Below are 211,360 nucleotides of genomic sequence, written 5' to 3' on the forward strand. Positions count from 1 at the left end.
CTATCACTCGTTCGTGAACATTCGCTTAGTAAGAAAACGTGAATGTTTGAAGGTATTGATAACAAAAAAAAACCATTTTGGGCGGGATGAAGTTTGCCGGGTCAGCTAGTTTCATATAAAAATTAAACTTAAATAAATTAATTAAAGATTTCACTTATTCATTCCCAACTTAGACGTTCATCTTCAAAGAAATGCAAGAATTATGAGGAGATTAATATAGCTTTGATATAAATATTTCGTCGAAATGAATCACGTCCGCTGATGCAAGATTTAAACACTGATAATCCAGTATTTGTCACGTTCTTTAAAATAGAACCGCCGAGACTCTCCCGTCATATGCTGGTTTCAAAAGCATCGACATTGATAACATCACCTTTCGTGGGAGATAATTTTTTATCTTGCCGATAAAACGATAAATTCGATAAATCATACGCCGGATTCGAGACAAGTTCCATCACACGAAGAAAGTTGCAACGAAATCACGTCGATGCCACCATTTTACCAATCACATTTTGGGAACGCTGTCTAGAGAAAACGAGCGAGTTCACCATCGCCGTCGTCGTCGTCGTCGTCATCATGTGGCTCAAGATGGATGCTTTAAATATTTCATCACTGCAGCACTTTGCTGCGAGTTGCCACAGGATCTGTGGCTTGCAGGATTTTAGAACGGTAAATTGTTTGATGCGAACGCGCCGGTTCAAAGTTCGATTGAAGCCAGCTGTTTTCGCGTGAGCTATGAGATTGGTACAAATTTCGATTTGGGTGAAAGAGAGTTTAGCACTATTGATACCCGTAGTTCCATTGGGAACAAGGAAAAAGGCTATTCGTCAGCTAGCATGCAGTTTTCTGCTCCAATGGAGCAAGCAGCTGCATTCCATTCCCGCAGATGCAAAGCATTCGCATAATGCTGCGATACGGATTGAGAGCAGCACCGTTTGTGCGGAATCTAATTTCGAACAAAGGAAAGTTTCGATTATTTGTATCGAAGATGTATGACTCCATGGGAAGAGCAAAAACTCTATTCTCAACGACGGAAACGCGGTTCGCCTGGTTAACACTTTCTATTCTGGCGGTTGTCAATAGTTGCCGAAGAACTGCATCGTTCTGTTCAGCGATTGTGTGGTATCTTTCGACAACCAGAATTCGGTTAGATGACAGTACTGTAAAGGACGTATTGTAATCTTCTACGGCACTCTTGTACGATTTCCGCCCAAATGGTAGAATACAGTGTGATTCAAGTTTGTGATTCTCAACAATGGAACACTCCCCTGAACACCAGGAAATGTATTTTCCCGCTCCATTCGTAATCGGTGTTTGACTTCGTTAACGATTCTCAACTACTGCAGCTCTAATTGCATCCAAATGATAACGAATATATCTTTCGATGGCACATTCTATCGGCACAATGAAATTATTGCGGGCGCGTGATTCTTAAACCCAATAATGGTGCCCACTTAAAACCCCTGTTACGGGTAATCTTTCACACTTAAAATTCGAGCAATGCAATAATTTTTTTTTTATTTCAAGCTACAATGTTACGATATGTACAAAAATATGAACGCAACAATATATAAGCTTCACTGGAAGACGCTGATGTATCCCTCGGGCTTCCGACTCAATTAATCCCTGGCATCAGTGGAGTTCGGAGCGCACCGACGAAGCAGTTGTTGATAGTCCGTGGAAGCTTTCAGCATGGTAGCAAACTTGGAGTCCGATTTCTTCCTCAGCACCCGGGGGCACCCGTCTTCAACGATTCTGCCCTGCTCCAGGACGATTACTCGGTCGTAATCGAACAGCGCGTGTAATCGATGCTAAACGAATTTTAATGAAGCAACACATGTTCCACCGAGGGATGTTTCGATGTTGGCATTGAACAATGGAAAAAGAAGAACATAGATAACGAGAATAAGTCAAACGTTGGTTTACAATGATAAAAGAAAATTGGGGATTACAGCATTGACAATAATTCGGAAATATCTAACATAGAAACAATGGCAATAAATCTCCTTACCGCTATCGTGAGCACCGTTCTGCCCTTGAAGGCTCTTCCGGCTGCATTAAGTACGAGTTTCTCCGTCTCACTGTCAAGTGAAGACGTAGCTTCATCCAAAACAAGGCACATCGATCCTCGCAAGTATGCCCGCGCCAAAAAGAACAGCTGACGTTGGCCGGCGCTAAAAATATTCCTATCTTCGCTAACTTGCGTATCTATTTTGCCCAAACAACAAGAAAGGGAGAAAAAAAATGCAATTAGCGAATTGAAAATCTGTTTCCGTTCGCGCGCGCTTCGAATACTCACCCAGCCCCGCTGGCAGTGCAACAACAATATCCTTCAATTGCGCCATCTCCAGACAGTTCCACAGCTCCAGATCACTAAAATGTCCTCGCGGGTCGAGATTCTCGCGCAAGCTGCCCCCAAACAGCATAACTTCCTGGGGGATGATAGAGAGTCGGCATCGCAGCTCGTCGGTATGAACGGAACCGATGTCCACGTCATCGATCAATATCCGCCCTCCGGTCAGCTCCAGCGCTCCGAACAGCGCCAACGCTAGCGACGATTTACCGCTTCCAGTTCGACCACATATACCAATCTGTGCCACAGGAGGAAGAAAGAAATGCAGAGTTAGAGGAGACGAGCAGCACAAAGTCGGGGAAAGGGGATAAAAATGTCTCCACAGCTTAAAAGTTCCTTTACGCTCTTTAGGTCAACCCCTCATAGCCGCTGGCAATTGTCTTTCAAGCCAAGCAGCTCTGTTGAAAGCTGGTGCCTTTTTAATTTCCTTCGCTATGAATGTCGGTTTCAACTTGTCAATTACTCTTCATGGAGCTTAGAACGATTAGTGGTGACCAGTGTGGCCCGGTTTTCTTTCTCATCTGTTGTCTAAGATTTCACAATTATAAGTCTTTAATTTTTGCCGTTCACACACAATACAATTCAGTGGTAAACCAAAGAATATGCACAGATATATTTTAGGCGCATATATCCTCAAATTTGAATGGAACACTAGTAAACGACGTTAATTGTCGTGAATTTGACCTTATTCGAATTTTCGGAATATGACCATCTCGGTTGACACTGAGGAAATTCAAACGAAAAGTAATTTTTTTCATTTTTATTGATGGACGTCGGATATTATTAATAATATGACGAATACTGTCTTCCAAAGAAATCGGCTACTTTTTTCTAATCTCGATGAAACAGAGACTGTATGATCTTAGAGGTCAATTTCATGGGTCCATCACGCGAACCTTTCTATTTGTCGAAAGTTTCTTTCGACAAATCAATTATGGCAACCGTACTTGTGTCTCGTTGCAACGTCTTGTTGGAACCACAAGTCCTCTAATTGATGGCACCAAATGTTGGTACAAAAAGTACGTATTTACTTGTACGTTTTGCCCGGCATATTTTGCAGAATAACGGATCAATAGTTCCAATGCCCCATACTTAGTTTTTCTGATGAACGATTATATTGGCCGTAAAATGGACAAAGAGCGTGATGAGCAGCGTTGCCAATGTTCCAGATTAAGCTGGATTCTTCCAGTTCTCTACGCTCGATCCAGTAAAACAGTTAAATCTTGAAATTTTCCAGTTTTTTATATGTGTGCTTAAGTTTTATCCATTTTATGTAAATAAATTAACAATGTATTATTCAGCCATTCCATGACAAACCCATGTAGTGGTTCTCTGATTTTCGTGAAAAGTGGTAGATTAGTTCTTCATCGCAAAATATTCGACCCGTAGAGGAACTGGTACAAATTCGGTATCCCATTTGGTTTTTTTGGACTTAGCTCTTGGCCAATGCTCGGAATTTCTTCATATTACGTCAGCTTATGAAGGGATCTATTGCGGACATTTCCCCGCAAACCGATTTCAAAAATCTTGATTTGGCTCGGAGCTTTGAGCATAGAAGTGAAACTACTCAAATTCGAGTACCCGAGATGCCTGGGTATAAATTTGGCACTCCATTTTCTTTGACGTAGGACGTCTAACCTTTCAATATAGGGGCCCATTTCAATATTTCGGTGTGAAGAAGTGTTCAGTTTTTGAACGCTAATACCTCCTCAATTAATGAATGGATTTTGGTTCCAAATACACACACTGATAGGAAATATCCTCAGTAATTGTTTATATGCTACACATTACAGGTTTTTAGCTCATATAAAGTTCAAATTGATGCAAAATTGGAAGAGAGAATTCCCTACTTTCCCATACATTTTGTCTGCGCTCCCGCAGCAAACAGCTATTCATTACAAGCAATCACGAGTACGGGTGAACCGTATGGACAAGGCGAAGGAGGTAGACAAAAAAGAGATTATAAATAAATATAGGCGGTCGCTACAACGTTAACCATATGGCTATATAAAGTGAGCGATGATGAGGCTTGGCCACCATCATTCTCGTCCAAACCGTATATCATTCTTTGTGTGGACACCGACTGGACAACATCGTTGCTGGACGAGCTGGACGGCGAGGGATCGAGTGCCTTTCTCAAGGCAAGAGGGTGGACGTGGTAGCGCTGGAGTAGAGTAGAGTAGAGTTTTCAAAGGGCCTTTCTCAAGACTAGAGACGAATGAACTGAAAAAGTTTAAAGTCTCTATAATACAATACCTTCCTTCCTTCCTTGGCCACATTCTATCATCGGACGCCAAGCAGGAAAGACGCTATCTTGTAATTGATTTTCAGCATAAGAGATTGCTGCATTTGCCGGGGATGTATGCGGTGCGATACCGCAAGAGTGAGAGACTGGAGTTTCAATGGGATGTGGAGCAAGAGAGCAATCGAAGTGTGTTAAAAGCGGTGGAAGCGTCGCGCCGGGTGAATGAGTGGCTATTCGCGCTCGATTTGATAGATCGCTGGAGTTTTTAAACAGTTTTATTTAGCTGTGACATATTTGTATGTTTGTATGTAACAGGTTTGTCTATGGCGCTATACCACATTAATTGAAATTTGACCCCTTTCCTGTTGACCGAATGATCTGAAATTTGGAACACACCTTTATCTCTGCAGTCATTATAAAACTGATTTTTTAGAAATTTAGATTTTTTCGTATTTGAATCTAATCGTTTGAGTGTTTGCTGAGTGCTGAGGTTTTATTTTATCCTTTGATTTTTTTTCTGTAATTTTGTACATGAAAAGTTGATCATTCTGGGATCTGTGCTCCATGATATTCGAATAATGGACACCCCTTGGTGTAGTCCTACGTCTACACCCATCCATTACCCATCCGTCTTTTATTTTTGGTTTATTTGAACCCCTGTGGTTTGACGTAGGATCTATAGTGAAAAACGTACTTTTTCGATTATTTCACGCCATCCTCAAAAGATCCGAGATAAAAATTTGAAAAAAATACTGAATGTGCATCTTACCACGGTGTATCAAGAAAAATTATCAAAAAAATATTTCATCAAAATTATAGTACTAAAAAAATATTGAAATCTTGAAAAAAAATTTTTGGGATTTAGAGATTCAGTACTACTCTAATTCATATTTTAATGTGTTTCTACGGCTTTTCTAGATATGTGTGATTTTTTTAAGATTTTTTTCAGTGTTGCGCGGTATCAAAAAATATTTTTTTTTATATTTCCAAAGAGTGGTTAGGTAAGGGAGTAAAAAGTGCCCCCAAACAAAATCACTAGCTGTATGGCAAATATTGTAAAGGATATTAAATAAGAAATTTTGGCGGTTTATTTGAACCCCTATGTGGTTTGACGTAGGATCTATAGTGGAAAACGTACTTTTTAGTTTATTTCACGCCATCCTTAATAGATCCGAGAAAAAAATTTGAAAAAATACTGAATGTGCATCTTACCACGGTGTATCAAGAAAAATTATCAAAAAAATATTTCATCAGAAATTTCAGTACTAAAAAAAATATTTAAATTTCGAATTTTTTTTTGGGATTTAGAGATTCAGTACTACTCTAATTCATATTTAAATGTGCTCTTACGGATTTTCTAGATTGATAAATATCTTCAAGCTGTTTTTTTTTTTCAAATATCTAATAATAAAAATAAAATAATAAAAAAAATAATACACAGTACACAAAAATGTTAAAGATTTTCTGGCATTTAGAAATTTTGAAAAAAAATTTAACTTTGAGACCACAAATCCGATTTGTTTTTTTAAATTTTAATCTTTCAATTGAAAACCACGAATACAATAAAATAATCATTCACAAAAAAAAATAATAATGCAAACGATGAAGAAAATTATTTTTGTGTCACAATGCTCTTCAGTTCAGGAAAAATTAAACCACATGTAGAAAAAAGACACATACGAACGCATTTAAATAAAAATTTTAGCAGGAGTGGGTCCCAAAGTTATATTTTTTTTTCAAAATTTCGAAATGCCAGAAAATCTATAACATGTTTTTGTACTGTGTATTTTTTTTATCATTGTTTTTATTATTAGATATTTGAAAAAAAAAACAGTTTGAAGATATTTATCAATCTAGAAAAGCCGTAAGAGCACATTTAAATATGAATTAGAGTAGTACTGAATCTCTAAATCCCAAAAATGTTTTTTTCAGAATTTAAAATTTTTTTTGTAGTACTCAAATTTTTGATGAAATTTTTTTTGATAATTTTTCTTGATACACCGTGGTAAGATGTACATTCAGTATTTTTTTCAAATTTTTATCTCGGATCTATTGTGGATGGCATGAAATAATCGAAGAAGTACGTTTTTCACTATAGATCCTACGTCAAACCACATAAGGGTTCAAATAAACCACCGAAATTTCTTATTTAATATCCTTTACAATATTTGCCATACAGCTAGTGATTTGGTTTGGGGGCACTTTTTACTCCCTTACCCGGCCAGGCCCTTTCATCTCGATTTATTTCTAACTAAAAGAATAAAACGAATCAAAAGTCTTTACAAAAGTCGCAAGCGTAGTTGCTGCATAGGCATGCAATACTTAGCATAGTGTATCAACACTGTGTTTACATTGGTGTGCCAAATTACCCGCATACCGAATTTTCACTTTGGAATAAAATCTATGAAATTTGTGATTAAAATCTCGATACACTTACTCGAATTCGTTGAAGAACATCAATTTCTTGATCCAAACCAGCTTTAATATTTAAAATCGGCTCACTATTCGATTTTTAATGATTTTTCAAAAGACGCACATCAAAAATTTTCGAGATTTCGAAAACAACAAAACTTGATTTTTTTTTTAATTCGTTTTTGGCATCTGACGTTTGTTACTACATTACTAGAACACTTTTTTTATTCACCACCAGAGTGAGCTCATTACCGCCGGAGATTCGGCGGTACCAAATTACCCACGGGGTATCGAATTTGTACCAGTTCCTCTATTTTTAAAATTTTTTTCATTAGGGTGCCCATAAGTGTACCGATTATGGAGGACATATGTCACCCACTTGCAGAAATTGGCGAATAAATACTCTATTTTAGTTCAAAAGTATACAAAAGTATACTTTTTCTAACAGTTTGAACTCTGTTTTTGAAGATTCTCGCTAAATTGTTTGGAGTTTCATAATAAGTGTACCTTAGGGTGGCAATGGATGTATGGGAAAAAATTCATCACCGAATTTCGAAAACCGACCACGTAAATTTTGTTTATTGGCCCAAAAAAATGCTCTGTGCAAAGTTTCAGCTCGATCGGACATAATTTAGGGGTGCTCCAAAGTGCTCAAAGTTTTAATTTATTGATCCTCGAAAAAAATTTGGCAAATCGAATTTTTTTTTCGATGCCAAATGACATAAAAATGCATGAAACGTCGAGATCTGGTGTCATCTAAAAAAAAATGTTTGGCCGAAGACCGACCTTTTGGGATATAGTCTGAGCGGCCAAAAAATCAAAACTTTGAGCGCTTTGAGGCACCCCTAAATCATGTCCGATTGAGCTGAAACTTTGCACAGATCATCTTTTTGGTCCAATAAACAAAATTTACATGGTCGGTTTTTGAAATTTGATGGTGAAATGTTTCCCATACATCCATTGCCACCCTACTATACATCTATTATTCTAGTTTAATTTATATCTATTCTCTTATCCTCCTTTCCCTTTAATTTCTATCCTATACTATTATATCTACTTGACGAAAACCAAAACAAAACATCACACACATTTACGACACTCATTGCCGTTCTCGATCGAACGCTCTGTCGATGTATAGGAGGAGTGTGTAATACGCACCCCCTAAGCGAGAATGGATTTATCTTGACCGTGCTCTTAAAATTTAAGGTAATCACTACGTCAGTACGTAGATTAGTTAACCCTCAGTCATCTGTAATCGTTCTGTATTTTAGATACTGAACAACAAAAGTGCTACGAATTTAATTTTGTAAGGCGCCCAAATTCTAAATTTCCAATCATACGGTGTTAAATGGCCCAGCAGAATTATAATATGCCCATGAGTTGTTTCTCTCAGAGACTCTAACGCTCAGAGAAACAGCTTGTATGAATGAGAGATTTCATCAATCTATTCCCTTCATGCCCACCAGCGAAGAGAAGAAACCGTTCCTTCGGTGAGCGTGTTCTCCCAGTATTGCATTAATTCTCCAGTCCGCGCTCTTGTTTTCCTGCATTCTCTGAGCACATAATATAGATGCCAGATGTGAAGACATGTTTTCGTTTTGAAGACATTTAATTTTGTGAAAACAAAATTAAATGTCATTTCAAAGTATGTGGAAAAAATTGTTTGTGTGATTTACCGAACATGACTTAGAAATCGTGATGGTGATCGTGATGGTTTGCTCATTTTTGTTCATTATGATTACATTTGAACACATTTATTCGTGCCATGCGGAGATATTTAGAAGAAATCATCTGGCATCCCTCACATACAAGCTATTTCTCTCGTGAGAATGTTTACGGCCGAAAGCGAGCAAATTGTCCCGATCGAGGATATGCCATGCTGCCCGATGGTAAACTGATGCGGAAAATATCAAATTGAGAATGAAATGAATCCTTTCTTACCATTTTCTTCATCTGAGACATTCACTGGGAACTCGACTCAATAAATATGATTCACAGTTATCGCCTCTGAATCGGTTTCTAGCTACAAGAACCTTATAGAAATGATGTATAAAATTACATCGAAAATTGCTTCCAAAACAAATTTTTTTTAAATTTTTTTAAAGCATGTTACAAATGTAAAACTTGCATGGTAGGATTCTATCATTGACTAGCACGATTGCCTATATTCATTGCATTTCTATTCTTGCTGGTTTACGAGAAAATCAGGCGGGTCAAATTACCCGGCATTCTCTGTTTGGTGTGTTTGGTTTTATCAATCCAGGGACGTAGTGGTGGGTGGATGATAACTCTCCAACACCTCATGTTCCCTCAGGACAATGTCAAACCTCATGTCTCTTTAAAAATAATTTTTTTTTTATGTTTGGTCGGAAGGTGCTATCCCACCCGCTATGCTAACCAAACATTACACCTTCAGAAAACCGCTTGTTCAGATCTCTACAAAATGTTCGCCGAGAAACCAAACAAATTCTGGGAAAATGGAGCTCTCAAGTTGCGTGAAAACTGGCAAATGGTTGTGGAACAAAACTGTGCATATATTATTTTTTATTTATTTATGTATTTCGTCTTCGAATTTTTTCGTACAGACTATATCTTAACCTATATTCTTAAGTCTAAGTTTTAAAACAGCTTTATTTATATTGAAATCGAACACTGCACTAACATTATTAAAATCTCTCAAACATGCATAAAAAGGATTGTAGTATCCATATGTCGTTCTACTCGTAGGGAGCGAAAGAAAAAGCTGGCTACGTAGTCGACGTTGAGGTACAGTTATGTTGACATTTTGAAGAAGAGACGGGCAGTCTATGTTAGCTGTCAGCAGGTCAAACACGAACAGTCGTCGCAGTTTAGTTCGTCTGGATGCAAGTGTTTCGAGGTCTATTAGTTCAGAACGATCGGTATACTCCGGAAGTCTGGAACCGTCCCTCCACGGTAGCTGGCGTAGACCGTAGCGCAGGAAACATTTTTGGACTCTTCCAATTTTCATACACTGTACTGCATGGTACGGAGCCCACATCGGGACAGCATATTCCAGTATGCTTCGCACAAGCGAACAGTACAAGGCCTTTAGAGCATACACTCGGTACTTGATACCGATCTTAAAATTGCGGTCATTCTCCATCGAGCATTGTAACGTTTTGGGCGTCTGGATCAGACGCTGAAATATGCCCATGCACGCAGTACACCCCTGCACGGTCGCACACACCACATCTGTCACGGCGACAACATTGGACGGTGACAGAAGAAACAAGGAGGAAGAAAAAAAAGTTTTTTCGGGGTGGTTCGATATTATCTGTCGTCCGAGACGGACGTGAATTAGCGCTGGTGCGCGTATCGGGAAGTCTCTCGTGGTTTTTCTTAGTTCAGCTGCCATCCGAACGGATCCGTTTCGGACGGGGTACGCTGCGTCTGCCGTAGAAGGAAAAAGCGTGAATCTGCTGGTGGAGGAAATCTTGGCTGCCGGGACGGACTCGTTTAATCTTGTGCTGGAGTGCGGAGCAAAATTTGGCCGGCCAGGAGTTGCAGCGGCTGCAGAGGATCCTCAGCGCAGCGTGTTAGTTTTCCCGCAGGAAGTAATCCGGGACGGGGCTACGAAGGAGCATACTGGAACCTTGGAGGTGACCCCGCCGGGACGTTCGACCGTGGTCGGATGATGACAACCGCGTGACGGTGGCACAGGAGGAAAGATTCGGTGAGTGTGGGGGTGACCCTTTTTCTTTCTTAATTGTATGCATGAGGTATGCGTGAAAAGCGCAGATTATTATAACCAAGATTTCCACAGCATCTTATTTTTACAATTCTTTGAACAAAATCGTATAGGATGAATGATCTTGGATTGTTCGATTTGGGGTGTTTTTACACATTTACATTTTTCTTCACGAAAATCACATATAATCGATACGAGTTTGGGTTGGTTGAAAAGCCCCAAGTCTCTAGTTGCTGATACTACCATGAGTTGTTGAAATTATTCCAATTTTTATGTTTTTAAACGATTTTCCTCAAAGAGGAATTATGATCATGGTTTGACCATCTCTGATCATGGTTTGTCCAAAAAATTATCATGGTTTGTCCGGTTTTAGAAATCACCATTTTTGAATGAAAACATTCGAATTCACAAGTAGATATTGCATTTATCATTGTTTAAGTTTACTGTCATCATATTGATCCAATCATAATTTAGGCTTTCTTCAGAATATTTCCTTTTCTTGGGCATTTTAAAAGTGTTACCCTTAACACACTCAACACAGAGAAACTTTATTTCTGCTATGCGCGAAGGACACAATAAACAAACTGCACCGCGCCAAGCGGTTGCCATAGAAATCATGTGGACAAAATAACATCATTGAATTGGACAACTCATGATCAGAATTGAGTTCATCAAAATGCGTTAATTTAATGGTTTAGCTAGGTAAATTTGATACAGAAGGTGTGCAAGCATGATGTTTACAATATTTGTAAGTGTTATAATCCAGAAAAGGTCAGAATATGTGCCAAATAATCATCTGGTGACCGATTAAAAATTAGCTCGAATGAGGGGCGCATTGACACAAATTGAAGGTGCATTTTATAATCCTTTAAAACATGTTATTCCGTAAAAATATACTATAAAACTACTGTAAATCATGGAAAAGACAATTTTATTTATATGTTTTGAAACATTCGAATACCTTATTCGACAAAGGAGCGCTGCATTAGAGCATTCCAAAAAGTGGGCAAACCATGATCATATTTTCGACTGGACAAACCAAAAACATTTACCTTACATGTTTAAATTACATTGTTTTTAATAATTCCTTTGAAAATGACCAATGGGCAAGCAGATGAAATAAGGAATGGTATTTCTGATAATTTGATACAATATCAGATTTATGGTATGACAACAATGTGGGATTAGCTCTGTCGAAGCTATCCGTTCAGTGAGGCCGGAAAAGCACTCGCCGTAATTCCTTGAGAGAATACGAGAAATTTTGAGTGCTTTATAAAGACGCTGTTATGTCATTACCTTTGTCTGGGTCCCTTCACATTGCTCAATTCCGGGTAATGAGAGGGCTGACTCATTGGCAAAGGTAGGTGCAATTGAAGGCGATATTTATCAGCGTCTAATCGCCTTCAATGAATTTTATTCTTTAGTCCGCAAAAATACCATCGCTAACTGGCAACGCAAGTGGAATGAAGATGAATTGGGCCGGTGGTTTCACTCGATTATCCCTAAGGTTAGCCTCAATCCGTGGTTCAAAAGTCTGGACTTGTGTCGGGACTTTATTCGCACCTTCTCCCGACTCATGTCCAATCACTGTTCGTTAGATGCACTACTCTTCCGTTTCAATCTTGCCAGCAGCAATCTCTGCGTTTGTGGCCAAGGTTATCACGACATCGAGCACGTTGTTTGGTCGTGCGAGGTGTATCTGGTCGCCAGATCGAATATAGAAAACTCCCTTCGGGTCCGAGGAAGACAACCCAATGTGCCGGTTAGAGATGTATTGGCTCGGTTAGACCTTGATTACATGTCCCATATATATATTTTCCTTAAAGCTATAGATCTTCGTGTGTGATTGTCCCTACATCCTTATACCCTCCTTTCCTTCCTTTGCGAGTAATTCGTCCCCTTGCTATAAATAGTAGAATAAGTTGAAATGTAAATAAACTATAGATATACGAATAGATTTAAGAATTGAGTGTTCATCAACATTGTTACAATTTCCTTATATCCCATCCTTCTCCTAAAAATATGTCACCCTTCTAAACTCGAGTACACCGCGAGTAATCGGTTTTCCACCTTACTAACCATAGATGTAAGAAAATTGTTTATATATATATATATATATATATATATATATATATATATATATATATATATATAGTTTTAAAATTATATTTAAGAATTCGGCTCCTTTAAACTTAAGTAACTGAGCCTGTAAAAATAAACGAATTAATAAAAAAAACAATGTGGGAACCCATTTATTGACACTAGCACCGTTTCGTGTCTGGCATCAGTTCCACAATGCTTAAATGTGTCATCATGCAGTCACCCTTGCTGGGGATTGTCCTGCAATTTCTCTTCTCGAAACAGAGAAAGAAGCATATTATAGGAAAGTTACTATGGGATAAACACGAGCGGATCCATCCTTCCCACCACGATTTGCTTCCACGGTTCCCAACACCCCATTAGTTGTCTCTTCTTTCCACGCCATGTTTGTAGTAGTAATGTTAATAATTAATTTAGAGCAACTAGCTCTACGGGAAATTAGCATGACGCCCTCCCAGCGTATCCCGTCGCAACTTACCCTCTGTCCAGTTGGTATATTCAAATTCAAATTTGTGATTACATTCTCCTCTTGGCCCTCGTACCGGAGCGAGACGTTCTCGAACACGATGTCCCCTTTCTGGGGCCAGGATATTGGAACAACTTTGTCTGTTGGGAAAGGGAAATTGTGAAAATATTAAGAAGAATGCGTTTTAAATGGTTCGTTTTGTAGTTACACTATGAATCCATCATTCTAATTAACATCATCATTTGGTGATTAGTAGCCATCGAAAAAAACTCAACTTTAAAAGCTGAAACGGTTGAAACTCACACTTTATTTTGCTCCTCTCTCTGATCCGCTGTTGGCTGCTGTCGATGTAGAGTTGAATTCTTTCCACGGCCCCGACATACATTTCCATTTCCGCCGTCAGCTTCACAACCCAGTTGAGATAGATGGGAACCAGCAGCGCGTAGTTAATGGCGAGACCAATCAATGAAGAACTGATTGTACCCGGATTCAGCCTGGCGGTAATCAGTGCGCTCAGAATGGCCACAAAAACTATGACCGCCCCGAGATAGTCCAGGGCGATGCCCAACCACCGATTGCTACAGTTCAGAATTACCTGCGCAACATTGTTCGCTTCCATCCGCCGGAAGAGCAATTCAGTGAAGCGAGACTCCTGCTGGTAAGCACGGATCGTAGTAACGCCATCAATTGTTTCCGAGAAGTGAGCGATAATGGGTGTGTAAGTGATACTTTCGATGCGTTGAAGTTCCCTAGGAAATAAATGCTACATATTATTCCTCCACTCACAAAGGGGCCAACTCCATCGATCCCTACCGATTCCACAGATGTGTTTGCGTTCAAAAAGCAATCTCACCTCCAAACAAACATCAAACAAATGCTGGATATCGAGCGGTACATGTGCACCCAGAAATTGATGCTATCTATGTCATAATGGAAACTTACTGTGTACTCTCAAATACGGAGCCACTTTGCAAAAAGTGAAGTGCAATCAGAAATGTTCATGCATAAATAATGGTGAATTCAAGGGAGGGAACATCCCCGCATACAAACACACACTTTCCTGCTCCACGCCGTCCGACACTGCAGCAGTGCTAGTTTACAATTCAGAACCCAAGAGTTATGTGTTGTGTTTTTCATCCAAAAAAATCTCGACCACTCAAGTTCGATTCATCTTTATTCAGATGGAGGTCCAGATTGTCGAGAACTCGCTCTGGATGATACGGCATGCTTTCATCGGTCACAGATGTGTGCGACTCCGGTACAAATTGATTTATGTAACGTTATTGGATTCTATTACGTCTAGTCATATAATTAGTTTGTCCGAATCGTACGAAGGAGATACGTAAATAAATATTTCAGATCAGACAGTGGATGTATTATTTATGCGTTACTCGTCACCTGCCTCAAATGTGGTGGCGAAACATATATGAGAGGTTTACTATCCCAGGACACCAAATTTAACTTTTTCATCTTGTCCATGAGTTTATTATAACTAGTGTTTCTGATGTAACATAATAAATAGGCTGACCAAATAGTTCAGGAATATAAACGGGACACGTAAGCCATGAAAACTTTTATATCATAACATAGGGTTTGCAACTCAATTCTTTCCGTTTTTTGCATGAAAAACTCAAATTAATGTGTTTAATAAAATGAGTTGAAACATTACTCAAAGTATTGGCCATCGTTATGTCCTTCTTTTTCCCATCGGATTTCGTCGAGAAGCGTTCATCTTTTGAGCTTGAGCTTGGGTAGCTGAAAGATTCCGAATGCTTATAACTCGAACATTTCTTACTGGATCGAAAAGGTGGTTGCATCAATTGATAGGGAATGTTTCTACGCTTCTATCGTAATTAATAAAATGTTATTTTTCATTATATAAACAATTGAATAACTGTAAAATCTTAAGCGTTATCTAAACACCCTAACTGCCTCATTTTGATTGGCCCGATCTACGATTTCCCTAACACAGCCATCAAAACCAAGCAGCCTTGGGGAAATCGGCATTGCAAATACATGAAAGTATGGGGACTTTTGTTCTCACCGAAATGTGTTCCCTAACACAGACTTCAAAACCAAGCAGCGTTAGAGAGATCGGCATTGCAAATGCATGAAAGTCGGGGGCTTTTTTGTTCCGACTGAAATGTGTTTGCCTAACACAGACTTCAAAACCACAATGTCTGGGGAAATCGGCTCTGCAAATAAATGCAAACTGCGAGTACTTTTGTACTCGCTTGCCTTTGTGCAAACTAGAATATGTTTCCCTCACACGGTCTTCCGGGAGTACAAAAGAGTACAAAAGCGGGTACGAACACCACACTTTGGCTCGGTTATTCAAGATTGCATTGCAGGATATGCCTTCATATATTCTGCTCACTGAATTCCTATGCATACAATTTGATGATTAGGCAAGATGTTGATAACCAATTGCTGCGATGACGCCTAAACAATATGCGTTCGACGTATATGTCAAAATTGAAACTGAATGCCTGAAGTTCATCAAATCAAGCATATTCGCGGTTCGAGAAGTAGGTACGCTTGAGAGATGCAAACTTCAGAAGGAAACGTAAAATGAAATAATCGTTTGATAATTCTTCGGTTCACATATTTTGTCCTAGGCATCATACCAAACGTAAAAGGACTGTCATTAAATTTACTTGTAACGAAGAACATAATCTATCACAATGCATGAATTGAATATGTAATTATATAATCTTTTTACTCATAAAGCAAATATATTGAATTCAATTGAATTAGAGAATTGTTCATTCATTGTTCATTCAATCAAAAATTTAATCAATACATACAAATGATTGATACGATAAGGTAGTCCCACGTCAACCCTGCGGTTATATCATAGATATAACCCACCCATTTTTTAACTCGAAAATAGTAAGTCATACAAAAAATGTGATCGGCGGAAGAGTTATAAGAAAATAATTGAACTTTCAGAAAAAAATACAGAAAAAATATTTTTGGAAATCCTACACTGAAAAAAAAACGATTTCAAAAACTAAAAGTCGATTTTCTCAAAATGGTCATCTCTGATTTTGATGAAATGGTAGATAAATGGTAGCTAAATATGTGCCCTGCAACTCCTCCATACATCGCAACTTATTCATATTTAAGGCAAAAAAGTTTTTCTAACAAAATCTTTTTCGAGACTTTTTCTCGAAAATTTTCTATTTTTTTGGGTGTAAAGTTATAGATAAAAATCGATAACAGGTAAAAATGGATTTATGGTGACCCTTAGATGCTAAAGTTTTCAGTTTTCAGCTTATTTTTGTAGTCAAATACAATATGTTTCAATTCAGAGAGCAACGACAGCTCTCAAACAATGGCTATCTGCCAAAAATCTCTTGATCTGTCGGTTTTGAATAGTTGTTGTAGATTCAGGTATCAATTAAGAGTCACTGTAGATATGATAATAATAAATGGATTGTAATAGAGGATGAATAAAATGGCTCTGCAGTTGTTTGAAAATTACCAATCGTGACCGGCAGCAACTGTAAAGTGGCGGAAAAGAAATAGCATTTTTTTGTTTCTGCGTAATCATCAGAATTCCACAAAGAAAAGCAATTATTTAGACATTCTTTAGCAACATGATGTCAAGCCGTGATCTCCAGGATTTGCAAGGATTGTAAATGCAGTGCTGGTATTAACCCCTTCCCGTATTATGTAATACGTCACAAATCAAGTGATTTCACTACTCTGCTGAGCGTCCTAGCGCCCTATGCAAGTACACCACGAGTGAGACTCGATGTTGTACGGGAAAGGGTTAACAACCCCAAGTGTAACCGTAATAAACTACGTCGGTTAACATCAACAGTAATAGAGAAAATACGTTTGCTGAAATATACCCATCCGTTGGATGATACAATGCGAATTTGGAAATCTTGTTGGGTAGTGATTTGGCACAATAGGTATTTTCCAAAGAAAAAACATCGTGTAGATGAGGATAAAACAAACCAAAATATTGAAGATTAATAAGCTCCATCAAATGGTCTGTGAATTTACACGGTTACTTGTCGAATATTGAGGATGTTGCTTTGTTTGCTACTTTGAAACAGTTTTAAAAAACTTTGCCTACTGTATTCCTCCTGAATCAAATAGACTTTTAAGAATAGTGGAAAATATTTCTTCAATTTTCTAGGTTATTTTTTTCGAAAAAAGAAATTACATGAAATTTCAAAAAAATCCCAGTTAAAAACCATAAGCACTACATAATTTTGGTGAAACAATAAAAATTAGGAAATTGCTCAAGCTTTCATTGAAAAATAGCAAATTTATTTGAAAAATCATTCAACAAAATAATTTTGAAAATTCAAATTTATTTTTCTAAAAAACATTAATATTTAAATATTCCAAACAGCTTCCAACAAGCCTCCCATACATTGGCAGAAGGGCACTGTAATTTTCATGAGAATTTAAAAAAAAACCTTTTTAAAAAAATTATTTTTAAAGAAATTTTTTTTTTGATTTTGGAACATAGGACAACTATGCGTAGAACGGCAGTTTGGCCCTTTACAAAAAGTAGTTTAACTATTTTTTGGAGATTTCAAGTATGCAAAGTTGCTCAAATAACCAATGTCTTTAAACCTACATCGTTTCACTGTAATCTGAAATGGTCCGGATTCGTCCATTGAAAATGTGTATGTTATATCGAGGGTACGTTAAATCGAAGTTTCCATGCCCAAGCAATTTTACATAATGTTCACCGACGGAGTCGCAAAAACACTTCAATTATTCTGCATATTCTGCACACAATAGCCAGGCAAACACTTTCCCTGCGAACATTCTGAACAAAGTTGAAATCCAAATTACAATCAGTTCATCCGAATGAAAAATGTTGATAGTAATGATAAAGAAATAAATATATATTGTTTATACTCAAAATACGGTATAGATTGATAAAAAGACGGGACATCCGAAAATGATCGAAAAACGATCAATCGTCGAAAAAAATTTTTTTTCGTGATAACAGTATATCTCAACGAGCAATGCGATTTTAAGACATTTGGCATTAAAAAAAATTTGAAACCCTCAATTTCCGGTGACTTTTCGGATTTCAAAAAAACTCAATTTTTAACGTCTGCGACACTAATAAATGAAGTTCGAATGAGCTAATGTTTTGCATAAGGCATATTATCGTGCAAATCAACATTTCGCAGCAAGTTCCGAGTGAAAAATCAAGATAACTATTTTTATTGAGCTTGAGCTTGGGTAGACTGTACAATTCGTAGTTGCTCTCCGTGATTGACCTGTATCAACCAAATTGCACAAAGAACACACAGAATGACGCTTGGGACTAGCAAATATTTCTCGTTGTGCAATTTTCGGTGATTCGAGCTTTAAATGGTCAATAACGACGCCGGCCACGTCCTTACAGTCACCAGGGGAAGGGGAGGAATGTTAGTATGATATTCGCCGCCCGTAGGCCAGAAGAGTCACCTCTATAGCGTGGTTCCCTAGCGTTTATCATGGAAGGGATAGTTGTTAGTGGGAAAGGTTAAGAAAAACCAGGATTCACTGCGGTAAGTCATGTGATTATATAAATGTGAGCTATTGACTACTCGACGAAACAAAAACCCTAAAGTCTGATGTGTTACAACACGCGGCAGAGATTATCTTTAGGCATCCTGAGAAGGAAAACCTGTAAAATTGATACACTTTATATAATATATTATATTAATCCTTTGCGGTCGGAATTAATTTCCGTTGGAAGGGATTCTCTTATATTTCCACGCTAATAATATTTTGCTCATACCGAGTACCGTTACCTATTATCCATAGAAACTTCTTATACATTCGTGAAAAAGTTCACTAGGCATTAAAGTTCGTTTAGAAAAAATGTAAACTTTCACATTTAGTATTTAGTATGATTCCTTGCTATGGCGGCTGAGAGCAGACAGACGACCGCAAAGGGTTAATATTCTAGTATTTATCGTATGTACTTTTCATCGAAGACAATCGAGTTGGCGGAGATTTTATAGTGGGAAACCTGAGAAGGTAACCGATAGAACTTCTTTTTTTTGCTTGCCAAATAATTTTTTTTGTTTGCTAAATAAATATATAAATCCATTGACCATTTACCATACAATAATTAAACAGAAGAAAAAAAACTAATCGCCAGCCGATATTTTGCCGCAAAACATCAGCGTCTGGCCCACTGTGAACTTATATCGTTCGCGTACATCACCTGATACGATAGCAAAAAGTCAGCCGAATGAAATGTATAGATATATGAAAAAGAATTGAAAAAAGTGAGGAAACTTAGCTGGATTGTTTTTGATGTCTTGCATGATTTTTGTAGACATCGGGGATCCATTCCTCGGTGATAATAGCACTACACCATATCAGACGCAATCACTTTCGTGTAAGCTGCTTATAATTCACTCTTCTCGACAAATCACTAAACAACTTCTCCCAATTTACACTCGCAAAGCACATGAGAGCGGAAGCGCCCATTTTGTTCCACTTTATACAAGAGCGCGGAGCCACGACGAATGCGACTGTACTCGATGACTGCTCAATCGAAACTCTCAAGATAACTATTTTTATTGACCCCCAAAACCATATGTTTCGTCTCGTAGTCCGAAATGTCCCAGAGTGTCGATTTTTGAGAATTTTTTTTCGAGATGACACCACATCTCGACGTTTCATGCAATTTCAAGACATTTGGCATCATTTTTTTTCGAAAACCCCGATTTCCTTTACTCGCCCCTTGGGTGAGTTTTTCGATTTTCAAAAAACTCAAACTTTGACCGCTTTGCGCCACTCTCCCTTAAGTCCGATTGAGCTGATATTTGGCATAGGGTGTTTTTTTTTCGAGGTGGTGAACATTTTGTAATTTTTGGGTCGATTTTTTCCCATACATTCATTGGCACCCTACTGTATATATATACATAAAGGGTGTTCGGATCAAAAAGTGCTCAAACTAAATTGCGTGTAAATCGATAATTTGTTTATTAAAAAATCAAATAATCTTTCTTTTTGAAGTTCAATATGTATAAAAGACGGAAAAAATACTCAGTTAAGATTCCGGTCGACCTAGTACAATTTGGCGAGCCTTTCGTTTGACGCCTGCCATCAGATTTTGTACAGTCACCTTATCCACTGTCTTCGCCGCAGAACGCCAGTTAGCTTTGAACAGCTACTCGCTGCTAACAGTTTTTTGGGTCTTCTTAAGGTTCTGCTTAACTATCGTCCAATATTTTTCGATTGGGCGAAGTTCTAGTGTGTTGGGAGGGTTCTTATCCTTGGGCACAACCTGCATCTTGTTAGCGGCATACCACTCCATGGCCTTTTTTCCATAATGGCAGGATGCCAAATCCGGCCAAAACAGCACAGACAAGTCATGTTTCTTCAGGAAAGGCAGCAAACGTTTTTGAAGACACTCTTTCACGTAAATTTCCTGGTTGACGGTTCCGGTTGCAACGAAAATGTCGCTTTTCAAGCCACAGGTACAGATAGCTTGCCAAACGAGATATTTCTTGGCAAACTTTGATAGTTTAATATGCTTGAAAATGTCTGCCACCTTTTCCCTTCCGGTTGTTGTATAATACTCTTGTCCAGGAAGCTGTCTGAAGTCTCTTTTGACGTAGGTTTTGTCGTCCATTACCACACAATCAAACATTGTCAACAATGTCGTATACAGCTTCCGAGATCTTGTTTTTGCCGTAAGGTTTTGCTTATCGTTGCGATTTGGAGTCACTACCTTCTTATAAGTCGATAGTCCGGATCGGTTTTTAGCTTCATGCACGATTGTAGACGATATTCCCAACTTATTTGCGACATCTCGAACGGAGAGGTTGGGGTTGCGCTTGAAAGCGCTAGCCACTCTTCTGTTCGTCACGGCGGCTCCCGGCTTTCGATTTCCCCCAGATCCAGGCTTTCTATTTGTCGACAAACGTTCCCCGAACACTTTTATTACTTTTATTACTTTGGTTGATTTGGCCACATTCAACGATTTTGCTATTTCTGCGTGCGTGTAGTTTGGATTTTCACGACGCATGTACCAAATGGGTGCACCCGTGGCCGAGTGGTTAGCGTCTCACATCATCATGCCGGGTGTTCGGGTTCGATTCCCGTTCTGGCCGGGGGATTTTTCGTCAGAGAAATTTCCTTCGACTTGCACTGTGGTCACGCGTATTCTAGAGCTTGCCCCTCGGAATACATTCAAGGCGTGTTATTTGGCTCAAGAAATCTCAACTAAGTATTAATAAAATGACGCTAGTTAATGCATACGTTGAGACGGCAAAAGTTCCACAGGGAACGTTAACGCCATTCAAGAAGAAGATGTACAAAATTTTGATTCGTCGCTCCTCTTGCTTTGACGCCATTTTGATAACTTAAGAGATAACTAACAAATAGAGGCAGCATTCTACACACACACACCTACAAAATGAGGGGTGATCAGGTTTTTTATATGAATGATTAGAAAAAATACGGCGAATTTAAGTTGACCACTTTTTGATCCGAACGCCCTTTATATACTTTATATGAAAAAAATAATTACTCATTTACTGATCGAATCAATATGTAATATTCACACACACTCTATAATCATTCTTCGAAACTATCGAGTACACAAACAAAATTTAATTTTGTCAGAATATCAGATTGGCATTAAATGTTGACATCTATCTTTTGATGGACCGAACTGAAAACGTAATGAGTGGAGCGCTAATAATTCAATAAGCTTCCAATCAAAGATTTCAATCAACCATTTCATAACCCCAGTTTTCCCATAATAAAACAAAAACAACCAAATGATACAGTTTCACATAACACAAGAACGCTAATATATCAGCTGTTTCCAGGTAATGTTCACCCAATTCGCTCACTTCAGAGATTCGCACCCTAATGGCATACATCCCCCATTCATTACGCATAAATCTTACGTCTCTCACCTCGAGGAGCACCTGTAAAACTTCTGCACGATGTAGTAAACGCCACAAATAGGTATTGTTAACAGGATAAAATACGGCGTTACAACACTATTTATGAGCACTGCACAAAGACATAGCAGGATGAATTGCAGCAGCTTCTGACTTGTTGCAGCGATTTTCTGTGGAAGGAAACCGAAACGGAACCAAGATTACGTCTGAGGCCTATCCGATGGCAGCAAGGATAGGCGCCCATCCTCCGCTGCCCCCGAAGATTTATAGCCAAACGATAATGTATGCTTCCTTCGTCGGCTCACACTTACCTTGTCCACCACCGCGATGTCTATGCTAAGCCTATTCATGATCCGACCGAGGGGGATCGTTTGGAAGAAATGAAGCGTATTTTTCAACACCGCCACCATCAGCAACCGATGGAGCCGTCTTCGAGCGTTGCTGCCGGCCAGCTGGCCGGTCGGGAAAGAAATTGCTGCCATCAGGATGCACACGCCAGATAGCAGTGCGTACACTCGGAAGTTGTATGTGATCTGTATGAAATCACAAAGTATACAAAACAAATTTAAAGCATCGCCCATTGCAGCGAAATTATTCAAATATATCGCTAGAAAAACTACCGCAAATGAACGTACAAAAAAGCGGTCCACTTTCAAATCAATGATAAGCTGGAAACGACTAAATTTACATGTAATGTGCATAATTTCTGTATAAAACGTGTGAGCTGCAGTGACTCTGGTAGGTCAATTGTCTTACGTCAGCTGAATCAACCCCATCGATGTTCTGCTGCGTTCGTTCGGTCCAATTTTGCAGCCAAAAGTCGGTGTACACTCGAAGTCCTTGCTGGGCGAGGGCACTGGTGAAGAATATGGTAACCGTGTTCGGGCCACACGACTTCAAATACAGCCAGTATATCCGAGCTGGAATCTTGCCATATTTGCGCTCTTCGTCATATATTAGTCGGTTGGAGACGTCTCCGCCGCTAAAGTCTAGAATGGAACCATAAACGGAAGCAGAACATACGTGTCAATATGCATGAACTCAACCTGATGTTAGAATCGAATGAGGTGTTAATTTTTACTCAAAAAATCTTCAATAATCGAGGGAACCTTCCGACTAATTTCATTACTCTACACCACAACGAGACTCGTATAAAAATCAAATATCGAAAGGATACGAAATTCGATTTGTCTTCTTAGCCTTTGGCGAACATGTAATCCTTGCGAAAATTCTCCCCATCATCAGGACAAACTGTGAAATGGGAAACGATACAGAAAGAAACTGTTTTTTTCACCAACGTCTCCCCAAAATCCCTGTTGAGTGGAAATACCTGACCACTTATCCGCTACACTCTATAATTCGATTTCCCGTTCCTCTTCACAGCTATGGAGAATGAAAAAGCTCCTTATAACTTACGCCAAGAATCGATTGGATTGTTTCAGGGTGTTTCACGCTAGACACGGTATGACTATCTACGATGTTTGCCGGAAAAATGGGCCGTTCTTTTTTACATAAGCTAACGACAACTGCATTTGATCTTTTTTCTTTACCATGATTCAGGATGATTAGAAAATACACCAATTTTCCACTATTTTTGTTTCCATTCTCCTTACTCGTAAATCTCGCTTCACTCACCGTTCCTTACAAACTATTCAATCGACACTTGACGGAAGCAAAGCCCTTTTTTCCTGCAATTCGGAAAGGTTTTTTCTCCAACAATGTTTTATGGCTTGATTTTGCGGCTATCTTTGCTCCGCCGAGAATGGCATCAGATGTGCTGACCGTGCTTTGGAACATTGTCCACTCTTGACATGTTGTGGAGAGAAGGACGGAAGATATACGAGGCCGCTTGTTGACACTGCTCTCATACCGGTCCGGAAAACTTCCCATTGAATGAAATGTATAAGATCATTTAGCAATGGGACATTCTTTTTTGGCGATTGCATCGTCTGCAATTGTCAGAATTGGATCCAAATACTCATTGTCAATTTCGTTCATAAGTTAGAGTCAGAGATTTCAGAATTTTCCCAAAAGCATCGACGGCCCGCCAAAAACAATCTCAGCGTTATGAAAACGAAACTTAAATCGTTCAGTGTCACAAAAAACATTAAAATATGATTTTTCCACAAAAATCCATACCTTCGTACGATTCCTCTTCAGTCTCCTCGCTGTAACGCGATACATTCGATAGTAGCCTACGCGCTGAATGCTGCTTCTTGATATGACTCTCCGTATGTCTGAGCTGCTCTTCGTCAGCGACGCTTCTAGAAGAAATTGCACCTTGTTAGCTAACAAATCTCTCCCACTCCAAACGACTAGAATGCCCACTTCGTGAAACTATCCTCGCCAGCTTTGGCGCGCCTCTGGCCGTGTAGGGCCATCCTCAAATCCGTTGGATTCGAATAACTCCGCAGCCGACGCTTTCGGGAGCTCATCCTGCGAAGAAACTGTCGGAAGCCGATTTTGTTGAATTCCCTGCATGTGTCGGAGAAACGATATCTGAAAACAAACAGGAACAAGGAGCCGGACACTCCCAGAGGGAGCGGGAGGAGGAGAGAAGATTATTTTCTGTTACAAATTGATCATAAAAAATAATCTTCCCGCACCTTCTGTTGTTCTCCCCCTCGTAGGTAGCCAGTGGCAACCGATTTTCGGCTGTTTGGCTATTGAGCTCGGTGGAGGATGATGAGGTGTGCCGGCCGGTTACGGGTAGTAAACGTCCATCGGATTCGTTGGCGTTCTTCGAAACACGTTTCGCTTGGAGAGACTGCGTTCGGTAGGCACTGTTATTAGCGAAGGAAAAACTTCCGAATCAGTTAATTTTATTATTTTTTTATGTTGCAAAAACGATATCATATCGAACAGAAACTTTTTGGATTTTCTCAAATCAACATATGTGGAAAAAACTTCAAATCGAAAATGAACCCATGAAACAAACTGTTTTCCTTAGGTTTTTTATATTTTTCATTGGAAAAATTGACCAGAAACGATCAACTACACAACGCGCTCTCCTGACTCTTTGCGGTATTTGCATCGACGTTTCCTGAACACCAGTTTTTCATATACACTGCGTTTCACAACTATAGAACCACTCAGTTCTTCTGTGTTTTCAAAGATATGTAAGAAGTCGGACGAATTGAAGTATATAGTGTAGGATATAACAACTATCTTCATTTAAATTACTGGTCATTTGAACTTTATTGTTGTGTTCAGGCGCGAAACATTCAAAACACTAAAATGCCAGTGTTTCATAACTATAGAACCAGATGGAGAAACTTTCATTCCTCCACAAAATTAACGTCAATTTAACATGAATTACAATAAGTTTCTAATTCGTAGGTCATCTTTAGTTCTTCATCAATTCACATAACCCATCCGGGGAGGTTTTGACCAAGCTGCGCCATGTTGTAGTGTGTATCTCGTTCTACGCAGAGAATATTGCTCGTTTAAGCTCTTCAAAGCACTCATACTGCTTGTAATCTGCATCTACTATTCGTACGATCACTCCTCATAAGTTCTTGATAGGGTTTTGATCTGCTAAACAAGCTGACCAGTTCAGAATCTGAAGCCCCTATTCAATAAACTATGCCTTGACTTCCCGGATTTTATAAATTGATGCCAAATTACCCAATTATTACATTGTTTGTTATGTAAAAACAGTAGTAAATGATTCTGAAGAACGTCTTTGCACTTCTGACTGTTCATTCGTATTTATAGTAAGCTACCTAAACCAGGCTTTTTTGAGAAAATTCTCCCCAAACCATAAAAATCTCATCTCAAAAGCTGCGGCTCCAAAAACTAATGTGGAACCTTAACCCATGGGTTTCACTATATCAGGAGAACTTCTCTGATAAAAATAAATACAACTTGAATAGAATTTCTTCATACTGGAAGGACTTACGGAACGTGTCATGTAGTTTTTCAACTCGTAACCATGCAGGCGACAGTTTTATGGTTTGAGGAATATACGGCCTGGTTCAGATAGCTTTCCATCAACACCAATGTAAAGTCCGAAGTGCAATGAAGTACTTCAAAATCGTTTACTTCTGTTTATGTAACAAAAACTCCGTGATAATTGGGTAATTTGACATCAATTCGAAACATCCGGGAAGTCAAGGCATGGTTTATTGAATAGGGGCTACAGATTTTGGACTGGTCAGCTTGTTCACCAGATCAGAACTCTATCAAGAACTTATGAGGAGTGATCGCATTAATAGTAGATGCAGATTACGAGCAGTATGAGTGATTTGAAGAGCTTAAACGAGCAGTATCATCTGCGTAGAACGAAATAAACACTCGAAATAAATTACTCAGATTCAGAAGTACTTCATTGCACTTCTGACTGTGCATTCGTGTTGATGAAAAGCTATAATATTTTACTCAAAACATCGAACTGCCGCCTGCAATGTTACGAATTTAAAAATTACATGACACGTTCTGTAATGGCTTCCAGTATGAAGAAATTCTATTCGCGTTGAATTTCTTTTTATCAGAGATGTTCTCCTGAAATAGTGAAACCCATGGGACTAGCTTCCACATTAGATTTGGACCCGCAGCTTTGGAGAAGGGATTTTTATGGCTTGAGGAAAAATTTCTCAAATAGGCCATGTTTAGATAGCTTACCATCATCCCGACTTAACAGTAAGAAATGTAACGAAGTACTTAAGAATCATTTACTTCGTTTTTTATCAAAAACACCGTGATAATTGGGTTATTTGGCATCAATTCATAAAATCCCGAAACTCATGGCATGGTTTAATGAATAGGGGCTTCAGATTCTGGACTGATCAGTTTGTTTACCAGCTCAAAATCCTTTCAAGAACTAATGAGAAGTGCTCGTACGAATAGTAGATGTAGCTTACAATCAGTATGAGTGATTTGAAGGGCTTAAACGAGCAGTATCCTCTGCGTAGAACAAGATACACACTACAACATGGCGCAGCTTGGTCGAAACCAAAGTTGTGACCTGCGAATTAGAAACTCATGTAAAGGAGTGAGAGTTTTTCCATCTGGTTCTATAGATATGAAACACTGGAATTTTAGATTTTTTAGTTTTCGCGCCTGAACACAACAATAAAGTTCAAATGACCAGTTTTATAAGTGAAGATAGAAGATCATTTTTTGGTGGAAACAAATTGAAGTGTGTATAACCAGGTACATACCATGACGCATGGTGAACTACCATGCGTCTTCATCGTTTCCATGCAAGTGATGTGAAACACTGGATCCTTTTTTACGCGATTTAATCGAGATTACGCGATTTTTTTCCATGATTTTCTTGAAATTAATTGATTTGGTACTGCCTACTGTCGCTTCGTTGGGAAGAGTAAGAGAAGAAAAGAAATTCTGCGAGAGCATGTGCGAGTGTGGTTGTGACGCGCGCCGTTATTTTATGCGATTATCTCGAAATTACGCGATTTTTTACACGGCTTTTGCGCGCACACGTCAGTCTCGTAAAAAAAAATTATTAATGTATATTGCTGTGCACTGACGTTCTTGTTTTTAAAAATTTGTGTCTCAGGAAAGGTTTTGAGTATATTGCTAAATTCTTAATATTGTATGTAATATTCCATTTAAAAATATTGAAACAAGAAGTCGTTGCAGATTTTCAATTTTTGGGTAAATGGCAGAAATCAGCCTAACGGTTAAGAGATTAGGATTTTCAAATAACTATTTTGAAAGATCACGATTTTTGTCTTGGAAATCAAACTGTCGAAAAAGATTAAGTAGTCAGAAATCTGGGCATCGTGCTGTGCATAACTAAGTGGGGGAGTGTTCTGTCCGAAAATCGTGTATTCAGCATACTGTGCTTATTAAATACGGCAAACAGCCTCAGTGATAGCAAAAATCCCAAAAAAAAAAGTAAAAGCAAATGAGATAAATTCAGTTCAACGTGAAAGATCAAAAACCGTACGATGTAGATTAAAAATTTGTAATTATGATATCGTTTCTGTGGAATATTTTGCCGTTGCATTTGTGAAAACAGTTTAGACACCACAAACATGCCATTTATTGGTTATTGCTACGAGCTATGCAACATTCCGTCGGAAATTTTAGGACATTTGAAATAATCGAAATCGCGAGTTTCCTGGGAATCTCGAGGGAATTAGTAGAAGACTAAATATATTATTTTATAGAACTTTCTCTTTCTTTAATAAAAATAAGTGGTATTCACTTCGCTTGAGCGTTGTCTGTATTATAGTACATAGAATACATTGTAGTGAGTAAATAGTATTTTATTTTGAACATGTGTTTTTTATGAGGCATGACGCCTTCGGTCCGACAAGTAATTAGTATTTTACAAACAATAGAAATAGATGAAATAGATGTTATTTTGTAAAATTGGTTGAATTCAAAACTCGTAGTATAATTCAATATAGAAGTAATTAGCCTTATGGGCACCTTACACGACCAACCGGATTGACAATAAGTGTCTTCAATATCGTGACAGCTAGGCTTTCAACATCTGATCTAACCTCAATCAATATTTTTCCACCTTACACGGTCAATATCGCCCTCAACCCGAGACAACGAAAATATCCGCGATGGCTAGTGGCGACATTCGAGTTTGGGATCCAAACTATTCTCTATCAGATTAGAAGGCTAAAAGGCAATTTTCAATTGGTAAAATTTGAATGAAAATATCTACTTGATATTATTTAATTAGTTGAAGCGCGTAGTCCTAACCTTAACTTAACCTATTTCCCCTGAATTTTCAGATATTCCTACTAAAATGTATTATTATAATATAACGTCAATTTCAGACATAATTTTTGTATGGGATTTTCTCACCACTTGCAGAAAAAAAGTGATTTGCATTCACATAGAATACTAATTTGATTCGTAAAAGTTAATTTTCATTCATAATTTACACTTTAGAATTCGGTTTTTCTTCTCAAAAATACATCATAATACTCGTTTCACAAATACAGACTCTTCCTTTCAGTTTCAGAGATGCCAGATTATTTTAGTTGGCGAAAATATATGCAAGTTATTTTATCTGCAAGCAAATGTTTTTATTCCATAAATGAGACTATGACAGTAGAACCCCGATTATCCGCGAGCGGGTGATCCGCCCTGCGGATTATTCGTGACTGCGAGTTCCATAGTAAATCAATAGGCCTTTCCGGAATTTGTTAGTGAGTGGTAGGCCCATGCTCTTTTGTTGTGGTCATGGCTTTTACATTATTTAGCCACTGGTGTACACGACCTTATAGATGGGTAGTTGATTGATTTCTGTATTGATAGAACATAGTTTTTATGTTGAAACATCTCTTTTCGTGTTTGCATTTTTTGTCCTTTAATGGGTCATCCGCGATTTTCGTTAATCGCGGTGAGTTTGCCCGACTATTCCGCGGATAATCGGGATTCTACTGTAGCTTGAATAAACACATGATGTTTTTTCATCTGTGATTTTCCCAGATCTTCTCATTCTCCAAATTTTATAGCGGAGTGTGAAGAAACACACAACCTGCTCACTAGCGCAAAGAATGACCGAGTTCAACGTTAGAAAATTCCTAAAACGTTGTTAAGTTTCATCCACTCTCTCACCATCACATTGTCAGTTTACTTTGAAGTTTTGATTTGTATCGTGAAAAGTACCGTATTTTGCTATTCAAAGTATCGGTTTTCCAAACCAAAAGCTTCCATTTATGATTCCTACAATTTCAGTAGTTTATAAATTTTAATTGCAATCGCAAAAAAGACTAACAGAAATTAAATGTGCGCTTGCATATCTGGCAACTCAGTCTGGAAGTCCGTGAGGTAAAACGTCAACATCATGCATCTATATGAAATGTCACGATATTGATGCTCGAAAATCAGAAAACCCGGATTTCTGCGTCGTCGGCCATGTTCAGCCGTCATTATGCTCTCAAATGTCATCATATTGTCAATAAAGTTGACCGTGTAAGGTCCGCTTTATCAGTAACAGAAAACAAAGAGAAACTTCGGGTGAGTTTAGACAATTGTGTAAGACAGTACGTTTGGATGATGAACACGATGGAAGACCAAAAGGATGGTAACATCAAGATTGATAGCAATAATTCATGATATTGTGCTGAATGATCGGAATATAAAATTAGGTGAGATTGTGTCTTCACAAACATCTCAACAAAACGTGCGATAAATAATGTTACATGATGTTTTACACATCAAAAAAATTCAAGCAGGATAGGTGAAAAAATAAAATGCGAAAACTTTACAGCTCTTGCAGCATTAAATCAGATGAATTGGCCAAAATGAATATTACGTTCAAGAATTTTGTCGAATTTCATACGGCTGCTATCAAGAATTGGACTCAAAATAAATACAGTTCATTCATATCTCAAATTAGTCCAAATTTGCTTACCCTACATTTCCATGAGCGCCAGATGGCGGTGGCTCGTCGGCCAGCTTTCTTCCAGAAGGGACAACTCCATCGCTATGGCCCCGAACCGCCCTGCTGTCGTTGCGATACCTTTTCGAGTAGTGCCGTCGCAATTGGACGTTCTCGCCGTGGCAGTCATCGATGGGAAGTGGAAAATCGTGTGTGTGGAAACGTGATCCAAATAAGCTAGGATTGCCCTTTAGTGCCGATGAAGCACCATACAAGAGGGCGCTGCGAGGCTGCTGGATTGAGAGTGGGTGATGATGGTGGTAGCCGTTGCCAAACGGTAGAGGAATAAACCGAAAAATATAAAAACGATTAAAATCCATGCTGGTTGGGTTCATGTTCGAGTGAAGAGAAACAATTTCCAAAAGCAATAGGGAAGTTCGCCATCTGAGTGGTTATGCTTGTGGTTGAGGAGTTAAGAAACAACAATTCGCCAAACAGTATCATCATGTTTTTTTTACAATTTGCGGTTGGAGTTCGGCATATTCATCAGAAATCAATTCATTGCAAACAACCCCGATCGATTACAAAGCAACAGAAGAAAATCAGTTCAATTCTTTCTCTGTGTGTTCGTTCTAAAAATTTTTTACTACGTCTTGCAGCATGTCGAACAAAGGTGGTGGTACTTGTTATTCCACAGGGGAACTGAGATCATTTGTTCCAATAAATTTGATACAGAGCACTCTGGCTGGTGCTTCTACGGCAGTCCTCAGAGCGCAAATTCTGTTGAAATTCGGGCTGCCCTTCGCAAAGCTGCTCTAACACTTGGCTCCCCCACTCACGTTAAGAGACTGCACGTGGCCTGCAGAAACGGTTCCGTCGATGGGGGTAATCTGAGCAATCTGATGTGTGCTCAGCTCTAACGACCATAATTCTACCAGGACCAAGGGAGATACCCAGGGTGAGATTGTCGTTATACAATTATTATTATTGTTATTATGCGTTATGACGTTAAGGAAGAAAGTGGTGGTGCCCCAATTTTCCGAGGGTGAAACCAGAGTAATCTTTTGGCACACTCAACGTAAACTATCAAATGGCTCTGCTGCCGGATGTCATAACACACTCTTTCTGCAATTGACATGCATATGCCGAAATTGGAGCAGGTCGTTTCGTTATTCGACATAAAAGAGATTACGATTCAGAGCAGAAGTAGCTTCATCGGAATTAGACAAACGACTGTCAGCACCCCATTTCAGTTTGTGGATGTGAGAACAAGGTAGATTATAATAAGCTTGTTAGTAGTCAAAACTTTTTACTTAGCTATTTGAACTCTCCATAAAAACGAAATATATAAAATTTTTATTACCAGTTTTTACAGTGTTTATTTTTGTACAGAAAATTCAGTTTGTTGAATGGAAAAAAACGCTTTATTTTATTCATACGCTTGCTATTGATTCGCTAGGCAAAACATAAACTGACCAGATTTTAAAACAAGGTAATTATCAAGCTTTTTTCCTATATTTGCATAATAAGTGAAGCACTGTGTTTCCCGTTTTTTGCGTTTTATTATACAAGAAGATAGTTTATGATGGTTCGAGATCCATCCCTCCTCTCTAAGGAGAGGGGGGGGGGGAACTTCCATACAAATGAAACACAAATTTCTGCATTACTCAGGAATTAATGAAGCACATGAAACCAAATTTGGCATGTGGAGATTTTAGGGTGCAATAAATGATTATATGGTGGTTAGACACTCCACACCCCTCTCTAAGGGGGGGCTGCCATACAAATGAAACACATATTCCTGCATTACTCGAGAGTTAATCAAGCAAATGAAACGAAATTTGGCATATGGAGGTTTTAGGGAGCAAGAAACGTTTCTATGGTGTTTAGATACTCCTCCCCCCTCTCTAAAGGGGGTCTGCCATACAAATGAAACACAAGTTTCTGCATTACTCGAGAATTAATCAAGCATATGAGGTTTTAGGGTGCAATAAATGATTATATGGTGGTTAGATATTCTACCCTCTTCACTTAGAGGGGGGGGGGGTCTGCCATACAAATGAAACACAAATTTCTGCATTACTCGAGAATTAATCAAGCAAATAAAACCAAATTGAGCATATGGAGGTTTTTGAATATGAGAAATGTTTCTATGATGGTATGCACCCCTCCCTCCTCTGAAATGGAGAGGGAGTCCCGTAAAAATAATACACATATTTCAACCAAACATGACAATTGATTTTTATTAATGTGAATAAACGCACACCTATATCTTCTTCTATCTATATAAATAAAAATGGATCACCGAATGTGTTGATAAGAGCTAAACTCCAGAAAGGCATTGTCCGATTTAGGGCTGTCTTTATTTTATCATATTTTCTGTATCAAACATTTATTCCATGTAACGGAGAAACATGTTATTTGCAAGTGGTTGAAAAATATTGAACGAGAATTGTGTCTGAAAATAATCTGATATTATAATGACGAGTTTTCACCAAATCACTATATTTGTTTCGCCACTATCATTATTCTACCATTTCTATATACGAAAGCTAGAGGTAGGTTATATTTGTAATACAACCGTAAGGTAAATGTTGACCTACCATTGGCTTAGAATTCACTTGTTTAAAATTGCATTAGAATAAATTCTCAATGATTGGATGAATGGATATATTCGGAATCTGAACCGACCCTTCTTTTTTTTATCCAAAATATATATTTTTATTGAGGCTCATATGGCGTCAACCTGACGGGGCCGGGAGTTCAATATTTCGACAATGTTTGCCTTATAACTATGTTAGTAATATGTAACCGATTACTCGCGGTTGGCTCGAGGTTAGTATTACAAGTGTTTTCGTAATTGTGATGTTGCTGTCTCCAATGATCTGTACCTGTGCCCGACACGGGATACTTCCTTTTGGGATGCAGCTGACCATTAATCAGCAACGCCCCCTAGTCTGTACCCCATATCTAGCGTGGTGCGTCTTCTCGACTCGAGGAATCCATTATAGAATGGTCACTAGCCGGCGCAATCATCAGCTCGTATAGAGTTGTCATGAGCGGTACAACCTTTGGCTCTTGTTGAATCATCAGTGGACTGCACAACCTTTGGCCCTTGTATCTGTAAAGAGTGTGTGTATGTATTGCCGCGACTAAGTAAAAGTTTATAGATCGGATAGGAGGGATATGAAACAGGGACACAACGAAGGAAACATCTTACCCTTCTGTTGTCTGACTTCCTCTCAGGTTCGACGGGAAATGTGATGAGAGAAAATATTGCAATTTAAGCTCCGTCGGGTATAAATAACCCATCCGCGATTGCAAATCACAGTTTCATCCCAGATTGCTGAGAGGTTTTACAAAGGTTTTTCATACTACATAAGAAGAATGGAAGAATGAAAAAAAAAACAGCGGAGCAATTACGTTCGATGGGAACACCGGATCGATTTTCATGCCGTTTGACTGAGAGTGATTTTGTATTTTTGCATGACACGCATACATTGGCGTTTTTATGCGATGGGTTGAGAAATGTGAAATAATGGAGCTGGTAGTATTCGCGAGGGCAACAATAAATTTTCTATTAATTTGATCATCTGCAAATGTTTCCACAAAACAATCCATCAACCATTTTCAACTTTCTATTTAAGAGTTATTTAAAATATGTCGATACATTCCAAAGTAATATCCGAAATAATAATTTCATAACTTTTTGCAAAAAAAGATCATTTGTGGATTCAGAAGTGTGTACGAACTTTTTTGTGACTTTTTTCGCTCCTTCATTTAATTTTCGTGAATCCGAGCATTGAAGAAGGTATTTTACAGTGGTGAGTGCTGTGTGAAGAACACAGGTGAAAAACTGAGGATAAAAGTTTGTTTGTAGCAATCGCCGCCGTCGCCGTCATCACACTACCTATTCGGCTCGAATTTTCTGTTGCTGTTCTCCGAAAGATGCTGCATAGTATAAATTGAGGATTATTTTTTAGGGAATTGGAAATGTAATTTTACTAAGAGATGTTGAAAAACTACTGAGCATTCAATAAGTGCAGTATTTAAGTTTATGTTTAAACAGCGAGCAATCGACAGTACATTTTAATTTTGAAAGTCAGTTTGTCAATTTGCTCAAACTGTTTTTTCATTGCTTTGTGAATCGTTCGCGTCCCACGAAGCAAACATTCATTCATTACCTTTATCAAGACCCTTATCAGTACTACCAAATATTTGTATCAAAGAATTCATCCTTGAATTTCTTTAATGTTTGTTCTCGTTGGCAATTATTTTGTAGTAACACGTTAACAATGCGGTTGTATCTTAGACACCACTCTTTATTTTTTTCAATGTAGGACTACGTTCTTCAGAAAGGTATAAGTTGTAAAATGAAAATCATCGAAAAACTGAATATGTATGAAATAATGAAAGATTTCAAACGCTTACAATTCGACCATTTATTGCTAGATAAAAAAAAAATGTTTGCATCAGTCGAATAGTATTCTGTTCACGTATTTATTAAATAAAAAAAACAATAAAGAAAATTATATTGTTTTTGAAACAAACTGTTGAATAATTGTAAAGCCTCGAGCATTGTCCAAACGCCCTAAATCCAACATTTCGATTGGTCCAATTGACGCTTCCCCAATGTTGCCGTCTAAAAGAAGCAAGCACAATATACCGTGGAGCAAGTGCGGAAGCCGTTCCTCGCGATTTCAAATTTTTAGTCGAAACATTCCATCATCACTCAATTTAAATACTCATCATTAAACTTTGAAGGCAAGCCAGCAAAAGATTTACCTCGTTTACTGAAATAATCATCAATGTGTAGCGCTATTAGAATGCACTACATTGATCAGGTTCAGTTTATTTTGGGACGCACATTTGCCTTGCCCATCTTAATCGAAAAGAATCACATTTAGTAAATGGTAAGATGTAATAGATCTTATGTAAGCCTTGAGACATACAATCATGTAAATGGAGAATCGCTTTGAAAAAGGAGTATTTATTTGAAATAAATTTCTTAATAATAATTTCCAAAACATCTCTAAAACTGTTATACTTAAGAAGAACAGAGCATTTCGATCCTAAGTGGCATATAGAATATTGTAGTGTTGTTTATGATCGCAAAATCGTACAAAAAACCAATTTGGGAAGAAACTTAAAAAAAGATTTTTTCCAGAAAGCCTTTTTTTGTGATTTTTTGCTTGATTATGGACCACTTTTCGTTATTAGCATAAGTGTAACAAAAAAAACAAATGTGTTTCAATATACTTTTTTTTCAAATTGATTTTCTACAACTTTTCTTCGAAATCATTCCGCTAGAACTAACAGTTTTGAAATTACGATTTTCGTAAAATTTTTTGAATAATTTATTCTCAATCATAGTGGTCAATTACCCATAGAGAAAAGACAAGTTGAAAATAAAATTAAACAGAGAGTTGTTCTTTGAAAGAAATTTTCTTAGAAAGATTGAGCCACCGGTAGACCAATCATGAAATCCGTTTTGTTCTCAACCGAAACGTGCTTCGATCGTATAGTTCCCGGAAAAACTTCACTTGAACACCAAATTTCGACGGTCTAACATGTGGCTCTGTACATTCCTAGAACTTCATGATTAATGTAACTTGGGGAGGCTTTTCGTAGTAGAATTCGTAGTCTATAATCGGTGGTGGAATTGTTTATCAAACAATACCAATCAATATACATCTCCCTCCCAACTGTAATTCCTACAAACATCGGCAAACTCCACTACCACTGTGGGATTAGGCCAAGGACCACGTGGCTCGGGGGTGAACACATCCAAAGAAAACTGATCGGCGACAGCCGTAGGAGCACCCGGAATTCCAAATCGAAACGATGTAAGTTTGTTTTAAGTTTTCACCTCGCAAGCAACAACATAGCAAAGTTTCCTCTCCAATTCATTCTGCTCAGTTTTCACTGAGCTCGGCAGTTCATTATCACTCGGTCGATATCACCAGAGATTCCAAACTTCGCACAAGTCCATCCACCTTTTCGGTTTTTGGCCCTGCTAAGGGCTTTCCCATAGTTACGGGCTTCCATAGCACTTTCTTTTTGGTAAACAAAACGGTGGTGTGGAACACGAAGACGAAGCCCACATAAATTTATCTGTTGATAATTTCACCGAGCGGAAGAAATTTTCTTGGGGAGAACTTTTTCATCTTTTCCACTTTATGCTCTAGTAAAAGTTGTTATTTTAATTGTTCATGGAAGAATTCATTCTTCGGCTGAACCGTTGGCTCCATCGGCTTGGGCCTGGTCTTTTGCACTAATTTTGCGGCTGAGTGAGCTTATGGGAATACATTGTATGGCTACAGATAATGGGTGCTGGGTACAGTATTTCGGAACGCAGACAAATTTCGGGAAGGAAAGTTCGCGGAAAGAGCAAGAATAGCTGCGATCTCGATACAACCCCGAATTAGAAGTACTTGAGAGAAACTTGTTTGGGGTTGAAAATGTTACCCTTCATTTACCTAAGCTGATTCAGAGTTAAGTAAAAAGACTAGGAAACAAACATGAAAACCACAAAGCGGTTTTCATACAGCTTACTTTAATATAATTGATTAATAAGTTGGTAATGCAATCGTCGTTATCTTACCATGTAGTAATCCTCCGCCACATTCATTCGCTGCAAACTTATTCTCGAAACATTCCTAAACAACTTCCATCGCTCACGGGCGGTTTTTCCAGGACTACAGTCGTTGTAATTGCAATGTTATCAGGATGGAACGAAATCAACATGCAAGAGAAAGAAAAAAAAACTAAATATTATCGACTATCCCATAGTACACCGACCATGAAGCTTAATTTCTGGAAACAACAATGTTTTCGCCCAGTTAATGATCTGATTCTAGGAAACTGTGTAGCTCCCTTACAATGGGTAGCGACTAATTACTTAAACTAATTACCTTAATTGTGTCTCATTCGATTGCTGCTCTCTGGTGATAATTGTCTTCCATTGGCGCACCTTTTCCGGGTGATTGTTTTCAATTGCCGATAGCGTACCTGTTGCACAAACGGCGAAACCCTCCATTACAATTATCTGCGGAACAAACCAAGGATGATATTAGCCTCGCAATGTAACATTGTAGCATTAGTAAGACTATGCGATGTATAGCACTGATATAGAAATTCATCTAAATGTTAGAAATTAAATAATAACATGCTTATGTTGTCATGCTATCTGTATCAGAAAATCTTCCTACATCACAAGTCTAATTGGGACACGATGCTTAAATCTATTGCAATAAAACAAACTCAACAATGTTTTGTCTCCATTTCAGTCGATTAAGTCGATAACAGTGATTTAGGATTACCATGTAGTAATCGAAACAACCGTTTCGATAACAATTTACGCATTCAATGCGCTTCCTCAGTGCCACCATCACCATCTACAGATCACCCCCGCAAACAGTCCACCGGACAACTTACATTATCAGCTCTGAACACGAGCTGCAGATCCTGGGTAACCATGATGATTGTCCTCTTCTGTCGCGTCAGCATCCGTCGAATGCCGTTGTCGAAAACAAACTTCCCGACCTCGTTATCCAGCGACGAAAGTGGATCATCCTGCGGAAAGAGAGAGAAAGAGCGGAACAGATAAAAACCCTCCGCAAGATTTATGGCACTCATCTAATCGTTCGATCTGCTCCAGATTTTGCCGCTTCCCGCCCAAATCGGAAAGTACTCCCGTCAGGACAACGCCCAGCACTTTTCCGCCACACATTGCTTACCATAATCACAACGTTGGCCGCTGAGTAGAGCGCCCGGGCAATCACGATCCGCTGGCGTTGACCTCCGGACAGCTTAATTCCCCGTTCGCCAATCTCGCTCATATCGCCGTCCGGCATCAGCTCGATATCGGGCTTGAGTGCACAGGCTTTCAGCACCCGTTCGTAGCGTTTAGGCCGGTACGGCTCACCGAACAGGATGTTGTCTCGCACATTGGCATTCAGCAGCCAGGGCCGCTGAGGGACATAGGCAATTGTTGAATATCTGCAAATAATGATGCCTTTACATTGTGCTAGGACATGGATGAACACAAGTGCACCAGGGGCATTTCCGTTTTTCTTTATGTTTTGCTTGTTTGTTATAGGGGGTAACGATAAATTAAACAGGCGTTCCGGGGGCCACTCGTGAACCTCGACAGAATTATGGGTTGGTAGAACATTTGGATCGGGCCTATAAATAAATAGTTGTCGTAGTTCAGAACGTTCGACGGCACAGATCTAGTTTCCATTATCAACATAGCATCGTTTGTAATTCGGCACAAAATATATGAGTTGCTTTTTGTACAAATACAGTATATCGGAATAGATGATTGCTTTTGTCACTGGGAATAAGTAAATGATTTCACTTTTATATATATATATAAGTTACACGCAGATACACATGGCACCAAAGTACACATTTAGTGCTGAGTTAGGCAAGCGCAATCGATCGTCCGATCGACTTGTCGCCAGGTGTAGGTTTTTGTAGAATAAGCATTTTATTGTAAATTCATTTCGAGCAACAAATAAAGTCAGTTCTGATTTAGACTCCCTTGACAGCAGGTGTGATTCCCTTTTTTAAAAAGAAACTCCACCAGCTGAAATTGTAACTGGCGCCCTCACACGGGACCTTTATATTTGGTAAAAGTATAAGTTCGAGCTGAACGAAGCCACGCTGAGCATCCTGAGGAAGGAACCTTTCATTCCGGACCAAGAGCCGTCCACTGTCAACCAGAGGATTTGAGGGTGAAGGCGCGAAGCAGTGCACCTACCCGGAGCAAGGCGCGTGAAGGCGCGAAGCAGTGCACCTACCCGGAGCAACAAAATAGCACCAAGGACCAAGGCGTTGTCCCGCGACGTTCAATGAGACGTTTCCTGATATTATTGTGAGTACAATAAAAAGAACAGAAAGAAATTAATTTTAAGAAGTGTGAAATCCCAATCATTTAAAAACTAAACTTTAAACGCGACTCGCTTTACTAATTACGAGCGTCTAGACCGGAGCACCTGGGTGCACCCGTAATCGAAACGCTGAATATCACAAAAGTGCTCAACTAACACTAATTAAACAATCTTTAAAAATAGACGAATTGATTAATTCATTAAATTCCCTCCATTTAACAACCACAATGGCAAACCCGATCCCGGATCCCGAACCAATTCCCTCAACCTCAAATTTTTCTCCACGGTTCGTGGTCGATACCTCCTTGTCATTCCACGAGAGAGGCAAAATTCCTGCTGTCGTGTCCGATCTGCCAGATTTTGTGGGAAACCCCAGAAATCTATCCCAGTTCATTCTTGATGTGGAAGAAATCTTGGAACTTTTCCAAGACAAACAAGATTCCTTCCAATATTATCTCATTTTAAAAACTATTCGACGAAAAATTAAAGGTGAAGCTAGTGATATTTTGATCACGAACAACACCCCAAATGATTGGAGGAGTATAAAGGAAGTTCTTCGCCTTTATTACTCTGATAAACGTGATCTGATGACATTAGATCACCAACTAAAATCTACTTCCAGATCTCGAGGTGAATCAATCGAATCTTACTACAGCAAGATCACCGAAATTGTAACGCTGATCAGTTCAGCAATTGTCATGGACGAAGCATGGAAAGGCCACGAGTCAACTCTAATAAAACTGTACAATATGATCGCCCTAGACACGTTTATAAGAGGTCTAGGGGAACCTCTTTCGATGTTCTGCAAAAATTTTAAACCAGAAAGCCTCGCAAGAGCATATCACTATTGTATAGACTATCAAAATTTAGACGCAAGAAATGTTCCTTTCAAAGGACATAATTACGCACCGGCTCCTGCTCCCAGATCTAATATTCCGCAACCGCTTCCACCACCACGGCCTTCAAAGCCATTCCAAATAATAAACCAAAGAAACTTTCAACAACCTATGAACCAAAGGAATTTCCAACATCCCACTAATCAAGGAAACTTTCAACAAAAGCCAAATCTTCCTCCCAAGTTAAACTTTCCCAATAAATACAACACCCAACAGCAGAAAGTAGAACCGATGGACGTTGATCAGTCCATACGCTCTAGAATGGTTGATTACGGTAATCGGCAAAAATTGTCTAGGCCCTCATCGGCCTCGATGCAATATCAGTTACCGGAACCAAAACGAGTAGCGCATCAATTAGAAGAATTACCAACAGAAGAAGAATATCTTCTTCAAACTGAAGATGTGAAAACTGATTATGATCAAGAAGAAGTTTCCAACGAATCAGAAGATGAAAACACTATCAATTTTTTAGAAAGAGACATGAAATGGATGAGCAAATGGTGCGATTAAGAACACAAGTTTCTCCGCTACCTTACATAAAAGTGCCCACGACAAGAGGTGAAATTAAACTTCTCGTCGATAGTGGCACTAACATAAATTTAATCTCTAGAAAATGGGCTTACAATTCTGGAAAAATCGTACATAAAATTCCAAATGAACCAGTAAAGGGTGTAACAGGTAAAGATTACGTTTCCGAAGTAGTTAAATTAGACATTTTTCAACCTATCGTAGACAACAAATTTGAATTTCTAGTCTTCGATTTTCATCCCTTCTTCGATGGTTTAATCGGAACCGAAATAATCTTCAATGAGAGTTTTAACCTCATGACAAATAAAAAAAATTTATATGTTTCAGGAGAAAAACAAAATTTGAAAATTCCTCTATACTTTTATTCCCCAACTCCTTCACAAAGAAGATTAAACAATGTCAACAATTTGAGTACAGTTGTTAGAACATCACATCTAACACCGACTGAAAAACAATCATTGTTTTCCATCATTAATTCATGTCCAGAGGTATTTCACTGCCCTGATAATTCTCTAACATGTACTACGAATGTCGAATGCACTATAAGAACACAAGATGATATACCCGTATATCAGAAATCCTATCTCTATCCAGCAGCTTATAGAGAAGAGGTTGATAAACAGATTTCAAAATTATTAGCTGATGGAATAATAAGACCTTCGAGATCCCCTTGGAACTCTCCTGTATGGATTGTGCCGAAAAAAATGGACGCATCTGGACAGAAGAAATTTCGACTGGTAATCGATTATCGCAATTTGAACCAGAAAACAATTTCAGATCGTTACCCCATGCCGGAAATTTCGAATATTTTAGATCAGCTAGGTGGAAATGGTTATTTTACCACTTTAGAACTAGCTTCTGGCTTTCATCAAATAAAGATGAAACGCTCTGACATAGAAAAAACCGCATTTTCGGTTAACAATGGCAAGTATGAATTTGTGCGTATGCCATTCGGGCTCAAAAATGCACCGGCTATTTTTCAAAGAGCTATGGACGATGTACTTCGTGAGCACATCGGAAAAAGGTGTTATGTTTATATTGACGATTGTGTCATCTTTGGTAAGACGCTAGATGAACACAACAACAACTTGAAAATTATTTTGAAAGCTCTTTACGAGGCAAATCTCAAGGTTCAACTAGATAAATCTGAGTTCCTCAGGAAATCAGTTGAATTCTTAGGCTATGTTATCACAGAAAATGGGATCCAACCGAATAATAAGAAAATTGAAGTAATTCAGAAATGGCCAGAACCAAAAAGTATTAAAGAAATTAGAAGCTTTTTAGGCTTAATTGGCTATTATAGGAGATTTGTAAAAGATTTTGCCAAAATAGCAAAACCTCTTACAAACCTTTTGAGAGGGGAGAGGAATATAGATTCGAAAAAAGCAATCAAACTTGATATCAATGCCAAAGAAAGTTTTGAAAATTTGAAGTCGATTCTTACTGGTGCCGACATTTTAATTTACCCCGATTTCAAAAAACCATTCCTAATTACTACAGATGCATCGAATTACGCGATTGGCGCTGTTCTAAGCCAAGGTGAGATGGGTAAAGACAAACCTATTCACTTTGCATCTCGCACTCTTAATCGTACGGAAGAGAACTTTTCCGCTACGGAAAAAGAGATGCTTGCAATTCACTGGGCACTGAAAGTTTTCAGGAATTATATTTACGGCCAAAAATTTGTCATACTGACTGACCACCAACCGTTAACTTTCTAGTTATCCGCGAAAAATTTTAATGCAAAGCTCAAACGCTGGAAATCTTACCTGGAAGAGCACGACTATGAAATAGTTTACAAGCCCGGTAAATCCAATGTTGTTGCTGATGCATTGAGTCGTTTGCAGGTCAACTCATTAACACCGACGTAACACTCTGCCGATGATGATGATAATAATTATATCATCTCAACAGAAGCCCCTTTGAATGCCTTTCGCCTACAAATAATTTTAGAAACAACAGACACAGCACCCGACGTAATAACCACTAACCCCTTTCCCGGTTTCACAAGAATAACGATAAAAAGGACTAGATACGACGAACCAATTTTAACAGCTTTAATGAAAGAATTTTTTGCATCTTCAAAACTGATTGGTTTACACACAACCGAAGCAATCTTAGGCCAACTACAAGAAATTTACAAAAAGTTTTTCAACCGATCTACCTACCCTCTATAGGTTTAGAAATCTCTCAGCACCACATCGATTATCCCATGGATATTCATACATTGAACAAGTTGCACCACAAGAATTTGGAACGTTTGGAAAAGCTGCAATTGACATCGGAGACACATCATTGGACACTCATTGGAGGATTAACCTCCTCATCAACAATAATGCTTCTGTTTACTTTTTATGTCTTATTCAGGATCAGACGTCAGTCAGCTACAGTTATCATAACAGAAACCAGAGCAGACGAACCGGAGATGGCTAGCAACAATAAACCTACTTTTTTATTCCAACCCCAGTCGTTAGGAGTCTGACCATTGACCCTTCGGACCGTTGAACCAGGAGGATCAACACTTAGGAGGAGGGCAGTTACACGCAGATACACATGGCACCAAAGTACACATTTAGTGCTGAGTTAGGCAAGCGCAATCGATCGTCCGATCGACTTGTCGCCAGGTGTAGGTTTTTGTAGAATAAGCATTTTATTGTAAATTCATTTCGAGCAACAAATAAAGTCAGTTCTGATTTAGACTCCCTTGACAGCAGGTGTGATTCCCTTTTTTAAAAAGAAACTATATATATATACAAAAAAAAAAAAATATATATATATATATATATATATATATATATATATATATATACATATATATATATATATATATATATATATATATATACATATATATATATATATATATATATATATATATATATATATATATATATATATATATATATATATATATATATATATATATATATATATATATATATATATATATATATATATATATATATATATATATATATATATACATACAAAACGGCTCGACCGATTTTAATGAAATTTTACACAAAAAATGTGTTGGGCATGAGAATGGGTCATAAACTATATAACATACCACCGATTACTATGCAGAAACAAATTTTATGAATAATCTTTTTTTTGTATTTTTTTTTCAGTTTGCCTTGAAAAATGCATAAAACCCCATTTTTTACTCTCTCAATCCCATCCCTTATTTTTCCTACTTTTTATTTCGTGATTTTAGTATTTTTGTATATACAATATCCAAATAAAACATTCAACCGCCACTCATTTTTCAAACAGAATGAATTTATTTACGTTGTTCAAAGATAAATATATATATATATATATATATATATATATATATATATATATACGTCCGTTTCATCGAACTTTCATTCACACATGTGCAAGTGACCTAAATTTTCTTGAAACTAGGTACTTTGCCGACATGTTCAAAGTCTTATCGTATGAGCACAACGAATTATTTAAATTCTTCAAATCAGACACTCTCGGTATATAACGAGGTCCTACCACATATACTTAATTCATTATGATCATCATCACTTATCTGCTGCTATATCGGTAATTTGTGCTATTAATAACACAACAATGGAAGCCTCATATCAACTGTCCCGCAGTGAACCGTCAAACTGTGAACATTCGTACAATAGGAATACTCTTACTCCGAAAATGGCGCCAATGTGTAATTACAACATATTTTTCCGATAAGATAGAAATTCTCTTACGCCTAAATGGCTACTGTGTAAATTACAACATTATCGGTTATCGATGAAAAATGCACACGGATAAGGCCGGCTTATGAGATCGGAGGCTTGATAATCTGCACCATCGAAAATATTTTTTTGTTGAGAAAAAACTAATTTATTGGCATAAAAAATACTCATTTTTTCACTACAAATACTACATTTAAATTTGCAAGTCATTCGTGTATTTGATGATGCTTATACATAGTTTTTTTCTGAATTTAGATTGCATACTATCATTTATTAGAATTGCCACCAGTTGCCACCAGGAAGTTTGCTCAAATCATTTGATCTCAAAATAGCGTTCATCGTATCATTGCTGAGTCAATTTCGAAGCTTATTCTTGTTCTTATTATATTCAGAAAAAAATCGCTCGACAGTTGCCGAGAAGTGAGACATAGTGAGCACGTTACAAAAAAAGGCATTGATGTGCCGAAATGCGAGCGAACCGTCAATTTCTTTTAGACATCCAATGTTTATCTAACAATCAAGTTTCTGGGATTTAACATAGCCGCAGTCTTGAGAGTCGGATCATCATAATCAAATCTATTTCATTTGCTTGATCAGCTCCACGAAACAACTGCGACAAATATCCTTTGAAATGAACTGCCTTTCGCTGTCCATTGTTCTGATAACTTCTTCTGCTGCTATTCCAACCTAAAAATTATTGCTGTTTTTCAAATGATTTTCAAATTTAATAACATTGGACATTGAAACAACGTGAGATTCCTCGCAGATATTAGTGAGAATGATCAAACAAAAATCTTTCAGCTTTTCGTGTAGCATCGTGAATTCAGGTTTTTCAGCTTGGAACAAACGATTTAAACTGTTGATCTGGGGAAAGCATACGTCACACCGTCCGTTGTGAATCCTTTCAGACGATCCTTTTAAGGAATTTCGTTTAATTGCGTCCTTATGACAACTGATCAATCATTGCATTGTAAATGCTTTTATGATCAGCAGCACCAAGCGATACTGCGGCGTAATAGTCGTCATGTATTCTAATGTTGCTTTGTTCAAATATAAGAAATTAGCTGACCCCGCAAACTTCGTCCCGCCCAAAATTTATTTTTCGTTATCACATCCACGTCTTCTTACTAAGCGCACGTTCAATCGCAGAACTGTTCATTGATTGATCTTATAATCTACGCTTTAAAATTATTTTTTCTATAAAATGTCAATACTTCTGCCAAAACTCGACATTATAATATCAGATTATTTTCAGACACAATTCTCGTGCGAGATTCTTCATCCTCTTTCAAATAACATATTTCTCCGTTACATGGAATAAATGTGTTGGTGAGCGAAATGACCAATCGAGAAACCCCTCAACTTGATGTATCGTCATCATCGCGTGATAGCAATGCAACAACGATTGCTACCAACAAAATCAGTATATATACTGGTATCATTCTATTGTTCAACACACACCTTTTGGAATACTGAAATCAGTTAGAGAAATCGAGAAGGTTTTTTTGTATTATTGAAATTTATTAATAAAGTTATGAATTTGTTGTGAAGTGATTTCTTCAAAACCGCGCTTTTACTCGTGTACTGAAAATATCCACGATCTAACGGATACGCAAGGACTGCGTTGGAGTTCAACCCACATTTCGGCAAGGTATCCAACCGAATCGGCAGGACTGCATCGGCGATTAACGCTAATACTTTGGCGGGGCATCATCCAATCGGAATCCAGTCGGCAACCCCATCGAGCTATCGAACAACTGGTCCTTCGAACCGGATTCTCGAAGCGATCCAACGGAGGCTATTCCAAAGGAAATTCACCTGGCGCCATTGCAGTCAATACCCAATATAGGATACAATATCTTTCGATATTGTGCAAAATTCGCCAATTTCACTACAATAATCCAATGAAGGAATTGATAATACCATACAAGGCATTGTTCTAACGAACAAATAGGTGAGCGCGGTTCCATTACATTACAAGAAAAATCCCATTTCTGCTCGCGGTTCTTTTTGTGGAATCAGTTTACGTTCCCAACGATAACAATAGTCATTGTTTCTGACTGTTATCATTTCATCTGGAAGAGAAATAAATCCAAGGAAAAGGTCGAAACATCAAATCCGTTCATCTCGTCGTTATCCTTCAACCATCGTTATACCAATCGGTGGTCCATCCAGTAGAACTATTCGGAATAGATTCCTATTTTTCGAAATTGTACGAGGAGCATCTTTAAAGAAAAATAAGGCTCGATTCAAGAGCTAATAGGTAATTAGCTTTCCAAACACCTTATATCGTTAAGCTTTGCTACTTTGGTCTCATTTTTCGAGGGAACACAACATGCCATCTACATCGAGAGCAAAGTCTAATGCTCTAAGGGCGCTGCAGACGAAGCTGAAAGGACTTCAAACATCGTTCAACAACATGTACAGCTTCATGGAACAATACACCGAAGACACTAGACACTCCGAAGTTGCAGTTCGACTGGATAGGCTGGACAATCTCTGGGTCGAAATGACCGAAGCTATTGACGACGTAGAATCTCACGAAGACATGACCGACGAGGAAGAACTATTCGTTAAAGAACGAGTTGATTTCGAAAACCGCTATTTCAAGTTGAAATCGTTTCTCATGGAAAAGACGAAGCAGGACTCAGACGTAAATACGCTCAACCAAACGACTCGCTCTCTCGACAATACTCTCCCTGGACCAAATCCGCATGTTCGTTTACCGCAGATCATTCTCCCAAAATTTAATGGCCAGCTAGACGAATGGCTTTCGTTCCGTGATCTGTACATCTCGTTGATACACGATCAAACAGATCTTCCCGACGTGGAGAAATTCCACTACCTTCGAAGTCAACTTGAAGGTGAAGCTTTGGCGGTTATTGACTCGCTTCCTCTTACCAGGGCGAATTATGCGGTAGCATGGGAACTCCTAACGAAGCGTTATTCGAACTCAAAGCTCCTTCGAAAACAACAGGTTCAGGCTCTTTTTGATTTGCCAAGCATCAAGAAGGAGTCTGCAAGTGATTTACATTCACTTCTCGATTCATTCGACAAAATAGTCAAAACGCTAGATCAAGTAACACCACAAAGAATTGATTACAAGGATCTACTATTATTGCACATTTTGAGCTCACGGTTGGATAGTACGACTAGACGAAGTTGGGAGGAATTCTCTTCCAACAAAGAAGTAGATACTCTGAAAGATCTGGTCGAATTTTTGCAACGGCGAATTAGAATTCTCGAATCACTACCTGGCAGGTTCAGTGAACCAAAGGCTGATCACGTTATACTGAAGTACCCAAGAAAGGTTATACCAATGAAAGCTTGCAATACAATGGTGCGCCCATCTAGCCAACTGAAATGCGTAGTGTGCTCGAATAATCATCTACTGTACCAATGCCCTCAATTTCTGAAATTGAGTATATCGGAGAGGGATAGCATTCTGAAATCCAATGCATTGTGCCGAAATTGTTTTCGGCGTGGACATCACGCGAAGGAATGTAATTCCAGATATACGTGCAAACAGTGTAAATCAAAACATCACACCCTCGTGTGCTTCAAAGCGAAGGCCGACGAGAAACCAATTTATCACACCGAAGTCGAATCAACACCAATGAACCCGAGTGACGTTAACGAAAATCCAGTTAATACGAAGGTTATCAACCTAGCATCCACTACTAAATTAACTTGCGATGTGGCTACAGGTTCACCAACAGGAGTATTTCTACTCACAGCAATAGTGGTTTTAGAGGACGACAAAGGTCATGAGCTGAAGGCGAGGGCTCTGCTAGACAGCGCAGCGGAATGCAATCTAATCAGCAAAAGATTAATGAAAAATCTGATAGTTTGAGAAGAAAGTAGCATGGTTGAAGTTGTTGGCATTCAAGGTTTATCAACCAAGGTTCAAGGAAAACTCGTTATTAAGGTGAAATCACGAGTTTCAGATTTCGTTCAAACTATGGATATGTACGTTTTACCCAAAATTTCGGCTCAAATATCCAAGGCACCCATCGCTACCAATAAATGGAATATTCCCAAGGGCATAGAATTGGCTGACCCAATGTTCTTCAAATCAGAACAAATCGATTTAGTACTAGGAGCGGAATACTTCTTCGAATTTTTCCCTACTGCTCGTCGTATTTCGCTGGGCGATCATTTGCCTTTATTGATCGATTCTGTGTTTGGGTGGATAATTACCGGAAAATATCCCATAAATAGCCCGATTCATTCTGCTGTATGCAACGTTGCACGTTCCAATCAATTAGAAGATATGCTAGAAAGGTTTTGGGAGTGTGAAGAAGTTGGCTTGGATAAAAGCTACTCACCAGATGAAGCCAAATGCGAAGAGATATTCGTGAAAACAACTCAAAGAGATCACGTGGGTCGATATACTGTATCCTTACCAAAATCAGAACTAATTGGAAAGCTAGGTGACTCAAATCAAATCGCCGAGAGAAGACTAATACAATTAGAAAGAAGACTAAATCGAGATGCAAGTCTAAAAGGGGAATATAGTGCATTCCTTGAAGAATACGCAGCATTGGGTCACATGCAGTTGGTTTCAGTTGATGATGGAGAACGTGTTTACCTTCCCCACCACCCAGTTGTGAAGGAGAGCAGCACCACAACGAAGGTGCGGGTGGTGTTTGATGCATCTTCGAAAACAGTATCGGGCCTATCCTTGAATGATTGTTTGTTGGCTGGCCCGACAATACAAGATGATCTCCGTTCCATTATTTTGCGCTGTCGAACACGTCAGGTTATGCTCGTTGCAGACATCGAGAAAATGTTCCGGCAAGTGAACGTTTGCCCAGATGATCGACGATTCCAATCCATATTATGGCGTACTTCTCCAGATCAACCACTGAAAACCTACGAACTGACTACTATCACATACGGAACCAAACCTGCGCCGTTTTTAGCAACGAGAGCTCTGGTACAGCTCGCTCTAGATGAAGCTGAAGCTTATCCATTAGCATCAAAGGCCGTTTTGGAAGATTTTTATGTAGATGATACCATCACGGGAGCAGATGATCCTGATAGTGCCAAGAGATTAAGGATACAATTGCAACAAATGTTATTGAAGGGCGGTTTCAAACTACGAAAATTTGCCTCTAATTTTCCAACAACTCTAGACGGATTACCCAAGGAAGACATCGCTATTCAATGCGATGAAATTAATTTGGACCCACAATCTACTGTTAAGACGCTGGGATTAATTTGGATGCCTGGCAAGGATGTTTTTCGATACCGATTTGAAGTGAACTCACCACCAACTGATATGCAGTACACCAAGCGCAAAATATTATCAATAATTGCCAGTCTTTTCGACCCTCTCGGTCTAATAGGGGCGGTAATCGTATGGGCCAAAATATTTATGCAGCTCCTCTGGCGATTGAAGGGTGATAATAATTGTCAATTATCATGGGATGACACTCTCCCACCAAGGATCGAAAACGAATGGATGCAATTCCAAAAACACATTCCACTACTAAATGATTTACGCGTGGAGCGGATCATCAGTCTGCCAAGGCCTGTTTCCATGCAAATACATATGTTCTCAGATGCCTCTGAGAAAGCCTTCGGATCGTGTGCATACCTCAGAACTGCAGATGCCAATGGGGCAGTGAAAGTAGCTTTGATGTCCTCGAAATCGCGTGTAGCCCCATTGAAAACCCAATCCATCCCGCGATTGGAATTGTGCGGTGCACTACTGTCAGCCGAGCTGTTTGAAAGGGTGGCTAAATCAATCAAATTATCCACAGAGGTATTTTTCTGGACAGATTCGAGTACAATCTTACGATGGTTACAACAACCTCCTTCCACGTGGACAACTTTCGTTGCCAACCGTGTCTCGAAGGTGCAAGCAATAACGAATAAATACACCTGGAACTACGTATCTGGAGAGCATAATCCAGCGGATCTCGTGTCCAGAGGAATATTACCAACCGATATAATCAACAACCAGTTGTGGTGGGAATGGTTGAGAAAAGATGGAGAGAACTGGCCGGAACAGAATTTTCATTCATGTTCTGATGAACTTGAAAAACGACATACTGTATTCAAAATTGATAAAAAGCGGGAGCAGAGCTTCCTTGAGTGGTATTTATCACGTTTTTCAAATTATACTTCTATGATTCGAATAACAGCATACTGGAATCGGTACTTCAATAAACTTCGAAAATCACAGAGAGATCTACTACCAGTCGGAGCATTGACTACCAATGAGTTGCTAAATGCGGAAGTAAAAATTATTAAATTGGTTCAAATAGACACCTTCAATGATGAACTCAGCGCGTTATCACATGGCAAAGGAGTGGCGAAATCGTCACCTTTACGATGGTTTAACCCATACATAGCACATGACGGTCTGCTCAGAGTGGGAGGGAGAATTGGTCAATCGAAAGAATCTGAGCATACAAAACACCCGATAGTTCTTCCTGCGCGACATCCATTCACCAGAATATTACTGCGGTATTATCATACGAAATTAATGCATGCTGGTCTCCAGCTATTATTGAGCACAGTACGCCTCCGATATTGGCCTCTTGGAGGCAGAAACGTAGCAAGGGAAATTTGTCATCAGTGTATTCGGTGCTACCGAACAAAACCAGCGGCCATTCAGCAGTTTATGGCTGAGTTGCCATCGGTCAGTGTCGCACCAACCAAGCCATTTCTAACGACAGGAGTGGATTATTTCGGACCTATTTATGTGAGAGCGGGTTATCGGAAAACAACAGTGAAGGCGTATGCAGCAGTCTTCGTGTGTTTCTCTACAAAGGCTACACATTTGGAGCTTGTTACTGATCTCTCCACAGCTCGCTTCATTCAGGCTCTACGACGATTCATTTCGAGACGAGGGAAATGTGCCAACATCTACTCGGATAATGGCACCAACTTTGTAGGTGCCAAGAACCAGATGAAGGCACTGTTGACAAAATTGAGAACCAAGGAACATCACGACATGGTGGCTAAGGAATGCACGGATAACGGAATGCAGTGGCACTTCATCCCACCCGGAGCACCACACTTCGGCGGCCTGTGGGAGGCTGCGGTACGGTCGGCGAAGCTTCATCTACTGAAGGTACTCGGAGATTCAATCACATCCTACGAAGATATGACAACACTATTGGCCCAAGTAGAATGTTGCCTGAACTCCAGGCCTTTGACTCAGCTTTCTGATGATCCTGGAGATCTGCAGCCTTTGACTCCGGGACATTTTTTGGTGGGCTCGTCCCTCCATGCTTTACCTGACGAGGACTACACCCACATTAAACTCGGTAGATTGAGCCAATGGGAAATAGTACAGCGACGCCTTCAAGACTTCTGGAAGCGATGGAGGACCGAGTACTTGACTCAACTACAAGGCCGAAGCAAGTGGTGGAAGGCACCTGTAGGAGTGAACGTCGGTCGTCTTGTAGTAATACGAGACGATAATCTACCACCCATTCGATGGAGAATGGGACGAATCATCGAGATACTCCCAGGATCGGATGGCGTTGTTAGGGTGGTTTCTCTCAAGACAGCCAATGGAATTATACAGAGACCTGTTCAAAAAATCTGTTTGCTGCCAGTCACAGAAACGGATGAAACCCAAACTGAAGAGGATATGCTGAAACTCCGGTCGCTTCAGGGGGGGGCAGGATGTTGGTGAGCGAAATGACCAATCGAGAAACCCCTCAACTTGTTTGTTTGTTTGTTTGTTTATTGTCTAGTAGCGTAAGATATGAATCTTATGAATAATTTGCTACCTCCGGTTTTAAAATTGGCACAGACATAATTATAATCTATCCTATTCTTTACTATCGTTATAATAAAATTCAATTTACTCGATTCCAAAAATTTATGCAGCCACTCTTGAAGATTGCTTCCGAACTTGATGTATCGTCATCATCGCGTGATAGCAATGCAACAACGATTGCTACCAACAAAATCAGTATATATACTGGTATCATTCTATTGTTCAACACACACCTTTTGGAATACTGAAATCAGTTAGAGAAATCGAGAAAGTTTTTTTGTATTATTGAAATTTATTAATAAAGTTATGAATTTGTTGTGAAGTGATTTCTTCAAAACCGCGCTTTTACTCGTGTACTGAAAATATCCACGATCTAACGGATACGCAAGGACTGCGTTGGAGTTCAACCCACATTTCGGCAGGGTATCCAACCGAATCGGCAGGACTGCATCGGCGATTAACGCTAATACTTTGGCGGGGCATCATCCAATCGGAATCCAGTCGGCAACCCCATCCAGCTATCGAACAAAATGTTTGATACAGAAAATGTGATAGAATGAAGACAGCCCTAGATCGGACAATTCCCCTCTCGAGTTTCGCTCTTATCAACACATTCGCCGATCCACTTTTATTTATATAGATAGAAGATGATATAGGAGTGCGTTTTATCCCAGCCCCCCCTAAGAGAGAGGAAGGAGTCTCTAACCACCATATAATCATTTATTGCACCCTAAAACATCCACATGCCAAATTTCGTTCCATTTTCTTGATTAATTCCCGAGTAATGTAGAAATTTGTGTTTAATTTGTATGGCAGCCCCCCTAAGAGAGGAGGGAGGAATCTTTAACCACCATAGAATCATTTATCGCACCCTAAAACCTCCACATGCCGAATTTGGTTTCATATGCTTGATTAATTCTCAAGTAAAGCAGAAATTTGTGTTTAATTTGTATGGCAGAAGAGAGAGGGGAGGAGTCTCTAACCACCCTAAAACATGCACATGCCAAATTCCGTTTCATTTGCTTGATTAACCCTCGAGTAATGCAGAAATTTGTGTTTCATTTGTATGGCAGCCCCCCCCTTAGGGAGGGGGGAGTGGTCTCGAACTATCATAAGAACCTTCCCCGACTCCAAAAACCCGTACATACCAATTTTCATCATGTCGATCGGTTCAGTAGTTTCCGAGTCCATAAGAATTAGACAGACAGAAAAACTGAAAGACAGACAGAAAGACAGACAGACATCACTCCATTTTTATATATATATAGACTAGCTGACCCGGCAAACGTTGTTCTGCCATATAAATTACTTCTAGTGAATATTTTGGTTGTTGAATAAAACATAACTAATGTATTGTAAGTGTGTTCAAATGTTTTAACGATCCATAAAATTATTCGATTGTGATCGATGAAGGATAGATTCCACGTGAATATCGAGCTGATGCGTGAAGGTTTGACCGTGTATTGCATTGGGCCGTGGGAAAATGGACTTCCTGAACCCGAGTGTGATGTGTAGATGGAGATAAGATCTATGATATTCAGAAAATGGAGCAGTTTAGATGATGACCACCAACAAAAATTGAACAAAAAACAAAAAAAAACATTTTCATTTTCATTTCATCACACCATTTTCGTTCATGAATTCTGAAACCAAAGATACGCCAGACAGTCTTCCAAATTCTTCATTGGAGCTGATGTACAGGCCAATTCGGTACCTCATTATTTCGTCCAAGTGATTCAATCAAGGAGTATTCACATCGGTATTCTGAATTCGAAACACATCCATATTGTTTCCTTTTTCACAGACTTGCAAATGTATTTTTTGCTCTTCACCGAACTGCAGAGCTTGACATTAATATGAACATTGAATGTTTGCTCAGCTGAGGCGAATATGATACTATCCAACGATTTGGGATGTCAATGATATTTGTTGATATTTAATAAGTATAAGTTTTTTGAGTATAATATCATTGAAATCGGTCGAGCCGTTATGGAGGAGTTCGGCCACGAACATCGTGACACGAGATTTTTATATATATAGATTTCACACGTGGATAAAATCTGTACCAATCTGTACCTTTTGACAAAAATATGTACTCTGTACCGTACAGAATCTGTACCAAAAATTATGAAAAAAATCTGTAGCATTCCAGATAAATCTGTACGTGTGGCAACACTGGTCATGAGCAATGGCGACGCGTACGTGCGAAGCGGCATGAAGAAGGATAAATTCACTTGCGAGATGCTATCATGAGCAACGCCGACACAGCTTTTGCTATTGCTAAAATGCAATGCATCTTACACATATTCGGTCCCACACGTTGCTGGATGTATTTGATCGAATGTCAAAAGCGAGGATTATCTCCAAACACATTTTGTTTTGCTCATTTTTACGACAAAATACGCCCTGGCGAAATCGATAATGTAATTGCCTCGGATATTCCACTGTTCCGTGTCTGTCAGAATGGTAACGGATTTTCGGATGGCAGAAACACATTTTTAAAACGAAAAATATAAATCGAAAAGGGTTATATCGTATCAAATATGTATTCTGTGTAAGAGTAACACGATATTTTTTCAATTGCACTCGGGTCTGCTATTCTAATTGAGAGTAAATTGCTCCACAAATACGATTGAATTATTTCGATATTTCTTTTTTTTTTATCAAGGCTTGGTTGCAAGATTTGCATAGAATGATAAAATTTGAGTGGAATGGATTTCAGAATGCAAGAATTGAATTTGATCGAATCGTGAAATCGTTGTGTAGTACCATATACGCCTCAGCTGAGCAAAACATTCAATGCTCATATAATTGTTGTGTTCTGCGGTTCAGTGACGGGTAATAGAATCCGTGAAAAAGGGAAGCAATATGTCTATATTCAGAAATCCGATTTGAAGACTCCTCGATTGAATGACAACGACAAAATATCGTTCTACAAAATTGAACGGTATATTCGCTTCAATGAAGTTGCTTGTCGTATCTTTAGTAAGTCAATTCATGAACGGGGCCCAACAGTTATGAACAGTTATGAATTCATCAACGAGACAGTAATTGAATGAAATTGATATTGATTTTCTTTATTTCATTTTTCACTTTTTTTCAATTCATATATTACTAAACATTGCTCTGTATGTCACGGATCCCATTTCCACATATCCGTTCGATCTTCACAAAAAAATGAAACCATTCGAATACCCTTTCAAAACATTAAGTATGTTTTACAACCATACCAAAATATTCACTAAGTATAATTTACATGGCAGAACAATGTTTGCCGGGTCAGATAGCATTTTAATGTTTATGCTACATTGATGTGATCAACTTCGAAATTAGTTTCTCTGATATGAGCTATCATTGGAATCGAAAAAACACACACGAGCATGTCGATTCGAAAGACGAACATATTTTACTTCCTGATGAGGAACGTTTACGATGGTCTCTGGAACTTTATAGTGAACCAACTGTCTTCGGGAATATTTGTCTTATCTTTGTGGAAATGATGCGGAATAACCTCATCTGATAGACCAGCAAAACCAAAGCTTCAACTTTTGGGTAAACCGATCACTCATGCTATGTCATTCAAGTATCTTGGGGTCTGGTTCGACTCCAAATGTACTTGGGGGGTCCATATTAGGTATCTGAGTAAAAAATGTCAACAAAGAATAAACTTTCTCCGTACAATTACCGGCACCTGGTGGGGAGCCCATCCCGAAGATCTTATAATGTTGTATCGAACAACTATTCTCTCAGTGATGGAGTATGGCAGTTTCTGTTTTCAATCAGCTGCCAAAACACACCTCATTAAACTCGAGCGAATTCAGTATCTTTGTCTCCGTATTGCGTTGGGATGTATGCCCTCAACGCATACCATGAGTCTCGAGGTTTTGGCAGGCCTACTCCCACTAAAAGATCGCTTCAATTTATTATCTCTTCGGTTCCTCATCCGGTGTAAGGTTATGAACCCATTGGTGATCGGGAATTTTGAGCAGCTGATCGAGCTAAATTTTCACTCCGGATTCATGAGTTCATATCATGAATTCATCTCCATGCAGGTTGATCCTTCTTCGTATATTCCCAACCGTGTTTGTTTCCCTGACTACATCAATTCCTCTGTGCATTTTGATCTGTCCATGAAGCAAGATATCCATGGATATTCAGATTACCAACGATCGAGGATCGCTCCAACGATCTTCGATGAAAAATATAGGGGTATCAATTGTGATAATATGTACTTTACTGATGGGTCCACTATAAATGAGTCCACAGGATTTGGAGTGTTCAACGAAATTTTTAGCACCTCCCACAGTCTTCAGAATCCTTGCTCAGTGTATATTGCTGAATTGGCAGCGATATACTGGGCGCTGGACAGCGTCGCCTCACGACCTGTTGAACACTATTACATTGTAACGGATAGTCTTAGCTCTGTCGAAGCTATCCGTTCAGTGAGGCCGGAAAAGCACTCGCCGTACTTCCTTGAGAGAATACGAGAAATTTTGAGTGCTTTATCCAGACGCTGTTATGTCATTACCTTTGTCTGGGTCCCTTCACATTGCTCAATTCCGGGTAATGAGAGGGCTGACTCATTAGCAAAGGTAGGTGCGATTGAAGGCGACATTTACCAGCGTCAAATCGCCTTCAATGAATTTTTTTCTTTAGTCCGTAAAAATACCATCGCTAACTGGCAACGCAAATGGAACGAAGATGAATTGGGCCGGTGGTTTCACTCGATTATCCCTAAGGTTAGCCTCAAACCGTGGTTCAAAAGTCTGGACTTGAGTCGGGACTTTATTCGCACCTTCTCCCGACTCATGTCCAATCACTGTTCGTTAGATGCGCTTCTCTTTCGTTTCAATCTTTCCAGCAACAATCTCTGCGTCTGTGGTCAAGGTTATCACGACATCGAGCATGTTGTTTGGTCGTGCGAGATGTATCTTGTCGCCAGATCGAATTTAGAAAACTCCCTTCGGGCCCGAGGAAGACAGCCCAATGTGCCGGTGAGAGATGTGTTGGCTCGGTTAGACCTTGATTACATGACCCAAATATATGTTTTCCTTAAAGCTATCGATCTTCGTGTGTGATTGTACCTATGTCCTTATACCCTCCTTTTCATCCATTGCGAGCGATTGGCCCCCATGGTATAAACAGTAAAATAAGTTGAAATGTAAATATACAATAGATTTAAGAATCGAGTGTGATCATCAACATTGTAACAATTCCCTTATATCCCATCCCTTTCCTGAAAGATGTCACCCTCTAAACTCGAGTAAACCGCGAGTAATCGGTTTTCCACCTTACTAACCATAGTGTTAGGAAAATTATTTATGTATAGTTTTAAAACATATACTTAAGAATTCGGCTCCTTTAAACTAATGTAACTGAGCCTGTAAAAATAAACGATTTATATAAAAAAAATAAAAATAACCTCATCTGCGTGCAGATTTTTTTTTATTTCATTCTCATCAGACCATGTACAAGAACTTTTCATATTTTTGATCATGTTGTGCTGTTAAAAGGTGAAACGATCAAAAGTGTGTCAACTTAAACTTGACGTATTTTCATTTCAGTGTGCAGATTAAAAGCCAGAATACCCCTCATTTTATAGGTGAACGCGTGTAGAATGATTCATTTATTTTTATTTTAACGTTTGCTCCTCAGTTTTCAAAATGGTGTCCAAAAAAAGGAGCAACACTTGAAAATTTTCAACAGCGACATCGTCAACTTTATTCGCCCCAGAATGCTTGTTTACTTTGAATTACCTTTCACTTTCCATGCTTCGCTCGAAGATGGTCCAATATCTTTCTAAGGGGCGGAGCTCTGGGGTGTGAGGAGTTGTGATTTTTGTGTCCACCATCACGTTATTCTCCGCTTACAATTCCACCGTCTTCTCTTCATAATAACAGGATTGCAAATCCGCCAAAAAGAGGACGGATTTGTTGTGTTTGTTGAGGAAATACAGAAAACGTTTCTTCAGGAATTCCTTTACGTATATGTCCTGGGGACGATCGAAATATCGCTTTTCCAGCCGCGTATGCAGATGACCTGCGAAACCTGGTATTTTTCGAAGAACTTGAAAATGTCTCGAAGATGTCTACCACCGTGTGTAAAACTCTTATCCAGAGAGCTGCTTAAAGTCCGAGTTTACCAACATGAGGGAAGCTTGGATGTTCGCGTTGCACTAGCAAAATTTTCAAGCGTTACTCGTCTTCTTCGGACGTCGGTTTGATAACTAAAGATAAAGCATCAAAATTAAAACAGAAAAATCATTCTACACGTACACACGGGTTTAAAATGCACATTCAAATACGTTAACTATAAGTTGATTAAATTTTGATAGTTTCGCCCATTAAGTTGACACGGCGAAGATCCTCAGAAACGTTAGTACCGTTAGTACACCGATCAAGTTCGACCTTTGCATTCTGAAATCCGAGATTCAAACCCAATCGACATATACAAAAATGACCACATTGCCTTGACTGAAAACAAAAGTCAAAATAATTCATCCGCATTCGTGAAGCTATTTACTATATCAGATTAATACCCTCGAAGCAATTTTGAAATAATTTAAATTTGAATGTGAATTATTACATGTTGTTATTTGAATACTTGGCCTGACTTCTATCCAACTAAGAGCATTATCTGACACATTTTCAGTACAAGTTTTTTTTTCATCACTTACAAAAAAGTGTAATTTTATCATATAGAACAGATATTTGATACAGATTTGCATTTGATTTGTTATGCATAATTTTTAATTTAAAAGCGTGTTTATTCCATCCGAAAATACCATTGTCGCTTAACAGAAATGCACGAAGCTCAATGTCATTGATGTCGAATTGTGTGGTAAAGTTGCCACTTTTGCCCAACCCGATTGGATTTGACGTTAAAACTGCTCTGCATTCATTTTGAAATTCTAAATTATGTTTATAAACAGAAAACACATGTATATGGTTTGTGAGCTCTATTCGATACGTCGTTTCAAAAAATTCGTCAAATACACCAAAAGCATATCTTTAAATAAGTACTTGCAGCAGCATGTACCTGGATACCACACTCTAGTAGTCAGTAGAAGGTGACATCAGGTACTGGTAGTCAAACGAGAGAGAGAGAGAGAGAGAGAGAGAAAGAGAGAGAAAGTAATGGAGAGAGAGAGAGAGAAAGAGAGAGAAAGTAATGGAGAGAGAGAGATGATTGCTCGCTGTCTACAGCACTGAAACTGAAATACTGAGCTTAATGAATATCTAAGTAGTTTTTCAGTATCTCTTAGCAAAATATTATCTCCAACGCAAAACGACAACATAAAATCCTAACCGAATCTATTGTGTGGTGGTGGCAGAGGCGAAAGCAAGAGTATCGAAATAAATTTTCACCTCCAGTTTTCCACCGAAGAACACCGCACTCAACGCTGAAAAAATAGCATTATGTCACTTTTAACTCAGGAACAACATCATAACGTCAATGATTTCAAACACACTTCTGAGTTCACACAAGCTTCCTTCAGGCAAAACATAAATATAAAAACAAATTTTAGAATCGATGCATTCTAAAAACTAAACTCCAAAAACATTCTTTATTCTAAAATAATTCTTAATTCGAAAGTTCTAGAGGCCTTGAAAAGGACCGATGGGTTTGCGTTGTTTTGAAGAAGCAGCTGAAGATGGTTGATTCATGATTCATTCTTGTTCTCACGAGAACAATACACGCGCTTAGAACAATGCACGTAACGCACTCAGTCGCGACATTCTTCTCGTACTACACATAGTGCGTCTCCATGCGATTATATATTTGTCCCCTAAATCTTGACTAAGATGGACTTTCAAGCAGATACTCATATCTCCAGAATTTTGTGATTTCAATAGTTTGCTTCGAAGCAGTATCCAGCATCACACCTTTTGACGCTCAAAACGTTGCACCCCGTAACGTAATGCTCTTGTTTTAGAAATGTTAAACTTACACCCCAGTAGAGATTCAAAAATGATGTGATGCAAAAATACTGAGGCACTCTTCACCAGCCGACATGCAAATCGACGCGTTGACTTCACCGATCAAAGTTGCACCAGACTGTGTGATATCTATCTTTCATTCATCGCTAGAATCAAGTAAAACCGCTGTGTGTAACATCAGCATTAAAAAAGACTTCTATCTGATAGATGATGATGATGATGTTTTGAATTATATAGGCTTTAAAATTCATCAGTTCATTCACCTCTAGCCTCGGCCTTAAAAAAGGTAATTTCGAAAGTCTCGCTGCTGTCTGGTCGGTAGCTAGATGATCGATGAATTCTAAATACTGTTATTAGAAATCACGAATGGCTTGTTTATACTCAATTAATAGAATACGGCAGAGCTTAGATTGCAATATTTTCTCTGTACACATTGTCCTCAGAACGAATGCTGCATTTGCATTTCGAGCGACCGATTTACGCTCGTCTAATTAACGGTGATAATTAAAAATTATACCTAGCTGATACATACTCAGGCACGGAAACACGATAGGAATATGTAAATAAAAAATAGGTAATAATTTCATATTCATATGATCATATCCATTTGAGTAAGGGTGTTCTAAACGATATAATTATTCCACCTGGTACCTCCCCATATATCACTGCATAAGAAAATCCTAACGACATTGGCTGAGATTGAAACAACAAAAATTAAATAACACTACAGCCGCAATCGAATTATATTTATCTCCGGGATAGCTTCAATCAATCTCCAAACACCGATTGATCAATGCAGCCCCGGGGATCACCACTCAGAACACCAAACTCCCCCAAATTAAAACCCCCGTTGGCAGTGAAAATCAAGGCGCCAAAAATCTTCCAGCGCTCTCAACAAAGTACAATTGCTGATCTGGTATGAATTGCCAGTGCACCGCAAGGCAATAAAGCACTGCGAACTGCTGCAACTCCGCCCGTTCCGTTCAGTAGTTCACAAATTGCTCCCGGAGGCAGCATGTGAATATTTCTGGAGTTGGTAAACAAAAATAGTACCCAAATCGGTGCACCAACATGCGGACCGGGGCTATCTCTGTATTTGTCTTGTCTCGATTCGGGGCCTGATGCAGCAGTTCATGCATGAGATGAACGGCCAAACTTTGCAATATATCCGGTTGCAGCCATATTTTGTCAGTGAACGGAAATCGGAACGGACGTGGGTGTATATTTCCGGCGTCGAGCAAAAACTGAACGTCGAAAAACCGCGTGATAAAAGGTGATCAACCGTGCTAGGGTTACTGTGGATGGTCCGAGAATGATATGATCCAGGCAGCAAGAGCCCAATTGATGTGTAAAATTTCTACTAATAATAATCCATTCTGCGGTAATCAGTGGTTTATGGTGACCACTATCACCCGGCATCACAATGAGCCTGATGCCACGTGTATTTAATTAAAGGACACTCTCTAGCTCTTGTTCCGAAATGTCCCCGGATACCCCCAGAACGCGTTTTATTCCGGAATCAATATGTTCATGCACATGACACCAGTTGAATTGAATTTTATCGAGTTTGTTTGTTTAACTTTTATTTATTTATCCGCGCTGGCTTAGAGTTTTCTATTGGCTTCATGGCTTTGTTGTGTCCTTGTTTGCAATGTGCTGAACTTGCACTGTGAGAATAACAATCGCAGCGGGAGAGTCTCTTTTAGTGCAGTTCGTATCAAGCTCACCCATATATTCGCTCGCACGTGTGGAAAGTCATTGTGATAGGTTTATTGGAAAAGGTAACAATTAAGAAAAGCAACAACAAAAATCAATTGACAGTTATTACAGATCCGGTGAAAGGCATTTTCGAGTTCACTCGGGATCATGTCAGCGGAATTTTAGTAGAGAAAAGTCTTTCAGCTTGTACAATTTACTATTTGGTCTCGCTTTATAAGACTAGCTTTCAAAAATCCTAATTACTACCTGATTAGTGAAAACTATGTTTGTCACCCTAGATTAGGGTGGCAATGGATGTACGGAAGAAATTTCATCACCGAATTTCAAAAACCGACCATGTACATGTATTGGCCAAAAAAAATAACCTGTTGCAAAAATTCAGCTCAATCGGACATGATTTAGGAGTGCCTCAGAGTAAATGAAGTAAATGAAATAAAAAAGTCATATCTTTATTGAAGATGTAAAAGTAAATGAAATTAACATTATTATCAAAATGATGCGAATTGATCTCTCCTCTTCGTAAAAAATGGACATTCAGGTCAACTGCCAATCGTAACACGGATTGTTGCAAGTGGAAGTTAGCGGGCTGCCTTCTCGGTAGAATTCTTCAGCGATTGCAAAATTTCGATGAAAATGTGTATAGTCAAGCTCCTCCAACTTAGCCCAGTGAATTGGGGTCAGGGCAAACGAATGACCAATCATTTGCGAAGATGAAGTTTGGTTGGTTTGCTGCTAGCCAAGATTTCGAACCGTTTTAGAAGTTGTTTGCATGGCTTCAATCGTATTTTGTCCAACCTTGGTGCCCATAAATGGCTCAAACATCGACTGTACGCACCAAGCTGTAAATCACTCAAAATACGACATATGCTGCGCGTTTCGAATGTTCATATCAACCACTAGACACTTTTATGTGAATAGGGAAGTGCTGAACGCGTTCACAAACGACATAGATTAGAAACCGCGCTGACCTCTGAGGCCCGTCTCTGGACCTGCCTTCCACACCTACTATTTCTTTGTACCATTTTGTAGTGTAGGGAACACCAATCAATCGAATACTGATGGGTCCACGAAACTTAATAAGAGGGAAAGAGGCACCTTCTACTACAGTACTACAGTATTTTACTTTTTTTCGCTTCGAATTTCTCTGCTGGCAACATTCATGGTTTGACTGACAAAACTTATGGCTATACTAGGAACGAACATACTTCAACGCCGTTTCGATTTCACTTAGGCGACTCTATCTAGATCGATGATGTTACCCAAAAAAAAAGTGCTTTTTTTGCAATTCATGTAGAGAAATTATTTGTTAACACGTTAAGCCCCACGTCGGTCCCTGGGGACTGTCACTGAAATGTCCGCCTTTTTGCGCCGATCTCACCGGACTGACAGCAAACCTCCCGTTCGGATAGTGTCGACATTGTGAACGGCAACAACAAAATTACAAAATGATATTTAGAAAAGCAAACTATCGTTTCGTTGGGATTGATGAAAAATATAAATCCAAGATGGCAGCCACTACAAAATGGCCGATTACATATTTTCTCACAACCCCATCAATATGGGTATCAAGCGAAAGAGAATGACTGGTAGAACACGATTATTTATGAAAAACGCAAATCCAAAATTTTAAAGAAATTGTTAATGGTTTTATTGTAGAGAAATATACTAATGATACAGATAATGTACTAAATACTAAAAAATAACATAAATAAAAAACACTTTTAAAGTTCAAGGGTTTCATTATGATTATTATTACAGATGATGTACTAAAAGCTAGAAAATAATTAGGCAAGTAGCAGTTGGTAGTTATCCCACCCCTTTCTACATTAATCTAGGGAATTGATGAGACTAAAATAAATTCGTGGGGTATGTAATGAAACACCTAACTGTAGATAATGGAAATCTGACGTGGTCCATTCTGGATTTACATTTTTCATAAATAACTGTGTTCTAATAGTCAAGCTATTTTATTTGATACACATATTGATGCTGTTTTGAAAAAAAAATATATGGCACCATAATGTGGTGGCGGCCTTTTTGGATTTGCATTTTCTACAAATAACTGTGTTTTACTAGTCAATCCCTTTCGTTTGATACACATATTGATGGAGTTCTGAGGAAATATGTATTCCACCATTATGTAGCGGCTGCCACCTTGGATTTACATTTTCCATCAATAATTGTACTCTTCTAATCAAGCCCTTTCATTTGATACCCATATTGATATGATTTGGAAAAAATATATATGGCGCCATTTTGTGCTGGCAGTTATTTTGGATTTGAATTTTTCATAAATAACTGTGTTCTACTAAATAGTCAAGCCCTTTCGTTTGATACCCATATTGATGGGGTTCAGAGAAAATATGAAATCCGTCATTTTGGATTTTCAAGATAATGAAGTACGCAGTTTTATAATGACTGCAAAGATAAAGGTGTGTTCCAAATTTCAGATCAATCGGTCAATAGGAAGGGGGTTAAATTTCTATTAATGTGGAACAGCGCTAGAGACAAAGTTACAAGGGTCGTTCAAAAAATAAGTTTCAGTGCCTCAGAAATCCCGGAAAAATAAAGTTAGGACAAAAAACAAGGTGATTTTCGTAATCTACGTTTTATTTTCTATTTTTCTACATAATCGCCGTAACGTTCGAGGCATTTTTCATAGCGTGACACGAGTTTTTTTCATTTCTCTCTTTTCTTTTTCTCTTTTCTTTTTCTCTTTATTTTTCCGCGATTTCTGAGGCACTGAAACTTATTTTTCGAACAACCCTCGTACAAAGTTACCCACGTACATACAAACAGTCATACGTACATACAAAGAGTCTAACCACCATAGAAACATTTATTGCACCCTAAAACCTCAATATGCCTGATTTGGTTTCATTTGCTTGATTAATTCTCGAGTAATGCAGAAATTTGTGTTTCATTTGTATGGCAGCCCCCCCTTAGAGAGAGGGGTGGAGAGTCTTACCAACATAGAAACATTTATTGCACCCTAAAACTTTTATATGCCTAATTTGGTTTCATTTGCTTGATTAATTCTCGAGTAATGCAAAAATTTGTGTTTCATTTGTATGGCAGCCCCCCCTTAGAGAGGGGGGAGGAGTATCTAACCACCATAGAATCATTTATTGCACCCTAAAACTTCCACTTGCCAAATTTCGTTTCATTTGCTTGATTAATTCCCGAGTAATGTAGAAATTTGTGTTTCATTTGTATGGCAGCCCCCCCTTAGAGAGGGGGGTGGAGAGTCTAACCACCATAGAAACATTTATTGCACCCTAAAACCTCAATATACCCAATTTGGTTTCATTTGCTTGATTAATTATCGAGTAATGCAGAAATTTGTGTTTCATTTGTATGGCAGCCCCCCCTTAGAGAAAGGGGTGAAGAGTCTTACCAACATAGAAACATTTATTGCACCCTAAAACGTTTATATGCCTAATTTGGTTTCATTTGCTTGATTAATTCTCGAGTAATGCAAAAATTAGTGTTTCATTTGTATGGCTGATATATATATATATATATATATATATATATATATATATATATATATATATATATATATATATATATATATATATATATATATATATATATATATATATATATATATATATATATATATATATATATATATATATATATATAGATGTGTATAAATAAAATGGATCGCCAAATGTGTTGGTAAACGCAAAACTCGAGAAAAGAATCGTGCTTCGAAGCTATCTTTATTTTATTATAACGAGAATTGTATCTGAAAATCTATATATATATATATATAAACCTCTCGTGTCACGGTATTTGTGGTCGAACTACTCCGAAACGATTTGTCCGATTTTAATGGAATTATACACGAGAAATTCGCAAGGTATGGGAATAGGTTGTAAAGTATATAACATACCGCTAGGACACCGATTACTATATTAAATATATAGACTAGGGTGGGCCTATGTAGAACAAATTCCATTTTTCAAAATATTTTTATATTAGGCTGTCAAAAAAGTCCTGCGGTATTTCCGCGAGGTGTCGTTGTAAGCGCGTAGTTCTAGTTGTATTCATTGTATCGAGTCATACTATACTAAGGTATTTTTGCGCGCTATAATATAGTCCTTGACAGTGTTTTGTTTGGTTAAGTCGTTCGTGAGTTATAGTGTCGCAAATATGGAGCAAAATAAAGAGAAAATCCGACATATTTTACAGTACTACTATGACAAAGGCAAAAATGCATCTCAAGCTGCCAATAAAATTTGTGCAGTTTATGAACCCGATAGAGTTTCCATTTCCACCGCACAACGATGGTTTCAACGTTTTCGTTCTGGTGTAGAGGTCGTCGAAGATGCGCCACGCTCCGGAAGGCCTGTCGTCGAAAATTGCGACAAAACCGCTGAATTAGCCGAGAAAGACCGGCATAGTAGCAGCCGTAGCATCGGCCAAGAGCTGGGGATAAGTCATCAAACCGTTATTAACCATTTGAAGAAGCTTGGATTCACAAAGAAGCTCGATGTATGGGTGCCACACACGTTGACACAAAAAAACATCTTTGACCGTATCGGCGCATGTGAATCGCTGCTGAATCGCAACAAAATCGACCCGTTTCTGAAGCGGATGGTGACTGGCGATGAAAAGTGGGTCACTTACGACAACGTGAAGCGCAAACGGTCGTGGTCGAAGCCCGCTGAAGCGGCTCAGACGGTGGCCAAGCCCTCATTAACGGCCAGGAAGGTTCTACTGTGTGTTTGGTGGGATTGTCAAGGAATAATCTATTATGAGCTGCTTCCCTATGGCCAAACGCTCAATTCGGACCTGTACTGCCAACAACTGGACCGCTTGAAGGTAGCACTCATGAAGAAGAGGCCATCTTTGATAAACAACGGCCGCATTGTCTTCCATCAGGACAACGCCAGGCCACACACTTCTTTGGTGACGCGCCAGAAGCTCCGGGAGCTCGGATGGGAGGTTCTTTTGCATCCGCCGTATAGTCCGGACCTTGCACCAAGTGACTACCACCTGGTTTTGTCCATGGGGAACGAGCTAGGTAGTCAGAAGTCACAAAAGAGGCCTGTGAAAATTGGCTATCCGAGTTTTTTGCCAATAAGGAAGCTAGCTTCTAGAACAGGGGTATTATGAAGTTGGCATCTCGTTGGGAACAATATCGAACAAAACGGCGCATATTTGACTTAAAACAGATGATTGTAACTAATTTTATGAACAAATGAAAATTCAAAAAAAATACCGCAGGACTTTTTTGACAGCCTAATATATACTTTTTTTGTATTTTTATCAAGTTTGGCTTCGATATATACATATAACCTCAAATTTCTACCCTGTTACCCTCATCCTCAACTTTTTAATCGTGATTTTAATATTTTTGTATAAACTACATTCAAAAAATTTCATTCTGTGTGGCATATAAAACGCTATTGTGAATGGAGCTTAACTATGGTAGTACCATCATTGCAAGCGGAGTAATACAAAGCCGTTAAACGAGTAACGCCTCAATTCACACACACGACCCGAGCATCTCCCCACCAACCATTCACCGACTCTTTTACGGACTCTCGTCGTCACATTCGTTGTCCAAACAGAACGGATGTATTTACTTTGTTCAAAGATAAATTACACTACGCCCGCTATATCGAACTTTCATTCACGCACGCGCAAGTGAACCCGATCCGCCTAAAGCCAGGCGCATTGAAAGGCTTATTGAATGACCATTATGAATTATTAAAATCTTGTAAGTCACACATGCTCGGATTAAAAAATTATAATAGCGGTATTGTCATTAATCCTAAAAAAAAGGAGAGCACGTGTCGAAGGGACGTACTAAAGGATCAAAAAGAGACACATCATTACTCATTTTGTATACACATTTATGAACATGTAGTTAGACGAAACAAACGAGAGAGTGCGGTCGGCAGTTTTTTATGCGTAACGTATGATGATTCGATGCGGTCAGGACAACGACATTCCACGATATCACGATTATGCCTGCAATTCATGGTCGAAATGTACACGAAGGTAGAGAGCGAACGTCTACGATTCCTACGACACTAAAGAATTGGCGTGAGGAAAAATACATTCACTTGCGAGATGCTATCATGAGCAGCGCCTAAACAGTATCTGTTATTGCCAGGCTAAAATACAATCGCCCTGACAGTGCGTGTGTTCAAATGAAAAAAAAATCTTTTATGAATTTTACTCGGTTGAATGGCATTTTTTTGGGAATTGAATGGATTACATCATACAAATATTTTAGTTTGGTTAAGCGTAAAAATACGCATTAAGGAAATCGATAGCCTAATTTGCTCGGAAATACCAGATCCTTATACATATCAACTTCTTCTTCTTCTTCAATGGCACTAACGTTCCTAGAGGAACTTCGCCGTCTCAACGTAGTATTACTTGCGTCATTTTTATTAGTACTTAGTTTGAGATTTCTATGCCAAATAACACAACACGCCTTGAATGCATTCTGAGTGGCAAGCTCTAGAATACGCGTGATCACAGTGCAAGTCGGAGGAAATTTCTTTGACGAAAAATTCCCCCGACCAGAACGGGAATCGAACCCGAACACCCGGCATGTTAGTTATGACGCTAACCACTCGGCCAAGGGAGCACCACATATCAACTACTCACCCATATTCAGAAGACCGATCGATTCAGAATTTTCCGGACGGATCGCAATTTTACTTTCGACAGTCCGTTCTACCAAGTCCAAACGAATTGTTTAAATGTAGCAACCTTGCCACGCTTTGCCATTTTTGGATGGAAGAAACACGCTCTTGGAACTAAAATTATGAAAGAAAATTTGCTCTAACGTTTAAATTATGTGTTCCATGAACAGAGAAACACATTCTCTGCAAGTGGAGAAATATTTGAACCGATATTGTGTCTGATAATGATTTCATATTTTGGATAAAGTTTTGGCGAAAATTTATAAAAAAAATGTTTAAATTAGGATCAGGAATATATCTCTCCAACCTTCAAATAACATCAGGTAATGATTTTAATTCATGTTCTAACAATATGAAATTGCTTTCGGGTCTACCAATCTGATAGAGAGTGAATTTGCTCTACTACTGTGTATTACTCTGACGTTTGTATTGCCTCAAGGCAGGGTTGCCAAATTTGCATAGCACTATGGAGTCGAACGAATTCCAGCATGCAAAAGTCAAATCCGATCGAATCTCAAACCAATCGGTTTCCAGAATATGGGTGACAGTTCGATATTGTGGGGATCTTAAATATTTATCGACATGCATAGTAGATAGAAGACAACGACGAAATAATGCGCCACCATATTGGTCGGTACATCAGCTCCAATGAAGTTTTCTGGTGTGAATTTATTTTCACAATTCATGAACGTGACCCAGCAGTTAAAAGTTTAGCCGTCCAATAATAATGCGCACCGTCATTTCCGGTAGCGCATATATGATATAAGTCAAATCATTTCATTTGTTCTATTTTATCGATCACATTCGATCAATTTTATAGATGGTTAAAACATTCAAACACACATAAAATACATAAGTTATTTTTTATTTAACAATCAACACATTCACTAGAAAAATATGGCATAACAACGTTTGCTGGGTCAGCTAGTAATTTTATATTATAATGAAGAGTTTCGGCAGAAGAACTAGGAAGTTTGAAGTAAAAGTAAATTGTAAAGGGTCAATTAGAAGATGAATCAATGAATAGTTCTGCGATTGGACCCATGAACGTTTGCTTAGTAGGAAAACGTGAATGTTTGGAAGTGTTCATAACAAGAAATACATTTTAGGCAGGACGAAAATTGCCGGGTCAGCTAGTACCAAATAAAAAGGATGAAATCTTGTGCCGCATAAAAATCTGCTATTCACATCACATGTGAGCCAAATAAGTGACACCATTTAACGAGGGCTTTTGTAAAATGGTGCCAATGACCTGAAACAGTCTGACTCATGTTTCCTTTCTTACAAAATGCGAACTTCGGATCGTTCGCCTCCCATCACATCCTATATCAAATTCACAACATTATTTCCCCGCTCAACTCCTTAAAGCACTCAAGTACTACACAGGACAGCCCAGCTAACTGTTACCCCATTAAGTCGATCTACCCACATGGGAGTTCTCTCCGGATCAATTGGATTGTTGTAAGTTGTTGGTTCAATATAATACTCACTTGCTCCATATCACGTCGCCGGACAGATGATTTATTTCCTTCAATAAAGCTGCCAGTAGCGATGATTTACCACTTCCACTACGCCCAACAATTACCGTCAATTTCCCTGTCGCCGGAACGGATGCCATACGGAACGCGTTGGTGAGTGTTTTTGATGTGTGATGTCGTTTTGCGGAGAGTAGAGCAAAATGATGAGAGTTTTTATTTCTATATCATATAACATATGTTCTATACGGGATCAATCCTGAAGTGAAAGTTACGTTGATTTACATTTGAAATTATGTAAGCTCTATTTCCAATGGATACACCATCTCAGTTAGTCAACCAATCTGAATGTGGTTTCAAGTTCTGCAATATCAGCACCGTAATCAGGCAATAATTATACCGCTAATACTGTCTAAACAACGTCAAATTCACCACAAACCCAATGAATACACTCACCCTTCGGAATGGATAGTTGTTCTATGCGTAGAACAAGTCCTGCTGTCCGGGAATTCAACTCCACCGAATGTGTATCCTTCCCAGTGCTCACGCAACCCCACTGGAAGCAGCCATCTCCAATGAAAACCGCAAGAGGCTCATCATTGTTGTCACTACTCCCTGCCACCCTCAATCGCAACTCATTAGTAGCCGCCACTGCTTCGTGTGATTTCCGCCGTGGGCGATTCTTCTTCAATCGAGCGCACCCCTTACCCGGCGGAGGATCAGTGTCTCTTCCCAGCTCCAGCACGGAATCCGTTCTGTGGTACTTTTCCGAGTTACCGAATGGTGTACATTTCTGGTCCCCACAGCGGCAGCAGCAGTCTTTCTCGTAGGCGCTGTCATCCCGACACAGTGAAAGGGAGCCACAGTTTGCGGCGGTCGCAGCAGCCACAATGTCGTCTACTTTCGTCCCCACTTCCTGGCGCTGTTCATTTTCACTTTGCCGCTCCGATGGTTCGCAGCATAAATTATCACCTACCTTAGCGCTTGCCGCAGGACCAATATCGGGCTTTGCTCCTGTTCAGGGAAATGGGGGGGAAAGTTAGCACTCAATCGTATTCGAAGTAGATTTGATGAACGATTAGGAAATTTGGCAGGGAGTTATGTTCTGTGTATAGATACAATCACCCATGGGAGTTGTTCGCTGTGTGGCTGACATTAAATAGCGGACATTAGGATGTGCGAACAATGGCAATCATCGATAATGAAATATTAATAATAAATTCATTTTATTTCAATATGATAAATGAAAACTAGTGGTCCCCTAAACAAAGTGACAAGCGACATCAATAATAATACTTGCATGTCGTATTTTTTCAGTCAGTTACCTAAAAGTCACTTGTGGGATACATTGTTGTATTTTCATGGCGATTTTTTGAGAATTTTAAAAAAACACCCTTTCGATAATACCGACAAGAAAAGTATTCGAAAACTTGAGTATGCAAAGATGATAGTTAGCTCAGTTAGTACATTTACAAACTAAATCTGAAAAGATGCTTTCATCTCCAAGATGTTAATTAATTATAAATTACAGTTATTCTCAATGAGTATAAAGGACACCTAACGATTCCTTTTCAATAAAGGTCACGAGTACAATTCCCACTCCCGACAGTCTTTCGAAATGGAAGTAATGTGACGAACCAGCCAAAAGTGTTGAAAGTCACTATAATACAGAACGAGAGAAAAAAAACCAAACGATTCCTTAGTTTTTTAATTTTGAGTAGCTATTTAGTGTTTAATGTGTAGTGTGACCGGCAAAGAAAAAAATCCACCCGAATTCATAAACTTTATCATAGCTGAATGATTAGAAATATGAAATATGATTGAATAATTCCAATTTGAATCGCAATTTTTCAAGTTCTATGCAAACTTGGTAATTTTCAGATATTACATGGAAAAAAATCCACTAGAAATTTTCACCATATCTTGTAACAGAACATTGACGCACCCCAGCGTTACCTCATCACAGCGTTACCAAGTGTTTTATGCTCAGACATTTCATGATGAATTCATGATGTTCTTGCACCAATCGATTTGGACACTCTCTCACAATGTATTGCAAAACTTTTATGAAATTTCCTCTAGTTAATAAGTCAAAATAGCATTGAAAACAGAGCTTCTAATCTATATATATATATATATATATATATATATATATATATATATATATATATATATATATATATATATATATATATATATATATATATATATATATATATATATATATATATATATATATATATATATATATATATATATATATATATATATATATATGCACACATATTATTTTATTATTTTCTGTATAAAACATTTATTCCATGTAACGGAGAAACACGTTATTTGCAAGTGGTTGAAAAATCTTGAACGAGAATTGAGTCTGAAAATAATCTGATATTATAATGATGAGTTTTGTTAGAAACACTAGGAATTTTATAGTAAAAGGTAAATTCAACGGGGTCGATTAGAAGATCAATCAATGAACCGTTCTGCAATTGGGCCCATAAACTTGCTCATAGTAAGAAAACGTGAATGTTTGAAGGTATTGATAACAAAAAACAAATGTTGGGCGGGACAAAGTTTGCCGGGTCAGCTAGATTTCCATATATTTGTGCAATCGAAAAATCAGTCTAGTCCGTATTAGAAAAACACCATGCGATCTAAACAATTCTAGTTATTTTTCGTCGGGACCGGAAAAATCCCATTAGAAAAAAAAATTTGGCGGGGGAAAACATAATTGAAAAAAGGTATTACGCATTTTTTCGTTTCCGTTTTTCAAAAATTATTCTGAAGTATATGTAATGGGGACAAAGCCCCATTTAACGGTGATAAGGAATCCAGGCGGCTCAAGCCATCAGGATGACGCGATCCAAGTCGACCGCTGACCCGCCGTCGAAAACGGCGGTCTCTCACACGCATTCATGTGTTCCACTGATTGATCTGATTGCCCGATTAATTTTTGTTTTGAAATATATCATTAAATGCAATTCAAGACTATTACACCACGATCTACAGGTACAGGCAAACCTGTTTTTGTGCGAGGGATAGGAACCGCACAAAAAAATCGCACAATACTTCACCAGTAGCTTCAAAAAAGATAGTTTGCTACGATTCCTTAGTTTTTTAATTTTGAGTAGCTATTTAGTGTTTAATGTGTAGTGTGACCGGCAAAGAAAAAAATCCACCCGAATTCATAAACTTTATCATAGCTGAATGATTAGAAATATGAAATATGATTGAATAATTCCAATTTGAATCGCAATTTTTCAAGTTCTATGCAAACTTGGTAATTTTCAGATATTACATGGAAAAAAATCCACTAGAAATTTTCACCATATCTTGTAACAGAACATTGACGCACCCCAGCGTTACCTCATCACAGCGTTACCAAGTGCTTTATGCTCAGACATTTCATGATGAATTCATGATGTTCTTGCACCAATCGATTTGGACACTCTCTCACAATGTATTGCAAAACTTTTATGAAATTTCCTCTAGTTAATAAGTCAAAATAGCATTGAAAACAGAGCTTCTAATATATATCATATATATATATATATATATATATATATATATATATATATATATATATATATATATATATATATATATATATATATATATATATATATATATATGTACATATATTATTTTATTATTTTCTGTATAAAACATTTATTCCATGTAACGGAGAAACATGTTATTTGCAAGTGGTTGAAAAATCTTGAACGAGAATTGAGTCTGAAAATAATCTGATATTATAATGATGAGTTTTGTTAGAAACACTAGGAATTTTATAGTAAAAGGTAAATTCAACGGGGTCGATTAGAAGATCAATCAATGAACCGTTCTGCGATTGGGCCCATAAACTTGCTCATAGTAAGAAAACGTGAATGTTTGAAGGTATTGATAACAAAAAACAAATGTTGGGCGGGACAAAGTTTGCCGGGTCAGCTAGATTTCCATATATTTGTGCAATCGAAAAATCAGTCTAGTCCGTATTAGAAAAACACCATGCGATCTAAACAATTCTAGTTATTTTTCGTCGGGACCGGCAAAATCCCATTAGAAAAAAAAATTGGCGGGGGAAAACATAATTGAAAAAAGGTATTACGCATTTTTTCGTTTCCGTTTTTCAAAAATTATTCTGAAGTATATGTAATGGGGTCAAAGCCCCATTTAACGGTGATAATGAATCCAGGCGGCTCAAGCCATCAGGATGACGCGATCCAAGTCGACCGCTGACCCGCCGTCGAAAACGGCGGTCTCTCACACGCATTCATGTGTTCCACTGATTGATCTGATTGCCCGATTAATTTTTGTTTTGAAATATATCATTAAATGCAATTCAAGACTATTACACCACGATCTACAGGCACAGGCAAACCTGTTTTTGTGCGAGGGATAGGAACCGCACAAAAAAATCGCACAATACTTCACCAGTAGCTTTAAAAAAGAAAGTTTGCTACACAATTTAAAGAAAAACTTTTTTTATGCGGTGGATAGAGACCGTTTGAAAAAAATTCCCCCAAAAAAATAACTCAAAACCCCGTTTACAGTTCGCTTTCCTTTCAAAATTCGCTGTGCTTTTTTCTGCATGTCGGAGTTTTTGCTATTAGAAATCATGTCATGCACGCCATATAACATGTGATGGGAGAATTGGAATTATTCTAGCATAAAATTTGTATACAAATTTGTTCTTTTCGTACCATCAGTTGCGAACAAATTATCAACTACGCTTTGAAATAGATTTTATCGTAACAGTTCAGGAACGTGACAGCGTGAACCTCGATTATTATTAGATTGAAAAATCAAATCACACGAGACTAGTAATCGGTTGGCACAGTACCTATGTAGTGCGATGAAACACAAATAAAAGATAGAAAAAAACAAAATCGCACAAAAAATGGCACAAAAAAGGATCACACAGGAACGGTTTTACTGTATTTTGGATCGGACAATTAACGCGCAAAATCAAAACACTTTTTCTGAGCGGTTGTTTCTGTTGCAGTTGTTTTCTGGAGCGATTTTTTCCGGGAACCATTTTTCGCGCAGACCAAAGCGAAAAGGAGGGATTAACTCAATTCAGCAAATGCTGAAGCTCAAACCATTGCTAAATTTGCCCGCAATAAAATGGATCTCACTGGAATCCGTCGTTAAAAGTAACCTAGAGAGCTTTAACTACGACCGAAACCAAAAAATTATACGAATTTCGAACCATTTAAATGTATTGGTTTAAATTAAATTGTTGAATTAAGCCTGAACAACTGGAACACCTGAATTTATTCAGATTACTTCGGAGACCAGAACACTTTATATTACTCTCTTGGGCAATATATGCCAAGAATAATATATCAAACTGATATAGCAGGACCAGACATTGGAGATTTTGGAAAGCATCTGAAGATGTGAACAATTGAATTCAGGAAAGTGAAGCGTACAAAATAATAACATACAGGCAAACCTATTTTGTGCGATTTTTTTTTGCATTTTTTTTTGTGCGATTTTTTTGTGCAATTTTTTGTTCTTATGCGATTGCTTTGTCCGATTTTTTTGTGTGGTATGTAGCAAGGAGCATATTTGACGAATTTATTGCCACTATTACTATAGTTATATATATTACTATTTACAGGTTCTTTGTATCCATAATTCGTTCGTGTTGTGGGGAGGTACAAAAAGTTTTGGGGAACGCAGATTTCGGCGATTGATGTTGAAATTTATCAACCGAAGGAGCTCAGAACAATCAATGATTGATGTGATTAAATCTGATGTGAACAGCGCTTTTGTGACATCTCTTCGAGCAACTAACAAGTCTAGCCCTATCAGCAACGGTCCTCGTAGCTGGGAAGATTCAGTGGATCAGTCCACGGAAGATTACATAGGGCGAATCGAATGAATTTTCGCTGAATTGATTCAATTAGCTGAATACTATTTTGGTAATACGGAGACCACAATACGCAAGCATATTCGATAGTCGAACGAACCAGCGCACAAAAAAGAACCTTGATGCAGTGTATATTTTTGAAATGTTTAGTCACGCGCAAAATAAAACCAAGAGTTTTCGATATGATATGTGCTCTCGAAATGTTAATTTCGAGTCCAGTATGATGCCGAGATCTTTGATGCTTTATTATTATTATTATTATTATTATTTATTATTTATTCATCTGACTTTTTGTTGTCTTAATGAATTAAGATGGGGAAAAACCATATAGAGAAGGCCAAAACCCCATATCTTTCCATTCACATGCAAAACATATATAAGTATAAAAAAGTAGCACATTTTGAACACAACAAATATAAAAAAGTAAATAATAATAGGCGTCAACTGTGGTCAAATCATAAAAAAATAACAAAAAACTGATTGGGAACTGGGCGCTTCTCCATAGTTAATGTCGTTGTCAGTGGTTCATCCTATTCAGTTCTGTGAGTCTGTGTTTGAATGCGGACGCAGTAGAGCCAAAATCAAAGAGAGCGAAAACTTCATTGAAACTTGCCGACATGAATCGCACAGGGTCATGGAGGCCGTACAAAGTATTTCGGGGCTCAAGAAGCAGAAAGTTTCGTTGGCGAAGCAGTCGTTCAGGAGCGTAGATGTTAAGCTGTCCTAATAATTCCGGTGCGTCAGCTTCTCCGTTGAAATGCTTTTGCAACAAACACAGCTTGGTCAATACTCCTTCTCTGTTCCAGTGTCTGCAGTCCCAGCAATCTGCATCGATCTTCGTATCGGGGAAGGTTCAATGCATCTCGCCACGGAAGACGTCGGAGGGCATATCTAACGAATTTCCTCTGTATTGCTTCGACTCTTGCGGTCCATGTTGACTGGTATGGGCACCAAACTACAGAGTTAAATTCCAGAATCGATCGCACCAGAGTGCAGTATAGAGACCGGAGGCAAAGTGGGTCGTTAAACTCTTGGGATATTTTAAACATGAATCCCAGCTGGCGGTTAGCTCTAGAAATAATGTCGTTGTAGTGTGATCGGAAGGTGAATGCTGAGTCTAGGATGATCCCGAGATCATGAACTTGATATACACGATCGAGAGACTGTCCGTCAATTGCGTAATCGTACTCTGTCGGATTGAGCTTGCGGTGGAACGTGATAACGTTGCATTTATGAATGCTTAGCGTAAGCATGTTCCGTGTACACCATTCAGTGAAACGATTCAGCAGCCGTTGTAAAGCGTAACAGTCCTCAATACTCCTCATGACCATGTAGATTTTGACGTCGTCAGCGTAAAACAGTCGATAGCCGGGTGGTAGTATGACAGATAGCTCATTAATAAATATTGAAAATAGCAAGGGACCCAGATTGCTCCCTTGTGGCACGCCAGATAAATTCGAGAAATGTTCCGAAGTTACCGACCCAATACTAACAGTGAGCCTACGATTTAAGAGGTATGATTTGAACCAGCTGATAATATCCGCGGAGATACCGATTCTCCCTAATCGTTCCAACAGTATTCCATGATCAACTCTATCGAAGGCAGATTTCAAGTCTGTTTAGACGGTGTCGACTTGGGCACCAGCATCAATGTTTTTGACACAAATAGTGCTACGTTGAGAGGGCAGAAGTTCCACTGGAACGTTGGTGCCATCCAAGAAGAAGTAACATACTATTAAGATCGTGACTACTTAAGCTATCATGATCTGACATGTGAGAATATACCCTTTCGAACGTCTAAATCAGCAGCCAGTTAAATTCATTAATTGCATTTTTTTTCACATTACCAAACACCATGCTCGATATCATAATATCCTGCACCACAATTCCATGAATAGTAGTAGGACCTACGCGATAAAAATGTGAATTGTGCATGAATTGATTGGACAGCATACAAAACAATAACTGATAAATGCCTATTATCGACAAATGGAGAATAATTCATAATACGCATCGACTCACATTGTGATCTAACGCCCGAATGCTGGCAAAAAAATGCTCGTTGCATTGTAGGGGAAAACGAGTAGCTAATAAAATTGCAATGACATACCCTATTTATTCGTCAAATTGTTAACTTTTTTTAAAATATTCACTGTTTGTGTTTTAAACAATCAAAAATGCTGGATAAATTTCCTGTCTAACGGTATACAACATAACATATATCGCAATTACGATTTTGTGTAATATGCGTTTAAAATGAATCGTTGCATGTCTCATTTTTCAATTTCGTAGATTAACCCCCCTATGTTGAAATTAAAGTCGTTGTCCTACGTCAATAGAAATATAAATAAAAACATACCCGACTAATTCATTTAGAATGATAAATTATATCGAAACCTTCCCGTATCCTAAGGTTAAGCTTCTTAGTAACATTTTGTCCTCTTTTCATGCGTTGATAATTCTCCGGATTTGAACCGCTGCCTTATTGTGCTATCTTTCAATACATTATAACCATTTATTTTTTTTTGTGTACCCAAAATTATATTATAATGAAGGTATTTACGCTACGCAATGTAAACAAGCATGTCCTGGTAATTGAATAAACTTTCATTACACCTCGATAAAGCATTTTATTTTTACTACATTGTATAGTATCGATTGCTTTACGTGGACACCATCAGCATCGTCTGATCAATAATAACTATGCCAATAAATGATACTAAAACTTTAAAATTGAACTTACAAATTCAATACAGATTTTTTGAGAAAAAAAAACTAAAATAAAAAGATTTTTTACAGACCAAAAACACAGATTTTATCATGGCACCCCTTTGGTGGTTATTAGCGTTGCCATATGTCAAAACTATTTGTACGCGTCATCTACGTTTGATTCAAGCTGTGCTTCAGTTAATTATCATTGAAAAGAGTGTTGGAACTTGAAGAAATCATGGTTAGCATACAAATTTCAATTCCCATCCAACATTTAGTGGTAAAAGACTGTAAGGACAATCTATTGCAACGGAAAGTTGCTGCAAAATATAGTATCTGTCGTGGTGCTGCACAGTAAATTTAAGCAAAATACCAGAAGCTCGGATCTGTGGGTGACAGAACGCGTAGAGGATATATTCAGTGTTCATCCGTCGTACTGATTCAGTGTTCATCCCAGAAATCAAGAAAAACCCATTGGTAACCTATGGATCTATCAAAGAAATCTGGTTTTATCAGCAGACTCGAATTATTACTAAACCAACGGTAGTCCTACGTCAACCTTGCGGTTCTTCTCCTTCTTAAATGGCACTAACGTTTCGAGAGCGTCATTTTTATTAGTAGAGGAAAGAGGGGCAGTTTCGGACAACGCTTGTAAAAATTAAGTGGTACAATTTTCAATCAAATCAAAAATATTATATAAGTAAGTTAACAGCCCCTACACCAACAGCTGTCATATGGTTTGACTTCTCCAGGTTGTTTATTACCTTCGAAAACAACACAGTGCCCTTTTGCATACACGTTTCGAAACGATTGAACTTGAAGTATTTTCATAATTCCTTTGTGAACGATTTAGAAATTTAAGTACACCACCTCAGTTAGTAACTAATATGAAATGAAAAAAACGTGCATACAACGGGGGAATGAAGGTCTATTTATTAGATAAAATTATGATTTGTCTTCGGATGGTGGTGGGGCACATTCGGACATCGTTCACGGGGCACATTCGGACACTGTTCAATACCTCGTAAAATTTGTGTCTGATAGTTGTTTACTAACAAACATCAATTTAGTCTGATTCTCAGACCTAATGATGGTTCGAAACTACAAAAAAAACCGATAGAACCAGCATCAACGAAGATGAGATGGAAAGAGTTATCGAACTAGTTTCGAATAGAACGTTTTCATGACTCTAGCTCACAGGTGATCCAACTAGGTACATTGTCTTTGCCAATTTCCCAACTAACGGTTGCATAACGGGAAAACTGTTTCTCAATGTTCTGGAACATTTGAAAAAAGTAGCAAAAAGCAACGTACACGAATCAATTTCAAAAAATAAAAAATCAATCAAAAAGTCATTACACTTTGGAAACAATTAAATATTGCCGAAAAAATTTCACAATTCATGTATCTTTTCCACCTTATGTCACAAATCGCTTGCAATCGCTGGATGTTTCAGTTATGGGCCCTTTCAAGCAAAAGCTCTCAGTTTCCCAGAACGATTGGTTACTCAACCATCCTGGAAAAACTATTTCTATACACGACCTTTCAGCTATAGTTGCATCGGCTTATAATGCTTCTTTTAATCTGAGTAATATCCTAGCTGGATTCAAAATGACAGGTTGCTATCCATTCTCAAGAAAGGTTTTTTCGGACAAGGATTTTGAATGCTCAAATGATTTCACCTACTGCAGCGGATGTAACAACTGACTCATCGGGTAAAATGTTGGAAAATGTTGAACCTTTTCCAAAAACTTCACAGCGGAAAACCACCACTCGAAAACGGAAGAAAGAAAAATCACGAATTTTCACTGACTCTCATAGCAAGCAGTTTCTTTTCAGACAAATACTGATAAACAGGAAAATGCAGAATATGCTGGAAATAAGAGGAAACGGAAATAATTGTTGATAAACATGAAATTGTAATTTTTTTTTCGTTGTCTGAAAGTGCCCCAGAACTGTCCGACACTGCATTCGGTACATTCGGACAAAAAGGCAATTTTCAAAAATTTGAATAAACCATTCGTAATCGCATCAACAAGATCATTTGAAAAGCGACAAGAATTTTAGGTTGTAATAGCAGCAGAATAAATTATCAGAACAATATACAGTGAAAGGTAGATCATTTCAAAGAATATTTGTCGAAGTTTTTTTTGTAAAGCTGATCAAATAAATGAGAAAATTTTCGATTTTGATGATTCGACGCTCAAGTCCACGGCAATGTTAAATCCCATAAACTTTTCCAATTAACGTTGTGTTAGAAGCGTTTCCAGGATTCTACAATGGGAATGTATAAGATGTGGAGAATTAATTCTGTAGTCGAAAGATAAAATTACTCCGCAAGGAAATGACCATTCCCGAAAACGAGCATGTGCAGGGTTGGAGGAAAAAAAATGAATGCGTAAAAAGAATTGACGGTTCGCTCGCCTTTTCGGCGCTTCGATGCCTTGTTTGTAACGTTCTCACTATGTCTCACTCCTCGGTAACTGTCGAGCGATTTTTTGATTCTGGATATAATCAGAAAAAAATAAGCTTTGAAATCGGCTCAGCAACGATACGATCAAAGCTATTTAGAGATCAAAAGATTTGGTCAAACATCGTGGTGGCAGCTCGAACGTTCAAAAATGATAGTATGCAATCTAGATACAAAAAAAAACTATGTATAGGCATCATCAAACACAGGAATGACTTAGAAATGTAAATGTAGTATTTGTAATAAATAAATAAGTATTTGTTTTAATTCTAATAATTTTTTTTCTCTACAACGAATATTTTTGATGATATAGATTTTTGAAAAAAAGTACAGATGAGAAAGATTTTTGACCCCTCTGGTCAGATTTAAATGTGGCAACACTGCTCATGATGATGATTCAAGTGGATTCTTTCCGTTGCGGGTCACTATATGTAAATTGTTCGTCTACTTGTCGATTGAGCTGTTGCGGTTCCTCAATAGTCTTCCCTACACTATCGATGTAATTATGGATGCCCCAGTAGACACTGTTTGCGAGTCAGCCAGAGCACTTCAGCATGTCAATGTTATGAAATCGAACACAACAGCATTACTATGCATTCAAATGTGAATTGAACCATTAAATTGTCTACCGTCTCGCCGTTCGAACACTGTATTACATTGTTCGATTTCGAAATACTCGCTCCCTCGCATGAATTCCTGTACAACTCAAACATTACAATCACACCCGCATACTCATTCAACATACCTTCGACAAGCGGATCGGAACTTCCAGACCGCAGGGTGGCATTTTCCTCACGTTGGGCCCCATCTTGCTGCTGCCGCTGGACGCCATTTTCCGGCTCATTCTCATCGTACACGTCTAACGATGCGTCACTTTTGGACAAATCCCACGCAGCAGCTCGGCTGCCGGTCGCCGAGTGACAATCTCTTCCGGCCACTTCCGGCCTCCGAAGGAATGTTTCCAATCTTGTCGTGCTCACCGCCGCCGATAGGATAATCGGAATCGTGATAGGAAAGACAAACAGTGGCACCGTCAGTTGATTAAACAGTGCCAACGAGGCAAACAAACGGGCGGCGGTGAACTGGATTCGTTTGCCCGGCTCCTCCCGAGGAAGCTCACCGGTTGCGCTCAGTTCCTCCTCCAGGTGGGTAAAGACAGCTACCGTCACGAATGTTATCAGCACCGAGGAGATGTGTGTCAAGAGCACTAAGTTGATCATGAAATGAAGAAAAACGATGGATGGATAAATTTTATTAGGTTCTCTTTTCTTTCAATAATGGTGTCATGCGGTTAGTGATGGGTTGGTTTGAATAAATAATACCTAAATCAAATTATTCTTTAGAAGTATTCTTTTCTGTGGTTTCAATTCTGAACTATTCGAAACGTTCAAAGGTTTCAAATGATTTGCACCCCGAACAACAGCACAAAAGCATCACAGCAAGTCGATAGCAGTAAGAATGAAAGTAATACATTTAGGTGCCCTTTTCATCCAGAGGCTTCACTTCTTTTTGTATGACATAACAATAAATCCAGCATACTCGCTTGAGGTGGAGGCTGTGATTCAGTGCCAGCCTTCCGACATCGACATTACTTTGATCTCCAATAGTCGTTATGCAATTTTGTAACTGAAAATTCTGTGAGCGTTGAAATGCATCCGACATTTGGACAAAGATTCACATTGGTTCGGAATAAACGATTTGACAAATTGATAGAAATGAACATTCTCTTCTGTTCGTCAATACAAGTATCCGTATCGCTTTTACATATCAGAGTTGATTAGTATCCATCCATTGATGGAAATATTACAGAATGAATTGTTGCTGGTAACAATACTAAACTGTACCGTATGCCTTTTAAAAACAAACGAAGGATAGCTGTACGCAGTATCAGAACCAAACCATGTATATAATTTAGTTAAAAAATTTCACCCAAGGGGGGTACATAAAATCGGGGTTCTCAGTGAGAAATTTTTCGCAAGTTCGAGTTTTTTTCAACTTTTTTTTACGAAAAAACTTATCTCAAAAACTATAAAACAAAATATAGGTTGATGGATAAAATTCAGCTAGTTATTTAAGTTATTCAAAAATATTAAAACAAATTTCAAAAAAATAATCGAAACAGAATTGTTTTGAAAATTAAAATTATTTTTTTCTTTAAAGCATATATTTTTAAAATTCTGAACAAAATTTTTTTGAAATGCTCATATAATTACCAACAAGGTATCCATACATCGGAAGAAGGGCATTGGTACAGGGAAATAGTTTTCCTAAAAACAACTTTTTCAAATTTTCTTTGATAAATTACTATGAATGTTTAACTCGTAACATTTTAGTGTGTAGAATCTGTCAAACGCGAAAATTTACACATAAAAATTTTACGCGTAAACATTTTTTAACATTAATCACATTAATTCAACATGCAAAAGTAGTTCTGGTTTTGGTAGGATATTGAATATAACAAAAAAGTGTCCGAATTAAAAAGGTCGTCCGAATTCAACAGTATTACTGTTGCGAACTGGACACACTGCCACAGAGTTTTTTTTGAAATGATGATGATGGTCCCACCTCTTTCCCCTACAAAGGCTTGAGCGGGACGAGTTATCTTATTGATAATAATTGAGTTACTGAGTTTATTACATCATACTAACCAGTAAGCACATTAAATTGGAAAGAAAACGGACTGGTTATCCCGCAGACATAGATTACTAATCGATAGAACAATTTAAGCCTTTGTCTAAAGTATTCATTCCATGGCATGTCGAGAGAATTTCCAACCCGGGAAGACCCTAGACCGATCGGGAATTGAACCCAATGCCTATGTCAGTATTAGCCATGAATTTTCAAGGGAAATCCCGCTTTATCAGATCCCCGGCCACGGCCTGCAATTGCGATCGTTTCCGAGTTCTAGTAGCTGAGCAAACCCAAGCCTTATTCTAGCCGACACTTCAGGCCCATCACTTCACATATCCCAAGGCATGTCAAGAAAATTTCCAACCCGAAAAAATTCTTGACCGATCAGGAATTGAACCCAATACCTATGTCAGCATTAGCCTAGAATTTACAAAGGAATTCCCGCTTCACTGGATACCCGACAACGGTCTGTTAATCGTTTTCGAGACCAGACAGCTGAGCAAACCTAAGCCTAATTCCAGCCGATACTTCAGGCCCTACATTCAACCTGGGGTATAAACGTGTCAACCTGAATCTGCAATGAGATCCGCCACAACACAGAAAAATCTTGATATAATTATCTGTTGAGAAGATGAATTTACAAGTATTCCGATTGAGCTATCCCTAGCTTACCTCAGGTTTCCACATTAAACCCATTGGAATGACTTTGTTTTATTCGATCAAAAATTCTTTTGCTTTTGTTCAATCTCACGTTTCTCTATGTTTGCCAACGCGCGCGGGCTCAAACTATTGCAGACTTCACAATTATTTTTTAAATTTAATTGAATAACTAAGATATATATAAAAGCAAAAAAAAAATAAAATACCATCATCACCATAGTCTTGACAAGAAAAATACACGGACACACATACACTCAAAAGACAATAATTTCCTCGTTTTATGAAATAATGAAATAAGAGTTCGCAGCGACAGTAAAAACGGAAACGGTGGAGATTACAAGAACTCGTGACAGTGACAGTTGTTCCACGTCATTTTATCAACGAGCAGCGAAGGAGAAGAACGCGCCGTTGAATAGTTCCTTGAAGTTTTTCAACAAATTAATTATTTAACTATAATCTAAATCTGAAATTGTTCTACTAAACATAATTTGGAGACCGAAATTGTAAGTTGAATTAAAATATTCTTTATTAACCAATTATAACGGAATATAAACTTTCGCAGCTTGAAGCTTGTCACGTTCTGAACATAACCTGTGCCTGCTAAATAGAAACGGTCGAACCGAAAAAGAAGCTTTCCGGTAGAAACAATTTCTTCAAGAATTTCGTCGTATCATGGACCAGAACGAAACACCATTGGCAGGAGAAAGCAACTGCAAAAAATGCGACCGTCCGGATTCCGCCGACAACATGGTGCAGTGCGACCAATGCAACGATTGGTATCACATGACATGTGCCGGGGTTACAAACTCGGTGGAGGATCGTTCGTGGAGTTGCAGCAATTGTGTGGTTCCTGTCGCAAGCGACGCCGTGTCTATGAAATCAGGATCCACATCGAAGTCAAAGCGACCGTCGTTGGTGATGAAGAAGCTGCAGGAAGAGCAGGAGATGAAAACGCGACAGCTCAAGGAGCAGCAGAATTTAGAACGGGAATTTCTCGAGCGGAAGTACGCCTGTCTGGAGGAGGTTATGGAGGAGGAAGAAAATGCCAGCGTTCGAAGCCGTATCAGCGACGGAGCGAGAAGGAAGGGAGCGCAACAGTGGGTTGACACGTTGCCTACTGAACAGGAAGGAGCAGCAGCGCAGATGAAGCCGATCATTTCCGATCCAGCTGAAGCAAGAAGCAAGTGCGATCCCGAAGCAGATAATCCCGAAGCCAGTACTACCGAAGACGTCAATACAGCCCATCAATCAACGGAATTCAACGCCCAAACTGAGTCCAAACAAACAGGAAGTTATCCCCCCATGTTAGGTAACACTTTACACCCTAAACAGCCACGTCCAGGTAAGACCAAACAACCTTTACCGCCAGTAAATGCTAACAGAGAACCAAATGCAAACGATATCGCAAACCTTGAACATCTAACCAGGCAATTTGGTTTCGGTGCCATCGAAAATATAAACATACCGACCAATATAAACTTATTCACTCCCTCGCCTTCGCAATTAGTGGCAAGACAAGTTATGCCCCGCGACCTTCCAACCTTTTCCGGGAATCCAGTCTGCCGGATTATATATGTCAGTAACTTTATGACTTCAACGTTGGCGTGTGGCTATAGCCCCGCCGAAAATTTGATTAGACTGCAACGCGCTCTAAAAGGTCCTGCCCTGGAGGCGGTTCGCAGTCGCCTTCTCCTTCCCGAATCAGTCCCCCATATAGTTGAAACGCTCCGCTTATTGTACGGACGTCCGGAGTTGTTCATGCGCTCATCGATAAGGTCCACTCCGTCCCCACGCCGAAAGCAGAAAAATTGGAATCTCTCATCGAGTTCGGGATGGCAGTGCAAACACTATGCGACCATCTTGAAGCTGCAAATCAACAGGCTCATCTGTCAAACCCGTCTTTGATGATCGAGTTAGTGGGCAAGTTGCCAGTGCACATGAAGATGGAGTGGGTGAAATATATGGAGAACAGTGAAGAACCTAATTTGAAAGTTTTGTTTGGTGAATTTATGCGAGGAATTGTGAAGTCGGCGAGCAGAGTTACGCTGTACACTGGAGCAGGAGAAAGGAAAAGAGAAGATAATCGAAGACAAAAGCGAGCCGTAGTACATTCACATACAGAAGCACCGCAGAATACCAATGTAGGAGCCGATAATACCTGTCCAGCGTGCCATCAGAGGGGTCACCGTCTAAAGGAGTGCAGAACTTTCAACGCTTATTCCGTTGATGGACGATGCCGCTTCGTGCAACAGCAAGGAATTTGCCGCAATTGTCTGAACGCCCACGGCAGACGTTCCTGTCGCAGCCCGGGAGTTTGTGGTGTTAACAGATGTCAAAATCGACACCATCCGCTACTACATTTCCCACGTTCACTAACATCGACAGCAGAGAACCACATATACCGAAGCATCCAACCGTCGCTCTACTTCAGGATAATCCCTGTGACAGTACATGGAGGAGGGAGAAGCATCACCACGTTCGCTTTCCTGGACGATGGCTCGTCCGTAACTTTAATTGAGGATGGGTTGGTGCGACAGTTAGGTATAGATGGCGTAGAGCAACTGTTGTGCTTGAAGTGGACGGGAAATATGTCTCGTGTAGAAAATGAATCCCGAACAGTATGCTTGTCATTGTCCCAAGGAAATCAACGTCCTTATGAGTTACGAAATGTACGAACCGTGAAGGAACTGACTCTTCCAAGCCAGAGCATGGATGATGAATGGCTGTCGAAGAAATATCCACATCTCCGAGGAATTCCGGTACAAAGCTATAACACAGCAGCTCCACGATTACTAGTGAGTATTGACAACATACGGTTAACTCTTCCGCTGAGAATCAAGGAAGGCGGAGGCAATGAGCCAGTTGCAGTAAAGACTCGCTTGGGCTGGTGCATATACGGAGGGCAAGGCAAAACTACAAATACATCGCCCTTAAACGTACACACGTGTGACTGTTCATCGGATCAGAGTCTGCATAAGATGGTGAAACAATTCTTCGCGACGGAGGACATCGGGTCAAGACCAGCCGAGCCGGTAATGTCGGATGAAGATAAAAGGGCATGTAATCTACTGGAGCAAACAACGAGAAGAGTGGGCGATAGGTATGAAACCGGTCTTTTGTGGCGATTTGAAGACTTTGCACTACCTGACAGTTACAGAATGGATCTGAAGCGTCTGGAGTGTCTTGAAAGGCGCATGAAACGGGAACCGGAACTGAAGATAAAAATGGCGAAACAACTTGAGGAATATTTGGCGAAAGGTTACATCCGTCGAGTTACTGCGGAAGATCGTGAGCAATGTGATACTAGGCGGGTGTGGTATTTGCCGCTTGGGGTGGTTTTCAACTCGAAGAAACCTGAAAAATTGCGAATGGTATGGGATGCAGCAGCAAAGGTTTGTGGAGTATCCTTGAACGATATGCTCCTGAAGGGTCCGGATCAATTAGCATCGCTGCCAGCGATATTGTTCAGATTCCGGCAGTTCACGGTGGCTGTTTCCGCCGACATAGCAGAGATGTTTCACCAAATTCTTATTCGAGAGGTAGACCGTCATGCTCAGCGATTCCTGTGGAGAAGTAACCCGTTTGAAGCACCTGAAGTGTTCCTGATGAATGTCGCCACCTTCGGATCAACATGTTCACCAGCGTCCGCTCAATTTGTGAAGAACAAAAATGCAATGGAATTCGCCGAAGTGTATCCCCGAGCTGTACAGTGCATTGTAAAAAACCATTACGTTGATGATTTGTTGGAGAGTTTCGAAAGCATCGAAGAAGCAGCTAGAGTGATTCAAGAGGTACGATTGATCCATAGCAAAGGTGGATTCAATATCCGTAATTTCCAGTCGAACAGTGCCGTAGTGCTCAACGGGCTCGGTGTGAAGGAGGATTCGGAAGTGCGCTGCTTGGATATGCAGCATCCGGACAAAATTGAACGTGTTTTGGGGCTACGCTGACGTCTTAAGGAAGATCTTCTGGGGTTTTCTACATTGATGCAGCCGGAAATTCAAACACTGATAGCTACAGGAACTACGCCTACCAAAAGACAGGTTCTAAAGTGTTTGATGAGTCTGTTCGACCCCATTGGCTTACTATCCACTTTTACAGTGCAGGGAAAGGTCCTTCTACAGGCTATTTGGAGATCCGATACCCAGTGGGATCAACAGATAAATGAGGCGTGTCACGCGCGGTGGCGAGAGTGGGTTCAGCTGTTGGATGATGTCCAGCGTCTCCAAATCCCTCGTTGTTACTTCTCGGGGGCAACTGCAAAAAACTATCAAAACGTTCAACTACACGTATTCGTCGATGCGAGTGAAGAAGCATACGCTGCAGTAGCATACTTTCGGATCGTGGATCAGCATGGGAAAGTGGAATGTGCGCTAGTAGCTGCCAGAACGAAGGTGGCTCCTATCAAACCAATGTCAATACCACGATTGGAACTACAAGCAGCCTTTCTGGGTGTTCGATTGATGCAGTTTGTTACGGGAGGCCACTCAATAAAAATCACCAGGAGAGTTTTTTGGTCGGACTCGAGCACTGTGCTATCATGGATCAATTGTCACGAACGCCGTTACAAGCAATTCGTTGCAGTACGCATTGGGGAAATCCTGACAGAAACCAACGTGTGTACCGTCCAAAAAAAACGTAGCAGATGCAGCAACGAAGTGGGGAAAAGGACCAGATCTCAGACCAGACAGTGAATGGTTTAAAGGTCCGAGGCTATTGTGGAGCAATGAGGACCAATGGCCAGTAAATTTTGCACCAAAAGTTGTGATCGCTGAGGAAGAAATTCGATCGATTTACGTACACCAAGAAGATTCAAATTCCCACATTCAATTAGTACTTGATCTGGATAGATTCTCCAATTGGAATCGGGCGCTACGTGTAGCAGCGTTCGTCTACCGGTTCATTGGGAGAGTTCGTACGAAGGCGAACGTAAGGGAACCACAACTGAGAAGCCTCACCCAAGTAGAGTTAACTCAAGCCTGGAGGCATTTGATCCGCGCCGTCCAATGGGAAGCCTTCTCGAATGAGCTCATCATCCTGACGCGAAATCTACAGCTCCCAGTTGAATCACAAGTTCCTCTAGAAAGGCATAGCAGTATCTAAATATCGGTTCTCACCGGTGCTGGATGAGTGGGGAATTCTACGAGTAGATAGCAGAATAGGAGCAGCGAAGAATGTTGCAAGTGATGCAAAGTATCCGATTATTTTACCGCGGAAGCATCGATTGACTCATCTAATCGTCGATTGCTTTCATAGGAAGTACCATCACGGGAGTCCAGAGACCGTAGTCAACGAGGTTAGACAGCAATATAGCATTCCGAGGCTTCGCACTGTTGTAAGAGCAGTTACTGGAAGATGTCAAGTATGCAAAATCAAGAACGCTCGGCCACATGTTCCAAGGATGGCTCCGCTTCCATTTGCTCGGTTAGCGTCATTTTCGCGACCATTCAATTACGTCGGATTGGATCTCTTCGGGCCACTTCTTGTAAAAGTCGGGCGAAGCAACGCAAAAAGATGACACTGTTTACATGCTTGACGATTCGTGCTGTCCACCTGGAAATTGTTCATAGTCTTTCGACAGAATCCTGCATCATGAGCGTGCGTCGATTTGTAAGCCGTCGCGGGTCACCCTTGGAAATCCACTCAGACAACGGGACAAATTTCCGGGGGGCCGACGGAGTGCTGCAGAAGCAGATGCGGAAAATCAACGGAGCGATGGAGGAAACATTCACCAATACAAACACGAAATGGGTATTCATCCCACCGAGCACTTCCCACAAGGTCCGTTCTGTCAAATCAGCAATGGAAGCAGCTAATGGAGGACGGAGATTGGACGACGAAGGCCTTCTCACTTTAGCGATAGAAGCAGAAGGAATTGTAAATTCATGGCCGTTGACGTATCTTCCTCTGGATTCCGAGGAGGCGGAGGCCCTAACTCCCAACCATTTTCTCCTGGGCAGTTCAAGTGGCGTACGGCAACCAGCAGTGAAATCGACGGATGAGGCAGTCGCACTCCGGAGTAGCTGGGGTCAGGTTCAGCACCAAATGAACTCCTTTTGGAAGCGCTGGACGCGAGAGTATCTACCAACTCTCACACGAAGGACAAAATGGTTCGGGGAGGTAAAATCCGTGGAAGTTGGTGACTTAGTCATGGTCGTGGAGGAAACGAAGAGAAATGGTTGGATAAGAGGTCGGGTTAACAAGGTCTATGCGGGGCAAGACGGACGGGTTCGGCAGGTATTGGTTCAGACTAACAGGGGAGTAATTCGAAGGCCAGTCTCCAAGTTAGCAATACTGGATGTGGCACAGGTCGGTAAAACTGGACACGAAGCTCTTGATGACCAGTGTTACGGGGGGGGGGAGATTGTTGCGAACTGGACACACTGCCACACAGTTCACAGCGCCAGTAAAAACGGAAACGGTGGAGATTACAAGAACTCGTGACAGTGACAGTTGTTCCACGTCATTTTATCAACGAGCAGCGAAGGAGAAGAACGCGCCGTTGAATAGTTCCTTGAAGTTTTTCAACAAATTAATTATTTAACTATAATCTAAATCTGATATTGTTCTACTAAACATAATTTGGAGACCGAAATTGTAAGTTGAATTAAAATATTCTTTATTAACCAATTATAACGGAAAATAAACTTTCGCAGCTTGAAGCTTGCCACGTTCTGAACATAACCTGTGCCTGCTAAATAGAAACGGTCGAACCGAAAAAGAAGCTTTCCGGTAGAAACAATTACCGTTTAAAAAAAATTGCCAAAAATCTACCTTTCAGACGGAAAAACAACCGAGTGCCGAAAAAAGAATTTTTGTAAAAAAAAGTTTCGAGATAAAAGTAAATCTCGACACTCCATGCAGTTTTAAGACAGTTGGCATCAAAATTATTATTATTCTTGTTTGGAAACACCTATTTATGATATTTCGGCTTTAAAAAAAACTCTAGTTTTGACGTCAGCGACACTAGTAAATGAAGTCCGATGAGCTTATATTTAGCATAGAGTAGTTTTTCGTGGGAATCAACATTTTTTAAGAGAGTCCAGTTTGAAAATTCGAAGGTCACTTTTTTCCCATACATCCATTGGCACTCTGACATGTATTGGATGGCACTAACGTTCCCAGTTGAACTTTTGCCTTCTCAACGTAGGTATTACTTGCGTCATTTTTATTAGTAGTACTTAGTTGAGATTTCTATGCCGAAAACACACCTCGAATGTATTCTGGAGTGCAAGTCGGAAATAATTTCAGTAAGAGATGAGAGTTTAAGTTTTAGTCCAGGTTTGGCTCAGATTTAGTTTTCCAAGTTGGCTTTTTCCAATTGCGCAAAAAAGGAACACGCTCTTCAAACATAGGTTCTGATAATAGTTCGAGCTACGTTTCACTACGTTTCATCAAAAGTGTTATTCGGTGAAAACTGAAGATAAAAGTTTTTGTTACGTCGCGCCGCCACTGCCGCTACACTACTGGTTCGGTTCAGGCTCTTAATTGCTTCGCGAATTGTGTGCACTTCTTAGTGCAAGTATTCATTAATCGACCCTCGTCAGTGCCACTAAATATTTGTAAGAAAGAATTTATTTTTCAAATTTCTATAATGCTTTTGTCGCTGGCAGTAATTTTTTAGCCTACGATCAAATATGATCCTCTATCACCTCATGAAAGATTCCGGATATATGTACCATTTTTATGTAAGAAAGGTGTTTTTTGATTTTGTGGGGATGATTCAAAAGTAAAATTCTTCTTTTATATTAAAAAAAACAAAACAAAAATGAAGACTGTATATAATCGAGTCCGCCCCGGACCAAGTTTCAAAAATATTGATCGAGCTATTATTTGGAAAAAAAAATCAAGTAAAATTGGAGCACCTACATGTCTCTCTCATTATCCGCGAAATAGTCGGGTAAGGTCACCGCGTATAAAGAAAATCGCGGATAACGCAATAAAGGGCTAAAAATGAGGTGCAAACACGAAAAAAAGAGATTTAAGCATGAAAACTACGTTTCATCAACACATAAATCATTGAACTATCCATCTGTAAGGTCGTGTACACCAAAGATCAGATAATGTGATAGTCATGACCAAAACAAAAGCGCAAGACCCTACCACTCAGTGACAAATTTCGGGAAGGTCTATAGAAGTACTAGTGAAATTGCTTTTGCGGTTAATTCGCACCGCGGATCATCCGCTCGCGGAAATTCGAGGTTCTACTGTATACCAATTGTTCTTCTTCTCGCTTCGGTCTATTCACTGCCATCTTGGTGTGCTGCGGTTATCACATCAGATTGCTACGTAACGAACTACACAACCTAACAAAACCTCTGTCGATTCTCTCACCTCGGAATGGCACATACAAAGCAGGTTAGGCAATAGTAATGAAATCAAACCGGAAATAGAGAAAACCATCCGGAACCACCCTTTTTGTGTTCGATGAGCAAAAAAGTCACCCACAATACGATGGATGAAAATCTAAACGTCAGCAAACAGTGTGTACAACTATACCCATAAAGCGGGGTCAAAATGTGAAGAACGTGATGTCCTATCGATAGCAAAGGATTTAGCCTAGTGGTATCAGTTTTGAAAGGATATCGGAAATGTTTATTTTCGCATTGCTCTGAAGAAAGTAACCGGCAACTCGTGTCCACTGCGTGAGTCTTTCAACTATTGAGCATTTCATTCGTTTGGTTATTTCTTTCGTTATTTCCACCATTACAATAGAAGTCGTAGCCACGTCGAAGCCAAGAATGGACAGTCTAATACTGGGTTTCTCGAACTATGTTGGACAAGAGACCCCTTTTCCAGAATAAAATGATACCATCGACCCCTATAGCTAAATTTCTTCAAACGATTTATCTTTATTTTATTCATGCAAAATGCAGGTCGGACTCGATTATATACTAACTCAGTTATACACTCGACAAAAAAAAATTGAGAAAAAGAGTGCGAAAACGAAAACTTCAAGCGATTTTTGATTCGTTGTGGAGGTAGAGTGTAAATATCCTGATATTTAAACATTGACTAACCGCAAAATCTTACCAAGCAACCATGAATAGTTACAGAAAAGGCAGATGCATTAGTTTTTCTCAATTTGTATCTTATTTTATTATGATGGGCATGTTTGTGTACTGTGAATATGTGGAAGAGATTACTGCGAACTGAAATGAGTTTATGCTAAAATTATTATTGCGGCGCTAAAGTGGAAAAATGCAATTGAAAATTTAATTTAAAAAATCGATTTTCTCGAAAAAACATCTCTGGAATAAAATTTAATATCAAGGAACGCAATATACTTGGCTAAAAACGATTTTCTCAAAAAAAAACCTCTCTGGAATAAAATGGTGTATCAAGGAACGCAATATACTTGGCTAAAAGTCTTGCATACATTGAAAAAGGAGCATGAGAGAAAACAATTGGACGATACTCCCTTATGAATTTCTATTATTGGGAAGATTTATCTGAAATAGTATCATGAGATCATTGTTTGCCTCTAAAGCTACATCCAAAAATGAAAGAAAACAAATCGATGCTATTAAGAACATTCAGAGAACTTCGAGTATCATTCTGAAGGACCATAAGAAATAAGATTTATAGAGCCTGGAAGTATTCTACTTTAAAAATTCCAACATTATATTGATTCACAATAAGTCTATTTTGAGTAAAACTATATATCAACTACAAATCAGTTCTCCGACGCTCTAATATATTTATCGGAATTTTATATAGATTTAAATATCTCACTCTTGTTCACAGCTTGTAATAATAAATATTGTCTCACTTCCAATCAGACATTTACATGTAACTCTGGAAATGAAAGATGAATAATATGATCGGTTGTGACAGATCTGCGTTATTAACTCAATATGCTTCATTAAACTCACTTGAGCAATTATTCTATAGTCCAACTCACAACGGAAGTAAACTAATCCGCGAAACCTTTTTTTAAATTTCTGCAACCTTCCTGTCTGACGCAGAACCAACCATGAGCTGTTTGATTGAACAGAAGAGCGAAAAATTTACTTACTCATTAACGTCCAGTAGCACGAATCCAGATCGAGATGCTTGAGTTCCCGCCGGCGGGCGTGCGAAATTTTCTCCCGGAAGACGCCCTCCCAGGCGCTGAGTTTAATTAATTTTATGCCCAGCAATACCTCATTGATCCGCCGGAGACGCTCGTCGGTGCATTCCTGCTCCAGATCCAGATCCCATCCGGCCGTTCGAGACGATAGGGTGTGTGTGATGAAAATAAACGAGGAAAACGGATGCGAATGAAAACAGATCAGTGGAGCAAAAAAAAACGTGGAACTGGGTGACAGAATAGTAAATACACTGCTAGGAAAAACTAGGACAATGCCATGGCATTGCGCGATGTTTGAAAAACTACCAAGCGTTGAGCTCGAATGTTAATTAAATAAATTGAATCGGTGCCGTCGTTCCAGGAAAAGTGTGTCGTGTTGGATAGGACTGAAAACGAAAATCGGAAGCAACGTGAAACGGGAGAATATTATAAATTGCTCAGACAACTTGGAATATCGAATGTGCAAATTACATCATACTCCAATCGAACAACCAGAAACTACTAATTCATTTTCGCTGGAAGAGAATAGAGAAATCCGACGTCGAACAGTTGATTAAATATTTCCGATGGAGTAATAAAGCTTACGAAAGCTAAATCAATCCAGTCAGTAGAAACTATTCAACCCTTCCCAATGCAAACTCTCAACGCTCAGTGTGTTAACGGTGGGCAAAGTTTATCTTCTCACGGAACAGTAATTTATCTTACCGACGCCTTCTTCGAGTTTTCCGACATCATCTTCCCAATGAGAAACTGCAAGGGCGTCATCGTCACGATACAAACGACCGATCCTATTACGGCGCTGACACCCAGCAGCTGATAGAGCAGATACATTACCACACCGATCTGTAACGAGGGAGAAAATATACCAAGACAACTCTACTACTGGCTATGGCTTTGTGATGATCTTTAAATACGAAATTCCTATCGAATCAGTGTGGAAAGGTGAAATTGATGGTATCTGGTTGATTTATTGCGGCCATGTAAAATCAATTAATTATTATTGTGTTTTGTTAATTTATTTTGAAACTATTTTGCAATCGGAGATATCTTCAATATATAAGATAAAATGTTGCTCCAGTGTTTACCCGTAGAATACAAATGAGGTTAATTTGTGCAATGCATTCCCCTTTAAACCGCGCGGCGAATGAGGTGAGATGGCTCAAGTCACTGCACTGTAGACGAATGGCGTGACTATAGTTTGCCACTAGGTGAGATTTGAAGTCGTGTCCTCATATGCTATCGACTCGGGTATCAAATAAAAGTTGAAAAGTAATGTACCTTCCACTATGAAGCTATGAGTGACGTGCTATCTCACGTCACTCGCCGCGTGGAATAAGGGGGATTTATTCGAAGCTTGAAGTAAAATTATTTTTACTGAATGTATGTTTGCCCCGTGGACTAGGCAGTAGTGGAATATTATATTTCGTCAATTGTTAAGGTTCCATTTCAAGGTAGCCGATGATACATTTTTTTTTAGCTCTTGCGAATTGAGATTCGATAATTTTTTTTTCATGCCTTCATTTTCACTCAGGCCAGAAAGTCTCTCAAGGTCCAAATTTTTTTTTGAGGTGACACCAGATCTCGACGTTTTACGCATTTTAAGTCATTTGGCATTGAAAAAAAATATATCGATTTTTAAAATTTCATGTTTTAACAACAGAATCGGAATTCGGCAATTTGAAATATACTTGACCGTTAACCAGGTATATATATACATACTAGCCAACCCGGCAAACTTCGTCCCGCCCATTTACTTGATTAATTCTCGAGTAATGCAGAAATTTGTGTTTTATTTGTATGGCAGCCACCCCTAAGAGAGGGGGGAGGGGTATCTAACCACCATAGAAACATTCATTGCACCCTAAAGTTTCCATATGCCTAATTTGGTTTAATTTGCTTGATTAATTCTCGGGTAATGCAAAAATTGGTGTTTCATTTGTACGGCAGCCCCCTCTAAGAGAGGGGGAAGGAGTATCTTAACACCATAGAAACATTTATTGCATCCTAAAACCTCCACATGCCAAATTTGGTTTCATTTGCTTGATTAATTCTCGAGTAATGCAGAAATTTGTGTTTCATTTGTATGGCAGCCCCCCCTTTGAGTGGGGAAGGACTGTCTAACCATCATAGAAACATTTATTGCACCCTAAAACTTTCACATGCCAACTTTGATTTCGTTTGATTGATTAATTTCCGAGTAATGCAAAAAATTGTGTTTCATTTGTATGGCAGCCCCCTCTAAGAAAGGGGAAGGAGTATCTTATCACCATAGAAACATTTATTGCATCCTAAAACCTCCACAGGCCAAATTTGGTTTCATTTGCTTGATTAATTCTCGAGTAATGCAGAAATTTGTGTTTCATTTGTATGGCAGCCCCCCCCTTTGAGTGGGGGAAGGACTGTCTAACCATCATAGAAACATTTATTGCACCCTAAAACTTTCACATGCCAACTTTGGTTTCGTTTGCTTGGTTAATTTCCGAGTAATGCAGAAATTTGTGTTTCATTTGTATGGCAGCCCCCCCCTTAGAGAGGGGGAGGGGTCTCAAAATATCACGAAAACCTTCCCCGGCCCCAAAAACCCCTACATACCAATTTTCATGTCGATCGGTTCAGTAGTTTCCGAGTCTATAAGAATCAGACAGACAGACAGACATCACTCCATTTTTATATATATAGATAGATAGATAGATATATATGCGACGAATTAGGTTTGTTTTTCAAGATTGTGTCACATTTACCCCAAAGCAATGTCTGCAATGTCTCGAATGTTAATAAACATTTACCCAAATATATAATTTACCCGAATGCAACATTTGCAGCTGTATTTAATTAGAAGTTATTTTTATATTCATCTCTGATGAGCCATTTATAATTAACTAGTATCCAAAAACTTGTATATTTTGTGGGTAGAGCAAAAAAAGAGTAAAAAACGACGTTGCGTACTATATTTTTCAGTTTTATGAAACATATATATATCGTTTCATTTTTTTATTAATTAAATTATTAATGTTGTGTAAATGATGGACTTTCAAATTCGATTTTTAATATTATCCAGTCATTTGGATCACTTATACTTATCACTTATATAAAAATCAATAAATTATAGCAAACAGTGCAGAATTGATAACACGCAATGCCATTATGCGTCGTAATTCTATTTCTTCACACGTTTCTAAGACATTTATGATTTACATTTTTTATGTTAAAACTACGTGCTCAGTTTTCGAAAAATTTCTAAGCCCCTGTTCATTTCTCAATTATCTCTTAGCCTTGAAGAGCAAAATGGAAAGGAAAGAAGACGACATATTGATTGTGTCTACACTAATTTCTAAAAATGATTATTATTGGAACATCGAAGAAACCTCGATACGACACTATCAGTGTATCTGGGATCTCCTAGTGCTCGGATGGCAACAATTTAGTGAATGGTTCCAAAAACAGTTCGCGCCGGAAGTTCGTCAGATGCCAAAATAAAACTTCAACCTGAACCCTTTGTATTATTAGATAACTGAAATGCGTACCATTGTGAGGATAATTTTTTTCTGATAATAGATTGATAAAACCAGGGAAAGATTCAAAATATAAAACTAATATATCGGGAAAAACCAGATTTGACAATCATGCTCAAATCCTATGCTATAACCGCAAGGATGATGTAGGACTGCCGTTGGCTTAGTAATCATTTGTGTTTCTTCAATTAGCAATAATCGCACCTCGGATGTTCCTCATTGGGTACGATATTGCCGCTGCGCAGAGCTATCTTTTGTATGTATTGATTAAACTAGTGAATCAATGAAACAATTTACGAATTCAATTGCAAACAAAACCCTATTTAGGTCAATTCATGCATTATGGTAGTATTTATCGCAGCAAAAAGTTATCAACATTTTGCCTAATCATGGAACGGTATAAGTAGAAATTCAGTGAGCTGGCGACATGAAGGGATATCTACCAATGCAGTCTTGAATAACCGAGCCAAAGCGTTGCATTTGTACCCGCTTTTGTATACCATGTTAGCAAATGAATTCCGGAGTGTAAAAATGCATGGAGGTGTAAAAGTACTGCCGACTTCCATGTATCTGCAATGCCGATTTTCCCAACTTCTTGGTTTCGGAATCTGTATTGGGAAAAACATTCCGGTTTGCAATAATGCAAGCGAGTACAAATGTACCCGCAACTTGCATCCATTTTGCAATGCCGATTTCCCCAGGCTTCATGTTTTGAAATCTGTGTAAGGGAAACATTCCGATTTGCAGAAATGCAAGCGAGTGCAAAAGTACCCACCGCTTTCATCTATTTGGCAATGCCGATTTCCCCAGGCTCCATGGTTTTTAAATCTATGTTAGGGAAACATTCCGATATGCAGAAATGCAAGCGAGTACAAAAGTACCTGCAGCTTGCATCTATTTTGTAATGGCGATATCCTCAGGCTCCATGGTTTTGAAGTCTGTGTTAGGGAAACATCCATCCATTCCAGCGATCGTACCTCAATCGTTGCGCAATCACAACTGAGTGGATTTCCGAGCGGCGCTCGCTTTTATACCGATTGGTGATTTCAATAGCCTGTTTCGAAAGAAATTTTAAGGCTATTGAAACATGTTTTTGGATCAAAATTAACAAGTATATAGCGCGTAGACATTTTATCTTTTGAATGAAGTGTTTATCATACCATTTCGTACAATTGTTCAGGAGCTATTCACGCTCAAAATCTCGGTCTCCGGCGTAACGCTTTCGTTTTCAAAACGTTGCTTTTACACCCCGGTATAGAAATGAAAGACGTAGTCCTACGTCAAAACATTGAAAGCTAGTATCTTGGCTAGTAAATCTTCAATGCAAATAGGTGTGGTGCAGAACAATTATTTAGCTCAAGAATAAAATATTTCCTCGTCAACCTTGTTTCTGACTCCTGATCCTTAGACTTAAAGAATGGTATAAATAATAAGTCGAGAGAACCAATGGAACAATAGTGTCGTTGTAATATGTTATATTGTGTTGTGTTACGTGTCCATGTTATAAATATTGTAAAAAAATGTTTTTCGGTAAATTGTGCATGTTGGTTTTCACAAAGTTACAGCGTTTCTAAAATCACTTTAAAATTTCGACTTCGAGCTCCGTTCCCACCATTATTATCGAGTGAAGAATCGACGACATAGTATTGCATTCTAGGAATAAGATTGAGATGCATAGTTTTATTTCCATAATGTTATTGAAGTATTATTTGAATCCCATTATCACTTTTTCCATGTGACAAAGACTATTACCATAATAGGTACACTTATTACGAAACTCCGGGAACACTATTACCATAATGGGTACATGTAAGTGGCATTTTCACAATTGTTTTTTATACAATTTAGTCAATTAATCATCGATATATCAATGAGAATCTTCAAAAACAGAATCCAAACTGCTAGAAAAAGTATGCTTTTGTGTACTTTTGAACTAAAATAGAGTATTTATTCGCAAATTTCTGAAAGTTGGTGACATATCTCCTCCATAATTGGTACACTAACCCTATATCGAATAAAAGCCAATGAGCTAGCCTTTTATTCAAATATATTGAACTTGCAAAAGCAATGGATTTTATTTTCGTAATCATTGTTTGTAGTCGTTTTTTATTGTTTTCATGGCTTTGAGATAGAGGGCGCTATATTTTTTTAAATTTTTACTTGAAAGCTGAGATTTTTTTTAAACATATCTCGATATCAGAGATGCTTTTTTTTGTTTTTGAAATATGTTTTTTTTTTTAATTTAACCGGTTCCTATTCATTTTTTCCCCTTTTATCCAAAATTACTTATTGCACAAACTCATAACATTTGAACTACTGAACCGATTTAGATGATCGACATATTAAATCGAAACCAATAAGCTAACCTTCTTTCAAAAAATATCACACTTGCGGGAAGATTGGATTCTAGTTTTATAGGTCTAGTCTAGTCACATTGAACGAATATTGAACGAAAACTTAAAACATGTTAAATTTGCAAAATAATAACTCGAAAAAAAACACATCTCTGATTTTCGGATATATTATGTAAAAAAAACTCAGCTTTCCAGAAAAAAATATAAAAAATATAGCGCCTTCTATCTTTCACCGAGAAAATTATGAAGAAATAACTCAATCAATAATTACAAAAACGAAAATCCAAATTCTTAGGCAAAAAGTATCAAATAAATTAACTCATGAGCTTCAATTTGATATGTCGATCATCTTTAAAAAAGGGCGAAAAAAAGGGGGGAAATTGTTTTTTCGAACCATCGGTCTACTTTGAAAAATCATAACTCAAAAACGAAAAAAAACTTTGATATCGAGATATGTTATGTAAAAAATTCTCAGCTTTCAAGATAAAATATAAAAAAATATTGCACCCTCTAGTCCAAAGCCATGAAAACAATAAAAGTTGATGGGTCTGAGCCTAGGGGCGCGGACGGAATCTTGACATAGAACTGTGATTGTGTGTAGTAATTGCATTTAAATTGAGTTTTTCATTATTCAAAATCTGTATTTTTTTCTCTTTTGATACCTCAAATGGTTGCCCTGGAAAAACCGTTTCCTGTATGTACTTGTACTCTTTCAACGGGTTAGACGACATAACGTGGTAGAATTCGGTACCGCATTCTGTCCAAAAATGTACACAAAAATATCATTAAAGCCATTGCTACCCTTTTCTTCTGTTTATTCAATCATGCAGAAGAAGACAAAGAGTCATCATGTATCATTTTTAAAAACAAGTCTAAAAAATTAAGACCTACATATATATAAGCCTGAGTCAAATCAATCTATGACTACAAAAATATATTATAGATAAAAATAGTATTATCTCCTCCGTTACCACGTTGTCCGGAACATTGTTTGAAATAACTTTATAGCCCTGTAAGATCGACTACTCAAGCTAGCATAATCTGATTTACGTGGGTATACCCTTTTGATCTTCTGAATCAGCAGCCATTTATATTCATTTATTGCATTTTCACATAACCAAACAACATACTCGATATTATGACATCCTGGACCATAATTACACAAATTGTTAGTAGTGAGACCTACACGATAAAAACATGAATTGAGCACAAATTAATTGGACAACGTACAATATAGGGGAATGGGGGGTATGCCCGACCCCCTAAGGAAAAGTATTGTTTTGTGAGATCTGCGAGCACATATTGATATGTTTCCTCCACAGAATCATTGTCTAGTTTATTTGCCATGAGATATAAGGAATATCAGTACATTTAAATGGTAATTTTCTCAAGTAATAGTCAATTTAAAAAACTGCCATAAAAATGAAGCTCATCAACCAGTGCGGGTGAAACCGGCACCCCATGGGGGTAACACCGGTACCCTATGGGGTAAGACCGTCATCTCAATTTCTCAATATATATACTTGGCAACAGATGAACCAGTTTGAAAGTGACAGTCGGCAAATAGAAGGTATTCTAATTCTAAATGTCGCTGTCGAGTATGGTTCGAATCGCTCAACCGATTCCGGAGATATGGTCGGAACAAGTTCGGATGAACATGGAATATGGAGAAGAAATCACCAAACCACACCACAATTCAATTACAAGTTAATGAAATCTAGGACCACATTGAACACTTATCGATGGTCAGTTTTTCTTCTTACTTGAATCAATATCCGTCATACGACGCTTTTAATCACACTAGGATTCGACTTGAAATCACAGAGAAGAATGAGTTCATGACTGTAGGTAATTTTTTTCGGGTTTTTGTGATTATGATGGCAATAAAACTGATTAAATTATGTTTAGTTGTAATTAGTTTATTATTTTCGTTAAGACCATACAGCCATTATTTTTCATTCAATGATGAAGTTCATTTAATTTTATCGAACAGCTTAAATACAACATTAAATTTACATCAGTAGTTCAAAAGTCGTGAAAGCACGTTTGATAGAAACTCCACTAACAATAGCCTCTTTTGCAAGGGTGAGGCTCTCCTGGGACCAACTCCCTCGATTCGTTTTTCTTTGGTAGCTGCGAGGCATCTGAAATTGATGGAAAATATATCTTAAAAACCTTCAACTAAACGCAAACCATGCCGAGATCCCCCACTGAAAGGGTGACTGACTTACCCCGACAGCACACATTTTTCATGAAGATTATTTCTATTAACATATTGCTTTAACTTACCTCAACTCGAATCCCAGTGATTGCTAACAATCCAGGGGACAAACTGTAGAGCAACGGAAAAGAATTTGAAACCGCGTTCAACAATAAAAGCTTAAACTTCACTGACGGAAAATTACATCCGGCTACATATCATCGGCACTCGCGATTGTTTTGATTTATATTTTGACAATTGACGGATCACGGTGGGTTCGATGTGATTGAAAAAGTCTAAAATAATAAATACTAACATGTAGAGTTTTCAAAAACGTAGTTAATCAGAGTTTTCTAGTAAAACTCAGGGGGTGCCGGTCTTATCCTCAGAGGCGGGCTTACCCTCCCTTCCTAATATAAAATTAATACCTATTATCGGTAAATGCAGAATAATTCATTTTACGCATCAACTCACATTATGAGCTAACGCCCGAATTTAGGCAAAAAAAATCGGGGAGAAAGTGAGTGGATAATGCAATCGAAAGAAAACATGCGTCAAATTGTTAATTTTTTTACTATATCCACTGTTCATGTTTCAAGCAAAAAAAAATAATTCTGGGGAAATTTCCTATCTAATGATATATAACACAACATATGTCGCAATAACCATTTTAAGTAAAATGCGTTTGAAAACTCCTAATAAAACGTTACCTTTTTCATAGAGTGACCCCCCTATATAGAAATCAAAGACATAGTCCTATGTCAAAAATTACTACAATCAATAAATACGAAAACAATATCTATATCTTAGGGGGTCTCCGTAGCCACATTGGTTGCGCATTCGCTTAGTAAGCGATCGATCGTGAGTTCAAAACTCAGGGCCCCCATTGACCATCTTTGTGTTGTTACAGAATAACTACGTCCACGCAACAATCATCAGCGATGGAGATCGATCCACGGTCGAAATAAGATCGATTCATCCATACAACTACTCTGCTCTGCAAGAAACATCGGGCTGCTGTTCTATAAATAACTCAACAATGGATCAACGACTGTCTCCGGATCTAACTGGATAATGGAAGAACAGATAGAAAACTCTTACGCCTAAATGGCTACTGTGTAAATTTGTACCATTTGCAATGGTATAGAAGGGAATACTCTAACGCCGAAAAATGGCAACTGTGTAATGTGCTAATTATAGATATGATAAATATGTGACATGTACACGATTAAAATTCGGCTCTGTTACAGCTAAAATGCCAATGAGCCTAAAATAAACAAAAGGGATAAAAAAAAAATATCTATATCTTTTCCAAGTTCAACATGTTTAAATAAAAGGTTAGCTGATTGGTTTCAATTTGACGATAGATCATCTAAATCGCTTTAGTAGTTCGAAAGTTATGAATTTTTGAAAAAAGTCAGAAAAAAGTAGAAAAAATCGAAATGGGCACCCTTTTAAAACAATAAAAAAAAATACGGGTCTAATATTTTGCGATAAAGAATAAAATTGCCACTTTTGACGAAAATCTGTGAACCACTATATCGGTTTGGCATGGAATGGCTGATGAAAGGCCCCGGTGTAGGAAACGAGGACCCATTTTTTCACAAACATTGCCTAGAGACAAATTCATGGAAATTCACTTCTACAGAAAACTTATATACGCTTATACAGAAAGGATATATACGCTATATACGCTTCTACAGAAAGGATGAACGAAATCAGAGATTTAAATTGCTTTCACACTTTCGTCGCCCCGTCAGATATCAGATATGGGTGACACTTTCCTCGTTCAAATTGAATAGGATTTTTAAAAGGAATTGGATAGAATAGGTACCTAAAGATAACTTTAGAATGTGTAAAAAAAATAAAATAAATATCATATTATTATAATGTTTACACTATACTTTTTTATTAATTTATAGTATGGATGGTTTGTACTACAGTTTTTTGCGAAACCCATATAATATGACCTTTGCATGTGTTATCGTTGTCAATTCGTCTTTAAAAAAATATTGCTAGATCGTGTAAAAGTTGTCTACAAACTAAGTCCGGGAAAAGCTTTCCACAATACAGTGAACCCTCCTATAACGCGGTGAGTGCGTACCGCATTATATGGAAAGCGCGCTATAAGAAACTCGAATTTAACTTACAATCCAGGCTGATTCGTTGCGCGTTGTATGGAAACCATCTACCGTGTTGTATGGAAACCGCGCTATAAGAAACTCAGAATGAGTACAAATCACATCATTCGTACCGCGTAGTATGGAGACCAATAAGAGATCATAAAAGGAAATGATAAAAAAATAAAACAAAAACTAAACTAAAAATTTCCATTCAAATGTTAAAATTTCAAAACTGCATTCGGGTGTTCTTCTCTGATAAAAATGGATCCCTACTTAATAGATATCTTCCTAGATGGATCCCTACATCTTTCCTACACGCAAAACGTTTATCTTCGAATGAAGTACTAGTAGCAGCTGAATACAACTGAAATTATTGAGACAGTGTAGAATTCATTCAAACTCTTGTGATCATCCTTTCCCCATGCATTGGGTGCACGAAAAACACTGATGGGACGTTGTTGAACGAAAACCGCGCTATAAGAGTACCGCGTTACAGGACTGTCGAAATTTCACCTCCGCGTTATATGGAAACCGCGTTCTGAGAGTACCGCGTTATAGGAGGGTTGACTGTATTAGGCCTATTACAAAACCTAAACGAATCCTACAATTGAAGAATAATTATTCCCAAGCAAAGCAAGTAGTAACTATGGCATGGATCTCGTAAATCTTTACCTCTAGTTTCTCAATCATAGCCGACTTATCCATATAGACCTTACGTAACCCCTAAGGAAGAAATAAATGGTGTAGTCCAAAGCATAACCGTAACCTTTGTTTCCGTTGTGAAAAAGTTGGTTCATGGTTAATCGCTGATTTTCGTAATATAGAAGACCCTATGCCGGGCTGAATCTAAATTTCTTATGATCACGTCAACCTTACATAATGTACCTCTTGGCTACACCTTATAGTGCCAAGACGGGACATGATAACGATGGAAGCTAATTTCGCTATTCTAATGATTATTATGCTTGTTCGCAACACATTAGAGCTTTTTCTGATTCCCCACGCCCAGCTATACCGAAATTCCTCAGAAACGGACTCACTGTTAAGCGAATTATGTTATCGTACCAACTCTGTCTCCTGGATAGATGCATCCACGAGTCGCTACTAACATTAAAAGCTGGAAAATAAAATGGAGCCTAAGTGTTTATCAAAACAACATCTCTTGATATTCGTTGAGTATTGAATTTTATTAGGGCTTTCTGTCTGAGAGAGCCTTCAAGATTCAAACGAATAACAGTGTATCCTTGACGCTAAAGATAGTTGCTCCGCTTCCAATTATTCCAATCCAAACAGAGAACTGTTTTCCCTTGCCATGCATATTAGAGTTTCCTAGTATACTAAAATCAACATAAACCTAAGAAAGACGGATAATAATAACTGCACCCAATTTCAGCAATATTTTTCCCGCAAAAAGTTTTTGACACTTTGGAGAATATTTTACCAAACTACTTTCAGTAGACAGTAACCTTACTCCGGTGGCTCATGTTTAGTCGCAAAAAGGTATACACGACTGAAAAACAATGTTCAACTTCTACCCCGGTAGAGCGCCAACCAAGACAAAACCCTTATCAAAATGGTTTAACATTTCGCTTCCAAAACACTCCAAAGCTCGCTGCCCCAAAAGTCGAAAGATGTTTATTCAGAAAAGCTGCACGAAGATTTGCTTTGTTGTTGGGAATGACAGTCTTCCCGTCTGGGCGGAGAAAAAGGTTACGTGACAGCTAATTCTGTAACTTTATAATTGTGAATCCTTTAAATATGCTTAATGCTCATACATTGTTCGTTTATGTTATTAATTCGATAATTTAATTGATGATGTTATTGATTACAGTAAATTCATAAATGTTCGATAGAAACCTCATATTTTTATCATGGAAACAATATGTAATATTCAAAATTTACCTTTAAAGGAATCGCCCACACGTAATGCGCAATCTTCACAAACGACATCACGTTAAAAGCATCGTCTGACATTAAATTTGTAATGGTACCTGCATCGGCAGCGGCAGAGACACCAACAGCAGCCGTATCACCATTACCACCCTTATGATCCTCTTCAACGCGGCTACCCGCGTTCCTGTTTCCCTGTTCGATTTCGGTTGCTACCGTTGCACCGTCAATGGTTGCTTCCTTTCGCACTCCTCGCAGCACAGGAAGGCCATTGTCGTTGTTGTTGTTGTTATTGCTATGTTTCGTTGCGGCAGTGCCCTTGTCAAACTGTTGCTGATCATCGGGAACGATAGCAGCTACTTTATGTTTTATCTCTTCCTTCGAACATACCACTGCCAGCGGTTCGCTCGCTTCCGATTTCAGTACGCTACAGACATCTGTTCCCAGTTCCGTGTTGGCGTGTTGGCTACCCGGGTTGTCCCTGGTACTGGCGCGGTCACCGTAACCGATGTTGATGTCTTTGCGATTTTCGGTGCTGTTTCTGTCTACCCGAGAAGAAAAGTGTATGAGAATTATCGACAATAACAATATTTAAATTCAATTTTACTAATAATAATCTCTTATTACTTGCAGTATTAAGAATATTTTGTGCCGATCGTATCTTTCCTCTTCATATTTCAAAAATTGGACAAATCGGAGTTCCCTAACAAATGACTCTAACTGTTAATGTAATTCCCATCATAATGTACATTCTGTCAAATATATACCGAAAATTTGAGTTTTCAAATAAAACGCTTTAATCTGTATATATAAAAATGGATTTTTGTCTGTCTGTCTGTCTGATTCTTATGGACTCGGAAACTACTGAACCGATCGACATGAAAATTGGTATGTAGGGGTGTTTGGGGCCGGGGAAGGTTTTCGTGATAGCTTGAGACCCCTCCCCCCTCTCTGAGGGGGGCCACCCATGCAAATGAAACACAAATTTCTGCATTACTCGAGAATTAATCACGCAAATGGAACGAAATTTGGCATGTGGAGGTTTTAGGGTGCAATACATGTTTCTATGGTGGTTAGACACTCCACCCCCCCTCTCTAAGGGGGGCTGCCATACAAATTAAACCCAATTCTGCATTACTCGATAATTAATGAAGCAAACGAAACCAAATTAGGTATATGGAGGTTTTAGGGTGCAATAAATGTTTCTATGGTGGTTAGACACTTCACCCCCCTTTCTAAAGGGGGGCTGTCATACAAATGAAACACAAATTTCTGCATAACTCGAAAACTAATCGAGCAAACGAGACCAAATTTGGAATGTGAAGGTTTTAGGGTGCAATAAATGATTCTATGGTGGTTAGATACTTCTCCCTTTCTTAGGGTGGGCTGTCATACAAATGAAAAACAAATTTCTGCATAACTCGAAAACTAATCAAGCAAATGGAGCCAAATTTGGCATGTTAAGATTTTAGAGGGCACGAAACGTTTCTATAGTTAATGGACACTCCTCCCCCCTCTCTAAAAGGGAGAAGAGGGAGGGGAGGTCTGAAAATAGTCTGATATTATAATGATGAGTTTTGGTAGAAGTACTAGGAATTTTTTAGTAAATGATAAATTCAACGGGGTCGATTAGAAGATCAATCAATGAACAGTTCCGCGATTGGACTCATGAACTTGCGCTTAGTAAGAAAAAGTGAATGTTTGAAGGTATTGATAACTAAAAATAAATTTTGGGCGGGACGAAGTTTGCCGGGTCAGCTAGTGTACTATATTTACACTCCCCAAAGGTTACAGTATACAGATTTTTAACCGTTTCACTGACTACTGACTTGTTCAGTTCGTTCGTGTCTAGCCCTGAAAGGACACTTGTGAAGAAAACTCTGCCTCAAACTCCTCCTCGACCTGCCTTGAAAAAGACACTTCATTGTCGTTTGACGCTCTTCAGAAAACCATGTCCACTGTCTACATCATGAAACGACGTTCTTGATAACTGCTTGCTAGTCGGAGAGAGGTTTAAAATTTAAAAAAAAAGTTAAAAACGGGCGGAGTTAGTTTGCAATATCTCCTCTATCTACAGTGTCCGTACGAACGACCCAACAAACATTCATTAGCTGTTATCAAACTAGTCAGTGGAATAATGGTTGAACAATAGTATTGAGTGCTTAATACGACGATATGCTGGACTATATGTTGTATAAAAGCTTATTCAGACCAAATTGAAGCTTTTGTTTAACCATTTATATTTAGCTGAAAAATACGCCAGTGAAAAGTTTTAAGGGTGCTTTATTCGTTCAAAAACTTATGAAAAAGCTGTACAAACGCAATTTAAGCCTGTAATATATCTTTTATTCGATTATTTACACTCTTCCCTACGGACACGAACCGATGATTAGCTGTAATAAAATTAATGAGAATCAACGGTCGTCAGTTTAAATCTTTGCCATTTTGATTTTTTTTTTCAAAAGTTTATCAGAAACTGAACGATAAAACTCGTTCTAGTAACTGTAAAAGACTCTAACAAGCGTCTGTCAATGTGATAAAAAACTAACTCTATTTATAGAAAGTTGGTAGAAGATGTATTTGTTCAGACAAAGATCTTCTCCGGTATCCGGTCTAAGTAGAGTTAATCAAATCAGAATATGGTCGAATAGAAATCATCTGTTGGCAAATACAAAGAAATGAAATGAATAGACGTTTCCACCACACCTTGGAATAGGATAAACGTTTCCTAATTGACTTTGAACTGTATTTGACGAAGAATATTAGTTATAGCTTAATAATTTCTCCTAATTTGCTTTATTATAATGCCGGGTGTTCGGGTTCGATTCCCGTTCTGGCCGGAGGATTTTTCGTCGAAGAAATTTCCATTGACTTGCACTGTGGTCACGCGTATTCAAGAGCTTGCCACTCGGAATACATTCAAGGCGTGTTATTTGGCTTAAGAAATCTCAACTAAGTATTAATGAATAACTCTAGTTAATGCATACGTTGAGACGGCAAAATTTCCACAGGGAACGTTAACGCCATTCAAGAAGAAGAATTTGCTTGAATAAGGCTTGAATAGAGTATTTGACGACAATTAGTTCAGGTATTTTTGAGCATAGAGCTAAATGAAACCATCATGAAAACGTCACACTGATTGTGAATTGGGGAATTGTTAGTTGGGGAGCACTGCATTTGAATTTCGAGGGAGAAATTTACGCACGATTTATTCGCAGTGGTACATAAAAATTATACCTCACGACTCCACTCGTATCTCAATACAGAAACCAAAGGTAGGTAAGCACAGAAATTCACAGAACATATGTTTGGAAAAATCAGCATGCTTCCAATTTTTGTTAATTTAAACAATTAATGGATTGAGGATGTGTAATGTTTAACATATCAAACAATTGTCAGAGAATTTCCCATTCGATTGGTATGCAAATTATCTAATTCCGTTGGCAACAAAAATAGTTATTATAGTTAAAAACATTTCATAAAAACGTGACATGTTTTCTGATTTGACTCCCCTTCTGAAGGACGTAGTTTTGACGTAGGACTAGTTGATTCGGATGAAATACAGAAGGCTAAATTAATCAAAACTGTTAAAAATCTTCATGATACTGCGAAAAATGTAAAGCTTGTCTAGGAGAAACATAACAGCAGTGTTTGGATTTCGATCAAAATCGAATGATACACAATGTGTCATGCAAGTAAACTCTCACGAACATATAACCAAATATGAGAGGATCATTCAGATACTTGTATAAAGGTCAGTAATCACTTGTGTAATATTTAGTGATTAAACTAAGAGAGGAACGAAGACTTTTGATTGCATATCCGATCTGTATCAAACATCGCATACCATTTTCGAAGCCTGCATACAAGTTTGAACCACATATATCGTCCCATTTTACTATAGCGAAACCCACTGCACAGAAAAGTGCCAAGCAATAAATGATACAAGAAAAATTACGTCATCATTTAGTCACCATTTGCGGAGAGCAGTGAATGGGAAAAGAGATAAAACGCGAGAGTTTTTGCTTCTCACTGGAGCGGTTTTGCTAGTAAAACTATGCGGTCTATATGAATATACATATTTCAAGGGATAGCGGTGTTAAAAATGGAAAATATAATCTGACTACCCTCCCTTAGCCTCTATCGAGCTAAATAATCATATAGTTTGCACTCTCTGAGACTTAAAAATCAGGATCTGCTAAATTAGCTGAATATGAATCTTTCGCTTTGCGTGGTCCGTACGATCCTGCTGTTTCATGATGCATGGAGAGGTCGATATGCATATTTTTTTTTTCCAAAATATATATTTTTATAAAGGCTCATATGGCGTTAGCCTCACGGGGCCGGGAGTTCAATACAATTTTTCTTATTATCTATGTTAGTAATATTTAACCGATTACTCGCGGTTGGCTCGAAGTTAGTATTACAAGTGTTTTCGTAATTGGGATGTTGCTGTCTCCAATGCTCTGTACGTGTGCCCGACACGGGATACTTCCTATTGGGATGCAGCTGACCATTAATCAGCAACGCCCCCCTAGTCTGTACCTCATATCTAGCGTGGTGCGTCTTTCTCGACTCGAGGAATCCAGGATAGAATGGTCACTAGCCGGCGCAATCATCAGTTGTCAGTTGTCATGAGCGGTACAACATTTGGCTCTTGTTGAATCATCAGTGGACTGCACAACCTTTGGCCCGTGTGTCTGTAAAGAGTGTGTGTATGTATTGCCGCGACTAAGTAAAAGTTTATCGATCGGATAGGAGGGATATGAAACGCGAACACAACGAAGGAAACATCATTAAACGTTGATATCGGCGTTTCTGAGGAACAGGTATAGATGAAGCAGAAGATCAGGATCCCGGCTACCTAAGATATCCCGGACGGGGTTATCCGATTGTCTGCCTTGTGCTCTCAGTGCTCTAGAGAGCTGAGAGCGAGCAGCATGGAACCGGATACACGACCAGACAACATGCTCGATGTCGTGGTAGCCATCGCCACAATCACAAATATTGTTTGCTGCGAGCCCAATGCGATAGAGATGCGCGTTTAGGTTGTAGTGATTGGACATAAGCCGAGATATCACGCGAATGAAATCACGACCTACAATGAATCCCTTGAACCATGCCCTCGTCGAGACCTTAGGGATAATCGTGTGTAACCAACGACCGAACTCATCTCCACTCCACATGCGTTGCCAACTTACGAGCGTGTACTGACGAGGAATGTGGAAAAATTCATTATAAGCAATTTGCCTTTCAAAAAGAGTGCCTTCTAAAGCGCCCACCTTAGCTAACGAGTCCGCTTTCTCATTCCCCGGAATCGAACAATGAGAGGGAACCCATGCTAAGGTAATCTTGAATAATTTTTCGACCAAAACACCCAATAGTTTTCTTATTCTTGTTAGGAAATAAGATGAGCGTTTATCAACCTTCATTGAGCGGATTGCCTCTAATGAGCTGAGACTGTCTGAAAAAATAAAATAGTGGTCGATGGGCAATGTTTCAATGATCCCCAGTGCGTAGTATATCGCACCCAGTTCAGCAACATACACGGAACAAGGATCTTTGAGTTTGAAAGAGGCACTGGAATTTTTATTGAAGATGCCAAAGCCAGTGGACCCGTTTATGAATGAACCGTCAGTAAAGAACATTTTATCAGATCTAACTATGCCCCCATATTCTGCCGAAAATATCGACGGAATAACATTGGAGCGTAGGTGATCTGGTATTCCATGGATTTTTTGTCGCATGGACAGATAAAAAATGACAGAGGAATTGCAAAAGTATGGGAAGCAAACTTGGTTGGAGATGCCTGGTGAAGGGTGCACATCGTGGGTAAGGTACTCAGGGTATAAAGACATAAAACTTGACTGAGGAGTCAGTTGGAGTAGATTTTCGAAGTTATCAATCACCAATGGATTCATGATCTTGCAACACTGCCCATCGACCATTATTTTATTTTTTCAGACAGTCTCAGCTCAATAGAGGCAATCCGCTCAATGAAAGTTGATAAACGCTCATCTTATTTCCTAACAAGAATAAGACATCTATTGAGTGTTTTGGTCGAAAAATTATTCAAGATTACCTTAGCATGGGTTCCCTCTCATTGTTCGATTCCGGGGAATGAGAAAGCGGACTCGCTAGCTAAGGTGGGCGCTTCAGAAGGCACACTTTTTGAAAGGCAAATTGCTTATAATGAATTTTTTCACATTCCTCGTCAGGACACAATCGTTAGTTGGCAGCGCATGTGGAGTGGAGATGAGTTCGGTCGTTGGTTACACACGATTATCCCTAAGGTTTCGACGAAAGCTTGGTTTAAGGGATTGAATGTAGGTCGTGATTTCATTCGCGTGATATCTCGGCTTATGTCCAATCACTACAACCTAAACGCGCATCTCTATCGCATTGGGCTCGCAGCAAACAATCTTTGTGATTGTGGCGATGGCTACCACGACATCGAGCATGTTGTCTGGTCGTGTATCCGGTTCCATACTGCTCGCTCTCAGCTCTCTAGAGCACTGAGAGCACAAGGCAGACAATCGGAGATCCCCGTCCGGGATATCTTAGGTAGCCGTGATCCTGATCTTCTGCTTCATCTTTACCTGTTCCTCAGAAACGCTGATGTCAACGTTTAATGATGTTTCCTTCGTTGTGTCCCTGTTTCATATCCCTCCTATCCGATCTATAAACTTTTACTTAGTCGCGGCAATACATACACACACTCTTTACAGATACACGGGCCAAAGGTTGTGCAGTCCACTGATGATTCAACAAGAGCCATAGGTTGTACCGCTCATGACAACTCTACACGAGCTGATGATTGCGCCGGCTAGTGACCATTCTATCCTGGATTCCTCGAGTCAAGAAGACGCACCACGCTAGATATGGGGTACAGACTAGGGGGGCGTTGCTGATTAATGGTCAGCTGCATCCCAATAGGAAGTATCCCGTGTCGGGCACACGTACAGAGCATCGAAGACTGCGACATACCAATTATGAGAACACTTGTAATACTAACCTCGAGCCGACCGCGAGTAATCGGTTACATATTACTAACATAGATAATAAGAAAAACTGTCAAAATATTGTACTCCGGCCCCGTCAGGCTAACGCCATATGAGCCTTGATAAAAATATATATTTTGGAAAAAAAAAAATCGGCGGAATAGAATCTGAGCGTAGATGATCTGGGATTCCATGGATTTTTTGTCGCATGGACAGATAAAAAATGACAGAGGAATTGCAAAAGTATGGGAAGCAAACTTGGTTGGAGATGCCTGGTGAAGGGTGCACGTCGTGGGTAAGGTACTCATGGTATAAAGACATAAAACTTGACTGAGGAATCAGTTGGAGTAGATTTTCGAAATTATCAATCACCAATGGATTCATGATCTTGCAACGGATAAGAAATCTGTAGGATAATTCTGTGAACCAAAGAGTAAGCGGGGGTACTCCTGCCAAAACTTCGAGACTCATCGTATGTGTCGAATGCAAACACCCCATTGCTATATGCAAGCAACGATATTGTATTCTCTCCAGCTTGAGAATATGAGTCCTGGCAGCTGATCGGAAGCAAAAACTGCCATATTCTAACACTGATAATATCGTTGTTTTGTATAACTGAATGAGGTCTCCTGGATGGGCACCCCACCATGTTCCGGTTATTGTTTGGAGAAAATTGATTCTTTGCTGGCATTTTTGTTTCAAATACGCAATGTGTATTCCCCAGGTACATTTAGAGTCAAAATATACTCCAAGGTATTTGAAAAACATCGAGTGCCTGATCGCTTTGCCGGATAGGTGAAGCTGGAATTGGGCGGGTTCGTGCTTCCTAGAAAAAAACGACCATTTCGGTTTTCTCCGTAGAGAATTCGATACCCAGCTTGAGAGCCCACGTGAACAAATTGTTCAGGGTATCTTGCAAGGATTTTTGCAGAACGGCGGGATTAGTACCCGTGATGGAAATAACTCCATCGTCTGCAAGTTGTCTCAGCGTGCAGTCTCTAGTTAGACAATCATCTATATCATTGACGTAAAAACTGTACAAGAGGGGGCTTAGGCAGGAGCCTTGTGGTAGGACCATAAAACTGTATCGAGAAGATTGCAAGCTGCCATGATTGAAAAACATGTGCTTTTCTGACAGTAAATTGTACAGGAAATTATTCAGAATTGGTGAAAGTCCACGATTATGAAGTTTCTCTGAGAGAATTTCCATGGAAACTGAATCAAATGCCCCTTTGATATCGAGAAAAACGGAAGCCATTTGTTCTTTGCGAGCAAATGCGATTTGGATTTCAGAAGATAGCAGCGCGAGTAAATCATTTGTCCCTTTACCTCGGCGGAAGCCAAACTGCGTATTTGACAGCAAATTGTTCGCTTCAACCCACTTGTCCAAACGAAGTAGAATCATTTTCTCTAACAATTTACGAATACAGGATAACATTGCAATCGGCCTATACGAGTTGTGATCGCAAGCCGGCTTGTTGGGTTTCCGTATGGCTATCACTCTCACTTGTCTCCAGTCATGCGGGACAATATTCAGCTCCAGAAACTTGTTGAACAAGTTCAGCAAACGCTGTTTTGCCAAGTCGGGAAGATTCTTCAACAAGTTGAATTTAATCTTGTCCGACCCCGGAGCTGAATTGTTACATGAGAGGAGGGCAATTGAGAATTCCACCATCGAAAAATTCTCATAGTCGCATTGGAGCGGAATGTCGCGTACGACGCTTTGTGCAGGAACGGAATCGGGACAAACCTTTCTTCCAAATTTGAAAATCCAACGGTCAGAGTATTCCTCACTTTCATTTGTATGGTTCCAGCCACGCATTCTCCTAGCTGTATTCCAAAGAGTGCTCATAGCGGTCTCCCTTGACAAACCATTGACGAACTTTCGCCAATATCCACGCTTTTTTGCTTTAATCAGACCTTTTAGTTTGGCTTCTAGAGCTTGGTGCTTTCGAAACCATTCCACTAGTCCAGTTTTCCGGAATTTTTTCAAAGCGGATGAGTTTTCAAGGTAGACCTTTGAACACTCCTTGTCCCACCAAAGTGATGGAGGACGACGTCGTAAAGTGGTAGCAGGAACACGTTTCTTTTGAGCTTGAAGTGCGCTTTCGTAAATCAAACTCGATATAAAATTATACTCTTCGAGTGGAGGAAGTTCATGCATTGAAACAATTGCTTCAGATATTATTTCCGCAAATGTTCTCCAGTCAATATTCTTCGTGAGGTCATACGAAATATTGACTGACTCACGAAAGCTTGATTCATTAGCGATCGATAAAATTATTGGTAGGTGATCACTACCGTGGGGATCTTGTATTACCTTCCACATGCAATCCAGGGATAACGAAGAAGAGCAAAGTGATATGTCTAGCATGCTTGCCCGTGCAGGAGGGTTGGCTATTCTAGTTGCTTCCCCAGTATTCAAAACTGTCAATTTGAAGTTGTCACACAGATCATAAATCAAAGTGGCACGGTTGTCATCGTAGAGTGAACCCCATGCTGTTCCATGGGAGTTGAGGTCACCTAAGATTAGCCGCGACTCCGGCAGTGCCTCGATGATATCAAAAAACTGATGGCGGCCAACCATAGTTCTTGGAGGAATATATATCGAGGCAATGCAGAGGTCTTTGCCATTGATTTGTGTCTGGCAAGCGACAACTTCAATTCTCACAATCGGAAGCAAACATAATACTATACTTTTAAGAGGGTCATTTATATTTAAAGCATTTAAAATATTGTCCACCAGGTCAGAAAGCGCAAGCAAGCCAGATTGTGGCTGTTGCCTCGACCGCGAAAAAGGAACAGACGGGAAGTGCTGAGGACCCCTGGTGCGTAGAAGAACCGCTTAAACCAGGAGGTACTTGCTTCGGTCTATTCTCAGCACGTTCGATACGAGGTTTCATTCCAACTTGGGAAGTTTCGGTCTTCTTTCTGGGTTATGCATATGTATATGTTAGAAGCAAAGAAAAAAATAAGCTTTCTGACCAAAAGCGTATATGATAGCTTTGCTTGCATGCTGGTGTGCAATAAACTGCGAGCCGATGCAGAGTTGTCTCGTTCTCTTTTGTGTCGTGATTTGCAACACATAACAACAAAAGAATACCGCTGGGGGAAATGTTTCCTGAAAGATCATATTTGAACGAACGAAAGCGATTTTTTCAATGAGTGGATAATTTTGCAAACACTGCATAACAGTAATATATATAAGTTCATTACGGAATTGCTGGAGATTCAAAGTGGCATTAGTATAAAAAACTTTCTATTCATATAGCAGCTATTCTACGTCAAACCGATATAGTGGTTCTTGGATTTTCGTGAAAAAAAGTGGAAAATTTTGATTTTCGGACCATTCTAAACCGAGAACGGGCACCCTATTGAAAAAAATAAAAAAACGGGTCTAATGTTTTGTGATATAGAACTAAATTACCACTTTTCACGAAAATCCGAGAACCACTTTATCGGTTGGGCATGGTATGGCTGATAGATCGCATGAATTATAATTAATGTGATAAAAAGGTGGAACATACAATCCGTACCAGTTGCAAATCGTCGTGTATTTTCGGAAAAGGAAAACAATTTCTGAAATTTAAGGAACTCGTGAAGCCTACTGGTTATATTTTGTTGACTGGTAGTATCGCATCAGTTGCAGGATTTTTCTACGATGATCAATATTTGGACAAAAAAAAAATCTGAACAATTTGGTAAGCCTAGATGTGTTGGTTTGCAACACAAAATAAAGAAAACGTCATTTTTGGCAACTTTAATTGTGTTTCGATTGCAGATGATATGACTGGTTCAGGAAATAATTTTTCCGAAGTTAACTGAGAGTTAACTGATTTTCTTTAATTAAATGATGTAAAAAAAGCTATTTTGAAGAAACAAACTATTTTTACTTTTGTCAGAGGCGCATCAAAGTCTAGCATTGATCGATATTATGCTTCGTTGGAATGCATAAACAGTGTTTCAAGTATTAAAACGATTCCGTTATCGTTCTCACCGCAGTGTAATTTTGAAGGTTTCTATTTGTCAGATTCAAAATATGATTTGTTCAGGTCGAGGATATTGCAAACTGAACCCAGATTTTTATGCAGAGATTTGTGGTAATGATTAATCGGTTGAAAACACAAAACACGTGCAACAATATGAACCTTTGGTGGAATAATGATTTTAAAGCTGGCGTTATTTTTTTAAACGAGTCGTTCGTGCGAAATTATGAAGTAAATTTGGAGAAGAACTTTTACCTCAAATGCTTAAATGAATTATTTATTGAACGAAAAATAAATAGATCGGTTGACGGCGGAATTAAAATAGCTAAATCAAAACTGATGGAAATAGCACAGGTTCCAGCTAAAAGTAAAATGTTCAGACATATAATTGCTGGCATTTCTAACCCAAATTGTGAGGCATGTGGCACGTGCGATAAAATGCTGCATCGAATTGAGACGCGTGCCTTTGCTAGTAATGTCTGGAATTGGGTAGCAATGATTATTCGAACCCGAATCAATAGTTCTGATGAAATTTTATTTATTACATATTCGCGATAGAGATTGCAAAAATGAAGCAGCTTTGTGGCTTACAGTAGAAACGATGGCGTCCACTCTAACGAATTTTAAGAATATTGTTGGCATTGAAATTCCAAAATATTTTAAAAACTCTATTGTGAAGAACAATGAAACTGAAAACAAACATTTGATGCTCATTTTCAAACATATTTGAAAATTTGTTAAAAAACCGTTGTCAGAAAATTAAAAAAAAGTATTTTGTTGTTAGTGAATGTATGAATGGATGTGTGGGTAAGTGTGAATGCGAGTGTACTTGATTTTATGTTATTGTGAATAATCCCGAGATTGCCGCGGGTAAACGCCATTTGCTAACCTTAAGTTTAAGTTAGGTTAGTACCTAGGTTAGCTAGTAAGATCTTTGATTAACAGATATTTTTGTTAAACAGACAACTGTAAAAGATTATAATAATGATAAAGAAAAAAGAGAAAATCATTGGTAAAAAAGAAATGGTGCTGAAAACAAATCAAATGACATATCGCCCTCAAAACTGACATTAAGACCACAGACAGTAGTACCGACTGAAAAAAAAATTATTTGAAAATTGTTCAGAGAAATAATTTAAAATTACAAATTCCCGGTATATTTTTGAAAGAATATATTATTGGTAACGTTGCCTTGTTTTAATTTTGTTATGAAAAAATTTCATGTGTTTTAAATTATTTTAAAATTGTTCAGAGAAATAATTTAAAATTACAAATTCCCGGTATATTTTTGAAAGAATATATTATTGGTAACGTTGCCTTGTTTTAATTTTGTTATGATATTTTTCTTCAGGAAAAAGTGTTTCATACTTGTACACCTCGTATACATTGCTCTCAAATAATATCATTTCTATTTTCTTCCCGGGTAACTCACCTTGGTTGTTTTTGACGGCAAACTCATTATTCCCGGAACCCGCGCATTTACTATTGGAACAATCCGGGCCACTCTGTTTCTGTTCCGTTCGTATAGCTGTGGTGGGGTAGAAGCAGCTTGCACTAAGCAACAATGTCTTCCTGTAGACCAATCCCTGCAGGGCGTTTTTAAGCCTGGTCCCCTCCATATCCATCAGATGGGTGCTGGCCTGGGAAAAGGTGCCCTGTGCCAGCGAGAATACTAACACCACCAGGGCAACGAACCACCCGTTGGCCAACAGTTCCGCCCAGGTCAACGGGGCCAGTCGAATTTTCTCATCACTTTCGCGGATCACCAGCGATTGATTCTGAAGATTGTACTCCGATGGTGCAATGTCATCCGGTGGAATTACGCTGGCAGCCAATATTGCCGCTGACGGTGATGAAGATGTCACGGGTTTTGCGATATAATCGACAATATTGGAAATGCAGAGTGGCCCGACCAGACCGCAGAGGTCTCCCAACAGCTTAAACACTCCCCCAGCGAGGAACATCCGCCAACAGTTGAGCACATAGCAGCCCCAGAGCGATGTCGAGTTCTGTAAAAGGATAAATTCACATCAAAAGATTGTCCCGGTTCACTGTTCTGGTCGGAAGGGTGATACAGCTAGATTGGATAATCGACGGTATGTATTGATATTTTTCGAACGTGGCTCTGTGTTGCTTGTGATTCAACAAAGTAAAATTATTTTATTCGAATAAGGAACGTCTTAAAGTTTAGCACATTTCAGCTGGAGCGCATTACGCATCCAGTTCGAAACATTCCAGTCACGTTGATAAGTCTCAAAGTTGTCCAACAAAAACCATTTATAATTAATTTATTTAAGTTCTCTTTTCATCGCTCATTCAAGATGCCTTGGTAACGCCGGAGTGATATACTTCCGGTCTTTTCCACTTGCTGACCACGCCAGCGGTGTGCGTAAAAAAAACAACACTCAAGAGGGGTTGTGAGTCGGATAATTCATCCCGAAAAAAAAATTAATTTTAGGGCGTCTACAGTTTCTACTTTCTGTTGCTGCTGTTGTTGTTGTTACTGTATACCCCATTCACGGAATCCCTTTTCAGTGGTTTATCTAGATCTCACAGTGTCGCGGCTCCAGTTTTTGTTTTGCCCCTAGGATTCTTTTTAAACAACCAGTTCATTTTTTTGCGTTCTTCCTCCACTTCCCATGCACATCCATCGTCGTTGTTCGTGGCCAAGGACATAAATCATATCTAACATCGAGACAGTGTGCCTGTGCCACATTTACATTTTCATCCTCGAGGTCAGGCCATGCCTTGGGGGTCAGTTTTCATTTTTCATTTCGTCTCCTTTCATTATAGCTGAATAGTGGTTAACGATTCTGAGTCGGTGAAGAAATACGCGTGGTTTAGCCATAAATAACTGCCACTGCTGGAAAGTTCTAGTTCCACCGAAGGAGGTCGAATGAATGGATATATGATGGGAGCAAACTGGAGCCGTGTCGTATCCACAATTAAGAAAATACGACCTTCGTCAAAATGGAATTTTTTAAAGTGAAGCTTCGCTACTCGTGGAGACCGATTTTCAGGTTCGAGAACACATAGCAGAAGATACCATTATTGTCTCATGAGAATCCAAGAGATATCCATTCACACGATCAACTATTTTCAGATTGGAAGATACCATAAATTCTTGTTTTTAGATGCAGTAAAAATTCCACCAGAGCAAATAAATAGCGAAGAGAAGTGACCGGAGCAATAGCGTATTATGAAAATATATTTTTGACGTAGGACTACGTCTTTCATTTCTATACCGGGGTGTAAAATCAAAGTTTCTAAAACGAAAGCGTTACGCCGGAGACCAAGATTTTGAACGTTAATAGCTCCTAAACAACTGAACGAAATGGTATGACAAACACTTCATTCGAAAGATAAAATGTCTACGCGTTCTATACTTGTTACTTTTTGATCCAAAAACTTGTTTCAATAGTCTTAAAATTGCTTTCAAAACAGGCTATTAAAATCACCAATCGGTATATAAGCGAGCGCCGCTCGGAAATCCACTCAGTTCTAATTGAACAGCGATTGGAGCATGTTGTCGCTGTTGTGGTGAAGCTCTTCATTTATCATGAAAGCGCGGATGAACGGTGTCACCAAGAGCCTGTTTGTGCACCTTAGGCCAGACATGAATCCATCAGGAGGAGAGTGATGCCACAAACGGTTCCCCGGGAAGATCTCGAAGCAGCCGCTACACATACACACATACACGCGCGGAATTCTTTCCGTTTGGATGCCATTCAGCATCAAGAAAGATCCGGAAAATAATCTGCCAGTTCCTCTGGGAATTTAAAAATACATTCATGTGAAAGAGTTTATTTGAATGTTTTCTATCCATGTAACACTGTAACCAAATACATTTGGTTTTGTGATTTTTCAATCAATTGCAATTAACAGGATAGCTTCTGAAGATTATTCTTCCCCATCAGTAGGATATTTTCGTATCCAATATTGGATGCATAAAACCTTGTACCTACAACGTAACGCTCTCGTTTTCGAAGTCCCCCAAATATTCATTTATTCATTCATTCAGAATGGATTCAGATTCAACTTCAAACAAAGGATCACTGAATCAACGATAGTCCTACGTCACCATTGCGGTTATACCATAGATATAACCCAATTTCTGTTTTTTTTAATTTTTTTTTAAATACCATAGTTTGCCCTTGTCAATATTCTCGTTACCTGCTCATGAAATTAGTATCCATAGCTTGGTATCCTGTAACAGTTCACCAAAGACTACCCAAAATGGTCATTCAGAATTCATCGATTTCGTCAAATTCGTATTTTCCAAGTCCTTAATAAAGCAACTCTATTTGTTCCCGCGACTACAAAAGTGGAGAATTTATCGGAGGGTATTGAAGTATCTTAAGAGTATCATATTTGAAGAAATCTATTCCCAATGCTTCCACGCATATGAAAAAATGAATAATCATTTGTCAATAGTAGCAAAGTTAACCTTTGTCAAGTTAGATTGAGTTCACATCATTTTTTTATGTTTGTATTCATTAAGACATTTGTGAGATGAACAAGGAAATAAATAATAATAAATCAAACACAAACACATTGTCATTCAAAAAAGTAATGAAAATCTAAATAGTGAACATGTAGGAAATAATGTAATTTACGATCGCTTATAACTCGACCGTTTCTTAATAGAACGCAAATATGTTTGTTCAATGTTCAATTGATTAGAAATATTTTCAAGATAACCAATTGAATAATTTTAAAATATCAAGCATTATCTTATCGCGTTTAATCACATATTTTAACTAATTTCATTCTAAAGTGATATCCGATATAATAATAAGCAAATTGATTTATTATAATTTGTTATCCGGAGGAACACTTGTATAAATTTAGGGGTGGTTTCGGGCTTATCGGTTGGTGACTCTCCGATCGATCATTCGATTTCGAATTCGGCATTGTTTCCGGGTGAAATGTAACGTCAAAGTACAACACATTGCAATTTGGATGGGTAGGAGAAACTTTACAGCAGAAAGAGCCATCGGTTGAAAACTGGAGATGAAAATTCGTTCCACTACAATTGCTTAAGCTGTCGCCACTACAACGATCGATTTCGGATTCCCTGTTGCCGTTTTGCGAAAAATGCTGAAGAGGTGCTGATGCAGATGTAAAATCGCCTCAGTCTGTTCGATCATTCAATTTTCGCAAAATCGTGCATTGAATATATGAAAAATAAGACAAGTAGCAGTAACGAGTGTCAATTTTCCTGGCGTTCAGAGGACAACATGGTGATGATGGCACATATGTGAAATTACATATGGCTGCATTCAGTTTGTCTCGACGAGGAGACGCATTACTTGCAACGGAAATACGGACACAAATTTCGACATATGACCAGCTTGTTCTCGCGATATAACGAATGAATCCATTCTTTTTCAGGGCCACCGAACCTTTCATAAAAGAGTTATTTCAATACAATTCAATGCAGTAGTTCGATGCATTCTAAAGTAATATCCGAAATAATACAAAGCAAATTGATTTTTTTTATAATTTGTCTGCGGGAGAGAGCATATGTGAAACTAGGAGTGTTTTTAGGCTAATTGATTAGGGACTCCGAACGATCATTCAATTTTCCCAAATTCGTTCATTGTTTCCGAATTAAAACAACACATTGCATTGGAGGAGAAGAATAATTTTGACATAGGACTATGTCTTTGATTTCTATATAGGGGGTCACTCTACGAAAAATGTAACGATTCATTAAGAGTTTTCAAACGCATATTACTCAAAATCGTTATTGCGACATATGTTGTGTTGTACACCATTAGACAGGAAATTTATCTAGCTTTTTTTTGTCGAAGACATGAACAGTGAATATGATAAAAAAAAGTTAACAATTTGACAAATAAAATGGGTATGCTTTTTAGATTATACTAGCCACTCGTTTTCCCCCACGACGCAACTAGCAATTTCTTTTGACTACAATTCGGCGTTAGCTCACAATGTGATAAGATGTGTATTATGAATTATTCCCGATTTACCGACAATGGACAATTATCAGTTGTCAGAATCAATGGAGGGATGATCTAGGAATGATCTTGAAGATGATATTGGATGTTTTCACTCTATATTCCCAAAGATATGACGAGAGCCTGGCTCAAAAGGTTAAACGTTGATAGAGATTTTATTAGATTGAAGTTCAGGTTGTTGTCCAATCAATTCGTGCTCAATTAATTGTGGTCCAGGATTTCATTATATCGAGCATGTTGTTTGGTTATATAAAAAATGCAATTAATGAATTTAACTTGTTGCTGATTTAGAAGTTCGAAAAGGTATACTCGCGCATATTTTTCAGGGCTTCGATTAGAAGTATCAAAAATGAAAAAATACAGATTTTGAGCAATAAAAAACTCTATTCAAATGCAATTACTACACACAATCACAGTCCTATGTCAAGATCCCGTCCGTGCCCCTAGGCCCAGACCCATCAAATTTTTTTCAGCAGTGAGAACTGTGTTCTTCGGTTGAAACTGAAGGTGAAAAAATCGTTCCACAGCGATTGCTATAGTTTCCGCCATCACAAACGATTTTGGATTTTCTGTTGCCATTCTGTGAAAGGTGCTGCATGGTATAATTTATGGAATATTTCTTTGCGGATAATGTGTTGGGGGCGCTGGAGATATAATTAACGCTCGCATTTACAAAAAAATTGAGCAATTTTACACATTTTTGCGTACAATTATGAGACCAGTTGTATATCGTCAATCTTAGTGATGATCATCATGAGTTTTCAGACAAAATTTGACAGCGCAAAATTTTTTTGTAACATGGGAATATTTTTGAAACATGATCGAGAAAATTATGTTTTATGTTAAATTTGTCCCAATGGGGGTCTTCGTAGCCACTTGGTTACGCGTTCGCTTACCAAGCGATCGATCGTGAGTTCAAACTCAGGGCCCTCAATTGACCATCTTTGTGTTGTTATAGAATAACTACGTCCACGCAACCATCATCAGCGATGGAAATCGATCCAAGGTGGAACAAAGATCGATTCATCCATACAACTGCTCTGCTCTGCAAGAAACATCGGGCTGCTGTTCTATAAATAACCCAACAATGATCAATATCAACTGTCTCCGCTGTCCGGTCTGCTGAACAATGGAAGAACAGAAAGAATACCCTTTCGCCCAAATGGCTACTACTGTGTAATTTACCATAATGTAATGGAACAGAAAACTTAACGCCTAAATGGCTACTACTAACTACTGTGTAATTTACAATTTATTGAAACGTTAATATATGTACATGTACACGATTAAACCCGGCTCTGTTACAGCTAAAATGCTAATGAGCCTAATAAATAAATAAATAGGATAAAAAAAAAATTGTCCCATTAAGTTAAATTAGTTTTATAGTTTTTTTTATCGCCATCCGAAAATTGTCCATTTTGCCATCGCAAGCTAGTTTTTGATGCGATTTTGTTTCTTTCTAAATAGCCAATAGACCATGAACCTTAGGTTCAGATATGGAGGTTGTGCCACCCACCCCAAAACACTGATTTTTCTCCCCGCAAACCAATTTGATACCAGCTTCGAAATATTCTTTGGATACTGATCTTGCAGCAATGTGTACCAGATTAACTCAGTGTTGCCACATTTTTATCTGTACCACAAATTTGTAACATCGAAAATATTCTTTGTAGAGAAAAATCAATTCTTTTAACATGAAAAATATACTCATCTATTCACTACAATTTTTGTCTGTCAATCCTGTAATTTCCTTACGGAGTAATTTCACCTTAAGGACACGGAATTCAATCTCCAGATCTTGTATATTCCCATCGTAGAACACTGGAAACGCCCCTATCACAACATTAATGCTTATCAAATTGGAAAAGTTTCTGGGGTTTAACATTGACACAGCCTCGAGTGTCAGATTATCAAAATTGAATCTTTTTCTAATTTGCTAGATCAGCTCCACGAAAACACCCCGACAAATATCCATAAAAATGATCAGCCTTTCGCTGTCCATTGTTCTGATAGTTTCTTCTGCTGCCATTCTAACTTTAAAAATTCTTGCCGCTTTTTAAATGATCTTCAAAATTAAAAGCGTTGAACATTGAAACAATGTAAAATTCCTCGCAGATATTAGTAAAAATTGTCAAATAAAAATCTTCCAGTTCTTCATTTATCATCGTGAATTCAAGGCTTTCAGCCTGAGACAAACGATACAGTCTGTTGGTCTGGGACAAAACACACTCCAAAACAAGCAACAGAGGTTTCATCATTGAATCTTTGAAGGCAGTCAGTATTCTGCAAGCAGACTGATTTTTCTTACATTCATACTAAATGGTGAAAACAAAATTAACTCTTAAAATCTTGAAATGCATCTCTTCACCACTGCCGCTAACCGAAGGGTGTAGAATTTTAAGCGACTTGAGCTCCAAAATTTCCTGTATTACTTCGAATTCGTTAGTCATTTTTGGGCTATTGGATATAAAGGGATATATGTCACTCAATAAATTCTCAAGATAGTCAGAGATTCTTTCACATGCATAACTAGCACACAAAACCAGCGAATGACATATACATTTGACCACAACTAGATCTGGGCAATTGATTTTTATGAAGCGCATTTCGGTATTTGAAACCCTCATCATCAAGGACGCGAATTTTTTCAGACGATCCATGTAAGGAATTCCGTCCTTATGGAACTGATCAATTATTGCATTGCAAATGCTTTTATGATCAGCAGCACCAAGCGATACTTAGTAACTTTTATAAGAAATTTATTATTTATCTACTCAAAAACGGGTGGAATTGTTTTAGTATGCATGCAAGCAAAATTTTGTTTTGTATGTCAAGAGAAGTTTGTGCAATCATTCCGTTCAAGTTGTTCGTTTTCGCTATGACTAGAATTGATCTTGTGACAAAAAAGAAAGTTCAGAACACTTGGTGTACTGAAAAGTTTGCTATCTTCAACCAAATCGCAAAAATGGTTTAAAGTGCACCACAGAAGTGTGAAAAATATCATCCACAAGTATGACAACGAGTTCTCTTTGAATTATATGCCTAGATCCGGTAAAAAACCTGACTCCAGTCAGCTCATGTTAAATCGTACAGTAGTGACATACATCAAGCGACACCGAACGGTATCAACGCGTAATTTGGTCAAAAAGTTTAAAACCAGCATTGGAATGTTTCAAAGAATCTTGACCAAGAACTCCTTGAAGACATACAAAAAGCGGAAGGTGTCTAAGAAAACCGTAGAACAACAATCTCGAGCCAAAACAAGGACACAAAAACTGTATAACCGGCTACTGGACAACAGCCATCTGGACAACCGTCCATCCTGATGGACAACGAAACATACGTCAAACAGGATTCAAGAACGCTTCCAGGGTCGCAATTTTACACAAAATCGGCGGAGGAGGAGGTGGACGAGGCTGAATGCACGATTGCACTGGGATGATTTGGAGAGAAGGTTCTAATATAGCAAGCTATTTGTACTTGTGATCTGCGGTCCCCTTATTTCTTCACAAAAGATACAATCAATGCTCAAATTCACAAAGATTAATGCTTGAAGAATAGATTGCTGCCCTCTATAAAAAAAAAGCCTCCCCCTCTCTTCTGGCCGGATTTGGCATCTGCACATTGCAGTAGCTCTCAGACAATAATATCCAATTCGTCGAGAATAACATCAATCCACCTAATTATCCGGAGCTCCGACCAATTGAACGTTACTGGGCGAGTGTGAAAGGGATCTTCAAGAAGGAGTGAACAGTTTCCCAAACCATGGAGGAATTCAGAAAAAAAAGGACAGCAGTATCCAGGAAATGCACAACAGCTACTGTGCAAAAGTTGATGAAAGGTCTTCCATCAAAAGTGCGTTCGTTCTATAGAGCATTATATTTTGACTTATGTTAGCCACATTACTGTTTCACATTGTACTGATCTTCAATAAACCAAAAACAAAAGTCGAATGACTGTTGATTCATGATGACAGAACTGGAAGAAGCAAAAACTCATTTCCAATTGAATGCGAACGCCGATGGATTCATAGTCCCCTGACTATCCTCAGTTGAATATGACTTTGTCGAGCCCAATACCAATCAAGAGAAGATTGTGAAAACCGATTACTAGAGTTTTTCGCTAATAAGAACCATGATTTCTATGAGAGAGGCATAGAACAGCCGTTTGTTGGTGTTGTCAACAGACAACGGGTTTAGTATCTGTTCGACAATAACACTCATTGCTGGTCAACTCCAACTACAATTCGCTTCCAAATTCTCATGTGAAATGTGCCTCTAAATAATAGATATCATCATTGTTAACCATTATTAAATAATCAATGCAATATTATTGCTGGACACTTATCGTTTAGCTTTTATATCCATAAAAGTAGAAACTCAATCATTACAAATGTGCCTTTTCATGCTTTCTTTTTTCAATGCAGCAACCTAATAAGACTTCATCCAGCAAACCGATTAAGGACAAGCATGGCTGGATTAGTCCTAGCTCCCGGCGGGCATCGCGGCCAGAAGCCGTTATCATCTGAAAAGTGACTTCCTGTCTCCGGAAAAGACAAAAACTGCATTCTCAACCGTTGTCCATTTTCGGAATGAAAACCGGCGACGTTCTTCTCAAACAAAAGCATTTTATCTCCAAACCAAACAGGAACCCTAGCCGCTCAGCTTCACAATGGAGAGTCGAGCAAAGAAATCCCGAAAAGACACTTAGATTATTATACGACAGTGTAATTAAAATTGTATGACACGAACGTGAGACGCTTTTTCACATTTAAGCGTATTATTCTCCACCAGCCCGTAGCATCTCTGGAACCATTTATGGGACAAGCACTAAGGAGGAGAATCGTGGGGGCTTGTCAGGGAATAAGAAAAGGAAACCCCTCGGGAAGCTAGTGGTAGAGCTTCTCAGCCGTAATTAATCATGTCATTATTTCGCATTCTACGTTACACCACCCTTACAGTTAAGTTGGTGTTTCTCTCCGGATAGTTCACTACGTTTGCTCCGAAGGAAAATGGTTCACACCTGGGGGAATTCAATGTGTTTGATTGAAGCCTCGCTTCCAAGAATTCCCCGAACGCAAACATATCACGCACGTTGCCTCTCAAAGCTAGCGGCTTTGATTTACGGCGAGCAGCACCAGAAACCCTCTACGGGAACAGTAAATACGGATAATTCATAGAGCAATTCAATAAGAACGTGACGTAAATAACAGCTTAGTGGAATTTAATGTTCGGAAAATGTTATATTCGGGGGAGAATCATGTATCCACTTACTTTGTAGCTCTGGTAGATGGACAAGAACTGATCGTAGTGATAACGGCTGGTTTCGGTTTCCGGGAGCGTTCCAAGGTTGTCCAGTTCCAAAGGCTCCACATAACCTCGCCAGAGTAACGGCGCAATCCACCAGAACGTAATGCGGGATAAAAATGGCGATGATGAGGACTTATATCCTGTGCCGCCCTTCGAAACCGGTGGGATGTTGTGCCTCCTGGACGAAGACGTCTATGACGAAAGGAATTGAAATGAAATATTTTTGATACTAGCCAAAGAGAATATCTTATTATTAATCAAACATAACACGCCACATCGTGTTGCAAACACTTATTCTTAATTACACCGACGATAAGAAACAATTTCACAACTACTCCTCTCCGTCCATGATTTCTCCAAGTGATTCACTTAATCCTCTCGAAAAATTACCATCAAATAAATTGCCCGTATTATGAAAGCTATTTCGTACCAGGTTAAACTTTTCCCCCTGGCATCACCTTCAAACACCCGTTAGGGAGCCGTTATCTGTCTGCTCGATTGCGAGGCGACATAATGACAAAACTTTTAATGTACGACAATCTAATTATAAATTATTTTCCACATCATCATGCCTCTTTTGTCGACCAGCCAGAAGTCAGTTACGATTATCGTCGTCATAACCAGGCCAGCAATGGCCCACGTAGCCTTGTCCCCGGGCTGAATTTAACGTGCCACTGTTCGGAAACCACGGGGAAAGCTTCATCATTGTCAACCGAGGACAAACCATCAAGTTGCTCAGCAATGGCCCCAAGCCGACCGTTCAACACCCGTTTTACCCATATAGTGGCACACTACATATATGGCAAAATGTTTGGATCCCCAGCGATGAATCCAAACCAATCCTTGGGACAATGTCCAACCAAACCGCCAAAGTTAAACAAAAAAAAAGCACGGCTAATAACGTTACCCATGACGGATTCAGCAATGAATTGTGGAAATTTACGACATAAATACAGCATACAACTTTCGCTTTATGAAACGAATTAAGTTAAGTGTGCGAGAGGAAAAACAAATTCACCGTAACGAGCATAACCATAAGTCCATGCTACTAGGTACTATAAAATATGAAAATATTTATTTTAATGTTCAGTAATGTAACGTCTTTGTGACTTTCATTATCCATTGAAAGATATTAACCTATTTAGACGTTTCATAGTCTAACATTCTATAAAACAATTTGGAACTGGATCACCGCCATGAACGCATTCAAAGACATTAAAGACAGCTATGCCACCATATGAACAAAGTTTCAAAAAAAATCGGAGAGGGTCGGGGCAGCGACCGGTTGAGTCGGCATGGCATTTCTACATATCAATTACTTTGAGAAGCTTAATGTGAACATGCCCTGAGAAGATGATTCATAAACACAAAATCAACTCACAGAGGATCAATAAGTTAGTCGATGAGATGTTAACTAGATGTATGTAAGCAAAGATGAGGTAAATATAATGGATATTTCAAAATATGTAATAATTGTTCCACAACTGGAAAGGGATGAATCGAGGCTTGGTCGCAACCCTAATGAACGCTTTGAAAGACGTCTTGAAGAACGAATGAAAAATCAACGTTCCAGCAGTTTTGGGAAAACTTACACCTAATATTAGTACTTACTGCAATATTTGGATAATTACAGAAGATTTTCTTAAAAACTACAAAAAACTGCACTTTTTTTAAATCGATGTAGAAAATTTGTATATTTTTTATCATCAAAGCAACAAGTTATTCTTGTACAGAATTCGATAGAATCTTCAACACTGCCTTCCAATTTGCGGCGCGAAGATTATTTATTGAATGAAATCATAGATCATGGATTATCAAACATGAAACTTGAACCATTGAAACTATGTACATCTCATCTTCATACTTTGATTTTTCCAAAGTTTTGAGTTTCAAAAATAACTCAAAAAATCGTTGTTCCTCTAATGCAAGGTGTTGCTCTAAATGTTTTGTCGAGTATAAGGCAATAAAGAATAACTTTTTAGGCTAAAAAAAATTAGTGTTGATTTTTATTTTATTTTATTTTATTTTTTTTCAAAAAGTAATTTCCCGAAAAATCTTTCTACTCGTGGGAAATACTCAGTCTGTTACGCCAAATTAGTACGCAATATTTCATTTAAATAAGAAATAGTCAATCAAAATTTAGCATATTTTCAGGTTATTGGGAATGAAAAGTGATTTTTTTCGATAGTCTAACAATAAGTTTCAAAGTAAATGAATAACATTCTTCGTCTGTTGTCGGGGGATGACGGTGAATGTAACACTTGAAAACATTCCGTACTGTTGCTCAACGCATCAAATTTGACAACCTCTTCCACCAACGCACAATGATCCAAGAAGCGCGTTAAGGTTGAAATTAGCATCTAGAGCACGACAGTTATTCTCTAGACAAAAACTGTCTTCGACAAAGTTGTTACATATGATAGAGATTTGTATGATGTCAAAAATAGGGTGACCAAAATTTTTGATTAAATGAAAAATCTAGTTTTCTTGCGTATATAGATAGAGGTAAACATAGTTCGACAAAATTGTAGCACCAGTTATTCTAAGAAACTTTGAAGAAAAAAATTTTTTTCTTTCTCTTAAAATAACCAATATAACGCTTCCTATCTAAGTTGCATTAGGCTGACCATGAAAATTTTTTTCCCTCTAACCTTCATATTTTAAATTCTACATTAAAACTGTCTTCGGAAGACTTTTAGAGATTATTAAGACAAACATATGTTGGGGGGCGATCTGGCGTAGTGGTAACTTCCATGCCTCTCACGCAAAAGGTCACGAGTTGAATTCTCACTCCCGACATTCTTCCAAAAATGGAAGTAAAAAGTGACGAACCAGCCAAATGAGTTGAAGGTCACTATAATACAACTAGAAGTGGGTTATATCTGTGATATAACAGCAAGGTAGACGTAGGACTATCGCTGTCTCTGTAATCATTTGTTTGAAATTGCATTTGAATCAATTCTCAATGAATGAATGCATAATTATTTCTAAAGATTGCTGAAAGTTTTCCTTGTTAGTGTGCGAGTGAATGAGAATGAGTATGAAATTGTTACTAACATAAAATTCAACTATTTCGAACTTGTTGGTAGTCCAAAAAAGAACCGTTGGGTTTGCGTGGTTTTGCAAAGCAACTGATGAAGTTTGATAATTCTATTTTGTTCTCGTGAGAATAATACCTGAGAGTTTTCATGACCACTCCACTCGGAAGCAGAATAGAAACTCTGCTCTTGGATACGATTGCATCACTGAAACCACATGCGCATATTTTCCTTCGCCCGACCGCAATTACAAGCAAACATTCCTTCATGACCATTTCATGCGAAAGCAAAACAGAAACTGATGCTCTTGAATACGATTGCATCACGGGAACCGATTGCGCAAATTTTCCTTTTGTCGAGCGCAAGCGAGTAAATGAAATGACAGCCTGCATGCCATTCCATTCTTTGTTTTTGAGAGGCCTTAAACTTTGCATTTCATGCGCCTCTAATCCTGCATGTATTCGCGATGACGGTTCCTCCAGGTGCTTTGATTTTGCATCCATGTTCGGGAACACATTCCGATCACCACAAAAGCAATCATCATCAATGAATGAGCTAGATTGTTATGAATTAAATAGTCTGTTTTCAAAGCAATTTTTAAGCTATTGAAACGATTTTTTGGACCAATAAGTGACAATCATATAACTCTTTGGCATTTTATCTTTCGAATCTCACTCTCTCGTTTTCGAAATTATGAACTTATATCCCGGTACAGAATTGAAAGACGTAGTCCTACAAAACAAACATATGTTTTAATTGTTTGCCTTAGAACGAATGTCAAACAAATGAAGATGTATTTCTTGGGAAAAAATATAAATAACTTTGAGTAGAACTAAGATAGAGACAAATTCTGCATCGCGCAAATCTTAAGTCTTTGTAAGCTCTAAAAGTCGCCAGTTTTGATGTATAATTTGAAATATAAAAGTTAGAGCAAAAAAAAGATTTTTTCATTGTGGCCCTAACGCAAAAAGATAGAAAAAAAACTTTGTTCTACAAAGTTTCTTAAAAAAAACTGGGGTTATAACATTTTCCAACTATGTTTACCTCTATCTATAAAGATAAGAAAAATAGATTTTTTATTTCATCAAAAATGTTGGTCACCATATTTTTGATAACATAAAAATAAGCGCTCCATCCATATGTAACAATTTTTCCGAAGACAGTTTTTGTCTGGAGAATAACTGTCGAATTCTAGATGCTAATTTACACTTCAATGCACTTCCTGAACCATTGTGCAATGGTCATTAACAGATTGATTCATGGTTACTCAATAAAAACTTTTTGTGAATGCAAAACTTATTTTCCACAGAAACAAATGAAAAAGAGTATAGAAATCGAATCATTTTTAATATAATCAGCTAAAAATATGAACAGAGCAGAGTGCAATATAAAACATTATTATCCCTTCATTTTAGAAAAAGATTAAACACGCAGGTATAAGTTGTGCACCATTTAAAAACCAAAAGTTTATGAATTGAAATATTCTACTTGATCTTCTATCAGTTTGAGAAAGGCAAACTGTTTCATTTTCTTCTTAGAAGTTTTTCACGACTAAGAAAATATATATCTAATCAAATCAATAACGAACCCAATCAGCTTTATTTTCCAGTATTCATTTTCTCCTTTTGCACGATCCATGCGATCATACACTACAGAGATACCTTAAATTGAATAAAAACTTAAAAATAGGCCTAAAATGGGTCAGAAATATTTTTTTCTTGTTTTCATAGTGTACTATCCCATGGGCGTCTTCGTAGCCACTTGGTTACGCGTTCGCTTACTAAGCGATCCGTCGTGAGTTCAAACTCAGGGCCCTCAATTGACCATCTTTGTGTTGTTATAGAATAACTACGTCCACGCAAACATCATCAGCGATGGAGATCGATCCACGGTCGAAATTAGATCGATTCATCCATATAACTGCTCTGCTCTGCAAGAAACATCGGGCTGCTGTTCTATAAATAACCACACAATGATCAATATCAACTGTCTCCGCTGTCCGGTCTGCTGAACAATGGAAGAACAGAAAGAATACCCTTACGCCGAAATGGCTACTACTGTGTAATTTACCAGAATGTAATGGAACAGAAAACTTAACGCCTAAATGGCTACTACTAACTACTGTGTAATTTACAGTTTATAGAAACATAAACATATGGACATGTACACGATTAAAACCCGGCTCTGTTACAGCTAAAATGCTAATGAGCCTAATAAATAAATAAATGGGATAAAAAAATATAGGAGGTTGTGTCCAAGATACGACCGCATTGTTGACGTAGAACTACGCTGTTATTTTATATAAGTCGCTTGTTTATACCTTCGGATATTATTCTATAATGCTGTGAAATTTTAGAAACAACTGCTTAGTAGAATAGTCTCAGAAATGATTTTTTCATTGTAGAATCAGTTGACGATAATTGATTGATAATTCATTCTTGTTCTCGTAAAACAATCGTAAGTCGCAATTTATTTCATGTCAATGCATTGAAAATTTACCTCGAAGGCTATTCCGGTGGCCTTTTCCGAAATTGACATAGACTCGGCTACAGTCGATTATATACATGTTGCACCAGCACCATTATTCCATATCCCATAACTACATCAATATAGCTTTGGCACCGCATGTAAACAACAACAATGACAACACTTGCAAGTATCAAATATCATGCTACATGTTATTTAGTATTGCCTCAAAGGAATCGCACCTCTAGATATCGTTGGTACAAACTAAGCGTAAACCAAGCGCCAAACAAGCGTTCACCATAGCATGCATACAGAGCCATACATTGGTGGCTTGAAACTACTAGCAATATAAATATTTCTCATCATTTTGCGCTATTCTCAAAAGAAACGTTTCTGTTAATATTACTGGCCTCGGAAAGAGTTGCATTACTTTCTTATGCTCGAGATAAGCGCAGCTGTCTCCCTTAGTGGAGGAAGTTTTGCTACTGGCAAGCAAAACCTAATCACATACAAAATTCCAGAACATTTACTTTCTTGATGACTAAACAAGAGAAATAAACTCTTTTTGTTAATAACAACCTCGAACACAGTAGCAATGCTTCATTATGATCAATATTAGCGCAAATGCAATCCTAGTTGAAGGCAGTTTTGCGACTGGCACGCGAACCCAAATAACTTATAACATTCCAGTAAGATATTCAAGATGCTTAGTATTCCCAAATATTTTTTTGGTGCACAACCTTAACGTCTGCTTCGCCATAACGTCAGTTTAATACATTGATGCATTCTCAAAGGCACAAACGAAGGGCTTATGAGGACGGGAAATAAACAATGTTAACTGCTTGGAAAAAGACCGAATTATGCCACACAGCTTGTACTCTGCTGTAACAACCATCGATGCGAATTCGCTGATGAGTTTGTCAAGAGCGACCGCCTTCACCACCAGCGGGGGGAGTTGAATTTGGTTGCTGCCTGGGCGTTTACATTTTCGACCGACGCGCCGAAATCGCCTACTTCGCTGTTGTTTGGTGCGGTGTCACATTCGCGAAGGCTCGGTTCAGTGCGAGCGCTTTTCACTACACCAACACCGCGTGCATCATTAGATGACGCTTACTTCGAAATTTTATTGCCCCTGGCAATGCGTTCGTTTTTTGCAGGGCTCGAGCCTGCCTTCCTCTTCTACTTGCTCATCGCACACTACGCGAAGCGTCCAATTTATGACGCGGAAAGAAGAACACACGATACGAATAACGCGAAAAACGAACAGAAAAATCAAACGACGATTTCCAAGTTGGATTACCACAGGTGGGGTCCAATCTTAGATCGAAGCGCGGCGAAAGTAAAGTGAACTGGATTACTCAACAGTCCGATGCCGAATGAAAGTTTGCCTCAGCGAGATCCACTGTTTATACTCTAGGCAAGTATTCCCCTTCATTCTTCTTCTTTTCCTTTGTTCACTGAGACTTTAAATCCTACGATTTCCCCTCTGTTGGTCGTCGATAAGTTGCTCGTTATTGATAGCTCTGTTCGGGAAAGCACTCAAATGGACAGAACAAATGTATGGGAAAATAGAAACACTTAAAGTTTTCATGAATTTTAACCATTTACTAACAATGTATGGCATATTAAACAAATCTTACGGAATTTCCGATTCGTTTAGTATGTAAATCGCCAAAATCCGTTCGCGGCAAAAATAGTTATTAACGTTAACTTTGGGCCTGATTCTCGAATACACTTCACGGTGGAAACGGTCTGAAACGTATTCGCGATGACAACGGTACGGTGTCGACATCTGGATGCGAGATTAGTTTCCCACTAAATTTATCATTATAAAATCAAATTATCTTCAGATCAAATTTTTGTTTGAGATTACTATATCACACGAAGAAAACAAAGTTTTCCACTCACATTGAATACCAGTTTGATAAGAAGAGGTTAATTTTTATTAATGATTTTTTATTTGAAAATTGCTCATTCTGCCTGAAAACTCATCATTATCTTCGACACTTCACTAACTCGTAAAACGTAGTTCAATGGCGTGCCGTTTATTTCGTTTCCACCGTGAAGTGTATTCGAGAATCAGGCCCTTTATTTCATAAAAACGTGACCTGTTTTCTGATTTAACACCCTTAATGAAAGACGTAGTTCTACGTCAAAAAATAGTGTACTATCCCCTTAAGGGGGACCCCTGTCTTTATGGTCGAAAAATAATGAATTTTCTTGATTTTTTTTCGGATATTAGGAATAAAGTAAAGTGTTCAGTTATTTTTGTTATTGTTCAAGGTATATTTGAAGGCGTATTTTCTATTTTTTAGTGCACGAATAATGATTATTACGCTGTTGACAGCTGGATGCGTAGAGGCTGTCTGAAAATCTGTACATTGCTAGTGGTATCGATTTTGAAACAAAGGGGTGTCGCAGAAAGAATTCCAATGAATATTTTTCAACTCTAGGACAATACTTAGAGCGTTACATACGGGTTTTTGAAAATTCGAAAAATTGCCAAAACGAAGGCAACTTTTGTTAAAAATGAGTGGTATTAAATGAAAAATCGCTGTTTAGAAGCTCATAAAAAATCAAAAAAATTAGATAATTTAGATAATTAATTTTCACACGCTGCTAAAACATTTCAGCCAAATCGGTCGAATAAATCCTGTTTCGGTTTCGGTAAATCGGTTTCGAGAACGCGTTTGAAAATTTCTACAACAATACAATATCCCTTGAGGTGACTTTATACTATTGTTTGTAACTTTCCAACAAAATCAAATATCGAAAAATCCTTCTAGGACAAAAATCAACAAAAACAAGAAAACAATTTTTTTGATTTTCCAGACCGGGGTCCCCCATTAAATGACCAATGTATTTACACCCACAACGTTGCACTACTATCTGAGATGTTGCTGCCAACTCCTAATATGAGTTGGCATAAAATTTCGAGAAAAACGCGTTTGAAAATTTCTACAACAATACAATATCCCTTGAGGTGACTTCATACTATTGTTTGTAACTTTCCAACAAAATCAAATATCGAAAAATCCTTCCAGGACAAAAACCAACAAAAACAATAAAACGATTTTTTTTTATTTTCCAGACCGGGGTCCCCCATTAAATGACCAATGTATTTACACCCACAACGTTGCACTACTTTCTGAGATGTTGCTGCCAACTCCTAATATGAGTTGGCATAAAATTAGTCAATAGTTTAATGCCCTTCATTTGTTTATGCGTTTGTCAGTGTTTTTTCAAAAGGGATGAAACGGATAACGGATATCCGGCATACTTCGAGGCCGAATAGCCGGATATCTGCCAGTCGGATACTCGGCTCTATATTTACAACTAGAAAACTGGGAGAAACTGCATGAGTGCATGAAGCAAATAAAGGAATACATTTTAAAGACAAATAAGCACATTTTTACATAAAATTTATGAACGAAGATTAAATTTTCCACTAAGAATGAATATCCTTTGATATTGATTTTTGTTGTGGACATAGTGAAATAAATTTAGCCCTCCTGTACTCGCGCGAAAAATCGTAACTCGTGTACTCACAGATTATGCGCGTCTCTGTATTATTGCTGTTGTGTATTTTTAGGCGTTATTGGTATTCATTCATAGAAAAATATAATTGAATGAAAAAACTCCAGAAAATATTTTTGAAGAAATAACCAAAAATACGTGTAATGGCCTCTACCATATATTCGAGGTGACTTCGCATGTTGCTGCAGAAAAAAAGTATTCGAATAAGGATGAGACTGCACATGGAACACCGAACATACCTCCCATTAGAGCATCTTTAAACGCTGGATGAATGATTTCCCAATGACTATTTATGAGAAGATTCAAATCTATATCTATAAGAATGGATTTCTGTCTGTCTGATTCTTATGAACTTTTCTGAACCGATTGACATGAAAATTGGTATGTAGAGTTTTTTGGGGCCGGGGATCGTTCTTATGATAGTTCGAGACTCCTCCCCCCTCTCTAAGGGGAGGCTGCCATACAACTGAAACACAAATTTCTACATTACTCGAGAATTAATCAAGTAAATGAAACGAAATTTGGCATGTGGAGGTTTTAGGGTGCAATGAATAATTCTTTGGTGATTAGATACGCCTCCCCCTTCTTTTACGGGGGACTGACATACAAATGAAACACAAACTTCTGTATTACTCGAGAATTAATCAAACAAATGAAACCAAATTAGACATATAGAGGGTACAATCAATGTTTCTATGGTGATTAGACACTCCACCCTCCTCACTAGGGATCGATAAACGATTCTATGGTGGTTCGACACTCTTCCCCTCTAAGAGGAGGCTGCCATACAAATGAAACACAAACTTCTGCATAACTCAAGAAATAAGCAAGCAAATGGAGCCAAATTTAGGATGTGAGGGTTTTTGGGTACGAGAAATGTTTCTATGATGGTATGACACCCCTCTCTTCTCTGGAATGAAGAGGAGGTTCCATAAAAATAATACACATATTCCAACCAAACATGACGATTGAAAATTTTTTGAAAACTCTGAGGGGAAACGGGAAAATTCAAAAAATTCTATTCGCATGTGTTCTACAATTACATATTGACAAGTGTTGTTAGTCTATTTGATGTTTGCGGTAGCAAAATTGATCTTCGTTCGAAAGTGGAAATGGATTTAAATGTGATAAAACGCACACCTATATCTTCTTCTATGAATATAAATAAAAATGGATCGCCGAATGTGTTGATAAGAGCAAAACTCGAAAAAGGAATTGTCCGATTTAGGGCTGTCTTCATTCTATCATATTTTCTGTATCAAACATTTATTCCACGTAACGGAGGAACATGTTATTTGCATATGAATGAAAAATCTTGCACGAGAATTGTGTCTGAAATTAATCTGATATTATAATGCCGAGTTTTGATAGAAGTACTGAAATTTTACGGTAAAAAAATAATATTAAAGGGTAGATTAGAAGATCAATCAATGAACAGTTCTACAATTGGACCCAACAGCGTGCGCTTAGTAAGAAAACGTGGATGTGATAACGAAAAATAATTTTTGGGCGGGACGAAGTTTGCCGGGTCAGCTAGTTACAAAACTAAAAATACAAAATATTGGGCCCGAGGTTAAAGTCAAACTATTCAGAAGTTCTTGAAATGTAAACAGCCAGGTAGAAAATCTTATTAGGGTATATAAAATATCTTGCGATGAATCTTCTGAGATTTTAAGAGAATTTATTAGCATTTCAGTAATCAAACCTTATGTTTGTATAAATTATGTCAACGAGCTGTTTTGTTATGATTTATCTTGTGTTAATGAGCAATTATTGATTTTATTTAATATCTGGTATCCGGCCGGATATAAGATATACTGTTTGATATAGTTATCATAATGAAATCGTAAATAAATATAATGTTCCAGAAACTTTCGCATTTACCATACGCTATTTATAGTACAGTAGAACCCCGATTATCCACGAAATAGTCTGACAAGGTCACCGCGAATAAAGAAAATCTCGGATAACGCTGTAAACGACTGAATATGAGGTGCAAACACGAAATAAAGATCTTTCAGCATGAAAACTATATTTAATTAATAAAGAAATTAATGAACTAATCATCTGTAAGGTCGTGTACACAAGTGATGAGATAATGTGAAATCTTGACCAAAACAAAAGAGCAAGTGCCTACCTTTCATGGACAAATTTTGGGGAGCTCTATAGAATTACTATGGTACTCACTTTCGCGGATAGCACGCACCGCGGATCATCCGCCCGGGGAAAACCAGGGGTCCACTGTAAATGCGTAACCGATATGCTATAGACCTCTAACACTTTGAACAAATGAATATGTATTCAGTGCAACATTACACGGCTAGTTGTTTGAGGCGTGTATACCTGTAAAAGTTGGAATAACTTTCTTTGACGAAAAAAAAATTGACCAGAATAGAAATCAAACTCGAAGCACCAACAAAGAAATGTGGATACAAACCACTCGTCCATCATAGATTCTTTCACGTTTCCGTTCTTATGAAATCCATATTCAAATCCAAAATTAAGGCAGATTTCTCTCTATTACAGATTGTTGACACTGAACTAAATCAAATATATATCGTGTGAAAAAAAGATTCATGAGGTTAATATAGTAATACACACCTCTATGTGAACGGTGATTCCATCGATGACCGCCGTTGTTACCAGTGTCAAGGCAGATCCGAAGGCTAACGAGGTCGGGAGTGTCACCACAGTGTCCACCGCACCATTGACGTATTCATATTTGCACCACTTCGCTACAGATTGAGCTCCCTGAATCGTCATGACGATGTATAATAGTCCTGCAGGGATAATAAATAATAATAATAAAAAGAAAAACGCCGAAAAAAGAAATTTGACTGCGACTGACAGTAGGGATGCACATTTCGAACCGTAAAAAATAATCTACAAGCTAGCTAACGGGAATGTGTTCGAAAATTGGCACCACTTCACGCTATCGCCATAAACGTCGACAACCCTAATATTTATTTCTCCTGACAGTGGCAAGCTGTACCATATTCCCAATACGTATGAGAGAAGGATAATCTGCGAATTGTTCCCTTGTTCCACTGCAGCAAGCAAGGATGCCGCCTGTTGTATGTCTACATAATTTATGGTCGTACTTCAGATTGAAAATTTATGCCGAGATGTAAATAACTTATTACTCGCAGAATACTATTTCACAACCAATGCCAGGGTTGGTGGCTGCTACCTCCTGCAATCCGTATGGATCCTATTCGATGTGAAACATGCTTGAATATTGGTTTTTTTATTTCATTTTTTCCAAAAATACGCACTCTACCACCAGGAAGGCGATCGTTTTTCATCTTGATATTGCGTTTGAAGCGTGCGTATATGGAACATATTTCATATTCTTATTACGATGTTATGCTCGTTGGACCATTATTGATTCACTGAATCACAGCAATATGATTGCTTTGAGTTAGTCATTTTTCAGGAAACATGGGCAGGTGAAATGATTCATTTTTGTTTTATTTTGAGATTTGATTCAGAATCTAAAGCTAGTCCTGCAGATCGCCGATGGTTAATTAAAAACTGTATCACTACCATACCTACCGAATTCATCTCTCAATTCAACCACCCGGACAAACGCTGCTGCCACAAGGATGGAAATTAATCCTAAGCAAACGGAGCACAATCCGAACACTGCCGTCACCATTGGCACATCGTCATCGTCTGAGGGTCCTTTCTCTCTTCTCTCCAGTTCTGCTAATCGTGGTGTCTCATCAGGATAAGTCTGTTCTCGGTTGAACTCTTGATGTCCAATTTGTGCCAGTTGATGTACGATCATAGCATACTGGGCCACCTCACAGATGCTGACGAGAATTGATGCCAAGACGAGCGAGAACCGCAAATTATGCAAAGCCAACAGATTATAACGCCTGGAATAAACAGTCGAAAGAAGTGGGTGAAATGAATCTCAACAGATAACTATGATAGTTTGGTTTGGACTTAATTTCAAGCCTCGCCAAACGCACCGTGTGGCCAATGTGCTCCTGGAGGGAGAGAGTCAGTTGAGCAAAAACCCCAATAGTGATAGTATTCAAATGACCATAAGTGTTAGACGGTAGAGTTCTGTGGAATCAGTTAAAGCAGTAAATCATCACACGTTTCCAATGGAAATAAATGTTTAAACTACCAGTCCGGACAAGGTAATGGCTATCGTTGGGCAGCTAAATTCCGAGAATGATGATGTACTTGTTTCTTCGAGGGGTAAAATGTGCATGAACAAGCCGTCGCCACCCACAACCAGCCGTTGTTTATATGGTGTCAAGGGTAACACACTAATTGAATTGATTTACGGAGTATCATTTGGACCCCGCACCGGATCGAAGTGTGACCGAGTAAACACAACACGATAATTGAAGCAAAACAAGGTCCCCGTAGTTCATTATGCTGCCTGCTGCATGGAAAATGTGCTCTCCGAGGATCCTAGCTCCGAAAGGGAACCTTTTGGATACGAGTACACAGTATGAAAATGAATGGAACCATTACCATTAAGAGCGCCTTGTTTGTTTTGGGGTAGGGATATTCATTATACGGATACAAATATGACATGTCACGGAAATGGGGCTTCTCAAATTTTACTTATCTAGGAACCACAATGAAATTTATTACGAACAGTGATCGCTCGAACGTTGAAGTGATAACACGCTTTTATTGGAAGACCACAAAAAGCCTTTGTAGCACATTCAGTGCACCTATTTTAACAATAAGCGGAATCTATTCATTGAATAGATAAAAGGAAAATGAATAAAGCTCGTAAGAATACAGTAAAAATAGCTTTCTCGAGCGGTGTTAAGGCACCTGGCCATCTAGATGTGATCCGTTTCACGGCAAATGCTCTTAAGGTTCCAGCCTCAGAAGTGCACTCGATCTACAAGGATGAATACGACCGTTGTTTCTATATCAAGTTTCTTGACGAGCCAGATTTTGAGCGTTTTGTCTCTGGAATCGAAGAAGAATACCCGTTCGAATATAATGATGGAGGAAGAACAGTTGTGCGACTGGAGGTGGCGAGCCGACTCTTCAGATATGTAAGAATCTTTAATTTACCCCCCGAAACCGATGATAAGGACATCGCCGCTGTGCTTAGCCAATTTGGCGCAATACGACAACATGTGCGTGAAAGGTATCCAACAAGCTACGATTACACAGTGTACAGTGGAATACGCGGCGTTCACATGGAAATAGCCAAAGAAATTCCGGCTAGTTTATACATTGGACACTTCAAGGCACGTGTATTCTACGAGGGATTAAAGAACAGGTGCTTCCATTGTAAGATGGAAGGTCATCTCAAGGCCGAGTGTCCAAAAGCAGCCAGTTTCAATCCAGCTACAAATACTGCTTCGTATAGTGCTATGGTTGCGGGTGCAGTTGCGAACAACTCAAAAAGCTTAAACAATAGTTCTCCACAACTGAACATGACACCACTACCATTGGAAAACAATAGAAAATCTTCGAACATTAACAATGAACCTGAGGACCACAGTAAATCGACCGGTTCAGCTTCAAGCGTGTTACCAGCAGATGGAAGCAAGGAGGGTAAGGAAGAGAGCATGGAGTTTTCTAAACAGCCATCGACCGAACGAGAAAATCCGATTGAAAAACAATCACCAGAAAGAGGACGCTGTCGGACCAAAACAACGAACGATGCACAAAAGATGGAGAACCTGCTCTCGCAGCTATCTCGTAGAGAGAGATCACGGAGTCTGCATACAGGTAAAGGGAAACGAAATCATACATAGATCGAATTTGTGTGTATTTAAGAAACGAATTGTTATAAACTCATGCCATTTGTTCGTAATCTTGCCACAATCAACTTGAACGCCATCAGCTCTCCTGTAAAAAGGTCGCTTCTCAAGGACTTTATTTGGAAATATGATTTGGACATAATATTTTTGCAAGAATTAGCTTTCGAAATTTTTTTCTTTTTGACCACTCATACTGCGATTGTCAACATAAGTGAAGACGGGAAGGGTACAGGGATAGTTCTGCGCAATAATTTAGTATTTTCTAACGTTATGTTAAACGTGAATGGACGAATCTCTTCCGTTACCATAGATTCGACCAATTATATTAATGTTTATGCCCATTCAGGAAGTGGGTTCAAGAAGGATAGAGAAATTTTATTCACTGAAGATATTCTAATCCACTTGGCTCACGGCAAAGAAAATGTCCTTGTTGGCGACTTTAATTGCGTGCTAACCGCGGATGATATGACTGGTTCAGGAAATAATTTTTCCGCTGGCTTGAAGAATTTAACCGATTCTCTTGAATTAAAAGACGTAGAAAAATTTATTCTGAAGAAACAAACTATTTTCACTTTTGTCAGAGGCGCATCAAAGTCTCGTATTGATCGATTTTATGCTTCGTTGGAATTCATAAAAAATGTTCAAAGTGTTAAAACAATTCCGCTATCGTTCTCCGATCACCACAGTGTGATTTTGAAGGTTTCTATTTGTCAAAATCAAAGTATAGTTTGTTCAGGTCGAGGATATTGGAAACTGAACCCACATTTTTTAAATGATGAAGATGTTATGCAGAGATTTGTGGAAATGATTAATCGGTTGAAAACACGGAACTCGTACAACAATCTGAACCTTTGGTGGAATAAGGATTTTAAATCTGGTGTTAAAAAATTCTTTAAAAACGAGTCGTTTGTGCGAAATAAATAGAGAGAAGAACTTTTACTATAGTTGCTTGAATGAACTGTTTATTGAACAAAAACAAAATAGATCGGTTGACGGCGAAATGAAAATAGTTAAATTAAAACTGATGGAAATAGAACAGAGGAAACTATTGTTTTATAGATATACTATAAACAGTCGCAATATACTGGAGGATGAAAAACTAAGCTTATTTCAAATCTCAGATAGAATAAAAAAAATCAACAACTTCGAATGCTTCGACCCTAAAAATAAATGGTGTCCTAACATCGGACCCACGAATTTTGAAAAACGCGATATTTGAATATTATTCTGATATTTACAAAAAACAAATTGATTCAGATTCAAATGCTCAAAACGTTTTAAACTATGTAAATAAGTCTCTATCTGAAGAAGACTGCAACAATTTGGTTAAACCTATAGAGTTGTCAGAACTTGACTTTGTTATTAAAAATGCAACGAAAAATTCTGCGCCAGGACCGGATGGACTGACATACGTTTTCTATAAAAAATGTTATGATGTACTTAAAGACGATCTTCTGGTTCTTTTTAACAAATACTTTTCTCAGGGTGAATATCCAGCTCAACCGTTTTCTGAAGGAATCATAACGTTGGTGCCTAAAAAAGGTGATACCCACGATCTGAACAATCGTCGTCCTATAAGTATGATTAATACGGACTGCAAATTGTTCACAAAAAATTTATGGACAAGATTGCAACCTTTATTGAGTAAGCTCATTGGTGCTGGCCAATCGGCATGTATTACAGAGAAATCGTGTATTAATAACCTACGTACCTTGAGAAATGTTGTATTGAAAGCTAAACAATCTAAACACTTCAAAGTAATGCTTCTGAGTATTGATCTAGAAAAAGCATTCGACCGTGTAGATCATGATTTTTTATGGAAGGTTCTTGAGAAATTCAAATTTCCTGAAATGTTTGTAAACTGTCTAAAAAGACTTTACAAAAACGCTACCTCAAAGGTATTATTTAATGGATTTTTGACAAACTCTTTTAAAATAGAAAGTTCTGTCAGGCAAGGTTGTCCCCTAAGCATGGCTCTATTTTGTTTATACATAGAACCGTTGATACGTATGCTCCACGACGCTGTTGATGGCTGTCTGATTAGTAACTACTTTGTCAAGGTAGTTGCGTACGCGGATGACATCAACGTTCTAATTAGAAATAATCACGAGTTCGACAAGGTTTTAGATTAGTATTTATGCTAAAATAAAGTTGAACATTGTTAAATCACAATTTTTGAGGTTTAGCAATTGTAGTTCAGGACCACATTTGATTAAGGAGGTTGACGGACTCAAAATTCTTGGAGTTAAGTTTCATAAGAATTTCAACTTGACAGTTGACAGTAATTACAACGATCTCATAGCTAAACTGAATTATTCAATTTCAATGAATTGCAGAAGGAATTTAAACCTCTTCCAAAAAACAGTCATTTTAAACACGTTAATACTGTCAAAACTCTCGTATACAGCACAAATTTATCCACCGAACAACAAGCATATCGCTCAAATCAGACAAATTTGTTTTAGATTCTTATGGAAAGGACAATTCTATAGTGTTGCCAAAAATCAACTCTATCTCCCAGTTTATAAAGGAGGGTTATCCTTAGAAGATGTCGAGTGCAAAGCAAAAAGCCTCTTCATAAAAAATGTACTGTATTCGAAAAAAATCAATATCTGAATATCGACGATTTTATACTGAATCAAATGCATAACAGCAATGTCACTAGAAACACAAGAGAATGGCTGAAGATTGCAGACAAATTAAAACAGCAACGAACATTAAACTCAACTAAGTTAATATATTGGGATCTGATCAATGAATTAAACATTGTGCCTAGAATTCAAAGCGATTTGCCAAATGTAGATTGGGAAACGATATTGCGAAATATAAGTAAAAATTTTCTGTCAACATCCGCTAAAACATCATTGTTTGTTATCTTGAATGATTTGGTTCCAACTAAAAGTAAAATGTTCAGACATAGAATTGCTGGTATTTCCGATTCAAATTGTGAGGCGTGTGGCGCGTGCGATACAATGCAACATCGAATTGAGACGTGTGGCTTCGCAAGTAATGTCTGGAATTGGGTAGCAATGATTATTCGTACTCGAATGAAAATAAGAATAAATAGTCCTGATGAAATTTTATCCTTACATATTGGCGATAGAGATTGTAAAAGCAAAGCTGCATTGTGGCTTACAGTAGAAGCGATGGCGTTCAATCTAACGAATTTTGAGAACATTGGCATTGAAAGTCTAAAAAATTTTAAAAACTTTATTCGTGAAGAACAATGGAACCGGAGACAAGCATTTGATGTTCATTTTAGAACATATTTAAAAATTTGTTAAAAAAACCATTCTGTTAGCAATAAAAAAAGGTTTTGGATGTGAGTGACTGTATAAATGGATGCATGTGTGGGTAAGTGTGAATGAGAGTGTACTTGGTTTTATGTTATTGTAAATAATCCTGAGGTTTCCGCAGGTAAACGGCATTTGCTAACCTTAGGTTTAAGTTAGGATAGTACTTTAGTTAATTAGTAAGATCTTTGATTCACGGATATTATTGTTAAACTGACAACTGTAAAAGATAATATCAATAAAGGAAAAAGAAGTTCATTGTAAAAAAAAAAAAAAACATGTGTCCCATTTCGGTTAGGTTGGCTTTCAATTGCCTCTGCAGTATTTGCAGGCTTGTGGAAATTTCTTTTTGAAGCCTAAGTTGAATATTATTTAGATGACAGCATAGTAATTTGTGAAGGTAGTCTCAATACAAATGACACCTCCATTCACGAATACATCTAATTTTTTGAAAACTCTGATTTCCACATGATAGCTCCCGTGGCTGGCGGATCTAAGAGTAAATGTCAATTACAAATAATACATTCGGGTTTCAATCGCGTTGGAGCCAGTAACTCTAGGAACATTACTGACATTTATATTTATTTGAGCTAACCCTGCAAACTTCGTCCCGCCCAAAATAGATTTATTGTAATCAATACCTTCAAACGTCATGTTTTCATATTCATTGATTGATCTTTTAATTGACCCTTTACAGTTTCCTTTTACTATAAATTTCCTAATGCTTCCTCCAAAACTCGTCATTATAATATCAAATTATTCTAGATACAATTCATGTTCAAGATTTTTCAATAACGTTCAAATAACATGTTTCTTCGTTACGTGGAATACATGTGTGATACAGAAAATATAATAAAATGTAAACATCTCAAATCGGACGATCCCTTCCTCGAGTTTTGCGCTTGCCAACACATTTAGCGATCCAATTTTATTTATATACTTATAAGATTTGGGAGTGCGTTTTTTCACCTGAAAAACCAATTCCACTTTCGAACAAAGATCAATTTCGCTAGCACGAACACCAATTGGACTAACAACGCTTGTCTTCAATTTTCCGAATTTCCCCATATCCCTTCAGAGTTTTCCGACAATTTTCATTTGTCATCCGTGGTTGGAATATGTGTAATATTTTCATAGGACTCCCCATCCTCTTCCAGGGGAGGGAGGGGTTCAAACTATCTTAAAAACCTTTCTCGTACCCAAAAATCCTCACATGCTTAATCCGGCTCCATTTGCTTGATTAGTTCTCGAGTTATGCTGAAGTTTGTGTTTCATTTGTATGGCAGCCTCTACCTTAGGGAGGGGTAGGTTTCTTCTCTCTAACACCTCCATATGCCAAATTTGATTCCATTTGCTTGATTAATTCTCGAGTTATGCAGAACAAACCAACCCCTGCCTTACACGAATTTCGAACCACCATAGAAACATTTATTGATCCCTATGCAGCTATGATATGCAGAAATTTATGCGTCATTTGTCAATCTTAAATATATAAAATCTTCATCGACTATTTGCATAAATCTGATTCACGCGTTCGCTTACTAATCTATCGATCGATCATGAGTTCAAAACTCAGGCTCTCAATTGGCCATATTTGTGTTATTATAGAATAGCTATGCCCACGCAACAATCATCAGAGATGGACATCGATTCACGGAGGGAATTCTGGCCTCTCTCCGTCCCGTGACCGGAAAAAATCACCGCAGTATACAACTGCAACAGAAACAATCGCTAAGAAAAAATGTAGTCGGTCAGAAATATTGTGGCTCACATTAATATTATAAATTTATTTTCTCGTTTACGTTTTTCGAAATTTATTCTGAGGCCAATGTAATGGAGACAAAGTCCCCATTTAACGAGGATAAGGAATCGAGCCGCCAAGATGACGCGATCCGAGTCCACCGCCGACCCGCCGTCGAAAGCGGCAGTGTCTCGCACGGTGGTCCCTCAGAAATTCTAGGTGGCATTAAATAGAAAAATGAACAACAATGCCTGACCGAATGAATGGTCTTGTTTTGTTCTACAAACTTCAAGGCATCTAGTATCACATATGGCAACACTGCTCGTGACGATTTTCGTTGCAATAACGACGTGACAACGTAGTGTTTGATGCAGTGAACCAGTGTAGCGATAAACACGCATGATTTTCAAATTTTGCACAAGTGTTGCACAAGTATGCTACAAAATACGTTAAAAATAATGTGATGATGTTCTGGATAGAGAATTTTATGCTGATTTCGAATTTGCATTCCGTTTTTAGTTTAAAAAATTTGAAGCTGTGAAATTAGTGTTTGAAAGTAAGTACATTTTCTACATTGAATTTATACAAAAGTAGACCTACAAAAAATTCTCCGAATGTCTCCAAAGTTCTTTATAACAAAATGTCTTCCTTAGGGTCCCCACTACACTTTCCCTTTATGACTTCTGGCCACTTTGCGAAAAAATGCCATAAATATTTTGATACCCCCAACGTGCTAATCAATTTTTTAAAAATTTTATTCCCTCCCCCTGCACCCCCTTTTGGGAGTTGGATAAGTAGAATATTGAAAACGTTTTCAGGAAGTTTGAAAACATATATTTAGACACCCCACACGTGTTTTTTCCGAAAATTATTAAATTTTACCCCCTCCCCCAGCCCTTGCTTTGGAGTTCATAACCAAAATTACTCGAAAATAGATTCAGCACCTTCGAAAACCCCCGTACACCAAATTTTAAGATATTTCCATTCATTTTTCTATTTAATGCCACCTAGAATTTCTGAGGGACCACTGTGCCCCGGGTACACGATTTAAGGGGTGCAGAATGAGCCAAATTAGTATGAATAAATTGAATAGATATGATTAATTCCTTTTTCGGCGGGGGCGAAGAGGTGCAAATCTACTCTTCCGCCCCAGATGCGAAAGCTTCACTCGACGCCACTGTCTACAGTACTTAGTTATTCTTTAGCAAGGTCGTATAATGGTATTATCACATAAACAAAACCCCTCTAAGGTCTGTTGAAGCGAGAAACAACGATAATAGGAATGTTAGAACCACCACGTTGAGGATCGCGTTAGTGATCTATTGTTGTCTCACTGAGACACAAAACTTTAGGCAGTCCGTTTCCATCCAGGCATTCGGAACAGATCGAGTTCAGTTGTTTGTTAGCCAGTCAGCTGTACTGTATGGTTGTAATTAACGTTAATAAATTAAGTTTAAAAAAGTTTCCGAAGAAATCCGTTTTTGTTGTTTGTTCGTATACAAACTCAATCAAGGGGGTTTTACGACTGGCTATGTGTACATGGTTCACTCTGACTGAACCAGGAAATATTTTTCAGAAAATTTTGTTTCAATATAAGTTCCCTTTCCGTGTTCATTGAAAGACAAAGGGAAAACAGTCTTCTGAAGCGGAGAATTCCAAAATTTCATTTTAAATTCCATCTATTTTTTGGTTGTCAGAAAAACGTGACTTCTCTCTAGCCGGTATGGTCATACGCATTTGGTCCACTCTGACTGCAAATTATTATCAGTTTTAACTGATCAGTCAAAATAAACTTATGCCATAAATCTGGCTGTTTGTAACATAAGTCTGATCTGTACATGCTGTTCAATAAGCCGTATTCGTAGAGGACACCAGCAGCCATCAAGGTGAGGAGGGAGCGGGTTCGTCGAGAAATGTATGTGCTGACCTGGATATGTCGATCGGTACTGCCCACACTATCATGACGAAGGACCTGGGATACAAACTGTATAAGAAATGCAAGGTTCATGGGGTGACGAAGGCTACAACGATGAAAAGGCTGGACAGAGCCAAACTAATACTTTCGCGGCACGCAGGTAAGGTTTCACCCAGAGTCACGCAGGTTTCACTAATGAAATTTGGATGTTTTAGTCAGGAAATGTTGTAAAATTCAATACTTTTTGTGAGCCTAATTCATCTGAGATCATTGTTCAGTGGTTTCCTTGCTTATAGATGCTCAAAAGTTTAGTTTTGAAATTTCTAGTCCATTCAGAGTAAAACCATGCTCCATGCTCCAAACCATGTAAATGCTCAAAAGTTTAGTTTTGAAATATCTAGTCCATTCGGAGTAAAACCAACACCCCATAAGGCCGTGGAAACTAGGCAACGAATCGACCCCAAGTTCACATGAGGAATGACACATATTTACCATTGATAAAACAATAACTATTTTTTTATCCCATATATTTATTTTAGGCTCATTAGCATTTTATCTGAAACAGAGCCGAATTTTAATCGTGTACATGTCACTCGGTTATCATTATCTATAATTAGCACATTACACAGTAGCCATTTAGGCGTAAGTGTTTTCTATCTGTTCTTCCATTATCCAGTTAGACCGGACAGCGGAGACAGTTGATTGATGATTGTTGAGTTATTTATAGAACAGCAGCCCGATGTGTCTTGCAGAGCAAAGCAGTTGTATGGATGAATCGATCTTATTTCGACCGTGGATCGATCTCCATCGCTGGTGATTGTTGCGTGGACGTAGTTATTCTGTAACAACACAATGATGGTCAATGAAGGCTCTGAGTTTTGAGCTCACGAGCGATCGCTTACTAAGCGAACGCGCAACCAATGTGGCTACGGAGACCCCCTAACAATAACTATTGAAACAGTTGAAAAAAGTGGTTGCCTCTGCCCGCTAACCCCAAAAACACTGTTTGCCACATAACCTTTGGTTATGCGAAAATCAAAACAATATTTCTAATGCAGCGAAAAAAAAACAAAAAAAGAAAGAAAAAAAATTGAATGTTTCATCAAATACACAATTTTTTATTGAAAAAACTGCATGATCTTACACAGTAAATTCTAAATAGCACGTTTACAGAGAAAAAACTTATAAACTTGTTGCATTTTCAACGAATTCAAACATAATCGTACATTTTTAGCAGCCCCAAAAAAATTGGAGTATTGCCAGATACCTTTAGATGTTTTTGGTTATGTAAAATATTGAAATAATGTTCCAAGTGCTGTCCGACTCGGCCAATGTAATATCAGCAATTGTCTCGGATAGACCGACACACCCGTTAATTCAACAAATCCTCATTGACAAACTTCTATATATCACCTATCATACCCTCCCAGTACAGATGAAACACATGCGACACTGCTTGGAACTTCGTGCCACGATCTGTTAACTAATACTTGACCATGTTTCAAACTTGCCAAACTTCCAGTTTTTTTTCTGAATATTGCCAAAACAGTCAAAGGCAAAATCCAAGTTTTTTAAATTTTTATCAGTTTTATCCAGCTTTTTTATTTTTTCACCATTTTCCCATTTTTTTATATTCTTTTCTTCTAGTTGTGAGAATCTTACTGTAATGTGTACGTTTTGCGTTTTGGCCTGGCAATAAAAAAGGCTGTGTCGACATTGCTCATGATAGCGTCTCGCAAGTGAATATATTATTCCTCACGCCGCTTTTTTCGATTATGTCTACGAATCGCAGTAGTTCACCCTCTACTTTCGCGTACATGTCGACCATAAATCGTTGGCATACACAGTGCAATCAAAAAGTTCCGAGACTACCGCGCGCTAAAATCGGGAAAAGGCGCTGTCTCTGCTCCAACGCGCGAGCTACTTTCCGCCAACTTTTGGCCAGCTACCGTTTCTACTGTGAACCGCTATCTCGATTCAGTAGCTAGTTTTGGCTGATAAAAGTGACGCAGTGATTTTTTGTTGCGTCACAATTTCAATTATGAAGCAGAGAGCCGCCATCAAATTTTGTGCCTCCAGGGCAAACAGTGAATGCGGTCTTCTACGCATGTTCTTATTTGGAACTTTCAAAATCCTGTATAAGTTGTGTTACGTGAACCAACTTGTTATAAGAATGACTAGTATTTTTATGGAAAGTATTATTGTTGTATTTTGTGATTGTGTCACATTTACCCGAAACACAGTTACCCGAACGACAGCTATCCGAAAGACATTCACCCAAATTACAAACACCCGAATGTAACAAATACTATATTTTTCAAAATTATCAAAAAGATATATAGTTTTACTTTTATATAAATGAAATTACTATTTTTTTTATGAATGATGGACTTTCAAATTCGATTATGAATATTATCCAGTCATTTGGATCACGTAGCCCACATACGAGTAGCCACCGCTTCAAACGGCGGGTCTGCGGCCGACTCGGATTGCGTTACCTCGGCGGCTTGAGGCCGCCTCGCTTTCTTATTCTCGTTAGATAGGGACTTCGTTCCCATTACATTAACCTCAATTGCGCTGCGGTAGCGTTAAAACGTAAGTGCCATTTTTTCCTTACTAATTCTTTTCACATTTTCAAAGCATTTATGCTTCATAATTTTGCTAAATTTTCATAACTTTCCATAGTCCGTGGTAGATTAATAAATGATTTTTTAGCTTTAGGCAATACGGAAAGCAAAGAAGACGGCATGTTGATTGTGCATACACTAATTTCTAAAAATGACACAGCGAAGTCTCCAGCATGCATCATTTCAAATTTCCTCATTACAAGTTTTCATTTTACTTCGTTTTTCTGTGCATTTTGTCTCTCATTTGTCGGAATTTTTCCTTCTTCATTCAGTTATACGTTACATTCGAAGAAAAGTTGCATTCGGATAATTGTTTATTTGAGTGAATGTTACATTCGGGTATTTGTAACATTCAGGTGAATGTCATTCGAGTATGTGTTACATTCGGGTAAATGTGCTTCGGGTAAACGTGTTTCTACGTGTTACTGCGAACTAGCAAATATACGGAATTCATAAATGCATTAATTTTACATTCCATAATGAATCAACACAGGTGGATGAAGGTCTCTAAGTATAAACCTGAATTAATTCACCTATGGTGAAATGTGACCTTTCTTATTGCATGTAGTTTTAACTTATTACCGGCTTATTACCTAATGCTGTTATTTTTATTGTTGGCGGTGGAGAAATGTCAATGCTTAAAAAATATTCCTTTCCAATTATCCATTTCCCGAAAAATCGAAAAAATTCCAAAAGCTTCAAAGCACAAATACGCTGCGATGAAACGTTGGCATTGGCATTCAGTTGAAGAGAATCATCATTTAGGTTTTCTTCGTGGATGTATCCGACGGAAGAATATTCACGCCAGCAATCTCATTGGAATCATCGTTCCACGTCCTGATGATTTCCTCCAGCGCCTTAACACACCAAATTCTACGACCGCCATCACCTAAGGATATTACGGGCTAAAGCGTAACTTTTCAACAATATTTGGTAAATTCATCGATATTACAAACATTCCCAATTGAAAATGCAAAAATAAATGAACAAATCTTTTAACCATGAAGTGCACCCTTCACCGGGCATCTCCAACCAAGTTTGCTTCCCATACTTTTGCAATTCCTCTGTAAATTTTGATCTGTCCATGCGACAAAAGATCCATGGAATCCCAGATCATCTACGCTCCGATTATATTCCGGAGATATTTTCGGCAGAATATGGGAAAGTTAGATCTGATAAAATGTTCTTTACTGACGGTTCATGCATAAACGGGTCCACTGGCTTCGGCATCTTCAATGAAAATTCCAGTGCCTCTTTCAAACTCAAAGATCCTTGTTCCGTATATGTTCGCTGAACTGGGTGCGATATATTACGCATTAGGGATCATTGAAACACTGCCCATCGACCATTATTTTATTTTTTCAGACAGTCTCAGCTCAATAGAGGCAATCCGCTCAATGAAAGTTGATAAACGCTCATCTTATTTCCTAACAAGAATAAGACATCTATTGAGTGTTTTGGTCGAAAAAATATTCAAGATTACCTTAGCATGGGTTCCCTCTCATTGCTCGATTCCGGGGAATGAGAAAGCGGACTCGCTAGCTAAGGTGGGCGCTTCAGAAGGCACACTTTTTGAAAGGCAAATTGCTTATAATGAATTTTTTCACATTCCTCGTCAGGACACAATCGTTAGTTGGCAGCGCATGTGGAGTGAAGATGAGTTCGGTCGTTGGTTACACACGATTATCCCTAAGGTTTCGACGAAAGCTTGGTTTAAGGGATTGAATGTAGGTCGTGATTTCATTCGAGTGATATCTCGGCTTATGTCCAATCACTACAACCTAAACGCGCATCTCTATCGCATTGGGCTCGCAGCAAACAATCTTTGTGATTGTGGCGATGGCTACCACGACATCGAGCATGTTGTCTGGTCGTGTATCCGGTTCCATGCTGCTCGCTCTCAGCTCTCTAGAGCACTGAGAGCAAAAGGCAGACAATCGGATATCCCCGTCCGGGATATCTTAGGTAGCCGTGATCCTGATCTTCTGCTTCATCTATACCTGTTCCTCAGAAACGCCGATGTCAACGTTTAATGATGTTTGCTTCGTTGTGTCCCTGTTTCATATCCCTCCTATCCGATAAACTTTTACTTAGTCGCGGCAATACATACACACACTCTTTACAGATACACGGGCCAAAGGTTGTGCAGTCCACTGATCATTCAACAAGAGCCAAAGGTTGTACCGCTCATGACAACTCTACACGAACTGATGTTTGCGCCGGCTAGTGACCATTCTATCCTGGATTCCTCGAGAAGACGCACCACGCTAGATATGAGGTACAGACTAAGGGGGCGTTGCTGATTAACGGTCAGCTGCATCCCAATAGGAAGTATCCCGTTTCGGGCACAGGTACAGAGCATTGAAGACAGCAACATCACAATTACGAAAACACTTGTAATACTAACCTCGAGCCAACCGCGAGTAATCGGTTACATATTACTAACATAGTTATAAGGCAAACATTGTCGAAATATTGAACTCCCGGCCCCGTCAGAGTGACGCCATATGAGCCTTAATAAAAATATATATTTTGGATAAAAAAAAAATCATCAGTATTCCAAAAAATGTGCTGCAGAGGTTAGATGTGTTGGTATTGATTCAACAGGAAAAAAAAGTTCGTTATGACCAACGTTCGATTTTTCGATTTCTCCGGCTGTTATTTTCCTAGGAGGCTCAATCGTATAATTTTCGCCCTACATTAAGATGTGTGTTCTTTTATTAAAGTAATAATGCATAAAAGTTTACACATTTTTGTATTTTATTGGGTTTTTTATTGAAATTGAAATTGAAAACACTGCCCAGACATACTGGTTTTGAATCAAATTTATTGCTCAATAAAGTAATACAAAATTGAATGAAATTGATGGTATGTGGTAACTAACAAATTAGGCTTCCTTTTGGTGCAAAAACATTACCATATAATTGCTTTTCAAAGCCATGAAAAATTCTCAAAGTTGATGTTCGATTTTTCGAACGCTTGGCACAAAACGGGTTAACCAACTGAAAAGTTTTTGAATTTGTAAGTATTTTGTATGAATAAAATTTTTAAAGAAATTTGACTATAGGGATCGATGAGATCACTTCATTCTGGAAAAGGGGTCTCTCAGCCAAAATAGTTTGGGAATCCTTTCTTAAGGGGATAGTCTCTCGACAACGATGAACACAACGGGTCTGCCCGCTCTCCCTACTCAGGAAAAACCAGACTTGAAACTGTGAATGTACACTGTCAATAAACGTGGACACTTTCCAAAATTGTATTTTATCACGTCATTCAGTTTGCAGTGGTTCTTCATTAATATAGGTCAGAATATAAATACAAAAGACATAACCCTTTTAAGAATGACAGAACCTAAGGTTAAATGTTCCAGAGCCCACTAATATTTCTAGGAAACACTGGACTAATCGTTATTGGTTTCCAGAGAAGTCCACATAAATTAACGGATTGTGCCCGTTCCGTTAAGCAGAAAGATACTATCGCCAAACGGGTTCAAATCTTCTATGTTTCCGGTTTGTTCCCAATGTCGTTGGAATTAATATAGAAACTTTATTTTCGGGGCTGCCAGTGAAATCCACAGGAAGTGCCATTTGTGAAATTTCTCATCATCATAATCACAATCAAACCGAATATTTCTTCGGAATCGGAGTGAATTCCATCTCATCTAGCTAATCAATGCCATTCAGCGGAAGCTCAATGGTGCTGCCGTCACCCCCTACCCTACCCGAAACAAACAAAAGAAGCATCGCGGGAAGTACCATTTGTTCACACCATAAAGACTCCCGAAAGTCGTGGGGTTTTGTGAACGATTTCCCCCGGAACGACACAAAACCGAATTTCGATCAAATTTAAATAAAACTTTGCTGCTCCTCCCCTCCGGCCGGATTCTGCTCCATGTCCGTCCTGCTGCCCTGGACGGAGTCGCTCATTGATATTCATAATCCAGGCACGAACAGAAGTGAAGGCTCCTACCGCCTGTCGTCTGCTGTTAGGCAAAGAAACAAATATAATAAAATGGCAACGGGAAGGCTTTGGGGAAATTCTCTTCCACCCTCCATCCTCAACATGGCGAAGAGAACATTCTGGGACGAGTTATCTCCGGAGTAAGACAATAAACATCCCAATCGGATCACTTCCCTAAATGGGTGACGATTTTTGCTCGAGAAAGGGCTTATTTTCCAAGCGGAAACCTTGAACCTTGAGTTTCATGCTGGTTATGCTGGAATGAGCGAATCGAGAGCCAAAATGTGTATGTCAACACGACCCATTTGGAAGATGTTCTTTAAACAGAGAAGATTTGAAAACAGACTATCGTTGTGGAATCACCGAAACACAATGATAGAGGGACGAGCAATAATATTAAAAATGTCATTTTTTATAATCAATAATCGGGAACGAAAGCAAATTTCATCCCCCTCCCGTTGTTGGAGGTGTCAAAAATAAACATTTTATTTTCTTGTTGTTTCCCACGCACGTGTTTCAATTTGCCATTCGTCGTGGTTGCGTAAATTGCTCGATAAACATCAATAATTATGGCCGGTTCAGCTCTCCGTGTCGGTCTGTCTGATTCATTGGGAAATTTTCATGAATCGTCAAGAGATGAATATTTGTTTTCCAATGGTTTGATGTGTGGCGAGTGTATGATGCTCCGATTGTATACACAAAGCGGATGATGGCACTTTTCAAATAGCGGCCACCATTTGATGTTGTGTGTCATGCTAAATTGCTTTCTGCGAATGGCATAAGTTTAACGTTACAGTTAAACTGTTTACAGTTGTTCGCTGTCTGTGTGAGAATGCACGAGAAGATATGCCGAAGAACAAAACAGAATGCATGTTAAATATGCAACATTATTATTTACCATTCATATTGAAGCCGATGCTGTTGAATATACAGTGTGTTTTTTTGGAGTCATAGAACTTGAATTTGAAATAATTGCAGATAAATTGTGTTAATTGCCACGAATTTGGCTTTATTCAAAAGATAATCCATTTCCATTTATATTTTAATGTGATTTCCGGCATATGGTTACCTCGACACGGCTCGGGGGGAACTGAACACAATGTTTTGCTAACCAAGTCAATAGCAACCTGCTTTCATTCGATCCATATAACGTGTGTATACGTGTGAGTATCATTACTCCTTGCAATTTTCATGCCCACAAACGCATGAGAACGAATGTTACGAGTCGTTCATGCCGAGGGTACGCATAGCATTTTGAAGGGGAACACGGGGTCAAACCGCCCGGCGCGGTAAGACGGACAATTTCTAGTTTTATAAGAAATCCTCAGTATTTTGGCAAATATGCTACGCTAGAAGCATTAACAGCATTTTTTTGTCATTTCGAAACACATTGCAACACCTAAGCGCACGAAATATCAAAATTGTAAACAAAACAAAGTTTTCGTCCAATGTGGTTGCAAGCGATCTAATTTTCAAGGTAACCAAAATAAGGATTTCTCCAGCAAAAATTGTATATTCCGTTAGTTGCCAGTATCCCAGTCCTCCCGGTTCTGCCTGCGTGAAAAGGTATGTAAAATATAATATAAAATGCGTGTAAAGTGCAATAGGGGCTCTGGGGACCATTTTCGACGAGGTAAAAAAGCGCCAACGTTGTGATATTGAATGATTTCCATATCAAACAAAATACCATCTTTTTGCTCGTCTCTTTACGCACAAATGCCTCGAAAGTACATAAGGAAGTCGTCGCGGATGCAATGGACGTTGGATAAGTTGAATGTGGCTAAAACTGCAGTGGATAACGGCATGTCCATCAGGACAGCATCGGCAAGTTTTGGAATTCCTAGAGCCACCAACAAATCAAAGGCAATATATCACTGACGATGATGCTCGGATCCATTGATCCTGTTTTTACCACTAGAGTAGTGCGGGGCAAAGGTAAGCACGAGGCACAAGTGCGCATTGGCCATTTTGAAGCAAACGAGCATAACATTTCGACAACAGTTTGTTCATTTGATACATTATTACACCAGCAGCTCATACATATAAACAAGATACATTTCATGAATGTGACAAAAAGTTATGAGGTAAAAGGAGTTTTGAGATGTTTTGATCTGTTTATTTCAGTATTGGAGATGACGATTAACTTACCTAAAATAACTGGAAAGTTGGAAACTACACTGGCAAGAGAACCTTCATTCTATAGTGGATGATTGTGCGTACTCGTTTTTGTGAGAAAGTTCAACAGCTTTTTTTTTTTAAAATTCGTTTAGTTCAAAAATTTCTTGTGGGGCAAAGGTGCGCAGTGGCTCTGAGGCCAAAGCAAAGCGTTGGAATCCTCAGAACCGAAATCCAAGATGAGGAAGAAAAATAAATAATTGCTTAAAAATTATTCAAAATGAATTTCAAATGCATGTTTTCATTTTCACCATGCATTCAAGACAATAACGGTTATGTTTCATTAATGTTTATGTTTTCACAATGAACTTCAAATAAATATTGTTTTTTTTCAACAATGAGTTTCAAATAAATCAAGTGAAAGTAGTTATGTATTTATAAACTTGATATATATTAATTAAAATGATTTGGTGTCCCTCACTATTTAACTCAAGAACGGAGCAACGGATTTAAACAGTCCATAACACCCACTCATCTCAGCCCATAAAACATCATACAGCACCCCCCTCCTCCCACTGGATGGTGCCTACACACTCTGGTAATGATGCTTCTCCCGCTGGTTATGATAAAGCATTTATTTTTGTTAAAAGTTACCTCAGAAGTACAATTCAATAAGTGCACACTTTTGCCCCGTTCGGTGCTTACTTTTGCCCCCACTATGGGGCAAAAATACGCATTTGCCTTTTTGTATTAAAATAGGTTTTTGTCTAACTACAAATAAAACTCGAGAAATTCTTGTACTACGTTTCGAAAGTAATATACATATAGTTACAATTTGGTAAGCAAACTGATTTCTATTTGCTTTTAGTTTCAAGAGTTATTGAACGACAACAGTTAGGTGCGCACCTTTGCCCCGCACTACTCTACTCAGGAACGAGAACTGGTGGAGCATTTGCTGCAGCTGGAGAATCGATTCTACGCCAACACAATGCAATATGTCAGGGAACTGGCATTTGAGCTGGCTGAACGAAACAACATATCGAATCGGAACTAGAAATACCTACTTCAGGGTCATTCAGACTTCATGTGAACAGATTTTGAGAGATTTTAGACCCATTTAGATAATGGTCCTTAGAGATTCCGCAAATTTGGTAAATTTTTCACGAATATTTTCAAAACTCTGCACGTGGAATATGGATGGGCTTTTCAAAAGTTTGTGTGTAGTTTATGAACAACCCTAAACATTCAGTACCTTGAACAACACTGTTTCTGTTATTTTTACTAGACTAAACCGAATCTCTCGTCTTACCCCGTCATGGTCCGTTTTTCCCCGAGGGTGGTCCTTCTTACCCTACCAGCAAAATAAAAAGTAATTTTTTATCATTTCACAAATTAATGAAAAACTCCAAAAAGTTATACAATCAACAGTTACACATTTTTTAGTAGTAGATTATCATATACTCAATGCACAATGGTCCAGAAGATGGATTTAAGTGGAAATTAGTATTTCGAGCTCGACGGTTATTCTCTAGACAAAAACTGTCTTCGACAAAGTTATTACATATGATAGAGCGCTCATTTTCATGTTATCAAAAATAGGGTGACAAAAATTGTCGATGAAATAAAAAAATATAACTTTCTTATCTTTATATATAGAGGTAAACATTGTTCAACAATGTTGTAGTCCCAGTTATTTGAAACATCTTTGTGGAACAAAGTTTTTCTCTATCTCTTGAAATAACTAATATAGCGCCTTTTTTCTATGTTAAGTTAAGGTCACCATGAAAAAAACGGTTTTTATACTCTAACTTTTATATTTCAAATTTTACATACAAAATGTCCTCGAAAGATTTTTAGAACATACTAATACAAACATTTTGAGATGCAGAACTTGTCTATATCTCAACTTCACTCAAAGTTATTGATATTTCTTCCCAAAAAGCACACTCTTCTCAATTGCTTGCCTTTCTTTCTGGGGCAAAAATAAATAAATGTTTGTTGACGGAATTTGAAAGAACAAATTTCACTCTATACGATATGTGATTTTCGAAGATATATTATTTTTTGAATTTGAGTATGCATCTCCTGGACCATTGTGCAATGGTCCAGGAGATGCATTTAAGTGGAAATTAGTATTTAGAGCTTGACAGTTATTCTCTAGACAAAAACTGTCTTAGACAAAGTTGTTACTCGTGATAGAGCGCTCGTTTTTATGTTACCAAAAATAGGGTGACCAAAATTGTCGATGAAATAAAAAATCTAACTTTCTTATCTTTATAGATAGAGGTAAACAAAGTTCGACAATGTTGTAGATCCAATTATTTATGATATATTTGTAGAACAAAGTTTTTTTCTATCTCTTGAAATAACCGATATAGCGCCTTTTTCTAAGTTACGTTAGGGTCACCATAAAAAAAACTTTTTTTTTTATCAAACTTTTATATTTCAAATTTTACATGCAAACTGTCTTCGAAAGACTTTTAGAGCTTACCAATACAAATATTTTTCGATGCAAAACTTGTCAATATCACAACTTTACTCAAAGTTATTTATATTTCTTCCCAATAAACATGCTCTTTTCATTTGTTTGTCATTCTTTCTGGGGCTAACGTAAACAATGTTTATTGGCGGCATTTGAAAGAGCATATTTCACTCTACATGATGTGTGATTTTCAAAACTATGTTATTTTTTGTGTTTGAGTTAATTAAAATTAAAATCATGAGTTTTTGGGTAAAAACCATCAATAACTTTGAGTAGGATTAAGATATAGACAAGTTTTACACCGCAAAATGTTGGTATCCATAAGCTCTAAAAGCCGTACGAAGACAGTTTTGATGTAGAATTTGAAATATAAAAGTCAAAGCATAAAAAACACGTTTTTTCATGGTCACCCTAATGCAACTTAGAAAAAAGCGTTAAATCGATTATTTTAAAAGATAGTAAAAAGCTTTGTTCTACAAAGTTGTTTAAAATATCTGGGGCTACAACATTGTTGAACTATGTTTATCTCTATCTATAAAGATAAGAAAGTTAAATTTTTTATTTCATCGACAATTTGGTCTCCTTATTTTTGATAACATAAAACTATCATATGTAACATTTTTGTCTAAGACAGTTTTTGCCTAAACAATACATATCTCCCACAAAGTTGTTTTTAGCGGCTTTTATCTGAGTTGCAATAGGGTAACTATGAAAAAACGGGGTTTTTTATTCTAATTTTTATTTTTAAAATTCTACATCAAAATTATCTTCGTACGACTTTTAGAGCTAATCGATACCAATATTTTGCGATGCAGAACAAGTCAATATCTTAATTCTGCTCAACGTTATTGATGGGTTTTCATCCAAAAACTCATGATTTCAATTTTAATTTACTCAAACACAAAAAATAACATAGTTTTGAAAATCACATATTATATAGAGTGAAATCTGTTCTTTCAAATTCCGTCAACAAACATTTTTTATGTTCGCCCTAGAAAGAATGACAAACAAATGAAAAGAGCGTGTTTTTTGGGAAGAAATATCAATAACTTTGAGTGAAGTTGAGATATTCACAAGTTCTGCATCGAAAAATGTTTGTATTAGTAAGCTCTAAAAGTCAGTCGAAGACAGTTTACACGTAAAATTTTAAATATAAAAGTTCGAGCGAAAAAACAGTTTTTTTCAATTTTGGTCACCCTATTTTTGACAATGTAAAAACGAGCGCTCTACCATGAGTAACAACTTTGTCTAAGACAGTTTTTGTCAAAAAAAAAAAACTATCAAGCTCTAAATGCTAATTTCCACTTAAATTCATCTCTTGGACCATTGTGCATTGTGCAATGATATGCAGCACAACAAATAGAGGAAATCCTGAAGGACGTTTAACCGAAAATTGGTTATTGTAGCGCGGCGGTCTTATCCCGTCTTCCCCTACTTCTGTTACAGTTTGCGATGAAGTGCTCGATCGACTAAAAAAAATGGCTAAACGTATCGATATGAAACGTTCACAAGAGTTTTGGAGATACATTTGGCTAAAAATTTGCGTGCAAATATTAGAACTTTCAGCAATATTTGCAAAATTACAAAAGATTTTGTAAAACACCACAAAAAAAATTGTTTTTGGCACTTTTTTAAAATCGATGCAAAAAATTAAAATATTGTTTTTCGTCAAAGCAGTAAATGAGGTCAAAAGAGGAAGAAATCAATTGCTTGTTCCTTCTTGATGTTATTGTCCACCACATCTACACTCACCAAGATAAAAATATGTTCGTAAGATATTTCAAAACTTGAAACCTTTAAAATGATATACAGTCCATCTGCATAAGTTGATTTTTCACAAAGTTACAGCATTTAAAAAATTATTTCTATGCCGGATAACACATGTAAAGTTCACCCAAATGTTACGTTTACACTTTTTTGATGAAGAGAACATATAATTTTCAGGAGAACCATAAAATATTTTTTATTTCGAATAATCCGCCTTTTTACACATTTCGTCCATCTATCAGGAAAATTGTGGATTCCTTTTCAATAAAACTTTTTTTTTGTTCCGACGAAAAACATTCGCCGGCCTATTTTCCGACATCTCTATATTCGACGAAGTGCAGCTCATTGAAGTAAAAATGTTTGACGAGACCAGGCCTGGGAAATACAGCCGGTGTGATAACGGCGGGTGTGAGCTAAAAAATAATTAGGCAAGTAGCTGTTAGGAGTTATCACACCCCTTGTCTCCTCACATGGGCATTGAGGCCAAGAATATTGAAGGAAGGAGTGTGATAACTACTAACTGCTACTCACCTAATTATTTTTAAGCTTTTAGTACATTCATTGTATTATTATTACGTTCAATCACAATGAAACCGTTTAAGTGAAAAAGCTTTTTCTCCTTTTTTTATTATAAAATAGAGTTAACGTTAATAACTATTTTAGCATCAAACGGATTTTCGATGGTTTGCATATCAACCGAATCGGAAATTCCCTCAGATTGGTAGAATATGTTATATATAACAATTCGCCGATTCGTAAGTGGTTCGAATTAACGAAAAATAGAGGCATTCCAATTTTCCCATACATTTGTTCTGAACATTTGTTCCAATTTTCCCATACATCTGTTCTGAAGGTTCTACTTTCTCGTCTGTGTGTTACTATATTCGATTTCCGAAAAAAATCGCGAAAGAAATATGAGCAACGGGAACAACCGCAGAGAAAAAGCGTGATGTCTCAACAGCTTACTAGAAATATCCTGGCGCGGAAAAAACGTCATGGGTATATGCTACATGAAAAAAAAGTAATTTATATTATAAATTTATTTCTTTGCTGAAGTTTATTCTGAGGTTCTTTATGTAATGTTTTTTTTTAAATATGTTGTTAATATAATCCCATTTTTCGAAAAATCAAAAAAGCACGTGGATTTGCCCTCCGAAGGATGCCGATTATCTTCGTACTTTAGCCATATCTCGTTAGGCGTAAGAACATCCTTTAGATAAATCCTCAGTCTCCGTAGAATCAATGCGTTGGATTAACACGGTAACTGTTCCATCCTTTTCTGGAGGTTCTGAGCTTGAAGATGAACCACAGGATAGTCGACTATAGTAAAGTAGGACGACGAACTTGGATACCATGATGGATGCAGTCCCATTAAAAAAACTTTTTTTTAAGCTCAAGACATTTGTCACTCACTGTCAAACACTGTTTATTTTGCGTATCTGGAATGTTTTGACAGCAGTTTGATTTAAAATATTTCCTCTATCATTGCTGAAAAGTTTGTAACGATTTATTTAGTTTCAATGAAGTTACACTTGATGGATACCGTAAACTGAAAATAAATTTGGGCACTCAATTCGAAAATCCGACGAGGTCAGGTACCTAGCAAGTTCAAGGTGAAATTTCCAGCTTATACTGAGAAGTCAAAATATCAAAACTCTATAATAGTTATAATGAATAGTATAAAATAAAATAAAAAATAGTATAAACATGCATATACGCTTTAATACATGGTCGGTAAAGTGGTACATCAACATGTAAATACGTAGATATTATACGTACGATTTTGATTCCAATTATAGCATAAATGATATTGGTTTGTCTGATTTGGGGTGTTTTTACGCAACTAGTAAATGAAAATCGATTTTTCTTCATGAAAATCACATATAATCGATACCAGTTTGGGTTTGTTGAAAAGCCCCAAGTCTTTAGTTGCTAATACTACCATAAGCAGTTGAAATTATTCATATTTTTATGTTTTTTAACGATTTTCCTCAAAAAGGAATTATGATCATGGTTTGGCCAAGTCAGCTCGAATTGACACCAATAGATGGTGTATTTTATAATCCTTCAAAACATGTGATTCCGTAAAAATATACTATAAAACTACTGTAAATCATGAAAAAGGCAATTTTAGCCAATAACATTTCACTCGAAAAATAAACTCAACTATCCCACATTTAGGTATTAAACTTTACAGACATCCCACCAGAGCACAAAGCAAACACAACTAAAGGGTGTGTCACATCAAATTGCATCACGGAAAAAAAAGCTGTAGAAATTTAATTTTTGGGAATTATATCTTCAGCTTTCGCTTATAATCAGATAAGAGTGTATAGATCACGTTGGCCATGCTTCACTGTCAATTTTTCGTAAATTTGGAAAAATGTCGTCGAACGAAAAAGAGCGTCGTGAATTAATCCTGTGCACTCATTTCGAGAATCCGGAGTTGTCACATCGGGACATCGGTAAGATGCTGGGAATCGTCCAATCCACGGTCAGCAGAGTACTAAAACGATACTTCGAGAACCTAACCATCGACCGGAAGGTGAAGAACGGCAAAAATGGATGCTCCGTCAGTGAAAAAGATCACAAGCGCGTAGTTAAGCAGTTTAGATGTGATCCGAGAAGTTCGGTCCGGGATGTCGCCAATAAGCTGAATTTGTCAAGTTCATTCGTCCAGCGGACCAAGCAGCGGGAGGGCCTGCGTACATACAAGGTTCAGAAGGCTCCTAACCGCGACGATAGGCAAAACATAGTAGGGAAGACGCGAGCCCGGAAGCTGTACACCGAAATGCTGACGAAGCCGCATTGCCTGGTAATGGACGACGAAACCTACGTCAAAGCGGACTTTCGTCAGCTGCCGGGCCTGTTGTTCTTCTCCGCAGAGGACAAATTCAGCGTTCCGGAGGAGATTCGCAAGCAGAAACTATCCAAGTTTGCCAAAAAGTACATGGTGTGACAAGCGATCTGCTCTTCCGGAGAGCGGAGCGCCCCCTTCGTGATGACCGGCACGGTAAACGGGCAGGTTTACCTTAAGGAGTGCCTACAGAAGCGCTTACTACCACTATTGAAGCAGCACGAGGGCCCGACCATCTTCTGGCCGGATCTCGCTTCGTGCCACTGTTCAAAGGACGTGTTGGAGTGGTACGAAGCCAACGGGGTCACCTTCGTGCCAAAGGAAATGAACCCGCCCAACGCGCCGGAGCTTCGCCCAATAGAGAAATATTGGGCGATTATAAAGCAGGCCCTCCGGAAGAACCCAAAAGTTGTCAAATCGGAGGCGGACTTCAAGAGAAAATGGATTTCTGTTAAAAAAAAACTACAACCTGACGTTGTAGAGAACCTTATGGACGGCGTAAAGAGAAAGATGCGAGCATACGGGCTTGGGCTCGAAGTATGAATAAAAAGAAAATGCCAAAAGTTGTTTAATAGTTTTTATTTTACTGTCTAAAATTTTCAAAAGGATCGGTCTACTGGGCGAATTTCTACAGCGTTTTTTCCGTGATGCAATTTGATGTGACACACCCTTTATTGAAATTTCTCTTCAATAATACTTACTTCCATTCATATTTCCAACTAACGTAAACCAGCGCTACGGCCAATCCAACCAAGGCTAACGTATTCACGATCAGTCCATAGAAATTTAAATAGCAAACACCCGCCACTTGTTCCGGTGTTAAATAGCCACCCATCAGAGCAATATATCCCTGCATTCGTTGAGACGAATCGACGGATTCCTCTGGATTCACCTCAGTAATATCGCAAATCATTGTACCAAGAATATATTCTTTTCTCTGCCCCAGTCAGCATCCACTTCATCGGCCACCACTTTTCTAATAATAACTGTTTATTATTATTTCCCCTCAAACTCCACATCAATAATCACGTTTGTTTCAAATGCTTTTGGAGCACTCTGACTCTGCTTTTTTCACCTCAACGCACTGTATCGAATTAATTTATTTTTCTTCGCATCCATTTACCGGTTGCTGGTTCTAACTCAGAACATGATTGTCGATGAAAATATCACTAAGATTCACATCGCCAGCACTATCACCATCGGTATCCCGTTTCTCACGTCGGTTTACCACCCACGAAGCATCACGTTCCATTCGAGCGGAACGACTGGACTAAACGCTCGCCGCACGCGCTCACTGACACTGATTTTCTTCGATTCGACTGATCGGTTTATTTCAATGAATGAATCGACCTAAAGAAAACATGGTGGATTTTCCTTGTTACATAAATCTTGGTTTTTGGATGTGTGTGCTCGATCGGCGTTAACATTTTCTCAGCATTCGCCAGATTGTTTTTGATATACGTCAGATTTCCGGCTTTCAATCGTGCTCTCGATCATACTCTTGTTAAACTGTGAATAAAGCGAGGAAAATCAATCGATACTATTGTGTGGCTGTCGTCACTTGAATTTCATGTGTGTGCATTTGTGTACACTAAGATGGATCGAGTTCTTGAGCATCAAACAGATAAACAAGTCTGTTGGATGTCACCATTACCGGTCGTGTAACGAATAGCGTCAGAGTTGTTGTTACATTTGTTATTCTGCGAAATTGATGAGATATGTTGCTTCGGATTCCATCCTAATCCTAATAATATGTTGAACAGATGACCCAACTTCCATCATTAGACTTCAAGTGCAAGCGAATCCAATGCATCATCGCTTCGAAAACTTGAACTTCATCTAACTATCCACTTGAATGTGTCAAATCGGCCGTGATTCTCAAAGCCCTATCATTGATTACATGGAAACACATACGCTTAACTTTGATTAGATGAATCAATCGAAATGCCCGCGTGGATCGTTTAGTAAAAACCGTAGTACTACCTGGTGGAATTCCAACTCGCCTAGAGAAAGCATCTTAAATTTAGACCAAACGCGTTTGGTGAAAATCTCATTGGAACGAGAAACACGAAAACGTAAATATTTATTCAGTAGCGTAACCGCGGCAATCAGCAGATGCTTTCTCCGCTAAACAGTGTTTACTGAATCGGAACAAATATCTCCATAAACGAACCGATGTTGGGATTGATTTAACATTTGACACGTATTATATTTAACCGAAAATCACGGTTCCAAAATATAATTGAATTGGCATCGAGACACAAGTGAGGTTTTGGTTCTTATAAAGGACCATTCATTAGCGACTTGACAGTTTTGTGTCTTCGTGTGAACGAACTCTTAAAACATTTGATTGATCCGTCAATCTTAAAACGTTAGTCAAAATCAGTATTTTCATCACGGTGAAGTACGCGACCAAGCAACGCTTGAAAATTATTGAAAATTTCTACCAAAATTCGGAGTCGGTGGTTGCAACTTTAAGAGCGCTCACTCCAATTTTCGGTAACAATAACCGTCCCAGCCGGCAGGCTGTGCATAGTTGAGTGACCAAATTTGAGTCTGTTTGGTGTGGTTTTTTAATGCCGGAGGAGTGATTGGGCCGTATTTCTTTGTCGATGAGAACGACCTTCATGTTACAGCCATGGAAAGCGCTATCGCGATTAGTGAGAAGGCTATTTTTAACCAGAATTGGAAGATCTTTACATCACTGCCACTTGTTACACAACGCGCATTACAATGGATATTTAGGAAAATATAAGTTTGGCGAACGTGTTATTTCGAGAAACGGACCTGGATTTATGTTTATGGGGTTATGTCAAGTCACTGGTCTATGCCAACAATCCAACTACTTTAGAAGACCTCAGATACAACATCCAACGCAAAATTCGCAACATTCCGGGCTGAGTAGTGGAAAATTGGGTCAAACGGATCGCTCGCTGTAAACGGAACCGTGGTGGTCATATGATTGCAATCGAATTCAAAATTTAAGAGTTGAACTACAACCAGAATAAATTTGAACTCAATATCTCATTATATCACTACTATAAGATAACTGTAAGTTACCTCTAATTCGACATCTAATTGAATGGACAGACCTGTATGCGACATGAATAATTGGACATTTTCGCCTGGAACTGGATATTTTTGTAAACATCGAGTTTGGGACCCAAATTTGGCCTCAGATTGAAAGTCGACACTGTACCACTGTCATAGCGAATGTCCAATTACAGGGCACAATCGCCTCTAATGCGACACTGAGTGGTACCCGGTATGTCGAATTAGAGTAACTTACTGTACTTTTTCCCAATAAAGTTGAAGTCCGAGACATGTTGACATCCAGAGTTGACGTAGGATTTTTCGTTACAGAATTTGTGGCATGTTCATTTTTAATATCTTTGAACAAGATTTCTACAACAATGCAAAGCATCCTAGCTAGCCATTCATATTGCAAATTTTGTTCTCATATAGCCAATTTTCCGAGAAAACAACAACATGAACAGGTTTCTGAAAATCATTTGTCAATTGACCTCATTCTTCCATCTTATATCTACAGGTTCTCATGTTTAGGTGTCATATATTCAGACAATCATCTGCTATATTGCATTCACTTGCGTGGTTTATGAAAAAAAAATAAAAATATATCCTAGGCTGTAGGCAGATCGCTAATATCGTTCACTCTAATTATTTTCGAATTTTCATCTTTCCGTATGAACACTGATCCATGCGAGAACCACACAAAGCGATAATTGTGGTCCTTCCTAAATTTTCTTGCAGCACCCAATATACGCTGGTTGATTGATGTTATGTGATGATTAAAATAGACTTGTTGTTTCAATCCTAAACCTATTTCTTCGCATGTGAACGGGCGTTCCTTGAACGCATTCATCAGCTGTTCCTTCACACTTACGCTGCTACATCGTAGAAGAACAGGTTCCACACCTTTTTGATTCTTCGACATCAGGCGAGACACTCCAAGAAAATTCATAGCGTTGTAGGGGTGATATCTTACTGTATCAGTTTTCGCAGATCACTTAAAGACAACACAGGTGAGTCGTCGGTACCATACGATGTTTCGCCTTTATTACCCATTTGGGTATCAGTTCCTGTTCCAGCTTGCTGTGCAGTGCGTTGTTGTTTCAATGTGTTCAGTCTTGTTTTTCCGAGAACAATTTCCTAGGGTGAATTACTGGCTTTTCTTTTATTTTTATTATTTTGGTCATTAGCCGTGAGTGGTAGTGGACAATTGCCAATAAGCTGATACAAAACACGATATCAGACAGTGTACTCCGACACAATGTTTTGAAGCCAGAACAGTTCGAGAGTAAACAAACAGCTCTACCAAAACATAGCAGCAACAAATCAACAGACCACCACTTCAACGCCTTTCAAGAGTATCAGGTTTGTATGAGTTTCGCAATTTGTAAGTGATGGCTAAATATTGTTTATATTAGATCACTTTCGTGCCATGTTTATCTATTTGTGGGCAAATTTGTCCAAATTAAATAATAACTTTTTAATGATTCTCATTCAACCAGAACTTATATTCCACCCTTTTCTGATAAGGAATTGTATAAACAATAGTTTTGAGATTACAAAATGAACTATCAATTCATATTTCACCGCAAAAATTTTAGTTTTTGTGCGACGATTGCAGTTATAACCGATTCCTATAGCTCAGATGCTCAGATTTCGATGTTAGGGAATGTCCAAATCGATTGGTGCCAAAATCTTGTAAACCCACCAAGAAATGACTGAACAACAAGCCTGAACAAGCTGCCCCAAGTTAGAAAATTAATTTCTCAATTTCTACCCTCAATAGGCTCCACAAAAACGAAATCCTACGTTAAAAAAACGTGTGGATAATGTCGCAGGCATAACTGAAGAGTCGGAAGACTACAACTTCTCATTTTATTGTGATTCTTTTTTTCTTTTTATTGATTTGCTTTGTTTTATTAGATTTTAAGAGGCGTAGCACTTAAGACTTTTGCTTCAACTTATTAATGTTTTAGGTTTGTTTGATTGAGGCTTTGTACTTAAATTTTTATTCGCCAGGAATATTTTGATGATTATGATGAACGCCATCGCCGCAGTCGCCGACTGGTTGCTAGCTTGCTGGTTGGATGACTGCCGTCCATGGGTCTATAGGATATTTTCCGCAATTACGTTGATTTTTATCAGAAAGTTTGCTTTTCATTTCATAAGTTCATATGATAAATCAAAACAGGTATTGGAATAGTGCTACTTAAATCATTCCGGGTAAGGTTGGTCACAAAAAGAGGTAAGATGGTGACATGAAATACCTCGTGATTCTAGCCGTATACAGAATTATTGTTTCCGGCAAAATTGTACTTATAAATCAAGGCCGTTGTACGATAGATCAAGTGTAACAAGGGTGCTAGGAGTTATTTTTTCCTGAATTGCCGATAACGTGCGTAATGCGTTGCCCCTTATGGAAATATCACAAATGAAAATTTGTGACATTTGAAACTAAACCAAATTTATCATGAGTGCTCCTTGAGGAGTATTCTCAATCAATTCCCCTCAATTATGATATTCTCAATCAATTCGTCAATTAAGTGCGTTCAAATATTATTGTTTATGGAAACTCACATCTATTACAATAGTGGTCATCTTACCCCCGGTATGAGTCAAACAAAAGTGCTTCAATAATTCTATGAAAAAAAGGTTTTCGAAAAATTCAAATTTTAACGTCTGTGACATCAGTAAATGAAATCCAAATGAGCTAATATTTTGCATAGGGTTTATTATCGTGCAAATCAACATTTTGCAGCATGTTCCTAATGAAAAATCGAGTTAAATATTATTGGCACCTGAAAACATACGTTTCGCCTCGTATTCCGAAAAAAACTAAGTCCCAGAGTGTCAATTATTGACAAAAAAAAATTCGAGATGACAGTAGATCTCGACGTTTCATGCAATTTTAAAACATTTGGCATCAAAAAAAAATCTAAAACCCCGATTTCCTTTACTCCCCTCTTGGGTGATTTTTCGATTTTCAAATAACTCAAACTTTGACGTATATATATGAACGTAAACTTTAATTGCGTTCAAATACATCATTTTGAAGCTTCAGCTTCCATGTTTGGAATATTTTATGAAAATATTATTTTGGTGTGTGTATAAAATATTTGGAAAGTTACAGAAGATTTTCTAAACCACTACAAAAAACAGTTTTTGGTACTTTTTTGGAATTAGTGCGAAAAAAATATTAATATTCGTCAAACCAATTATCCTTGTACAGAATGTTTCGGAGTTTTCAAAAGTATATTTCGGTTTGCGTTGCGGTTATTATTTATTGAATTATTCACCATCAAAGACGAACGGAACGGTAATCTCTCTATATCGAACAGTCAAAAAGGTAAGGAACAGTAGGAATCGAATAAAAGCTGTTTGATAAGGTTAATTGAATTAGCTATTAACTTAACTAACAAAAAATGTGTTAGTCCTCGTAAAATTCGAAAAAACAAGACAAAATCGATTTTTGGTTTCTTCCAGATAATGTTGGCCACTCCAACACACACCAAGATAAAAATGTTTTAGAAGAATATTGTTTTAGAACAATATTTCATTTAACTTACAGCATTTCAAAAACCACTTAAAAAGTTTATTTCGCACTTTCTTCCAATTTTTTTGTAGAGTGTATGTACTGTATGTAATAGAGTAACATATTTTTTAAAATTATGTGTTTCAATGAAAATATCAGCAAATTTATATCAATACGGGTAAGTAAAAGTCAGGTTTTTTGTTTTGAGTAATTACAATCAGAACAGAAGCAGCAAACGTATTCCATAGCACAGTCCCTCAATCTATTTTAGAGGTGAATGAGCTGCAAAATTTGAAGCCTGTCTAAAGCAAAAAAATGGGTGGGTTATATATATGATATAACCGCAAGGTTGACGTGGGACTACCTTAGCTTAGTAATTTGTTTGTATTGATTGACTTTTTGATTGAATGAAACAATTTCCGAATTTAATATGTTCGGTTGTGAGTAAAAAGTTTGAATAAATGCCATATAAGGTCAATTCATGCATTGTGATAGATTATGTTCTTCGTTATAAGTAAATTTAATGACATTTCTTTTACGTTACGACAAAATATGTGAACGGAAGAATTATCAAACGATTATTTTATTTTACATTTCCCTCTGAAGGTTGCATCTCTCAAGTGTACGTACTTCTTGAACCGCGAATTCACTTGATTTGATGAATTTCAGGCACTCAGTTTCGATTTTGATAATCACGTCGAACGCATATTGTTCGATCATCGTTTGACAACGGAGATGGAAAATTAAAAACAGAATCCGAGAGTATTGGGTACATCCCATTCTCAGTGATTCGCACGGCATATATGTCGGATTCCAAAATTGAGAGCGAATTGAACTATCGGTCAATAAACAATCATCGTATGGCCGCAGGTCAAAACTAGCCAGTACTGATTAAACAGACGGCCGATAGTTTGCCGACAAAACAGTTTGAATGCGGTTTGCCGATACTGAATCGGTGAAGTGTGCGCATATGCATGTCGCTTTGTACTGATTAAGTCGGCCAATCAAACTATCGGCCAACAAAAGCCTGCAGTCTGCGGGGGCTTTTAGGGAAACACATTTCAATCGGAACAAAAAAAACCCCGACTTGCATGAATTTTCAATGCCAATTTCCCCCACGCTCCATGAATTTGAGTCTGTGTTAAGGAAATATATTCCAGCCAGAACAAAAATACTCCTGACTTGCATGAATTTGTAATGCCAGTTTCCCCACGCTCCATTGATTTCAAGTCTACGTTAAGGAAACACATTAGAGTCGCAACAAAAATGCCCACGACTTACATGTATTCGCAATGCCAATTTCACCACGCTCCATGGATTTAAAGTCCGTGTTAGGGAAACACATTTCAGTCGGAACAAAAATACCCCCGACTTTCATGTATTGGAAATCCCGATTTCTCCAACGCTGCTTGTTCTAGACGTCTGTGTTAGGGAACACATTTCGATGAGAACAAAAGTCCTCATACTTTCATGTATTTGCCATGCCGATTTCCACAATGCTGCTTGATTTTGATGGCTGTGTTGGGAAACCTTCAATCGGGCCAATCAAAGCGAGGTAGTTAGGGCGTTTATATAACGCTTAACGTTTTACAGTAATTCAATTGTTTATCTAATGGAAAATAACATTTTATTAATTGCGATAGATGCGTAGAAATATTCCCTATCAGTTGATGCAAACATCTTTCCGATCCAGTAAGAAATGTTCGAGTTATAAGCGTTCGGAATCTTTAATTTTTTCCTGCATGTTCTGTGTTTAGGTTTTCATTTTACCCCCCATATACTCCGGTTAGACGTAGTCCCACGTCAAAAAAACTTATTCTTATTCTATTTAATAAACGGATATTTCATTGCACAGAATGCTTTCACTGAACGGCGCGAGCAATGGACACAGCAGCAAACATTTCAAACTCAATCAGAGCTTCAACTCATCGTGTTAGCTGATCGTTGTCTATAAAGCGACTGAATTTTGTTTTTATTTTTTTTTTATTGATTTATTTTTCAACGATACATTCTGCTTGAGTAATGATATTCAGCGTCTAATGGTATGAAAAGGCCCCCCGTGTTTACTGATGTTGGCGTTCAAATTAAAACTGCTGCTTATGGATTCCTTAAAAATGAACAGATTTTAGAGATTTTGTATACGATCACCCAGCGTTCCGGCGATCAGCCATCGCCGTGAGAGATTGGTGCAACGGTAAATCCCCCGGAGTGGTCTATCGCCTCGTGGTACGTGATAGTACGGACCACCACCACCATTACACAGAACACCAAACAAATTATTAGGGAACTACACTGTATTAGTACACTCAAAGTTAATTTTTAGCACATGTTATGGCATCCCGATTTATTACGAATGAGCCGAAAAATAACAAAAAATGTTCTACTCCCCAATACGTGTATATCATTTGTATAATATACTAGCTGACCCGACGGACTTCGTTCCGCCCAAAATAATTTTTTTGATTTGAATACTTTCAAACATCCACGTTTTCTTACTAAGTGAACGTTAGTGAGTCCAATCACTGAACTCTTCATTGATTGATTACCCTTTGACCCTTTACAATTTCCTTTTACTATAAATTGTCTAGTTCTTCTACAAAAATTCGTCCTTATAATATAAAATTATTTTCAGACACAATTCTCGTTCAAGATTCTTCAAGCATTTGAAAATAACATGTTTCTCCGTTGCATGGAGTACATGTTTGATACAGAGAATATTACAAAATAAAGACAGCTCAAATCGGACCACTCTTTCCTCGGGTTTAGGGCACACCAACACTTTTGGCCTTCCATTTATGTTTATTTAGATAGAAGATATAGGAATATGTTATTCCGTTTGAAAATCCTTTTCCATTTTCGAATAAAAAACAATTTCGTTAGCGCCAACATCAAATAGACTAACAACGTTTAGCTAATTGTAGAACATATGGGAATTCAATTTTCCGAATGTTCCGATTTTTCTATCCGCTATATTGATCTACGGGAAGAGACGAATACAACGAAATATAGTTGACTCAAATTGAACCTTCCTCGGGTTTTGCGCTTACCAACACATCCATTTCCTCTTACGAACAAAGATCAATTTCGATAGCGCAAATATCGAATGGACTAACAACGCTTATTATGATGTAATTTTCGAACATGTGGGAATTCAATTTTCCGACCTTCCTTCAGGATTTTCCGAAAATATTCCGATTTTCCTCTCCACTATATTAATCTATGGGAAGAGACGAATACAACAAAATACAGGAGGCTAAAATCGGACCATCCCTTCTTCTGGTTTTTCGCTTACCAACAAATTTTGCCTTACATTTTTATTTATATAGATAGATAGATATAAGATATGGTAATGCGTTATTTTGCCTGAAAATCCATTTCCACTTACGAACAAAGATCAATTTCGATAGCGCAAACATCGAATGGACTAACAACGCTTATTATGATGTAATTATCGAACATGTGGAAATTCAATTTTCCGAATTTTCCGACCTTCCTTCAGAGATTTTGGAAAATTTTCCGGTTTTTCTCCCCGCTATATTGATCTACGGGAAGAGACGAATACAACAAAATACAGGAGGCTAAAATCGGAACATCCCTTCTTCGGATTTTCCGCTTACCAACAGATTTTGCCTTACATTTTTATTAATATAGATATGCTAGAGCCAATGAGCGAGCGAAACAGAAGACACATTTGAATGAAAGCATATGAAAGCTTTTCGTATAGTTTACCAAATACACGGCCCAGACAGAGAAATAATATTCTCGTTCATGTTTTTCTTTATCCTCTTAGAAAACACTTTCCAACTTCATTTTATCACGATGTGTAATATTATCACGCTTTTTTATGACAGCATCTGACTATGGATAGCGTGGTCGTGTAAAATAGCTTTGCATTCCAGCGGCCTTGGTTCGATCCCCATTGATGTCGTGTGGACTTTTTTTTTTGGCACAATCCCAAATGAAATGAGGAAACAGACTTTTTTTAAGTTTTTAAAACAGCTCCTTATTTGCGCATTTGACCCTCCAGCACACTAAATGGCATTATTTCTACCAAAGATGAAATATTTTCAGCCAACGCTAGTTTGGGTGTAGGAAAACTCCAGTTTAGGTAACCCCACATAACAGAGTGACGTCACAAACGAAAATTGGCGGAAATAGATTTTTGACGGAAATAAGAGCGAAAGGTCAGGAAAATTCCTGGAAAATTTAATTAATTTTGGATTCAAATTTGGACGGTTTAAAATTAGTTAAATTAGTGATTTTTTTCGGTTAGAAAGAAAAGATCGATTTTAAAAGGCCGCACAGCACCCCCCTTACACATATTCTATTCAAAAATGTACACATAAATACCATTGAAGCCATTACTACCCTTTTTTCTGTTTACTCAATTATGCAGAAGACGACAAGGCGTTATCACTTACCGTTTTTCAACACAAGTTTAAATAGTTAAGATTTACATAAGTATAAGCCAACATCGAATGAATCCATGACTACAGAAATATGCTATAGCATTTTCGCCTTCGTTGCCACATTGTCCGGAACATTGTTCGTAGGGGGTTGTAATAACTTTATAGCCAGGTGATGTATATTGAGTATCCTATGGCCATGAGTGCTATCTTGGGAAGTTCGTATAGCTGATCTCATTGGATGCTAAATTCTGCCTATGTATAGGAAATGTATAGGATATTGGGAAGAGCATTTGAGAAAGTGAAACGGGCTTCTAAGGACATATTTGAGGAACATAATATTAAGATCGCGACTACTCAAGCCATCATAATCTGATATGCGTGAGTAAACCCTTTCGAACTTCTAAATCAGTAGCCAGTTAAAATCATTATTTATTTTTTTTTTTTACTTAACCAAACAACATGCTCGATATTATGATATCCTGGACCACAATTACATTTTTTTAGGAGCATGATCTACACGATAAAAACGTGAATTGAACCCGAATTGATTGAATTTTGGGGATAATAGAGTAAAACAGCCTTCCAAGATCATCGCTTCTTTGATTCTGCCAAATTATAAATGCCTGTTTGCACGAAAAACGGAGAATAACTCGTGATACGCATCGACTCACATTGTGACCTAACGCCCGAATTGTAGGCAAAAAGATTGCTCGTTGCGTCGGGGAGGAAAGCGAGTGGTTAGTGCAATCGAAAAAAACATACTCATTTTAATCGTCAAATTGTTTACTTTTGACATAGGACTATGTCTTTGATTTCTATATACGGGGGTCACTCTACGAAAAATGTAACGACTAATTAAGAGTTTTCAAACGCATATTACTCAAAGATTTTATTGCGACATATGTTGTGTTATATACCATTAGTTATATACCATTAGACATGAAATTTATCCTGTATTTTTTTTTTGCCTGAGACAGCAAACAAAAGGGGTATGTTTTGCGAGCGGATGCGAAGATAAATCATGTATTATGCATTCTTTCTTCCAAATTCATTTCCATAAATGTTACATGTAACACAAAATTGCGTCAATTCGTGCGTTCTATCTAACAAATTAGCAAGATGTTAAAGTAATCAGATGCAAGATTCCATGCATCACTCAAACTTCATGCATGATTTCATCAAAGTAACGAGGATAGTGTCACCCATACAATGATCGTTCATATTTAGACCGGCAATACATCGCATCACAACAATCAAACGAAATGGAATATTAATATTCTTCATGACTCATGTTCATAATTCTCAATGACTCAATTCCTTCTATGATGGATTGAACAGTAGAACCAATACGACTTGATTGTGATAGTCTGCAAACGAACATTATTACACCGAAAAAGCTACTGCCCCCAATACCTAATAAGGGGCTGTCCACATACCACGTGGGGTAGGGGTCGCGAAAATGTCCATGGTTGTCCACGGTGGAGGAGGAGGGGTTTTAGATAATATCCACGTGGACACGATACATATTTTTTCAATGATGTGTTTATGAAGAAAAGTGTTGAGCTGCTTGAGTGCGTCAAACATCCATATTTTTTTTCACATGGCTGAACTTCTTCCCTGGAATGTGTATTCTGAAATTCATCCATATGAACTGAGAGCGATCGATTTATTTCCATTGATAGGAAAGAATCACGCATTCCACTAGAACGAACGAAATTTTATTTAATTTTTTGTACCGATTTTTAAAAAGTACCAGAAACAGTTCTACTATAGTATTTCTATTGTATAGTGTTGATTGTATAGTTGATTTTTCAAGTAATTTCAAAGATTACTTAAAATTTTCGACTTCACACTGTGTACCTCTAACTTTTGTTTTCGGATGTATTAAAAGCTCGATGATTCGTTCGCTCACTTGCAAGCTTATCGGACGCATTCTTCAGTCGATCCGAAAGAGGTGTTTTTTTCACATCGATTCTATTGTGTTTTTTCATCCGGCGCGCTTGCAAGCGTGGTGAATCTCAACCAAATAAGTGGTGTACGATCGAGACACTGAGGATCCATTCAACAGATCACATACGTCACACCGCAGCGGCAAGTAGAAGTTTATTTCTTTTTTTCTCCTTTCTATCATTTCTTCCACTTTCTGTGCATAACAAATACCATTGTTTCGCTGGGTGTTTACGTAATCATCAAGCGTTGGCATTAGGGTGACCATCTTCATATATATTGCACTTGAACATTTGTTGGAACTTTTTTCATTTTTGAATTTAATTTAATAAAAATTAGTTTGAATAACTATAATTTTCTACTGTAACTAAAATAGAAGTTTATTTTATTATATTTTTTTTTAAATTTTTTTTATTACCAATAAATTCTGTTCATATCGAACAGTTGACGAAATTTATTACTATGGCTGAAGGCGGGGAGGATCCCGCAACGACGCCAACGTATATCTCTGATACGGAACCCCCTGAAGAACCGGAAGGTGAAGTAGAAATTGGAATAGAAAACGTAATTTCTGATGATGAGGAGGATGAAGAAAAACTGGATTTTCGTCAAAAAGTATACCCTGAGGGCTCCAAAGGCCCATTCATTGTGTACTTTAGGCGAAAATCCAAACCCCTCAATGTTATTCGCATATCTAAAGAGCTGACAAAAAACTTCTCAGATGTTACCGAGATTACTCGGATGGGGCCAGACAAATTACGAGTTGTCGTCTCCAGCCGGACCCAAGCAAATGATATAACCCGTTGCGATCTCTTTGCGATTGAGTATCGCGTATACGTGCCCTGTCGTAACGTAGAAATCGACGGCGTAATCACCGAAAAGGGTTTGACCCGAAATGATATACTCAAGGATGGAGTCGGTCGCTTCAAGAACTCTTCGCTTAAAACTGTGAAGATTCTTGCATGCGACCAACTGAAATCCGTATCTATTATAAATAATAAGAGAGTTCTCAGTTCGACAAATTCTTTTCGAGTAACCTTTGAGGGCTCCGCCCTTCCAAACTTCGTTTCGATAGATGCGCTTCGTTTACCTGTTCGATTGTTTGTAACCCGGGTAATGAGTTGCAACAACTGCAAACAACTTGGTCATACGGCCGTCTACTGTTGCAACAAAAAGCGTTGCACAGATTGTGGAGAGAGTCATGATGGGACTTCTTGCGCAAAAGAGCGCAAGTGTCTTCATTGCGACGGGGCCCCCCATGATCTTTCTCAATGCCCGGTGTACATACAAAGAGGGGAAAAAATCAAGCGTTCCTTAAAGGAATTTTCAAAACGGACTTATGCAGAAATGCTTAAGAATTCCGTGCCAACGACGCAGGACAATCCTTACTCCCTCCTGCAGAACGACGAGCCTGTCGCTGACGCTCCCAATGCGGGAAGTTCTGGTACATCGCAGCGTGCCATCAGGAAAAGGAAAATTACTACTTTTCCATCACTCCCCAGTAAGAAGTCCAAAATTTCCCAAGTTGGATTGAAACTTCGAACCGAACGTGCTGAAAATAGACCGAAGCAAGTACCTCCTGGTTTACACGGTTCTTCTACTAACCAGGGGTCCTCAGCACGTTCCGGAACAACACCCAATACGTCTGTTCCTTTTTCACGGTCAAAGCAACAGTCACAACCTGGCTTGTTTGCGCTTTCTGACCTGGTGGACAACATTTTGAATGCTTTGAATATTAATGACTCTCTTAAAAGCATATTATTATGTTTGCTTCCGGTAGTGAGAACATTCTTGATAGAAAAATGTGCCTTTTTAGCAGCGTTCATTTCCCTCGATGCCTGATTCAGTGCAAGAGGTCAAGGAATTGACCACTGTAATACAGTGGAATTGCAGAAGCATCATCCCTAAACTAGATCAATTTAAATTTTTAGTTCATAACTCTAACTGTGATGTATTTTCCCTCTGTGAAACATGACTTTCTTCAGCCGACGAACTGAATTTCCACAATTTCAACATTATTCGCCTCGATCGAAATGACTCGTTTGGTGGCGTACTATTGGGGATTAAAAAATGTCACTCCTTCTATAGAGTCGCTCTCCCATCGATGACAGGCATTGAAGTTGTTGCTTGCCAGACACAAATCAATGGCAAAGACCTCTGCATTGCTTCGATATATATCCCTCCCAGAACTACGGTAGGCCGCCATCAGTTCTTTGATACTATCGAGGCAATGCCGGAGCCGCGGTTAATCTTAGGTGATTTCAACTCCCATGGAACAGCATGGGGATCACTTTACGATGACAACCGTGCCACTTTGATTTATGATCTGTGCGACAACTTCAAATTGACAGTTTTGAATACTGGGGAAGCAACCAGAATAGCCAATCCTCCTGCACGGGCAAGCATGCTAGACATATCTTTATGCTCTTCTTCGTTATCCCTGGATTGCATGTGGAAGGTAATCCAAGATCCCCACGGTAGTGATCACCTACCAATAATTTTATCGATCGCTAATGAATCAAGCTCTCGTGAGTCAGTCAATATTTCGTATGACCTCACGAAGAATATTGACTGGAGAACATTTGGGGATATAATATCTGAAGCAATTGTTTCAATGCATGAACTTCCTCCACTCGAAGAGTATAACTTTATATCGAGTTTGATTTACGAAAGCGCACTTCAAGCTCAAAAGAAACGTGTACCGGCTACCACTTTCCGACGTCGTCCTACATCACTTTGGTGGGACAAGGAATGTTCAAAGGTCTACCTTGAAAAATCATCCGCTTTCAAAAAATTCAGGAAAACTGGACTAGTGGAATGGTTTCGAAAGTACCAAGCTCTAGAAGCCAAACTAAAAGGTTTGATTAAAGCAAAAAAGCGTGGATATTGGCGGAAGTTCGTCAATGGTTTGTCAAGGGAGACCGCTATGAGCACTCTTTGGAATACGGCTAGGAAAATGCGTGGCTGGAACCATACAAACGAAAGTGAGGAATACTCTGACCGTTGGATTTTTAACTTTGCAAAGAAGATTTGCCCCGACACCGTTCCTGCACAAAACGTCGTACGCGACATTCCACTTCAAAGCGATTATGAGAATTTTTCGATGGTGGAATTCTCAATTGCCCTTCTCTCATGTAACAATTCAGCTCCGGGGTCGGACAAGATTAAATTCAACTTGTTGAAGAATCTTCCCGACTTGGCAAAACAGCGTTTGCTGAACTTGTTCAACAAGTTTCTGGAGCTGAATATTGTCCCGCATGACTGGAGACAAGTGAGAGTGATAGCCATACGGAAACCCAACAAGCCGGCTTGCGATCACAACTCGTATAGGCCGATTGCAATGTTATCCTGTATTCGTAAATTGTTAGAGAAAATGATTCTTCTTCGTTTGGACAAGTGGGTCGAAACGAACAATTTGCTGTCAAATACGCAGTTTGGCTTCCGCCGAGGTAAAGGGACAAATGATTGTCTCGCGCTACTATCTTCTGAAATCCAAATCGCATTTGCTCGCAAAGAACAAATGGCTTCCGTTTTTCTCGATATCAAAGGGGCATTTGATTCAGTTTCCATGGAAATTCTCTCAGAGAAGCTTCATAATCGTGGACTTTCACCAATTCTCAACAATTTCCTGTACAATTTACTGTCAGAAAAGCACATGATTTTCTCTCATGGCAGCTCGAAATCTTCTCGTTACAGTTTTATGGGCCTACCACAAGGCTCCTGCCTAAGCCCCCTCTTGTACAGTTTTTACGTCAATGATATGGATGATTGTCTAACTAGAGACTGCACGCTGAGACAACTTGCAGACGATGGAGTTATTTCCATCACAGGTACTAATCCCGTCGTTCTGCAAAAGTCGTTGCAAGATACCCTGAACAATCTGTTCACGTGGGCCCTCAAGCTGGGTATCGAATTCTCTACGGAGAAAACCGAAATGGTCGTTTTTTCTAGGAAGCACGAACCCGCCCAATTCCAGCTTCACCTATCCGGCAAAACGATCCAACACTCTATGTTTTTCAAATACCTGGGTGTATATTTTGATTCTAAGTGTACCTGGGGGAGACACATTGCGTATTTGAAACAGAAATGCCAGCAAAGAATCAATTTTCTCCAAACAATTACCGGAACATGGTGGGGTGCCCATCCAGGAGACCTCATTCAGTTGTACAAAACAACGATATTATCAGTGTTAGAATATGGCAGTTTTTGCTTCCGATCAGCTGCCAGGATTCATATTCTCAAGCTGGAGAGAATACAATATCGTTGCTTGCGTATAGCCATGGGGTGTTTGCATTCAACACATACGATGAGTCTCGAAGTTTTGGCAGGAGTACCCCCGCTTACTCTTCGGTTCACAGAATTATCCTACAGATTTCTCATCCGTTGCAAGATCATGAATCCATTGGTGATTGATAACTTCGAAAATCTACTCCAACTGATTCCTCAGTCAAGTTTTATGTTTTTATACCATGAGGACCTTACCCACGACGTGCACCCTTCACCAGGCATCTCCAACCAAGTTTGCTTCCCATACTTTTGCAATTCCTCTGTCATTTTTGATCTGTCCATGCGACAAAAAATCCATGGAATCCCAGATCATCTACGCTCCGATTCTATTCCGCCGATATTTTCGGCAGAATATGGGAAAGTTGGATCTGATAAAATGTTCTTTACTGACGGTTCATTCATAAACGGGTCCACTGGCTTCGGCATCTTCAATGAAAATTCCAGTGCCTCTTTCAAACTCAAAGATCCTTGTTCCGTGTATGTCGCTGAACTGGGTGCGATATATTACGCATTAGGGATCATTGAAACATTGCCCATCGACCACTATTTTATTTTTTCAGACAGTCTCAGCTCAATAGAGGCAATCCGCTCAATGAAAGTTGATAAACGCTCATCTTATTTCCTAATAAGAATAAGACAACTATTGAGTGTTTTGGTCGAAAAATTATTCAAGATTACCTTAGCATGAGTTCCCTCTCATTGCTCGATTCCGGGGAATGAGAAAGCGAACTCGCTAGCTAAGGTGGGCGCTTTAGAAGGCACACTTTTTGAAAGGCAAATTGCTTATAATGAATTTTTCCACATTCCTCGTCAGTATACGCTCGTAAGTTGGCAGCGCATGTGGAGTGGTGATGAGTTCGGTCGTTGGTTACACACGATTATCCCTAAGGTCTCGACGAGTGCATGGTTCAAGGGATTGAATGTAGGTCGTGATTTCATTCGCGTGATATCTCGGCTTATGTCCAATCACTACAACCTAAACGCGCATCTCTATCGCATTGGGCTCGCAGCAAACAATCTTTGTGATTGTGGCGATGGCTACCACGACATCGAGCATGTTGTCTGGTCGTGTATCCGGTTCCATGCTGCTCGCTCTCAGCTCTCTAGAGCACTGAGAGCACAAGGCAGACAATCGGATAACCCCGTCCGGGATATCTTAGGTAGCCGGGATCCTGATCTTCTGCTTCATCTATACCTGTTCCTCAGAAACGCCGATGTCAACGTTTAATGATGTTTCCTTCGTTGTGCCCCCGTTTCATATCCCTCCTATCCGATCGATAAACTTTTACTTAGTCGCGGCAATACATACACACACTCTTTACAGATGCACGGGCCGAAGGTTGTGCAGTCCACTGATCATTCAACAAGAGCCAAAGGTTGTACCGCTCATGACAACTCTACACGAGCTGATGATTGCGCCGGCTAGTGACCATTCTATCCTGGATTCCTCGTGGCGAGAAAGACGCACCACGCTAGATATGGGGTACAGACGAGGGGGCGTTGCTGATAAATGGTCGGCTGCATCCCAATAGGAAGTATCCCGTGTCGGGCACAGGTACAGATCATTGAAGACAGCAACATCACAATTACGAAAACACTTGTAATACTAACCTCGAGCCAACCGCGAGTAATCGGTTACATATTACTAACATAGTTGTAAGACAAAAATTGTCAAAATATTGGACTCCCGGCCCCGTCAGGCTAACGCCACATGTGCCTTAATAAAATATATATTTTGGAAAAAAAAAGCTCGACATTTTACTGTGTCAGAATGGATTGGGAAAAAATCTGTATTACGAGCTTCTACTCTCCCAGATGGAATCCGGCTAATTCGGCTAACAATTTTTGTAGTTTGGCTGGGAATCTACCTGTCGTATTCACCAGATATTCTTTCCTTAGATTATCACCAGACAGCATAGAAATACAAAACGGTTTTAGGTTACCCTGAAAACTCGTGCTGATTTTATGAAAAAATCAAGAGCGTCATTTTTATAGACATGCATTCCTTCGACTATATACTATAATGATACTTTTGATTCCTTTTTGAGTAATTTTTGAATAATAGCTTACATTGATTTTTGAGATTTAGAGTAATAGCTTACATTTTTATCAATAGAAAATATGGAATATAACATAGAAAATTCATTTATTCTTTTCAAAAATGGAGGGATGTCCACGTGGACAAGATGGGGAGGGGTATCAGTAATGTCCACGCTTGTCCACGGAGGGGGAGGGGGGTGTCTAAAATCGTGCCTTTTCTGTCCACGTGGTATGTGGACAGCCCCTAATAAGAATAAGACAATGGAAAGAAATACAATACCACAATACCATAGCTATCCATTAAAAATAAAGCATCTTCATGATTACATGTGTATTTTACCTCAAAATATCACGAAATAATGAGAATTTTCAACTAGTTTTTTCGTTTCTTCCCCATACATTTATAATCAATGTAATCAATGACGATTCACAAATACTTCATCTACCATTCCACCCTGTTATGTGTCCCACTGATATTCATTAATCGTTTTCAGTTAGATAGTTGAACTTCCTGCCAGAAGCTTATTGTCTTTCTTTGTTCGTTACAAACCGTTTGAAGGTTGTGAGTACATACGACAAACGGTCCTTTTCAGGGCTACTATTTAGAGTTTCAAAAGAGTTAAACTAACAGATTTCTGAATAATGAAAATAATTACATTTATAATAACCAAGTGTTCTGAACAATCACAGTCCTACGTCAAACTTCCGTCTGTGCCCATTGGCTCAGACCATACTACTTTTTTTTCAAAAATCCACTACTTTTTTTTCAGAAATCCACACGCAACGTGAAACATTAATATCAATTATATCAGAATGCAACCACAAAATATAACATCAGTTCGAAGCACACCAATGAATACTCAAAGTACACAAACAATAAGTCAGATCCATTACGTCAGTCCAAATATTTTTGCAACATGTCATAACCAATAACACGATCCGAAAACCAATTCATTCCCCCGCAAACTGGCAGATCACTTTCATCCTGTAACATATACCTATACATATTTCATTCGGAACCAATATTTTTGAACAACACACACTGATAAATCATGAAGAACAGTAATTCACTTTTGCTCTCAATAACAACAGCGGTTATTTTTTTTGCATTTCATATTTCCGTAGCTGAACGCTTTTCAACTTTTCACCGCCTCCCGATGACAGCAGCGGATACTATTAATCTTGCTGCATAATTTGTGAGCTTCTGTTTTCATTCAACTGCAACCCAACTGTCGATGATCGCGTATGGCCACACAAAATTTTCCCCGCTTCGCGATGAAAATGAACCGGGTTTTTTTATTGGTTACACTGCACTTTATTTCTGCTAGCGGAAATGAAAATTGATTTCTGTATGCATCATGACACGTAAGCAATCTTTTCATTTTTTGCAAGGACTTAAAGCACTAACGTGTCCTAAATGCAACGCACGCCGTTTTTCTCTTTTATCAATAATTCCACTCGAGTGTTTAACACAGTCCTTGGGTGAATTAATGTATTTAATGAATGCTATTCATATTTGGCAAAATCACGTTATCGGCAAGTTTTCACGAACGACTATTCGTAATCTGGGCTATCATGCAGTCGTCATCCCCCGATAACCTCATGAACCGGAATGCATGAAAATCTGTCAATCCAGCTGATAAATTCCTTCGACGTTCGAATTCCAGCTGATTCGGTATGACAGAAATTGCACGGCCTCGAATGGGAACTCGCGGATGTAAACTGTGTGGAATTCATATTTCGCTTGCTTCTTACGAGCGCCTCAATTGGATGTAATTAGATTAGTATGTTTGACTTCTGTGGTGTTTTCCAGCCACTACAGTACCTTATTAGCACTCGTTTGCGACAGTTATTCATAATGATATAATTCAAGGGAAAACTGCACGGCCGCATGATTCAGAATCTTACTTCAAAGAAATGGAGAGAGGAAAGCAGTCCATTGAACGTTGAAAATTCTTATCGATATCATCCTTGAACTCATGTTTTCCGAAGAACCATTCTATTTATTTTAGCGACATGCTTCATACAAGTAAGACAATTTACAAAATTTGGAACATGGTGTAAGTTCACATCATGACACCATTGATAAGGAAGGGATTAAACACCACAGTAAATGGCGTCAACAATTTCTATATTTTTGCAAACGACTTTGTCCCGAGTGCTGTTACATTGTAGACAACAGCCAAAATCGAATGGGATCAACTTTCCTAGCTGCGGCTGATATTTTCTTACATTGGAAAACATATAGATAACAATGAACGGTTGAAATGCACCGAATCGTTGAATGTATCATATCTGTGCCGTATATAATGTTATACATCGTAATGTAGTGCTGTTATGAGTGGTTTTTCAAAAAGGATAACCAATCGGTTTTCAAAAGTGGTTCATTGAATAGGGGACTGTCAGATTCTGGACTGATCAGGTTGCCCACTAGAAACCTTATCCCCAAACCTTATCACAAGCTCATTGGAAAAAAATATATAGGGTATCAAATTAGAAAATAAGGTAAAGTGATTCACTGTAAGAGCTATGGTTAAAATCGTAGTTTTTCTTTTTTCACGCCATGCTCAATAGCTTGGAAATGAAAACATAGAAAAAATACTCAAAGTGCATCTTAATGTAATGTACCACGACATATCGTCAAATAAAATTACCATCGAAAATTGAAATTTTTGTGGCAATTCGCAATTTTGTTTTTTTATGCGAAATTGGATTATTCTACAAACAAATATAATACAATACAATACAATAGATATAATCATCGATTTCATGAAAATGAAATTGAATTGCCATTGCCAATTGCCTATGTACTCAAAATTCTCAAAATTGTAAAAAAAATGTCAAGTTTGGAAATATTTTTTTGTGTACCGCGCAACACTGTTAAAATTCTGAAAAAAACACGCATGTCTATAAAAAGCGTGGGAACACTTTTAAATACGAATTAGAGCAGTGCTGAATGTCGAAATCCCAAAAAAAATCAATATTAAAAAAAAATTAGTGCCCACATTTTTGATGATTTTTTTTAATAATATTTTTATAATACACCATAGTATGATGCACTTTCAGTATTTTTTTTAAGCTATTGAGAATGGCGTGCAAAAAAATGGAAAGTACTTTTGAAAAATCATAACTCAAAAATGAAAAAAAATGTCTGACTTTTGGATATGTTATATGAAAATTCCTCAAGAAAAAATATAATAAAATATAGTGCCCTTGGTACAATCAATTATTAAGAAAAACAAATTCTAATTTTTTGCAAACGTAGTTTTTTTTTCAAAAAATACCAGGTAATTGGTTTTAAGTGAAAAAAAAATGAAATTTGGTCCAAAAAAACAAAATATTCCCCTTTTCCTAAAAAAAATCATGACTTTTGAACAAGTGGACCGATTCAGATTAGCTAGTCTTTTCTGAAAAAAAATATTGCATATGTGAAAAATTCGGATTTTCTTTTCGTCATTAATGATTGTATTTGTTTTTCATAGTTAGATGGTCTCGGGAGCAAAGGCGCTATATATTTTATATTTTTCATAGGAAGCTGTAGTTTTTTTTACATAAATATCCAAAAACTAGAGATGTGTTCTTTTCCTTTTTCAAGTTATGATTTTCCATATTTAACCGATGGTCCGAAAAAGCATTTTTCCCTATTTTTTTCCAAAAATGACTTTTTTTCAAATTCATAATCCTTTTTTGGAAAATTAAAAATTACACTGATATTACATTGACAAAAATTTCGGATTTTGTTTCCGTAGTTGTTGAATATATTTATTTTTTTTAGTTTATGGACATTATATTTTGATGTTTTTTTTTCTTGAAAGCTGAGATGTTTTTTACATAACATATTCAAAATCAGAGATATACAACCACTCCTATCTCAATGGAATGGCGCCGTTGTGTGTTTTCAATGCTTATGTTTATTGTCAATTTTATTTAATACACACTCAGAAGAAAACACTTTAAATTCAACTTGACCAAATTTCGATCGTTACGAGAAGTAGTTCTTACAAAAACTATTTGTAAAGGATTATCGCAGGGCAACGTTTTGATTAAACTCAATGTACTGGACATTTTTCATGCTGCTGAATGAACAATCTATTCGAGAAGGTCATTCAAAAGGCTTTATTAACAGTTCGGCTGAAAAGTTCATAAGGTTGACATCTAGATGACGCCTCTTGCAAAAATCTACTTGACTATCACAAAGCACCATCTTTCAATGGATGCGTGTCAAAATTTGACAGCAATCGGTCGGTTAGCTCATAAGTTACAGCATTGAGAGTGAAGAATCATTTGTGATTGTGGAACTTCTTAAAGTATTACAATTCAATAAAAACGATACCAAAATTACATGAATTGGGCTTCGAATTACTTCCGCATCCACCGTATTCTCCAGATCTGGCCCCCAGCGACTATTTTCTGTTCGCAAACCTGAAGAGAATGCTCGCTGGCAAGAAATTTAAGACCGATGATGAAGTGATTACCGAAACTGAGGCCTACTTTGAGGAAAAACCGAAAGAGTACTATAAAAATGGTATCGAAAAGTTGCAAGATCGATATAATCGCTGTACCGCCCTTGAAGGCAATTATGTTGAATAATAAAATTGAATTTTGCAAAAAAAAATAGTTTTATTGTGTTGACTTATAAACTTTTCAGTAGAACTGTTAAAATTCAACGATAATCGATTTTCTACTGAAAGGAAAATTCGTCATAAGGAATCCAAACTAGGCGAAAGACTTACCGGTACCGGACAAATAAAAGAGGAGGAATTTAGGGCGGGAATAAAAATTATTTCATAAAAACGTGATATGTTCTCTGATTGGAAACATTTATGTAAGGCATAATATCAAACAAAAAAAAAATTCCGAAATAATTCATAATTTCTCTGTTTTTTTTGGGCCATACATTACAAAACAATGCCGTAAAAAGAGCTTGTTTCCGCCCGAGATTGAACTAGGGACCTTCCGCGTGTGAAGCATACGGAAACAGCACGGAAACAGTTGATTAGCAATTGAGTCATAATTGAAGGGTGTTTTTGAAAGGTTTCCAATCCACAAAATATATCACGCTTCTAGGAAATAGTTCGACATTATTGAATATTTATGCTGCGAACGAATTTTGATGATTTTCATATCAATAGAATCGGAATTTCGTGAGGGATTTCTTTGATTGGATTATTTACAGGTCAAACTACCATGTTCGTACTGATGATGATGATTTTTTGTTGTTGTTTTGTTAATGTCTATTGTAAAAAAAATAATAAGCGTTGTCTACGAAAGTTTTGAGCCACGCGCGCGTTTGGTGGGCTTGGACTATGTTAATGGAACACTGGCAGAACACTGATAGGGGCTGTCCACATACTACGTGGACAGAAAAGGCACGATTTTAGACACCCCCTCCCCCTCCGTGGACAAGCGTGGCCATTCCTGACACCCCTCCCCATCTTGTCCACGTGGACATCCCTCCATTTTTGAAAAGAATAAATGAATTTTCTATGTTATATTCCATATTTTCTATTGATAAAAATGTAAGCTATTACTCTAAATCTCAAAAATCAATGTAAGCTATTATTCAAAAATTACTCAAAAAGGAATCAAAAGTATCATTATAGTATATAGTCGAAGGAATGCATGTCTATAAAAATGACGCTCTTGATTTTTTCATAAAATCAGCACGAGTTTTCAGGGTAACCTAAAACCGTTTTGTATTTCTATGCTGTCTGGTGATAATCTAAGGAAAGAATATCTGGTGAATACGACAGGTAGATTCCCAGCCAAACTACAAAAATTGTTAGCCGGATTCCATCTGGGAGAGTAGAAGCTCGTAATACAGATTTTTTCCCAATCCAATCTGACACAGTAAAATGTCGAGCTTTTAATACATCCGAAAAAAAAAGTTAGAGGTACACAGTGTGAAGTCGAAAATTTTAAGTAATCTTTGAAATTACTTGAAAAATCAACTATACAATCAACACTATACAATAAAAATACTATAGTAGAACTGTTTCTGGTACTTTTTAAAAATCAGTACAAAAAATTAAATAAAATTTCGTTCGTTCTAGTGGAATGCGTGATTCTTTCCTATCAATGGAAATAAATCGATCGGTCTCAGTTCATATGGATGAATTTCAGAATACACATTCCAGGGAAGAAGTTCAGCCATATGAAAAAAAATATGGATGTTTGACGCACTCAAGCAGCTCAACACTTTTCTTCATAAACACATAATTGAAAAAATATGTATCGTGTCCACGTGGATATTATCTAAAACCCCTCCTCCTCCACCGTGAACAACCATGGACATTTTCGCGACCCCTACCCCCCCTAAAGTTGTCCACGTGGTATGTGAACAGCCCCATACATAATGAAATTTTTATGTGGGTCTGAAGTGGAAACTGGAATGGGGATAGCTCATTCAGAATTGTCGTAAACTATCTTTTTATAAGATGGTTATATCGAGTATTTCTGAATGTGGCAGATCTCTATCATGTTCTAAGTAGACACTTTTAGATATTGGGTTCGATTCCCAATCTGTCAAGTATCTTCCCGGGTTGGAAATTTTCTTGACATGCCTTAAAAAAACTTTGGGTCTGAAGTTGGGATTATCATTATGATAATGTCGATACGGATAGGACCATTGTTTTTCTTTTAAAGTTTTTACCTATTTATGATGTTCGATTAATAGAAATTCGTGCCTGCAACAGAGTCAGTTCGCTCTTTTGTTTTATAATACTGATATCTTAATTTGGTTAAATATAAATATTATCTATTAGATAAATCGGCCAGCTCAAACCTTTGTAGGGGTATGAGGTGGGTCATCATCATCACAAAAAATTGGATTAAAATCGTGATGCTCCAATTATTGAATGGAAGAATCTCCATTTTTCCGTCTCTCACTTCTTTGTTTTGCAATAGACACGTCAAAAACGTGCATCAAGCCGAAGCAATTTTATACACCAATATTTTCAATTTAATGGGTGCTTTAAGTTGGCTACACTTTCTGACATACGGTCTATTTTGATCAATTGTCACTTGTTAATTTGTTCTTTTATTATTATTGGCTGCCAACCAGGGCGGTATTTACATGTATGGGATCCTAGGATCAAGTATCTTGTGGAGGCCCCTATTTCATTGTCAGAATTTAGAGAAATGTATCATATAAAATAAGAAAGGTTCATACAGCACAGATTAAATACGAAAAATTCCGGAAAATGAGAAAAACAAAGCACGACAGTCGAAGTATGTTCATTTCAATATTATGCCTTTATGCTATTCATTTGCTCTTGCGAATGAACCCGAATGAAATAAATGATGTAGTTTGTGTAATTCGTATTTTTTAGTTGATTAGAACAATTTCGAGCGTCGGAGGAAAGTGGCGTCCAAGTAGCAGCCAAGTGTTTAAAATCCAAATCTGTACATTGGGCATTTTTTGTATCGATAGTTGAAAGATGTATAGGATACATAGAATGAATGATTGTTTTTGCAATACATTCAATGATTGAAAACTAAGGGTGCTCATACACTGTTTGGCCGAAGCCAAATATTTGGCTCTTTTTGACAGATAAAATTTGATCAACGTTTACTGATCAAATATATTCGACACAGAACACGATAAGCAAATGTTCAGTTATTGAATGCCTTAAATATTTTTTCGGTCTGTTCGTCAAACCTGTCGGTACATGGTTAGGTTACCTTAAATATTTCAGGCAATTTTTTTCCATGTTCGATGTTTGACATTGTTTGCCACTGTCGATAGTTGAAGAGTGGCAACAAAATATTGTTTGTACAAAAATCAAACCAAACTTTATTTGTCAAAAAGTGTCAAATATTTGACCTCTGGGCAAACAGTATACGGCCACCCAGGGTACTTTTATGAGAAGTTATCCTGGACTCGAAGTGTGTCCAACACGATTCACTTATACACTCTCAACTATGACATCTTAGCTTTGACGGAAAGCAGCGATCGCAAAGTAATTCATAACAAGTGTTTTTTTTTGTTGCGAATATTACGTGTTCTGCTACATTTTATTTGAAAATATGTCAATAATACGTGAGGTAGAGGAGTTAGTGAACCATTAAATTTAAAATAACGGAACTAGTACCCAGGATGTGTTGTTTCTGTGTTGCTTTTTAAAATGGTCTTTTTACAGCGGCCCGACTGCGAAGGAAAACATATCCCACAAATTATCATCCCATCGATCCCCAAGGGATGTGGCTATTCGGAAGAAACGGCTTCGATTCCTTGGACAGAACCTAAACAGCAATACTCAACACATATACATTTGCTCGCTTCACTTCAGTCCAGATTGTTTCATTCATATCGATGGCTTGGAAGTACAATATCGTCGAAAACTGATACATACATGTAAATTTGAACAAATCCATATTATAGTTACAATTATTACACAAAAATGTTTATTTTTAGCTGTTCCTACTGCCAGAAAGGCCAACGATTCTCATGCCTCGGGAAATCAAAACGGACGGCTCGCCGAAAGGTCTTGATTGACATTAAGCAAGAGTAAAAAATCCTAAATCATTCATAATATCCGCGGAGTTGGTCCAGTTTTCTAATTGGACGAAACATGACTATCCCGAGAGGGATATTCCATCAAATGAAATCAGGAGCAGAACTATCAACATCTCTAATGAAAAACCTAGTGATTCTGCTAGTTCTGCAAGCTTAATTCAAGCACTGCAGTAGGAGGTATCGGAGAGCTACAGAGAACTTCAGGAAGCTAAACTCTGAATTATCGAACCACAATTTCCCCTAGGTTTTGATCTAAATAGATTATCTTTACGTAGCAATGAATAAATGTAAACATTTAGCTAAAATACAAAAGAAATACACTTATTTAGACAAATTCATTATACCGCTCCATGATACTTGCAAAGCTAACACGTCACAGCCTCACTGTTACTGATGCACGAGTCAGTCCCGACAACCTTTTCATAAACGTACCCTGACGGCCACCTTAATTGACGAATTTACGCAAAGCTGAATCAGCTCATGCGAAACCTACATTAGAGCTCAGAACTACAAAAGTGAGGGTGTTTGTTTATTTTACGCACTGAAAAGCGCGATTCGGTCGTAATTATTAATTTTATTTTTATTTAGATTCATTTCAGCCACTAAATGTCATCAGTATATGGTTAGAAAATTATTGTTTTGTATATTGCCGATGGTTTCAACAAGCGATTTTACCAAAGTCATAGATAATCTTCGGAAATTTTAGGTTTGATGATGCATACCGGTTATGATACTATGGATAATTGCGATGAAATCGATATCATATCAAATTGGCTGATATCATTGATTATGTAGGGGCCGATACGAGAAGGATTTGCAGTATTTTTAGAGCAAAACACCCTATTCGTCGTTTACATAGTTGAAAAAAATTAAAGTTACAATACTTATAACAAGCATTCCTCGTAATATACGTAGCACATTGTAAAATGATGATTTTCTAACCTTTTCAGCGTGGAAAGAATACATGAAACCGGGAAATTTGAAGATAAATTCAGATTTTTCTAGAAACTTTGAACGAATTTCATACAAAAAAAAAACATCCTCATTTTACTCGCTGCGCCATCTGGTTGTAAATCCAACGTAAATTCGTCAATAGTGTGCATCCATTATCTCGGTTTGTTCACATTTGTTACATTGGATCTTTTCAAAGGTTACGTGAGAAATAAAGTTGAAACAAAATAGCAACAGTAATAAAGCAAGCCCCTCGTAGGAAAATAATCCGCGATGACGAACATCGATGTCGACATCTGGTGGTGATATCAGTTTAGTGATGCAATATAATTTCTATCGGATAAGCAAGCCCGAAAGCAGTTTCAAATTGTTAAAAATTGAATGAAAATTTTCATTTCATGTTACTATATTACGTTGAACACTTAGCACAAATTATTGTTCAATCATTATTATATGAATTCACTGATACTGTCTCTCAAACAAATTGTCATAATTTCAAATTATTTTCAAACAAAATTTTTGTTCAGAATTTTTCTTAATTTGGGAATCGGCGTGTTACTTTTTCATGTAAAGTGCATGTATGACAGTGAAAAGATGATTTGCATTCATAATTTTTATTTTCGAAATGTGTGATTATTGCACCTAACAACTCAAGATCATTTTCGCTTCACAAATTGAACACACGAATCCCAATGTACGCGAGCAATGCTTCACTTCTTCTTGCTCATCGATTATTATTCGGAATTAACGAAACGTCAACAACAGCTGTTTTTGCACTCACATTTTGCGCCCATTTTCAGCCTTGTTTTGTTTGTAACATCATCAGCTTGTTCTTGTGTGGTGGAATAAGCAGTGTTTGAACAGCAATTGTATTTGTATGTAAAATTTATAGTTTTATAATATTTAGTACCTTTTGAAGTTGTTTCGAGCGCCCAGTCATCTAAAATGGAAGTTATGAGCTCTCCTCCAATCTATCATACCAGCAGCGCTCAGAAGATGCGCTCCAAAAATGCGGCCCATCGTTTCAAATATGGTTCCCCGAAGCTGGTAGAAATGATGCGAGAGGTAATTTTATTCGTTTTACAATTGAATTTACCAGTAACCTGAACCGTTGGTAGAAATGTCGTCTTAGAATCAAGGAAGCACGCAATGAACAGATTTTCCGGAAGCGCAACATAGTGCAAGAGGAGAAAGCCTTGCTGGAGTCGATTGTCCGCCAGGAGTTATCTGAGCTTGAGAAAGACATCGAATTGCAGGAACTTATCTTCCAGGAGTTGATATCGGAAACGAATGAGTGGCTTTTCGAGGAGTATGAGAAATCGGAAACTTACATGATTAATGGATTCGACCAGGAAGCTATATTCTGTCCTGTTTGCCAGAAGAATGAGATTGGAAAATTGGAAGCAGGTCTTCTCCAGTGTCTATGTGGAATTAAGATTAGATTTTCAGGAAGCATTGAACAATTTGCAATCAACCTAAAGAATACAATTGCAGAGCATGAAATTCGATGTGCAGCCAAGATGCAATTTTTCCTAGAACCTGTATTAGGTTCTGACGCTGGCCAGTTGAATGCATATTGTCCAGTATGTGACTACTGCAAAATGTTTACCGATTAACTCAGGAATGTTATTCCTATGTTTTGTTATCTACTTTTGATTATATTATTTTGCCTTGATCTATAATTTTTTTTTGAATAAACGACGATTTTGATTGAAGCATATTCAACTATAAGGTAGTTTTGTTATTTTAGTGAATAAAAAGTTGAATGCATCAACAAGTCTTATTTGTAAAGCGTTTTTATTCCACCAGAAAATTCATCGCCATTTTCGCTTCACAGAATGGTATTAAAGAATGCATCATTGTGCTAATTTCAAAACCGATCGGATCCCGGAATAGGGTGAATGCCACGCTGGATTTGATAATGTTATAATTTCTTGTTTAGTTGAATAAAACACGTCTTGGTTGAACAAATGAACAATTACGAATGAGGTATATTTCTGATTATTCTAATGACATAAATATTCGTAGCTTACTACGACCAGTTCTGTTTCTACAACAACACTCCTCCTAAACGGTTACGGTCAGTCCAATCAGCTTGGCTAACTTCTCCAGTCTAATGCGCTGCAATGGTTTTGTCATGAGGTCTGCTACCATATCTTCAGACGGGAAGTAGACACACTTCATCTCTTGCTTCTCTATCAGGTTTTGAGTAAAATGAAACTTCGTGGCTATGTGTTTCATCTTCCTCGTTAGCTTCTCTTTCCATAATCTTCTGGCAACTTTGGTTGTCTTCGTGGATGACTACTTGCTGCTCATCGTTCAGCTCTTGCAGCAGTAACTTCAACCACAGAGCTTCTTGTGCAGCCTCAGCCAGGGCGATGAACTCTGCTTCAGCGGTTGATAGGGCCACACAGGTTTGTTTACGACAAGCCCAGCTCACCGTTCCTCCATTAACCTTGAAAGCGAATCCGCTGTGTGATTTTCGGTCATCTCGATTTTCAGCCCAGTCAGCATCCGAATAACCGATGATGGTTCCGGTTTCACCCTTCTTGCTCAAACGTAGCCGATCGTCCCCTTGAGATACCGCACCACGCGCTTGAGTTCATTTCAGTCCTCTTGGGTGGGATGATTTGTCATCCTGCTCAAGATGGATACAGCAGTCGAAATGTCAGGTCGTGTGTTTACAGCTATATACAGGACCTTCCCAATCAGCTTCTGGTATTCGGTGTTGCTAGCTAGTGGGATCCCTTCGTTCTCGCTCTTGAAGTATCCTGGATCCAACGGAGTTTTGGCGATCTTAGCATCCGTCAGTCCGTTTGACTCCACGACTTGAATATACTTCTGCTGGCTCAAGAAGTAGTCTCCGTGATGGTCCTTTTCGATTTCCATGCCCAGGTAATAACGGATGTCACACAGCTCGCTGATCTCGAACGACCTCTTGAGACTTCCAACAAGTGCAGCAATCATTTTCGGATCTTCACTCGCTATCACCAGGTCGTTAACGTATACGAGCACGTAACACCATCGTCCATTTCACTGCTTACGGCACAAACACGGATCGGATGTACATCGTTGAAACTGCTGCCGCTCCAACTCTTCATGTAGTCGTTGGTTCCATGCCCTCGCCGCTTGTTTCAACCCGTACAAGCTTCGGTTCAGTCGGCATACCTTGCGCTTCTTGCTGTACGAATCCGCTTGGCTGCCGCATGAATATCTCCTCCTCAAGATCGCCATTCAAGAATGCGGTCTTGACATCGTACTGCTTCACGGCCATCTTCTTCTTCGCTGCGACTGCCATCAACGTGCGGAAAGTGGTTTGCTGAACTACCGGAGCGAACACTTCGTCGTAGTCCGATCCATACTGTTGGCTGAAACCTTGGGCAACCAAACGAGCTTTGAATCGAACCACTTCTCCGTTGATGTCTCGCTTAAGCTGGTACACCCACTTGCATCCTACAGCTTTCCGTCCTGGAGGGAGATCAGCCAACGTCCAGGTCCTGTTGGCGTGAATCGACTCCAATTCCTCCGTCATAGCCTGCTTCCAGTTTTCCGCGTACGGCGAAGCCATCGCGTCCCTGTAGCTCTTCGGTTCATCCGATGCTGCCGATCCATGGTTCGAATCCAACGCCAAGCATTGATGGGGACCGTCGTCCTCATCACTGGAATCCTCGACGTCTCGCGGTGCATCGGATCTGACCTGTGGATTAGGATTGACGGGGAGACATTTGCTCTGAACGTGAAAGTCTTTATACTTTCCTGGAAGTACGTGCTCCCTTCCGCTGCGCCTCAACACCTGTGACCGAGGTGGATTTGAAAATTTTTCGCGGAGAGAGCACAGTCACATCGTCAGAGTCAGTAGAGGTGTCATTGTCGTCTTCGTCTTCTGAGATTTCCTCTGCGGTTTCATATGCAGCCTCATCGAACTCTTGATCAGTAGGAACAGCCATCGATGGAACGCTTCCGAAGTCAACCGGAACCACAGTTCGTTGTTGGTTTGCTGGAAGTCCCTTTTCGCCGATGCACTCGTCGATGAAACACACCTCTCTGCTCTTCAGGAAGCACTTCGTCTTGGGATCACACAAACGGTAGCCTTTTGTCTCCTCCTCAAATCCAGTCAATATACACGGTCTCGACTTTGGATCCCATTTCTGTCGTTTCTGTTTGGGCACTTGCACCATGGCCTTCGTTCCAAATACCCTGACATGGGAAATGTCCGGTTTCCGTCCGCTCCAGACCTCTTCGGGAGTCAAGTCATGCCCACGAGTCGGAGATCGGTTCACGAGATAAACCGCCGCAGCCGTTGCCTCTGCCCAGAAGGATTTCGGAAGATTTGCCTCGAATAACATACAACGTGCCCGTTCGGTAATCGTCCTGTTGGCACGCTCCGCCAGTCCGTTCTGCTCCGGCGTATAATCATTGGTTGTTTGGTGCCGTATTCCCATCTTTTTCTAGAAATTCTGAAACCCGTTATTGGTATACTCCTTACCATTATCTGTTCGCAGGATTTTTATCTTCCGCTCGCACTGGCGCTCCGCTTGTGCTTGGAATTCCTTGAACCGACCAAGGACCTCCTCTTCAGATTTTGTCTTCAAGAAGTACACGAAAATCTTCTGTGATCGATCGTCTATGAATGTAACATAATAACGGCTTCCAGATGGTGACGGTACCTCCATTGGTCCTGCTATATCTGAGTGGATCACTTCCAGTAAGTCCTCTGCTCTCGATCCGCTCTTGCTAAACGGAATACGGGTCTGCTTCCCCATTGGACACACGGTGCAATCGCTACGGTTTTCGCTTGAAATTTGTATTCCGCTCGCAACGCCATTCGCCAGCTTCTTCACGCTGTTGTAGTTGAGATGCCCCATCCGCTTGTGCCAGGTTTCTACAGATGCACTGCCGGAGCTCAACATTGCTCGACCAGCTCTAGGACCAGCCTCTTCCAACTGCGCCAGCTTGAATAGATCATTCTCAATGACTCCGGTTGCCACCAGCTTACCTTGAGGATTATAGATCTCACAGCCACTGGATTCGAATACAACCTTGAAGCCCTTCTTCACAATCTGCACCACTGACAGAAGGTTTGTCGACAGATCAAGGATGAACTGCACATTGTGTACTGGAATCTTGGTTCCGATTTCCTGGCACGCTGGATGGAGAGTTGCCGTACCACAAGCTTCGATTCTCATCGTTTCTTTGTTGGCAGCAACTACGACTCCGTTTCCGCTACACACGTCTTCCAGAAGTTCCAGATCCCACGTCATGTGGCGAGTCGCTCCCGAATCCAGGTACCACTGGTTCTTCTCTTGACCTTGAATCGTCGACAACACCGTGCAAAAAACAGGAAGTGGGTTATATCTATGGTATAACCGCAAGGATGACGTAGGACTATCGTTGATTTAGAGATCATTTGTTTGAAGTTGAATCTGAATTCATTCTGAATAAATGAATATTTGGGGGACTTCTAAAACGAGAGCGTTACGTTGGAGGCACAAGGTTTTATGCATCCAATATTGGATACGGAAATATCCTACTGATGGGGAAGAATAATCTTCAGAAGCTATCCTGTTAATTGCGATTGATTGAAAAATCACAAAACCAAATGTATTTGGTCACAGTGTTACATGGATAGAAAACATTAAAATAAACTTTTTCACATGAATGTAATTTTAAACTCCCAGAGGAACTGGCAGATTATTTTCAGTAACGATTAGATATTTTCACATTTTCCTCGATACTGGAAGCCCACCAGTGGTTTATGCTAACTCGATAACCATCTGTTAATATCACTTGATCGAAACATATTTGGTCACAGTGTTACATGGATAGAAAACATTCAAATAAACTCTTTCACATGAATGTATTTTGACGTGGGACTACGTCTAACCGGAATGCAGGAAAAAATGAAAGATTTCGAATGCTTATAGCTCGAACATTTCGTACTGGATAGGAGAGATGTTTGCATCACTTGATAGGGAATATTTCTACGCATCTATCGCAACTAACAAAATGTTGTTTTTCATTAGATAAACAATTGAATAACTGTAAAATATTAGGCGTTATCTAAACGCCCTAACTGCATCGTTTTGGAATATGTGGAATATGTCTGTCCTAACATGATCTTCTAAACTTAGGAACCTGGGAAAATCGTGCAGCCACTAGAAGCGAATGAACTTCCCAGTTTCAAGCAAATTCGAGATTCGAGAAGTATGTACACTTTTGGGATGTAAACTTCAGAGGGAAATGTAAAATAAAATAATCGTTTGATAAGTTTTTTTGTCTTTATTGGAAAGATTTTCAGCCTTAGGCTGGTTCATCAAACGTTTGATAATTCTCATACCAAACGTAAAAGGTCCGTCATTAAATTTACTTGTAACGAAGAACAATCAATCACAATAAATGAATTGACTTTACACGGCATTTGTTCATTTTTTTCACTCACAGTGCAAATATATTGAACTCAATTGAATTTGGAAACTGTTTCATTCAATCAAGAATTTAATCAATACAAACGAATGATTGCTCAGCTAAGGTAGTTCCACGTGAACCTTGTGGTTATATCATAGATATAACCCACTATTTTTTTTTAAATTCCCAGAGGAACTGGCAGATTATTTTCAGTAACGATTAGATATTTCCACATTTTCCTCGATACTGGAAGCCCACCAGTGGTTTATGCTAACTCGATAACCATCTGTTAATATCACTTGATCGAAACATATTTGGTCACAGTGTTTCATGGATAGAAAACATTAAAATAAACTCTTTCACATGAATGTAATTTTAAATTCCCAGAGGTACTGGCAGATTATTTTCAGTGACGATTAGATATTTCCACATTTTCCTCGATACTGGAAGCCCACCAATGGTTAATGCTAACCCGATAACCATCTGTTAATAGCACTTGATTGAAACATATTTGGTCACAGTGTTACATGGATAGAAAACATTCAAATAAACTCTTTCACATGAATGTATTTTTAAATTCCCAGAGGAACTGGCAGATTATTTTCCGGATCTTTCTCGATGCTGAATGGCATCCAAACGGAAAGAATTCCGCGCGTGTATGTGTGTGTGTATGTGTGTGTGTAGCGGCTGCTTCGAGATCTTCCCGGGGAACAGTTTGTGGCATCACTCTCCTCCTGATGGATTCCCTTCTGGCCTAAGGTGCACAAACAGGCTCTTGGTGACACCGTTCATCCGCGCTTTCATGATAAACGAAGGGCTTCACCACAACAGCGACAACATGTTCCAATCGCTGTTCAATTTGAACTGAGTGGATTTCCGAGCGGCACTCGCTTATATACCGATTGGTGATTTCAATAGCCTGTTTTGAAACAAGTTTTTGGATCAGAAAGTAACAAGTATAGAACGCGTAGACATTTTATCTTTCGAATGAAGTGTTTATCATACCATTTCGTTCAGTTGTTTAGGAGCTATTAACGCTCAAAATCTCGGTCTCCGGCGTAACGCTTTCGTTTTCGAAACTTTGATTTTACACCCCGGTATAGAAAAGAAAGACGTAGTTCTACGTCAAAACATCTGCTTTCTTGCTTCCGTTTTCTAAATTCTCCGGGCAGAACTTCGCGATATGGCCAAACTTGCTGCATTTTCTACATTGCGGGCCTTTTGACTGTGCCGAGTTTTTCTTGCTTTTTTCCGTTGCCTTGGGCGACTTCCGTTTTTGGTTTGAACTTACCCTTAGCAACGAACGCTGTTTTTTCACTTGGCAACAGCTCTTCCTGCAGCAAAATGGTCTTTATCGAGTCCCCCGTTATCGCTGTTCCCGAGTTCTTCAGAGCCATGACCATGGGTTGATACCGCTCGGGAAGTCCAGCTAGCAGAAGAACACCTACAAACCGTTCCGGGATCGTGAATCCAATTTCGTTTAACTGGTGGCATGTCGAGATCATCCTGTTCGCGTAGGTTTCCATGGTTCCGCAAGATTCCAGGTCGGTCCGGATCAGCCTGTAAAGCAGACCAACTTCCCGCGTCAGGCCACCTTCCTCGAACGCGTTGTTGAGCTTCGTCCAAGCTTCCCGAGCTGTTTTTGCGTCACGTACATGGTAAAAGTTTGCCGGTTCCAGGAACAGGATTATCTTCCCTCTGGCCTTCTTATCCTTGACGGGATCCACCGCTTCCAAACTTCCATCTTCCTTTTTCATCGGTTCGATAGCTTCCCAAAGGTCTTCAACCTCGAGATACCCAGCAAACATTAAGTCGTATGAATAGCTATAATTGGAGGCGATATACATACAACCAAGACACATTTGTATGATATATGATGCAGATAACTAGCATATACACACAAAAGTGGAGGCGATATACGTATATGCCATATTTTGTACGCATATAAAGCCGTATATAACGATATGCGATGCTTTTTGGACTGATATGCGATTTGATACGACAACGTTACCACTCAATCCATCGATGACATGGAAAATCGTGTTTTTGCATTTTATGCGATTTTAGATATATATGATCGATATTTTGATTGATATTTTATGCGATTGTGATTTGATACGAAATTATATGTGACTTATCATGTGCAAAGTTATACGATTTAATGTTTGCTGGGTACGTTTGTACGGCGAATTTCCAAGTACTCCAGTTTTCTCTGCCGAACAGTCGTTCAATTCCGAGATTTGAATTGGCCATTTTCAACTTCGTACTGGGCCCTAAACCTCTTGTTTAGTTGAATAAAACACGTCTTGGTTGAACAAATGAACGATTAAGAATGAGGTGTATTTCTGATTATTATAATGACATAAATATTCGTAGCTTACTACGACCAGTTCCGTTTCTACAATAACATAATTACTTTGTTTCGTTCTTTCCTTTATTGGTTCCTGCACAGAAAAATCAAAACCATTGAGAAAATATAGAGTATTGAAGCGATTTTACAAACTTTTTGAAACTCAATCATTGCCCTGTCTGTGGTGAATACAAACCTACAGTTCCTCTCCAGCAAACATTAAATCGTATAATTAAGGGCGATTCACATACAACATCCACGTCACGTTCACGTTCCGTCCCGTCACGTTGCGTCAATTATTCTTCCAAGCAGTTCTTATGCAAACATTCACATACACCGGCAACGGGAACTTCGACTTGCCGTTGCTGGTGTATGTGAATGCTTCAATAGGAATTCCAAGGAAGAATAATTGACGCAACGTGACGTGCCGGGACGTGAACGTGACGTGGAGTTGTATGTGAATCGCACTTTACCCAGCAAACATTAAATCGCATAACAAGCGTATATATAACATCATATGCCCTAAATTTTGGTTGGCATATAATGCGCCTAACTGACATATGCATGGAAAAGTGGAGGCCATATACATACATCCCAGCAAACATTAAATCGTATAATTTTGCACGTGCTAAGTCTTACAAGAAATCAGAATAAATCATAATCGCATATAATATCAATCAAAGTATGTATCGTGTATATAATCGCATAAAATGTAAAAACTCGATTTTATATATCATTATCAAATTAAGTCACAATTCGGTATAATAAACATCAGTTTTATGATGTACATTGTCATAAAATATATTAAGTCCGCATCATATGCGTATATTACGCTGATGCAGTTTGTGTGTCGTATAAGCGTATAATTTAGATCGATTCAGTACTGCAGTAAATCGTGTTGCATGCTGAAGAAAATCATGAAACAGTAAATCATATTAGATCCTAATAAAGAACATATTACATCATATTGAAATGTCAATGAAATGCTTCAATAATGACAAATGATTTACAAAAATGGACTTCTGAATATCAGCACTCGAAATTGCTGATGTTCGATGAAAGTAACATCGGCAAACATCCCTTCTAATGAAACATGCAGCAAAACGAAGTGAACTACGCCATTGAACGTTAATCTTAGATATATACCACATCGAATTTGGCACATTGCATCGCATCGCTTCGCAAGATTGCCAGAATGATCTATTATATTCATTATAATAGTAATCAGAATTTAGTTGGATATTATTGAGAAAACAAATTATATAGTGAAAATTGTAATGAAAATAATTTAAAATTGAGATAGTTTCATTGATATTCATTCATTCCAGGTCAATGATATTATATATTTGGTTTCTATAATAGGGAAATCAAAGATCCTATTCTGAAATAATAAAATTGGCAACCAGGAATGACTGATCCTACGGCATAGAATGTATTAGGTTATATCATATCGAATCATATGTATGAGTTTTAACCGCTGTTGAATTAAATTTCAGATAGCCGCGCGAGATAGTTGGTGGATGATAACCCACATCGGATCAGTTTTCACTAAACATCAATCTGTACCATTTTAAACATTCATATTCCACTCACGACACAAGTAAATTAAATAATTATTATTTCTACAAATATAAATACTCATATATAAAAATGGCGATTCGTGAGGCTATAATAAAGATTTTACGAAAATATTTTGCGCCATTTGTTTTTTTCTATATCTTTGATAAACCGTATATGAGTATGGCAAAAGTCGTATTAGGTGCGTTGACAATTTATGAATATATTCATATTAGATCGCAATTCAATTTCAACATAATCGCTATTATAGCCGATTAAAGTTGCATATTCATCCAAACTAATTCGGTAAGCATTTGCCATGTATGTATATCTAAATTGTGCGGACTCAATCCACTTCATTTTCAAGCAAATTCATGCATGTTTTCAAGCGATTTTTTGCAATAAATTCTCAGACCACCAGAGATGCCAGATTTACAAATATGTTTGTAAATTTACAGACATATCTGTAAAACACTTTTTATTTTTGTTGTAGACTTTTTGGATATAACAATATTTCACAGGTTTTTGAAAAATAAAAGTGCTCTATTCATCACATCAAAGATATTTGACTCACCATATGACATTTTTCCATAGTTTTAATACAGAAAAGTTATTATATTTAGTTTATATCAATACACATGACGTTAGACCAGCGATACTCAACCTGCGGCCCGGAAGTCTTTCTGGTTGGCCCATCTGGTGTGTATGAAGTGTATGAGTTCCAACACATCAGTACTTTTGCCCTGACATCATTACATACGAAAGAGAGAATACGGTTATTCACAATTAATGAAAAATTGCATTCTTTGCAGGTAACGAAAAATCTTGAACGAAAATTGTCTCTGATAATTATTTTTTGTTCTAGATAAGATTGTTTTGCTGAAATGCAAAGAGATTTATTGAAAAATAGTTAGGCTAGGGTCTGGACTATGTCTTCTAAGGGTGCTCATACACTGTTTGACCGAAGTCAAATATTTGACTCTTTTTGACAGATAAAATTTGGTCGACGTGTACTGATCAAATATATGCTACACAAAACACAACAAGCAAATATTCAATTTTTGGATGCCTCGAATACTTTTTTAGTCTGTTCTTCGAACCTGTCGGTACATGGTTAGGTAATTTGAATATTTCAGTCGATTTTATCCATGTTCGGTGTTTGACATTGTTTAACACTGTTGAATATTTAAGAGTGGCAAACAAAATAGTGTTTGTACAAATATCAAATCAAACTTTATCTGTCAAAATATATCAAATATTTGACCTCCGGGCAAACAGTGTACGGCCACCTTAAGTATTAAAACAAAATCGAATAAAAATTTTCATTCTATTTTCAACAACAAAGTTTTTTTGTTTACATTCGCTTTCGGGTCTGCTTATGACGAAATATGGGTTACTGTTCGATATTGTTACCACAGACATGGTTCATGGCCGTGCGGTGATCTAAAACTTGTATAGCCTTGCATGGCGGATGAAAAATATACATTGCATTTTCTTATAAATATAATTTTTGTCCAATGTATCAACGAAGAAATACTATGTATGTGTATGTATGTATGTGTAGATCGTTGAAACATTTAAACACACTTACAACACATAAGTTATGAAGTGATCCGAAAAATCATTTTTTCCACTTTTTCTCAAAAATGACAAATGAAAATTAATAACTTTTGAATCACTGAACCGATTTAGATGATCGACATATAAAATTGAAACTAATGACTTTTATTTAAAAATATTTAAAATAGGATCCATATTATCTGCAAGTTCAATATTTCTCAATTAAAGCTCATTGGCTTCAATTTGATATGTCGATCATCTAAATCGGTTAAGTGGTTCGAAAGTTATAAATTTTTGAAAAAAGTCATTTTGGGAAAAAGTGGAAGAAAATGATTTTTTGGATCACCCTAAAATGGAAATGGGCACCGAAGATCTGAGAACCATTATATTGGTTTGGCATGGAATGGCTGTATATATATACAAAATACAATCTTACGTGCATCGCGATGTACAAAGTATTAATGAATATACGAAAATTAACGTTAAAAGACATTTATTTCTAAATTTCTATTTCTTTTTCATTTTTAAAGACTTTTCCACATTTTTAACAGACATTCACATGTTTTTACAGATTTTTTTTAAAACTCATCTGGCATCTCTTCCTTCCACGTTTTATCGAATATTTTCAAATCGCAGGAGTAAACATTTACGTGACTCTGACTTCGTTTGTTTTTATTTCGTTCGGAAAAACGTTATGTCAAAGAGAGGGGACATTAAAAATACGTTGCACAGTGAAAGGCTGAGAAGCTCTTTCAAAGATGCAATGGTTGATTAAACAATTGACGGAAAAATGTAGTTCGTTCATTTTATTATTTGAATTATTTTTGCCACTGACAACAATACCTCTTTTATAGTGTTGATTATCATAAGAAAAATAACACTACTGATCGTTGGATCTCTTTTGACATTTCAATTGGATCTTTTTTGACAGCAGTTTTGATTCAGTCCGCACTACTTAGATGTATATGGCCTCCACTTTTGCATACATATGCCAGTTAGGCGCATTATATGCCAACCAAAATTTAGGGCATATGATGTTATATATACGCTTGTTATGCGATTTAATGTTTGCTGAGATAGCAAATGCTTACCGAATTAATTTGGATGAATATGCAACTTTGATCGGCTATAATAGCGATTATGTTGAAATTGATTTGCGATCTAATATGAATATATTCAGGAATTGTCAACGCTCCTAATACGACTTTTGCCATACTCATACTTTCATCGAACATCAGCAATTTTGAGTGCTGATATTCAGAAGTCCATATTTGTAAATCATTTGTCATTGTTGAAGCATTTCATTGACATTTCAATATGATGTAATATGTTCTTTATTAGGATCTAATATGATTTACTGTTTCATGATTTTCTTCAGCATACAACACGATTTACTACAGTACTGAATCGATTTAAATTATATGTTTATACGACACACAAACTGCATCAGCGTAATATACGCATATGATGCAGATTAAATATATTTTACGACAATGTACATCATAACATTGATGTTTATTATACCGATATGCGTCTTAATTTGATAATGCCCAGCAAACATTAATTCGTATAATTTTGCACGTGCCAAGCCTTACAAGAAATCCGAATAAATCATAATCGCATATAATATCAATCAAAGTATGTATCGTGTATATTTGAAATCGCATAAAATGTAAAAACTCGATTTTATATACCATTATCAAATTAGGTCGCAATTCGGTATAATAAACATCAATTTTATGATGTACATTGTCGTAAAATATATTTAATCCGCATCATATGCGTATATTACACTGATGCAGTTTGTGTGTCGTATAAGCGTATAATTTAACTCGATTCAGTACTGTAGTAAATCGTGTTGCATGCTGAAGAAAATCATGAAACAGTAAATCATATTAGATCCTAATAAAGAACATATTACATCATATTGAAATGTCAATGAAATGCTGATGCACGCGAAAGTTTTAACCGCTGTTGAATTAAATTTCAGATAGCCGTGCGTGATAGCTGGTGGATGATAATCCAGACGACCGAAGTTCGAACCGACATCGGAGCAGTTTTCACCAAACATCAATCTGTGCCATTTTAAACATTCATATTCCACTCCCAACACAAGTCAATCGAACAATTATTATTTCTACAAACATAAATACTCATATATAAAAATGGCGATTCGCGAGGCTATAATACACATTTTACGAAAATATTTTGCGCCACTTGTTTTTTTTTTTCTATGTCTGTAATAAATCGTATATGAGTATTGGTGCTTTGACAATTCATGAATATATTCATATTATATCGCAATTCAATTTCAACAATCGCTATTATAGTCGGTTGCATGTTCATCCAAACAAATTCGGGAAGCATTTGCCATGTATGTATATGGCCTCCACTTTTGCATGCATATGCCAGTTAGGCACATTATATGCCAACCAAATTTTAGGGCATATTATGTTATATATACGCTTGTTATGCGATTTAATGTTTGCTGGGTGGTATATAAAATCGAGTTTTTACATTTTATGCGATTTTAAATATACACGATACATACATTGATTGATATTATATGCGATTATGATTTATTCGGATTTCTTGTCTTGGACTTGGCACGTGCAAAGTTATACGATTTAATGTTTGCTGGGTATATACAGTATCATGTATTCCATGGTTTGGTTGGTGTATGAAGCGCCTAACTGGCATATACATGCAGAAGTGGAGGTGATATACATACATGACAATTACTTGCGAATCAGTTTAGATTAATATACGACTTACTCGTGCATCTAGTACGACTATTGTCACACGTATATACGATTTACTACAAACAAATAAAACGAATGACGGAAAATGTTCGTGAGGTTATTATTATTTTTATGGTCTCACGTACCGCCGGGTGTATAAATGACAATATTTATGTTCCTAAAAATAGGAATTATTTAATTGACTTTTAGTTGGAGGGGTTATAAATATTTGAAAAAGTGTTGGTGATGGTTAAGAATTTTTTTCCGATGGGATTCGAACTCCGGTTGTTTGGATGATAAGCAACAGCTATCTAGAATATAATTCTAGAGCAGTTGGGGTGCTCATACACTGTTTGACCGAAGCCAAATATTTGACTCTTTTTGATTTTGACATGACAAGCAAATATCCAGTTATCAGATGTCTAAAATATTTTTTCTGTCAATTCGTCAAATCTGTCGGTACGTGATCAGGCTACCTTAAATATTTGAGTCGATTTTTTTCCATGTTCTATGTTTGACATCCCCCGGGTCTATCACAGCAGTGGAACTCCATACAATTCACTGACTAAAAAGTGTCCACATTTTTAATCCTTGCATACATCAAGGCGGCTAGAAGTATATCCTAAGGTGGGCCAACTTGCTAAAACCATTCTTTAGCCCTCTTGGAAGTCTACTGTGCTTTGTTTGTAAACAAAACATAATACGCTAGTGCCAAGGCTCGCTCGTGATCAGTCTGTCTCTTTCACGCTACAGGCAAATAATTCTCCTTCTGCTTTCTTCCGTACTGTTTACATGAAGAATATATTTTTTTCAGGCATACTTGATTTGAGAGTGTATCGATTTTTTTGACGCAAGGTCTTTAATGAAAAATAATAAGATGAGAAGGTTGTTTATAATTAAATAAGTTTATTCAAATATTAATATTGCCCTTATATTAACTATTCAGTGAAATTTTATCAAAATTTGGAAGAGAAATGATGATGATGATGGCCCACCTCATACCCCTACAAAGGTTTGAGCAGGACGATTTATCTTATAGATAATAATTAAGTTTAAAAATATCAAGAGACCAGTATTATAAAAAAAAAACGAAGCGAACTGGATCTGTTGCAGGCATAAATATCTATTAATAGAACAGTAAAAATAGGCACAAACTGCGAAAAAACAAACAATGTTCCTATCCATATTGACATTGCCATAGTCATAGTCTCAACTTCAGGCCCAATGTTTTTTTTGAGGCATGTCAAGAAAATTTCCAACCCGGGAAGATCCTTGACTGATTGGGAATTGAACCCAATATCTAAAAGTTTCTACTTAGAACATGAAAGAGATCTGCTACAATCAGAAATAATCGATATAACCATCTGATGAAAGATAGTTTACGACAATTCCGAATGAGCTATCCCAATTCCAGTTTCCACTCCAGACCCTATATAAACATTTCATTATGTGTCAGTTTTCTGCCAGTGTTCATTATTAACATTTGTCCAGACCCACCAAACGCGCGCGAGGCTCAAACTTTCGTAGACAACGCTAATTTTTTTTTTTTTTTTTTTTTAATAATAATCTACAATTTTAACAAATTTAACAATACAAATTTAACAACAAAAAA

General features: G+C 38.2%; 2 protein-coding genes, 1 long non-coding RNA gene and 1 pseudogene across 21 annotated transcripts; 2 read left to right on the forward strand and 2 right to left on the reverse strand.

Moving 5' to 3' along the window:
- Nucleotides 1-1,553: 1,553 nt before the first annotated feature.
- Nucleotides 1,554-187,375, reverse strand: LOC129775329 (ATP-binding cassette sub-family C member Sur). Of its 19 annotated transcripts, none has more exons than XM_055779963.1 (29): nucleotides 187,196-187,375; nucleotides 186,007-186,264; nucleotides 167,123-167,930; nucleotides 141,467-141,792; nucleotides 140,513-140,691; nucleotides 128,835-129,062; nucleotides 119,010-119,586; nucleotides 106,603-107,135; nucleotides 95,217-95,354; nucleotides 94,458-94,620; nucleotides 81,894-82,355; nucleotides 70,542-71,099; nucleotides 70,101-70,206; nucleotides 38,242-38,503; nucleotides 37,940-38,077; nucleotides 37,417-37,550; nucleotides 37,107-37,200; nucleotides 30,536-30,795; nucleotides 24,792-24,968; nucleotides 24,514-24,684; nucleotides 24,325-24,449; nucleotides 22,942-23,174; nucleotides 22,497-22,718; nucleotides 22,198-22,355; nucleotides 13,589-14,034; nucleotides 13,298-13,425; nucleotides 2,300-2,591; nucleotides 2,012-2,208; nucleotides 1,554-1,811 (listed from the first exon to the last, which is right to left on the reverse strand). In XM_055779963.1, exons 3-29 carry the CDS (start codon nucleotides 167,332-167,334, stop codon nucleotides 1,620-1,622), a joined length of 6,711 nt encoding a protein of 2,236 aa, XP_055635938.1. In that variant the 5' UTR covers nucleotides 167,335-167,930; nucleotides 186,007-186,264; nucleotides 187,196-187,375; the 3' UTR covers nucleotides 1,554-1,619. The 19 variants fall into 19 exon arrangements, with proteins under 19 accessions (XP_055635938.1, XP_055635937.1, XP_055635931.1 ...); XM_055779962.1 differs by having other exon boundaries at nucleotides 187,075-187,375; XM_055779956.1 differs by lacking the exon at nucleotides 186,007-186,264 and adding an exon at nucleotides 186,665-186,987 and having other exon boundaries at nucleotides 187,075-187,375.
- Nucleotides 98,204-98,272, reverse strand: LOC129780868 (U4 spliceosomal RNA; annotated as a pseudogene).
- Nucleotides 187,376-193,612: 6,237 nt separating the features above from the next.
- Nucleotides 193,613-194,448, forward strand: LOC129775332 (uncharacterized). Its single transcript, XR_008742929.1, has 3 exons — nucleotides 193,613-193,712; nucleotides 193,808-194,022; nucleotides 194,083-194,448. It is a non-coding gene; the product is annotated as an uncharacterized LOC129775332 (long non-coding RNA).
- A 1,406-nt stretch (nucleotides 194,449-195,854) lies between these two features.
- On the forward strand, nucleotides 195,855-197,113 carry LOC129777925 (RIP-like protein). Its single transcript, XM_055784514.1, has 2 exons — nucleotides 195,855-196,200; nucleotides 196,254-197,113. Exons 1-2 carry the CDS (start codon nucleotides 196,081-196,083, stop codon nucleotides 196,749-196,751), a joined length of 618 nt encoding a protein of 205 aa, XP_055640489.1. The 5' UTR covers nucleotides 195,855-196,080; the 3' UTR covers nucleotides 196,752-197,113.
- The last annotated feature ends 14,247 nt before the right edge of the window (nucleotides 197,114-211,360 follow it).

Source organism: Toxorhynchites rutilus, chromosome 3 (genome assembly GCF_029784135.1).
Source record: "Toxorhynchites rutilus septentrionalis strain SRP chromosome 3, ASM2978413v1, whole genome shotgun sequence".
Classification (NCBI taxonomy): domain Eukaryota; kingdom Metazoa; phylum Arthropoda; class Insecta; order Diptera; family Culicidae; genus Toxorhynchites; species Toxorhynchites rutilus.

Coding starts and splice junctions, on each gene's coding strand:
- LOC129775329 (XM_055779971.1), bottom strand. CDS start 167,334: ATGATTTGCGATATTACTGAGGTGAATCCAGAGGAATCCGTCGATTCG. Junction 82,356..94,457: donor GTGCTACTGGACGTTAATGA/GTAAGTAAATTT, acceptor TGATCAACTTAG/TGCTCTTGACACACATCTCC. Junction 24,969..30,535: donor GGCGCTCATGGAAATGTAGG/GTAAGCAAATTT, acceptor CGCTAATAACAG/TGCCTACCGAACGCAGTCTC.
- LOC129777925 (XM_055784514.1), top strand. CDS start 196,081: ATGGAAGTTATGAGCTCTCCTCCAATCTATCATACCAGCAGCGCTCAG. Junction 196,201..196,253: donor TGGTAGAAATGATGCGAGAG/GTAATTTTATTC, acceptor AACCGTTGGTAG/AAATGTCGTCTTAGAATCAA.